The 272,194-nt window shown below is 35.6% G+C and overlaps 29 protein-coding genes, 2 long non-coding RNA genes and 2 pseudogenes across 53 annotated transcripts in view; 17 read left to right on the plus strand and 16 right to left on the minus strand.

Annotated features, from left to right (window-relative positions):
- LOC143451326 (cytochrome P450 2C30-like) overlaps window positions 1-2,608 on the plus strand; it is an 8,032-nt gene extending 5,424 nt beyond the window's left edge. The window contains exons 6-9 of the mRNA XM_076951787.1: window positions 850-965; window positions 1,182-1,326; window positions 1,421-1,584; window positions 1,921-2,608. Of these exons, the coding sequence (XP_076807902.1) occupies window positions 850-965; window positions 1,182-1,326; window positions 1,421-1,584; window positions 1,921-2,235 (740 nt within the window). The 3' untranslated portion in view covers window positions 2,236-2,608. The remainder of the gene's footprint in view (window positions 1-849; window positions 966-1,181; window positions 1,327-1,420; window positions 1,585-1,920) is intronic.
- Window positions 2,609-6,296: 3,688 nt separating this feature from the next.
- On the plus strand, window positions 6,297-12,908 carry LOC143451329 (V-type proton ATPase subunit d-like). The gene is made up of 7 exons (XM_076951790.1): window positions 6,297-6,476; window positions 8,905-9,076; window positions 9,281-9,459; window positions 9,609-9,766; window positions 11,111-11,287; window positions 11,446-11,523; window positions 12,018-12,908. The coding sequence occupies exons 1-7, from the start codon at window positions 6,341-6,343 to the stop codon at window positions 12,177-12,179; spliced, it is 1,062 nt and encodes a 353-aa protein (XP_076807905.1). The 5' UTR covers window positions 6,297-6,340; the 3' UTR covers window positions 12,180-12,908.
- Window positions 12,909-13,066: 158 nt separating this feature from the next.
- On the minus strand, window positions 13,067-18,405 carry LOC143451330 (apolipoprotein D-like). The gene is made up of 7 exons (XM_076951791.1): window positions 18,136-18,405; window positions 17,673-17,794; window positions 17,358-17,393; window positions 16,218-16,303; window positions 15,987-16,088; window positions 15,803-15,882; window positions 13,067-13,513 (listed from the first exon to the last, which is right to left on the minus strand). The coding sequence occupies exons 1-7, from the start codon at window positions 18,265-18,267 to the stop codon at window positions 13,385-13,387; spliced, it is 687 nt and encodes a 228-aa protein (XP_076807906.1). The 5' UTR covers window positions 18,268-18,405; the 3' UTR covers window positions 13,067-13,384.
- An 18,876-nt stretch (window positions 18,406-37,281) lies between these two features.
- On the plus strand, window positions 37,282-51,725 carry LOC143453503 (uncharacterized). Its single transcript, XM_076954856.1, has 14 exons — window positions 37,282-37,440; window positions 37,551-38,286; window positions 38,412-38,736; window positions 40,297-40,484; window positions 41,348-41,532; window positions 42,090-42,230; window positions 42,886-42,935; window positions 45,799-45,997; window positions 46,174-46,287; window positions 46,484-48,357; window positions 48,484-48,651; window positions 49,373-49,437; window positions 49,844-49,910; window positions 50,035-51,725. The coding sequence occupies exons 1-14, from the start codon at window positions 37,344-37,346 to the stop codon at window positions 50,077-50,079; spliced, it is 4,254 nt and encodes a 1,417-aa protein (XP_076810971.1). The 5' UTR covers window positions 37,282-37,343; the 3' UTR covers window positions 50,080-51,725.
- Window positions 51,726-63,503: 11,778 nt separating this feature from the next.
- LOC143451354 (mitochondrial uncoupling protein 4-like) lies at window positions 63,504-67,780 on the plus strand. The gene has a single exon (XM_076951837.1). It carries the CDS (start codon window positions 65,889-65,891, stop codon window positions 66,813-66,815), a length of 927 nt encoding a protein of 308 aa, XP_076807952.1. The 5' UTR covers window positions 63,504-65,888; the 3' UTR covers window positions 66,816-67,780.
- A 3,585-nt stretch (window positions 67,781-71,365) lies between these two features.
- LOC143451356 (mitochondrial uncoupling protein 4 pseudogene) lies at window positions 71,366-73,956 on the plus strand (annotated as a pseudogene).
- Window positions 73,810-82,331, minus strand: LOC143451355 (DNA ligase 1-like). 3 transcript variants are annotated; one of them, XM_076951840.1, is made up of 25 exons: window positions 82,069-82,331; window positions 81,562-81,877; window positions 81,145-81,226; window positions 80,763-80,902; window positions 80,283-80,518; window positions 79,648-79,794; window positions 79,463-79,519; window positions 78,987-79,120; window positions 78,720-78,823; window positions 78,455-78,556; window positions 77,902-77,978; window positions 77,649-77,740; window positions 77,213-77,312; window positions 77,050-77,135; window positions 76,832-76,971; window positions 76,420-76,491; window positions 76,218-76,304; window positions 75,845-75,940; window positions 75,627-75,771; window positions 75,442-75,533; window positions 75,229-75,372; window positions 74,901-74,989; window positions 74,644-74,749; window positions 74,263-74,355; window positions 73,810-74,012 (listed from the first exon to the last, which is right to left on the minus strand). In XM_076951840.1, exons 1-25 carry the CDS (start codon window positions 82,281-82,283, stop codon window positions 73,929-73,931), a joined length of 3,036 nt encoding a protein of 1,011 aa, XP_076807955.1. In that variant the 5' UTR covers window positions 82,284-82,331; the 3' UTR covers window positions 73,810-73,928. The 3 variants fall into 3 exon arrangements, with proteins under 3 accessions (XP_076807955.1, XP_076807954.1, XP_076807953.1); XM_076951839.1 differs by having other exon boundaries at window positions 80,283-80,515; window positions 81,556-81,877; XM_076951838.1 differs by having other exon boundaries at window positions 81,556-81,877.
- A 4,484-nt stretch (window positions 82,332-86,815) lies between these two features.
- Window positions 86,816-92,863, minus strand: LOC143452145 (ubiquitin-conjugating enzyme E2Q-like protein 1). The gene is made up of 3 exons (XM_076953005.1): window positions 91,614-92,863; window positions 89,798-90,000; window positions 86,816-88,591 (listed from the first exon to the last, which is right to left on the minus strand). The coding sequence occupies exons 1-3, from the start codon at window positions 91,801-91,803 to the stop codon at window positions 88,058-88,060; spliced, it is 927 nt and encodes a 308-aa protein (XP_076809120.1). The 5' UTR covers window positions 91,804-92,863; the 3' UTR covers window positions 86,816-88,057.
- Window positions 92,864-100,986: 8,123 nt separating this feature from the next.
- On the minus strand, window positions 100,987-106,276 carry LOC143452849 (selenocysteine-specific elongation factor-like). Of its 3 annotated transcripts, XM_076953986.1 has the most exons (11): window positions 106,015-106,275; window positions 105,504-105,649; window positions 104,969-105,123; window positions 104,618-104,767; window positions 104,284-104,448; window positions 103,229-103,632; window positions 102,944-103,060; window positions 102,743-102,857; window positions 102,152-102,308; window positions 101,741-101,952; window positions 100,987-101,330 (listed from the first exon to the last, which is right to left on the minus strand). In XM_076953986.1, exons 1-10 carry the CDS (start codon window positions 106,167-106,169, stop codon window positions 101,783-101,785), a joined length of 1,734 nt encoding a protein of 577 aa, XP_076810101.1. In that variant the 5' UTR covers window positions 106,170-106,275; the 3' UTR covers window positions 100,987-101,330; window positions 101,741-101,782. The 3 variants fall into 3 exon arrangements, with proteins under 3 accessions (XP_076810101.1, XP_076810100.1, XP_076810102.1); XM_076953985.1 differs by having other exon boundaries at window positions 100,987-101,952; XM_076953987.1 differs by lacking the exon at window positions 100,987-101,330 and having other exon boundaries at window positions 101,811-101,952; window positions 102,152-102,226; window positions 106,015-106,276.
- A 528-nt stretch (window positions 106,277-106,804) lies between these two features.
- On the plus strand, window positions 106,805-114,016 carry LOC143452767 (tektin-4-like). The gene is made up of 9 exons (XM_076953855.1): window positions 106,805-107,119; window positions 108,633-108,933; window positions 109,107-109,230; window positions 109,401-109,529; window positions 109,643-109,713; window positions 111,959-112,102; window positions 112,379-112,601; window positions 112,758-112,912; window positions 113,350-114,016. The coding sequence occupies exons 2-9, from the start codon at window positions 108,653-108,655 to the stop codon at window positions 113,564-113,566; spliced, it is 1,344 nt and encodes a 447-aa protein (XP_076809970.1). The 5' UTR covers window positions 106,805-107,119; window positions 108,633-108,652; the 3' UTR covers window positions 113,567-114,016.
- Window positions 114,017-114,233: 217 nt separating this feature from the next.
- Window positions 114,234-125,735, minus strand: LOC143451511 (ubiquitin carboxyl-terminal hydrolase 10-B-like). Its single transcript, XM_076952130.1, has 14 exons — window positions 125,575-125,735; window positions 125,367-125,423; window positions 125,139-125,163; window positions 124,017-124,874; window positions 121,827-121,918; window positions 121,569-121,678; window positions 120,967-121,108; window positions 119,077-119,229; window positions 118,304-118,419; window positions 117,943-118,135; window positions 116,556-116,700; window positions 116,243-116,305; window positions 116,040-116,161; window positions 114,234-115,808 (listed from the first exon to the last, which is right to left on the minus strand). Exons 1-14 carry the CDS (start codon window positions 125,602-125,604, stop codon window positions 115,743-115,745), a joined length of 2,172 nt encoding a protein of 723 aa, XP_076808245.1. The 5' UTR covers window positions 125,605-125,735; the 3' UTR covers window positions 114,234-115,742.
- Window positions 124,870-126,732, plus strand: LOC143451512 (uncharacterized). Its single transcript, XR_013114861.1, has 2 exons — window positions 124,870-125,202; window positions 126,123-126,732. It is a non-coding gene; the product is annotated as an uncharacterized LOC143451512 (long non-coding RNA).
- Window positions 126,733-132,182: 5,450 nt separating this feature from the next.
- Window positions 132,183-135,905, minus strand: LOC143452443 (uncharacterized). The gene is made up of 3 exons (XM_076953421.1): window positions 135,513-135,905; window positions 135,108-135,190; window positions 132,183-133,971 (listed from the first exon to the last, which is right to left on the minus strand). The coding sequence occupies exons 1-3, from the start codon at window positions 135,673-135,675 to the stop codon at window positions 133,516-133,518; spliced, it is 702 nt and encodes a 233-aa protein (XP_076809536.1). The 5' UTR covers window positions 135,676-135,905; the 3' UTR covers window positions 132,183-133,515.
- A 665-nt stretch (window positions 135,906-136,570) lies between these two features.
- On the plus strand, window positions 136,571-142,778 carry LOC143452442 (galactose-3-O-sulfotransferase 2-like). The gene is made up of 3 exons (XM_076953420.1): window positions 136,571-136,985; window positions 137,585-138,046; window positions 141,549-142,778. The coding sequence occupies exons 1-3, from the start codon at window positions 136,846-136,848 to the stop codon at window positions 142,171-142,173; spliced, it is 1,227 nt and encodes a 408-aa protein (XP_076809535.1). The 5' UTR covers window positions 136,571-136,845; the 3' UTR covers window positions 142,174-142,778.
- Window positions 142,779-143,032: 254 nt separating this feature from the next.
- Window positions 143,033-154,324, minus strand: LOC143452441 (phosphoenolpyruvate carboxykinase, cytosolic [GTP]-like). Of its 2 annotated transcripts, none has more exons than XM_076953418.1 (13): window positions 154,168-154,324; window positions 148,310-148,430; window positions 148,019-148,158; window positions 147,693-147,877; window positions 147,327-147,530; window positions 146,872-147,059; window positions 146,535-146,648; window positions 145,643-145,796; window positions 145,041-145,151; window positions 144,825-144,962; window positions 144,590-144,685; window positions 144,306-144,445; window positions 143,033-144,109 (listed from the first exon to the last, which is right to left on the minus strand). In XM_076953418.1, the coding sequence occupies exons 1-13, from the start codon at window positions 154,203-154,205 to the stop codon at window positions 143,789-143,791; spliced, it is 1,950 nt and encodes a 649-aa protein (XP_076809533.1). In that variant the 5' UTR covers window positions 154,206-154,324; the 3' UTR covers window positions 143,033-143,788. The 2 variants fall into 2 exon arrangements, with proteins under 2 accessions (XP_076809533.1, XP_076809534.1); XM_076953419.1 differs by lacking the exon at window positions 154,168-154,324 and adding an exon at window positions 151,055-151,215.
- Window positions 154,325-156,671: 2,347 nt separating this feature from the next.
- LOC143452724 (proteasome assembly chaperone 2-like) lies at window positions 156,672-160,565 on the minus strand. The gene is made up of 7 exons (XM_076953782.1): window positions 159,587-160,565; window positions 158,979-159,156; window positions 158,711-158,769; window positions 158,522-158,640; window positions 158,286-158,444; window positions 157,266-157,377; window positions 156,672-156,986 (listed from the first exon to the last, which is right to left on the minus strand). Exons 1-7 carry the CDS (start codon window positions 159,647-159,649, stop codon window positions 156,906-156,908), a joined length of 771 nt encoding a protein of 256 aa, XP_076809897.1. The 5' UTR covers window positions 159,650-160,565; the 3' UTR covers window positions 156,672-156,905.
- A 5,180-nt stretch (window positions 160,566-165,745) lies between these two features.
- LOC143452852 (tektin-3-like) lies at window positions 165,746-172,023 on the minus strand. The gene is made up of 8 exons (XM_076953990.1): window positions 171,388-172,023; window positions 171,189-171,272; window positions 170,183-170,253; window positions 168,596-168,739; window positions 168,272-168,391; window positions 167,902-168,004; window positions 167,602-167,756; window positions 165,746-167,346 (listed from the first exon to the last, which is right to left on the minus strand). The coding sequence occupies exons 1-8, from the start codon at window positions 171,964-171,966 to the stop codon at window positions 167,130-167,132; spliced, it is 1,473 nt and encodes a 490-aa protein (XP_076810105.1). The 5' UTR covers window positions 171,967-172,023; the 3' UTR covers window positions 165,746-167,129.
- A 3,141-nt stretch (window positions 172,024-175,164) lies between these two features.
- LOC143451764 (DNA topoisomerase I, mitochondrial-like) lies at window positions 175,165-186,708 on the minus strand. 2 transcript variants are annotated; one of them, XM_076952490.1, is made up of 20 exons: window positions 186,478-186,708; window positions 185,866-185,953; window positions 184,744-184,859; window positions 182,209-182,248; window positions 182,065-182,108; window positions 181,691-181,730; window positions 181,469-181,516; window positions 181,005-181,164; window positions 180,756-180,877; window positions 180,407-180,529; window positions 179,746-179,933; window positions 179,381-179,525; window positions 179,006-179,149; window positions 178,382-178,567; window positions 178,203-178,271; window positions 177,871-177,985; window positions 177,349-177,479; window positions 176,854-177,027; window positions 176,560-176,630; window positions 175,165-176,383 (listed from the first exon to the last, which is right to left on the minus strand). In XM_076952490.1, exons 2-20 carry the CDS (start codon window positions 185,920-185,922, stop codon window positions 176,281-176,283), a joined length of 2,076 nt encoding a protein of 691 aa, XP_076808605.1. In that variant the 5' UTR covers window positions 185,923-185,953; window positions 186,478-186,708; the 3' UTR covers window positions 175,165-176,280. The 2 variants fall into 2 exon arrangements, with proteins under 2 accessions (XP_076808605.1, XP_076808604.1); XM_076952489.1 differs by having other exon boundaries at window positions 186,374-186,707.
- A 5,150-nt stretch (window positions 186,709-191,858) lies between these two features.
- LOC143452075 (ribosomal protein S6 kinase beta-2-like) lies at window positions 191,859-195,258 on the plus strand. Its single transcript, XM_076952909.1, has one exon. The coding sequence runs from the start codon at window positions 191,911-191,913 to the stop codon at window positions 193,486-193,488; it is 1,578 nt and encodes a 525-aa protein (XP_076809024.1). The 5' UTR covers window positions 191,859-191,910; the 3' UTR covers window positions 193,489-195,258.
- LOC143452074 (N(6)-adenosine-methyltransferase catalytic subunit METTL3-like) lies at window positions 193,579-202,421 on the plus strand. 2 transcript variants are annotated; one of them, XM_076952907.1, is made up of 15 exons: window positions 193,579-195,462; window positions 195,918-195,980; window positions 196,391-196,521; window positions 196,805-196,904; window positions 197,079-197,214; window positions 197,329-197,620; window positions 199,994-200,102; window positions 200,180-200,397; window positions 200,540-200,653; window positions 200,853-200,926; window positions 201,072-201,110; window positions 201,273-201,381; window positions 201,455-201,520; window positions 201,896-202,008; window positions 202,076-202,421. In XM_076952907.1, the coding sequence occupies exons 1-15, from the start codon at window positions 195,366-195,368 to the stop codon at window positions 202,218-202,220; spliced, it is 1,806 nt and encodes a 601-aa protein (XP_076809022.1). In that variant the 5' UTR covers window positions 193,579-195,365; the 3' UTR covers window positions 202,221-202,421. The 2 variants fall into 2 exon arrangements, with proteins under 2 accessions (XP_076809022.1, XP_076809023.1); XM_076952908.1 differs by lacking the exon at window positions 202,076-202,421 and having other exon boundaries at window positions 195,322-195,462; window positions 201,455-201,540.
- On the minus strand, window positions 202,414-205,211 carry LOC143452077 (arsenite methyltransferase-like). The gene is made up of 8 exons (XM_076952912.1): window positions 205,040-205,211; window positions 204,626-204,894; window positions 203,928-204,064; window positions 203,699-203,850; window positions 203,398-203,529; window positions 203,195-203,313; window positions 202,875-203,009; window positions 202,414-202,633 (listed from the first exon to the last, which is right to left on the minus strand). The coding sequence occupies exons 1-8, from the start codon at window positions 205,098-205,100 to the stop codon at window positions 202,559-202,561; spliced, it is 1,080 nt and encodes a 359-aa protein (XP_076809027.1). The 5' UTR covers window positions 205,101-205,211; the 3' UTR covers window positions 202,414-202,558.
- A 1,098-nt stretch (window positions 205,212-206,309) lies between these two features.
- Window positions 206,310-210,958, minus strand: LOC143452076 (arsenite methyltransferase-like). The gene is made up of 8 exons (XM_076952910.1): window positions 210,854-210,958; window positions 210,430-210,698; window positions 208,545-208,681; window positions 208,307-208,458; window positions 208,016-208,147; window positions 207,759-207,877; window positions 207,100-207,234; window positions 206,310-206,950 (listed from the first exon to the last, which is right to left on the minus strand). Exons 1-8 carry the CDS (start codon window positions 210,912-210,914, stop codon window positions 206,864-206,866), a joined length of 1,092 nt encoding a protein of 363 aa, XP_076809025.1. The 5' UTR covers window positions 210,915-210,958; the 3' UTR covers window positions 206,310-206,863.
- Window positions 210,959-211,397: 439 nt separating this feature from the next.
- Window positions 211,398-213,393, plus strand: LOC143452081 (uncharacterized). Its single transcript, XM_076952916.1, has 2 exons — window positions 211,398-211,784; window positions 211,923-213,393. The coding sequence occupies exons 1-2, from the start codon at window positions 211,766-211,768 to the stop codon at window positions 212,525-212,527; spliced, it is 624 nt and encodes a 207-aa protein (XP_076809031.1). The 5' UTR covers window positions 211,398-211,765; the 3' UTR covers window positions 212,528-213,393.
- A 654-nt stretch (window positions 213,394-214,047) lies between these two features.
- On the plus strand, window positions 214,048-217,078 carry LOC143452079 (glutathione S-transferase kappa 1 pseudogene; annotated as a pseudogene).
- Window positions 217,079-217,157: 79 nt separating this feature from the next.
- Window positions 217,158-218,287, plus strand: LOC143452078 (glutathione S-transferase kappa 1-like). Its single transcript, XM_076952913.1, has one exon. The coding sequence runs from the start codon at window positions 217,158-217,160 to the stop codon at window positions 217,839-217,841; it is 684 nt and encodes a 227-aa protein (XP_076809028.1). The 3' UTR covers window positions 217,842-218,287.
- Window positions 218,288-218,345: 58 nt separating this feature from the next.
- On the minus strand, window positions 218,346-220,918 carry LOC143452080 (glutathione S-transferase kappa 1-like). Of its 2 annotated transcripts, XM_076952915.1 has the most exons (3): window positions 219,669-220,918; window positions 219,334-219,497; window positions 218,346-219,117 (listed from the first exon to the last, which is right to left on the minus strand). In XM_076952915.1, exons 1-3 carry the CDS (start codon window positions 219,758-219,760, stop codon window positions 218,891-218,893), a joined length of 483 nt encoding a protein of 160 aa, XP_076809030.1. In that variant the 5' UTR covers window positions 219,761-220,918; the 3' UTR covers window positions 218,346-218,890. The 2 variants fall into 2 exon arrangements, with proteins under 2 accessions (XP_076809030.1, XP_076809029.1); XM_076952914.1 differs by having other exon boundaries at window positions 218,346-219,569; window positions 219,669-219,757.
- A 9,427-nt stretch (window positions 220,919-230,345) lies between these two features.
- Window positions 230,346-235,413, plus strand: LOC143452187 (uncharacterized). The gene is made up of 6 exons (XM_076953056.1): window positions 230,346-230,463; window positions 231,554-232,024; window positions 234,488-234,637; window positions 234,733-234,882; window positions 234,978-235,127; window positions 235,223-235,413. The coding sequence occupies exons 1-6, from the start codon at window positions 230,376-230,378 to the stop codon at window positions 235,378-235,380; spliced, it is 1,167 nt and encodes a 388-aa protein (XP_076809171.1). The 5' UTR covers window positions 230,346-230,375; the 3' UTR covers window positions 235,381-235,413.
- Window positions 235,332-241,187, plus strand: LOC143452185 (uncharacterized). Its single transcript, XM_076953055.1, has 2 exons — window positions 235,332-235,372; window positions 237,796-241,187. Exon 2 carries the CDS (start codon window positions 237,930-237,932, stop codon window positions 240,255-240,257), a length of 2,328 nt encoding a protein of 775 aa, XP_076809170.1. The 5' UTR covers window positions 235,332-235,372; window positions 237,796-237,929; the 3' UTR covers window positions 240,258-241,187.
- An 8,181-nt stretch (window positions 241,188-249,368) lies between these two features.
- LOC143452173 (uncharacterized) lies at window positions 249,369-250,579 on the plus strand. The gene is made up of 3 exons (XM_076953043.1): window positions 249,369-249,592; window positions 250,094-250,340; window positions 250,448-250,579. Exons 1-3 carry the CDS (start codon window positions 249,401-249,403, stop codon window positions 250,558-250,560), a joined length of 552 nt encoding a protein of 183 aa, XP_076809158.1. The 5' UTR covers window positions 249,369-249,400; the 3' UTR covers window positions 250,561-250,579.
- A 4,211-nt stretch (window positions 250,580-254,790) lies between these two features.
- LOC143453523 (uroporphyrinogen-III synthase-like) lies at window positions 254,791-258,553 on the minus strand. 2 transcript variants are annotated; one of them, XM_076954881.1, is made up of 6 exons: window positions 258,413-258,553; window positions 258,144-258,288; window positions 257,411-257,491; window positions 256,268-256,351; window positions 255,990-256,174; window positions 254,791-255,784 (listed from the first exon to the last, which is right to left on the minus strand). In XM_076954881.1, exons 1-6 carry the CDS (start codon window positions 258,551-258,553, stop codon window positions 255,659-255,661), a joined length of 762 nt encoding a protein of 253 aa, XP_076810996.1. In that variant the 3' UTR covers window positions 254,791-255,658. The 2 variants fall into 2 exon arrangements, with proteins under 2 accessions (XP_076810996.1, XP_076810997.1); XM_076954882.1 differs by lacking the exon at window positions 256,268-256,351.
- Window positions 258,554-258,618: 65 nt separating this feature from the next.
- Window positions 258,619-258,995, minus strand: LOC143453524 (14 kDa phosphohistidine phosphatase-like). Its single transcript, XM_076954883.1, has one exon. It carries the CDS (start codon window positions 258,982-258,984, stop codon window positions 258,619-258,621), a length of 366 nt encoding a protein of 121 aa, XP_076810998.1. The 5' UTR covers window positions 258,985-258,995.
- Window positions 258,996-262,116: 3,121 nt separating this feature from the next.
- On the plus strand, window positions 262,117-270,019 carry LOC143453527 (uncharacterized). Of its 8 annotated transcripts, none has more exons than XR_013115217.1 (6): window positions 262,117-262,177; window positions 268,697-268,766; window positions 268,851-268,955; window positions 269,089-269,247; window positions 269,377-269,468; window positions 269,557-270,019. It is a non-coding gene; the product is annotated as an uncharacterized LOC143453527 (long non-coding RNA). The 8 variants fall into 8 exon arrangements; XR_013115218.1 differs by lacking the exon at window positions 262,117-262,177 and adding an exon at window positions 267,437-268,588; XR_013115219.1 differs by lacking the exon at window positions 262,117-262,177 and adding an exon at window positions 267,437-268,320 and having other exon boundaries at window positions 268,434-268,766.
- Window positions 263,210-267,257, minus strand: LOC143453525 (uncharacterized). 7 transcript variants are annotated; one of them, XM_076954890.1, is made up of 12 exons: window positions 266,923-267,257; window positions 266,494-266,718; window positions 266,253-266,364; window positions 265,760-265,834; window positions 265,402-265,485; window positions 264,680-264,844; window positions 264,537-264,605; window positions 264,368-264,459; window positions 264,181-264,286; window positions 263,986-264,100; window positions 263,666-263,746; window positions 263,210-263,390 (listed from the first exon to the last, which is right to left on the minus strand). In XM_076954890.1, the coding sequence occupies exons 7-12, from the start codon at window positions 264,594-264,596 to the stop codon at window positions 263,380-263,382; spliced, it is 465 nt and encodes a 154-aa protein (XP_076811005.1). In that variant the 5' UTR covers window positions 264,597-264,605; window positions 264,680-264,844; window positions 265,402-265,485; window positions 265,760-265,834; window positions 266,253-266,364; window positions 266,494-266,718; window positions 266,923-267,257; the 3' UTR covers window positions 263,210-263,379. The 7 variants fall into 7 exon arrangements, with proteins under 7 accessions (XP_076811005.1, XP_076811004.1, XP_076811003.1 ...); XM_076954889.1 differs by having other exon boundaries at window positions 266,161-266,364; XM_076954888.1 differs by having other exon boundaries at window positions 265,760-266,364; window positions 266,494-266,620; window positions 266,923-266,968; window positions 267,104-267,256.
- Window positions 270,020-272,194: the final 2,175 nt, after the last annotated feature.

Below are 272,194 nucleotides of genomic sequence, written 5' to 3' on the forward strand. Positions count from 1 at the left end.
TGACAAGAATTGTACCACGCTTAAAATTCGAGTCAGAATTTTACACCAATACTTTCTGTCAGATTCTTTTTGCTCTTCAAAAGCTTTGCTAATGCTCGACTTTTTTACCCTTCGAAAAATGTATATGGAAAAACAACGCAATTAAGTGCTTTTCAGAAGATTCGTACCTGGCTAAGTCGCGTTGTGCATGTTTTCAATCGCCGTAACCAACTAATGTCAGCATAATTTCGTCAGAGTCAAATGTAAAAAGTTTACACAAAAAGCAGTAAAGTGATTTTTGTTGAAGGTGAATAGCACAACCGATTCGACACCCTGATCTGTGCTTTATCACAGGACTTTATTTGCCGTATAAAATCATATCACATGACTTGCCGGTAAAATTTTGCAAAATAAAAATTAGTCCTCAAATAAAGCAAAAGCCTTGACGTTCATAAAGATTTGAAATGAAAATGAAATTCCGGGATTTGAATAAAATGAATTCTAGTATCAGGATAAAAATCAGAGGATTTCCCGGACTCGAAGGTCTATAGTTTTTCTACTAAGATCACATCAGTTGCTCTTAGTAACTTTTATCTGTGGGCCTGGGGCTGCAGCCTTGTCATAATCCGCCTTAATCCGGCCTTGAGTTTAAAGCATTTTGATTAAATACTTAACTTACGGTAAATATCAATTCCTAAACTAACCCAAACGTTTAGTTATGTAAATATATTATTTTTATGTTGACAATCTTTATTTTTGTAAAGTTATCTATTAATTATGTAGTGAGTTTGTCCTGTTCTATCTATACACTCACGCGTTCCCATGATAATGCAAGATATCAAGTTACTAAAAATGGATAATTATTTACAGAGATAACCAATAAAGTGATCACTGAGCATGAGGAAACGTTCGACAAAAAACATCCGAGAGATTTTATCGATGCTTTTTTAAAGAACATGAAAGAAGGAATCGATAAGAATTTTGATGTAAATTCAAATCTTCTTGCTAACCAAGAGAAATAAGTTTTATTATGTGATATAAGTTTCAGTTTCAATATCTTTGCACATGTTTTGAAGTAGGCATAACCAGAAGTTAGATCAATTAATTGGATTTGTTGTCAATGGTTAAATACATTGCACTTGTATACAACGTTTGGACGTACTTTCTCAAACGAACTACTATCGCTTATAAACCTTTTGTAGATCGAGCAGCTTTGTATGTACTTACGAGATATATTTGAGGGCGGAATAGAAACAACAACAGACACTATAAACTGGTCCTTGATATTTCTGCTTCATTATCCTGAGATTCAAACAAAAATACGAGAAGAAATTCAACAAATTGTAGGTAAGTTAACAAAACACTCGATAGATGTGCTGCCCATTTATATTGTTATCTCCATAACACAAAGAAGCTTGTGTACATGTATTTCTTCTTACAGGCCCTTCGGGTTCCGTAAGAATGTCTCACAAAGATGACATGCCATACACAAAAGCTTTTATTGAAGAAACCATGAGATTCGCAACAGCTACTCCATTAGGCTTTCAGCACAAAACAAACAAGGATGCCGAAATCAACGGATATATTATACCTAAAGGCACCACGGTATAAAATAATTTTGGGCGAAAGTTACAATGAACTTGTGTCTTTTATTAACAGTAAACAGATTATCAGAAAAATTAAGTTTTGCTTTAGTTGTACCTGTAAACATGTTTTGTCGTACGTTAAATATGTTAGCATCAGTAACACAAACAAGACATAAACCACTGTTGCACAAAAGATAACATTTGATGACTTTAAATGGAGCTTTTAATTTTCTGATGTAATGCAAAATCAAAATTTAATTTTGTTAATTACTAACAATTACAGATTTATTTGTAACAATTTTTTTAACAAATTATCGTTTGTTTTCGCTTCAAGTAAAAGGAACAAAATTTTTAGGTGACGCCCAACATATGGGCGGTTCACAACGATCCTAAGTACTTTGAGGAGCCTGAGAAATTCAAACCTGAGCGTTTTCTTGATGAGAAAGGTAACTTCGTCAAGTCTGAGCACGTCATTCCTTTTTCGGTTGGTCCACGTCGTTGTGTGGGTGAGCACATTGGTCGGATGGAGATATTCATTTTCCTTGTATCGATGATTCAGAAATTCGAGATTTTGCCGGATCCTGAGTCAAAAATCCCTTGTTTAGATGATGGTTTCAATGGCCCTACTTTTGTTCCTTGTCCTTACAAACTTATTTTTCAAAAACTATAACTAGTTGCATTGTCGCATTCGGGTAACACTTGCTGTAATTAAAACACTTACTGGATTAATCTTTTTGTTGCATGACTGGATGGCATACAGTTACTTTTGTTAAGCAAAATGCATTTTGCTGTCTATGTTTGTAGCTTGCGTTTCGAACCAGTTCCTAAACTTATAAGTTAGACCGAGTTTGTTGCCCAGTTAGATAACTAAGCACCTGTGTCAGTCAACATCGCTCAGTTAGATAATAAAGTGGTTGAGCTGAAAGCATAGGCCTATTTTTTTTTTTTTTTGATAATTGTTATTTAGATACTTTTAAACAAAAATGCAGTTTTGATTTGGTTTTAAAGCATGTATTTATATATATTTAGTAGGGAAAGTCGTTACACTATGTCATGAAAATAATTGTAACTGCTTGGGCCATGTAGCCTACATTAAGTAGAATTTGGATGAATGCACGAATTAGGAGACACAAATTTATTTACATAAGAAGGACGAGGCTATGAAGGAAATCTAATTAACTATTTTGGGAAGTAATAGTCTCTAATCAGTTTTCATATTTGTGCTTGTTCTTCAAATAAAATCGCTGACATTTAAGTTCGTCGTTTCAAGCCTGATTTAGTTCAGCTTTGTAACAGGCTACGGTAGGTAATTGTAGTCTATACTCTACCTATTTATAATATTTATAAACTGTTTGGTCAGACCGGGCGACTTTGTAATGAAAAGGGTTATAAATTCTTGTCCATACTGCTTATATTTATTGGGAACGGTAGATACTCTTAAGGCAGCTAAGGTAATTCTAATCTATAAAAAGGGTGATGCCAAAGATTGTAAAAACTACAGACCTATCATTCTGCTATCGCCTATCAAAAATTTTGGAAACGTTTATGCTTGTTGGAGTGGAAAAATGTTTAATGATTTTGCCTAATGTCATCCACGAATAGTTTTAGACCTAAATAGCCTACTTTTCAGGTTTAGGAATATCAGCTTTAAGATGCCAGGGTCTTGCCATGACGCTGCAGTTTTAAAGGAGTCGAACTTTAAGAACGCCAAAACAGTTCTTGTTAAGGTCTGTATAATGTTTACTTCACGCTTGCAAACTTCTTTGTCTGACCACTAAATTCAAAAAATCCTTTAACGTAAACAATATTTTTGCAATCTTTTTTATATGCTTGGAGCCATATTTGAATAAACAAAGATGAAACTCCATTGATGTTAGCTGGTGACGCAGCTTAACCTTTACTTTCGTGGCTTATAAATAAAACCTTACGTTAAAATTTAATAATTTACCCCTAGCTGGTGAAAGTGACAGCCATGACTCCACTCCTCCACCTACAGTACCACCAATAGCTCGGAAAAAATAAAAATATCTAAACTTTGATGAATATATATACAATGACGCTAATATATACAAAAAATGCTGTAGTGTTGTAAATTTTAACGTTAGAAGTGTAAACAAAAATTTAGACAAACTTTATGAATTCTTAACTTCATCAGAAAATCCACCAGCCTTAATATGTGTATCTGAAGCTAAACTTAGCAAGGACCCAGTAATGTAGAATTAAAAGACTATTTCTTAACTCGTAAGGACTCAAATTCTATATAGGCTACAAAAAAGTCTGAACTATGAATTATGAGGTGACCTGCAGTTTGAAACCTTAGAATGTGAAAACCTATTTATTGAAATTAAACTTCATAAAAAAGTGGTACCGTAGGAGTGGTAGCCTATATAGACACTCCCAGTATAACCATGAAGTAACTTTTAACACTCAACTCATAACTATTTAGGATATTTACTGCACTTACTGCAGATCGCTTTTACATAATTTCAAGATGAAAGACTGGAACCAGTTACTGGATTGAAACGTCGCCACCAGCGCCACTCAAGTCTTCAGCTTCGGATCAAGTGGGTTTCCTTTCAGCACTACCATCTTTTGGACAGCATTGGCACCTTTTTCCATACGTCACTCTCAATGTACCAGAGAAGTTTCCCTCTTGCAACGAGCAGTAGGCCTATTGTCATCACATCTTCCAAAGATTAATTAATTATCGTTGGTGTGCATTCTTGCTGTACAAACTCGGGCTAAATAATCAACAACGCCCTTCCTTAGTGCTATGGCCACCAGAAACCGGACTCTTGCGGGGATTTCTTTTACGATGAGTTTTCTTTTCCCATCCACTGATGCAAAGCATTGAAGCAATTTTACTTCATCAGTTTGTTTGAACACACCACTTGCTCATTAGCTTAATTTTCGCTTTTTCAACTTATGTTTTATGGATTTAACTAATCATTATACGTTTAGTGGCCGTGCTAGTTATTACTAGTAATTATTAACGTTAATTTTCTTGTGCACGTTTTAAACCTTTTCGGCTTTGTAACTTTTTCCTGTTCATTGGTCCATGTTAGTAACAACTGGTTTGATTTTTCGTCCCCACGGTGCTGTTGTTGAAAAATAAAGTGATTGATTTAATTACGAAGATGTTCAAAATTTTGCATATAATAATGACCGGTTCGGCCAACAGAGCTATGTTTTTACACGATAATTTAGTGTGCATGCAATTTAGTGTAAATTGTGAACGCGTTGGCATTTTGTGAGCGAGTTTGGGATATACTAACGCGTTGAAAGAAGTGAATTGTGAGTCACATTCTGACACATAAGCTTCGGTTTCATACCTTGATTCATGCCCGATCTGATGAATCCCTAGTTTATACGATGTCTATAAGTTGTAATGAACGATTTTTATGGCTCTTCAGCAATCATATGACACAGACATAAATAAATTACTCGACGGAAAAAACACCATCACGCAAAGCAAAGTTTAACCTAACCTATGCTACAGGCTGTACAAGTACATGAAACTAAAACTTTGTTAAACAGATAGATGACAACAATTTTTAAAGTGAAACAATCTGCTAGGAGCGTACAGTTATACAAAATAGTTAAAGTAAGCAAATCAGCTGAGCAAAAAGGTTGAAGGCAGGAAGCACAAATGCGGCATTCCCATCACCAATGGCCCCTGTATGGAAAGATGGGGTCTAGTATACAAGAGCACAACCAGATTACGTCACAATTCGAGTATCTGGGGTCTGGTTTCCAAAGGTATCCTGTGGTTGCGCACTTGCATACTAGACCCAGAAAGCATAGGTCCGATGCACAACGTAGCTAGCCTATGTGGTGCACAAAATGGGTCAAAAAAAATTCTTTGCAAGCTAAGTAATTTAAGCTAAGTAACTTAACAATGGAAAATGTCGACCCACTTTAATTCGTTTTCAAATTTCAATTGCATTTTTACATCGGATTGTAAAGATTTCACTACGGTAAATAGCGCATGAAGTTTTTTACGTACCATAGAAAAATAATGAAAATGTGTTTACAAGTTTTCATTTGACAATGGTTCAAGTCCTGTGTGCAAGACTTGTTCGATATCGATAGTCAGCGAAGCATGCGACATCAAATGAGTAAGAGTTTGCATGGTATCTGTGGCGCATGTAACTAACATAATTTATATTTTCTGCTAGTTTATTTTTCAAATTTTGCTTGAAATGCCTGGCAAAATTACATGTGTAACGCACGGCAGATACCAAACTTTTACGCATTCCCATGTGGCCTACATGGAGTGTGATCAGCGTTTCTCTTCCACGATGAGCATCAAAACCACGAGTCGAAATCGTCTTGAAACTCATGGACACGATTTCCGATACGTTATGAACTCAATTGCACCCCACCTAGATCAGTTTGTGGAGAAGAAACAATTGCCACCATCTCATTAAATTTTACTGTGTTAGTGTGTGTTATTAGTAATCAGGGTTGACTTAGCCCGTTGTGGTGATTTTTTTTGTCATTAACTTGAACTTCTTCGAGAGTGGAGTGCATTTGTTTCGAAATTACCGGGCCAACTTATTTGCTAATCCGGCCCGTTAGCAATCCTATATACATTTTGAGTAAAGTTAAGTTTTTCGATAATTTGTTGGTACGCAACAAGATCATAGAACCTCGAGGTGGTAATAAAAAGGTTGAGAGCCACTGCCATATAGGCTTACTAAGTCTTATAATTTTTGATGCTTTAGGTTTTTGTAGACTGTAGGAAATTTTTAAAAACTGCATACAGTTACATAATGGGTTCATTTGATCTTTCCGAAATATTCTACAATGTGGACAGTGGATACCTAGAAGGACTGATAAGGGGTTTTAAAAATGGAATTCTTCGACAAGAGGATTATCGTCACCTAACTCAATGTGACACATTGGAAGGTACCTATAGTTACATATAAGTTAAACAGGACATTGTCCAAGCTTTTTTCTGCAGTTTGAATGAAAACGACATTAATCAGTTTTTGTGCAACTGGTGAAGAGGTCGTGAAGAGCTTGCTTGTAATCATTGATAATAGGTCACTTACAACACCTCTTAGTCACTTACAAGATTTTCCACGTCCGAATAAAACATTCTAAATAATAATCATACAAACGCATTAAGTTATTACATTGTGACACTATTAAACACCATTATTTATTCACAATAAATTTTCCTAAATGAGCTCGTTGGCTCTGAGTCGCAAGAGCACAGAGATAAAAGAGCCGCATACGGCTCCAGAGCATTGAACATTAACATTAAAATCCAAAAAAATATTTTTATCATGGTGCCATCCCTAAGATCAGGGTTTCGAAACATTTAGCATTAAATCCTGAAATTTCAAGGGGAAGCACTGTTATTGTTAAATTAAATTTTATTTTAATATAAAAAATACAATTAATAATCGAATCCTACCAAGTTTTATCATTTTACCATGAAAAGCTGTGGATGTTAGAAGCATAAAAAGAAGAAAAGGGCTCCCTCAAGTGGCAAAAGTGCCAAAATTTCAAAGGCCTATATCTTAAAATCCAGTTAAGCTAGAACGCTGAAATTTTGTTTGGGTTGTATTAATCCTTCTACCCTATCACAAACATGAATCCTTCTACCCTATCAAAACATGAAACATGACCCATACCAACACATGAATTTTTTGGTAATCAAAATAATGGTAATTACAAGGAAGTAATCTTGATAGAAGTCAGTGCTTAGTTGAAGTTTGAAAACAATTAAAAATACTTTGTGTATGCTGTATATATATATATATATATATATTTTACAAAGTTAAAGACTTTGCTGATTGTGCTAGTAAGATGAATACATGGTAAGGTATTTTGAAACAACTATAAACCCCTAGCGCCACCTATACCTACTCGTCTAGCTTATGTCCTTACTCCTTATTGCATGATCTGTTTCAATCTTGTATAGTTGTTTTGACCTAGTTATGAGGTATGTGCTTATGCTGTGTTTCTTTATTGTTGTGTTGGGTCATATTATTTATTGACCAAGGTGGCCAGTACCGTCGTACCGAATTACTGCACCGCGGTACTTTTTCAGTATTGATATCAGTGTAAAGTACCAAAACCCTGTTCTTAATTACTTTTTTCTAGAACCTTAATTCGGTCTGGATTCTGTACTTTTGAAGTAATCATATCAACGTTTCGGTGGACTCCTTTTATATTTTTTGTACAGTTTTCAAAAGGTTGTTTTAATTGAACATTAATGCCAGCCACAATCAGTGAGGTAACATATGTTTTATCCTGGAGTAATCAGCAACCTGTAGCTGGCCCTAAAGTCTGGAAAAAATTGCACTTGCAGCGGGACCTGTTATCGGAAAAGTACCGGTATCGACAGAGTACAGACAAAATATTAACTGTAACTACTTTATTAAACAGTACTGTCAGTACATTTTTAATGGTTTTATTTTTTACATTTTTTAAGTACTGGTACAGTGATATTATTATCCAAGGTACTTTAAAAGTTTCGACTGCCCACCTTCGTTTGGTGCAGATTTAAGTACTTCAAAGTCTAACTTTGAATTTTGATTTGAACTTTAGATTATATCATTTTAAGCTCTGATGTGCAGGAAACCTTACACCAGTAGACAGGTTACGTAGCCTCTGCTTTTTTAGCTGTATACACACACACATGGCAAGCAGAAACACCCAAAGCAGGGTGGTCCAAAACTGAGAGCATGAAGGGCCATATTAAGGTTTAAGGAAAACATTGCGTACCGCAAATGGAGAAACTCCAATGTTAGCAAAGGTCTGAGGTTGCTGTTCTAATCGACTTGGTGCTGTGCTGCATGACTAACATCGCACTCTTTGATACTTTCTACTTGCTTGCGACTCTGCTCGCAACAAAAAGTTAAAATCATCGCACATATCTATTGTCCCACAAAACTGTGACAATAGCGATGTGGCCAATGCAACTCATTTAAACAAAAGCAGGTGTATTTTAACAATTGTGGATTTTGCACTGGAAAATACAGTGAATTAAAATTCAAAAATATTTGCGGGCCACAAAAAATCTGTCCACGGGTGACATGGAGCCCGCGTTCCAGGGCTAGGAACACCCTAACTTTAAGGACCAGAATAACGTAATTATATGCAGTATAATTATTTTTGCTTTGACAAACACCCTTACCAATCAGGCAGTAACTGCAGTATTTATTTTAACAGAGTCATGCCATTGTGCGTTTTATTTTTCAATTTAGTGCCATCATAACATTAATGTACAGCTTTTGATCAAGGTTTATTAGACATTTGCATTTTATTATAGCACTTGTATCATTGCTGTTAAATATACACTTATATTCTGTCTTTTGTGAAGATTTGAAATTGCATCTCCAAGGAACAGACTATGGGAATTTTTTGGCCAATGAACCTTCACCTCTTACAGTTTCAGTCATTGACGACAAACTACGTGAGAAACTTGTTGCTGAATTTGAATATATTCGTAACCATTCCTACAAAGAATTGGGAGTTTTTCTGGATTTCATCAAGTATGTGAATGTTTACAATTTCCCCTCCTTTTTTTGTAGTTTTTTGTTATTACTTTTTCAATTTGTATCTATTTTAAACCTTGACATATTGTAATGGCACTTGTCTTGTACATCGTACTGCAAACACATTCAATTGGAAGTCAGTTTGTGCTTTTTTTTCCAATGGTGTTATGTACTGGACAGCAGTGTTGTAAAATTTTCCAGATACAGTTACATGATTGATAACATCATTCTGCTGATCACCGGTACCCTTCACCAACGTCAACTTTCAGAATTGCTTACAAAATGTCACCCTTTGGGTACTTTTGATCAAATGGAAACCGTGACCATTGCCACCAACACGGCTGACCTTTACAATGCTATTCTAGTCGATTCCCCTTTAGGTGAGACGGGAATAACTTGCTGGATGTTTTGTCTTTGTGCCCATTCCATGTACTACATGGTGTACTGTTTTCATCACTGTGTTGTATGTTTCATGTCGTCTCATCAACATGTAACACATGCAAAATGAAATCTTTCCCTTTATTTTTAGCTCCTTTTTTCAAGGAATGTATCTCAGAGGAAGACTTGAATGAAATGAACATTGAAATCATTCGTAATACATTGTACAAAGCTTATCTGGAAGCATTCTATGACTGGTGTAAGGAGAAAGGGGGTGCGACTGCTGACGTTATGTGTGAAATACTTGCAGTGAGCAGTTAAACGTATACATTATGTAGTGATACTGTTATTTGGAATTTTTCAAGCACAATTGTATTACTGGTACAATAATAATGCATGCAGATATAGAGTTAAGACAATGTATAGCCATTGGTTCCAATCTTTTTAACCAAACATAGTTAATGCCAGTGTTTCTCAATCTATCAGCCCAAAGGGTAGTCTGGAATTTGAATATGGAAAATGTTGAATCTTGTGTGCTTACACAGTCACCTAGGTTTTGGTTAAGTAAAAAAGCTCACATTTATATTATATTGGAAGTATTTTTACATTAAATTGTTTCAAAATTTCTCTGGTGCATAATTTTTAACTTTTTGTTCTCGGTGGCAGTGAACTTTATAAATTGCGGAGCAGAAAAATGGATTTAAGAATACATTTTTATTGAGATATCTTTTAGGATCAAAGTAAATGTAATACCCTAGTTTACTACTTTGACACAGATAGCATTTTTTGTTCAGTAAATCCATTTTCACACTAATTTTGTTGATTCCTGTATTCACTCATGAATTTCAAAACTTTTAAAATAGGTTCACACTAAAGCTAATTCATATAGTTTTTACCCCTTTGTAAAATTTACTGCTTTTATATGAAAGTCACTTGGAAAAATTTATGTTTCAAAGTTATTGTTTTTTACTGATTTCCTCACACTCAGTCCTGTTTTAATGTCAGTATGAGCTGTAAAATTTCTAGAGTTTGGCAAACTAAATGAAAGTTAAGGATAAATAATTAATTAATGATCGTCTTTCGCCAACCACATGTATTTATCTGATCCAGGATTTTTCAGATGCCCAATGATGGTAACTGATGAAATAAGAGTTTCATTTAGAAATGTTGACGTTGTTATTGTGGTGCTTATTGATAGTTACAAAGTTTTAGAATTTTAGATAAAGAGATAAAGCTGAGGTTACTCGTTAGGGAAACATAACTGTCTAAACCAGAGGTGGGCAGGCTGCGAACCACATGTGATACTACCCACCGTAGAGTTTTGTGTGTGGCCCGCATAGAAGTTTTATGAGTTTTGATATCATGCTAAACATATGTAACATAAAGCTTTTATGTAATTAGTATGCAAATTCACCAACAGCATATTTCAGCTGTTCTCATTTTTACGGCTGGGTGTATCACTGATTGCAATATAGCTAATAACACCGAAAGGCTAGTAATAACTATGTCTTGAGCATCAACACTAAAACACTCACTTAGCACCTAAACAATTGTCTCACTGCCGGGCATTGGTCCACAACTGCAAAGAATTTTTTTTCTGCATGTTTAAGTGCGATTTTGATGCATTTTACATTATGCTTATTATTATGACAGTTTGAAGCGGATCGTCGTTCCATCATTATTACAATCAATTCTTTCGGAACCGAATTGACCAAGGAAGATCGTGCCAAATTATACCCAAGAAGAGGCAAACTTTACCCGGACGGCCTAATCGAACTCGCACGAGCAGATGATTATGAAACTGTGAAGCGTATTGCAGAGTACTATGCAGTAAGTATTATATCTTATTTGCTAGCTGTGTTGCATAAATAACCATGCGTTATTCATGGTATTTTTACTGTAAGTTACACAACATCTTGTTTTACCTCTTCAATACTTTGAAAATATTGATGTGTTTATATGTCATGTTTAATCTGTTTTTCTTTTAGGATTACCGTCCTTTATTTGATGGAACAGGAAATGGACCTGGTGACAAAACACTGGAAGACAAGTTTTTTGAACACGAGGTAACTTTTTCAACCACTTTGTTATCTTATATCTATTGGGCCATGGCATTTTTATGAATTTTGCAATCAGTTGCAAGTTTTGAGAAATACAGAAAACCAGCTGAAAACCACAAGGATTTTTTACGTTTTTCTTATAAGATACAGATACTGAATTGCTGATAAATTAAATGATAAAGTAGCTCTTTGAATGAATGAAATTGATGAAATGAAATTTATAGTGAAATCAGTGACTGTAACAATCGTTTTGAAGTTAGAAGAAAATGAAAGCTTTGAAAGAATTTTTTCCACATAGTTTTAAATTGATGCAGTTTTACCGTGAACAAAACAATTTAATAACAAGTTTTTTAACAATTTTTTTCGGATAAGATAAAAAGTCAATGCGCTTCACTAACGGCTCTGGCCTAGTCCAATCAATATCATGTTAAGTAACTGTGTGGTGTGCTAGATTGGATAACAAAAAGTACCCCAATAAAGAAGTTTTTTCTTTGCTGTAGGTCACCCTGAATGTCAACAGTTTTATGCAGCAATTCCAGTATGGAGTTTTTTATTCCTACGTTAAATTGAAGGAACAGGAGTGTCGCAATGTCATCTGGATCGCCGAATGCATTGCTCAGCGACATAGAGCAAAAATTGAAAGTTACATCCCAATAATGTGATAAAACTAAGAGCATTTTTCTGAGAAAATCTTTATTTTAGAATTTTTGAGTACTTCATTTGGTTGGATGTATAGCATATAACTTGGTTCAGGTCTAGCTTTCAGCCGTAAAGGTTATTTATTGCAACATAAGCTTTGTTTACCCATGCGGTTGAGCTGAAAGTAACACCTGATTTGTGATTTCATTGTGCTGCACTGTTTTCGCGAAATTAAGTCACCAACGTTTCAGGTGGCAGTATCTATTGCCCTATTTTGTTTCTGTGACTTGTTTGAAATGTCATACCCCAATTCATCTTCTTAATGCTAGCAGATCACGACCAGATTTACTTACCAATCGCATATTATTACAAACGCAGTACAGTATAAGAAAACTAACACAGACATAATTCAAACTAAAGTACGAGAATAATATAAATGAAATTTAACCTAAGAATTATGCTTGTTTCAATCGTTTTCGGTTGTCGTAATACATCTATAGAATCGCAGCGAAGCTTGTCGTTTATTTGAATCATTTGAATTTGTATATAATGTATTTTTGGACCCTTACACGTTCGTTTTTATGGTTAAAACATGATGAATTTTTCTCATTGAGATGATTTTTTCCTCTTATAGCTGTTTTGGGTGCAATACTTCTGTCATGTATTTGTCTTAATGTCGTGTTTCAATGCTGTTATGCATAAATGTTTACGAGTATACCGTCAAATTGTTGAATACAGTAGTACTTTATCAACTCCTGTAAGTGTATTCGGCATCGTATGCTCCGCTTTGTCGGCACTGCGCAAACTCATATTACCTGTGTTTAACTGCTCTCGCTAAAAATTGCAACACTCTTTCAAAATGTATTCGACTGAAAAATTCGACTAAGAGTAAGAAGTCGAAATACAGTCGTCAAACAGTTGTTTTATTGGCACAATTTGCGAAGAACTGTCAGCTGTGATAGAAGGTGCGCAAAACAAGATTTCGTAAATTCAATGAACCAAGTAGACATAAATGCTGTATTGGGTTAACAAGTTTATGCTCATTCCTGTTTTATATTGAAAGAAATGTAATTTTGGTGTAGAGCGTGCAATCGTGCCACACGAGCGAAGTTACACAAAATTTTGGTCAAAATGTAGGGTAAATAATTCGGAAACTCATTCGGCAACAAAACGCGATAGATCATACAAAGAGTTTATACATAAATAGAACTGGACCATGGCGCTTGGTTCATGTTGATTTTTTGGGGCTATCAGTCTGTACAGTTGGAGAGTTGTCGCGATGCATTTCATAGTTGCAATTGCTGTGCTTGGATATCTCCATAACTGAGACGTTGATACCGTTTTCCTCCAGTTTGTTCTGAACAATAAAAATATGATCCGCTTAGTTTAATTGCCAGCTAGACTACAATAACTTTATTTAGCCCGGTTGCAAAAACTTGAATTGGCTGACCACCATGTGTTGTAGTGCATCAGTGAATGTTGTCAAGTGTATATCAACTGTTCACGTCTAAATCATACCTATCTATACTAACTGACTTCAAAAACTTTGAAGCCCTTATTCCTGAAATACTGCGTAACAGTGTTGTCTGTTGAAGCAAGTGTTTGAAATAGGTTACCCTTATCTACACACAGAGCTGAATTAAGATCGTGTTGGGCCTGGGGCTAAAATGTACCAAGGGGCCTATACGCGGAATTTTGTCTCTATTAATTATTTAATATAGAACAAAATGCATACAGAAGGTTCACAAACAGTATTACTCCAAATATGTAACAAAACATTCTTATCTTTTAAATATTTAACCAACACATTCCCAATAAATCATATTAAAAACTTTGATTGTTTAATCGGGCAAATATAGGCTAGACTGCGACAGCACTTTAGGGGAATTACCTGTCAATAAAAATTTTTTCAACGTTTCTTGGTTAATTGGAATCAATCAATTACATTATTCGACAACGTAACATATTTTTAACAAACCAATACTTAATTGATCCCAATTAACTAGTTAAGCGAAATAAATATATATCAAGTAACATATAAAGTTGACAGACCCGTTAACTGCGTTCGCAGTTACTGATTATTAACTAATATCAAACCAAGGCGTTTATTTGCTAAATTTGTGGTATATTGCTCAGCACTCTACTTTGGAGTGAGCGCCACAGCAGGAATTCTTTCTAAAGTTTAATTCTTGTATTAGCTGTTCTTTTAATTCAATATGGTACTTAGCCTAACTTCATTGCGCGGCGGGCGCAACAGATGAAAGCCACGAACCAAGTTTGATTTAATAGAAAACAAGTGGTATTAAAGAATTAAGGTTTAATTTTGCAAAACAAACATGCCGTTAATAAGTGTCAGTCAAACGAAGTCTTACCACGACATTTTTCATGCTGAGTTTATTGAGTTCATCGCAATTCATGGGATTAAACGTGTTGTAAGAATGGGCCTGCCATACAGTGTACACAAGTTGGCATTTGTGTCTATTTTGTGCAGGCACGACAGTAGATAGCAATGGATAGAGCAATAACGATTCATAGCTATACTCTTTGGACCATTTTCGATGACAATTAAAAAGAAAACCACAAAATGGTAAAGGAAATATCAAATCGCTCAGCAAATACACGCACTATCGCAAGGACTCGAAAACCTGAGAGGGTTCGCTCTGTAGCATCAGTGAACTAATCACCGAGTTTAAGTCATGAAAAAACTGTTTTGTGTCAAAAGATGACAAAGAAAAGCAGGCAGGAATAAATAAATCACAGCCATTCCAACACCAGTACAGAATTTACCACTGTAAATTTTAAAAATCTTTTTTAAGATTTTTTAAGATAAGACTGCGATCTTCATATTAGTTACAAAATGCTTAGAGCTTCAAACGTTCTGGTTTTTTTACTCGTAAGCAAACGTTACACAAGTAGAGACTGACGTAACAGGTGCAGGTCTGGAGTATACTATGTTAGTAGTAGGCCTACATGAGGAATCAAAAACGTAGCAGTAAATTATCCATTTTCGCTTGGAGAAAAGAGTTTTTAAAAACTCATTTATATATCAAGACTACACTTTGAATTTTCTTTGCAAGATTTATTTTAAAAAGTTGTTGATGTAGCCGACTTGTTATACTCCCATTGGGGTCACGGAACAAGGTCCTTTAAAGTTTCATATAGAAAATCATATGAAAACCTTATATATGTACCATAATGTCCATGTTTGTAAAAAACAATTAACGTCCAACACAAAATTATTTGATTAAGGGGTGCGAAAATTTCACACAGCTATATATTTCATATAGTTACACCTGAAGTAGCAAGATTAAGCAAAAGTTGATAGAAATACATTAGAGTTAACCTTTCGAGGTGCTACGTTATTTTACTATTGTTTTTATATTGTAATACTGCATACTATACATTTTATGTTTTATCTGCATATTTCCCATACAGGCCTTGCCAGACAGTAAGTCAATCAAGTAGCCTAAAGATTTGACTAACACACCAGGTATCTACACTGACTTTTGTAACAAACATGCTTATTTTTTGTTATAACGGCGTACGTATTCCGGTGGGCTTTTTTGCCAATAGGCCTGGGGCTGCAGCTCCAACCGTCCCCGCCTTAATCCTACACCGATAGTCTGGAATATTGCGTAATACTTACTTTTAAAACAAAATAAAGCCCTATGTCCATGGAGCGTTTTCTTGACATTATCCAGGCAGATTCCGCAAGAAATGGAATACCTGCAGACAAAATATTACTTGAAGTAACCAACTGTTTTTTTCTTTATACGCTACATTCTAGGCCTACTACTAAACTTAGGCCTATTTTTGTTGGTAGGCTATACCTTTTAATGGCCCTTCATTGAAGAAATAAGGAAAACAGGAGTAAGCGAGATAGTAATTTTCATAGTCCGTACTCAGGATGTAAAAAGGCAATGGGAGAAAAACTGCAAGTAAAACAAATCAATTCGCTTAAAAAGTTTAGTTCATTAATTCAATGCAAATATTATTAACATTTCCATGGCCAAGGTACAGGACTTTCACACGTGTTACCAAAAAACTCAGACAAAATATACCTCTTGGCCATATAAACTGCATCGAAATGTTAGCGGTTACATTTTGTGGAGTTCCTATGCTGTATGCCTGGTCATAACTATCTCTTCTGCATGCAAAAAAATAAGATTTGTGCAAAGAAACTGAAATACTTAGGAAAATGATTGTTTTTGCATATCCTGCAATTTGATTTTATTGATGCTGCAGGAATCAAATCAGAGATGAGATTAGAGATCAAATAAGCTCAATTAAAGTAAAAAATATGATATAGTTGATATAGTATAAAAATGATAAAAATATGATATAGTAATGCTATAGTTTGTAAAATACCTCGCATCATAAAACTACCCTAACTCACATAATGAGCCCTGATGAATAAACAAAACGACTTTTGCTTATATCAGAAAGGTTGATTAGTATGAGAGTGACATACTGTTCTAGTTTGATTGCATGACAAATGCCCGGATAATCTTAACATATTCGGCATTGTTTATCTAAAGTCATTTTAATCAAAACTGCTAATTAAAGGGAATTTTTCCTCTTCTTTAGTAAACCATATAACAATGTTGTTTTGTAACCAAACATCGAAAGAGTGTCATTATTTTACAAATCGAGCGCTATTGTAAATGCTCGTCAAACTCCAAATTGTTATGCTCTTATGTAGTTTCAGCTACTGGTGTGATCAGAGTTTGGTTTGTTTATGTTATTTTGTGGGGAAAATAAACCGCTGATAACTATCTTTTATCGATTAATATATATTGTTTACTCTAAGTCGTATGTTGAATTGTATTGCTTATTTATATTTTACAGTAGATTGACACTAGTCCTAGGCCGTTGCTACATTGAGACAAACAGGTTCATGCCTTCGTAGATATTGTGAAATTCTGTCACAAAATATTTTTAGCACTAAACTATATTTAAAATTATACTCGAATGGTTACTGCACTGAAGTCTCTAACACATTTAGCAAAATGTAAACTGGAATGGTTGGAATATATATGATTTTTATATTTTCTGAAACAGACTAATAGTATAATTTGTGTAGTCTGCTACAATGTCTTCCTATATGCTATTCATATCTACGTATACAGAAGAAAGCGTATACAACACTAACATTAATACAGTATAGTCTATATATACAAAAAAACATCAGGACCACTTACCCGGCAACTTCGCGTCCTTGTTTATCAAATCCGGGTCTGCATTAAAATTCTCGTTATTTGTACAAATTAAAGCTTAAGTATATTCACGTTTAAGCTGAAATATATAACGAAATTAAAATATTCATTCTAACAAAGCACAAATAATATTGGCATAAGCTACCCTTGTTTTCGTAACAAAAAAATAATTATAACACATCAAACGATGTCACTGCTATAAAGAATAAAATCAACATTTAAAATCATCACTAAGTTTAACGTCTATAGATACAAATTATTTAACTGTTTGGTATCTAAATTAACTTATCGTTCATCTACATTAATTGCTCCCAGTGCATCCACCATTTGGTACCATTTTCAAGCCAATGGCGGACTTGTATGCAATTTCCACGTTCCCACGGGTTAGGACTCCTACTTATTTCGTACCATTGTCCATCCAGCTGAATATACAGATTGCGAATGTAAAAGTGAATATCTAAATGTTCAGCTAAGAACGTGTAAATAAATAAGTTACGTCTTGCCCCTATCCCGCTATGACTTTTGTTACTTATTTGAGAGTTTAACACGGCACTGCCATGCTCAATTTTACAAGCATGGCAATACTGGACAACTTGAAAATACCTATATCCAAATATATTCTAGCGCTAATTCACTTTGTTTATCCAGCTTTGCGTTTTGCTCAAACGTCGTACATCAAGTTTACAATTTGTGCTTATAACAATTATTGCATCATAATGCAAAATACAAATTATGTTAAAAATGCATGCATAGTAATAATTACCTTTTCTGCCTTTAATTTTGCCATAAGTTCTACTTCGGCGCATCTAGGTGTCAAAGTCACATCAAAAACTTGTGCTTTTGTAACGAAACCAAAAGCAATTATTAAAACAAAAACAGTAATTTCGGCCCTCATTTTTTTAACAATCTTTCTGTGTAGTCAATAAAAATCACCCATATTAGTTTAAAAGAATATAGCTTGCAAAAATCAAAAGTCAAAGTCTGAAAAAAATGTTTATGCCGTTTGTAAATTATAGCTTTGAAGTATTAGAAAAGTTAAAACAATAAAATCCACGATTACGACGTTCTGTAATAAACAAACTCTGTCTGCTTAACAAAGACCAACTTTAATCACAACTTTGTTTCTATCAATGTGACCAGACCGTGAAGGAGATTTATATATGCTACGAGCTAGCTGAAAGAAAAAGGTTTCTTCAGGTCTACAGCACATATAAGCCAAAACAGCAACGCGAATGCCTCTCTTACCTGATTTTATATGAGCAAATTAACGTCAACATATCTCACAAAAACATTCTAAAAACTTATGAAACAATAGTAGGTTTAGGATAGAACAATTCGACTACCGTGCAAATGACATTGAATTAGTATTACGTTTCGGTTATATAACGAAAACATAAATATTTCAACTAACAAACGATTGTAATTGATAAACGTGTAACACTTGTAAAGATTTATGTGCCTATTCACACAGTAACAATTTTGTCACGAAATGTTAAAACGTAGACGTCACTAAGGTCAGTTTTAAAATGTTACGTGCAGGTTTACCAAAAAGTATAAGCCAATCAAGCGACGATTACGTCACAAGTAAAGAATTCTTTTATCTGCCATTAGGGAACCTTTCATTCTTTGCCGTGCTAATTGTTTCCTTTGCGTAAACCGGTAATGTTATGACTAGACAGCATTAAGATCGTGTAAAGGAATTACGTTGGCGTTAGCGCGGGTGGCCTTAATAAGTCCGGATTTTCCCGTTAATTTGAAAACTATTCGACGAAATTTTGTCAATTTAACGAATGCTGGGTAAGCGATAAATGTAGTGCAAGCTTCTTTTATCTTTTAGTTCTTTATATGGCAGCGAATTTATGAAAGAGACCACAAAGAAGATTATTTGGCCTTTATCTCCGTTTGAAATCACATACATATTTGGATTTACTTAAAACATGACAAAAAATACTAGAACATTGAATATCGCCGTTCGAATCCAAAGTAATAACAACCTAAAACAAGCCGCGTTTATGTATTATAGTATAAACATAGCATAAAAATTTTATTCAGTATTGTTAAAGATTATTGTACACAATTATTTCAAAAAGACACTTTTCAAAATTTTAATGACAAGCTGACTGTATTTGGCACTTTATTAGAGCCTATATATTTACCATTCCAATGTTACAATTTTTTCAAACACTTTTCAATTTTTTTCTCAGATCTTTTCACAATTTAATGTTTGTTAGATGCTATAGATAGATTAACATTGGTCCTGCTTTATTTTCTAAAATACAAAATCAAACCTAAACAAAACAGTAAAATAATGTCCAACCTCATAATGTCTATGTATGACGCGATAAAAAGCCTGAGTAAAACAGCAAGTAACTTTACAGATGATGTCAGATCTCAAAATAATAGTCATAATCATGTCTCCACATCAATTTATTGCCATTTATAAAACACAAACTAAATATATTATTATTATAATAAAGTTTTCTTCAAACCAAAAGCAAATATGTCACATAACTAGAAAACGCTTTTTGCCACTTAATAAATCACTTAAGTCAAGTCCTTAAAAAGTGACAGTCCCAAGCGGTATTACAAGCGCTTTCGTTCAATTTAGATGTCATTTAATGCGACGGCATAAACTAACCGCAAAATTCCATTCTCGTATATCTTGTTGCGCGCCCCGTGGTGAAAAATGTTGATTGAGTTGATTTTAGGCTTGTTCTTTCAACTAGCATGTATGAGATACTAACCGGTAGTATGGTGTAAGTGTTAACTGCTGTTGTGTTGTCTGTTATCATTAACTGCTGATGATGTCATAGCTTGTTGTTAAATTTGGTTTTGTCTATATGCAACAGTGTCTTGCGATTTCTTCGCTCTTAAAAGAATCATAAAAACCGACGTTGATTAAGAGCACAAAAGTGAGATTCATCGGCTATTAAGTTAGTCAAAAGTATGTCTTCTTTGACTAAAATCCAACCAGAGTGTAGCGTGTTTATGTTAGCAATTTGAACTATGAAAGAATGTATAAATATTTTTGCCTACCACAACGGTATTCAAAGACCACAAAACTCTATTGATAATATCTGCCAAAAGTCCCGAAAACTGTTAATAAAATTCAGCTAAATGTTAACTTGATTGATTATATGTAGTCATAACATAATAAGGAAATTTTAATTACGCTTTTTGTTATCAAATATTGTTGAAAACGCTGTTTATACGTCTTATTTACGCAATAAACAGAAACATGACTTGATATCTATGCAAAGCATTTTAGTAATCAACTAATCATCAGTTGAACAAGACCTAACTCTTTGAACATTTACAGGGAAAATATAAGCAGAGATAACAAATCCTAATCCCTTAAAAAAATTTATCCTTATCTATGTTGAAAACACGTCATAAAAGATAAATTCACTTCTACAGCTTTCAAGGTAAAACCGACTTAGCATTGTTTTTCGGCAATGTGTGTTAGATCAGATTTTGCGCTTAGATCAGATTAACACGCCCAAATTGACAGACTTTTTTTTGTTCAACGTTTTTTGATAATAGGCTCTGTCCCGATCGTTAAAACAAAACCGGTAATGAGCTTAAGTCATTCGTTATTTGTTTTCACTGAGTGATTCACAAAAGAGCCGAATACCACCAAAACTGCTACAGCTTACCCACAATTTTTGAAGTAGGACAAAAACTTACTGCCTTCGCTTTCGCTGTAAATAAGAGAAAGATTTTTGTGCTTTCAAAGCACAGCAAAAGCACATGCATTGTCTTAACAATAAATTTCAGATAAGTGTGCCTTAAGCACTTATCCAAACAAACAATGTGTCTTATGAAAGGAGAAGATTAAACTCACGCGAGTCTAGAGCAATGTTTTTTCCGTAATCCAAATTTCCTAAAACATATTCCGAAAAATTGTATGTCAAAGAAAGAACATTTTCAGTGTTAGCTTGAATTATAAATTGTTTGTTGATAATAAGCTTAATTAGATCAATAAAAGTGATTAATCTAGTATGCTCAGAAAACTTAGCCAACCAGCAAGTAGTGTATCCAACCACATATATTTGTTTTGTTTAGAGCAGGGTTGTCCAAACTTTTTTCACTGAGGGCCATGCGCTAAAAAGTTTACCTGTGTCCGGGCCACTCATCATATGTGAAGATCGCTGCTTTGCCTACAACGCAATTAATATCGTAAAGACCATGAACAAAGGCATTGGCGGCAAAATTCATTTTCTAATCGAAACTGTTAATTAATAGGCTGAGAAAAATATCGTCCAAAGCAATAAAAAGTCACACAACTGTAGCGACTCGCTTGCTCCTACAACTCTAACAGGTATCACAAACGCAAAGTTTACGCTGCCCAACGCTATATAAAACAAAAAACCATGGAGTAATTAATCTAATGATTTGATATAAAGGATGGCAATATTTCAACGTTCGTCGTAGGATCAGTGATGCGATGCGAAAGACGTCACATGAATGTTTGTCAGACATTCTGGTTCTCAGTATATTTTGATTAAGAATTATATAACGATGAACATTTTTACTTTATGTACGTGCATTCGTAAAGTTCCTTTGGTTTTGCCATATTTGATGTAACACATAACAGCACTTAACAGTTAACTGCGGTGTACAGGCACTACAAGGTCTTGTTACAGGTGGAACCATAAGAAATTATAAGATTGTCAAGTTTTAGTGATACATATTTTTAAATTTCTATGCAATAACTGCTCAATAACCTACCATATAACTTAGGTCATCTTACAATTAACTAAATGCTTCGAAAAATAATTTGCTCCTGAATTGTTTAAAGTTGAACAGTTTTATGTAAATCATATTAAAATAAAGTTTGTAAGACTTAAACTTCCAACGTTTGTTTCGTATTTCTTTATCTTTGGTACAAAGTTACGTGTGAGCTCGATGATGGCCGCGGGCCAATAAATTAACAGTTGCCGGGCCGTAGTTTGGACAACCCTGATTTAGAGTTCAACGAAAAGTTTGTTTCGACTTTTAACTCTCTTTTGTAGCTGTTGTGGCACAATCTTGTCATCGTAGAAGCAATTAAGCAAAAACTTACCATTGCAATAGTCCCACACCAAAACGTTTTGCAAATATAATAAAGATTTAGCAAAGCTAAAATTACTACCACTTCAAAATTAGACGTTGTCAGCGCTTTATGTGCATCTCGAACTTAACTGATGACCAGTGCATCTGAAACTGTTTCAACTTCTCAAAGCTAGTCCATTTGTCATTTATTAAAAGCAAAAATTAAAAATATTCCATTTATTATCTGATACGTTGAAAAAATTAATCAAAAAATCTTAGCTTTCTTGTTACAACTTATCTTGGTGCCGAGGAAAGCGACATAAGATCTACACTGGGGAAAACTGCAAGATTATTGTTAAATAGACAGGTACATTTACGTACCGTAGATCTTGGTTTATCCTAAGTGCATTGTACAACAACCTTCAAACAAATATAAAATGTAGCCCAAATGTTTTAGCTTGTGCAAAGTATCTCAGATCTTGAAACCTTTCAGTGCGCAACTAATGATCCTAATTATTATTTTACACTGCTATAGTTATACTGGGTCTAAATTTTATTTGATAAACATTTGTTTGGACTCGTTATGACAAAACAAGCATGCTTCCAGCCATGCTGCTTAATACCAGTTAACGCTTATATATACTGCATCCAAAGTATACAATCAAATTATCTGAAGACGTTTTATTTTGTTAGCATATCATATGGTTCATAAAATAAATCTTTAGAAAATTCACTTTCAGATAACAAAATGGTGTCAAAGTGCAATTTAACGTGATGATACATGGTAAACGCCTAGCTGTCATTTTCCGGGATTTGTAATATTACAACTTGTCTGCGCAAGTTGATGGGTGTATGAAAGTTTTTTATACAAGTTATAAAGAAATTTATACGATTTTCTTATGTTACTTTTATTCCTGATCTACCCTGAGCGTATACCATATTACCGGGGCATACTCAGCAAAAATCAACGATAATAATTTTTCCTGTTAAAATTGCCTAGGCCCAAGCACGCACAAGCAACGCGATTTTCATGAGAAACGTACAATTACGCTATTTTGTCTTACTTTCCAAGAGTAACCCCAGCTTAAAAAGCTTTCTAGGCTTTTATGTATTATAAGATAGGCTACTGTATATAAATCTTTTATCACATAGTATTTTTAGAGGAAAAATGTAGATGATTACAGTTGATGAGATTAAATGAAAACATAAATACCTGACCAATTAACCAGTAAGGATACAAACTTGGATTTAAGGGTCTCTAAAAAATAATCGAACGTCTGGACTTCATAACAGAAATTTATTACAAAATCTCAAAACAACCCAGGTCCGAATTAACTATACCACACATGGACATTGTTTGTTAGTAGTTATCATTTATGTATACATCAATAAAGTAGCAAAATTTAGTGCTAATAATAGCAAAAATGTATTCACAATAATATTTTTGTTTAACAACTTCGTAAAATATATATTACGCCATTACATAAAAGTTTGATCAAAAATGTCAAGTTTGATTAATTTAATTATTATCACCTTTGCATTCGAAATCAGAAATATACTATTTCAAATTATCCGTGCAAAAACGCACGAAAGTATTTAAGAGGACTGCTGTGAATCTCAATACTCTTTCGGTCATGAATATCCCACAAACGTTTTTTTTAAATACCTAATTAGCCAAAATGAAATAAAAATATGTATGTGCACTTTTACATGCACTGGTATAGCAATACTGGTTAGCTTTTTAGCGGCTTTGTGTTTGACATATATGTACAATACTAGTTTAGATAAATAAAACTTATTTTTATTTCACCAACTTATATGTTTAAATATTATCCTGTACTAGGTTTACTTAATTTAATGTAAATATTAAAACTTGCCAAACTACTCGATTCCGCGATTTAGTAGTAATTTATTTTTATATGTTAATGATTTTACATGAGTAAGGCGTTTTTTTGTAATTGCAGTATATCAACTGTTCTTTAGAATTTACAATTCATCATAAGACAACAAGCTGTTTACGTTGGCTTTAGGCTCTTTTGTCAATTCATTATTTACAGTAGACGTGTGTTTATCAAGAGATTAATGTTATACAGTTGGCCTTGTAAACAATATAATTACTGGTTTTGTCAGTTTGATTAGCTGTGGTTATTTTCTAAAGCAATACAAACTAAAACATACATTTGCCTGGTTATTTCCAATATCTGTCTTTGTCTAAAGTAAACATGTCAACATGAAGAAAAGTGCGGTGATTATGACGTTATGATGTAAAGGCTATTTGGTTGATGGCTGGGATTTGTATTAGGTATGGTAGGCTAGCTAACGCGTTTTAAATGGAATACGTCTCCATACGTAGGTGGTTAATGCGATTTAACGTTTATTTTCATCATACAAATGTCACAGATGACAGTAAATTAACTGGTAAAGCGTTCATGTACAAGACTGTACTGTACTCTAGGACCTAGGTTAAAATTAACAAATAGAAATACACCAACTGTAAGTTAGTTTAGGCTTGTTTAACACAAAATGTTCCTGTTATACACGTAAGTACAATATAATCATACCTATTACTCTTTATTTGTCTGGCATAGAAAACATTTTATTTATACTTAATTTAAATATCTGAGTCATACCTATTGTTTCTTTTCTTGTGACGTAATAGGAATAAATATTCTTGTCATAATGAAGCAATGAATTTTCTTTTTTGGCACTTAGTTATGGCAATAACTGATTAACCACTACATATTAGCACAAATCCTTTCAACAGTATATTTACTCACAAATACTCTTTGATTTAAGGCCAACCTTGTTTTTGATCTTGCCTCTCAGTTTAAGCTTGCAAGCAACTGTCTTAGTTATGTTGATGGTAATCGAGTCGCTGATATTTCTGGTCGTGATCTCCAGTTATATTGCTGTATATTTCTTTGTGAAATAAAAAAGCGGATTTCTGCCAAATATTCCGGCCTCATCTCATGAAACCTTTATACTGTTTAGCGTTTGAGGTAGACAATGAAGTTACACTCCCAGCACTGTTAGGATGTATTTCAATTGTTTCCAAGAAAGAATAACGTTTTTGCTTCAGACTTTTAAAGCATTCTGTTCTTATACTTGTTCGGAAGCGTTACAAAGGATAGATTGACTGCCTTCATCTGGTCTGATATATCACGTCGAAGGACTAAATGACATTTCTTCTAAAATACAATAGCGTTTTATCACGAAATTTCGTGCCAAAAGCTTTCTAAGATCTTTATTCAATGCAAATATGATCAAAATAAACGAAAACGACACGATATTTCAAAAAATGTTTTAAACAAGAGACATGTTTTTAAGGCTTACTGTATCTGTGCTCCTCTGTGTTTCTTGAGACAAAGTGGCTATTGTGTATTCAGTCTCAAGGCCAAGCAAAATAACTCCTGAGGCTGTATGCTTACGCAAGAGAGAATGCATGCAACGTATATCCATTTTAATATTTGTTTCAAAAGCACGTTTTGTACAGCGAAATATAATGAATCACCCAAAAAAATTTTAACTCAACTTAAGTTGCTATATTGACATAGTATTCAAACAAGCTTCAAGATACTTTTGTATTACAAGGAAACCGTTTTAATATTCTTCAGTAAATAAAAAGTTAACTTTACATGAATTTCCATGATTTTTAATCAAACGTGAGATTGAATATTTGTTGTCTTTTGCACGATGTTATGATAAACAAACCAAAAATTTAATGTCACAGTGTTTTGAAAACATAAAACCGGTGAATCGTATATGGTTTAAATATTGCCAATAAGTGCTGAGGGAAAAATAGGATGCTAACCGTTATTTAACACAATAAAAGGATATAATCACAAACAAAATAAACGGGATAAAGTGGAAAAGGCCCCAAGAGCTTGCAACATGCAAGAGTGTAATCATACAATAATGTAATAAGATGCACGGCCATCAAAGTCAGAATATACTTAAGTAACTTTATGCAGATAAATTCAATTAATAAATACATGCTGCTCACAACAAAATATACGCAAAAATTTTATCTTTCATACAATAGAAAGTGCGAAAAAAGACATAGGGAAGCGAAGACAGCATGTTTGCAAACTGTTAGTCTACTAATGTACAACTTATGTCAAGTAATTCATGTTATTAGTAGTCGCGACGTAAATATTTAATTGAACAAGCAACAGGTGTCACAGGTCGTATGGTATTAAGTAAATGAATGTATCAGGTAATCTCTTTTCATGCGCTGAAATAACTATATTCCTATAAAAATCAAACGTCGTTTTGTTAAGATCGATTTCTAAAGATAAAAAAACCATGCGTACCATCAGCAGACATCTAACTAGCACAGGGCACTTTGGCGACGAGATCGACATGCGATAGGGATTATCATCTCTACAAACTTAAATATACTTTATTGGTTTCTTTCCTTTTTCGACGCAAATATCGCATAAAGACAGGCATTTTCGAAAAACATGTTTTGTCACTCAGAGCTTTTAATATTCATTGCACGCAGAAATATCAGCAATTGCGTAGAATAACCTGCTGGCATTTAACCGGTTGCGGTCCTGTTTGACCCTTCCTAAAAACAGATTTTTTACAGGAATCAGACGTGTCGCGGGAAATGATTCAGCATGTATGCGTTCATATGATGTACGTTTTTATTCTCATTTTCCCATGACTAAATTAAGAGCACCATGAATACTCTCAATTTCATAATACTTTGAAAAAGAAAATATACCACTCGTATAGCCTATATAGTTATATACCCACCAGCATGCTTTCATGTTTTTTAAATATATATTAACTGTCGAAAATACAACAGACATATAGACTAGTACCGGTAACGAAGATAGATTGACGTGAATAGCTTCGATTGATCTTTGAATGTGTATATGTGCCATGTGATATAAATTTTGTAAATATAGATATGGTAACCCCCAAAAGATGTAGCTCATCAGTACCACTTAACACCATGCAACGTGCTGTAACAACACAATATTCAGACCAGAATGGCCAATTGATTTGGGTCTACTATTTTGAGCAAGAGACCGCCGCGGAATAAATCTGTCTTCCTAAATTTTTTTAATTGATCGTCGACAACTTATCTGTACGATTTGTTGGCACTGACATCAGATTTTTGACTACAAAAACAAACAGTAGCTTTTATCAATACTTTGCTAACAAAGGGCAGCAGAAAGTATTATACAGTAGAATCCCTGTTAAAAACCACCCAGGTACCACGACCAGTTAAATTCGGTCCGGAATGTATTCTATTAAAATGTAGGCTTATTGCATTCACAAAACACTTCATAATTTCTGAGCACAATTTCATTGTTTACGTTTACTGCATGTTGAGAAAAGTAATATAAATACATTCAACCGCAGTATGCACAGCATCAAAATGAATTCGGTACCGGTAAAGTTTTTCAATGGGTGCCCCGCTGACTAAAATCACTTGGTGTGGAAGGCCAAAAAGCAGTTGTTACGTTCAATCAATCATTTTCTGCATTGTAATCGGGTGTAGCCAGATGGGCGGAATCTGCATCGCATTCGTTTTGTGCCATGAAGAGGTCAGTGGTGCAACCCAACATATCGCATATCTGTAACTGGCAGAGTTTTCTTGGTTTTCTTTGATGTGGATGGTCTACCAAGTTTCTTCATCCCACTCTTTCCTGCCAAAGTGTGATGAACCAAATAACTATTAACCCCAACATAGGCTTAGGCTAATCAAACTTACAATTCCAGTATCTACACGCATTAAACAAATAACGAATCAACCAAGCAATAAATAAGCAAAGTATGAATAATAAGTAAATGGCTCCGCCACATCAAGCAAGGCTATGAAATGCACTACACACGGCAGTGCTACCGGTCCCACTGCACTGACCAGAGAAGCACCAGCTGCCTTGGGCAATAAGCACTTAGTGATTGGTCAAGGAAGACCACAAATTATCACATTCTTCCCCTCTGGTTACAAAACTACATGTGAGGGGGGAGGATGACATCACCAAAATAAAAACGTCGAATTGAAATATAACGCAGAAATTTCATCCAAGTAATAGAACACAACTACAACACACAATTTATGTAAGGAGTCTCGCGAGTTAACAAACACTTAAAAACTTGGAACGACGCCGTATTTATCTACTGGTTTTCGAAGGCGTGTTGACCTCTTCAAGTCATCCGCAGGTAACGATGTTGGTCGAGGAGATACTCCTTCATTCAAATCAGCAGCATTTTTATCAACTTCAACATCTCGCTCTCCACCACCAGCATCAACATCCGCAACAATACCATGGTTAACAACATCACCACCGCCAACACCACAATCAAGCACATCATTGTTTTTCGGCTGGAGCAACGTATCATGTAGGAGAATTTCGTCATTACCAGCAGAAGAAATCATTTGCTTCGTCGGTGAAAGATGTCTCAGGGAGACCGTGGTTTCTCTACCTGACGGGAAACGTAATGTTCCATAATAAGAGGTTGCGTGAACCAGGTAAACCTCTTCTACCAAACTATCATGTTTACTAGATCGATTTTGACAGCGTACATTAACTGGACCAGGGGCACTCAACCATGAAGGTACGGACGTACCAAAGGTAGACCGCCTTTTAGAATTGAACATACGCTCGTGAGGTGTTTCATTGATAGCAGTGCAAAGAAGGGATCGAATGAAATGCAGTGTGTCAGGTAAAACACTTTCCCATTGAGAAATTTTTAGCTTGCGAGACTCGTAACGCTCACACTGCCCATTTGCTTGGGGGTTATAAACAGAAGTTTTGCTGCATGCAATGCCACAGCTGAATTAATGATTCGTTAGTTCTTGACACAAAAGCAGAACCTCTATGAGAATGAATATTATCTGGCTTACCAAATATGGTAAACAATCGATTCTGACAATTGATTGCACTTATAGCATCAGTCGTTGCACAGGGAAAAGCGAACGGAAAACGAGAAAATTCATCCACAACAGTTAATATATATCGATTTTTTGTCGTAGTTGGAAGTGGGCCTTTAAGTCTATACTTAAACGTTCGAAAGGTTGAGTAGCTTTAATAACATGTGCAACTCGAGGTTTGTGGAAATGTGGTTAAACTTCAGCACAAACATTACACTGTTGAACTATTTTTCGAACATCATCTATAAGGAATAAGGCAAATTCTTGATATGTACAAAATAATACCGTCTTGTTATTCCAGGATGACAAAGCGAAGCATGGATGTTATACAGAGCATTCTCATGAATACTTGCACAGAAAGCTCTGGATAATTTAATGCATCCGGTGCAGAGTTCTGTTGGCCGGGACGATACACAATATTAAAAGCATATTCATTAAGCTCCATACGCCAGCGCATGACGTTTTCGTGTTTGATATTTCGGTGATTTTTACAATTACAAATATATAACTGCGAAATGGCTTGCACAATGGCCGTTGCTTCGTTTTATATGCTAGACTTTAGCGGCTAGATTGTCGAAGTTCGTTCCGATTTAGCGTCATTGAAAAAAATGCGACAGGACGATTTCGCTGATTCAATGTAGCAAATATAGCATTTTCAGATGCATCAGTTTCTACAAAGAATGACATCTCTTCGACGATCACTCCCAATGCGGCAGAAGACAAGTCGTTTTTAAGAGCGTTTAAAGATTTGACCGCCTTTTCACTAAGTGGGAAACTCAACCGTTTTGATCAAATGGTTGATTTTCTTAGAATAAGACGGTATCCATTGCGCATAGCCAACATACCTACTATTCGATTAAGTTGCTTGGAGTCGTTGGGGATTGGTATATCTATTAAAGGTTTCACTCGACTCGGATCTGGCTCTAAAATTCCCTGCGATATTTGATACCAAAGCAAATTGATTGATTCGGCAGCATACACGCACTTGGATTCGTTGAATGTGAGATTGCACTCTTTTGTGACTTTTCTAAATTTTTATCATGTTCCTCACGGGTTTTGCCACACACTGTGATATCGTCAAGATGGGCGAAAGTACCTTTACAATCGCTAGTCGAAATAATGTCGTTCATCACTCTTTGGAAGCAAGGTACAGCGTTTTTTAGGCCAAACGGGATTTGTTTGAAATGGTACAGTTGATCAATAGCCTCAAAGCGGTATACTTTCTTTCTTCTGGTAAAATTGACACTTGATGATAGGCGCTCTTCAACTCTAAACTGGAATATCAGTTATACTGAGAAACGTTTCGAACAACATTTCGCATGTTTGGAAGTGCATAAGCGTCCAGAAGAGTGAATTGGTTGACTGTCCTATTGTAGTCAACACACATGCGTTCCTTTTTGACGATAACCAAGCTTTCCCATGTTTAGCGAGCGTTAGCGCGGGATCACGTCAATTAACCGTGAACAAATTAACCGGCGACAATTGGTCTTGATCAACTGACCGGCAACAAATTGGCCGGCGACACAAATCAACCGCTATGCATTTTAACCGTACAACTGTATGAAATAAGTAGTCCAAATTAGCATTGTTGTTTATTCAAATTATATGATTTAAGTGATAATGATTTATATCATTTGTGAACCGTGACCTGCTTGCTAACCATGTGCTTCCAGTTTCTTTGTGTTATATCTAGTCACGCATCAGCTTTAATAATTTAATAATTTAATTTAATAATACAATAATTCAGCACTAGCACGGTTTTCTTTAATTAATTAGTTTCTCTTTAATTCTTTCAAACTTGCTTCCCTAAAAGTTTCGTGGTATAGCCCGTATTTTTTCTCATGTTTGGTGATGTAATGCCGCTTCACATTAAACTCTTTGAACGGATGTTACTTGCAAGCAAATCAGACATTGTGGTTTATCATTCTTATTGGCAAAGAAATGCCTTTCTTCCCAGTTAAAATTGAAAACTTTATTTTCCTCAGACACTTTTCTTTTGACATTCATTTTTCGTTAAATTACTTCACCTAACTAAACATTACTTCTACAATGCACATCAACTAACAGTTAGTAGCTAACTTACAAATGAATATGGGAGTGTGCGGTTGCAGCAAAGAGCAAAAATCAACGCATGTCTACGTTGTCATAAAGCGCGAAAAAACTCCCCATAATAGTTACACATTGACCTGCACCTCGATGATATGTGACTGATTTAGGGCTGTGGCTAATGCAATCTATTAATGCTGCACAAAAAGCGTAGCGGGTCAAGTGCCAGGGTTTGGACCACCCTGGTTTAGACCAATATGCCTAACTCTAACGTTGAACTGGCCAACTTACTAAAGACCAAGGTTATAGGCACAACCTCGTAAGCATGCTATGCTAGACTAGTTTGTAGGCTATGTTTTGTTCCCACAATTATAATCCAATAGTTGAATTATTTTTGATTAAAATGACGATTTTTTAACTTTACAGAACACAGTTTTGATTCACTGAAATGCTAACCTATAAATCATCTCCTGCTGTTCAGGTCAAGCTTTTTCAGAAATTAATTCTTAATCTATGTTGTTTGCAAAAATTAATTCATTTCTGTTAGATTAATTATTTAACTCAAGCTTTGTCTGCCCTTAACTTTCGTTTGCGTCTTCAAGTTTAAGTATTTAATTTAACTTTTATGGTTTTACTTCTACTACAGTACTAACTTGGCAACTTTTCCTTGCAATGTTTGCAGTTTGAATGCTGTAATTCTGTTTGAAATATTTTTATAAGTAGAAATGCATGATTTTGAAACTTCGGAGCAATGATGAATGATTAGTGGAGGCTATGGAGCAGGTGATGGAAACCATAGAAAAAACTTATGACGATTCCCGTAACAATATGCTGTATCGCTGCGTCACGTGCGAGAAACAAAATTGTAACTAAAGCAGGCCTGAAGTAGCATGTGATTCGAATGCATAGGAAGAAAGTCTAGACCAGACGTGGGCAAACTGCGGCTCGCGAGCCACATGCGGCTCTTCGGCATGTTTTTTGTGGCTCTTCTAGTCGAATCGTAAAATTTCAATAAAATTGCAAAGACTACCATGAGTACTGTTTATGAACGTTTCTCTCTTTTTCTTTTCCTTATTTAGGCCAGCATTGATGACAAGTTATTAATTATTCAAATTTAATGATATTTTTTGATTGAGGAATGCAGATATGGAACAATTAAACGACATCAATTATTTATGACGTCAAAAGTTCTTATTACTTGGCTCGTCAGTAAAAATTTAACAACCAAAGCGGCTCTCGGGTTCAAATAGTTTGCCCACCCCTGGTCTAGACTCTAGAAGATCTGTGGTCAGTAGCCTTTAGCAATTACAAAATGAAGTTAGATAAACCGCCCATGTCAGCCTTCGCACTTCAATAAGTGTATTCGCTATACAAACAGAACAGAAACCGCGAGCAATGTCTGAAAGCTTAAAAGAAAATTATGCAAACAAATCCACTCACTCTTGCGGAAAGAACAATGCTGATTGAGCTTTTGCCGTTGTTGACTGAAAAAATCAATAAAGACAATGTTAACTCACACCTTCGTGCAATCTTTCGGATGCGGAAAAAGATCTATGTTCTATGCAATTACATTGCCGGCAGAGTTTTAAGATCGTTTTACTACAAGACTGGTAATAACTGGTACTTAAAACACGTGCAAGGCGACAATTGTTCAAGTGTAAAAACCTGCTGGGGTCTTAATGAGAAGGCTTTAAATGTGTTCTACGTTCCAGAAAAAAAGGTCAAACTATGCCTGCAAAAATCGAACACAAAATTAGATTTAACAATAACATGTTCTTACTTGGATCTGTGCCATGAGTTAAACCTCAAGACGGAGCGAAAGTTACGACGCTAACCATCGTAGTTATAGCACAATAAAAAACACGCTCACGAACAATTAACTAGCAGGAAAAGAGTGGCAAATAATATAATTCTTTGTCCAAGACTTTGTTGCATTTGGCGTAACATTACGTTAGGTAAATCAAAATTTTTGGAAGACGTCGTCGGTCAAATTTAATTGCTCAAAAAGGGTCGCAAATACAAGAAAGGTTGAAAACCACTGTTTTAGAGGGCCTCCGAGCGAAAAATGGCATCCAGAGCAGTACGTCAACACATGGCTTGGAAAAGGAAGAAGAACAACGCACCCAACAAGTGACATGGTTCGTACAAAGTTGAAAGAGGATAGTTACTATGGCGATTGTAATAATTTAGGTAATTGACGCGTTTTTTAGAAAGCAGTTGTGTGTTCTCTGGCTAGGAAAAATGTGCCATTTCAAAATGCGCGTCTTGTGTTCGGTCGTTATACATAGCTGTCCAGTTTAATTATCACACCTAGCCATCTGGTAGAGTAACCTGCTTTTCGAGTGCTTGTAGTACATTTAGACTTAGAGTGTTACAAATTTAGAAGTGTTCTTGTGACGTAAATAGTGTTGTCGAATTTTTACTGGTTAGAAAGGATATATTCTGTGACACATCGATATGTAGAGCGGGTGGTCTTAGCTGATTGGCTATAGCAAAAGGATAAATAGAGTTGATCTTGGTTTAACCGGACTCCTGATAAAATCGTTTTTTTTTGGAAAATCTGGGTTTATGAAAGGTGTGTTTGTGGAAATAACATGACATATTCTCCTGGTGTAATTGTGCCTATATTTCGGAATAAAAGAATTCGGACTTATGAACGTTGTACTGACTTAAAGAAACAATAAGGGATAGCATAAGCAACGGTGTCAAAAGCAAAATAGACAAAAAAAGTTCTAAACAAACAATTAAGCCTTTGGCTTTATGTCATCCAAAAACATTAACGTAGCCCCAGCCATCGCCACATTACTATGAACAATTGTACTAGAAATCTCTGAAAAAATATTTTTTCATGCTTTGAAATGTACAATACAGAGTTGGAAAATGTACACTAATTGCTTGTTATAGTTAGGATTGGGATTTCGGGACGGGATTAGCAAATTGTGTGATCGTTCCGGTAAGAAAATTATTCCACTTTCACCAGTGGTGTGCAGCCGGTTTTCGACTAGTTTTAGTAAACAACATTCTCCATTGCAGACGAAACACATACGCAACGCAATCCAATTACTTGACAAAACTGAAAGTTAAAACAAGGCAAAACTTTAACTTTCATGAACTTATTCGCGTTATGCATCACTGTATTTTTTGCTCAATTGTGGCCAAAAAAGTGATGGGGGCCAGGGCCCTCCCCTAAATCCAGCCCTGGCAATAAGCATTTCTATTCCGCTGTCGGCTCCATGGACAGAGGTATCACACGAACGCCTTTATACCTTTAAAGTTAACAATAGCGTTACTACCTATGATAACAGTTATTATTGTGATAATGTAGAAATAAATTGTTGGTGTATTTGTAGGACTACCTTAAAATGAAGTAATATAAACAATACAAAAAGACGCTGCGATATTATATACATATAATTAAGGTTAAGGGTACAAGGCTATCCTACAACGCACTGCGCGTATCTGGGCCGTAAAAATTAGTTCGTTTTTAATTAAGAGGCTCAGATAATTTGCACGATTTTCCAGCTGTTTTACGCTTCACGCAACTGCTGTAACTTGTGCTGACCCATAGAAAAGATCATTTAAAGTGTGAATCAACGACGTGATGATTGCAATGTAGATCATGCGTGCGCAAATACACAATACATTAGCTGGAAGACTAAAAATAAGTTAAGTAATTTTGTTGAATGAATGTAGCCCTTGATAGACTGCGTTATCGTGCTGTTTATGTTCGTTGTCCCTATTCATGCAGAGTTCGAGTGAGTATGAGAAACCTTTGTAGTTCGTAATTAGCACATGTTGTAGGGATAGACTACCCAACGTACTGTAGGTTTGAAATGAGAAATGCATAAAACTAGCCTACACAGCCTTGTTTGAAATTCTGTAAGTAGCTTCAATCTTGTTATTCTCTACAGTGAAAATGGCCAATTTGGCCCTTGATCAGTAAAATTCTGTTAAAAGCTTATTTGTTCAAGAGTTAAGAAACTCTGTGAGAAACTTAAATAATAACATCTACCCCTAACTCAAAAAAACAGAAAACTAAGTTGCCATAAAAACTCGTAGTTTACCTAATGCTTCGTATAGAAAATTTCTGTTGCCTACATTTATAGGAAGTCTAATTCTAAAACCAAAGAGGTTGTTGGACAGAACAAATGTTACCATTAAAAAATTGACCTCCCTGCGGGGCCCGCACATCTGTTCATACGCCAAAACGTCACAAAAAAAATAAAAAAGAAGCAGGGATGAGTAACTACAAATGAACTTCAAACTAAATATGTCCAATTATTCAGTTACGCATTGTTTACTTTCTTGCAGAGCAAATGCAATTAGCAACCCCAAAACAAGCTGGTCTTACAATAAAATGTGTAGCATGGAGTTAACATAGGACAAAATTTAAAACTGCCGATGTTGAAACATTCTATTTTAATTATTTATTCCTAATAGTTAATTAACTGATGGAGTTCTAAAGTAAAAGTGAGTGAAAACGTTTTCTGCATATTACAGTTTGTAATGTAAGTCGAAACTGTTGCATTGTAAGCTTGCCAATTCCTCTTTGGTGTAATGGCATAATATTACTTGACAAAATTAATTTGATGAAACATGGTGTATTGCGTAAAATAAAACACTGAGCTATGCGAAATGTGCATGATAATAATAACCTTATTATTTATAAATAACCTTAATCTTTTTCAAGAAACCAATGGAGCATGAAATGAGCAGTGACAAATATGGTCCTTGGTCTCTTTTTTGCAACGCGCAGGTTGCTTTAATCATACGTGTCTGCACGTCGTTTACATGATGTGTTTCCCAGTTAGATAGCCTCCGTGCTTACTTTGCTTCAAAGCATGTTTCATGACACATAAAGCAGTACAGTGTCGGAAGTTATAGCAGTATTGGTAGGCCATTTGGGCATTAACTTGTCTTTGTATGAATATGTGGATTATATAGCGTTTTCCTTCAAAAAGAGTAGCATGCGGTCTTGTGCAGAAATGCCAAACCAAATGACATCACAATTTGAATGCTTGTGGTCTAGTATACAAATGTATCCCGTGGTTGTGCATTTTTGCACTAGACCAGATAACTGATAACCTGGAGGCGTATTGATTTTCACAACAACCTAGGCTTAGTAAGAAAGTAGGTAGATTATATAGACTCATTAAGATTATATAGATACATTAGTTGAAACGGTCTTTACCTTTGCACTCGATTCGATATCAAGATCGATTAAATTATTGAGGCATTGTTATTTATTACCTCTAAACTTCCATTCAGGCCTTCAAGTCGGAGTACGAAAGTGTGAGGGGCCTAGCTCGAACTAGGTTAGCATCCTAGTTGGAGAAACACAGTTTAAGACGCCTTTAGGTTGGTCTACCGTACCGTCAAACTTAGCGTGTTTGTGTTTGTAAATAAACGGTCAAATTTAGGGTACCGGTAGTGTTTTGCAATCTTGTGATGTGCCTTCAGTCATTGTACTTTTGTTTTAAAATGATCGCATGATCATGTAAGTCACCACGTGGTATGTGAACTGCACGCTACCGACGCTAGGCAAGTCTCGTGCTAAAGCCCTACTGGAAAGTTAGCTTAATACATATAGAAACCAACCTAATACATCCATTACAACAATATGTAAAACTGCCAAGTTTGTAACGAGCACAAAATATGTACATTTTATGCTGTCAATTTCTATTGCATAGGCTGTATTTGTATACATAACTTTTAGGCTGTCGCTATTTCACTGAAAAAAATCATGCGTTCGAAGCTATTTTCCACAGCTTGTTGTTAACCTAACTTAAATATGAAAACACATTCCTCTAAATCTATCTTAAATCTAACTTCAATTAAACCTTAAACAATGAAAATCAACTTTCTGCATACCTATTCTTTTAACCTAACCACCTATCTTTAACAACAGGCTGCGTGACCTACTTCAAGTGAAATAGTCACTCAAACTTTTATTTCATTTTGTATATTTTTATGTCATTTATAACATAAATAGGTAAACTATGTCTGAACAAGAACCTTGGCCTAATCCTCAAATTGACGAAGTAGGTGGAGGAACTCGATCATCACAAGAAACGCTCTGTAATACAGAAAATCCAGGTAGGTTGCCTTTTTTGTGCTGCCAGTGTTAGGCACTGATATTGCTATTTTTCGAGTGATTCGTAAAAAACTAAATTTTTGTTTACTTTAAATTTTTGTCTTTCTTATAGAATATGAAGTTAACCATGCTGACAGCGCCGGAATCTCATTTCAAAGCACCAATATCATTGACGGGGAGTTACTTGTATTATCCGAAAATGACATTGCTATATCTGAAATGTCTGAAAGTTTTCAGGGTTTGCACGCCCCAGAAATATTGGCAGCGGCGACAGTTCCAACAAATTTAAGTCTCCATTCCATTGACCCTAGTGTTTTCATCAATGAAGATACACAGATGTTTTATGCAAGTAGTCCAGCTGCTGTGGAAAGCCCACGAGATATCACCAGCCCTTGTGGGCCTGGTGACAGTAGCCCATTTGAGGCAATGGAATCTGATGGTTTGGTTGACCCTGACGAGTCTATTTTTTCTGCCTCCGGCCATCCCTCACGAAGGTCATTTTCATCGTGGCATGCTACACCTAATGCACTGAGTACAACTACACCAGGCGGCTCCTCTGATGAAGACCCATATGCGTCAAGTGGAAGTCGGAAAAAACGGCGAAGAACTCGTAGAGATGTTTACGATCATGGTTTTCGTTACAACTCACCAAGCTCCCAAATTCCTTCCCCAGCTCCATCAGGTGATACTCAAGCTAATGAAACTGAAGACTCAACTGCACCTACAGGAATTGCAATGAGAAGTTACATTGTAAATAATTCAGACTCTAATTTACATGCTACTATAATGAATGCCAACAGAAGACTTTCTAATGCATCTGAGAATAGTCAGAGCTCATACTTCAACAGGTATACCTTTCATCATAATGAACTTTTAGGCCTTCTGGAAAAATTTGCTGTGCTTTCAGGAATTGTAGTTTTTTTGCTCGTTGAATTTTTTTTTAATCATTTAATATTAAAATTATTCTTTCTAGAGATGCTTTATCTACAATGGCTAGTGGTGACAGTATTATAAACAACCACAGCATGGCGGGTTTACCTACTGATTCTTCATCCACTGCCACAGCAGAGCTCCCGAAAAAATCTCCTTCTGTTCGTCGCCGGCAGCATCATCACCACCACAGAAATGTTCAACCTGCTTCAGCACAATCTTTACACACACAATATCCACAATCTGCTTGTGGATGTAGTTTACACATCCTAACTCAGCCAGAAAATCAACACAGAGCGAGATATCTTACTGAAGGAAGTAGAGGGCCAGTCAAAGACTCCTCTCAACAAGGCTATCCTCGACTGCAGGTATCAAAACCACGTTTGTGGTAGTTTGATAACTTCACCCGATTTTAGGTTTTCTTTTCAACGATGATTTTATAAATTTACTGATTACAAGGATTTGAAAAATAGTTCTAAGAAATTGTACAGAAATTTCTCGAATGTACAATCCACCCCACTTAATTGAAGCATAAAATGGGAACCCAGGCAAATTTTGATTTGACAAAGCAAGCGGTCTAATTTAGTAAGAAAAATACATTTTCCACCAGTTTCATTAATTTTTTTGAGTTTTTGAAAATGGTAAAAGCATTGGCAACTGAGACCATAGACACAACGAAAACAGTAATCAACAATGAAAACAAAATGTAGTGCTCTTCTGTGTTCAATGTCGCGTGGTAGTTAATTCTGTTATTTTACAATTATTTTTATGACGTGACAAAGTGTTTATTCGTACTTCACCTATTTCATTTCAATATGACGTAGCAAGAACGTACCGAAATTTCCCACATCCACTCATGACGGATTGTCTCACATAATTCAGATTAAGGATGAAAAAGTGGAAAATGTGAAACCATGAAGGTGGTGATTCGATTAAGTGGGGTCTACTCTAAATTGACTTTTTGCTAGTTGATTGCTTTGCGAATGCGCATGCTTTCAAATGGAGCACTTACCACTTCCCAACGTTTGTGGCAGCAATGAAAAGTTGGTGTGAAATAATGAAAGAAAAATAACCAGTAAACACGGATAATGGATAATTATAAATACATTTATATTTAACCATAATTGGTTTAGAATACATGCTGAATTGTTAAAAAAAGTAATTCCTGACTTGTAGACCCTATATCTTTGTCCATAGTTTCTTCATGCTTATTAGCTTCTTTAAAGCAATTAAATAAATATATATACTTTTTAATTTTGTATGCAGTTATCGATTTTATGCAACATAGCTTGGTAATGAGCTAAATTAGTTTTTTGCAGTTGCTTGCAAATATATCCATCTGTCTTAAATAGGGTTTGATAAAACCTGATAGGCTTATCATGGTAACAGCAATGCTGTATATAGGGCACCAGTATTTCATTTGAAGATAAAATTGTTATATTCAATTTAGCATTTTATTTGATTTTGAATATATTTAGTATGCTATTACGCACATTGAAATTTGTGTCACAACTCACAATCATAGAGTTCAACATAACGAGGCGCATATTGGGTGCCGGAAAACATTTTATTTATGTTGAATGTCAGTTTTTGTGCGCCAGCTAATCTATTATAACTTGTTAAATGATTATGTGCAGGAAAATTATGTGGTAGGATCACATTAATATTATAACATTATTATTGCTTCAAAATAATCTGGTCACTTGAACACTTAAATAAAATGCTTTAGGTTACCTGTGATGCATCTATGGCTAATTATAATGCTTGACTGAATTTTCATGAATGTGTATAAGCTGCGGACAGTAATACAGCCTTTTCGCATTGTTGAACCTTGAATAAATTTTTTTTTTGTCTGTAGCAGCAAGAACACCTAGTCTTTGCCATTCCCCTCCATCCGAATGATGTAATTATTTTTGTTTTGCAAATAGTTGAAAGGCTATACTGGAAAGACCACTTTACAAGTTTTCGTAGGATCGGAATCAGATGATAAAATTCGTCCACATGGATTTTACCAAGCTTGCAAAGTTACCGGCAGAAACACAACCCCTTGTGAAGAAGTAGAGGTTGAAGGTACTAAGGTCATCCACATACCATTTGATGCACAGGAAATTATTAGGTAGGATTTATTGCATCTCCACTTGCTGCACTGAACTGGTGTGTGTGAGAGTATGGTTGATTGTGATAAGATCATTTTTAAAATTAATATCTGTAATTTGTTCGTAATTTATATTTTAATCTTGTTCTACTGTGTTCAGTGGTAGCCATTTACCAAACACATAAACAATCAATTTTATTCTGAGACTGTTTTTAGTGTGAACTGTGCTATTGCCTTGACAGATAATAATTTGTGGCAATTCTTCACTCAGTCCAATTCAAAAACTAACATAAAGCGCAGGCCCATCTTTTTTCCACCAGTTTGTAAATGTGTGGCAAAAGATTTTTTCGTTTATGTAATGCATTGTGTTATTAACTCTATAGCAACATTAATCAACTATTACTCAAAAGTTGATGCATTTCAGTTCACTTGTTCATACCATTGATAAATGGAAGGCATTAATTGCCAAGTAGCAGCGCGTATGATGTTTTTCTATACTGGTATGATAGGTATGCAATTATTATCAGTATGACCTATCATAAAATTACCGTACTTCTGCAACTAGTAAAGTGACTAGTAATAAACATTTTAGTACAATAGCCAGTCTGTTTTATGTAAAGGTGTCTTGTCTCGTGTAAGTCCATGTAATATAATGCTTCATTTGTTTATGACTTGGCTTACTGTTGTTATGTTCTACAGTTGAAAAGTTTAAAAGACCCTGACAATTATGATGTAACCGAATGTTGCACCAACACTGTTTTGCAATTCTAAAATCCAAATATATAATAGTTTTTAATTTATGACTCACGTGATTTATTAACGGATGCATACTAATAAAAAGTCAAGCTACAAATTTGTTGAATCCCAATTCTACTTCGGTGCAGTGTGGATTGTGTTGGGATTCTTAAGCTGCGCAATGCTGATGTTGAGGCCAGAATTGGTGTGACTCGGGCTAAAAAGCGAAGCCAAACAGTCCGTTTGGTTTTTCGAGTTATCTTAGAAGATATGCGTGCAGAGAATGCCTCTGTGCCATGCATCTTGCAAGTCGTTTCCAATCGTATTAACTGCAGTGAGTACAATGCCTCTTTTTAAGATGTAAACATGTGGATGGGTTATAATCTTCTTAACTTCTTATGTACTGCTGTCCTACTTGACACTGCATTCTAAGACTAACCTGTATGGCATTGTTACAGAAATTTCTGCATGACTTAAAGGATCTATTTAATGTGTTTTTAGAACGTTTGTTAAGCTTTTAGTTGTTAGTTAAGATAGGCTAAAATATTTGAAAGCCTTGTCATGCTATATGTTTTATTAAATAGTCTTCGGAAAGTTGTTAGGTAGGTTATATCCTTTCTTTTTAATGCCATGGTTTGTATGGTTTAAATTTAAACCAATGCTAAATCATAGATCACTCTCTTTATTTCAAAATGCATTATTTCAATTGTTGTACTTAGGTAGTGTTATATGCATGTTTTTGATATTTGACCTGGCATTGAACAAAATGTGGTGATGAAGTAGTTCTATACTGATTTATTTATCACGATTATAATTTTTTTGCCTTCGTTGTGGACACTACTTAGGCTATTGAAATGACACACATTTCTACAATTTTTCCCTCTTATTTAGCTCAACCTCCAGGACAGCCAGAAATCACTAAAAAAAGTTTGGAACGCTGTCCAGTGGAAGGTGGTGTTGAAATGTTCATCATTGGACGTAATTTTCATCGTGGCTTGAAAGTGATATTTCAAGACTCCGAAGAACCCGATGGTAAACTTATTTTGCACTTAAGTTATCAATTGCTTCACTTATTCACGATATTTATAAAAATCATACAGTTGTTTGTGTGAAAGTGGTAGCACCAATCTTAAATTATAGCATTCTATTCGTCATATTTCTTTTTACTTTTAATAAATTCTAGTGCATTTTTTTGGTCTTGCACTTATTTGACATGAATGTTTTTAGCAAACTTTTTATCAAAACAAATTGATAGTAATCAGAAAACACGTTGCATCTATCAGTGCAAATATTACACATCTTGTCCTTAATAAACTATACTTTAATATACGTTAATACTTTTGTGGCATGTGTTGTTTGTGGTATATTTGGTTTTGCAATAGTGTATTATTAAGGAGGTGTGTTGGTTCAAAACACTTGAGATTTAAAATATTTTAAATTCATTTAATTTAAATCATGTTTACATAAAGGTATATGTTTTTTGTAATGTTACATGCATAAATTGCTGAGCATTGTATATTTAGTTGTAGGCTTCACATACCTTGCACTTGCACTGGTGTATCGTGTGTGTATGCTGCATAAAAACTGTACTGCAAACAGTACAACACTTCCCAGAATATCTATTTTTATTTTAGCTTGTATTGCGTAGGCTTACAAATGTTGTTTGTAACAGTTATTTTAATTACAGGGAGTCATTGGCATACTCAGGCAACTATAGACAAAGACACATTCAACACGGTAACTACATTTTTTGTACCATGCTATTAGTTGAGGCATACGCATTTGAAATGAAAAAGTAGATAAACTTACTAGACATAAGACAGCACTAGTCCAAATTATTATTGCTGAGTATGTTTGAGTCATATATTTGTACCAGAGAAGATTGCACCACTTTTATTGCTTCTGGTCATATTACATACAACTTTATGCTGCTACGTATTACAAGCAGTATCAATGTGACAACCATGTTTATAATATTTGAAAGATTCAGCTTAATATTCATGATCATTATTAAATTTTGCTTCATTTTTTCACATTTTTCAATCTACTGGTAACTCAAAGTTTTGCTTTTATACTGCAAACTTTTAATTATCACCTTTCACTGTGATCAGAGCTAAGAACCTTCTCAAGATGGCTTAGCTTGTGCACCAAAAGTCTGTGGTATGTTATGTACACAGTGCACATCAGCTACACAAAATATTGAGTCGCATAGCATTAATTTTTTGTAGTAAAAACTGCATTGACCTTTCAGTAATTTATAATGTAAAATAATTTTTTGTGCTTCTGCAATAGTAGTTTGGCTTATAGATTAATGCAGTGCGAACAATAACGATTGCAATATAGGAGGTTTCTGCTGCTATTTTGATATAATTTCCTGTGGATTTATGGGCATATCAGTAGTGTTGCGACTATTGTGTTCTGAATTTCCACTATTTTGCTTTGTATTCATACTTCCTTTCCCATAAGAATGATGAGTTCCAAATATGTTTCAGTTTTTGTTATGCGTGATAGCCATACATTTTCAAGTGATAACCATAGTAACTTGGTGTAATCTTCATTTTATATACTGAACTTAACTAACAAAATTAACTGAGAATCTGTAAAAGGGTTTAAAAGAGGCTTTCTATTCAGGTCATACTTTCGCGTCACTCAGTTGACATTTAGTTATTTTGTAATGTGTTTACTGGTTATTTAGTGTTTTGCTTTTCAACATGGCTTACTTCTGTTGTATTCTCACACAAGTTTGTTGTACAATATCGTGTTGTTGTGTTTCGAACCCATCACCTTTTAATTTTTAAACAAAGCAATTTTTTCTATGAGCTATTGTCGAATATTGTACATACATAGCATAGAAGGTAATGTAATAAGGTTTTATTTGGAAATTCAAAACTTCTTTAAAATAGATAGTATGGTAGGTATGTAATATGGGTATATTCATCAGTGAGAGAGAACAAACTAGATTCTTATATGTTTGCCTAGACGGCAGTAAATAGGTTTAATAGCACATACCTCTGAGAAGCTTGTGCAAACCTATTTATATTAGCTTTTGTCCCTTTTGGGTGCTTTACCAATTTGTGATGAAGTGTCTGGTGTTTTCTCATTGGTGGAATTTAACAGACAATACCTCCCCTGCCTCAAACAGGAATAGTGAATAATGTAAACATTTGGCAAGGAAATTACCTGTACTCTTGTAGTAATATGTAAGTTATGAGTTAGATTGCTTTTTATCCCCACCATCAAAGTGAAGTTGTTGTTTTCAACAAACTCATTATTTTCTGGCCTGTAAAGTTAAAGTATGCACACTTACATTTGCTGGTAGATAATGCTAGGTATATTCATAGGTGAAAATTCCACATATCACTTTCTTTTATTGAATTCTCCTCCTCAAGATTTTTGAGAAGGATGCAAGTCACTGCACAGTGAAGTCTCAAGCTGCTGTATCATAGTGGTTTTTTTTTTCAGTACAAACCAACATTTAATGAACTGTTGTTTGTAATTTTTGATAAGCTTAACCCTCCCATGGTTAGAGACAAGGCACTAAATTGCTTGCCCATACCTCCCATTTCCCAACAATATAATTTCTAGGAGGTTTTGTCTTCCTGGAAGCCAAATTAAAAGACATATATCAAGATAAGGTTTGGCCTCATAGCAATCTTTTGAAGCGAATTCTTTCTTGAATTTTTCCTAACCTATGTCCCAAGATCTTTCATATGAAAAAAGTAAGCAAATCATTTATGTTTTCTTTTGTGGAGCTTTCCGAAGAAAAGAATACTTTCCTTTTGCCATATCGTTTTTATTGATAATTACGGTTAAGTATTGTGTTTTCCACGGTTTGGTCATGTATAGAAAGTGTTATAATAAACTACTATTGAAGCTGTAGATTGTTGTTATTGGAAATTTCACAATGTGAGTTGTGAATTGATTCATTGTCAAAAGAGCTCTTTATGGAAACATTATACAATGTAAATATATACTGTTACACCATCTGTTATCAGTCTACCTTTCAAAGTCTGTTGTACTGGGCTTATGCAAGCAGCTCATAATATGCATTTCGAATGCATTCATGTGGTAAAGTCTTCTGTAGTAAAGCAAGTCATGCATACTGTTTGATTTTGACAACCATGTATCATTCAAATGGTGCAGATTTTAGCAGGTGATATTACCATTACCTATATATACTTTGACTGTGGCATAACCAATGAGCGCTTGCTTATCAGTTGTTTTTAGTTTTTGTGCAGTGGAGGTCTGTGAATAGTGCACTTTAGTTTATCATGCGCTACCACTTGGAACATGCATTGGTAAAACCATGTACCTAAACAATTACATACTGATTCTTTCTTGATTAGTTGAATTCATTGACTTTTCATCCATGGTTAGTCATTCGAGTTATTATTTACACTGAAGTGTTTCACTCATCTGCTATGTGCGTCGCTAAACATGACTGGATATTGCAATGTCTGTTCCTTTACTGACTTTCAAAACAAACTAATATAAGCCGGTGACTCATCACCTACTCACAAACATTTAACCTATTTGGCCTATTGCTTGTTCAGTAGTACCAGTCTTTCAAAAACATCGCTGTATGTAATTGTAATTACAGACACACATGGTGATCCAAGTGCCGTCATATCATGACCAAAACATCGCCAAGCCTGTCAATGTGCAATTGTATGTTGAGCATAATAGCAGAAAATGTGACCCGCACAGTTTCACCTTTGATCCAAGCTCAAAGCAGCCTGCAAAAGCTGCAAAGGAAACTGAAAACCAAGATCAGAAAGTGGAGATCCCTACAGATCCAGGTAACTGTCAATTGCATAAATGTTATCGTGTGTAACAATTAGTTGTGACGATAAACCAAAGATTGTTTTAGTAGCATTCTGGTAGTTATTGCTAGGTAATGCTCACTACATAATTTTTGTAATTCTCTATAAGCATGTTTACAATTTGGATTATTTTTTTACCATTGCTATATCAGTGGAGGCCATGTTACGAGATGGAAAGTATAGTCGCAAATACCTTGAGGCACTTTTTGCAAGACTGTGCCGTTCTTCAGATTTTCAAAATAATGATGTCAAGCCCCCAGTGCAATGTGAGTAATAACACAAAAATTTGTTTATTTACTGTGTTTGCATATCTTAAAAATAAGCTTAATTTCTATGTATCGGGTGACTTCAGTGCTAAGAAATGGCTGCTTAGTGACACCAACCACCTTTTCCAAGAACAAGCAACAGCATCTGTAATTTTGTTTTTAGTTTGGAATTCTTATTGTGTCATATGATATTTAGTTCCAGATCCTGAAGCTAACAACAATATGATTCTTAGCCTTCCAACCTTACCACAAAATACACAGCCAGTGTTATTCAGCTCAAATGTCGCCTCTTTGCCTTCAACTGTGCAAAAGCCTGTCCCATTGCAGGGTACAAATGGAATACAGTCGGCATCCCACACTCTTATACGGCCTAACATATTTCAAGGTCATACTAGCACCTCAATGAGGCGGACAGGTGTATTTTCTGATTTTCAAAATCCCGTTGTGATGACACCACAGTCAATCAGTTCGAATCAAAACTCAACTAATATCTCCACAGCTACCATACATCCGACGGCCTCTGGTATGCAGCAGCAAGTTACTCTGTCAATAAATCCACCCAGCCAGTCACAAATGTCAACCGTTCTAAGCAGCTCTGCTGTTGCTAATGCCATGCAGAATGCAGGTCTGATTGTAAAATCAGAGGATCAACAAAAGCTAGTGTGGCCAACCAATCAAGCTGGTTTTCCGAATTCAGGTGCTCAGCAAACTCATCCACAAAGTTCATTGTTGCTGGGTCAACCCGCTAGCATCGGAGGAAATGTTGTCTTTTCTTCGCTGACTGGGGGCACGTTTGTGTCAAACTCCTGCACCTCGCAGACTGTGCAACCGGTGAATGTTATTCAACAGCAAGCAACAACCACTCAGCCAACCCCGCAAGTGATACAGATAAACAACAACCTGGCAGCTTCTGCTCAGACAAGCACTCCTGTTCAGGAGACGGTTCCAACTAATCCTGTGTCTTTCGCCGTCGCTCAGCATGAATCCTGGCCCGGTCAAATAGTTCGGGCTGCCCCGAATATGGTTATCAACAATGCTGCCCTAACTACAGAAACCTTTTCATCTGACATCAACATCATTGCTTACACCGTTGCTCAGACTATGGCAACAGAAAATGCCACTCCCGCTTCAGGCAGTTTGACTACAGTAAACCCTGCAGCAAATATAAAAATATCGCAGGGAAATCAAATAGCTTGGCCCACTTCTCAACATCCTGCAAGTGCACCTGCTACAACGTTATTGTCCACCTCACAAAATCAACATCAACATCCTGTCACCACCCAGCAGGCATCAAATCCGGTCTTTTGGCGGGGTAATGTACAGCAAACGCAACCAAGCCAGATTAACGCTCAAGTTAATGTAATGCCGGCCGAATTTATCCTTCAAGAAACGGGCAATAACCAAAATTCCATGCCGGCCACGACTCAGCAGCACTTCTTTGCTTTAAGCAACAGTATGCAGATTGTTGATCAAAAAGCAACCAGTGTGGCCCAAGTTAGTAATAGTAAACAAGCAGCCGGCAATTTTTCGAATTCGGTTGTCCTGCTAAGCCCTAACGAATTATCAAACAGCGGAACTCAGCAAACGGTGGAGTCACTGGCAAGCCCTGTTGTTCCATCCGATACATGTTTGTCCGTGGATTTTGGAAACAATTTTAACATAAATGACGGTGAAGCAATGGAGCATTCCATGCTACAGACCATTATTTCCGACTGTACAAACAGTAGATCGTCTTTTAATATCGACGATTCCGCAAATCACGGTCAGGTTGAACACATCTTTCAACAGCAGTTACCGGTCAACACCGGAAACGGGACGCAAAACGCAATCTTCAGTGGTCCACAGACTTCGATGTCAACGTCACCGTGCAAAATTATGCAAGCCCCATTGCAGTTTGTGCAAAGTACGTCAAGTGACGTTGAAATGATGCAAGTGCAGCAACAGCCAAACAAGCAATTCGTCCAGGAATCACAAGGTTTACAGGTTGTGCAAGCTTCTTTGCCAATTTCGCAAAAGGACATACAGAAATCATCAATAAATCTAGAAGACCTTTTACGGGAACCGAACGTTGTGAGTATTATTTCATTGTTCCTAAATTGCTAATTTGTTTAGAATGGCGTTTCACGTTTACTTTGCATCCATGAATTTACACCAAGGTGAAGGGCCACCGATGTAATTGTGACTGTAAATTTATAGATGCAGGATACAAATATCTACCTGGTTAGCCCAGTAATACAGCAGCAGCCGCAGCAAGATATGGTGACGGATAGCTCATCTGCCCAGAGCGCCGGGCACATTGTCTATTCCATTACAAATACCAACATTAACAACAACCAACAAAATCAGCCCATGCACATACAACAGGTAAAAAAATTTTTTGAATATATCTAGAATTTTTCTTGTTCCCATTCTGTGTAAAATAACGTAATTTGAAAGTGCAAGTGTAAATTGCCTTAAATAGATTATTCGGACGAGATATCTATTCAGCAAAATATAATCATGATGGGGAAACGTGAAGTGCCATTAACTGTGTGCTTAAGTTGCCCCAATTTCAAGCTTTGAAAATGTATACAAGTATTCAGTAGTTATATCACCACACTAAAATCAGGGCGTATGTATTTAAGGCTGGGTATAATTTGAACTACAGTAGTTTAGTTGTTTTATATCTACTATTAGTCGTGGGTAAACGGCGATTGATATTTAAAGTTGATCCTAACGACACGATTTCTTCAGTGCTAACTATCCCGGCGGAAAAATGTGTAGTGAAAGATTCCCGTTAAAACGCTATATAGCGAAAAAGATAACGCTAATGTATTGTAGCGTGAAGACTTTCTAGTTTCGCACCACTGCCGTTTGCTTGCATACGAAACTGCTCGTTGTACAGTATCCAATTAACTTAACGAAAATTGTTAATCCTTGCACGTTTATGTTGGGTGCGTGTTATACTTATTTTATTTATATGTTGACTCCATAACGTATTTCTCCCCACTAAATGTCATTTGTTACAGAAGGACATTGTAATCTCCGGCTTTTGAGTTGCTTAACAATTTTTGTCGCTGTAAAAATGTTTTGTTGTGTTTCTCAGGGTGAGCACAATATTACACCATCAAATAACATGGAAGGAGGAACTACTAATAATAATTTAAAGAGGTAACGAGGTTCTACACTTAACGATGTAGCATTTCAGTCGTTAAGACAGCAATACATAATGCGCGTTGATCAAGCACAGCAAAATCTGTAACAATAAGTTCAATATATATCTACTGGGAAAATTTTCTACTTTTTCTGTTGCTGCTTGTCTGCTTTGGGGCCTTATGTTTGTTGAATTGCACTCTTGTGCGGTTGGCATGTTTACGTCATACGGTCTCGTGACTAGGGAAGAAGGCGCATAGCAGAAAGTCCCTACTAATTCTCTCCCGCGCTCAAGACTTCCCCACCAGTTATTTGCGATATGTTTGTTGCTTCTGCATCAAATGGGGTTCAAGGAATAGTTTGCTTGGTTTTGGTATATTACGTTTCACTGTTTGTTAATTGTTAAAATGAATTTCTTTTATAGCGACTTTCAAACAATTGATGGAACGGCGTTAGTCATTGGCAACTCTGAGCCGGCCGAATTTGCTCAGGTACAGAAATAAGTAGCATAAGCTTTGTGACAGCACGTTCGATCACAACATATGGCGAATATTTTCATGCATATTATGATTATTGCGATGACAACTGTAACTTCCTTTAAATTTTTATTTTTAGGCATTGGGTGGATTTTCACAGATAACTGCTTCTACGGAAAATTGAAGATTACTCTTGCTACCTTAGCACCATGTATCACGTTCCAGCTAAATCTTTTTTTTTACGCTGGCATTTCCCCATTTGATCTCATATGCCAGCATTTGAGAACTTACTTGTTGGCTTTTTAATGCCGTTGCTCTTTTCAAAACTTACTGTCCTTAACACTACTCTACACTCTTCGTAGCCTTGAATCGAGTAAGCAAGAGCTTGGCTATGAGAAGTCTTGAATCAAACGGTCGAATTTTTTATTATTATTGAAGAGTTTAAGTTTGATTATGCAGTTCAACTGATACGTTTTTGTTTGTGTGTGCTGTAACACATGATCGTGCACACGCTCTGTCGTACGTCAAAATTCAGTGAAGTGTTATACCGTGTTGAAAAGGACTATAGCTGAATAACCAAGGTGCGAAAGTTTGTTAGTAATACTGTTTCAGCGTAGTAGATTTTGTGTTTGGTTACTATCTCGGAATAACTATCTAGAAGCGCTTCGCATGAGACTCTTTCGTCTCGTTAGTGCTTCGACTTAAAGTGTCCATCTAATACAATTTTGCTGTTCAACAAACAAGAATTTGGAAAAGGTCATTGAGTTTGTGCCAAAATAATATCCCGCTTTCTATGTTTGTTGGAATAGCGGACGAGATTTACTTTTTATTGATTTTTTGTGATAATTGGCTCCCAAAAACATCCGATCGAGTTTTCGTGTTTTTTTAATTGAGTGTTAAATTTCGCGTTATACTCCGCAAAACCAGTGTCTGTTTTCTAACGTCTACGCTATTTTAACCTTGGGCCCGTTATTTGCAAAACTTTCCAGAGTTGTGTTGTGGATTAGGCCAAAATCATTTTCAAACCACTTTGTGTACCTGCTCGTTTCTGGATTTGATGCGTTCGTGCAGGAATAACTTTGTGAACTTCATATCGCGTTCAATGGTGTGACACCTCTCTGGTTCATGCTTATTCTTGCCATGTTCAGTGATATGTTTTATTGCTATTGAAGGACCAAACACCGTAATGAGACCGGTGATTGAATGTATTTCATACGACGTGCATAACCGAATAGCATGTATCGTTGCGATCATAACTACTTTTCGTTGACTGGTATAATTAACAACTGTCAATGTTGTATTGTATTGCTTTTTACAAGTTTGATTAATGTACACCAGTCAAACTGGAACTAAGTACGAATTCGGTGCCCCCAGTTTTGGAAATCTTTCATACTGGATAATTCACGTATATAGTTAAACTAGCTTAAGCATTTCGTACTATTCAACCCTGGCTTTTAGTTAGATCATGTCAAGCAGCTTCGTGATATGCATTGTACATATTTCTATATAGCACTATATTTAACATGTCCCCAGCTTCTGTAGCTCTATTTATATATTTCTTTCGTTGTAAAGTATCTCCTACACCGCACTGGAAACGTAGCAAAATCTCCATGATTTCAGCCAAATGATAAAAATGCTTACTGCCCCAAACGATGCTTTGAACTAATGCGAAGGTTTCTGTTATTGTAATTAGTTTTGTAATGTTACAAGACGGATTTTTTAAATAAACACATCATTTCAAAGTTGTGTACTATTTTATATTTGCTTAATAACCTACTTCGTGCTACTTCAGGTTTGTAATCTGCGTATGAAATACAGCCTACTATATGATTGCTCTTCATGTGCTTGCTGAAGCAAAGGTACGCGATTTTATGTTAAGTTCTTATAAAGGCGTTATTTTTAATCTATAGGATACAGTTATGCTAAACAAGTTTTATTAACGGTCGTTTTGTGAATACCCATATTCCACACTGTACTAACCTACAATGTCATTAGTTTTTCTCTTAAACTACTCGTGGGTGATAACAATCCCGGAAGGAACAGTTTTAGGTTATTAGAGAGAAGTGCATACCAAAATGGCTATGAAGGAGTATGCAATAACATTTATAGCCTAAATGTGTTACTGGAATTTTTTCTTCGGACCAGGAATGTACAGAATCAAGATTTCGCCAAACGCAAGTTTTACAGAATATGCGATTGACTTCTTCCAAAGACTCGACTTGCTTAGAATCTAAACTGTAAATGACTTGTATTTGGTTGACAACACGAGTTTGATGATTTGGTTATGACTCTGGTAGATTGTCGTTTGAGCTGATTGTCAACAGGACTAAATGACAAACAGCCAAGCGGTCGCGCTGCCAACCAAAATGCATAAAGGCCATAATAATAAAGAAGGGCGTTGTTGATGAGCCCGAGTTTGTACAGCAAAAGTGCACTTCAATGACAATCTTTGGAAGATGTGATGACATTACTGCTCGTTGCAAAATGAAATTTTCTCTAGTACATCGACAGTGATGTACGGAGAATGATGCCATTGCTGTCCAATAGATGGTATTGCTGAAAGGAAACCCATCTTATTTCGAATCTGCAGACTCCAATGGCGCTGGTGGTTACGTTTCAATCTAGTAACTGGTTCCTGTATTTAATCTTGAAATTATGTAAAAGTAGTGTACTGAGTGTTGAAAATTTACAAGTTACTTAAAAAATAAACAGATCAGGCGTATAATTTTCTTAGCCAGATTCAAAGTTTTCCTGTACCATGATCTTATCAAAGTGCTTTATGAAAAAGTACTTGTCATACGCTAGAGTTTGGCAACAACAAATTTGGTGGCAGGTGGTTGAGGAAAGCGGTAACTATTTTCAAGTTGAAAGAGAGATACAGCAAGTGAATGTTTATTAAAAATTCAGTGAAACTTGGTTGATATGATTACAGTTGCGGTATTACTAAATGTTGCCTACACTCAATAACACTGAATGTGTCTTAAAGCCAGCAAACATCCATTAGTGAAATACAATTGAAAATATAGACAAAAACAAGTGTATAGTCATAGTGCAACAAAATAAATGAAGTGCTTGGTTCTGGAGTGCAGATTTATACAGTGCAAAATTACACAAATAAGGAACAAAAATAATACAAAACATTGTCACATAGTGTCATGCACGTGTGATTATGAAGCAAAATAGTTTTTTTATAAAAAATTTTCTTATTTTCTAAAAGTTTCAAATCATTATGCAGAGAATTCCAAATTTTTGGTCCCACACATGGAATCGTTTGTTGAGTTAAGGATTAACTGTAGAAGAGAAGGCAAAAATTGTTTTGATTTCTTAGCGAATTAGTATATCTCGATGAATTTATTTGGAAAAAAAATTAAAAATAATGGAGAAAGCAATTGATGCATGGCTTTGAACGTGATAGTGCATATTTCACTTTCAAATAAGCTATTTATAGATGGAAAATTGCAGTGTTTCAAGGGATTTGAATAAAGTTTGGTTTTATAAACACCTATTAGCTCAGCATACTTGATGCATATTTTCAGCCCTCCACATATTTCGAAATCTTTATTCTTAATCAATTGTGGACGTTTTCGTGAAGGTTGAATTTTATTCGAATAAATTTAGCATTTGCCTTTAGTAATCGGTTGTTTAGGTACCAAAGGCATAGTAATCGATTGATTAATTATTATTTATTATTCAATTTATTAAGTATCAGTATTAAGTCAAAAATAATCGATTTATTTGTAATAAATTTGCTGTTTACTCAAATCGGAACTACTTTTCCAGCCATGTGTAACGATTAACTTTTACCCCACATAGAACTGAATTTAATCGTTAAATGTAGTTGGCGGTTTGGACGGCCAAAATTAAATAGGTATACGCTATGGTTGTCACCAGGCGTAATAATCATCAAATATAAGGCACAACTGGTGAATACAGAACTCTATTGTCTGCCGACGTTTCATTTCATTTATTCCGAGTTTTTTTAGATAATCATAGTTAACTTGTATTGTATTTGTTGTTTCTTATAACTGGGCGTTTTATGTTATTTTTATATTGCTCTTTTATAACCATGTCAAAACAATGCCTTTATAATACCTTTATACCTTTATGCAATGCCTTTGTAAAGGCATAGGTCAAAGTATTAGCTAAGTGTGTATGATTATGACGTCACATTGATGTATCATAATTGTTCCTAAGTAATGCGGCAAATTTGTAACCTGGCAATTGTCATTCTATATAGTTTCGCCAAATTCAAAATTTTATTCCCATTGCTCTGATGAAGTTAACCCGAATGGTTTAATGAAATGTCGGAAGAAAAAAAATTCTGTATTCACCAGTTGTGCCTTATATTTGATGATTAAATAGCTGTAGTCTTTTTAATAGTTTCTTAACACTTTTAAAGACTTCCCAGTCAATCAAGCATCAGTTATTGTTGCGAACAATGACATTGACATATCAAAATAGCATAAATGTTGAATATGTGCGCTGCATAATCATAAATTTAGGCAGCAAACAAGGGGTACAATATTTTCCAACATGTCGTGCAGTATTTTCTAAGTCTAGTCAATATTTTTTCATGTTATTTCGAAGCTACTGCAACAACTTTATTAATTGTTTTGGAATTAAAAATACCGTTTTATTCGATTGATTATATTATTCAATTAACCTTCTTGAGATAGGCCTAATCACCCAAGCTCTGGAAGATGTATGAAAAGTAATCAATTTATTCGAGCAAACCGCACAGTTTATTCGAATTAATTGTCGCAAATTTTGGAAAAACCGCTTGTTTAATTCAGTGTTTCTTAAACTGTGTGCCGTGAGAGATTCTTAGGTGTGCCGCAGAACCTTTTAGAAAATAAGCTATTCGTATAACAAATAGGCATGCAGGCAAGCATGCGAGACTTCAGTGCGCACTATCCATTAGAAAATGATTAGATAACTGATAATATTTATCAGAGTGAATATTTCACCATAAGTAGGTAACGCAACCCATAGAAAGATTAGGTTAGGTTAGGAGAATGGGTATGCAAACTATTGATTTAAGTTATTTAGGGTTTAATTGAAGTTAGGTTTAGAGTAGAAGGTAGGTTTAGGTTACTATGTTATAACATTTAATTTAGGGTAACAAGAAACCATGAAAAATAGCTTTGAACTTACAATTTTTTCCGTTGAATTAGTGGCAGCTTAATATTATTGTACTTGCCTTGCGGATATAGTAAAGGTAATCGTCACGTTATAATCGTATGATTATGTACTAATGTCTTTTTAAACAAGACGTCCATTTTCTACCATGTTGACTTGCGCGCTGTATTAGATTAAAAGGAAAGCAATTGCATTTAGTCTGATTAATATCATATAATGATAAGCTTTTTAGAAATGGTTAGTTATTGAAGTGCATTAAACTCTTTGCTTAAAAGCGTAAATATAAAAAAGATTACGCTCAGTACGGGTTTATCAGTTCCGGACCTGAGGTCACCAGCAACCTTTCTGCGTTATCTGCAATACAGCCTTATTTAATGAGACACTTGAATCCAACATCGAAGGATAATACAGTGCTAACTGGGCGGCTGATTGTTGTTAATCGTTGCTTGATCGATTGTTCGTTAGTCTGATTCCATTGATAGCGCGTTCATTAACCACTGATAGCCTAGTTGAGTATCACAGTACCAAAACTACACTGTCAATGTTTTAAATATTGATGCCGTGCATTTGTAGTGATACAAGTTGTGCATGTTATTAAGAAAGTTGTACTGTCTTTAGTCAGTCATCTCATTCAAACATTTATTTCTTAAAAACGGAAATAGTTGCCGGATTTCAATCAATAGACGGTTTTGGGAAGTGGTTGTAGTACATCCAGAGTGTTACGAATTTAGAAGTGTATTTGTGACATAGTTCTGTGACGTAAATAGTGTTGTCATATTGTTACTGGTTAGAAAGGATATATTCTGTGACACATCGATATTTAGAACGGGTGGCCTTAGCTGATCGGCTATAGCAAAAGGATAAATAGAGTTGATCTTGGTTTAATCGGACTCCTAATAAAAAAAAATTTTTTAGAAATCTGGTTTTATGAAAGGTCTATCTGAAAAGAGTATTTGTGGAAATGACATGATAATTTCTTCTGATGTAATTGTGACTGCGTTTCGGAATATAAGTACAGTCGACTCCGCTTAATTCGGACACTTTGGTTCCGCTCACTTTTGGCCGAATTAAGCGGAGAAACGGCTTTGTCCGAATTAAGCGGAAAATCAATTGTTCGTTTCATGGTCATGCATAAAGGCAGAAAACGCATTTAAAATACTGTACTGTTGCGTAATAAATGAATTGCAGCTGCGCTATACTGCAGTAATTGGCATTAATCGCATAAAACGTCTTCGTTTACTTGAGTAAGCAATTTCACTTTTTCTTCTAAACTTTTCTGTACCATTCTGTCCTACAAGATGGACGCAATTGTACCGAAGTAAAAGCGACTATGAAGCTGGCATGGCCTTATATGAGTTCATTGTCGATTGTTACCGCATCAATCGTCATTGTTTCACCATAATCACTCATAATGCAATTGCATCTTGTGTTAAAACGAAGGAAGTACTGTTTATTGTGTAATAAAATTAATAACTAATAACCTAACGATGGAATTGCGAACCTGTGTCCGAATTAAGCGGAGAATTGTCCGAATTAACGGGAGTTTTTTACGTTCAATTTTTACTTTTGTTCCGTTCCCGAGCATTTTGGCCGAATAAAGCGGTTGTCCGGGTTATCCGGTGTCCGAATTAAGCGGATTCGACTGTATTTGGACTTTATGCTGCTTAAAGAAACAAGAAGACATAGCATAAGCAACAGAGTCACAAGTAAAACAGACAAAAGGAGTTCTAAACGAACAATTAAAGCCTTTGGCCTTATGTCATTCAAAAACATTAATACAGCCCCAACCATCGCTACAATATATTTATGATTCTCAAAGAAACTGTTACTGTTTTCAGAGCACAGAATAAAGCTGCATTCAGTAGACTGTTAATGCCAGACTGCTCTTACTGGACTGTACTATTGAGAACTAACGTATTGAACGCTGTAGTACAAATGACGTAATTCGGAAGTAATCGAATTCGGGTCGCGTATATCAAGCACGACCAAAATATAGCACAGCGCTTATTGTTAAACACACGAAATGGAACACAAATAACATTATAATATCATCAGATCTACACGAGAATTCCGTAGGAATAAGGGCTAATTATGACAATTAGCACAATACTTTGTGAACCTGATGTCGCAAACAAACAGGAAAATAAAATGGATAGCTACCTCAAGCTGCCGATAAAAGGATTGGCTGCAAGCTACAAAGTGACTCACGTGTTGGCTAAACGTAAATAGCACACACAGACACAGAATTAGTCATTGGACAAGCATTAGCCATTGTTGTTGAAGATATGCTTGGATCTGCTACCGCCGAAAAAGTTAGACGAGTTCCTTTGTCAAATGACACGATTTCACGAAGAATAGAAAACTTGTCCTCAGATTTAAAAGATGAAGTTCGCAGATACTTTGTTGAGAAAGAAGACGAACTGTCTGTATTATGGACTTTACAATTTGACGAATCTACTGACAGAACTGGGAAAGCTCATCTGCTTGCTTTTATTCGGTTCATAAAGGATAGAGAAATGGTAATGTTATGCAAAGAATTGGGAGGCACAACCAGAGGAAAGGATATATTTAAAATTGGTCAATGAAAATGTCTGCTAAGTTGTTATCTTCTAAGTTGTAGAGGAGTAACTACGTGAGCGTTTGTACCGACGGTTGTCCTGCAATGCAGGGGAAAAACAAAGGATTTGTTGCATGTGTGCTCCAAAAAAATCCAACCGTGATAATTGTGCATTGCATGGTCCACAGAGAAGCTCCCGTGGCCAAATCTTTGCCTGGAGATTTACAAGCTGTTATGACTCAAGTTAGCCAAGTGGTAAATTTGATTAAATCTCGGCCGCTACAAAATCGATTTTTTTCAATATTTGTAAAGCCATGGATTCTGTGTACGAGTGTTTGCTGTATCACAATGAGATTCGTTGGCTTTCGAAAGGGAATGTATTACAACGCATGGTCCATCAAAAACCTCAAGATATTTTCTTCATGGAAACGCAGAAAAAAGATTTCGGATTTCCTCTTCAAGCGACGGTTGGTGGCTGAAAGTTCCTTTTCTTTCTGGCTTGTTTGATCAACTAAACAGTTTGAGTTTAGGTTTACACTGGTTAGTGTATACCACAATTATCTTATTCTATTACAATCTGAATCTCAAAAACAATTAGAAGGTTGCGAATTCCGTCTAGAAATTTCCTAAACGTCAGTTGAATAGATTAATTAATAATATTAAACACTGAGAATCTGATTAATTTCACTTTTAATGTACTTCATTATTACTTCGGGCGAACAACAATATTACCGTTCATATAAAAAGGATGTTAGGAACCTAATTGCTATCAAAGCGTATCTCTCTACGTTACAAGTTCATTTAAAAGGAGATTGTACTCAGAGCTGTTACGATCTATCTCTTTCGCTTTCATTCGCTGAAATTATTGCATGCAACCGTATATATAATTATATACACACTGAAGGAGAGAATTAAAGAAAAACAATTCCAACTTGAGGGACAATGCGCTTATCAAAACAGGAAATGCTTTGGAGATTTGGACTCGAAGATTTAGAGGTTAGGTGTCAGCTCTAACAAGACAATTTTCAATAAACACTGTCTATTTTTAGAATGACAATGCGGTTATTACGGGGTCAATCGTGCAGATAAACATATTTTTCAATTAAGTTGTAAATCACATAGGCCATAGGGGTTATTTCGAATTGGGCGAGTTCATAATGCAATGTAGATAACATGTTTACAAAATAGGTTCACAATTATGGGGTTATCTTAGTGCAATGAGTTCAAAAGTGCAAGGTAGATAACATGTTTAGGGAACAGGTTGTCAACCAACTATTCTTCGATTGGATAGCGATTATGTCGTAAGCTGAGAATGAACTTATGGCAAGTATGACGTTGTACAATAATAACGCGATGAATAGCAGATACATAATTGCAACGCCACAACTTGAAAAACATGGAAACAGCGTATTCCATTCTTCCCCGCTTACCCGTAGTAAGTGTGGGGCTATTTCTACTAGAGAGAAAACACAATTTCACCAGCTGCAAATTGCTATTACATGCACGGACAAGAAAAGAAGTTATATACAAGGTTTCTTGAATGTACGGATGCTGCGATTGTTTTATAATATGATGGATTCACGTCCTTGAGTATATCAGTTTTCGGCGAAGACAGGCTGAATGCTTGATCTCGACGCGTTTAAATGAAAACAGTTTTGAAGGTGATGAGGCCGCTGCGGTATTCCAAGTAACGTCCCAGTTGGGACGAGTTTTCCATAGAGACGACAAAGTTATAACAAGTGGAAGCGATTGGCCAAAGTGCATACGGAAGTGCTGATTGAAAAAAGACACTTCTAGAGGTTGTATGCTGATGGTAGGTGGAATCGTGTTGGTTGCATGATGAGTGAGACCTTGTAGACTTTCTTGCTGTCATCCTAGCAGTTATGTAAGGTCTAGATGCAGTAGTCGCTGGAATTCTGGATAAGTGGACTATCAAGGGTATAATCCGCTTCTCCGTAGTGGAAGCACGCTGACCTTGAACGGGTATAGCTGACGTAGCGGGCGGTGTCTGGTTAAGGCTCTCCGGTTCAGTCGGAGAAGATCGGCTGAAGAAGGTGATGATCGGGAATATTGTGCAAATGTTCGCGTACGGTGCGGTGAAAGCGTTCAGGAACAATGGGGCGTTCACGCTACGTAGATACGCAACGGGGAAGCGTCGTTTCCTGATCAGGCAATTTACAGTGCTCAAGCTGAAGTGACGTTTTGGCAGAGCGCACCTTTTGAACTGATGGGTCTCCTAGTTATGCTCTAGCAATTACCGCAAAATCCAAAGGCGCTGGACATGATAAAACTGAGTTGACCGAAGAAGCAACGGCACGTGAAAAAAAATATGCAGCTTGATTATCATGGGTAGAAAGATGAATTAATAAATTATTTTTGGTTTATAGCGAAATATAAAGCAACTATCTATATTGACGCGGAGACAAATGTGTTTTTTTCCCGATACAACTGCATTGTAAAAGGTAAGTTTTCTACCCTTGATGTAAAAATGCGATCTTCCAAAAAATAGCGAAACTGTCGAACCGCTTTGTACGCTGCTAGCAGTTCACGATCAAAGCCGTTGTATTTCCTTTGCTGAAAGCTGCTGAAAGCTGCTGAAAGCTGCTGAAAGCTGCTGAAAGGAGACGGGAAAAGAAAACAAATAGACATAAAATTGCCTTCTGCTTTTGTTCTAAGACTGCGCCCATAGCAACGCTAGAATAAACTGTGGTAAGAAACGTTTCTGCGTTTAACTGTGGATAAGATAAAGTGGTTGCATTAGCCATGACCTTTTAGCTTAGCGAAAAAGTACGCTTTTGTTCGTCATTCCAAACTAATTTGGCATTTTTTTTTTATATTGCTATTAGTTAAATCATACAATGGCTTGAGGGCGTGCGTACAGTGTTGAATGAATCTAAAATGATAACAGAAGATACCTGAATAACGTTTGAGTTGTTTACGCGTAGCAGGAAGTTCGTAGTCTGGGATTGCAGCCATGCGTTCCTTTGTTAGGGAAATCCCCCTCCTGGAAACCGTGAAGCTCATCGCAAGAACGATATTTCAGTCTTGACAAATTCGCATTTATCTGGGCTAATGGGAAGACCGAATTCATTTAGGCGTTGAAAAAGAATTCTTAAATGCTTGAGGTGCTTTTCCATGCTGGAAGAACTTAAAATAATGTCATCAAAATAAGTGAAACAGCCCAATTCTCTCAAAGGTGACCTCAACCTTAGCGATTAAGCGACAAAACGTACGAGGAGCGCCGGCGATTCCGAACAGAAGTCAAAGAAAATAGTTACTCCCATCTGGAACAACGAATGTAATTTTGTGTTGGTCTTCTTTAGCAATGGCAATGTTATAATAGGCGCTTATTAGGTCAATCTTGGAAAAATAATGTTGTCGTATAAGTCGTTTGAAAAACATTATATTATAAATTATTATAAATAGAACTATTATATTATAAATATTCTATAATAGAACAGGAAATGACGTATAAACGCATTTTCTGTTCAGCTTCCTGTAGTCTATATTTTGTGTTTACCGTTACCTTTGGGTTCCAACAATGCTGGGCTGCTATATTCGCTGGATCTAGCCTCGGCAATAATTTTATTGTTTAGCAATGTTTGTATTTCGGCCCGCATGATTTTTGATTTTTCGGGAGATAAGCGATACGGTTTAGAGCGAACGGGAATGTCATCGATTGTACGAATGTGATGAACTACATCGTGTTTCGGCCGAAGGAGGATGGGGAGGATTTCGATAAATCAAGAAATTCTTGTAGAAATTGAAAAATTGGGTCAGAATTTGTTAAGGTACCAATTTGTGAAAGACAATAGGAAGTAGGTTGAAGAGAGATGATAGAGTTATCGGTTAAGTAAATTAACTGTCGGGCAGAAGTGTCAATAACTAATTGAAACTTGCAGCAAAAGTTTATCCCGAGAATGCAATGTGGCACATCCGTGACAATGAAATCAAAATGAAATGGGCGCTTAACTCAAAACTCCAACATTGTACGCCGAGATTGGAGTAACACTTGCGGCTTTTAAGCTAAAGTCAGGCAATGGTTGAGGACAGTCTGCATGCGAACAAGGCAATAGGGAAACCGTTGATCCCGAATCAATGAACAAATATAAATTGTTAGCAAAATCAAAAACTATAAATAAGGATGCGCCGGGATTAATATTTACAAACTCGGAACGCGTTGGTACAAAAACTGGTGTGGCTAAACTGCCGACGCTTATGCATTTTTTGGCAAAAGCGAACAAAACGATCTCAAATGTTGACAGCAGGGCTTGTATTTGCGTGCCTTGTTTCCAAACTTAGCATGATAGAACCAAAGGTTCAAGGCGATATAACGTTCTGCTTGCCTCGGGCCAGGAAAACGGCCGGGAAAAGAATCTTAGGAGCCCCCAGAAAAGAAGGTTGTCGAGGCTGATCGTGGTAACGTTGGGGACCTTGGAAACAGCATCTTCCAAATTCCAGTCATCAAGGGCTATCAGAAAATATAATCACAGCAACATCAAAGCTATGATCATTCCACGAAAAGTTGACATTGTTAAAAACTAAAGTCTTTGTTGCACTTCTGTTCATCATGTGATGAACTTCAGATTATCAACTAGGAAGTTATTTGTATGTTAGTGCTCTAACAAACGGTATAGACTAAACTTGGGAAATCAGTGCGGTCATAAATCTTCAAAGCTCAAGTCTTTTTTTCGTGATGGTGTACAATTTGACAGTAGGCCTATTCGGAATAACAGTATCGACAAAGAATAATAACCAAGCTTGATGAACAGAAATCTTGTACCTGGAAGATGGCCATACTGCACCTTCGAGATCCCGTCGAAAATTACCATCATTTTCAGCCTGGCCTATCGTCACACAAATCTGGCAAAGAGTTGAATTGATTGCGGATAAACTGGCTGGGTTAGTTAGAAAACATTACCATGATCTGTGCGGTTTGGTATGGTATGTGATATTGTAGTATGGTATGGCACATGCTGCAGTGCTGTTATCAATGACTTCATATTTTAATCAAACTGAAACCATTAATTGCTTTAGAAATTTCATTTTCAACCTTCAAGTTAACCATATGACATCAGGTTGTGATATAACATTTTAGGTCAGATTTCGAACGTGCTAATATTTCCCAAATATAGTACCGTATTAACTGTTTGTCATTCGAGGCATTAATTCAATTTAATCCAACTGCGATTTGACCATTTCTTGATGACTGATTAAATATCATTTGTATGTTATGCACTCTGTGTTGTTTTATTGGACATTGTAAATCCAAGTTTTGCTGGTAAAATGACGGAATTATTACAACTTTGGCGCTTGATGATGGTTATGCCGTGTTCTAGTGCTTATAGGCAGGATGTAAGCTAATAAAGCATGCACAAGTTTACCGGAAATAAACGCTTTTTTACAAAATGGAAAACATTACTTGAAATTTTTTAATATCTAATTCCTACGGCAACCAACATTAATAATGTATGCAGAAATAACTATCTACTAAAAACTGCACAGTATACTCCAGAAAGATAGCTAGCACTAACAACTTTTGAACTACAGTATCTATCCAGTATGAACAACAGAGAAATGTTTGTTGCGCTAGCTATGCAACATGTTGCACAGCAAACTAAAGTAATTTAAAAATTTTTACAAAATTAAAACTTTAATTCAACCCTCTGGTCTCATTGCGCTTTCTTAAAATAAAGCCCGGGATCGTGCAAAAAGCGCAGAATTTGTAACTCTGGCTTGAATTGCTAGAGTATCGTGCTTTATTGTAACAATGAACAAGCATTTTTTCAAATAAGATTTTATCATACGTTAACAGGCAAATCTGATTGGTTGTGAAGGGGACGAATCGGGGGCGTTGTTCGTTTATGATTGTACAATAGTTCCAAAGACCAGTTCAGGATAGTTTTTGCTCCAGACAAGATAGGCCAGTTACCCAAGTCGAAGAGTTGGAGAAACGGTCGGAGGGTGTTGGTTGAACAAAACGGGTGATAATAGTTGTGGGTTGAGCTATAATATGAATTTTCTTGCGTCACATTCTTTGTAGTAGTCCTAGGCTTTGTTGTATCAGCGTTCTCAGAACCAGTCAGGTTGGAACGTTTACTACTGTAGCATACCGGTGTGACGTGCCACTTAGGCTATTTTAGTTTCACCTGTACTTGCTGCATTGTTTACCCATGTTGGAACACAGCTTTTCCATATTGATGTCTCTGAGATATATAGCTCAACGCTTATTTTTCAAATGTTTCATTCGGGGAATTGGCGAGTTAGTTAATGGTAGGATTTGGTGAGATCAAACTCTGACGCAACTTGCATCAGTAGCATTACTTTGCAGTACCTGACACAGTTATTGACTGTTCTATGAAAATTTTGGTAAGGTACTTATACCACATGCCGTTAAAATCCAATAACGACTACCAACAGTTTAACAATTCAAACGGTCATAATTTTTTAACTCATCAGGAAAATTGCATTGTTGCTCTTTCATTTAAGTTTTGCTTGGTGTAGTGGTTGCATGGTCTAAGATTGCACTCACAAAAAATAAAATTCCTAAAATTAATCAGCGGGGTTGCATGTCTCATCTAACATTGTGTGGATTGCCCATAATCAGGGTGAAACCATGACAAGTACACCAACTGGCTTTTTACTGTCCAAGCTTTAGCCCCCAAAATTTATCTTTGCACATGTATTCATCATTGTTGTCTAGGATGGAAAGTTTATCCTCCGTGCAATTCAGATAATAAGCTAATAACAAATTGATTTGTTTAATAAGAATATGTATTTTATCTTATTGTGCATATAATAAAATTGGTTTTATGTATACCTAGTAACAAGTCATATATAAAGCAAAAATTATACCATTTTGTTAGAAGAACCGTGCAACAAATATCTACTAAATTTGTGACACATATATTCATACGTGTCCAGTGTGCAATTGAGAATAAGCCACAGTGGAAGCTTGTTAGCTTAGCTTTGAATAGGTGAAATTTTTGTATAATTTCAAGTAATATCACAACTCCAAATAAACTCCTTTAAATTCAGTTACTTAATTATTATATATCATTTATACCAATTTCCAAAAAATTAAACTTAAGATTTAATTGAGTGTTATATGATGCATTGATCCTTTCAACTAATGTATTAATTCCAATAACTATCTGGGTACATTATTCTGATTACATTTTATGGTATGGCAACTTAACATAACTTTTATGTACAGTTATATTGTATACACATACATTTTACATACATAGAACATGTTGGTAGAATTCAAAATTTTCGCCAAATGTTATATGAAGCTTAGGGGCAAGAAGTGAGAGCTAAGACCAAAAACAAGAGCCTAAAATCAAAGAGTCCATGTCAGTAAACATACTGGATATGATATGAACAATAAAGGATATGTAGTAGTTTAGCAGTTACAGTATTGCCATAAATAAGTGGGAAAAAACAAATCCATGTCTTATTTATGATGAGGATGGCGGCCCTTATTATGTCACGATAAAAGAAATGATAGGAATGACTGAGGTATTTGGATCAAGTATGAATAGAGTGTTTTGTATGGCCGACAAGTAAACAGTAATAGATATAACTAAAGCTTACTTGAGTGTATAACTGCAACATTTTGCGTTAAATAAGCCTAAACTAGCTTATCGTTGTTGTATTTGTACTGGTTAATGTAAATGTTAACTTACAGTACAGTGTAGTCTTGGCTTGTGACTCTAGCCTGGTCTGGTACTGGTAACTGCGATAAAAACTAGATTGCTTTACCAGTACATTTACTGTCATCCATGACATTCTTATGCTGAAAATAAATATTACATGCTATTAATCACCTACGTATGGAGACGTATTCCATCCGAAATGCTTTAGCTAGCTTACCGCTACTACAATAATTATTACAACTTCAGTCATCATATGTGCCTGTGCATTATGTGCCTATTATTGTATATTTTTTGTGCACTATAGTTACCTTGTTTCAGCATTTCTCAACCCAAGTGTTTCATTACTCTATTTTTTGTAAGTCAGTTCTATTTTACACTATGCCTGCAACCTAAATATAGTAACGATAACCAACTTAAATGCTAAAACTTATGAGCAAAACATACTTGCAACCCATCAGTATAACCTGGCATTTTGAAACTGTACTGTATTTAGAAGTCTTGTACAATTGTTAAAAACTTACTTTTTATTGATATTTTGAAAATGATATTTGTACAGCTATCCAAGCATTAAGCCGGACAAATAGCTAATGTAATTCTCATTAACTGGAAGTGTAAACCTTATTTATTGGCTATTTCAAAATGCATGAGGAGCTTAAAATTATTGCCATTAACTATGCAACATCTGCTGCTTCTGCAACTGTAGCAGAAACTGCAACTTTTCCATTAGACCTTACCAAGACCAGATTGCAAATACAGGGTGAGTTTGCATCAAACGGTCATGCAGCTACAGTTACAAAAAGGGGCATGGTTAGAATTGCTGTTGGCATTGTGCAAGAAGAAGGATTTACAAAGTTGTGGCAAGGCTTGTCACCTGCTGTATATAGACACTTAATTTATACCGGGGTAAGGATGGGTGTGTACGAACAATTACGTGATAAAGTTTTAGGCCGAAATAGTGACGGATCATTTCCGACATGGAAGGCAGCAATTGCTGGATTAAGCGCTGGATCGTTTGGCCAATTCGTTTCTAGTCCAATGGATTTAATAAAAGTTCAAATGCAGATGGAAGGTAGAAGACAGATGGAAGGAAAAGCTCCAAGAGTGCAAAGTGTGTGGCTTGCCTTACAAAGCACTATAAAAGCTGGTGGCTTTAGAGGCCTCTGGGCTGGATGGGTACCTAATGTTCAAAGAGCTGCGTTGGTTAATATGGGAGACTTGGCAACTTATGACACAGCCAAACATGCAATTTTAAAAAATACATCCATTCCAGATAACTGGATATGTCATACACTTGCAAGTGTCTGCAGTGGTTTTGTTGCCGCTACACTTGGCACACCAGCTGATGTTATTAAAACGAGAGTAATGAATCAACCTAGAGACAAATGTGGAAAGGGTTTGTTTTACAAATCGTCCATTGATTGCCTTGTGCAAACTATACAAAAGGAAGGCTTTTTTAGCCTCTACAAAGGCTTTGTTCCGATTTGGTCGAGAATGGCTCCATGGTCTTTGACATTTTGGTTGACATGGGAAGAGATTAGAAAGTTATGTGGCAGTACCAGTTTTTGATGGAATTTTGAACTGTTTATGTGTAAAGTCAAATGCTGCTTCATATATGAATTTAACATTTTGAAACGTTATTTGCTTTCAGTTCTGCTTACATCTTCCAATTATCATATTTCAGGTCAAGCTTGGAAAACCGTACTAATGGTACTATCTTTTGTGTCATATTTGCAAAAGATTTTTCTCAACATGTGTTATACGTGCAGTGGATACATGTCACTAAGATAACCTAGTGATATTTTGTAAAGTACAGCTGAAAAATTTTGATATGTACTCTGGTTTGTTTTTTAACTTGGTGACTTGTCGTGGAAATAGCAGAGATAAACTTGAACAGAAACAGAATGTTAACTATTCTGCATCACATTTTATTGTCCATCTAAGCAGAAATTTTGTAGAATGCATTCATCTATCACGTTTTAATTGGTCTTTCTATCTACTATGCACAAGCTAATATTTCTATGTTTATCCACCTATCTTCATTTTGCTTCACATAAACAGATTGTTTTTTGCTACTTTTCAATATTTCTCAAAGTTCCAATGAGTCTACTAACTGATATATGTGTTGTTCAATCACACGTTACAGCCTACAAGTTAATTATTGGTTATGGCTGGGGCTGGCAATTCAATGCACAATTTATCACCGCTTGTGTGAGTGTGACTAGTTTCTGGAAACTGCAATTGATTGACGTGCTTATTTTTTACAGTTTATTGCTATCAATGCTTGCTTCCAAACTCGTTTGGTGTTAATAAGGTTTATATTTTATTGTTCTGCTATATTCAGAATTTTGGGATAAAACTGTGATATTCAACTTTTGATATGAAGCTGGGTTGAAATTCATATTGTTTAATTGGCATAAAGCCAGTTTTGTTGTTTGCATTGGAACTAAGCATTCCCATTAATCACATCAAAGGAATAAGATCATCATTGCAACGAATTCATGAATTTTGGAATAAACCCAACGTAAACTCTTTTTTTGATTGGATTATTTAGACCATTTTGAACTTATTGCACTGATATCACTATCTTGTCATTGAGAGAAATTCTTAAAATGCTTTTGAAATCACCTCACAAATGTTGTTGTACAAGTACAACGTAATCCAATGCGTTACACTGTATCCAGCGTAACACATTTCCCTTAGTGAAACTAATCGTCTTTTATGATGACGCGAATGGAAGTCACAATAATATCAAGATTCATTGATTCAAATGTTGCATATAGATACAAAGACCTATTTATTTGCAGACGCACCCAAGTTTCTAAGATAAGTTGATCAAGATGACTAATGGCTTTTTTAACTAATCTTGGGTGGTTTTGTGGACATATTCGATAGCTAGTCCAAAGTCCAGTGTAGTCATCCGTGCCAGTGTCGATGTTACACCCAAATTTGTCATCAATATCCGGACAGCATTACGCGTTGTCGCTTTGCCATTATTGGTTCAGTAGCACTGGCCTTGTTTTATTCACATTGAATAGTCGATTGTTAGCGTGTAAAGATACCTGAGCACCAAACACACTGCTACATTATGTTATGTTGCAGCATTGCTGCTTTCAGTCATTCGATTCATTTAGTATCCTCTTTGAATTGAAGTAAACGTGGTATGCTTCAACTTTTAAAATGTTTATGCAATTTTCGATTGTGTGTATTTGAAAATCCTTTAAACATTGAAGGTTTGTCATTTAATACACTGCTTTTTAATTTGTGCAATAAATTTTACATTTGAATACAAGCCAATGATCGCGTTTGTTCACCCAATGACGGCCGCGGTAATGATGTAAAACCCACTTGTTTAGCCATAATGGGTCCTGTAAAATGATAAAAATCCAACCAGGTGACTACAGTGCGTAAAATCGACGTGTTTAGTCATACGTAGTACGTCATACATTTAATCACGGTTAACCATCAAACATCACGTTAAGTTAACCTTGGTGAAACTCGTTGGTTAAAACTGTTCGCAACAACGGTTTACCTGCTGTGAAATGTATCAGACGGACAGGGTTGGCCAAAAATCGCAATTTATAGCAAAATTTTACGTTTGGGCTATGACTCTGGTGAACAGTGTGTAATGGAATAATTCTGGTACAGTTATGCGTCTTATTAAATGATGATACCGATCCACAATGAATCAATTTTTGTCCGCTGTCAAAGTGAAATATCTTAATAAATAAAATGCCTGATGATCTTTCTGTGAAGTCAAATAAATTTTTTGTTTTATGCAATTATAAAATTGAAGTTTCGATAAAAAACGTATTTGAGGAAGCACGAAAGTAAATATTTGTGATTAAATTATCTCCCCCTACTAACGGTATGTTTCAAAATGGCGGCAAAGCATAAACATTTCAACAGAAGTGAATTTGAAGTCAACACAACTTACAATTTGAGAAAAATGTCTGCATTCCGCCAAATCCCGTTTCACATCTTCCCTCCTCCACTCCCGATTGAAAACCATCTTCCTCTATAAAGAGATAGGCCTAGATAAGATTTTACCATAGAAATTCCAAATTTAAATTAATTGTTTGCATTTAAAATATTTCATTTAGCAATTTCTTAAACATTAAGAATTAAGGCTACATTTTGTGGTGGGCCTTTTTACCAACACTAAGTTGAAGAACTGTCTTTTGACTTTTGAGAGTATCTTAACTTAATTTACCTGTTGAATTATATGACTCTATTGTTGCGCGCGGTTAGAATACCTTTACCTTTTGTCGGACGAAAGATTTGTGTAAAGTGTAAATTTGTAAAAGTTGTTTCGAAATGTAATTGAACAACTCAATATTCTCGGCTTAGGGGACAATTGACCCCTGTGATAACTCACCGTTTTTCATTCCGAAACACTTGTTTTGAAAATAAATTTCTTTTGTCGAGTTGATGATGTATTAAATACCTAGAAAGGATAAAAGTAAAAAAGTTTGAGGTTGCTAGCAAAAAACACTTCTTGTAAAATTAAAAAAAAAAATTGCAAAAGAGTCAATTGACCTCACTAGTAGTTCTAGGGTTAAACCAAAAGCATTTTTACTTTTCAGTATTTTTTGTTTGTTGCATTTCCTTGTTTGCGAGTACTTACAAGCTACAACCTTCACAGAAAAACGTATAAGATCAAAGGACAGATTTACGGCGCTTCAAAATCGATAGGCTATATACGTCCTTAAAAGTACTACACGGCGTGTCAAAAGTGAAAAATGTAATTTGGTTGCTGTTTGTTTACAAAGGTATGAAAATAGATTTTGTTTAAAGCGTTATTTGAGGCACAAAACACAAAATGTTTGTGCTTCGTGCATTTCGGGTGGGGTAGCTAGCTAGCTCGGGAATCTTAAAACCGATTTTTAAAGCTTTTTGGCTGCCCTCAACGCAGCCCTAAATACACCGCTACATGCTAACTATATGCTACACAGTTTTACTTGATAACGCAATATCACAGTGATGTTTGTTAGTATATTAATATTTTCACTCGGACGCTGTTACTTTAAGTATAGGCTAGTCATTATTTGAATTGCTGAAGTGCACTATAGCGAATATATGGTTTCCTTCACGAAACAAATTTTTGTTTGCTACAGGCATTTTAAGTCTTCGTTTCCTTTTCGTTCATCGAGTTTTCTTGTTTAGTACTCTTTATCGGTTGTCATATGGGAAATCATATATTAAGGTAATAAACGGCGTTTTAAAACCTTTGTATACGGCATACGGCGCTTCAAAATTGTACACCGTCGATTGCCACTATCGTCTTTTAAATATAAAGGTAAAATTCATTTTGAGACATTAAAACTCAAAACGTTTGCGCTCCTTACCTTTTCAATGAAGTTCTAGTGATGCGAGTAATTTAGCTGTTGCGTTAAAAACTTTTGTCTTTCTTTCCTCAACGCCCTAAATACTCCACTGTCCACTGTGCAAATGTTTGGTGGCCTTACGTGTCCACCTTTTGGGTGATGAAAATACGGTAACCCTAAATAGCACAACTAAAGTCATTACTCATTATGCTATACATATGTTCTTGAGCTGTTTCCAATCCACCTCTGCGGATAACTCGATACTATTTACGAATGACATGTGCCAAAGCACAGGAAAACTTGTCGCGGGGAGACGTCTCAAAAAAGAACGTTTGTATGCTTTATTGTCTTGAATATGACTGACTCGAAATGCAAACTAGGAAATAGAGAAAAATACAATGGCTTTTTCGGAAAAAAAACGTGGTGTCCTGCCGTGATCTAACAGACAGGGAGGCGAACGCTACACCCTTATAACTGGTACAGCATGGCCTTTTTGAGAAGATACAGTGAGATCAGAAGAGATAGAAAGCGTTGGTTATATTTTGAAGTTGCGTTTTTTTCACTTCCATAATTTAGTGTTGCAATTCAATTGCTAGTGTATAAGCAATCAGTATTTTCTAAATCAATATTTTCACCACTCTGTAAATTAGTGTTGCTCATTTCCGCAATCTTGTTGCTCCCTGATTAGACCTAAGGTGGTATGATTATCAAATAATAACAACACATTGTTGTTAGATTTCTATGGTATGATAATGTTTATCCTCGGATTGAGGTCTTTGCACGACTCAAACCTAGCAATATCTTTTTGTCTCATCAAATTTTGTCTTTAACTTTTTATAATCTTTTATAATGATTTCTAATAATTTATACATGTACAACAATGCTTTTTTTATTTTTATTTCTTAGTATCATGCAGTAGGCCTTTCGTTGCATGGTGATAAAGATAAAAGCCGAAAAAACGTTTTGCTAATAATAATCTTATACTTTTGTGAATTACAGTTGACATTTCTTAATTTTCTAGTTCGTGGATTGTATGCTGATTGAAGCATCTCAGCAAGCATGTTGTGACCTGTGATACCCGTCTTTGTTTAAAATTTTTCTGCATGTTTTTTTTGATAACTGATAACGTTTCTGTGTACATTTTATTTTTGACTGAAATAACTTCGATGAATATTATGAAACGTTTTCCAAGTACTTTCCTTTAACATTTCTTCGTGTGTTTGTTTCCTAATGTAAAATAGAACAGATACGAATTGGGAAAAGTGCAATTTTTGCCTCTATATGACCCCGCTAAAGATTACTTTAGATCAAAACATATGTGAACGCACTTCTTGCGAGCTTATTAGACATTTGTAGATTAAAAAAAAAAAAAATGCTAAAATTGACATTAAGGTTTAATTATTATAAAGTTTTGAAAAAGATACTTCTCAAAACCTTGAAGTAATACCGGGACCGACTTCTATTTTTTTAAAAAGGAATTCAGTACTTTTTTCTAAAAGCTGAATAAGTCCCGCGGTCAAGTAATTTGGTACTACTATATACTATAGTACCACCATACTATGGCCTGGTTACAGAATTGGCAGTGGCACACTCAGTGTACTGTTTTTCAAAGGACACATTAATTCACTTCAAATGTGCTTTCTGGGTTGCTTTGTTTTCCTGGGTTTTGTTGTGTTTCTTGTGATTAATGATGATGAAAGATTCATATGCTTAACTTGAAAGCATAGAAAATTATCTCTGCCTCTTCAAACCCTGTGAACTTCTAAAGTATTTACACATACCACTAAAAATGCATTCTAAAGATATTTTAATGTGATATGAAGGGATCATAAAAATCTAAAACGAAACAGAATTTCGCAGAAATTGGTAATAACATCTGGAATTAGTATATTTTTAATATGATTTTAAACTTACTGCTTCTCTTGTAGGTTGCTCTAAATAGGCTAACTGTGCATAAAATGTTCAATGAGTTACAGTTGACATGCATAAAATTTGCATCGTCAGCAGCAGCTTCTGCTATAGCAGAAACTGCAACGTTTCCCTTAGATCTGACCAAAACCAGGTTACAAATCCAGGGTGAAGTAGCTTCAAATGGCCATGCCTCAACGATGGTAAAGCGTGGAATGATAAGAACTGCATTTGGTGTTGTTTGCGAAGAAGGTGTATCAAAACTATGGACCGGACTTCCACCTGCTGTGTATAGACATATTATATACACTGGTGTAAGGATGATCGTTTATGAACAAATGAGAGAAAATGTTTTGGGTCGTAACAAAGATGGTTCATTTTCGGTGTGGAAAGCTGCAATTGCAGGCCTTTGTGCTGGATCAGTCGGCCAGTTCGTTGCTAGCCCAATGGATCTAGTCAAAGTGAAAATGCAGATGAAAAATCACCGCATGTTGGGGAACACTGAGCCAAACTTCACAAATGTGTGTCATGCGTTACGAAGTACATATCATGCAAATGGAATTAAGGGTCTTTGGGCCGGGTGGGTACCAAATGTCCAAAGGGCAGCATTGGTAAATGTAGGCAACCTAACCACATACGATGTTGCAAAACAGTATATTCTACGAAATACACGATTAAAAGATAATTGGTTTTGTCACATGTTGGCCAGCATATGCAGCGGTTTCGTTGCTGCAGTACTTGGTACACCAGCTGATGTCGTCAAAACCAGAATGATGAACCAAGCACGCGACAGTAATGGTCGTGGGTTGTTTTACAAATCTTCGGTAGATTGCGTGGTGACTACTGTTAAACAAGAGGGATTTCTAAGCTTATACAAAGGATTTATTCCGATCTGGTCTAGGATAGCGCCATGGTCTGTTATATTTTGGATTACAAATGAGGAAATTAGAAAACTCATTGGAATATCAACTTTCTAATGCTAGTTATATGTGTATTTGGTTCAATCATCAGTCTTCAGATCTTTTCCACTGAATTAAATTACGTTGATTTTGCAATACTTGTTCATATGTTTTTGCTCAGGCAATTGTAATTGTTTTATGTGAAGTTTGTTTTACTGTACTGAATTTATCATAATTGTATTATGACTAAGTCTCTGCAATATATTTGCAACATGACATGTATTATGATGTATGAAATGTGTTTGTAATTCTACTTCTTTTTGCTAATTAACAGTTTATGATGATAATGAACATGTTATTCTACAACAGTCAAAATAGTTTCCCTATTTCATTCAGCCATTCAACTTTTTCGTTAAACCCATCATCATCCATAGTCAACGATATAACATTTTATTTAAACTTCTACAAAATGGCATCATGGAGCATATGCATTAATTTTCATTCTTGATGATTATGAATTCCTCCAAGGCAGTGAGTGAAGTAACTTTTCAATAAAAATCTACGTCCTTGCTGCTATCCTTGTCTTTAAGCTGATTTTGAATCTGCCCTTGCTTGTTGTACATTCCAGCCACCTAAAAAGGCAAGGACACATGCGAAAAGTGAGCAAGACAATACAAGTAAGCTAGCATCTTATAAAATTTTTTAGTTCGGCCTATATCCATTAAAATGATTATAGTGCTTCCACAACAGGTCAAATCTAATTGGAAATCGTAAGATAACATTACTTTAGTAATATTGAAGAATTCAACCTTACTTAAGCATGTCTCTTGACAATTCTTATTGAAACATGTGATAATTAACTAAACACTGCAACATCGAAACCTGTTCACTGTTTGTAGCTTGCTCAGGTTTCTTATCATCCCTTATCCTTATAAATCGTGGAAATCTGAGAGAAATTCCCTTTTCTGGGTCAACCTAAACCAATAAGTCAGTCAACCAATGCGCCTGTGCTTAAGAAGTTTCCTTAATAAATAATTAATTCTTGTTATAAAGTTTTGAGGCTTATGAGTGGCACTCTGTGCATTGAGTGGATATAGTTGATAAAGCTCATACAAAATACAATGCCGAGTGCAAATAGTATTTATGTCTACCTTGTTAGCCACAAGTAAAGATTCTGTTGATTATGAACTAATGAAAGGCATTGCAATTATGCATTTCAAGTTAGTATCCTACATTCATTCAACAATAGAAACGCAAACTCACAATTCCATTGGCAGCAGCATAGACTGGAGAGACAGACAAGTCTGCAGCTTTTATTTCCCAAACTTGGACAGGTTCAAACCATTCATCTGCCTCACTTCCATTTAATCTGTCAAGTCATGGAGTTTAAAAGCTTAAAAGACTCATTCACAACAAACCACATTGAATGCATAAATTAAAACATTGTGCAAACATTAAAATGCATAAATGTGGATCTCAAAATCCAATTTTTGTCAAAAGATATAATTCTATCAGTTAACCTGTAATAAGACTTTGGCTCGGTCATGAGATGATTTTTAAAAAACTGTGTATGCTTGGCCAGATCTTGGTCAGAAAACCCTGTTCCAATCTGGTTAAAATCAGTAGGTTAGAGTTAACGGATGCATGAATTTAGGCTTTGGACTTGATATTTAAGTAATTTAACAATATAATTTCATTAATCTCTGTCTTCAGACTCAGCTGTGCCTGGCACAAAATGCTTTCTAGAAAACATTCAAACGAAAACCAAACTTGTCCAAATTCAGTTTCTCATGAGTGGTATTTTGTTTCACCATTTGTTTATCTTTAGTACCAGCATCAACCACACACCTTGCATATTGACTGATATTCTTCACTTTCCTCATCATAACAAGCTAAAAGAAATCCTCCATAATTGCCGACTCGTTTCCCCTTTCCTTTGTATCCACCGATGACCACAAGATCCAGTGTGTCGCCCATTCCTTCCAGGTAATCCTGCAAACACAAAAGGATTTTATTGAACTCACATTTTATCTCGAATCCTGCATGATTTTGTCTTCTTACCTTCTTAAGTTTGAGCCAATTGTGGGATCTCTTGGCAATTTCATACGTAGCATCCTTGTCCAACATCTTCACCATTAAACCTTCGCAGTTGCCTGAATAAAATCATTAAACACTAACAGTAAATCATTACAAGTGAAAGAAAAAAATGAGAGGGCGGTGATTACAAACTACAAGAATTTTATAACCTTTCACAGATTCCTCCAAAAACTCTGCAATTTCATCAGTGTCAGTGGTGTCTTGTGATTTGGCGAATACACATTGTCCAACACATTCATTGAAATTGTCATGCAGTAACTCTCGCCTCCTGCGCAATGGCTCGCGCACTAATGACTGAAGATAATGTTTGATAATTACAAATAAAAGAGGCAAACCACAAAGTTTTAAGTGGCGCCAGCTACATTACCTTTCCATTAAGATAAAGCAAATCAAAAGCATAAATGCAGACTTGTACTTTGATATTTGATATATCAGCATCTTTTCGTTTCCTGGTACTTAATACCTAGAGAAGAGTAAGAATGTAAGATTAGATTTGAAAATAATGATAACACACTCAGTTTAACCATGGAAAAATTCACTCTAGATTATACATTGCGTCAACTTATCACTTTCATATATTTCTTATCCATATTTTACGCAAGTGCTGCAGTTGCACTCAGTAACATAACTCAACCGTTGAATTCAACTATACACAATGCAACAGACTAATTACCGGTAAGCTAAGCTCAAGAAAACAATGTCACAATCAAATGACAAGTAACAATACAGGCAATGTACACCTGAAAAGGAAGGATTTGTTTTTTCTCTTGGTCCCAAGCTACAGCTTCTGAGTCAATAACGCAGGATTTCACCGATTCCTTGAGCATCTGAGCAATGCATAAAACAGAGTCTTCAAACTTTACTTTAATTTTTGAATGTTAAATATGTGTACAGAAAAGCATCAGTCATAAATAAATCATATCAAACATCGCTTTGCCCTACTCCAGGTATCCGGTGGATAATATCTGGATATTTTGAGGTGTTGTTTTCTTGGTTTCTGCTGTATATGTTCACCTGAAAGATTTAGACGGTTGATTTAATCATTACTAAACTTTCATATTAAACAATCCAAGCTGTTTCATCTTAACGCCTTTAAATAGACACCGCCATCCAGGTTTCTATTTGTAAACACAATCTAAAGTTAAAAAGAGTAACCTCACAACAAATTATGCCCATGAGTTATTATGCATAAAGAATGGACAGCCTTCAAAGAATGGAGTTTGTTGTAACTACCACAACGTTAGCCCGGCGCTGCTGGGTGCTGCATAGGGCTTAAATTAGGCTTAGAATTAGGTTGGGTTGACTGGAGAACACTTTCTACCTGTCCTCGGTACTTAAAAATCATATGAATTACCTGGCCATTTTCAAGGACATGGATTTGTGCCCTTTCCCCATCATATTTAAATTCACAGGTGAAGGCATTTTTCTCAAATCGATTCAGAACTTCTGACACTCCCTTGGTGGGGTGAGCGAGCATGGGTTTGAGTGGTATTCCTTTAATAAAATTTGTAGGTAGTGAGGTTTTCTTTAGAGAATATGGCAACACCATTGTTGGCCAAATTCAAAAAATACCTGGAGTCAATTTACAATGTTCCGGCAATTCATCTATTCCATGGTCGAGAAGGTTTTTGATTATGATGTCATAATTGGGCAACTCGCTTAAGGAGAAAAGTTATGAATTTTAATCTCTGTAATTCAACAGCTAATTGTAAGTGTATCTCTTGGCAAATATTACCAGTATGTGGTTTTGATAATGAGAGCTTTTTCTTCCATTTTTGACTTTAATGTATCAGCTGCCATGTCGCTACCAGAATTTGTTATTTGAGGAGGATAATCTGTGCAAGTATTTAAACCATAAGTATGTTGATGATATACATGTGATATTATAATGTAATTTAATTACAGATTATGCATTAAAGTGAGGGGCAAGTTCAAAAACAAGTTAGCCTTAAATCAAAGAGTAAATACACTGGAGAAAAGATTTGCACTAATACGTAGTGGCTAAGCAGTTATTGCCATAATTAAGTGGCAAAAAAGCAAAATGCTTGATGCATGTTTTTGGACTTGCCCCTCACTTTAAGTAATTACGTAGACTCTTTACATCCTGGTTAATAGTAACTCATTAATTGAAGAACATTAAACGTAGCTCTAGGGCAAAATCCCCGTCGTACCTTGTCCTGGTGGAGTTAAGAAAGACGCATTAGCAAGAGCAACCAGGACCGACTGTTCAGCCAATCCTATCCTTAGCTTGCCACTCAGAGACCTGACCAGTGTGCAAATAGAAATAAAATATTACCGATAAAAGAACACTTTTGCTTTATTTCAAAGATGTTGTTTAATATTACGACAACGATCATACATATGATTTGGTAGAAAGCACCACATTTACCATCCAAATAAGACATCATCATATTACAAAATTACCTGACAAGGTATCTTGCTTCGCAACGTTTGCAGGCAACAAGCAAACTTTTCACCAAAGCAACCTTTTGGTTCATGGACTAGAACAAAATAAGCCATCTATCAAAACATTTCTAAAACCATGGCTTACCACTCACTAACATGGTTTACTCGAAATTGCACCAAAGTGAAATTTACTTCCATGCACAATTGTAAAACGTTTTATCTTGATCGAAAACAATAAGCATCTGTTTCACATGATAATTACAACTTAATCAGTTAAAAATTGATACCACAACAACAAATTATGCCAACCGGTGCAATCGTGTGTTCACCAATCGGAAAAGCATGAACGTGCCGTAGCCCATAAGTAATTCAATATCTTACATCTGCAAACTAGCTTCCCTTATTAAAAAGCAATCTGGAAAACTGTTTTTACTCTTTTGGGTCAAAGTCACTACATTGAGCTGTTTCTGCAAATGCTTTTGCGTCAAAAGTATGAAAATACAGAACAGCAAAACGTTTACGATTACGTTTTTTTCTTTCAAGGAAGACAGCAATCTATCTAAAAACCTACCGAGCCACCAACGATGGATGCGATTTGCCTTAGTTTCTTAAACACGGCATTCACAGTCAGTGCTGCTGGGGTGAACATCATCTTCTGATTGCATCGACTATTCTATGTAGAAACACAAAGTGAAAACAGAAAGGTTACTGTAACAGAAAACATAATTTTAAAAAGTATTTTTTTATTTTATGTATGGAGACGTTTTCTCGCAGTTGTAAGAATAATAAATTTGTTTGAAGCACAACATTACCTCATACATTTAGAAGTGCCATACCTCTGCAACTATACCCAGATCTCCAGTACTTCCCACGTCTCCTTTGATTTTAGCCAAGCTGCGACCAGTAGCTTCAGCCACGGCCTTCACGAGAAGATGTTCCCCTTAAACAACAAATTAAGCACTGAACTGCAATTGATAGTAAAATATTTTTTAACCTTTTTACTATTGTTTTATCCTGATATATATCAACCGCTAACTACAGTAATTTTTACTGCCAACACAACTGAGTATGTAGTAAATTCAGTAAGTTTCAGTTTAAAATACCAATCCCAAGTTCTATTCCTTCATAGGCTGGGGCCAATTTGTTTAAACTGAGATAAACACAGGTAACCAATTCATCTGGAGATAAAGCAATCACGCTTCGAAGAAAATTGCTCAGAATTTCAATTGTGCGTAACCTAAAATAGAAACATAACAGTGTTGCAAGTTACAACCATATTCTGAGGTAAGTGTTTAAACATACTCGTTATCACTTCATTTTGTGAATTGTGACTATTGAAATGCATAATTTTTCAAAAGATTTGCTTTGATAAATATGTTATTTCATCATTAGAGAGTTTTTGTTAAGCTCTATTAAAGCAGGAAATTTTTAAAAGCCATAAAAACGCCATAATGCACTTAATTGCAATCAAACAAATGTCTTCATGCCTAAACAAAAGTAAAATCAGTTGGTGATGAACCGATAACACAATAAAAAGATTTATTCCAAAAAGATTTTTATGATTTGACAAAGTGTTTACCTTCCAGAAGTGTCTTCAATAAGACTAAACGTTCTTGCTAAGGCCAGATAAGGCACCCTAAAAATACGAACAGTTTGATAAATACCATTAAATTTTAAGATTACATTATATCACATAATACCGATATAGTTATTACACAGATAGCGTGTTCTATGTTCATACCCCATATATCAACGTTAAATTACTTTTGCTTGTGCTTCCAGCAAGCATGCTTGATTGGGTGATAATTCTTTCGACCAGGATCATAGTTTTCCGCACTAACTTTTGTCATTTTTTCGTCCTCATCAGAATCTTTGTCAACCTCTTTCCTGGAAGATTGGAAAAAGTTGCTCCTATCATAAACGCAGAAGAATGTTTTATGAATTAAAATTTTGTTACCATATTGTTATTGGTCATAATAACTTTGAATGGAGTACAAATTGCACTTCATAAACCATATGCTATGCAGTAATTTTATATAGTATAATGCAAATATAAAATAGAGGCCTATTAAATATATAACTTTTATAGTCTACACAAAGTTTCTTACAAACATGATGATATAAATATATTTCACTGATTATATTTATATATAATTCTGTACTTATAAATTCCAAAAACAAGTTGCAGTATTCTAATTAAAAAAGAAACCGTTTAGTTTACTACAGTAATACTTTTCCAGTGGTATCCAATCATAAATAGTAATATTACATTAAAGGAAATGAGGATTATAATAAACGTAAAATCGTCTACGAAACTATTTAAATAGTTTAAATGCTAAATAGCATTTTTTACCCTCAGGAATGACATTTTGTCATTACAAGTTTGCAACGCAACTAACATTTTAGATTTTGAAGGGGATTTTTTGGTGGATTGTGCCTTCTTTAATGGTTTCTTGTCTGAAACTTTCTTTGGTGACATTGATTTTGAATTTCCATTACAGGAAAAAGCTTCCTTTTTTGGAGTTTTCTTTAGCGGAGTGTTGCTAGGTGAATCACTATCCTCATTCTTCTCTGGTGGAGCATCTTCTTCATTTTTACTCTGATCTGACTGCTCAGCAGTCTCTTCTCTTGTCTCCTAAAACAGAGCAGTTTAAATGAAATAGCAACTGGCCAAATATGTACATGTACTGTGTATGTGGAGTTCAAGCTATGATTATTACTGCACTGTTCATAATTAACCTTGGTTAGACCAGGTTTAGTCTCAGATGTCATCTGAATAACTGTTTTAGTTTTCGAACGTAAAACAAAGCCTTAAATCGCCATTTAAAACTTTGCAAAAATTGCTAAAAAATTTAAAAGAAAATGGCAATTTCTGTTACCTTCCACAAGGCATCTTTATTTTTATTATTCCCTGCATTTACTTCATCCATATTCTCACTTGGTACATCATTTTTGGGATTTGATGGTTGATCAGATTTTTCAAGTTTAAGCCTTTTTGGTGTAGGTGCACTTTTGCGAGCTAAGATAAAAGAGTGTTTCCAATAATATTCTTACATACTAAAAGTGTTGATTAATATACAACAATTAATACCTTCTTGTCATAATGCAGAGCATAAAACTTCAAATAAACTTAGCCAAAATAATAATATGTTTTCAGCAGTATTTTACAAAAACCTCTTCTTTTTTCACTTTCGTATTACCACAAAAATTACTAAAACAATTGATAAATATATAATTAACACATATGTCCTTCATACATACCTGTTTTTCGTTTGACAGTTCCGTTGGGAGTAATTGCAACATTACGGGGAGGGTTTGAATCTGAAGTGGAATCAGTGTTTTCCTATAAATAATGCAACTGTAAGAATAACAAACAAGAATTATAAATTATAGTAATATATACAACTATCAAAACAATAGGATTAAACATAAAAAAACATTATTGTTATTTCATAACATTAAAGTAATCGTGCATTGAACATATCTAGGCAAAATTATTTCAAATCTAATCCATATACCAACAATGACCGTATGATATTATGAGCTAATGTTTTTATTGTTGCAAATATAAAACCACTGTTACGAAGCTAATGACACTGGTAAGATATACTGGATATGCTATGTAAAAGGTATGCAGTAAATAACAACACAACAATGCAGAAAACATCTTACTGTTACATTTTTTTCCTTTTTTACATTCACATCGAGTTTTCCTATCGGCGTTAGAGTTCCGCTCTGTTGATAAACACTGCTGCTGTTCTTGACACTGCTTTCTGTGTTGTCATTATTCTCATCTCCAGAGGAATCAGAAATAACTGCTCTTGCTTTTCTTTTCTTTGTCTTCAGTGGGGAGTCTTCATCTTGAGACGTAAGTAAATCGCTGGCAGGTGCCTTTACATTTTCATTTGATTTGCTAATTTCTTTTTTTGTTATCTCTTTTAATTTGGCTTCAGGCGATCTGGCCTTCTGAGAAGCCTTGCTTGAGAAAAATGACCTGATCCAAAAAGAACAGAAATTTCAAATTATGCAAAGCAAATCTGTTAAGAAATGTAGTTAGGCATTTAAAACCCTCCTTTCTATGGAGTTTTTTAAACATTCATACATACATTATCCAAATTAACAAACATCAATAAAATTGATGAAAGACCACTCTTAAAAATATTCAACTAATTTAATAGAGCTTACATGATGGATTTTTGTGGCATCGTTTTTTCAACTGTCAAGAAGTTTGATTTGAAATTAATGTGACTTAAAACATTCAGCGTTCCAGATACTAATTTGCATGGAGTTAAACCTTCAACCAGATGCCACCTACTGGCGGCCCCAAATATTTTGTATGCTTGCTGATTTAAAATATTTTTGATGCAAATTCGTCTTATGGGATTTGCTACCACCAACATACAATGGTTAAAGTAAACAGTTAAAATCTGGAAAAAATATTGTTGAAATGTAAACATACCAGTATGTGAGGTAATGTAACCATTTACTGTGGGCCATGGCCATGTTCTGTAAACTGTTTCTGGATTATAATACACAGAACCCAAACTACAGCTTTTTATGTCACATAGATGAGACATTTAGAAAACACACAAAACATAAGTAATACTGTATTGCAAAACATTAAACGTCTGAATTTGTCCAGATACAACCGATGCATGAAAAAATAAATTGTGTACACAGTGGCTAAGCCATTGGTGTGATAATATACACCTTCAAAATCTATTCTTGTCGTATTATAAATCAGTACTCGAGATTAGTCAGTATGGCAGTTTTCGATGAGAAGCTTTGCTTCCAGTGAAAAAAATGTTAGCATGCACTGCTGCTTGAAGTTTTGTTTATCAGTATTCAAAATAAACTGGCATTAACACAGCTACACTTGCTATATTCACGTATATTGTAGGATTAACTGTATAGCCTATACATTCTGCTTGATTAACCATATAAAATATGTCTAAACAATGGCGTTCTTGCAAAAATAAGGCTGATACTGTTTGCTACATCTGCGATGAAGTAACTTTCAATAAATACAAACGAAATCTAAGCAATAAAATTAAACGTTTGTATTATGCATACTTCGGATGTGCAGTTGGTGACCAAGACAAATATTGGGCACCATATTTTTGTTGCTTAGACTGCAGTACAAAACTTAGCAAATGGTTTACTGGAAAAAAACGTGTCTATGAGATTTGCTGTACCAATGGTATGGAGAGAGCAGAAAGACCACATCACGGACTGTTATTTCTGCCTCACTAAAACAGAAGGGTATAACTAGAAAATTAAAAAAGGCATTGCGTACCCTAATCTACCATTGGTCCGGTTTCACACTCTGTGGAATTGCCGATTCCAAAGCCTCGATCTAGTCTCCCAGTAATAAGCTGAATCTGCTGAAAGTTCTGATAAGTCAAACACTGACTTTGACCCTTTTGTGAGTAAAAGAAGACCACATTTTATTACTCAAGAAGATTTGAATCATCTTATACGCGACTTAAATCTGTCTAAAGACAAAAGTGAACTCCTGGCGTCCCGCTTATAACAATGGAACTTACTTGCTTTTGGATGAAAGGTTACATTTTACCGGCAAAGATCTAAGGATTTATTAAACCTATTTTCTGCTGTTGATGAATTTTGTTGCTGCAACAATATTCCTGGACTGTTTGAAAGTATTGGAACAAACTATGAACTAAATGGTTGGAGACTATTTGAAGACAGCTCGAAGAAAAGTATGAAAGCTGTACTTTTTACTGGAAAAAGCTAGCTTTGTTTACTTTTGCAGCCCAATATAATGCAATGGCAAAATGGGTGTTGGCAATAAGAACTCCAGTAATTAGGCTATACAGCTCTATATAGAGAGAAAGTTCGTTGTGTGCACCAGACATGCCCGATTGGCACTACCGGAAAATCTGTATGATGTGCCAGATAAGTTGGGTTCTGCGCCAGAAACCAACGAAAATTTTCTGGCGCGGAACCCAACTTTACACCCCAGCTATAAGGACCTTTACCGACTTTATAGGCAGTTAAGTGCTTTCAGTTTGTAGCCTATTGATTTAGTATCACAATCACGAATTAAACTCTGTGATAATTCTTCAACGCTCGAGGCCTGATTACCGAACTTGTCCTTTGTGCAAGTTTTCTGAGTGGATAATTTAGCTAACTTACGGTCAGACGGTATAAGGCTGTAGGCCTAGGCTACACCGTTTTTTTTTTGCTAAGTCTATTGCCCGAATTTGTAACCGTTCACCATGACCACTGAATTGAAGCAAGCGTCGTTCATAACTTGTTCAAAGGTATTAGTATTACAACGGTAGCGCAATTGGAAATCGAACTCAGCTTTTCTATTTTCTCCGGTTTATACTAACTACCAGTAGGCTTTATCTATACCTTCAAAAAGGACCTCTCTAAATACTGCTGGATGACTAAGAGAACTAAGTTACTACATCTTAAGTTCCCTTAAATCTTTTAGTCCTTTCGCGGTATTTAGAGATTTCCCTTCAAAAACCTTTGATTTGACCCGACAAGTTTATCCGCGCTGTCTTTCACGATTGAATAAATTTCGCGCGTAAATTTATCAGATTTTATGGATGCTAACAAAATAAAACTGAGTGAAGTTGAAAACAATAAATAAACTTTGCTCAGCTTTATACCTGTTTCTTAAATTTCTATTAAATGACAATAAACATAATCGATTACTAAATATGATAGACTCGTTATAAAAAGTTGACATACAAATTCAACAACCTTTTTATATGGGGGAAAACCCTTTCCAATCGCTTTACAGTATTACTGTATTATTTTGTATTGCATTACACTTTTAGTCTGTGAATCCGGGCCAATTTAGCTGTGATCAACCAATGAAATAAAAATCAATTATAGATATAGACGATATAGTAAATAAATATGTAATTAGCAAGTGTAATCGAAATGCTTATAACCAATTTCATGAAGGATTTAACTTATTTTGCAAAGCTAATCTACACCTAGGATATGGTTACATCAGAATTGTGAATCATATAATTGCTATCTTTCATGTTTTAAGTTCTTTGCCATTGTAGCCGGTGGGCTCACCTACCACATGATAATATCCAAAAAGATGGAGCCGACTCACACTCACACCACGGTAGTTAATACCAATGGTCGAGCATATAAGCTTACACTAATACCCTAAGCTAAAGAGACTTTTGCACTTGTGGTGTCTTCATAGATTGGCAGCAGCAAACGAGACGCTTCACCACTTTGTCCTGTTTATTAATTTTTTATAAGCATGGTTTTAATTATGCTATAACTAACAGTTAGCATCGTAAATTTCGCTCCAGACAGTTAATTGCGAAAAATAAACGATGCGAAAAGCTACATAGCTCACACGATACGATCGAGTGTCGAGGCTAATTTATAGCCTAATGTCGACTCCGTATAGCGAAGCGGTTATAGAACCTCAAGTTTGCAATAATGCGAAACCGTATCCGTTATTCATCGTTGCTGCCATGGTAATCACAAGGGTATTTAGGGAGGAGGGTATTGAGCCGTAGTCCCTTTCACCAACTCAAATTTTTGGGCCATAAACTTATATGTATTTAATTTTTCCTTTCTTCTTTTTCGATCATCTCATATCCTTGTTTACGATCACTTATCGATTTTAACCTGAGAAACATACAATAGGCAGGTAGGTCTATACGTCGTTCAAAAAAGTTTCATACGGCGTTTCAAAATTGCAAATTGCACACCATTAATTGCCAGCTACTGTGTTGCATTTCCAGCCTATATATGAATACGACAATATATTTCATTTCAAGGCATATTAATGCGATTTTATACATGTAAAAAGCAAAAATGGGTTGGACGAACGCCGGAGTTTTATACTTAGCTTATAAAAAAAATTTTCCCGATTGTAAAAAATATTAAGTTCGGTCGATAGATCGCATGAAAACTAAAAATTAAATGACAAGTTACATCTACGATATAGAAAAATACACAAAGACAAGCTTGGTAAAAGTGCCTTGGTCAGTGAGGAGTCATAGCCAAGTTTAAGTTGTGCAAAAACTTTCTCTAGTCCGATAATAAAAATTCCGATTCCATACCATGCGGCGACAAGTTTTCTGCTTATAGAAAAGAAAAACATCTTCGTGTATAAAACTACTAACTAATTAGTTGAAGACGAAAACTTAACCATGCTTATTTTTCATCAAATGAATACGCTTAAAACTATTGTTACTGAAACAGCCTAATAAATGAATCAACCGCTTATAAATCAATGAACACACAGTGTTGCAGAAGAGTTTTGTAGCATTGCGTTTGCTTAGATATTTTATTAATGATTTATTGGAAGGCTGCCGTATAAAAATATTAAGGTCTACTGGTACCTAGTAGCCTATTAAGGTATGGTTCAGTAAGCTGTTACTACTATAGGCTAATAGTAGTTTAGTAATATATACCAGCAGACTGTAAGTTATTATGGCTAACAGTGGTGAAATGACAAGAGTTAACATCTAATAAATTTGTTTTTGAGCGTGCCCGTTTTATACTATAACAGTAAACTATTTTACACATAAAAACCATTTTGTCAATTAGATTTACTTAATAATTATATTTAGCTCTAGACCTAAATAGAACTTTTTGAAAATAAAACGTTCTGTTATAATTTTAATTTACTGAACCTTTTCATCAATAATATTTAACGGAATATCATTTCCACATAACGCCTTACATCTGCCCGCTGTAAAAAGCTTTTATGGTTTATGCTTCTTCTTCCGGCGTTATCGATTTGATATTTACTTAAACAGCTAACAAATCCCAAAATATTACAGGAAACCAATTTTTCATTTAAGGATGCTTTTGTGTGCTACAGGTTATCGACTTCCGCTATGAGAGAAGATACATTTTCCTGCAACGAAATCTTTTCACTGTAGATTTTTGCTGCGATATCAAACAAACAAAGCAGTCGTTATTTTTACAATTTATTTCAGAAAAAAAGAAATATAACAAGAAAAGAAAAATCGACAAGAAATCTTACAGCATAGAGCGCCATACGGTATCAGAAAACGGTTTAATTCCCAATAACAACTATTCTTGTGCCTGTTCCTATGTCATTGGGGTCACACGGAACAAGAAATACAACTTAAGTCCAGACAATTCTGAGAACTAATAACAGATAAGTTGAATGACACTCCCAATCTATTATAGAAAATTAAATTCTGAGTGAATAGAAAGGCGAAAAGACATTTGACATTCAAATGACAAAGGGTTCTGTCACCGTCATCAAAAGAGTGAAACGAAACGAAAAAAAATCGATTAATAAAATGTCAACTTTCACGTCAAAACTTCAAAGAAAAATAACGTAACCCAATTATATTTTACCAGCAACTTCGAAGCCAGCGTCCACCTTCAGCGAAACGTTGTTCAATATTTAGAGGAATGTTTTCAATCCATCTTGGGGCATATGCTATGCATAGATATCAACTATCAAGAACTAGCAAACTTCGATACTGGGCGTTTGAAATATTATGTCCATATCAAAAGAAAATGTTGCAATTTTCCACACTTGCAAAGCGCACAATCGCAATCATTTGCCTCCGGATGCATAAACCCTTGTTTAGTGAGGTAACTGTTATTGCAATAGTTGCTGTTGTAAGGGCATTTTTACGAGCAATGAACTACCATTTAAAAAAAAAAATCCAGTTCGAACCATATGTTGTCATGAGATTCATGAACTTATTTAGCCGTTTGAAATTTTGAATATAGGTCCACTTATGATTGATTTTGAGAGATCGTCCTCAACGCTTACGAGGATAAATCCATGAAAGAAATCGAGGAAAACGCCACAACGTTTTATGGACACTTAACTGCACACACAGTGAAAAAGCCTGCTTGAGCATCACGTTAGCAAGAATCATAAATAAATAAACCAACAAATGCAAACGGGAAAGAGGTTCACGGGTCGTGCCATAGACCTTCGGGTTTTCACGGGCCTATCTAGAAAATGATCACGCTTGACTGCTAACAATTTTCGAGCTTAAAGATATACGTTCGATTGCAACTTAATACAATGAAAGCGCCAAATGGAAGACCGTTTGCCAAAGCGAGACGTTGCCTGAGGGTATGGAACGGTAAATTTGATGACGCAGCAGCCTAAACAATGTCAGAGTGTTTGATTGTAGAAAATGTCAGGGCTCGCCAAAAGCTCCTATCCTTCATTCTTTTCCAATTTAACCCATCCGTATTTGTTATGAATTTTAATAATCCGCCTGAATTCGACTTCGGCACGCTTTTGGGTTAGTTTATGTTGTTTACGCTTCTGGTGCTTACTGACGACTGCGCCACCGTGAGATAGAGAAGCGGCCACTTGGACAAGCAGAGCTTCCACCGTGTAAGCACTAGACCAGCCTTGATTGGTAAGCACTTCGAGGCAGATCGCACCACCGTTCATCACGAAACCATTTTCGATGTAGGGGCTGACAAGTCTCACAAACGGAGGTGAAAAGGGGAAATCGGAGGGAAAAGTGACTCGAAATTTCACGCAGTCGATACCGTGTTCCTGCATCGATTTCCAAAGGTTTGAGGACTCGTCAAACTTAAAAAATCGAACTTCCCAATCTGATAAATCGTGGCCGTCTTCGCTGTCACCGTCCGAGCAGAGTTCCACCTCAAATGTGCCGTTGCTTTCCTGGCTGGCTTTCTGCAACTGCCGCAACTCCTTCATCAGGCGCCGTATGTTTGTCTGCAAAATAATTTTATGGTTGAATGGCATTTAACCAATCAGAATAAGCCGAGGTTTTAACCCCAGTTGCAAAACCGCAATAGTTATGTGCAACGAAGCAGAACCATTTAACTACAGCCGTGTAACCCGTCGATACTTTAGACTAGAGCAGGGGTGGGCAAACTACGGCCCGCGGGCCGCATGCGGCCCGCGGTCCCATTTTATGCGGCCCGCCGGCACTTACAGAAACTCCTACTCATCACTTATTGTTTTAATTAAACAGGTTACATGACAAAATATTATTCCCTTTACGAGTGTGTTTTTCTCTTCACTTTCAGTGCGTAAACACACACACGTCAGTCGCGCATGTATTGCAACATGCTTTCAGCAACTAGCCGTACACTTCTCACGCATTGTTTGATTCAATTGTTTGATCATAAAATACAAATACGGTACCGTAGGCCTTTGTTTGCGTAGCTTTAAACGTAACTGAGTGTGAAATGCAAAAATTATGTTTAATATGAATATGCGTTTATTTACACATCGGGTAAATTTTCCTACTTTGTAATGAGAGTGTGCGGCCCGCCGGCTGCAACATTTTTTCTAATGCGGCCCTCAGTACAAAAAGTTTGCCCACCCCTGGACTAGAGTTTAATTGCTAAAAGAATTAATTGATTTTAGCGCATATACAAACGCTAATAGAGTACCGTTGGCTTGATTACAAGTCATGCTATGCTAACAGCTGCTAGAGACGAGTAGGACGTGTCAATTAGTGGGTTATTGATCGTACGATTTGACAAAGGAAATCACAATTTCATTAATTAACACATACTTTAGACAAAAACGTGACAAAAGTTCATATCAAATGAGCTTCGATCGAAAAACGTCATAAGAAAATAGTAAATGAAGAGAGTGGCTCTCGACAAATTGCCTACGCGGTGCTGACAGAAAGACTGTCCCCATCTCATCTCGACCCGAGAACAACCCCTACCAGATATTTAGAAGCACAATTACGCCATTTCCAGGAGTAACTGAGCTTCATAAAAAACACTCGCTACCACTAACACACACTTTTTCAAACAGTTTATATATCAATACATCGGAATGACTGAAAATATCAACTTATAAGTAACGATGTTTTGATTGTTTTGTGTTCACTTGTCACACTTTCTACGTAGGGCTATGATTAAAACATAGGGATGGTAATTTGCCTTGATCCTGTCTTACCGCGCGGGGACGTTTATCGAAGGTTTCTTGCATTTTTCTCGATTCAGTAAGCGCATCTTCGATTCGAAGATTTTTCATGGCTTCCAACTCGATTATGACGTCATCTTCCGCTTCAGGTTCGCGGCTAACTTGAACGCTGGTCTCGAAAGAGTGGGAGGAATGAACTTTAAGAACAGATTGGACGTTTTCGGGAGTCAAGTGGTCTAAAAGTATCAACATGACGTTAAACTTACTTTATCGTATTATTTATTATATTTAGTTTAAATTCACGTTCAACTAAATTTACTGAAATACATACTCAGCGTAAATCAAAAGGAAGTACAATGCATTTGTATACACATTTGCAAAACGCATTTCGACAGCACACTGTGTTGTTTAACCATCTTAAAAACAAAATAAAATAACATAATCACAGGGTGCAATACGAATTAAGTCTTCAGTGGTTATAATTTTCGTTTTTGGTATTAAAATGTTTTGGTGACTCTTTAAACACGGTTCTCCTTAAACAGTTTCTGATATCAATTAAGTTCGTGTTCCCAAACGCTCAAAACTCAACTCACAAATAAACGGCGCCTCAATTGATCACTTTTATCAATACAAACACCAAATAGCCCAGCCATTTCGAAGGGCCGAAAATCATGTTATCTATTATAAATACATGGGATGCGGCAGCTTCAAAGAGTTTAGATAAAATAAAAACCGCAAACGAACAAACGGGCTCTTGCACTTTTCAATTTTGTTTTAAAGACATTAAAGCAATGTAGGAGTTTTAGCGTTGGTGTCCAATTTCCACGCCTACAGTGTCAGCGGCTATTGCGAGGGACGACTTGAAAATTATACCGACAGAGAAAATGACATTTAATTGAAGTAAACCAGGTCTTTGTGACGTGTGGCTATGACGATACAGCTATTACAAAAGTGTAAAATTTTCGCCTCTGAAACACGTAATTAAAGTAAGTGGTCTATTATGGAGGGTAAAATTATGCTGATAGTAAAATGCCTAAAATTTAATTACCTTCGCAAACGGCAGGGAGTGTATATTGAAATATTTGCTTTACGATTTTCAAAACCACAAAGTTACTCTCTGAATACTGTAGAGTAGAAGTAGACTGCAAATTTCCAGTACATACTTAAATCAGTTGAATTATGATATCGCAAAAGTGCATCTAAAAACAGCTTGCACTCAGTTTTTGTAGGAAATCATGGGTTGGAGTTTCTTTGTCACTTGGTCTTATAGTTTCTTAAATTCCAGCAAAAATTTTATAGAAAACGTACGATTTCTAATTTACTGAGACATGAACTTTCAAATCAAAATTCACCAAATTTGTCGTTTTAAGTCAAGAAAACAACGAAATTAGAGTTTATCATCAGTCATCAGATAAATGTTAAATTATCTTTACACAATTTTAGACATGTAACGTTTAAAAAAAGATTAGCCCAAACAACCAATTGTTCGTATAACAAATGAAAAAATTTCCCCACTTTAAGTTGGACCCACATTGGAATTTCTGAGCTAGGAATAAAGCTCCCTTCTGTTTTTGTTTTAAAATGAATGTCTTTCAACATAATCATATTTGGAAAATATTTAAAGTACGCGTATTTCTATTAAAAAGAATAGTTAAGATAAACTCCAAAATGTCACGTTTGTGACAGTTATTGGGGCAAAATATTGTCATCATAAATGAGGGTAAAACGTATATGAGAAAATGCTTACATGACAACATGACTAACAGCAAACAGCGGACTATGACAAATTTTTGTCGCTGGAAATTTGACGACAAATGACACACACGGCGGTAAGTGACATAATACTTACTTTGAATAGGAACTTCCTTTCGGATTATTGCTCCAGCCGGGGTTATTGGACTACATATGTCTCCCGTCGGTTCGGCCTCGATTGTGACATCAGCTGGCGGCTGTCCAATAGGAGGTGACGAAGTTGATGACGCAGCCCGTCGTAAACGCTTGACCAGGTGATTCGCAAACTTTTGTACAGCGTTAGGCATTGTGTATGTTATAAACCACTACGACACTTTAATAAACTACGAAAACACTTCTTCATTAAGGACAGAACTTTCTGCAAAGAAACAAAGTGCTCTGACATGACGGTAGGTGGAAAGTAAAGCACGCATTCTCAAATAACGTCGGGTATTGACTGTTGCTTGACTTCTAAAAATACTTTTTTCTATATAAACTGTTCATGAATCGTTATGGAATTTCCCACTAGTTGCTTAGTTGCGTTTTCTAAAGCTTACACGTTGCGTAATATGTAATACAGGACCATTAACTTGTTAGATTTGTAATTACAGCTAATATAGTAAACAATTTTACATAACCTTGTGGTAATTACGCCACACAAACAATTTTTGCGAGTCTTGACCGAGTAACGCGTCAATATGTTGTGTTGTAATACAGTATCTTTTGTTGCAACTTTCTTCAACTATTACACTTGGTGGTAGGCTCCAATTTACAGTGTAAACTAACGCACAATCTGCAATCCTGTAGCGCTACACACTCAAAACCTATGCAACAACTTTAAAAGCGTAGCAACGTCATTACTGTACCTATGAATGTTGCATGTGGAAACAGCGTTTTGAAGAAACACGTAACGTTACTAAACTTGTTTGCTTATCCACAGACTACAATCAGCTCTAGAATCTTGCGGGTAAAAGAAATCATTTCATTACACCCGTGTCTTCCAATCAGGCAAATGTATACCGGCAAAAAGAAAAAATCTTAACGTTTGTGGGCAACGTCACCGTGTTTCCGCTTAAAGCCATTTTACAAATCTTTAGAAACAGCTATCTGCGTCATCAGAAGTACATGATCGTAAAAAGCTACTTTACCAAATTCCCATTCATGACGATTGTGTCGAAGAAACAACAAAAGACTACACAAAGCCCCTCGTTGAAAACTAACACAGGCCTTTAATGTTAGCCATCACTTGTTTTCAGCTAACGTTGCTGTAGTGGATACCGCCAAGCAGCAGAGATAGCCAAAACAAACGTTTTTTTCGGCTTTGCTGTAAAGCATGTTATTTTGAACCTACCCGCTGACATCTTGTACTGTATAGGGCGTGTTTGCTTTGTATCATTCAAACGCGTTGCCAACGTCTTAGGCTAAATAATATCAGATCAATATCATTTCAAAAATGACTAAAAATAATCTTATACATAGTTAGTGAATTCACACTCTGTAATCAGAGACGCTAAACTCAGCTACCTTTAGTTGTGCAGTAGCTGGTCTATCTAAACGGCTCTCTTATCAAAAGCAGCGGTTTGTTTTGTGATTTCAACTTTATAAGGCTATAGAAATATAACGTCTTAATTACTCCATTTAGACAAAAACGCATTGCACGCAATTCTTTCTTGTTCCACGTATAGAAAGCTACAAAACTTCCAACAAATTGCAAAAACACTAACTTGCTAAACGCTTTAAAAATGGCTTGCTATCCAAATAGGCGTACATAACGGACCACAGGGTAACAACATGTTTCTGGGTGATTCAAGCATACAGTAATTAGTTATTGTCCGCTAATTATATTACGCTACATGATGACAAGACAAATGTGCCTTCGCCCCTAGAAAATTAATGATGTTTTCCGTTGTTAAAGCACGACCTTATACCGCAGAACCTTGTGGTGGATCGAGACATTTCTTTGAGCGCCAAAATTTCAAACGAGTATTCGAATCAGCAATTCTGTGCGGTGAATATGTAATTTGACCTGGCATATAGCCTGACACAACTACGCACAATAGTTTATCGCCACTGTCGATTTTTTCCTGAGGAAATCTCACGACGGCAGGCATCCTCATAAGTAAACCGCTCAGTCTGTGGCGATCGTTTGTAAATAGCTGTTCCCAAATCGAAACGACTCGCTTGTCTTCACCCTTTCTCATTTGGAGACGGCTGACGCAGTTAGTACCTTGTCTGAAGGAATGGCTGTTTACGCACAAAACAGAAGGAGACTTCCTCTAAAAAACAACGCTGTGCACTGACAGCCCCAAACAGAAATTGTGTGGACGGCAGTGAAACATTTCCTCCAAATGTGTACAAAGCACCAAGCGAAACCAATGGTCTTTTCCAGTTACATACAAACAAACGACACAGAAGTACTGAATAATACATGTCCTTCTGCAGCCTTCCCTTTCTAAAAGATTATTTTGCGACTACTTTTAAACATCGCCTTAAATTTTGATTGAGAAAAAATTTGGTTGAATTGCGCATCGGTATGTTGTTTATTGCCGTAATACTAAGAAATATACAGCACAGTATGAATCATCGCTTTTTAAAAATCATTATTTTCAAACCAATGACGTTTTTGTTTCACCGTATAAGTATTGAAGAACCAACATTCGGCTTTTTGAAGTATGACGTCAAAGGTAAGGTTATCGTGATCAGATTTGGCAATGTCGACCTATCCGTAGTAACGAACTCGAACAAAAAGGTAGGAATTAATAAGCTAAAACCAGGTGAAACGCCCAACATAAGCGGGCTTAATTACAAGCCTGCTCGCAACGGTGCACATTACAGCACAATAAAAGTTAATTGGAATTCGTGACTGAATGACTCTTTCCATTCGCGAATGAATTCGACGTAATACGTCAAATATAGACATATCACGTTTCTGTTATACACAAAAAACTTCAATCACTTGCATCCATTTGCGATACCCAAACTTCACTGTTAATTCAAACGGACACTAGTTACACTTTTTGTTGTTGTCAATCAGCCTGTTTCAAGTGTTTAAACCTTTCCGCTTGCGTCTAGTCAAAAAAGCGAATTTCCTGCACTAACACTTCGAAACGTTTGTAATAAAAGATTTATAAAGTTAGGGAGTCACCTCATTTCCATACAAAAGCTGGGCCTCAATCAGCTGTTCTAAGCTAAATGCACTTTACTGTAATAATCAGTTTGAAGGTATCAAAATTTTCTTTGAAACTTGCGAAACTTGCGAAAGCACTTCCTTCCTTAAAGAAAATAAGTACCAACAATGCTTAAGAACTGATCGTCATTAGTTACAATGGTTTAGTGGTGATGAAAAACTGAAAAATGTTAAAAAAATATAAACTGTTGCAAATAAAGCAACTACAGTAGCTTACATACAGTGACCAGCTGTTACAGTTTGGCAGAGATCTCAACTGACTCGTAGAAAGCCGCCAAGTGATCACAATTAGCTATAATGGTACAATACCAATAAATAATCCTGGCTGCCCATCACTGCGAGAACCAAATAAAGATTTTAAGTTACGTCACTTGCAAAACAATACATGTGACGAGGCGGGAATATATTTCGGTAAAGCACCTTATAGAAAGTCTTGACTGCAATCCAAGGGCGGTACCAACTTGCGCAACAACACCGTATGCAGCCAATTGCCTTGTTTAAAAGGCTTAATCGGTCAATGTGCAAGGTAAACACTTCCTGAGGCAATTACATCACATTCTTGCATCACCATATGGAAAATTTATATCCATTTCACGTGGCCTCACAAGATTTAGTCCCTCGGGCCTTGTTTTTATAAAACGTACATTTTTCTGCTAACGCAATCATATTGTTAACCACATGTGAGCGTATAGTGTTGAAAATTAGAAAAAATTACAAACGTTTTATGCAACGCAACAAACTTGCTAAATTTACAGAAAACACCACGAAACTAAAAACTTTTTCTTAGTCTACATCTAAAAGTAACCTCAAACGAGCTTTTCTTTCATAATAATACAATGAGATGTCTTTTGTCTATTGCTTCACAACGGAAAATAAATTTCCTATCACTGAATACTTTTATCCGACGTAAACTTGCCTTATGTCACCAAATGCAAAATAGTGCTAACGGTTTTAGTAAAACTTAACATAACTCATATAAAGAGGTACCCATACTCGATATTGCTAGCCCTTTTGCCTGATAAAAAACGTCTGTGATTTTTTGAGGTTCTTTCTTCTTGTGCAGATCGATACGGCTGTGTACTATGCATACAACGTATTGGAAAATTGACAACGCACAGCATAGTGCACTATGCAATTGCCCATCCGTCCTTTCTTCATGGTTGTAAGTTTTTTCATGGTAATTTAAACCAAAAGGCACGTCATTTGATACAGTCCTTCCTACACAAGCTAAAACCGCTATAGGTTACCTGCATTGCATCGGATTAAGTCACACATCACAAAAGCACGAAGATCTATTAACGGTATGCAACGTGTATGGTAAAATACAGGAAGACCCATTGTTTATTAATTTACAATAGTTACCAAGGGGACTAGTTCACTGAATTAGGCTGACAGCTTACTGCATACAACAGCTTTTTGTAGCAATATAGTCGATCTAAATAATATATTCAGTGAATTCTGAGGTTTCACTGCCTTTCAAAGCGTTGAATAAATTTGCCCACAATATAGCTGTTTACGGCGCTTAGCTCAAGCGACGCAGTGTGAAAAAATGTCTAGTTCTGAAAATCGATGGCCTACTATCCCATAGAGCTACACCGCACTTAAAACAACAGAGACGTTGGGTAAGACTTGAGAACACTGCTTTTCTAAAAGCAAACATCGGGTTTGGAGGCAATCGTGGCACATTTGAAACAATAACTCTGTCTACTCAACCGGAAAAAGAACGTTTTTTGCGATGACGCATTGTCGACTGAGGCCATATAGTTATTATCTTATCTCTCTAAAGATTATTTTCAATTTTCGTTCGGTGTTCTATGAGTAAGCTCGTCTGAAGGCATCAGTTATCACTGCTTCATTAAATATTTCCCCAGATGGAAACCGCAATTAACCACTTCAACTACTTACCCAGGTTGTGATGAAAATAATCTTTAAATTAATTTCAAGTCTTTAAATTTGAAAGCTTTCAACTTTAATTAAATCCGACCTAAGAGAGCTGCCTTTGTGCCAAGTGACGTTAGGGCCAGTAACATTACTCACAAGGAAACAGTATTTACCAGATTTGATCTGATGAAGCAAGTTTATGCTTGCGAAAGCTTGTGTAGAAGATTTAACAACAAAAGTTAACCCTGTAAAGTGCCATCTTACATTCTGTTTTATATTTTACTTATATACTGGGTTAACACGGTTCAGCCACCATCAGCTTTGTAGACAGTATTTAACAAGTAACAATTTTTTTCTACATTTCGGAGAAATTTGCGCACATCAACAAGAATTGCAAAACAGTTGATGTTACTTTTTGTACTCAAATGCACCTGCATGCAACTTGTGTCACTCAAGGTTTATTCACATCACCTCACCGGAAACCTTCAAGTAAATTACGCAAACAAGGTAACTTCCCAACGTTTACAGGAAGTTAAAGCGGTTTACACTACCGTTACATCTCTGTAAGGGCAAATTTAGTCTTTTACGTATCTACCCATTTCAAATTCAGTTACAAAATTCGATTGAGGCAAATAAATTATGTATTTTATCAATTTGAAGCGGCATCACAATTCATGAATTATGCATTAGCAAGTCCAAAATGTCAGAAAATAATGAATGCGCTCGCGACAGATTTTGACCTCATGCCCTCTTAACAGCAAAGACAAAAAGTGCAGTAACCTAACGCTGGCAAAGTGTCTGTCTTGAAATTTGTTATTTGGGCGTTGCACAACCAACTCACAATGGGCCGCTGGTATTACACTTCACGTATAATACAATCCATCTGGCAAGTGCTTAGACTCTAAGCAACTGCCTATTTTGTATCTGTATCAATTTAAACCAGCTCGCAAACATGCAAATTAAACCTTTAAACTGCGATAGGTATACAGTTCTGTTTCCGACTAGCCTAGTTCAGTAAAGTATTTTTTAGGCTCTTTCTGCGGTACTTGGACAAACAACGCAAGGACATTTTGTCATTGGTTCCTCAAAACGTGCCCTGAAAATGAATAGCTTAAAATATCGGTTTATCACGCGCTTAACGCATTGACCATAAATCGTGTTATGGCACATTAATAACGAAAATAACCGACCTCCGTGACTGAATCACACACAATTTTATACCCCAGTGGCAGTTTACCAACTATCCTATATTTCAGCTGTTTATTGTCTAATTTAAGTCGCCGAGTCCAGTCTGCATAACACCAGGTGTGCAAAAAAACACGTGTTTCTGCGGAGCTGCAACATAGCTGGAAGCTGACTCATGAAAACACTATGATGTTTTACTGCATGCTAATAATTCGTGTCAGACAGTAAATGAATGTGATACAGGTAATTAATTGCTAAAAAAGGCAACAAAAGTCATTTACAAAAAAGAATGGAGCGGCTACGGACTAACGTGTACGTCTTTCAAGGCACAATTCCTGAAGCTCGAATTCACTGGCCTTTAAATAACTGGTTTAATTGCACAAAACACATTGGAAAAGTTGGCCAGATATTAAACTCTGCCAGACTTCAAACATCTATATTATTTCGTATTAAGCCCGCAGTCATGTTCTTAATGGCTAATTTTGCTGCAATTTTGTGTTGTGTTTTGTCTTCTGTTCACAGTAAAAACTGCCATGTCATGGAGAGTGAAACTCCAAAGCACTTCACACATAGAAAGCGAAATTACTGTGACGTAAATGTGAATAAATAAAATTAAAGGTGCTCCAAAAAAAATGATACTTTTAAATTTTAATGCGTAACTTCATTCATCTTTAATAATCTAAATGACGTTAATTATTCATTGCATTTATGGTGGTTAAGGAATAGTAGGCTATGCATGCGCCGACCTTTTGTCGCTGTGCTTTCGTACTTGTGGAATGAAGCGACTGAACTTTTGTCTTCTTAAAAACAAAATTTCCACTATAATTTCAGTTGTAACAGGTAGTTAATATAATGCTTTTTACGCTCTACAAGCCCGAGTAGTCTATGCACACAAAATTGACTTCGTTCAAGCAATTGATAGGCTGCCTAATACCACTTAATCGTTTAATGTTTCTTATAATGTCTGATTAAAACCGAGTAGCTAAGTAACATTAGAAGTGCTGAACTAACCAGGCGGATCATGGCGAAAATAGTTAATCTTGTAGACAGTACTGATTAAGCAATGAACTAAAAATAAACATGCTGGATCCCCTGACGTAATGATTAGTTGAAATATCCAGACATGAAAACAATGCGGGTTATGGAGATTCGGTTCGAACTGCTACAACGACTCAGTTTGCTAAGCGACAATTACTATACGTCATGATGTCACGTTTTCAGCACGAAACTCTTGATCATCAATTTGGGAATAATTACTGTGCAATAGCAGCATGAAAATTAATTCGAAAATTCTAGGAATAGAATATCCCCTAAGCCTAAGGTACGTGTTTTGACTCAAATAGACATATTTGAAAATGGAAACTGGAAAACAGCACCACTGACCGAAAAAATGATCGATTACAAAATGCATGATGAATAGTTATGTCATGCTTTTCTCGGTAAAAAATTACATTACAGTATTAGGCTCTTTATTTTACTACCAGGTCATAACATTCAGTGGGGGGACGTTTGTAAATGTCGCATGCGTATACTGTTTAACACGCCTTCAGAACCGTAACCACCTTCTTATAACGATGAAGGTTGTTATAAATTGGTTCTTAACAAAACCTGGAAATTAAGCGTTATCAATTACAGTTTCAATGTTGACCTACTGCAGATATGTCCATTTTTAACTGAGCACTTAATTGCTTTCATGAGACGGCCTCCCCTGATGTTATATCTGAGGATTTAGTTTAAACTTACAAGTTAGGATAGGAATATAAGATAAGCATGGCAATATTCTTTATGTCAGCATGCTCTTTTGCAGTCAGGTCCCAACGACATAATGACAATTGAGTTTCATTTACTAAATTCTACCTTGTTCTCCTTTTACATATTTCTTTGATTGAGTGAACAAAAAACGCTATCAGTTTATCACAACAGCTCTATGTTTGTGAAAAATGTTAATACGTTTGAGACAAATGGAAACTTAGCTTGAAAACCAAATCCTATCGAAGAAATTGAAACAAACCTGTTTCGAAAAATATCTGAACTACAGTAGCTTCAAATGAGAAAACTTCTGTCGCTTTTTCTATACATATGTCTTCTATGATAACTTTACATGTAACGGTACCCATAATCGTGTCTTCAAAGGACGTCGAAGTGCATTCTCAATAGTGCTCAGTAATTCTCAAAGTGCTGTAATACTGTGAACTTTCAGAAAGCTAACGTCAGCTGTTGTAACACATTTTAAAGTTCGATGTCAAACTGTTTGAATTAAACAAATCAAACTACCTCGATACGTTTATGGCATTTCAGTTACGTCGCATGAATGTGATTTGATGACATGGTTTCCGTGATGTTCGTTGCTACAGATAAGATAGTTTTCTTACACGTGGAAATATATATAAGAACAAGGAAAATCGATGGTTACGTTATTTGCTTAGTTAAATCGTTACTAGGATAGAAGAGATAGTAGATGTTTTCTAAACAGAAATTGGAATCGACGTGTTTAAGTAACATATGCTACCATGGTGATCCACAGACATACATCAAAAATTTAAGTTGCGACCAGCAGCTAGAACATATTTAGTAGCAATGCAACCAAAGCTATAGAAGTAAGCTTAGCTTACTGTCAATTGTGGTAATAGGCTACTAAAGTTAAGTCGATTCCAATTTTAATCTATTCAGTACTACATGTTTTACTAATCTTACGTATATACAGGAGGCTATGTTCTTTTCATAGACTTCAAGTTGGCGTTAGTATGCATTTTTCAATGCGGTACCGAATAACAGTCGTCATGGCAGACGCGCTGTGTAGTGCCATGAAAATTATTTTCTTTCTTGCCGCAATGTAATGACCGCGGCCAGAGTGGTCCGACTCTGAAAATCTGAGTACTTGAAAAAAAATGTACCGACGGTTTCGGTATTATTTTTAAAAATTAGCTCGCTGCTTTGTCGATACTCGGTAGAGGTACTTTTTGTCTAAAAGATCCTGCTGCAAAAGCAACGTTTTTCACTGCTGTACTATGCTCCCGGTAAAGGTTACTCCAGGACAAATTAAATGAGACGTTAATCGCTTGCGTTAAAAAATCAACAGATGGTATTAAAGAACAATTAACATGCATTTCTGAAAATATACTTGTTAAAATTTTAAAACAATCACGTGAAAAGTACCGAGTACCGAGACCGACTGAAATTTCTTGAAAAAGTAATTCGGTACTTTTTTCAAAAGTATCGACGGTACCGGTATTGAAAACATATCGCGGGACAGTACTTTGGTACTGCACACCTATGCTTGTTAGCTACCGATGAGGCTGCTACTTTCAGTAGGTCTAGGATTCCAAATTCTATTTCATTAGCCTGTGCACTATACAAAGCCATGCTTAAAAGCGATTTTTATCAGAGATTAACACATTGTTTAAATACAAACGGCAACAATGTTAAGTTGAAATGAAAATAAAAGCACTTATTGATTATGCAGAGCAATAGCAAGTTCCAAAATCGATGTATACTAATCAGTAATCACGCCCAAAATCCCTTGAGCATAAGCCGCTAGAAGTGGATTTATACACAGCGTACTGATTTCTCCAGATGGCTTTCCTGTCAAATAAAATCAGGCTTATTTTTGTGGTTGTCCGAACAGTTTTATATATCTCCAGCGTTGACAATATGAGACGCAGATGAAGACGATGCTCATATGCAACGCATTGCATTGTACTGCAGTTTACTTCCAACACTTTGATACACAGTTGGCCTGAAGAGACTGTATCAGCTAATGTGTACGACGGCTCAAGTTGAACTTGTGTTATTCAAGTGAAGCATGCTTTAAGAAAACCACTATTGGAACCATTTTGTTTGAGTAAGCCGACTCGACAATATAGTAGATTAAATTAAATACGAAGGTTAGGATAATAATTAAATGTCCACATCTATATAAACTGAAATAGAATTATAAAATTTTGAAACATAAAAGAGAAACATGTGAATAAAACATAGCGAGTTTCACGTACAGTAATACATTTTCCGGTGAATGTAATGACAAATAATGATGATCATGATTGCTTCATTTTCTTTGACGGGTCATAAACATAACGTTTAAATTGCATAGTCACTGTGATTGGGTGTGCATCGGCTTTTGATGCTAGCTCGTTTCCATCCAACTTTTTTCGCCCTCTTTTGCCCTTCCCAGGTAAAGCGGACTTGGTGTCTGATTTTAAACCATCTGCATTATACCAGAAAGCGTTAAAGTCATACACTATCTTTGGTGTCCAACAATAAATTGCTACAGTTTTCGGATTAGCGGGGTGTAAATAGATATACAAAATGAAACTCAGTGAAATACAAGCATTGCGGACATATTTTACGCCATCGTTTGCATTTTGGTCTATAATACAGTTTCGGCGGGTGGGCCTGAAACTTACCGGGAATTCGTATTTTTACTTTTCCACTTAAGCCAAAAGAACCGTCAATAACTCCTTTTTCGCCACTTGATAAAGCTACATGAAGACCAGCGAACAATTCAATATTTGTTTCTTTCTTTAACAAGCCTTTGCATATCACGCTATATTCGTCGTGCACCTAAAAATTGGTTTATGTTGCAAAACTATCTTGCCTAAATTAACATCGAAGCTCTGTCGTCATATACTACGGAAAACAAAAAGACCATTCATTATTTATTGAAAAGTGATATGAAGTGCTGGCTTCCTGTGTGCAAACATTGTATAGCTAATGGTAATCAATCACCTTAAACAACTTCGCGTAAATTGTAGAAGAAATATCATAGTCAAGACAACCAAATAAAGCATAGCAGTAGATGTTTCGTTGCTAATATTTACGGCAAATAAATTCAATAATTATAATTAAAGAAATAAACGAACTGTCTTGTAGTGGTGCAATGCTTTATTCGATTATGAGTGTGATATTTCTGCTATCCAACTAGCAGCTCTAAACATTTATGCATTCGCGTAAGCTTTAATAAATAACGAACTCTTACATGCAAATCAAAATCTTACCCTTTCAACTGTGCCTTCTCTTGATTTGTTTTTAAACACTTTCAGGTTTGGTAAGAAATTCTTCGCATAGTCTTTATCAGTAATGGGATGAACAATCTGAGCTTTAAACGCCAATCTGAAAAAATAAGTATTATGCTACCCTGAAGTGTTGTTCAGTTACCTATGAAGCATCCAAGTTCAAGTGCAATAAGTGCAAACAACCTGCATTTATTGGCATGAATGTCAGAGTCAAATCTTGAGCCGATTGCCAAACTATTTCCGCGACAGAGTATCGGTTTCTCGAATTCAAGGAGCGCCCATTGTTGTTTGGTAGAGTCTCTGGAAATGAAAAAGGACAACAAAACTTTGATATAAAACGCATATGGAAGTGTTGTTAGTAGATTGATGGGGGCGATAAATTATATAATGAGCCCTATAAGTACACATAAATAATAATTAATTAATTGGTGGGCCGTCGTTAAATAAATCCCAATAAAGTGCACTTACTTGAGTAATTCTTCACAATATTCATAGTCCTGGTTGAAATCAAATGTCTTATTTTTGTTGACATCCAAGTGCTCCGTGGCGCCACTAAGAGATTTCTTATCTGCGATAGACTCATCACAAAGTGGCCTGCTGTGTCCAAATATGGAAATTTTCCCCATTACAGTGGCATGTCCAATAGTTATGTGAAATTTTGCTTTTGTTGAAACAGCTCCATTGTAATAAGCTATTTTTTTAATGTCTACAACAGCTGCATAAAGAGTGGGTAAAGCTCCTGGTGTGCATATAAGACCCCTCTCTAAAAGTTTTGGGTCAAACTGGGTAACACAAATTCCAGCTCTGTCACCCTGCTTTATGGACTGGATTGGCTTATGAAACATCTGAATGGATTTAACCTTTTTCGTGGTCTGCAAAAAAAACAAAAAAACAAAGCTTAATGACAATCATGTGAACTATTCACAATTGCTACTGGAGATTTTGTCACACTTTCTCATTTCTGCCTGCTTGTTAAAGTGAGGGCAAGTCCAAAATAAATCAAGGAGTAGTTGTTAGTAAATATAACAGTAAAGGGAATTGTACTAACATGTAGTGCTTGCCATAAATCAGTGACAAAAACACGGATTCATCGCTTAATCAAGATGAGAATGGTGGTTCTTAATCCGTCACAATAAAAAAATAACAGTAGGGATAACATGCAGCACACTAGGGTGTCGTGGCATCCAGTTTGGGAACCAATGCATTACATTAATTAAATAATTGCATGTCTTGTCTCCCTATTCAGCCGAATGCAATCTGCAAATTTTTTAAATGGAGCAGAGCTATCGGATGAAGTGTGCATCAATTTTTTGCAAACACAGAAATCTTACATGAGAATTAAAACAAGAAAAACTTATGTTTGAATATATGTATGATACCAAATCTGTGCATGTTTTGCAGCAATTTAGTATCTGTATAGTATTTTCGTTGCTTTATTTTCACAAAGCATTACAAATTAGGCTAATTATAATTATTATATAGTATCTTCATAGCATTAAAGAATTTTAATAATGAACATTAACCTGTAAACTTGATATTTCCACCATGTCATTAATGCATACTTGACCACTCAGTGTAGTTCCAGTCATAACTGTGCCTTGACCCCTGATTGAAAAACAATGATCAACACTAAAGATGAATGGGCCTTCCGCAGAACGGGAAGGGACATAAGTGTGTTCCTGAAGTAACTGCACATAAACAATTATTTTTTCATAAAATGAAATGAAAAGTGCAAAAAGTTTTTATGCCAAGTGCGAACAGTCCTTGTTTTTGCAAGTTGCAAATTTTGATTATTAACATATTCAGGTAGAACGTAAACAACCAGCAGATAGATAGTATCTGTGATAGTGTAGTTACTTTTATCAAGTTTTCAATTCCTTCAGGTTTGACATTTTCACCTTCACCTGAACCACAAGGATTTGCAGCAGCTGTTGTAATGGTGCATCCAGAAAATTTTGTATTTTCCAAAGTTTTATGCATTCTTTTTGTCATTTTTTCGATTGCTGCCTGTTAATAACAACTATATTTCAATTACAGTTCAGTTTATAATTACAGAAGCATAGCTCTAATTACAACACAATTATGCCATTTCTCCATCTACAATGACGTTGTAATAGAATGGAATGTGGAAAGTTATCTACTTAAGTACTTCAAGCTTGATATGTCAATAGTATTAACAATAGTTTCTATAACCATTAATGCCCTTACCTTTCTTTTTTCTTTTGGTATCAGATCAATTTTATTCAAAACAACAAGCATTTTTTCACAAACTATCTCCCCAATTACAAGACATTCAGCAGTTTGAGTCTGCATGCCCTTGATTATATCCACAACAAGAACCATAAGATCTATTATCTGTGCACCTTCAATGATAAGTACTTTTACATCTTAGGCAAAATATTGTTTTGACTTATTAGGGATCAAACTAAGCTGGTATTTAAAATAATCTGGTAAACTATAAATGGACATAGATAATAGCAGTGAAAACGTTAGGGCTAAATTTAAAAGCATACGGCAAAACAGTAAACAAAATGAAGCTATAAGGCTTCTGTGAATCTAGGTTAGAAAAAAAATTATGACATGAGAATAAAGAAAGAATTAAGGCTTCAGAGCACGCCAACAAGCCAAAATTTGTGTCTTTTCACGTCCGATTTCTTGTCAAAAACTGCCATACTTTCCAGTCGGGATTACCAGTATTATACCATATATTAGATCTTAATGTCTATTGCTCATGAAAACTAACCTCCAATAATAGTGCGAATAAGAGAAGCATGACCAGGACAATCCACAAGTGTGTACTGAAGATTTCTGTACTTTGACAACTTAAGATTATCTGGAATAGGGACTGAAAATGATGAAAATCCAAGGTCCAATGTGATTCCTCTTTCTCTGTTTGAAGAAATGTCACCAATAACATAGATATTTCTTACGAAGTGACTATTTCATCATAAGTAGGCCACGCAACCGGTTGTTAAAGATAGGAGGTTAGTTAGGAGAATGGGTAGCCTATGCAAAAAGTTTATTCTAGCTTTTTAAGGTTTTATTGGAGTTAGATTAAAAGGTAGACTTGGGTAACTATGTTATTATATTATTTAACTTAGGTTAACAAGATACTGTGAAAAAAAGCTTCCAACGCACGATTTTTTCCGGTGAAATAGTGACAGCCTATTTCTTGTACACAAAAACAAAGCGTTTTTATAAACAAAATATACTGTTGTAATATTTATGCCTAATGTACAATGCTGAAGTCTTACTTGCTTTGTGGATTTTTATCAAAAGCGGCTGTTGAAGCAACCGTACTTAGCGCCTTGGCTAAAGACGTCTTGCCACTGTCAACATGTCCAAGAATGCCAATGTTGAAATTCAAAACTTCAGTCATCTTGCAAGTTTGACTAATTGCTTTTCTCATTCACTATCAAGTAAACTAGGCTAACTGCTTTGAATTTTCCACAACAACACTACCCAACTAAATTGATGACCAAATACCATAATGGGGAATTGTGAAACCTATAAATGCGCATGGAATGACGAAGCTAGAAAAACAAAACTGACGTAGCATGAATCAACAAATTGTTTCGCCACATAGAAACTTTAACCAACTAAAAATTGCAAAGTTATTTATAAAAAAGCGAGTTAAAAACGAAACAATTAAATTTATCTTTTTACAGTATTCAAGTATCTTTTATTTTTACCTAGTTTTTATGGATAATATTGTATAATATAGCTTACATTTTCTGTGGTTCAGGTGTTCGAAGAAAAATATAAAGTTATACATTTTGAGTAATTTTACTTTATTTTTTTTTCAAATTTTGTTCTACATATTTTAGTATCCATATGATACAAAATTGTTGGTTGATTATTTACATTTGTATTTTTTAAATTTTGTATTATAATTTAAGAAATACATTCCAGCCACCGAATACTGGATGCTTCACCTTTAAGCCGCGTAGTCTTGACGCTGTCGCTATGGCGATCAATTGGTCAAGCGTCCCAAAGCAATGCTTACAGTCACTGAAGGAGTTTTAAATGTCAGTATTTCTTTGTACAGTTTCACTTAACTATGGGATTTAATAATTAAATGTGTACTTTTATTAATGGTAATGTGAATTGTAGCTCGTTTCTACGCGTACTTATGTTTCTTACTTCTTTATTTTTACTGATTAAAGTAACAGTTTGAGAAACTAAGTATTGGAAATTTTGTATCGGTAGTTAGGCTAGACAAAATTGGTTTGCAAAGTAGGCCTATCGGATAACCAGTTTTTATTTTTTGCGTGAAAATTTCTGCATTTCACCATCAAACTTAAGTAAAACGTTACAAATTTTCTATAATAAGAGCAGCAAACAAGTGGCACCTTAAAGGTTAGTTGAGTTTTCAAGCTTTTAACAGTTTTCAAGTTTATGGCAAAGTGGGGTCTTGGCGCAGAAGTGCACAACCAAATTTTGGAAGCAGGGGCCTTGTATACAAAGGTAACATTCGGTTGTTCACTTCTGCATTAAACTCGTGAAGTTTTTTTAGTTTTGATATTTGAAGGAAGTGACTAAGTGTGTAGCCTAAGGTTTCAAAGCAGTGTATTTCAAAATGAAGTATAAACCTTACCTTTGCGAAGACGCATGGCAATATTTTTTGTGGCATGCATAATCAGATTTAGGCTAATGCTTATTCCGTTAGATTCCCTATCTAGGTTAATATGTTTTTAATATATTTTTTAAATCTTCACTCTGTCAATGTTTTACAGAAATAAAAACACCACCTATGTGGCAACATTAAGTTATTATGCCACAATGCCTGTGGATCTGTGGATGCACGACAATCATACAGTATAAAATACTGAGGTTTCTACCGGGTGTAGAATCATCATTCTACAATTCATCAAACACAACGCTTTACTGGTGCAATACAGAACTTTATTTTTGCTAAAATTTTGTTAACTCATTCAAGTTAACCTGTTAGCTTATAGTCTCATTGTTTGGTTGAGCAACTTGTCCTCATGAAACTTACTAGGAATAGGTTAAGAAAACTTTGTCAGAGATAAATTTCTATAAAATTTTGCACCAATGGAGCATTCTATTTTCTGCAATCATACAGTATCAATACTTTTCATTAAATAAAAAACTTTTGTCCAAGATTCCATCTTTTTCCTATTTTAATTAGCAGGTTATAATGATTAATGAATCATGGTGGGTTGCAGAGTAGTTTTCAAAAGGCAACGTGGAACAAAACATTTTTTACAAACACTTTTTTAGAACAAATTTTAACTGTCGGATTGTGAAGTTTGAGAGTACTGCCATTTTGAATTTGCAGGATATTTACAGTTGGTCACTTTTTACTTAAGGAAGGGATGATTGCTAATAAAATCACTAATTAACTGTATAGTTTATTTTTTGTTTAAAAAGCACTACTGGCCAGGAAAAGAATTTGTAAACTGTACAGAGGTTTAAAAGGATGCATTCATATATGTTGTTTTTCATTCTTGTTGTGCATAGGATTTCTTCCCAAAATTGGCAAGGTTTTCATTCTGGGCAAAGGTAGTCTTTGGCAGACTTTCTTATTTGTTTTTATCTGAACAATACTTTTGAAGTCTTTGTAATATTGATAAACAAATAGAATGCAAAATCTGAAGTTATTGTTGTTGAAACCTTTTGCAAGCACTTGAAATTCAGCATAAGCAATGTTAGCATAAGGGTCTCATTTTATATCATAGAGCTTTTTTGAGGTTACATCTGCATCATCTTATATGAATACTTTCTACCCTAATTTCTTTATCAGTTATTGTAGCTCATTATATAAGAAAAAATGGAGTGGTTGTCACTGACTTTCCTCTTGGCATGGTTATTTTCTGTCTTATTATCTCTGATTTGATTGTTTCAACAGGTGCAACACTTAGTAGTAAAATGGCAGCCACTGAAGTCTTACTTAAAGCTCAACCTACTCCACAATCAATCCCAGCAGATTCCTTGGGAGCAAAAGAACACAGAATTCCAGTAAACACTGGACTTTATACTTCTGTTGGTCAAGCTACTGCAGGATTTCGCACAGCAAAGTACACTCCTGAAGAATGGCATCAAAATAATTATGCAAAGTTTTACCAATCTTTTTCTGATCGTGACAATGCTGAGCGAATACAGCATGAATCTAAAAAGCTTGCCAATGAGACCCTGGCTTTGACCAACAGGTAAAATGGCTGTTTTTACAGAGTGTTAAAAAGTGTTATTGCTTTTAACTGAATGCATTGCATGGGTGAATCTAGTATGATGCAAATTAATTTGAATTTTAAGATTAAAAATTTTATATTGCGCAAATTGTTGGAAAATGTTACCATTTAATTGCAATTCTTTTCTTATTTAGAACACAAGCTGATGTCACTAAAAAGCTTGGCGAGAGAATACATGATATTAATTTCTGGAAATATGAACTTCAACGAGAGATAAATGACGTGATTGCAGAAACCGATCTGTTGTTTCAGCAAAAGGTATCCCAGACATTATATTTTTTCTAAATGCAACCATTTTTAGCATTTATGCAAAATCTTTCAGTTTCTAAATTGAATACATTTGAATTGAAAACATACATTCTACAAAAATTCAGCTTAGAATTAGACCAATTATCTAAAATAACACTTTGACGGATTTTATTTTATAGGTTCGATTAGAAAAGGCATTGGATGCAACTGAAATTCCTATGCAAATTGCAACAGATAACCTAGAATGTCGATTCAGAAGACAAGGCCCAGACATGGTCAAAGATAATGTGGAAATTCAGCTGCTTAGGGTTTGTTTGATTTTCACTTTTTGGTGCCCCTAAATGCCTTTAATTTAGTAATTTGTTTGTACCATAGTTATTTTTTCATTGGATTTGTTTATTATTATTGTTATTATTATCAGGAAGTTGACTTACTTAAGTCAGTTCAAGATTTGCTTCAAAGAACCATTGATCAGACAAAAAATCAAATCCGGTAAATTATTTTTTATATTTTTTTTGCAATTTCACAACGTTTAAAAAGCGAATTTAGAACAAATAAACAAACAACTAAAATTTGGTTTGATTAATTACACTGGCCTGCATTTTTCAACTTCAAAATTTTTTTTTCAATAAAAACATGCAAATATAGCTCATTTTGGGGCGCTGATTCCGAATCTGTGGTCCGTTTTATTCTAGCACATCAGGTTTTTGAGATAACTGTTTCACGTCATATAGCGTTTTTGGTGAATAATCGCAAATAATGTAAGGTGTACAACAAGCTTGACTCGAAAAAATTCACAGTTTGCACAGAATTGTTACACATCTTTGTCTTCTTATGATAAAACAATAAAGATTTTTTAAATATGACAGCAATAACAATATAATCCAGTAAAATGATTATTATTGAAAGCACAGCGGTTCACTACCTCGGTATCTAGTTTATTGAAAATGCGCGTCTACCTGATTTTCTCTCATATTTAGTGGAGTCTTCACTTTTAAGACACCAGCAGTAGTCGATCAGCAATCATGCTGACATTCCACTTACCCTGATAGTGTTCCTCCATCACCATTATCTCCCGGTGAAAACGTTCACCTTGTTCCTCACTAAACGTCCCACAGTTATCTGGAAAGTAGTCTAGGTGGGAGGGTAAAAAGTGCATTTTGACGCTCATTCTACCCACAAGTTTTTTTTAGGCATCGAGCATATCTGTAATAAGCTCTTTGTAATTGGAGGCTCCGTTATTTCCATGGAACTGCTGGATAACAGCTTTTAACCCCTTCCAGGCTTGCAATTCCGTTATAGACTTTTTTCGAAATCTTCATCCTTCAACAGTTCTCTGATTTGAGGTCCAGTGAAAATACCTGCTTGCAACTTAGCTTCGGATAAAGACGAAAACTTTTCTTGCAAGTACCTAAATCCTTCTCCGTATTTGTCCATACCTTTCACAAAGTTTTTCATGCACTCAAACTTGATGTTCAAGGCGGTAAAAAAACTTTTGCTGGAGCAACAAGAGGATGTGCCTTCACATTCTTAGATCCAGGCAGAAACTCATCTCTTGCTGGCCACAATTTCCGAGTAAACTGTCCGAGAGATAAAGAAAACAGGGAAATTTAGTGTAGTATAGTATGAGAGCTACAACTTTTAAATCAGCACATATCAACCAGTTATGCTCTTGGTACTTTATCATTTGCAACAGAGTTTCTGTGTTTTCATACGTTTCTGGCATCTCAGTAGAATGTGCAACAGGTACTGATGGCACAGTTTGCCCATTGTACCACAACACAGCTTTCATGCTCGTCTTCCAAGAATCTATGAACAGTCTCCAATATTCTGCTGAATATGATATCCTAAATGTTTCAACTAAACCTTGAACATTCTTCCAATAAACCAGAGTATTTTCTTTACTAAAAAATTCTGTAAATTTTTTCTTTCTGTGGCGGTACCACGCAAAACTTGTACCCTTTTCTAGAAGATTCTTTTCCTTTAATCTTGATGCTAGAAGTTGTGCATATTCTTTTGAAAGATATAACTCTCTTGTGAGATCATTCAGCTGAGTTTGTGAAAACAGCTTTGGAGAGTCATTGTTTATTCCTTCCTGATAGTGCTCTCCATCACCTGCACTTCTTTTAGATTCTGAAGAGCTTTGCATCTCTGTTAGAGGATTCGGCACAATGATTTTCATCACAATGTGGTACAGGCCTCAATGCTGACTTTAAATTAGGGTACTTGATATTGGATTTGTTTCTTCTGTTAAACCCCTTAATACACCATACAAAAATAACAGTCATTGCGATGTTTTTTTTGCTCCCTACATACCGTAGGGACGCCAAAGGGAAGGCTCTTGAGTTTTTTCTGGTACCACATACGTAGCTTTGATGCACATACGTAGCTACTTGTGATAACAAAATTTATCTTGATAAATTATATCCTTTTGACAAAAAAGTGGGTAGTTAAACGTAAAAGCGAAAAATTATGCGGTTTTTCGACCGTAACTTTAAAACCTGATGTGACAGGCAAAAAAGAATGGCATTTTTGAAATCAGCGCACCAAAATTAGCTAGAAAACGTTGGCATCATACAGAATAAAATTTTCATGCAGACCAGTGTTATGATTTTTATTGTAAATGCCACGTTTTCCTCGCCTGAACAATGATTGTGTTGCACTAAATTTTGTAAAGACCATTTTTTATAGGTCTTTTATTTTTAAAATTTACTCCAGCAAAAGTTAACTTTTTTAGCATGAATCGTGATGCAAAACAAAATTTGGAATTGGACTGGAGCGACAAACTTGATGCTCACAACATTGATGACAAGTGTGGACGACTGAATAATCAATCAACTGACATTGAATATCACCCTAATTCGGCAAAGTTTGAGGACAAGTAAGAAAGTTGCCGTAATTCATGAAAAAGGTTCTGCGTTAATTTAAATCCAGGCAATTTATACCAAAACAAATTGCAGTTGGACCGGCTAATTAACCAGGGTTTAGTTTGACTGAGGTTAAAGTGATTGGCATTGAATTGGCCGATTGTCAATAAAAACATTTCCTTTATAAGTCAATAATTAAAACCAAAAATCATCACTTTCTGATCAGAAACACACAATTGCCATAACTGCTCAAAAATTGTAATGTTACAATGTCTCTACTTACTTCAAAGTTCATCAACACCAGAAACTTGGGCACAGTTCACTCATGACAACATTGTGCGAGCGGAGCGTGAAAGGATGGCGTCAATCAATCTTCGTTCGTTGATTGACAATGTCCTTCATGATACATCGGATGATCTTCGTGAGCAATGCAATTCTGTAAACGTGGCTTTTGCCAAACGCGTTGAAGAGATGAACGATGCAAAGACCAAATTGGAAAACCATCTTCAGAAGGTTGCATAAGAAATTTCATTATTGGTCAATTGTTATGAATTCCATAATAAGCAATATTATTTTACCGATATTGTGTGTATCATTTTTATAGTTTTATGTTCCCATTCTTTGTAATAGGTTATACAATATATTGTGTTAATGAGGTCGTTTGTGTAGGTCCTAATTGAAATTGGCAACCAAGAGAAGAACATTGCCATGTTGAAAGAGGCAATTAACGAGAAGGAGCCGCCGATGCAGGTCTCTCAAACACGATTGCATCATCGCACATACCGACCCGGCGTTGAGCTTTGCAGGGATCCTGTTCAGTACAGGTTCGTCCAAGTTCTTTGGAAACTTCTAACCCATGTACAGATAAACATACCTTACTATCAAGAATGTAAAAAGTGAAACAAACCGTAGTCGATTTGAAAACGTGCAAACTGACTCTGGTTTATTTCACTTTTTCCATTTAACTTATAGTGCATTTTACTGACCGCTGTTTGAAGTGCTGATATGGAGTTGCTGTAAACACTTATTACCATAAAGAAGCTTTCCGATCATAAATTTATATATTAATAATTTAATCTATACCTATAATCCTGTTCATATCAATCATCACCTTTTCGTCCAGACTCCTCAAAATGAGGGATAACACCTTAAATCTACTTATTGACTGAGATGTCTTTTATTAATTATCTTTTATAATTTACCTCTGCAACATATTTAACTCTAATAACGTTTTCTAACTGGATCCTATTATTGTTCACAGGCTCGTTTCTGAAGTCGGCGAGATTACTGAGAGTATTGAAAATCTCAAGTCACGACTGGCCGAGGCTGAAAACTCTCTGCGTCAACTCGAAGATACCAGGATGGCGTTGGAGAAGGAGATTGCTATCAAAAGCAACAGCTTGTTCATCGATCGTGAAAAATGCATGACCGTTCGCATACGTTATCCTACCGTCATTAAGTTGTCCGGCTACCAATAAATTTTTTACAAGCATATCACGAAGCACGCCGCTGTAATAAAACTCGGAAATAATTAAAGATTTTTTTGTATATTTTGTCGGTAAAGTCATTTCTTGGTAACTTACTGACCTTCATTAGACAACATATCAACTTGGATAAAAATTCTGTAGGGCTAACGCTGTTGGTACAACAATCTAAATGAAAAACAGCAAATCAGGCTTCTTTTATGACCTTGGTATTTAAGAGTAAACGGTGCTATTGTATCGTCTTGAATTAGTATTAACGTATAACATTCTGTTCTTTTTTCTGACTGCATTCCTGATTATTAGTGTTTCATTATGTTAAAAAGTTAACATCCAGCCATCGTCTGCACATTGCCACGATCAAGCTTGAGATTATGACGTCTTTGCGCTCACTATACGTACTTTCTGCTCTCACTTGTAAATAAACCTACATTGCTTTGCTTAAAACGTGGGGTCGATATTGCAGAAAGGTTTTTAAAAGAATTTTACAGTAATTCTGGCAAACTTATCCTTGCCAGGGTCAGTCCCAGTACAAATGTTCTGGAGTATGCCGAATCGTATCAAAATTAAGCCTTATCATTAATCGACACAATTTTCTTGATGCAACGTCAGTTTTTTACTGCTCGGCTGCACTAATTTGAAACTCAATTTCAATAAACCTCAGTCACACTTGATTCAGCTTTATTGCCATGTAGTAATCATCAATGAGCGTTCTACAAATCATTAATTCAATAGTTAGCAGCAAAATCTAGATGCTATTCGGTAGATAAGCGTCAAAAAGTAAGCTGAACACATTCACTTAACCAGTGTTAATAAACAGTAGGATTTAGATTCAGTTCAAATCCATTGGGTGTCTATTGTTGAAAGTTGCAAATAAGGATATATAATATGGCAACATACATATTATAAAAGAGGGAGTTGTCTAACGGAGTCAATTGTTTAGACATGTTTTAGCAGCTGAGGTTGTTGTCTGTTATCCAAATTTGTCACAATTACACACATTAACATCATATAAAGCGAGGAAGATCTACAGCTAAGTCACAACGGGCCAGTCTTATAAACGGCATATATAACGCAAAACAAAATAAAAAACAAATCATGCAGATAGAGAAAGCAACTCTGCAATTCACTGCCAAGCAATAGGTGCAGGGAACGACAAAGCAGGTGTCATTTGAGGCGGTATATCTGTATGTTTACTTCATAGCTGAATGTGTTACTTGTAAAGTGCAATAAAACGCAGATATCGTGATAATGTCATTTCCAGTATAAACGACAACATTAGCGTTTTTTATGTATCACAACCAAAATATAATCCACGTGGTTCAAAACCAAGTGACAATAAAACCTTTTTATCTCTATTGAGAGATCTGTTGCAAACAACACAAATGTGTTGTTTAAATATGTAATAAGACGAAGTATAATTTGCAGCAACGGTTTCTCATGCTCGGGTGCAGTTGGGGATTAAATATTGCCCAATAATCCTGAAATAGGGTCTGAGTGCCATAAATGTATACAGCATGCACAAATTGACTGTAACAAAAGAAAAATCACCATAATTGCAATGCAGAAGCGACTACATTTATCATAATTATTCAAGCTATGACGATTACACACTAGTAGCAAATTAGGAGAGCACTATGATAAGTTATATAAACGGATAAGCTCCGCACTTATCTTCATTATTCCTTATTTAAAAATGCCACCTCAAAACGTATGACATTAAGGAAAGCATTATCCTGCATATTATAGCTCGTCCTTATGCTCTTCTAATGCTGTTGTATGTAATTCATTAAACAACGCGTCAGAACTTATCTGAATAATAAAATAAGATGCTTAAAACAAACTTGTAAAAGGTTGCAAAAGCAAGCATCACTCTCATCACAAAATGGTGAAAATGACACAAAAGCAAAGTAACTCAAGCTTATGTAATGCACGGTCTCTGACTTAATCTGTTGAGGATTCATCACGAATAATAAAACAATATGGCTATAGAATTGTTCCATGTACTGTAAGACAAGAAAATCTTTCCATCCACAATAAGAAACTTTCTGATACACTCAGTTGCATTTTGCAAACAGGTCAGTTGTAGTTCAATAGACATTTAAATAAATTGTTCAAAATTACATTGAAGAGAGAGAAAGATAGTTCTTTTAGATGGCTTAGTTGTACGAGTTCAGCCAAGGTCAGTTCTTCTGTAATACAGGAGGTATGCAGTCCGGTTTGAGTTGTGGCGTGTGACCTAGAAACAGAGTAACTGATAACAAGAATTCCAAAGTTTTGGTAAAAAATACTTGGTAGTTCAGGATGTCTTGTACTAATGACAAGGTCACGATACCTTTCAGTAATTTTCCTGTTTGACTTAAAATCCAAACTTAGCAAATAAACAAATCACATCTTAAATATATTCGTTGTAAGAAAGGCAACGCATCACATGAGAAAAAGTTAATTTTTAATAAGTGCTTTTTACTACCTCATTATGAGGCACAGGCCAAATGGATTGGTCATCTATACGAAGCCATGAGCTCATTCCAATATGAAAAACATTGGTGGTGTAGTGACCGCCTGTTGCCTTCTCTCCGTGATGATAGACGACTACATTGGGAATCACATTTTATAAACAACATGTAAGTGAGGCATTAACTCAACAGTGCCCGGAAAACCAATGTCACCTACCTGCAAAAAGCTTGTAGGATCTCTGAGACAAACTGTATTTTCTTCCAGACTTGGATAAGAGATCTAATAAAGTGAAGGGAGTGTAAGTTGGGCAAAAACATTGCACAATGAACTACCCTTGGTAAGGGAGTAATTACTGGAATATAGTCCGGTTTCACTGTGTCAGTAAAAAGAATAAGCCAAATTGTTTGCATAAAAAATGAAAGCATAAATTTGCAACTATTCCTCGAATTGTTATGGGTAGACGCTGAAGCTGTCGCATAACAAACGGAACAATTTAGGTTTGCACAATTCACTTCAATTGTCTTCATACCTTTGTTGATGATCAAGTCTGTCTTGTATTCCATCTTTCGATCAATCTTCTTTGAGCCTCCTTGTTTGTCATAAACAAAGCGTTTCAAATGAAGAATTAAAACTGGGGGCAGGGTTTCAATGGTTTGTTGTCTCGTTGCATCAGTCTGCATAGATTAATATGTTAGATCGTGAACAAAATTGCATTTAATTACTCAAACAAAAAATGAGAAATTAGCAAGACAGTTTGAACAATGTTAAAGTTTAAAATGTTAAAAAGTTAATGTTTTGAATTGCATTAGGTATAAAATTAAACTTGGTCTTTCATTACTATTATGTTTAATAGATATCAAATTTGAACAAACTATATAATAGCACAAAAAAACTGTTTGACAGGAGTCAGTATTCAAAGGTAAATGTTAGCGAGTTCTAAACTATAAAAGCTTTTAAACCATAGCTGAGTGATTTTGATAATTGGATGTAGCTACAAACAACTTATATGCAGCATTCACTTATAGCTGGAATCAATTCAAATACTTCTGAGCTATTTACTTTGCATGGTTTAAGCAAACATTGAAATTTTAAGTTTTAAATCAAGATGAAGAGACGTTATAAAATCACCTGTACTCATGCTTCATTACATTATTAGGTATTAAACTATATCAATAAAGAGTACCTGTAGGTGTAAAAGCTTTTGCAATTAATTATTTGTAGTTCTGCTAATTTTATTAAAACAAAAGTTGCAATTTAATTGTCCATTAAGGATAAAATGCTTTTTTTGATAAGCAGAAACAATTCACTAACTACAACCTATTGTGGGTAGACCAAAGAGCTTACTAGTGTGGCGCTTCAGAGATAACTTAAGATATCCTTAAACAAATTTACCCTATAGCGTAGTTTCAATGACTTTTGCTGAGTTGTATTAACTAACTATGCACTGGTTACTTATTAACCAGGCCACATTGATATCATATGGCATGGTGTGTGCTGCTCAACTCTTGCTGTTACCTAAACTGAAAAACGTGCAAAAATTTCTGGATAAACTCTTGTTTATGTTTTAAGCACATTGTATACTAAGTATAACCGAGAGCAACGGTGATAGATTTGTTTGAAATTTGCCTAAATAGATCTCATTCAATTTCCTAAGCATTGATTTCTCAAGACATATTCATAATTACGAGTTCAAAAATCATATCATAGCAAAAAATAAATGCGACTTTCTCATAAAACCTTATTCCAGTGTCAAGCACAATTTTATACAATTTGAGAATTGAGCTAAATAAGAACAATGATTGAGGCAGTTTACTGGTAATAACACTATCGGTACTAATAATCAAATACTGTCAGTTGACATAAAACATGACAAGGCGACAACTGATAACATGTTATAAAATATTCCACATCCTTACATTTTTTTCATCTTCTTCCAGAAAGGCTTCTTTGCCAGTAAGTGTATAAAGTGCCTCGTCGACTGTCCATGCATGTTCACTTGGAACATGGAGTGGCAAGGAAAAAAATGGCTCATACGAAATTGAAGCCTTTTGGCCAGGTCGAAAGACTGTTGTACAGAGTTCACCACGGAACATTTCAGATATCGGTGTCCTACAGAGCACACAAAAAATAAGTGAAAAAATGAAGTGAACTAAATCATGCCCCACACACCAAATGAGTGACGAAAGAAGCGGAGTACGGCATGTGCTATTAAAGTTTTGCTACCAAACTCACAAGAAATGAAGTGTTGATGTAAACTTGGTATATAGATACACTTACTTTGTTATGTCAGCTCTTCTTGTCACAGCACTGCGATTTTTCTTGGTTGTTACAACTTCCTCCCATTCGTCTTTGACAACATCGATCCCACCATTCATGTCTTCGTACATTGCAATCTGCAACCATATACATTCAAGCTTCTAACTAATGTAAAAAAGAAGTTCTTGCTTACTCTAGACAGAACTACTGCTAGTTCTGTTATTATAGCAAATGTTTGCAATTTTAAATTGAAAGTAATTTCTGTAATGGAGAACTTTTGTATTGGTGTCTCAAACTTAAATTTTATATACATGTTTAAAATATGTTTTAAAAGTGAAAAACCCAACAATAGGAAACAATTGCATGATGTATGTGCTACAGATCTGAGATAAAGTAGAAATATATTCCTGATGTTTCACACAATATGATGAATACAGAAAAGTTATGGTCTTATTGACATAACCACACTTCTAACTCCTGCATTTTTGAAATGCATATATCCTTCAACTATATAATGTACCAGACAAAACTTATTTCCAGAGGGCATACAATTACTGTAACTCAGCTAAAAAGTCAAGTGTTCCTGCATGCCGGCATAGTCATGACAACTTCAAAATGAATAGCAACTATTTAATTTGACATAAATCCACCACAAAATCATTAATGTCATGTAACGTACTTCTATTCATATTTTTCTCTCAAAACCTCAAAACCTCACAGCCTATATTTCCAGTATTTACACAATAATGCTCTAGACTATATAAGTGGAAAATTACAAAAAGTTAGAAAATCACCTGATGTGGGTCATAGGCATTGTCCACTTCTTCATGTTGCTGGTTAGGTGAGGAAATTCCAGAATCATTTAGGTTGTTAAAAAGTTTGGTCATCTCTTCATGCAATCCATTGAGGATACAGGACTGAAATTCTTCCGCATCTTCTTGTGCGCCCTGTTTCCGTACAAACCGACGATTAAAAACGGAGAAGTGTGGAAATCTGATACATTAACATAATATTATTTTAATTGTAAAATTGTACTTAAAGGCGCCTACCTTTGAAAACATCTGGGGGAAATGTTAATAACATTAAGCTAGTGACTAGGTTTAAAGTAAATGCTTTATATTGAGTGGATTTCAAGAACTTTCAAGTGTCAATTTTTGCACCAGAACATGCTCATAAGCAAAACATAACAAGTTGATCTAAGCTTAAACTGTCTCCATTCAGCCATTTAAGCCATGATTTTTCATACGATCGATAAAGAAGTCATAACAAACATTTGTTTGTTCTTGTCTGATTTGCTAATATAGTAGTTTTGAAATATGAAAGACTGATTAATCTGTAAGTGCTAACCTCCAATATTCATCTGTAAATGAATACTCCAGGCAAAACTTAAAAATGCTACAATGTATATCACATGGAATTATAAGGTTGACATTATAATGGTGGAGCCTTTTTATCACTTGTTAGAATAAGAGAAAGGGTCTCTTGTTCTAAATTGTGGAAAAGATTTTCATCAAGGTTGCTGGTCTATAGGTTCAAAATCACTCAAGCACAACTGTTTCCTCTTTTTTATGACATCTTTACTTTATGTAAGACAAAGACAAGTGATAAAAAGGCTCTGCCAATATATGTGTGTGATCATAGGTGGCTCCTTTTGAAAACATTTTGAGGGGTGGGGCAAAACATTAATTGTATCAAGTTAGTGACCACGTTTAAAGTATATAATTCTTTTTAAATAAAAGTAAATAGCAAGAATTTCAAGGTTTTAAACTGTAACTTTGCATACCACAACACGCTCTTTAATTAAGCATAACAAGTTGGTTTAGGCCAGGGGTGGGCAAACTTGTTCAATGAAAGAGTCACTTGCGGAAAACTACAAACAGTAGCGAGCAGAAAAATCAGTAGTGTAAATACAAATACAGTAAAAATTGCATGGACAATGAACAATAAAGGATATTACTAATCAGCTAGAAGAGCCACAAAGTACGTGTCGGCGAGCCGCAGTTTGCCCATCTTTGGTTTAGTCCTAAATTGTATTCATTTGGTAATATAAGTGATAAATTTGGAACATGCTTGCGTTGTCCTCCTCATGATGTTTCAAACGATCAGTTATGTCGTCATTACAGGCATCGTTCGACCCTGTTGGCTTTGCTAATACAGTAGTTTTGAAACTGTTTATTAAACATTTTGGGTGTTGCACTTAGTTACATCCATTAATTTTTTTAAATGTTAAAGTTGCATTTATCTGATAATCTTACATCCAGCATTCATCTGTAAACGAAACTCTGCACTCTGGACAAAATTAAAAAATGCTATGATGTATATCACATGGAATTATAAGGTTAACAGAATGCTTCTCCATCAAAGTTTTTGTGAGTTTTGGTATCACATCGGGGGATTTACCATTATGTGTGTTATTGCTGAATTTTTTAAAGCTGAGTGTTTCAGTTAGGCTCATCCAAATTAATCTGGTTTTGCATGACTACTCAATTGTAAATGATCATAAAGACTTGTTGGACAAATCCTGTGGAGTGGGAGGGTGATTGTACTGATATTAACAGGTTACCAATTTATAAAAGGGTAGGTATTTTGTTTACAGTTCATTAGTTGATCGACCAAAAGATATTACACAAAAATTGAAACCAACACATGAACTGTAATTTGCAAATGCAAACTCTACAACCTACCCTTTCTGAAAGTGATGACTTTATAAGAACAAGCATATCGTAAATGTATCTTGGTTCGAAGGGGCTGCCTTGTCTGATGTCCTTATTTGACTGGTAACCTCTTTTCGTTGAGAGTGGACGAAATTCAGATGCAAGCTGAATGCTGTTAACATGAAAATGATACTAAAATTGCAAGCACCAATAAAATATTATACAGCCGTCAATTTTATAAAATAAATCGAGAAAGTTTCTTGCAAGTATAACCATGAATACTGGTTGACAATTGCATATATATATTTTTAAAAAAGTATAAAATTTAGAAATATGACTTCAAGAATTACCATTTACCAATATGTTGCAAAATCTTGCGGTATATATATATATAAACTTTTTTATTTCATAAATATTGTATATACATCAGATCCAAACAAAGGTGCCCTTGAAAAAGGGATTTTTAGTAAACTGATACACAAAAACTCATATTCAAAAATCCAAGTAATATTTCCGGCCTTTACAAGCAATCTATGACATGCAGTGTATTGTTCGTCAAAGTTTCATGTTGTGTGAAAGAAATAATTCTTTTTTATACAATAACAATTAAAAACAATCAACACACTACTCACAAGCTGTCCATTATCGGAGTGGATGTGGTTAGACGCCTTTCAAGGGGGATAATGGGAAGACTTTTCAGCAGTTGAAAGAATGGTGGACAAACCAATAAAGCTTGCAATGTCTGATTTTGTTATTATAATTAAGGAAACCAACAAATATGTTTTGCTTTGAAGGAAGGTTTCTTGATTAACTACTAAGGTAAAAATGTTGGCTTAATCAGAAGTGATGCTAAGCATATAAACTCATATGAAAAACTGAAACAAGGATACGGCATTGATGTAACACCAGTTGCTGGTGTTAATAAGTCCTCTCGGCATGAAAGCTTGTGGCTTAAATATCAATTCCAAATTATGGAGTTTTTCTGAAAACAATTTGTGTTATATAATTATTATCAAACGGAGTTTAATATCATGTAGCACTTTTTAATGTATACACAACTTATTTTTCAAAGGATTCATGAGTGATCCGTAAATGTATATAAATACAATACTGTACATAGCTCGCAAAAGATTTAATTAGGTTGCTGAGGTATACTGTATTAGAACTGAAAAAATGAGAACAGTCCTACATACTTAGCTGCGTCGATTCCCGGGGCGGGGGAATCCCCCGTCTGGGAATTTCAAGGGGCAGACTATATGCTCGCACCCTCAGTTTTTATCTTCACCGATCCGACATACAATTTTTTTAAACGAAATTTTTCTTATTTTTGGAATCGATATTATTCAGACTACGATCATTGCCCACAAAGGTTTCAATTTACCTCGTATAACCTTTTTGAAGACGATTATTATATGCGTTGTTTCTGAACGTGATGGTTACTACTCCGCACAAGCGCTTGAATCATTTTAAAATTAACATTGTCTCACCATGACTGCGATTAATGGATCGCAGCAATGGAAAAAAAGGCGGCAAGTGTACGTGCCGTCATAAAGGCAAAAGTCATTACTGAAAAAGTCAACCAAGGTATCTATGCACACCCCTAGTTGTTAAGCTGCAAAGCTATTGAGTAAACTGATTGCTTTCTAAGTTTATTGCTTTTTAGTTTCTAACTTCTTTCTTAGAGAGAGAGAAAGGAGAGGGGGTGACACTTGCTTACCTTGAGAAAACTCAAGAGAGAAGGGATAATGTGAGATAATAAAGAGATAGCAGCTGCAAGAGCAAATAGTGACAGCAACATGTGACAGACAAGCAGAAGTGAGACAAAAAAGCCTGAAGTGTGAAATGAGATAATAAAAGAAACTAGAAAGCGTAACACGGGGCGGATTCTGAAAACGCCTCAACTATAACATAATAATATATTTTTCCCATTTAATGTAGCTACTGGTGATATGTCCAGTCAGTTACTGGTATTAAATTGCAAAACTTTTTAAGTGAGTCCAAAGAACGAATACAACTATAAGCTTCAACTTCTACTTCTCTAAATAAACTTCATAACGTTTAGTTTTACCAATTCAAATCTGTGATGAACAACAATACGCAAATCGTTCAACCTTTGGCCTTTGAGAACTGATGCATCACAATAACGGATGATGGTAAAAACATTACGAAAATAGTTTTGGCGATGTTTGAAAATTTGTTAACAGCATCAATAAAAAATTTTGTGCGGTTGTGGTATCGACTTCTGATTAATAAAATGTTCTGACTATTGGTATTTTACTGACGTGATGTCGCTCAATCCGTTGTTAACGATGGGCAATCAGTTTAGCAGTAGACCAAAGCAGATGGTTGCTCTTAAAAATTGGGGTTGATCTAACATTAGGGAAATCCCTAACTTTCAATTGCGCCTCCCATTTTTTTCTTTTTCTTTTGAAAAATCGACACCTATGCTTAGCTGCTATTGCTTTGCTCGTTTTGAACAAAAATACAAAAGGCCTATCTACAGATCATAATAAAATTAGTAACTGTTTGAAGCGAAATTCTAGAAACATACGGTAATATATACACAACTATTCTTTATGCATGAAGCTCTGAAGATATGAAAATGGAAGGCAAATTAAAGTAGTTAATGTTCTGTACATATGTATATACATTAGGGATGGGCCGATACGAATCCAAACCCGAATAGATTCGCCGAATATCGCCTTTATGGCGAATACAATATTACTTATAAATTTACTGACTTTTGTTAAAAATGTTGATTTAGTTTCCCGACAAAGCTAAACTAGAGTCAGCAGTACTTACAACGAAGGTTGTTTTCCTAAAGATTTTGCTTTTTCAATCGTTTTTTTAAACACTATTTTTCGAAAGGAAGCGATTTGTTTATCGATTGCGTCATTTTACAAGCAAGACTTGACTACTTTTGGATGAAATTTTATTGTTTGGTTCTAATACGAATAGATTCGGGATTCGTTCGTGTCGACCTTTATGATATTCGGGTTCGCACGAATCCGAATAATCTTCCTCGCGGCACATCCCTAATATACATATATATATTTAAAAGTTGTTACAGGTTGTATTACCTGCAAGCATTTTTGCATTGGGATCGTCTTCTGTTTTCACGACTTCAATAACAGCAGACTCCAGTTTGCTGTCCCTTGCACTTACGTTATTGGCTGGCCTAACATCTTTACTTACCATCTTGGTTTTAGGTTGAAATGTGACAGATTTGTTAGCAGTTTTTGGCTTTTCAACGAAGCCATTCATTTGAGAAGGTTTAGCAGCACTTGAGTTTGCATTACTGTGAAATAAACCTGCCCATGTCGTGCTTGATTTTGTTTTTGATTCATTGTGAAATGGGTCAGTTTCAATGGAACCATTTGGTAGCTGATCTGTTTCATTTGTGTTTACAGTGCTAGTCCTTTTCGCACTTTTATTTAATTCATTTTTAACTCCATTTGCAATGTCTGGTTCTGTGGGTTTGTCTGATGCTAATACATCAATATTAGGATTGTTTTCTTCGGAAACTTCTATGTCGTGTGAGTTTTGATTCTGAAATTCTCTTTCTGTTGATTTTGTTGACATTTCATCTGAAACTTCTGATTTAGAAGTAATAAGTTTATCATCGAGTTCTGCAACATTCAGCTGTGTTTTGGTTGTTTTATCTAAAACTTCATCGGAAGACGTGAGATTTGAGTCAACTGCATTACGGTTAGCCTCACGAGGCAGAGGATTTCCAGTCTTTATGACACTCTTTTCTTGAGGAACTTCTTCAAGGATCTCCTCAGAAGAAGTGCCATTGCAAATGACATCCACCTCTTTTTCTTTCATTGAAGGAGTATTTTTCTCGTCTTTGGTGTTGTTATTATTGTTTGTAGGTTTTAATTCTTCAAATTTGTTCTCAACAGGTAACACAAACGACAGCTTGCATGGATCTGCATCTAAAACAGGATGGATTAACTTATAAATATAAAAGTAAGTATATATAATAGTATGACCATTAAAGAAAAAAGACTAGTAGCAGAAATTTCACAATATTATTCTTTCAAAGTCATCTGTCTTACATTAAACATATTTCAAGTGCAATGTAGTTTTAAACATGTTTTGAACGATTTATAGAACATTGAAATATATACAATATAATATATTACATGAGTAATATTCATCTCTATTGTAGATTACCAATGACTAATTTGATTACTAACCTTCTGTTGGCCATGACGGTGGTAACTGTAAAAATAATTCGTAGATACATTGCACAAAATCCATGTAAGTCAAAGTAAAATTAAATAATTTAACATTTTGAACAGAAATTTTACAAACAACTTGATTCATTTTGTTTAGGGTTAAGGGCTATGGTAAGTGTATTGGCATAAAAATAAGCTTAACAATTTCATTTCCATAAACTTGAAAAGTTGTGATGTGATCCTCACCTCAACACAGTCATCGTGCAAGTAAACTTGCTTTATCTTTGTTTCAAAGTCTCCAAACTGATAAAAGCAAATTAAAGGTCTATCATTATTACAAAAATGCTATAGATACATGTAACAAGCATTTAATGTGGGATGTGAAAATAATATGTTGACAGTTGTATTGATTTGGAAAGACAATCAATATAAATTTAATTGGATTCCAACATACCTCCAAGAGAGTACTGCAGGAGCCTTCCATGGTATTTATACTTAAACAGCTTATCTTAATTTAATAACTTTTTAAACTTGTCATATCATTTAGTCATTAGAGGGTCCGTCCTCAAATTTAAACTTATAGCTGAAAGGAAAAAACCACTTATGTCAGAAACATTATATTACATAGGATCAACGCAAGTACTAATGAGTAACATGGAAGCATGATGCACATACTTATACTGGAAGCACAGAATCATGACTGTGTGTAGAGTGAAGCTATGTTGTCAATATCTCCTGAGAAGACATACTGTTATACCCTTTTTAATCAGAAATCAGAATCCTTTTGCCAAAAATAAATCGCAAACTTGTGTCTACTTAAATCTAAGGATTTCAGTTGAATACATTTACAATTTAACACATTTAACTTATCGTAGTTATGACTTTTTATTGGAGGGGCTTGTGCTCTTTTAATCACTAGATTAGTGATAAGGCAGACCTTGTTTCTCCCCAATTTCGATTTTGCTACTATGCAACTTTTTCAATTATCTTTTTATCTCGAAGGTTATTACGAAAAACACTTCTGCATTCGGCTTATCAATGAACATTCTGCGTTGAATGTATAGAGGTACTGGAAGGCTCTACACCTTTTTGACATGAGCATCTATTGGACTTGGGCGACAACAATGTACTGCATGAAGGGTTGCAACTGCGTTAAATTACCACGTCATTAAAAGCAAAGTAAAACAAACAACATAGAACCAGCCATGCCAGTCGATAGGTCGCAATTTGTCATACAACCATCTGGTTAGGAGTTGTCATTGTGGTTATCTCATTTCATTCTTATTAATTAGATATCTATTGCTGCACTCTTGTATATACGGATTACAATTACATCATTTTGGTATTGTTATCTTAATTATTATCCCAGTACTGCGTGTGCCCGGATAATTTGATTAACTTGAATATCTGGCCCATGATTGATTAACAGGTGGTGGTGGTGGATACTTGCAAGAAAGTTCATTTGTCTTTCTCTAATGAAAACTTTGCTCGATGGTACCAAAACGCTTGTCTGTTTGTTTTAATTAACCATTAGCAAAAAAACTTAGACATGTCTAAAGAGTGTTTTAATTGCGCTAATAAACAAGAGCAGCAACATACACAGTTTGCGGAATTCCTATTTTCTAGATCTGTACCTGATTGAAATCGTGCGTTTAATTAGGGTGCTTCTACTCTTTTCGTAACTACACTACGAAAATGCAGCAATTGAACTAGGTATGACCAAGATGGGTGCATAAGGCTGAGAAATATGTTAATAGCCCTGTATGCTGTATATAGAAGAAATGGACGTGCGCAAATATTAACATAAACATGGTGCAAAAATTAACATAAACAATACTTTAAAAACACCTGTTCAATTTGTTTTAAACATCACTCAAACAATAACTCAATGTACGCAAACTCAAAACCACTGCTTAAATTTTGTGAGATGTATTATCCTTAGGGTTGGGATGAAATTAAAATTACTCGATCCGGCTGAGTCCTAATCTTTATCATTAAGATTCAACCCGCGATTTCGGACTCGGTATGTTATCACATGACCTTGCATGTTGAAGGAAAAAGTGGTACTTTAAAGCGCATTTACTAGCAATAAAACTTACTTAATTCAATTTTGCATTAAAAATAAATGCATCACTATCTGGCTATCAGTTTCACACTTACAAAACAGAATCTCATTCTAGAAACTGCAAGATTGTCAGCAATTTAGGGAGTGCCAGGCCCGAAGTTTGGCAAGGTCTTTTTGAAATCCTAAGACGTGTTAAATCACACAGAGTTTCACTAAATTAAATGTTTAACGATCTTTGACTGTTATTTTAACTTGTCAATGTAAGCACAAAGCTTTTTTTTGGAAGTCGCTTTGTAGTCTATAACGTCTAACTAATGTACGGTATAAAGACCGGTTTAAGCATAAACTATATGCTTTTTTACTTACTATGATTGTGTAAACTCGTATATTCTTGGCAAAGTCTGCAATGTAAGAACTTTATTGTTCATTAATGGACACTTTATTTGTGGTTTAAAAATTATGCTGTGAAACACTACAATTGCGTCTACACTAAGGGGTGGAAATTTAGCCGGTGTTCTTTAGCCGTTAGCTACCATAGCCGAAACAGAGCAGCAAATTTACTTGAGCCAATGGATTACCAACAGTATTGCTCTATACTCTCTCTTCCATATACGTTTTCGGCTAATGGCTAACAAAATCTTTAGTCGTTAAGAGCTCTTAGCCACTATTAGTCGACCAAATTTCCCCAGCTCTAGTCTACACGCACCTTGACACGACAAGCCTTATGTAGAACTTACTGCGTTCCCTTATTTTCAACCCTGTAATTTGCAACGCGTTTTGCGTGAGGAGCGTAGCGTGGCTTGTTCTTTTCAGTCCTTTCTTCTTGATCTCGTTTTTTTCTTAACTCGTTTGCGAGCGTTATGTTTTCTGCGCAAGGCACTTTGAGAGATGTCAAATTAACCATTAGCCAGATAACCATGTGATATTGTATTTTTTGCCATCAACTGTGCGGAGCTAAAGTTTTTGTGCCAACCATTGTAATTTGGTAAAATACGACTGATCGCATTCAGTTTTATTTTGTCTATTTTCCTTAGCTTTAAGAGACAAGGCAATGATGAAAATGAAAAATCAACCTATCACCTATCACATCGAGCCGAAACACCGGATTCGACTCAAAATTTTGCAGCATGCCAATGTTATACCTTAAGAAAGAATAGTGCATATGGGGCAAAACAGTAATTTTCTGCGCTGAAGAAATCCGGCGCATCATACAAATTTTCCTGTAGGGATTATATAGAACAGCTTAGCGGCCTAGCAGTTGGCAAACCTGACTCACTAATATGAGAGCCTGATTACACTCCCAGTTGGTCTACAGTTGTATCGGTAATACCATTGAGCTAGGCATATCAAGTTCAGTGGTCTAGGCCTAGATGGAAAAGTTTGCTAAGTTCGCGGGGGATGAAAATATCTGGGTGGTAAGATTTTTTGGATCGCCTATACTTAATAATGGAAATTGTCAATTCACTTTGATTCGTTTTTTAAATACAAATGTTTTAGGGATTGGATTGTAATGATTTCACTCAGGTGAATAACATAGTTTTTATTTTACAGTGGTTGGAATCCTACGCATTGGACTTGTTTGATATGACATCTGGATTTGTGGTCTGCGAAGTAAAATGTGTAAGAATACAGTGCGTGGATTCAAACCGCTTTAAAATAAGAACTAGGCAATATATTAACAAATTTTTTTCTTCATTATGTGAAGAAATTCATATGCTACTCACCTAACAAAATATTTCCAATCTGATGCCCAGAACGGTTGTAATTTAAAAAAGAATTAAAGTAGGTCGACAATTTCTACTGCTAAGTAAAGGCAATCCAATGCCCTATGGCCTATATTATAACCGACCTGTGTAAAAGAACCTAATCGTACTCTCCACGGGCCACCTAAACGGGACTCCGGTCCCTTGGATAGAGTCAATTTAGTCGGGTTTTTCTTGATCCATTTAAGCACACAGTTCGGTTCAATCTTGACGGTGACATATTTGTGTCTTGCCAAACTATCAGCTTAACTTTGGTTTAATTTTAATGTGTTTTGTACTTTGGTTTTGATGGCGGTGCTGACGATAAAAATTTTATTCTTTCACTTTATGTTATGGTAATGCATGTTTTTACCTTCGAGGCCTTGCCACATTTGCACGACTTATTTGTGGTAATTGTCATTGCTATTATCCTTGTGACAACCTGTGTCAGTACATTTTTCCGTTCCTCACATTTAAGTCAAATAAAAAAAAATAATGAACAATTATTACGTTGGCGTGGTGCAAATTTTAGCATTAGATTTATTGGTCAACTAAAGGCAAACTTTCCAGTAGGGTACGATAGCTTTCGACAAATCTTGCGTACTAGGATGTAAACTTGGTTTGATGTCAAATTTTGGAAAAATGCATTAAATCTGTATGTACTTCACATTTGCCTAGGTTATCAGCCAAACACGTAGGCTATAGGAATTGAAGCAGCATCAATGAAAACGAACTACCCAACAGACTGAACTAAATCGACTTGTTACGTTTCTGCTAGTGCTACTGCAAGCAAGCGAACGTGTACATAAGGAAATGAACATTGTTAAACTATAACTTGCATAGCGACGAATTATTTTTACAATGTTTCAACCAACTGCATATATTAGTTTAATGCTTGCTGCACCTTACCACAACAGATTACAAATGAAAAAGAAGTAACAATGCCGATCATTTAGGATTAACATATGTTCAACGTGATTTTTGCCGAGTAGCCATTTTTGCTAGTTAAGCTAAGTTCAGAGGTCAAGCGTAACATAGACACATTACAAGATGCGCAAAATTAATGTGTTAAGTAGGCAGAATAATATATTCAGCGAAAAAAAGTACTGTATTTATGTTCACTGACAATGGTACTAAAAATATGCAAACCATTAAAGACGTTGTAATTTTGTTTAATGAATTCTTAGTTCTTGTTCTAAAAACAACATTTCGACCGATTTTGCTCCGCTTTTAAGTATTTTGGCATATATTTGAAATTTCTATTCTTCAATAAACTTATAAGCAGAACAGTTATTTTTAAGATTCGACTTTTAATAGACGTGTAGGCTTTAATTAGTTTTCGCTAAACAGGCCCACTCATTACAACACAATACATAAACTTGTTTTCATTTCAACACAAGATGTATGTTCAGGTATACCATATTTTTGTGATTGAAAACCGCTTCAGAACAACGCGCCTTATCAAATAAATGTGGTTCATATTTTACTAGGAGTATGAAACTATTTTGGATTCCTATCAGCAGGGACAACTAAAGTAGTAAGACACCAAGAAAAACTAAAATAATGCATTTTAGAAACAAAACAATGTTCAAGCATTTGTAAATTTACATAATCGTCCAATCATACTTTCCTGTAGACAATATTTTCTTCAAGAAGTCTTTATTCGACTTTATTTTGTCATAACAACACAGCAGGAAAAGTCAGTGTTAATTTTGCAGGTGATAAGGGCTTTTACATTCAAATGGCTTTTGCAGAAGGAAATGCAAACAACTATCGGTACGAAATAAGTTCTTTCAATAACCTAACTGCAAAAAGATCACCTCCTTCTTGCCTACTATTATTGAACTAGCGAATGCGCTAACAATCGACTCACTATGGATCAATTACCCGCTAGAATGACGTAACAATTACTTTCACATTTAACACAATGAAACAAGAACACGCATCGAGCATTGTTCTTCAGCAAGTTGGCTAAACAGACCAATCACAGCATGCTAATACAGTATTCGTGTAGTGTGGGGCAAGGCTGGCTGACTAAATGCCAAAGTGGGAATTTTGATTGACTGACTGGGACAAAGCCTTAAAAAGCGAGACTGTCCCGGCTAAAACGGAACTTATGGTAAGCCTAACTGTATATTGGTATAGTGGTAAAAGCGGTATCCGCTTTTGTAAACAAATATGTAGAACTACATTATATTGACGCTAAAAGGTTTTAGGCAATTTAATGGGCCTAATAACCGTTACTGGTTGAATCCTCTTTGACTTAAATCTTTGTCCGTGAGTTAAATAGTCCAAAGTTGAAAGGTAGTGGGGTTGAATCGCCCGGGGTTAAATCGTCCTAGGTTGAATCATCCGTGGGTTGAATCGACCAAGGGCTGAATCAACTTAGGTTGAATCGACCGTGAGTGCAAAGGTCCGTGGGTTGAATGGTCCTGACTTGTATCGTCCGTGTGTTGAATCAACCTAGAAGCAATTGAATCACCAGAAAACTTTCCGTGACCTTAATTCATATAATTCGTAAGGACCATGAACAACTCACGCATATTCTTTTATTAAACTACTGTGTTGTTACGTTATGTGTAAAAAAAAATTTTTAAATGAAGTAAAACAATGTACACTGCGCATGTTAACTATTGTAACAGTAAAATTTAACCAACTTTTGTAAACGACAAACAAAGCATCTTATGAAAATACGTTTTGTAACCAGAAATGGCGCGTTTTTGTAACTAGTAGGCCTAATATTTATCATTAATTGTATGGTGTTGTTTATTTTTCGCCATTAACTATGCGGAGCGAAAGTTACCATGCTAACCGTTGTCGTTAAAGCACAATAAAATAAAATTTATAATCTTTCCAGGCTATTTTTAGAAACAACTGTGAGTGGGCATCATTGCATCAACAATTTACGCTAAGTAACAGTCCTCTTGATTTTTCCAAAGGCAACGCATTCAAAAACATAGCACACGTTCCTATAGTAGTGGTTGAATGCTGTAACAGATGTATTAAGAAACCTCTTGTTATATAGTTGCTAATTGTAAATAGTGGTGTAATTTCTACCCCCAATGCCTCAGCTTGCTTTCCAATGTGACTAACATGCTGTTGCGCATTATTCAAAATTACCTATTTTAGACTTGTATTCGCTTTTGACTTTCTTTATTCAATGTTTTAAACACCTCAAAGCCTGAATCGCTTTAAGCATAACACATCACATGGTGTAAGAAGTGGAATTAAGAAAGATGGCTTTTAGCTTTATACGCCATCAGATCCCATGCAGTTTCTCTCCGGAAATGTAGCACAGTTATGATGTGACTAGGAACTGAACTTTCCCATACACTTTGAGCCGGCAAAACTTAGCAAATAGCCTGAGAAAACACAAATTGCAATACTGTTTGATTGTGCTGGTCCACAGGCACAGAAGATATTCAATGATTTTACATTTTCTGATGACGAAGAAAACCAAGATGATTACAATACCATAGGGCATAGGCTACTAAAGAAATTTCATAGTGTGAGTAAAGAAAGAATCTGATTTTCAAGACTTAAAAGTTCTGGCAACCATCGATGCAGCCTGACCAACAGCAAGGTGAAATTTTTGAACTGGGTTACAGATAAAGAAGAACATGACAGGATGTGCAGAGGTAGGGCCTAACCTATGCTCAAATTGAGAAGGAAATAGTATCGATTGTTTTTGCCATGGAGAAGTTCCACCAATACATTTTTGGAAAACCAGCCGTAACTGCTAAACAGATCACAAAGTACTGGAATCAATCATGAAGAAACCTCTATGCAAAGCTCCACCAAGACTTCCACACTTCATGCTTCGTTTACAGCGGTATGACGTTAGAGTCCCATATGTTCCAGAAAAAAATGAATGTATCTGGCTGACACCTTGTCAAAAGCCTACATTCAGTATTGTTTGTCAGGATGGCCACGCTTACAGCGAGTTATACATGGTGATTCTCACAAGTTTTATATAAGGGATGAATTATATGTAACAGAAGGTATTTTGTTTGCAAATGAGAGAATTTTGGCCCCGGAGAAGTTCAAACCCTACATGCTAAAATGCATACATGAAGGTCACTTCGAATGGAAAATTGCGAAGCAAGAGAGACATGCTACTGGCCAGAGTTGCGTTAAGTCATTGAACAGTTGTTCGCTAAATTCATTATTAGGCTAATCTTATCAAAATTTCAGCCTGCTGACCTCAACATTTTCCTTTTTTGTGCATAAATTATTGATAAGTTCTAGGACAAATTGCCGACGAGAAAGTTTGCATTTAGTCAACTCTTGGTAAACTATGTAAGCGTTGATGCACGCTAAATCAAGGACATTGAAAAAAACTGCCACAGGCTATCACCGTGTACAGGTTTTGTACATGTGATACCTTGACATTTGGTTAACGATATCAAATCCTACTTTGCAATAGGGACCTCTCTTTGTTGTTTTCTTATGGTACCAATAATGGTAGCTACTAGGCGCAAACTTGTAAAGTAATTGTCCATGGTTACATTGTAACCTTTCTTCAAATATTGTTGTAATACACCCCTTGCAAGTTGAAGTCCTGTAAAACATTCAAGTTCTTCCAGTGTTACGGTAAAACTGGCACTGGTCTTTTGGCCGTGAATTTCTGTGTACTTTCGTATGGTACGTAACATACAGTAGGTTCATCTATAAACAATCTGAACGCTGTTATAGGTTTTTCTGCTTCAATGCTTTCATTTGCGTATGATGTGGGCCCACATTTTTGTCTAAATACGTTTTCAGCGGATGCTCTTCCTCTTCTGTAATTCCCTATAATATTTGTCCATTGAACTCCCGCATGAGTAGACCAAACCCTACTAACGCTATCATCCACGGTATCTGATGGCGAAGAAGTTTGGTCAATTGCTTCTTCATCCGCGTCTGAGTCACTGGGGTATGTCACTTGTAGTTGATCTACAATGTTGTCTTCTTCATCCATAGATTCATCTTCAGCACATGCTTGAAGTAAACGTAGTGCTTTATCAGTTCCAAAACGCCTGTTTTCGAACGGAAAGGCCATTTCCTGGCAAAGTAAAAAAGATGTATAAATATCGTAGCAAGGTTCTCGAAGTAGCTTATGTTGCACGTTTCAAACACATGGTATCAAACTTTAGGTACTACTTCACCTGATATTATTAGAATACGCAAAGTTGTTACTGTTCAACTCGGATAAACATTCTTTCAATCCAGAAAACAACCTCTACTTCTTGCTTGGAAAACTCTTTTCTAGAAAATGAAGCAGCCACAACTTTGTTCTACAGCATTACTATTTAACACAATTGCGTAATTCTGCTATAGTTTTATGCGGGGCTGCAGCGGCAGTAAAGCCAGATGTTCTACAATCTACATCTACCGTATAATATCTTTTATCTAAAACCGAGTAGTGATCTAGTTCTCACAGAAGTGCTAACAATATTTCAATTGTTAGAGTAGCCTAAGGGCAACGGCAAGAAAAAACTAGTTTTCTTATTCGTCTAAGGTTTGACCTTCATCTCACGCAAAAATAGCATAGCTTCACTGTGTATAGAAATGCTACAAGGAAAAAGAGTGAATGTTTGGATGCATGTAGAATTGATGTCGCAATTGTTGTTTCTAAACAGACCTTTACTCAGCAATTTTGATTTTTTTTTTGCGATTTCGCAGAACATCTGAAGAAGCAAGCTGATGCTTGCGAAAGCTCGCGTATAAAAATATAAAGTTAAACTTCAGAATGCCTAACTATATCCTGTTTTTCATTTTACAGCAAAAAGAGCTGACAGAAGCAAATTCCACGGCAAGAAAATACAAAGTGCAACAGTGGTCAAAATGACCGCTTGGTATTTATACGTATTAACCTAAATACTGCACAAACTACAAATGTTACGGAAAGTGTGTCCCATCAACGTAAACTTCAATAAAAATAATTAAAAGTCCAGATTTTAAAACAGACGAAACACCAACCAATTGAAAATGAAAAACGGTCAAAAATAACCGCTTGGTACTTCTAATGTTAAGCCAATCTGTAAATACCGCACTTGTCATCCTAGCTTTACTGTTGTGTCTATACGTGACATACACACTTGGATCAAAATCCTTTCTGAAACAGCGGGGCCTTTTTGCTCTTGCAATTAACAAAGGCTTTAGCTTATCTTATCCAGTTGCATTTGAACAAAGACCCACCGTTATCTGCTCTTTGTTTTTCTTCTTCCCATTTATTGGACCTGGAGCCAGTGTTGCATCCAGCTCCAAGCGATAAAACAATCCTGTGTAGTCCATATTATAGACCAGGGATGTCCAACCTTTTATTATTGTGGGCCGCATTGTCACTTGAAATAATTCATTGGGCCGCATAACCTATTAAATTTCAAGAAAAATGGATACATAAGAGCTGACTGGTACATTTTAATTAGGCTAAGATTCAAAGTTCAAAATACTACTTGGAGTGAAAATGACTAGCGGGCCGCACAAAAATCTCATGTGGGCCGCACTGTGGCCCGCGGGCCGCAGGTTGGACATTCCTGTTATAGACGCTTTGTAAAGCATGAGTTAACAAGTTAACAATGATTTGTTGTCAATTTTCCCTACCTTTTGTAACTTCAACAACATCATCAGCAGCAGCAGATTCTCCGTGCACATTTTGCAATGCTGTTCCGTGCCGTTTCTTAAAACGGTTCAACCAGCCATTTGAATAAGTGAAATCTTTAACACCGAATTGCTCCCCAAAAGTTTTGACTTTTTCTTTTAGCATGTCGTATGTAACCGGCAGATTTCGTAAACGGACATCTGTAAACCACAGAAAAATAGCGGATTCCAGTTCTGGTTCCTTGCAGGACCTAACTCTTGTAAGGCTTTTACGCTTAATGTCATCTGATGATAGCCATTTTCCCTTTTATTCGAGAATGTCGGAAATTGTTGACCTTCCTGCATTTATTCCCCATTTTAAGTTGAAATGCTGTCTAACCTCACTTTGCGTTGCCTTTTTATGATCCTGCTTATGTTGACAGAACTGCTGCTTATTTTCAGATGATATTTCAATTCTTGCACGTTGACGTTGGCACACGAATTCATTGAAAAGTGGCGCCTTTTCAATTTTTCATGACCTGGGTTTGAAGCATAGATATCTCATATATAACAACAACAACTGGTTGTTATAAATAAGATATCTATGGTTTGAAGTCATTAAATCAGTGATTCCCAAACTGTGTGCCACCACAGATTCTCAGGTATGCCTCGAATCTTTTTGGAAGTTTGGAAAAAAACTGTATAAATATTAATAATAAGGCATGCAGACAAGCATATGCGACTTAAAAGCGCTCTAACTGCTTCAATAGCTGATAAATAAGCACATGTGACGATGAAACCAATTATGGCATTGCCGATAGAGTAGGATAATTGCCACGTCATTAACACGTGAAAATAATTTTTTAAAAACAACTTTTCTTCTCTTGTAAGTGTGCCGCGAGCGTTTTACAATTTTTCTAGTGTGCCACAAACTGAAAGAGTTTGGGAACCACTGCATTAAATGGTCACTTCCCCTATTGTCAGGGACTCTTAGAGAAGTCGCAGGAAGTGCAGGCATAAATATGAAAGCATGGATGTCATGAGGACACGTGAAAGTAAATGTTCAATGGTTTAATGTTTGACTAAACCAAAGAACAACTGTGTCTGCTTGTCTTAGTATCGTAATGGAATAATATGTGGCATAACGCGCGAAGCAGTAAGCACAAGATAGGCTAATCGACTTAAACAAAAACAAAAGCATTGTATTTTTTTCAAGGTTCCATCGACCTAAGCTAACCTGTATACTGTACTTGTAGAGTTTAAAGGTATCAGTAGACCCAAAACTGCATTAATTTATTACATGACTGCTTAAAAGCAAATATTATGTAGCTAAGAATAGGCTACAAACCTTCTGGTCATGATTGCATTCACCAGACAAGCTGGTTTTCTTGTTTTATGCACATTTGTGGTAGGAACTTGGATCGGATTTTTCTGGCGAGAAGCATTTGTAAGCAAAGAAAAACAATTGATTCAGAGTACACAATTTATGAAAAAAAAGTGAGTACTTGTTGAACACTTTCCTTGTGTCGTGGCTGTACGTCTGCATAGTTATACAGAAATAGTTATTTAATTTAATACTCATTTAATTAGTTCATATTAAACAAAATGTGTTGAACTAGTTTTAATCAGTTTAAATAAAGTTGCAAGCTAACCAATGGTAAACCGTTTGGTGTGATGGAGATTAGAAAGCTTGCAAACTGCGCAATAAATTTTCAATCCACGCACTACTTTGTTTGCTGTGATCTTTGTTTGGCAGGGAAAATGACAGTGTTTGTAATCTGGGCGTTAGCCACATAGCATTTAGAGGATTAAGTTAATGTGAATCAGGTTAAATATATATGTTGGCTAACAGTATAGTTAGGTATTTCACTCACTTTGATTTAAGTGACGAAAAATGATATAAATGTTTATTGGTCATACTGCTTTAAAGTTTTTAAAGCAATTCCATGCTTGCACCAGTATGTTACATGATTATGCATTAAGTTAACAGGCATCGTATTTGTTATATAATAACATATACATTGACAAATACAGATAAAGTATATCATCGTTTTGTCAATACATCTTCTCAAAAGTTTATTTTGTTATATTTTTAGGAGTTTTCCTCTTCAGTCAGTGTCAGAGCTACGCAAAGGTGACAAGTTAAACCTAAGCAAGTGTTCTATGCCAAAGCGCAATATCTTTTTTATGAAAACTCACAAAACCGCTGGTTCAACAGTACAAAATATCCTTGTGCGATATGCTGACCAACATGATCTCTTTGTTGGACTGTCGGAAAATGCCGATTTTCGTTTTCATTATTCGCAAGGACTTTTTTTTCGGACAAGTTTCGTTCGTAAAACTGAAAAAGAAATTAACATGCTGTGCCATCACATGCGATTCTTTAAACAACAAGTTATGTCTATAATGCCCAAGGACACCATGTATTTTACAATTCTGCGAGAACCAAGTGCACATTTTGAATCCTTTTTCAGCTATTTGCATTGGCATAATGCTGCTTTCTCATTGGTACCGCAGAGTATGGAAGGCCTAAATGTATGGCTGGATGATCCTGAAAAGTAAGGTTTACCGTAATCATTGTAAAACTGCTTAGTACTTGTTGTGCTTATAAGTTGAACTCCGTGTTTTCATTGCGCTCATGCATATGATAACTACCACCACAGTTGGGCAACTTTTTTTTAAAAAGACCGTAGCTCATGCTCCTTGATGAAAAAAAGCATTGTTCGTGTTTTTGTTCTGTTTTTTAAAAAGAAGCGCTTTCGTTGGCCATTTTCACACTTTTTAACAATCTAGAAATATTTTCCGTTCAGTGCATTTTCCAAAACCAATTGCACTTGCATGTTGGACATTTGCCTTGTAGAACTTGCGTCTGACTCTAGTCCGGCATTTCTCAAACTATGGTATGCGAAAAAAATCATTTCTGCACTCCATTATAACAGTTACTTTGGAACAACTGGGATTCCTCACACTTATAATCCTAATTACAGCGGGACGTTATGCAAAGCCAAAAATGACGTTACAAACATCCACTCCCTGCAATCTAATAAATGCAGTATTTTTGATAATAGTAAGCTTATTTATGCGGAAAGTTGGTACAGTGGGTAGGCCACATACATGTGTACTGCAGGCCGTGCATTACACGCTTCTGCATTAGGGGGTATTTTCGCTTGTTAGTTATTGTTGAATTGGACAGATTTATATGTAAAAGGTTGTTGCTAGTTGTCAGGCTAGCGCCAAGTTCTAACTACAACATGTTCATTTTAACGTAAGCATAAAATTACTTACTTCAAATGCATCGCTGGTTAATGACGGGAAGCGTAAAAAGAACTAATGATAAGCCTATTGTGCCAGCCAGTAATGATGAACAAAGAAACCTTGCAAAAGAAAATGCGGTTAATGAAAATAGCGATTAGAGAGTAGCCCTGCAGTTTGCCCAAATCACCCTAAGCACCTTTGCAAGAAACATGGTTCTAAACGCAAATATGACGAGAGTTACCAGGTTACAGGGTAACTGTAGTCAGGCTTCAGGTTTACCTGGACAGGTTCTGAAAACCTTCTGATGCTCTTTATGTCATATGCAAAAAACAAACTGTTACAAAATAGTTCTTTTGTACCATCCAATATGAAGATACATTTTCAAGCCATCACCCTTTGTCGGAAAAGACATTTTATTTTTTGTAAACAGTCTTCACTAAATAAAATTAATGCAGAAATTTATGCATTCAACAACCAATTTAAATGAAAAACTATTGGAAGTGTATGTAATGAGCTAAAGAATTAATATGGCCTGTGAGGAACATACAATTGCCGAAGAGCTCATTAAGCCTTTTATGTTTGATGGATGGATCTTGATGTTAGATTTCTTTGGGTAGAGTCTCCCAAACACCCTCTCAATGAGCCTTTGATTCTTGGTGTTCCATGAAGCGAAATAACAAGCCTTAGTGTTATGTGGCTAAAAAGATTAAAACAACGTTGCTCTAGTCCAGGGGTGTCAAACCCAATCGCACCAGGGGCCAAAACTCAAAACTTATTTAACGACGCGGGCCGTAAGATAAAAATTAATTAACATTTCGTGACACGAGTACATGAATTGAAACAGCAGCAAAACAACACCAAATTTTTAATGTTTTTGACGATTTCTTACTGGGATATTTTTGATTATTTTCTCTTACGTCATTATGTTTCATTCATCTCCTTCCAAAAGCATTAAAGAATTAACAAACAATAAAGAAAAAAAGCAGCCCAGATTCCAAGCGCTAGAATAAATCTATTTATTTATTCTTACCTGGATTTATTCTATCGTATGATGAAGCAACTGCTGTGCTGCTGTATTGTGCGATTTGTTATAATCTTGTTTCTTGCTTGAACAAAGTAAGTTATACTGTACAATGGTCTCACAGGCTGGAAAGAGTTCAAGATATAAAATAACATCACGGGCCAAATTTTATTATAATGTTGCTCGATGTTGCTCGCGGGCCGGGAGTTTAAATGTTATGAAATTTTATTGAAACCGAGTTTTGTTTTGCTCAGACCTGACAGTGCAATGCGTGATCAATGGAAAAGTAGACCATTGAGAACCTTGTAGGATGATGTAAATGCCCTCGTACATTAATTTAATAGGTTTGTGGTGGTTAATGCCACACAGTCGTGTCAGTTTGAGCACTTCCCTTTAAAGACTCCGCATTTTGCATATTTTAAATGTACCGCTAATTTCCTAAAATAGTCTATAGACTTCTTATTTAAATGCATGTGACTGTGCAGAGTTTCATCTGGTTTATTTTTAATTCAGTTTAATGCAGCTTTGTTTATGCGAAACAAGAGCAACAAGCAGACAACTCTTAAAAGAGAGAGCGCTCCTAAAAAAAAATTACACATTACAGACTAGTGAGCACAGTGGGCATCTGTAAAGCTAGTTTTCTATAAGAACATAGTATTTTGGAAATGTAGTGTCAACTTGTTAATTTGAAATTAAAGAGACCCATTAACTTTATTCTAATTACTCGGGGTTGGTATTATTAATATTATGTAAATACAGGGAACATTCCTGGTATTCAAGGTCTTAAAAAGCGATTGTCCCTGGAAAACGTTGGATGGTGAACTTATGAAACTGTTAAGCTAGCAACAATGCACATAAATGCAATTATTAACATTTATTTTTTTGAGTGACATTTTAAAACTGATACTGATAATTCAGACATGCTGCATAATATATATTTATAACATTTCTTTACTAAGTTCTCTGTTTTTGTATCTCTTCTATTCTAAATTTTTCTTCCTGTTGGAAAGTTGATAACAAATTTTTTCATTCGTGTACAATAATGTTTATATGGTCATCACTTTAGGCTAGACGCTAGCTGACATAACATATATAACATGCTACGTAGTAGGTCTAATTGCCATTTTCTAAAATGTAGCCAAACCCAAAGCCTCCATTTGTTTGTTCATTCTGTTTCTTTTTGTTGTTGGCGTGGCAAAGATAAGAAATTAATTCAAGTTGATTATATTATCCAATATGCATTAAAGAGAAAAGCTGAGAAAGCCTAAAATGTTCATGAAAAAATGATGCTATGTGGACTTGACAACTAGTGTGGTCACTACATGTATGAAAAAGAAAGATTGACTTGACACTACATTTTACATAAAAATCTTTCATTCCAGATTAATTATCACGTCCCTTAAGGGCCACCGACTCCTGTAGAGCCATCACAATGTGTAGTATGTTCCAGCTGTAGGCAACACCCAGAGAAAACGTTAAGCAATCGCAACATCCAGACATATTCAAGCATATTGTTGTGCATATTCCAGCATTAAATGAAGCACATTAAAAAGTGGTTGCCAGTGGGCATCTATTCCGTTGCATTTTGGGTGAAATAGCACCCTGGTATTGTATTGTTTGTAAAAATAAGCAAACTTCCCAAACATGATAAGTTATTTAGAGTTTACATGATTTCACTGTTGTTCACTGAATACATTTGCTTCCTCATTTTTATCATTTGTTTATGTAGATGCTTGTTGTTATCAAGTAGTCATTCTATTATAATTAATTTTCTTTGTTATCAGATATTATCATGGAAAAAAAGATGGTAATAATTGGTGGTTTGCGAAAAACGGGATGGCTTTTGATCTGGGGTTTAACAATAACAATAATGATGAGTTGTACATAAAGAAAGCTATAGATGATATGACCAGCACCTACCACCTTGTTTTAATCACGGATTATTTTGAAGAATCAGTGATTTTACTTAAGGATGCTCTTTGCTGGAACCTAATGGATATGGTGTATCTTCCACTTAATGCGAGATCAGACAAAACATCAAATCTTACTGATAGTTTAAGGACTAAAATTAAAAACTGGAATAAGCTGGATAGTGCAATATATGACACTTTCAACAAGACCTTTTGGAAGAAGGTACATGCTTACGGTAGGGAGAAAATGTACTCAGAAATCAAAGAATTGAAGAAATTAAATCAGCAGCTACTTGCAGAGTGTGTAGATGGAGATTCTGTTGAAAATACTTTTATAAGCAACCCTGATAACAAACCCTACAATCCTGAAGGAGTTAAAATGATGGGTTATAATTTGAAACAAGAAGCAAAAGATGAGAAGTTTTGTCAAGATTTAGTGAAGACTACAAAAGCATGGTTTAAGTTTCTGTTGCAAAAACAGTATGCGTATAGTTTATAAAGTAGTTAGTTTAACATGCACTTAAATTTATCTTTTGATTTTTTTTGTTTATGCAATTCCAAGCATATTTTGCTGTAAATTTTACTCTTACTTTGAATAAATCTACTGGAAAAAGATTAAAATTTGTCTTGAGCTGTAATATTTTAGAAAATGTTCGAGAGTTTGGACATAATACAGTAGAAATCGCCTATATTGACTATTTCTATATCAACAATTTGCATATATCGAAACTTTTTCGTTGGTCACGGCGAAATTCCTATAACAACACCTTTTTGATACCCCAGAACATTTTGTTCGTTTAGACTTTAGAGTGACAGTGGTAGCCCTTCCTTTCACTCCGGGACTCCAACTAATGACTTTAATTGTATGACGGTTTAGGTTGCCTAGTCATATTTGACGTAATTATCATCGAAATAGTCATCTTACAAAAATTCAGCAACATGTGTTGAACAAAGCTGTCGCATAAACAAAACAGAAAAAATTAGCGATTTTTTTGCAAGCAAGTAAATACTGCACTGTACCTTACTGTAGTAACACCATATTGCTCCGCATCAGTACCGTTTGCGTGCTTATGTGTAAATACAACTACCATTATTTTTTTACAATCTTGTTTGTGTTGTTCTTTGCCGCAGTGTACACGAAAACATATAATTAAGTGGCCGAGCTCATTAGTGTACACATTAGATTGAACTAAAACCGGAATTTAGCAACAATTTATATAGATTCGTCTATGCACAGTTAGGATTGACTATGATTTAGATTTCCAAGTGTAATGAATAAAGACTAGAATTCCCAATACGAAACACGAGGAAAATTTGTGGAATGTTGCAATTCCTGCCTTTCATTCCACACATCAACGTTTCATTTGGCATTGAAAATTTTATTTAAAATGTTGGAATTAAGGAAATCTAGCTTTTACAGAAAACATTTCGGATTTGAATGCCCAAGTGATACCAACCTTCAATATTATCCATATAAAGAGACTGAACTCACATCAGCTTAATGTCAATATTTAGTTATTACAGCACATACATAATTTAGTACTTACAATACTCAATCTCTTGCAATTGCAAAGCAATCTGTCATGCATTTTTGGTGCATTGTACATAAAATTGCAATTTTTTAAGCTCTACTACTATCAGTTGGCCACATATCTTTTAGCAGTGTAAAGGTTATCTGTTACCAAAAGTAGTTGAAAAATCTACTAACAACAAAAATAACAACAACAGTCATTGGTCAATAACGTTATTTAGATATCCATCAGGTAAATGAGAAAATTACAGCGTAAATATTCTTTGCAAAATACAGTTGCACAAGTAACAACAAATATACAAGTGTTTTATACGCAATACCCACAGTCGTAGTGCACAGCACCAAAATTTGATGTAGCATAGACAATATGTCTCATTCTATTTGTCAAGGAAATTACATGTATACTGTACCTAAATTTAATAGCAGAAATAAGCTAAGTCATGAAAATCTAGAATTTCATCTCAATACAAGCAGAAATACACAAGACTGAGCAATCACAGCGAATGTACAAGAAACATTTGGCAACTTCTATTAGCTCATGTCATGTCATGGTCCATTCAATCACTGAAACTTGACGGAAAATTTACATTTTCTTAACTCTTGCCTCGAGATTTGTAAGTTCTTTGGCGACCTCTTGTGGTAGATCATCGTTAACTTGCTCATCAAAATATTTTCGAATGGCATCGACTTCCTCGAGCCAAAATTCCCTCGGTAGATGGAAGAGCCCCTCCATGTCCACTGCCTCATTCAGTCCTTGGAGGCTGATTGAATCTTGTGATGGTAGAAGACCAATGGCAGATTCTGAAGCAAAAGAGTGATCTTTGGAATCCGTCCTCTTAAAAATCCATTCCAAAACTCGAGAGTTTTCACCAAAGCCAGGCCACATAAATTTTCCAGCATCATTCTGCGAAGTGGAAATGTTCTAGTTATATTAAACTGTTAACAACAGTGCTGTTAATTGCTCTCCGTTAAAATATGTAACTTATCAAATACAATTTTTAAGTTTAGTATTTAATGACAGTAACAAGTTGACTTTGAGAGGTCCAATATTCACACAAATCAGAGACAAGATCCGCCAAGAGAATATTGCAAAAGCTCACCTTTCTGAACCAGTTTACATGGAAGACCTTGGGCATATGTCTTCCTGATTTGTTCATACTGAGCCAGTGGGCAAGATATCTTCCGAAATTGTAGCCGAAGAACGGCCTCATCGCAAATGGGTCATGCATGATTACTTTACCTAAGTTCAAAAAAGAACCAAAAATCCCAATAAATTTACTATTTCTAAATAAAAGTTGTAACTAGATTCGACTGAATACAATACAATATGCTTTTATAAACCCCGTAAAACATTGCATAATCTAAATCTCAAACAGGAACAAACTTTTGTGTTCGGCGGCGGCAGTTGCTTCAGACCTCATCGCAGCTCCGATGAAAACACCATGCTGCCAGTTAAAAGATTCGTACACCAGAGGTACACCTGAGCATACAAAAATTATAAAAGGAAAAAGTTTTAATACTCGGGTAAGATTGAATCGCCCTGATACACACTTAACAATGGTGATTAACTAATTTAGTCATGAAATAGTTCAATTATGTATTTATTTATTATTGTTTACCTTTTGGTCTTCGGCCTCCAAAAACAATGGCGTCAATTGGTACACCGTCAAATTTCTCCCAGTCTGGGTCAATGGTGGGGCACTGCCTTGCTGGGGCACAAAATCGGGAATTGGGGTGAGCTGCTGGTTTTTTGGAATCTTTAAAACAAAGAACACAAAGTTAGGTTCATGCTTTACCAATTCTGAGGGAATGGATATACTCGGTTGAATACACACCCAATGTCCACGGCTCATTTAGCCAGGATGTGATGGTGACATCTTTAGGTGGGTCTTCCATTCCTTCCCAATACACACCACCATCTGAGGTTTCGGCAACATTCGTGAAGACTATGAAATTGAAAGTATTTAGAACGGGATTTTTAAGACGCTTGGTCAAATCGGGTTTTTATTGTATTTAATTAGTAACACATTTTAAAGTTTGTGAAATGAAAATCAGGTCCAAGATTGCTTTGTTTGTTTTCTCTTAAATTTTTTCACATTAAGAACGTCACAACGAAACCAATTTAATGCGACTAGTCTCAATCAACAAAAAGCCAGATTCCCCTTGACACTTAAACAAAAAGTCAAGGTTCTAACTCGTTTAACGTTTCCAGCTGGAGTTAACCTCGTCTATCAAAACGGGAACACATTATAAAGAGAAATTCGTTATTTATATGTCACAATCAACTATAAAGCTTTTCATAAGAGTGAATTCAGCTTTTAAAACGCTTGCATAATTTAAAGCGGCATGTTGTTAGTATTCAGCTATAAACGACAATGAGAATTTAATTAACAACTTAATTAAGTGATTAGTAAATCAATTCGGTTGTCGTGCTCACCTGTATTAGACATGCAAGCTTTAAGAGCATTTGGATTGGTCTTTTCCGATGTGCCTGGGGCGACTCCAAAGAAACCGTTTTCGGGGTTGATCGCCCTTAATCGCCCCTCCGAATCAAACTTCATCCATGCGATGTCATCTCCAACGCATTCAACCTAGTTATGTAATATCGGGTCAACAGATTAACATAAGTGTTATCGATACTCCTTCAAAATATTAACGATATAATTTCCAGAAAGAAAGTTAACAAAAATAGTGAGCAATTTAACAAATTAACAAACAAATCGGTGCAATTTGGTTGCCCAAGAAAATATATTGACGGCGGAAAACAACAGTCTTGTTGACAGAATTAAATTTCGTGGGAACTCGAAAGCACGGATTAGTGCTAATTGTCATAATTAGCCCTTATTCCTACGGATTTCTTGTGCAGCTCTGATGATATTATAATGGTATTAGTGTTCTAATTCGTATGTTTCACAACAAGCGCCGTGCTATATTTTGGCCGTGTTTAGCATACGCAACACATTTTCTATTACTTTGGAATTAGGTCATTCGTTACCACAGCCCTCAATGTGCGTTCGCAATGTTCAGTCTACCAGTGGTATTTTTACTGAATGCATCTCTTTTTTGTGCTCGGAAAGCCGTGACCGTTTCCTTTTGGATCAATAATGCAACTATATACTGTGGTGTTCAATTAGTCTACCAGTTGTTAACAAACACGCATATCAATGGAGTCAGATTAATGAACAATCAATAAATCAATAATTAATAACAACCAAGAATTGTAGTAACCACACTGCTTAGTTGGCACAGATTTTCAAAAAACGGAGGCAGAATTCCCGTTTTTGTAAAATTGAATCAGTTGTGAGCAGTTATCTCCTAACAACGCTTACTTTCCATCCAGGTAAAGTAGGTTCCATCATAGCTAGGTTAGTTTTCCCGCATGCGCTCGGGAAAGCAGCAGCAATGTATTTCTTGCGACCTTCGGGATTCGTAATTCCCAGGATCTGGACGGAAACACATAAAGCCTATTGTTATGGCAAGCAGCAAAGTGTGATCGAACAATTTGCGTTAAGACTATTCAACGTTGTACTTTCTAACGCCGTTCAAAGCCGTAGTAGCCATGATAAAATTACAACCAAATGTGCATGAAGCGATCAACATAAAACAACGGATACCGACTTTCATCGACCAATCAAACAAATTATGAATTATAATTAGTCGCCTTACCAGCATGTGTTCGGCCAACCACCCCTCTCGGCGTGCAATGGTTGAGCCAATTCGAAGCGCAAAACACTTCTTGCCGAGCAGGGAGTTGCCACCATAGCCACTTCCGAATGATATGATCTCATTCTTGGCTGGAATGTGGGTAACTAGGACCTTGTCTGGGTTGCACGGCCAATTACTGACAAGCTCGCCTGAGGGAAAACACGGACGATATAAACGTTGTTAAGCTTGAAAAGCGAAGTCAGTGGAAGTGTAGAACTATTTTTATATTTCTGTAAACAATTTGCTTGATAGCTAGAAGACAGTAATGCTGTAGATTAAGTGTTGCACTTCTTATATTTCTATTCATTACGACTCAAGACGGCATTTAACTCCCCAGTTAGACCGGCATCATTAACACTGTGTGAGTGTGTATTGTGCAAGACCGATAATGTACACAATGATATGGTGCTACTTACGTTTGAGCGGTTTAGGACATCCCACGGAGTGGAGGCATTTGACAAAATCTCCGTTATTAATGAGGTCGAAAACTCTGGGGGTTATCCTGGTCATTATTCTCGTACTGGCAACAACATACTTTGAATCGGTCAACTGAACACCGTACTTGGAGATAGTACCGCCAACCGGTCCCATACTAAAGGGAATGACATACATGGTGCGACCTAAAAGAACATTACAGTTTTCTAGAAGTTATGTAACTATCTGCCATCTCGGGCAAGATGAACGTAAATATGGCACAATGTCTACTTTAACAAATATGATGCATATGGGAAACAGAATACATTGTTTCGAAACTGTACAGATGGCCATGCACAGTAAAATACCTTTCATGCAGCCGGGAAATCTGTCTTTTAGAGCCACGTCCAAGTCTGGCGGCGACATCCAATGACCAAGTGTCCCTTGGACGCCTTCCTTAGGTTTTGGTATCGTATCTCGTTCGTTCTCCGTGATAATAACCGTCTTGCTTTCTACTCTGGCGACATCTCGCGGGTCAGTTCTGGCGTACCAGCTAAAACAAAAAGTCGGTGTTTGTCAAAATGTCACAGATAGTTTTACCAAGTGTTATCGTCGTTTAAAAGAGCTAATTGTTTGTCATTTAAGGTCAACCTCAAGGGCAAAACGATTAAATTTTTGGAAAACAATGTCTAACCAATTTTCATATTTTGTGAGTTTCTTAATCTCTCCATCTGATACCATCTCTGCAAGCATTTTCTTATTTTCCGCTTCGGACCCATCACAGATGTGGATAGCGGATGGCTGACATAATTCTTGCTTCTCAAGCACGAAATTCTGCGTCATTAAACGGGAAGTTTTGAAATTAGAAAAAAAATAGGTAAAACTACATTGATTGTTTAAATAAGTATCGTTAAAGGTATAACGCTTTATTTAATATGCTATACCTTGCCAATTGAACAAAAAGAGTAAAAATGACGTATAATACCTTGATGTTAGGTGGAAGTTTGTCCAAATCCCCATGTACGACAGGTATGGACTTGTCGAGTTGTACACCAAAGGCTGCAGCTGCCTTGTGACCGACGCGTTGCAAAAGGTGAACATTTGGTCTGTCAAGAGCAAAAACATGCGTGAATATAAGTTCGGCTACGTGATGAACTGCATGCCAGCATTCGCAAAACAACACAGTTTTTGAATGTTGTAATAATTAAATTTTGAGAGCATTTCAGAAGAATTTCAGATAAACAGGAAACGGGTAAACAATCGGAAATTACGCAAAAATAGCACGTTGGCAATTTCCAGCAAGTAAACAATTCTTATGCGTCATTATTGCATTAACTGAAATATCTGAGATATGAGATGTAAACAAACGAAATTATCAAAAGCCAGTAAACAGAAAATACGTGCAGTAAAGAACGAGCTATCGTTTTAACACAAGAAGGTATTGCGCAAGAGGGCAAGTCACACACAGCCACGTTTACGAGCATTGTAACGAGGCTGTAAAAAACTATAGCTCAGATTTTGCTGACCTTGCAACGTAGCTTTATCGAAGCCCGCTACTCCATGAGAATTTTTGCCATAATCTTTTTACGACAACCTTAATCAATATCGGGAACTATCTTCTATTAAGAATAATTAGCTGTTAGCACGTAACTAATTTCATTTGCAAACACGTAACTGAATGAGAAACAATAAGGCAGGTAACCAAATTTATTTTTTGCGTAAGTAAACAGCGAACCTGTAACCAGCTTCACGCTGGTACGCGGATTTAGACTTTGTGGTGCTTAACTACCTACCGTTGTTCATAAAAGAGAGCTTGCAGTATTTGGCTTTTTGTAAACTGTGTATGATCCCACGATGGGTATCGTAATTGCCGTGTTGGGCGATATTGCAAAGATCTTACAATGCTTACCCATGTCCCAGTCCTTCTGTTTATCAACCTACAGCATATAGTCCTTAAAATAAAGTGCTTCTAAACACGCTGGTACAATGATACCAATTTGTTAATAACTTGGTTAAAAGTGGTAAAGCGCCAACCGAAGTGAGTTACCACGTTTCAAATAACATTTCAAAATCTCATTAAGATTAAATAGTTAACAGTAGTTCTTAGCAGGTGACACTCGAAATCACATCTAAGAACTTCTTCAAGGAAAGTAGCCTAGTTGCAGAATGAAATAGATGATATGTGACTGAGTGCATGATTGGGCTTCTTAATTGCTAAGATAACTTGACTTACTTAAAATGTGCACACAATTTGGCAACGCCATGTTATCGTACGAAAGTGTAAAAATGTACAAGCAAATGACGAACCGATTTAGATCAAATTGTTAAAGTTTCATTAAATTTGTGTTTTTGTTTAATTAGTAACCTTTACAATGGACTAACTAGAGCATTTGGTTTTATGTGAAATACACTTATTTTTATGCGAGAGACCACGAGTTAAAAGTTTTGTCTTAACTTGTCCAGTAATTCCTGAAGTTTTGACATAAGCTTTGTAGGATTGATTTCCATCTAGACATGAACTAGTTTCAAATCAAAATTCATTGCGCTAGGATCAAATTAGCCATTTACGGTCAAGGAAACAACGGAATCAGAGTTTATTACTCTACAGAATGTTGCACATAGTAATACCATTTCACAATGGCAGTTGTAATAGTTATTTAAAGTTAAATAGCAGTTTTCTAAACTAAAACTACGCGAACAGAAAATCGTGAAAAATTAGTGTCAAACGCACAACTTCTTCCGGTGAAACAGTGAGAGCCATAACTTTACTGACTACTCAAGAAATTTGGAACAAAGAAAAAGCAAACTACACAAATATCCACGTCAATACAAACGTCATGGGCGTGACGTAAATTTCTTGCTAAACAGGATGTTGTCTTGCGTTGTGAAATTATTCTCGTCTACGTCATAAGACGACTAACAAAATAAATTGCGAGTGACAATACCCCAAGAATACTTTAAACTTCATTGTGCTATAGCTGCTATTATTAAATCCAAAGTAAATTGGAGCCAATCAAATCCAATCCTGTCGTATAATGGTTCGACAACCCATAGACCATTTGTAAAATATTGCGTCATCATATCATGATAATGCAAAATTAATCAGTTATGATTAACCATTGCTTATAGTTATGAATTATCATGTAAAAGCGTAGACTTTTCGCTGCAGATGCGCACATCCGCTAAGTTAATTCGTATTGTTCCATTTACAAAAAAAAACGTATAGATGCTAATAATTAATAGGAGTTCTGACACCCCAAGCGCTATTTTCACGTGAACGTTTTAATTTCTTCGGCAACGCCAATTCTTAAGCGCTAACTTGCAATGTTTTTTAGTTTACTAAGACGTTTATTTCGGTTATCATAGTGATTATAACAGCTTAGCAACAGAAATTTACAAATGGAAATACGGAATGACATTAAGGCCAGTTTTCGCTGTCATACCAAAACATGTCATAACAACATGTTGCTAGGCTCTAGATATAGCTATGTTAACCGTTATTTGCTATGAGAAGTACACGTTCATAATGTTTATGAACTTGACAATTGCGGACTTATTAAACATTATTATTAAGACATCATATTAAAAGAATGACAACTGCCTTGGCACCTTCGTTGCAGCCGAACATTAGGCATAGTAACTTTTTTCGCAAATTTACACAAAAACACACTGCTATTACAATTAGAAATAAAAATACACTATCCCCCAGTCTTATTTATACTGTACTTACCGAAGTATTTCTCCCATGCTGAAGTTTTAAGGTAGTATTCTATCTGTTTTACGTACAAAGCTTTCGTTATCCTACTGATACAGTAAGAACTTTTGGTGCCTTCACCGAAAATGTGGGTATGCGTGAATAAAATACACCTCGCAATACAGGCCTCTATATAAGTGCAGAAACAGTTACGTCACAAAAGGCGGTGTAAAAATATCTGACGTCTAATCTAATCACATCGTCAAGCTGAGTCATGTTTCTCTTGTTATTATCGCAAGGTTCGAATCTGTAACAAACAGAGCAAAGCGTTTGGACTACGTAAAATAGGATGATCTGTTAACTATTGTAGTACTGTATTACATATTTGAAATCGGTTTCCTAATGCAGGACGGAGCGTTAATAAGCTTTTAATATGCAGTATTTTTTGTGCTAACCACAAATACGTCGTTAGGCTCCATACTAAACGCAACACCTGCGATCAAAAACGCAATGAACATGAAATTTATCCATTCATAAGCTGCATTGGACACCAAACGTTCTAGTATTAAATACTTACTAGATATGTAAAAGCGTAGGGGGCGCAACGAACACAGCACACGAATTAAACAGTAATTTGCCAGGCAATACGGTGAGCAGAGAGCGCGTTTCGCAAGTTTTCTGTTTGCTAAAGTAAAGTTGTATTGGCTTTTGAAATTAGCTGTAATCGAATTTCTCGTAGACAGGAACCAATTCTGAATCGTTGTTAATTTCGGTATTTTTTTCTGTGGTAAGCATTTCGATGTCTAACAAATTTGATAGGCTGATAAGAAAAACGCCCCATTACGCAGACTACGCCCACGACAAAGAAAACTCAACGTCATGTGATTGGATAAAAGAAATGGGGCTAGCACGCGATTGGTCGAACTCGGAGGTTTGGTGAGTGATGAATTGTGCGCGGACATTAGAATCGTGCCATGACACGAAGTGGTTTTACGAAAATAAGCAAAATGCATATAGAAATAGCTGTAAGCTGTAATTTGTAGCAAATATTGCGTGAAGACAGAAAACATGGCCTCACATTTATACAAACTACTTACATTACAAATGTTTCCCGATGGACAATGGCAAACTACAACAATTGATCATAAGCGACTGTACAATGGTGGACAAACAGTGAGCATGTTTTAATAATAATAAAAACACAATGTTATATTGAGGTAATCGTTAAAAATACAGCCAATGTTTAAGAACACTTGAGCTAAACTCCAGGTCGTGTAACCATAAACTGCCTAACTGATGGCAATTTATTTTCACTGAAAACCGAGAAGATTTTGAAAACATCGTGTAGCGACTGTAGCGCGTTAATCCCATTCACGTCGCAGATTGAATTACATTTCTACTACGGCAATTTTTCAACTACATTATGCAGTGTATTTTGCCAGCGAAACAAATACAATCATGCTTTTTATTTGGCTATTTGCGGAAAAAAAGTACATAACGGTACGTAGAAATGCAAGGACAAGAGTATAGCACAGAAAATAGCCTGGCAGGGAACCTAATTAATAGATGTTGCCTGTTAACGTTTGGCCGTCGTGTTGAACATGTGTTGCATGTGGAAAACATGAGTACACAAGTCACGCCACTACAGTCGAATTGACAGCGTACGAAGTTATAATTCCTTTGCCAGTAAGTCTACTGCTTACATAGCTACTTACCATATGACACTAATTCCAGGGTGTCGTACCACGAGGATATCGCATCACACTTGCTTATTTCACAGTTTACACTATTATAATATGGCAACCATGTGACTATTTCCTGAGTGTATCCATCACATTATTTCCGTTGCATTGGTTCTCAGTAAATCATCACCCAGGCTACTCAGCAAATACGGTAGTTCAACCATTTTATAAGAACTTAAGGTTGGTTGAAGCTTCCGGTAACCTGGTCTTAGGTTTCTTAAAGTCTGAGCACAATTTTTATAGTATCAATTTCGCACAGAGCGGCTTAATTCATCAAGACATGGCATTTTTTAACCAAACTTACACAACTGGAAAAATGCTGACTACCAAGTTCTGATTATTATAGTCATAGAATTATATTCTTTTTTTCAAACCAGCTACATACGTAACAAACGGGTGGGCTTCTTTTAACTTCAAATTGGCCAAATGGATTGCTTTCTGAAAGGTGGCCTCTACACTTTCTTATAAAAATTGATACCATTAACGTGAAGGACTAAAACCGCATGACTTATATTATAAATGCATCAATTGTGAAAAAACTAACTACGGCGCGCTGTGTAATTGTCATCCTATATTTCAAACTTTTAAGTTACCGTAACAACACAATGCGTAATTGTGGTGTCGAAACATTATTTGGTCAAGCCGAATAATGCAACATAAATCCAAGCCGCGATTACGCACTTTTAATTACTGTAAAAGAGTTATAAGCAAGCAATAAGTCACTTCCGGAAGCCAAGCTTTGCTTGCTGACTATGTCAGTTCTTTATAGACAGCTTGATTTGCAATATGCACAAAGTACTTGGAGTAACTTAAGCCTAAGGATCGTTGTTTGTATTTATATTAAATAAAATTTTCCGACCGGCGCAAGCACTACAACGTGGAACCGTAGATCGTTAAATTCACCAAAAAGGAACACAAGATTCATTAGAACACGATTTTTTGATTCTCGGTAAGTCGCGACCCAGCTGCTTTAAAAGGCAAAAACGCCGGCCTCTAAATGGAAGGCAACCGTGACGCACGCTGATTGGACGATCGCAAAGGCGTGATCGCGTCAAGCCGGTTCTTTGTTCGGAATTTCGCAATAATTCAACCTTGGGTTAAACTCAAGCCACAGAGCACACGCACTAGGAGCATGACGCAATTAAGCGGGCAGCATGACGTTTACTGTTCACTTATTAAGCATCCACACTACACACCGCCAGGCAATGAATGCTCATCAGTCATCACCAACGCATGATTTTAAACTTTTGTGAAAAAAATCCAAAACGTATTATTGTTACGAAACAACAACTTAAATGCAGTATATTGATAATTCCTGAAATAGATAGGGCTAATAACACTGCTAGTTCACATAACAAACTCAACTATAATACTTCAAAAGTGTAACAAATAAAAGGTTATACTTACAGCCTTAAAAGATGCTTGATCACTGGTAGTGGTGCCATTGTGACAGAAATTATTCTAGTATGGAACTTCAAAGTTAAAAGAAAAGAGAAAATTCAATTGCCTAGGCATAAGCTAACACATGCAGTGCCAGTTACAGTGCTAAATGAATACATAATTGTAAAATTTTCATTTTTTAATAATTTCATTTTTCAAAACAACATGATTACTGATTAATGGAATATTAATTTAAGCATTTTTTCCTGGCTAGACCAACTATGATACCTTAGCTTAAATATAACTTCTTGCTGTAACTTGCTACATCAAACTGAGCAAAAGAAAAGAGGCCCAAGTGAAATACTGGCAATACACATGCATGACAAGAGTATAATTAATTTGTGTGACCTTCTACAAGTTGGCATGCTAGTCGAACAAGTATGAGCAATTGACAACTCCCTATTTATTTACTTTTTAAGTAGCTAATTATTAACCAGTTTTACAAACCATTTTAATTGCTAGTTAAAGAGCTAAGGTAACAAATAGATATACTGTAACTCAAACAACGATAACCTTACACGGGAATGCCTTGAACTGTTTTCAAGCTAGCCCTACCTGAGTTAGGCCTACCTGAATAATTTTTAATCAGTCCAGAGTAACAGCACTCAGCAGTTTAAAATGCTTTAACTGTGCAATTGCCAACTACATTTAAAAGATAAATGGTATACAAACAATGTACAAATACACTCTTGACTACACCGATGTAGTTACAGTAATGTTTAATATAATTAGTCAGACATAGACTATCATACTGAAAATGAATACATTAATTAAATACAATGTTAACAGTGTTTTAGCAAGAATAAGTTTTGTTTCATAGGTCTACCTACACATAGTAAAGTGTTATCAAAAGGAAAGGGATCAATATTTAGTAAAACAAGTTGCACTGTTGCATGAACTGCAGTCATTAATTTTACAAGTAGGCTAGGCCCTATTTTTTATGATGAATGGTTTAATATTTACAGATTTATGACAAAATAAGTGAAGTATAAAGTGTAGTCTTAAACACGTGTGCTACAACACTATTTTGTGCCATAAATGTTAAAAACTATAAACAATGAAATGAACAAAACTGTAAGACAGCTAAATCCTTTTGCCTACGTTATTCTCTTACAGCTAGACCTATGGGCTAAGAATCTTTTCCTTGCATTAAAATCTAAATTCTAAACAAACGTAATTTCCGGAAGTGGATCTTAGAATCAAGCTAAGCCATAAACAAAAATTCTTTAAAACACAGGCTTCAAAACAAAAATATAAAACAACATCTTTTAATTTGCGTACGTGCAGAAACCCAAAGATATGCCAGCATGTTGATCACAACAAGACATTCAACGTGCTCGACGTCAGGTTCTCTTTCTAGGTTACTGTAACACCCGGCGATGTGAAGAGAAAATAATAATGCTGCTTAATCAAGCATGACGCTGTAGATTTCCACAGAACATCCATTACCAATTGGCTGTTTGCTACTAAAGTACTTTGGCATGTAGGTTGAAAGATATTTGCGGCTTACTCACAGAGCATGTTAGTCGCAAATAAAATGCTATCAATCAATTGATAAACTGGTGCAATTTATTACTTACCAAATTCGGTTACTAAAGCAAGCGACACCTCAGGGTTATCGCTCATTTCTGGAAAATTCCACTAAAATAAATTTGTATAGTCATCTTTAACCTCGGACTGAGGAAAGTCTTTGCACGATTTGAACTTAGTAATGATTCCTCATTGCTCGAGTCCTAATTACCAAGCTAGCCTTTGTGCAAGTTTGGAATGCCACACATTTTTTTCAAATAGCATTGCCCAAATTTAGGACTGTACACTGAACAAGAGCAAATGTCGTTAATGCCTTGCCCAAGGACATTGCAATGCCTATCGAACACGTAATACTAGCTGCATTCGTTGCGACGGCATCACTCGAACCATTTGACCACCGAGCCGGCAAATCATTCCTTATTTCATCAAATTGTTTAAATGCGATGTCATATTAAAACCGAACAGAATATGAACATCTGCAAAAAATTTAGCGCGCTCGGTACATCTAAATCACAACGAATTCTGCCATGACGGAATACTGTATACTCAAAGAGGCTACGTTAAGACAATCTTCTCAGCTCATAGCTTACTAATGCTAACTTGATAACAAAAATTGTAATAACATGCAGATTTTTTCACTGCTTTCATTCAAAAAGATTAATTTGAATTACTTTTTTGATGCATTCCAATTTTGTCTGTACAGCACGGTATGACCTTCAGTGAGTTCGATTAAGTATAAAATCATTTGCAACTGTGTAATTATAGAATTACCATTGCTAATGCAAAAATATATCTTGTAAATCTTCAATGTTTCAATTCGTGGAGGTGTGAACTTGAGAAAAGTATCTTTCTGTGTTGTTGCAATCGTTTTCTTTGCTAAATGAGTAGGCTTATCTTTTCTATCCAAAAGACATTACATTCCATTCAACAATTGCAACATGGGCGCTAAAAACAACCACACTTTTTTTGCAATATCAATCGCAATAGTAAGTATCATGTAGTAAACCAGCAGCAATAAAAATAAGCATGATCGATTGCATTATAATGATTGATAGTATTAAATGCTTCCAATAGTGACAGTTTAAGTACATATTCTCAAATAGTAAGATGCCAACCATGCCAGTAGGAATACGTATTATCATTGACCATCATGACCACAAATCATGATTTACAAATTAAAAAATTCCACTTGGTGGCATATTTCCAAACAAATAAGCCCATGAGGGTGGAGAAGTCCACTTTTTTGTTTTTTCATCCTGTCCAAAATACAAAATCATGAGATATTATGCACAGACTAATTTAACCAAAAATGCTGCCTTACAGGAACAAAGTGCTGATCGGATCGGCATATGTGTTTTGTTGGTAAAAAGATTCGTTAATAGTAAAAGTTGAGTAAACTTAGATGACATATTTGAGGTTTGAGTTTGAAGGTAATACCTGTCCGGTTAAATTATTATCAACTAAGCAAGAAAAAGCTCTGAATGCACAATCTTTGCCAATGCAAATCGCTACTTTACTTCAAATAAATCACTCACTATATAATGCTTCCACTGGTTAAGGTGATCTACGATAGACATTGCTTCAGGGATATTATTTCCTTCGGCACAAAATAGTAGCAGGACTACACAGGGCACTTCTGCTTCACAGCTAAAACCAATACCCAGAATATAAACATATTGAAATAATGTGTCATGTGTTCGATACACAATGCCACTACCGTTGTAATGACCATGGGAAAAGCATTAATGGCGGTTGCTCCTGTTCAGTGGACCCGGTGAGCAGTTCTAAATTCGAGTAATGCAATATAAAAACAAATTTGTGACAACCAAAACTTGTAAAAAGACTAGCTTGGTAACCGAGGCTCCCTAAGAGCAATCATCACAGGGTTTAAGTCGAGCAAAGACTTTCCTCTGATCAAGGAGAAAAGATTAACATACGATTCATAACATTCCAAAAACTTCAACATAAACTTGAACCAATTATAACGCAAGCAAATTACTTCCATTTTGATTAACTCATTTCATCAGCCATACCGAATCGCCTACTAAAATGTGACCATCAGTCATTAACTACAAATTCCAGTTAATTCAGTTCAGTGTTTTTGTGGTAATATTAACGACATATTAACACTTACCATATTGAAATTAACTGAAGAATCGCCCATGGTAACATACTAACCATGCTTTGATTTGTTAATGGTTTGATATGTTATTTGTTTGGCACAAATTATAAGTGATCTCTTTACATATTAGCAATAAAATGTTGAACACCTTATATGTGTTTAAGGTCAACACCATCATCGAATACAAGAGCATTAAAAACAGGTTTCCTTTTGAGGTAAACTATTTAGAAAGGGTGGAATTTCTGATATTTTGAACATGAAAATCGCAAAGATAACTAAAGGTGCTTCAAAAATGATATTTGCCACTAGATAAAGATTTGTGGACCAAGATTCATTGATAAATACAATGTTAACTGGCATCATTATGTAGTAATTAATGCATCAATCAACAAAACATCTATTTATCTAGGATAACTTCTTTTCAGTTTATTACCAAGCCTGAAATAATTTTTTTGTGTATCCTCCTCCAGGCAGAAATAATGATCGATCTCCATAACCCACAGCTCTTTCCTCCATTTCTTTCCAAGAAAGTTGGGAAATGCATTGTTTTGCATCTTTGTGGGCAGGACTTATCAAGTATCGAAAAGGGGCACTGCAAACAAAGAAGCTGCCTTGTTAATCCATTACTTGTAAAGCTTCACCGAAGTACTGTCGTACACTTAAACATACCCAATTAATTGTTCATCGCTTCTTTCAAACGCATGGCAGCTTGATAAAATTATGAGCTCAGCAAACTCACATTCTTTCATCCATTTTAGCAGGTGACTCCGAAATTCTGATTGCTTACCCTTAAATATAAGACACCGAAATATCATTTATGTGTCGTGAACAACAATTTAGATACAAAAACACACTTACTTTCACCAAAGGTGAGCGCAGCTGTACAACTGCAAGGTTTGAGGTGGAACTGTAATAAACTGAAAAAAAGAGAAAAATTTTGTTACTCATAATAATAATATTAAAATATTAATCTAAACTAAGTAAAAATTTAGACTATAAATCGAACAATTTTCTAAACTAGGGATTAAACAAGTAGAAACAATTTTTAACCTATCATAACATTTACAGATACAAGACACCAATTTAGTTATATGAATGCCAATAAGTAAAAGATAACATGATCTACCTTCTGAGCTTAAACAGGGCGTATTTGAATTTTCTGCTTGAAGCGATGATGCAAATGGATTATTTCCAACTATTGGAAGAAAGCATGGGGAGCAAAAATAACCAACTTTTTCAACATCTAGTGTTGCGATCAAAAGATCACATGCAAGTTGGCCCACGTTCCCAACAGATATAGCAGGCTGAAACAACACTGGGCTTAAGAAAGATATGAGTACAAAGATATAAAGCACTTTTAAAAACTGTTCAAGCATTAAAATCTAATTCAATAGACATTCGAAATGTTGGCGATAAAATGCAATGTTAATTCAACTCTGTTATAGATATCACAGTAGAAAAATGGAAAAACTTTGATATACAAATTTAATTAAGACTTTGTGACAATATGCATAATATATGTAGAAATAAGTTAATGCAATCAAACAAGAATACTATCCAGCATTTTATGTGATATATTAAACTTTCATATATGGCATAGCAGATTAGCAGTCCATTTTGGAGAATAATTCATTGAAAAAGTTTATAAATGTATAGTTAAGAAGTTATGTATACTATATTATGTAACTATAGTTATGTATAGTTCTTGGTAAAAATTTACATTTTTGTACTTACAATAATAAGTGTGCTTCCTTTAAAAGTTTTCGGTATAGAACTGGTGTTGACAGAAATAAACATTTTTACAGATTTAATTGTAACCTATACGATCACAATTTATAGTATCAAATACAGTTACATAATCTCTTGGAACATCTCAAGAAAATACATACACAGTTATACACTACTAACACAAGTAATCAAGTACATAAAACACACAGTTAACAAAAGTAATTAACAAAATACAAAAAAATATAATTTTTATAAATATTGTTAACCATTGTTTGCATAACAAGTTTTGCTTGCAAAAGTGTGACATCAAATCAGCATCAAATTCATAGTGATTCTCAAACTCAAGTCACTACAACATAATTATTATCGTATAATACTTGAAACCAAGCATGAACAAGTTGAACTATAGACCAAAGATAAAAGTAGCAAGTAGTGTGAAGTATATCTGTACACCATAGTGCAAGTATACCTAGGTGTGAAAGAGCAAGTAATACTGGCCAATACTAATTTATAAGATGTTACAAGTTGAGAAATAACAAAAAAATATATAGTATAAATTAGTGCTAGCATTAACTTATACACGGATTCTTTCAAAATATTTTCAACAAGACAGTTAAAAAAGGGTATAACTCAGAAATAATTTAGTTTGCTAGCAAACATTTTAATGCGCAATGCCTTTTTTAATTTTTACTTAAAATACAAGGACAATATCTTCTGGCGTTAAGTTTAACATCTCCGTATGTATGAACTGTACAAACTATTATGAATATGAAAATATGATACTCAGGAAGTTCTCAGCACTCACTGGCATTCCGCAAATATTACAATTTCCAGGAATAACTAAATGAATCCACCTCTTTTCGGTATTTTGTTTATATTACCAAAAGAAAATATGACAGTGATACAACAATGCACAAAAATATACTAACTCGTATAAAACTCAATGTTCTCTTAAATATCGGAATTTTATCTAGCTAATTTTACATTTGTGGAAAGTCATAAACTTTACTTTTATCCAATGAAGTATTTAAGGAGTGATTTCGATACATTCCACACTTTCCAAGATGTTGGGAGAATTGCTGCGATTTGCCATGATATGTTGAAGGTACGGTTGCCGGAGTAGCTGGCAGCTCACCATAGGAGCTCGCAGATGTCTGGTATAATGGATGGTGAGATTCATAGCACTTGCTTTTGTTCATTTCGTCAGTGACAACCTCAACCTTGGCGACACAGGAAAACAAAGGATTACCAAGATTGGGACATAGGTCAGACTTTTCTCGTTTCAACGCTTCTTGTGCGGTTGTTGGGTCCTCTGACTGGTTAACTACTTTTAGCTCTTCTCCTTTTGTCATTGCGCTTGCTTTTTTAAATACAAGTTTTGATAATTATGATTAATAAGCACAATCTAGATGCTTTCGTAGTTGCTGTAAATTACCGGTATCGAGATCTTTCTTTTTGTTTTATTTACAGAGCTGGCATAGTAATGTTAAAATTGCTTTTGTTGCTATAGGAGTCACTTCCTTCAAAATCTCTCACGGTGTTCTCTACTGTTACCTAGCGAACTGTTAGACAGAGAATCAGAGCCAGCATTATAATTCTTATGGGCACAATAATAAAACTGGTAGGAAAATGGATTGTTGCGATTATTGGCCTAGCATGAATGCAAAAATTTTTTAGCTTAACTTGCAATTTTGATATATTCTGGTGAGTTCATAATTAATCTAATTTGTTTCCAAGATAGCTTTCAGAAAGCGCTGGTGCGTGTCCAGTTCAGAAACACACGAAATTTATCAGTTAAAGGTACAGCTAAAATGTATTAAATTAACTTCTCTGCATAATTAATTTATTAAACATTCCAGATAAATTCATAACACGCAAAAAATAATATCTCATATAATCTTTATTCGTTGTTTTTATAAGAAGCGATTATTTCAAAGTTTTCAGAAGTATGTTTGTCAAAATTTCATTTTAATTAAAATTCAATTGGTTAATTTAAACGTTTGCTGTTCCTAGCAGGATTCAACAAAACAAAAATACCGGTACAGAGCAGAGAACTACTTTTTCAAATCGGTACCGAATACCGGACCAGTCGGTAGATTTTTTGCCAAATAGTCCAGTGGTGTCGTTACAAGTGGTACAGTTTTAAATGTCACCTATACCAACTGCCCACTTCTGACTGCACGATTTCGCGTTGGAAGCTTCTGCTGATTGCAAGAGACAGCGGAATGAATTACGAAAGAAGACATTCCGTTTTTGCTGCGTTTCCAATGTCCGTGTCAAAATTGCTTCTTTATAGGGCTAAGGAGAAGCTGCTTGAAAACCGAAGCTAGCCACAAATGCGCTTCTTTTTTTAGGAGCGATCTCGAGAATGGTGCTCTTTTTTATTTTAACAACGGAACCACGAGCACACACTTTTTAAGAGTTGTCCGCTTGTCGCTCTTTTTCTTTGCATAAAGCAACGCTGCGAACGTACAAAATGGATGAAAAAGATTGGACTAAAGACATATACAAGTGAATAAAAAATGACTGCTGTGAGACTACTTTCACGCACAATTATCGCTTTACAATACTCAACACAAAGCACGTCAAAACCATGTGATTGTGGTTCGATATAAACTCTTTGGTTTTTAAGCCGGTTACAATAATTAATCAATGAGGCTGGTGATTGTTGATATGATGGATACAGATAAGCACAGATAAGCTGGGTTGTCATCACAAGCTTAGTATCGTTATTTTTATAACTTAATCGATACATGCTTTGAAAGTGAAAAATATTAAATTATCGCACGTCCGCATCTACAATTCAGAAGGTTTTTAATATTTTACTTGTTGATTAATCATTTATGGCAGATGTTACTAAAACAAAGCTCTTAAACATCGGAGTCCATGAAATTTCCTAACAGTTACAACAAATAACGATAAGCAATTATTAGGCATCAGTTACACACATCTTTCACAATTTGCAAGATACAAATGCCATTGGCTTCGAAAATGCGTTGAGTGAAAATAGTTTTTAACTACTAACAAGAGCGCGAGAGAAAAAACGAGCACCGTCTTTTCTAAGGCTAAGCGTATAGAGCGAAAGCACGAACGACGTTTGGTTTTTTCATTTGCGAGCAAGAGCTCGAGCTACACTCTTTTTAAAACAGCGTTTGTTTATTTCTGTTGAAAACATGAGATTCTATAACGGCCGAGCCTCTTAGAGTGGTTCAAGTGTAAGCTACGGTGATTAATTTGGTCGGTGTTTTGTGCAATTTGTGTACACTACGGTAGGCTCAGGCCTTTTTACCTCTTTATTTTTTTTATCTGCGGCTTTATGTTTTGTTCACGAATAGTTATTGGTTGTAACCTATAGGAAAACATGTTACAGCTGATTTTATTGCGTTTCAAAATTGCTGTTGGCTACACGGTATTTTAAAAGTGTACACCAAAACTTGGCGGCTAGTGTAGTCTACAATCTACCTATAAGTATTGACAATCCATTTCATTTAAGTCGTTTTAAACCAGTTTAGGAGGCAAAAAGCTTTTGCGCTTCTCGCATTTTGGAGAGGTTGGGGAAAAAATGAAAACTTTTAGTCGGAGTTCTAACATTGGTGTGAGCTTGAATAGGGCCGGGTTAAGACCCTTAGAGGCCTTAAGCATGCATTAAAAAATAATGCTCCCATACAAACGTAATGGGAAACTAACCAAAAATAAACCTGAAACAACATTTATTTAACCGAAAACTCATAATTAGATGAACCTGTCTGTACTTACAGCTTAAGCAAAACAAAATGTCTAGTGATTATTTTTTTGTTTCAAGCAAAGTGTAACTCTTATCTAGTATCTGATTAAATTTATGTTAATTTTGATTTGAACTTGCTATATATGACTTTTACTATTTATTAGTACAAATGATTTTTTCCAGATTTTAAACACAACGTTTGCTTGCTTTGCACTAACTGTCGCAGTGAATTTAAACCTTTACAGCCTTTACTTCTGACACTTAAAACTTTCATATAAAATAAAAATTCATATAAATATAAATATACATATATTGTTGCGCAGTTAAGTACATAAAAATAAACATCCTTATTTTTCTATTAAAACATGATTTATTTTTTAAACTTGAAACTTTTCTTTTTATCAGCATCAAAATGCAAACTGCTCTAACAACACGTAAAATTTTTGCAAAACACTATAATTTGCAGTTTTTCGATAGATATCACCAGCCAAATGGTTTTTTTTAAAGGCTCAAGGAGTTGGGGAACAAAGAAGCAAAAACTAAATTTTGATTTTTTGATTTCAGGCTATTTTTTCATTAATTGTCTAAAAGAAAACTGAGCCCGCTAATGTTCCAACTCGCATTCGGGCTTAAGTTAGAAAAAAAACTGGGCCAGATTCGGGCCCGAACTTATACTCACATCCTGCCACAGACACAATAGCTTTGAGTCGTAATTTCGCTTTCTTTGCACGAATGTGAATGCACACATTGCGCTAAAACATTCCGCAGAGCGGAACCCGCTCCTTAGAAAATGATGACAGTCAAAAACTGGCTTCAAAAGACGATTTTGATTCATTCAATAAAATTAACATTCAGCCCTAAATCAGACTTCAAAAAAATTATCGGGTTCGGGCTTATATTTTCGAGATCTGGTTAACAATGTAAGGCCCGTTTACAACTCTATGCGCACATGTACATTTGTGTAAAGAAAGTTAAATCATACGACGCAAAAGTGATAGGATGTTAGTATGAATTCGCTCCCGAATCTGGCCCGAAATTGTTTCAAACAAAAACCAGAACCGAATTTCCCGGCACCGGCTTTCAACTCTGAGTTGAAGAGTTAGTGCCTCCTTTTTCCTGATGCTCTATAAGAACGAGCTTATTATGCTTATTATTTAATCTAGCACTGAACTTGAACCCATGTCGTCCGACGAAATGTGAAAACCCTACCCACGGAATGTTTGGGCCCGACACATCAAAATTTCAAAAACCAACTCATGGTATTTTTAAACCCAACCTAAGGAATTTCAAAACCTATTTCCGGTGGATTGCCTTCTGAATTTCTGTGGGTGGGTTCCGAAATTCCGAGGTTTGGTTCTAACATTGTATTAATTATTTCTCACCTTTGACTGTGGGGAACGAAAAATATGGTAATACACTATAACCTTGTTGTAGAATGGTCAAACAATAAATACGTTTACAAACAATCAATAAACAGGAAAAAGCGGCAAACATCTGAGGCCTTTAAACATTTCGTTCTGACATTCTGTGGTTTGGCTTTCGAAATTCTGTGGTTTAGCCATTAGGTTCCGAGTTTCATTAGTTCAGGCTTTAACATTCCGTGGGTTAGCTCTTATGCCAGCTGCAGCTTATAAATGCTGTTGAAAGAGCAAGCCACAAATAAGTTATTCACAAGCTCAAGATAAAGTTAAAAGGATATAGCACGACACGGATGTGTGACTTGCCGAGCACAGAATAACAAAGAAACAAAACCAGCGGAAGTGGAGACCAATTATTCATTTGGTTTACTATGGTTAGCCGTGATTACATTAATTTTACAACAGTTATCAAAATCCTATTAAACCATATCATTAAGTTTTTGCAGTCATAACAACGATTCGATTTCTTTAATGTTGCTTTTACATGTCCATGCAAGTGGTGGCAAATTATTGCAAATACCGTTGATACGCATTGATGCAAGAACTAACTATAAAGGAAATTTATTATTTATCAATAGGCTTGTTGTTATCAGCTTATATACAGGCTTATTTTAGATGTTACTATGATTACATTAATTATTATCATTAAATTCACCACAGTCCACAACGTAATATCCCGTCTTAATCTTCACCTTTTCTTTGTTATGGTCGATGTGCGATCCAAGTCACGAAATGCATTACCAAACAAAGCAAAAGTCTCTTATGGCAAAGAAAGGTGGAGAAGCTTGTTGCCGATTTATCAAGTGACGTTGCTTTTTGCTTGAGCAAATTTCCAGTCAGTTTTTGTATCCTATATTGTCCATTCGCCAAAGGTCCAAACCAACCAAAGATAGAGATGTGTTTTTTGTATTTGTTAAGTATAAATTATAAGTTGCTGCTTTGTTTAAAGTTGCGTTAGTTCGTTGAGGCTAAAGTATTACTTTATACTTTCGTATATTCATCCTTTGATAAAATGAAAACGCATTTACTGAAAAAGTTTTATTGTTCAGCAAAAATATTTTTCACAGCACACAAGCAAAGAGTGAGAAATGTGTATATACAAAAGAAAAAGCGTCTACTGAAAAGGCAGTCATACCTTTTAACAGGCTGTTTGCATCACGTTTGCGACACGAATTACACAAATACAAAGTTGATTTACTGTAGATGACAATGATAAGCTTTACGTTGCTATAAATTTATACCTTTCTAAAAAAATCGGTTCGAGAAGTTTTTTTTGCAACCATGCATGTTTCAGCATTGATTTAAAATTTCAACAACAAAAGACATGAATATTACAAGACGTTCGCCACAACAATTATGAAAACAGCTATGTCTACGCCTCGGAAGTGCAAGAAGATGACAGAATATTGAAAAGATATGGCTAAAAGAACTCACACAATCTATTTGTATATACAGTACAAGAGTTAGGCGGTAGAAGAAAAACTGGATTTCAATGGGCGCACTGCTTGCATTCCACTATTTGAAAATTTTGAGTCGTAATATCGATATCGGTTTGGGGACGAAAAGTATACATGGGAAAAGCTTAATAAAGCTGCAGTTCTTTTCAAACCAAACAAACTTATCATTTTTACCTGATCTCCTCATTCACGGTTATTGAATTGATCTACTTACAAGGAAAAGGAAAAAAAATAGCAAAACAAACGTTCAGAAAGTATGGCTATAAAAATCATGAAATCTTCGTTTAAAACGGGTATCACATGCCTAGAACTGAAAATGTAGCAACTTTTGGCGCGCTAAATTTTGAATTTCATCTCTATAGTTCTACGTTTTCAGGTAATTCATAGCCACAAGCCAAATTTGTAAAATAGAAGTTAAAATATGTGCGGACAGCATGGGTATAGCCTACTTTACTAAACTCAGGGTGCGAAGAAATCAGTGAAACACACAAAAAACAATTAATAATAATCATATAATTCAAAAGCAAAACTACATATATCTACAATAATTAATCTCTTAATGCAATCTGTGATTAGGCTTATTGATTAGGGGGATGACAGTTGCAGTGGAATTACCATTAATTAAAAGAAAGATTTGAACTGGGCTTGCTCCACGTTGTAAAAATAATTTGTATGTTCTAAAAAACGTTTTTGAAAATATAAGTTTCTGTTCCGTTACTTTATTGTCCAAACGAAAAACTTTATTTAAATTTATTTCCAATTTTGCAGATTTTAAAAAGCCTTAATCTTTGAAAACACAATAGAAAACATTCAACCTAAAGTTTTGTATAATATACCTCCTTCAAAAGTAAAATAATGTAAACGCAAAAAGCGTAAGATTGAAAACAGTCTTAAAACTCTCATACATTTCATAAAACTTTTTTGTAAGATATTCTTAAAAACGACAACGTTTAGGAGTATCCGACCAGGCGAGGGGTGCTTGGAAATGTCTTCCTCATTCCCATGCACTTCTCCTGATCAATGAACAAGCTGTTAGCCTTGACAGAAAGATCGTGTTCCAAAGACGCCTTGGTATGCACCAATCCTTGTAGGGTATCTTCTGCTTCACGTAAGCGTGATTTCAAAACATTGATAGTGTCGTCAATGGTCATCACTTCGCCTGCCAGTCTAAAGGGAAAAGACACATTGGAATTACGTTGGAAAGCATTTTTGATTTGGCTATAGCAAAATAAATATATTTATGTACTCATTTAGGCTATTTGACTTCGCATTAGCACATGTATTTTAGATTCTCAGATTTCGTAAATCCTCAGATGAGCTTTTTCGATATATTTCAAAATGTCTGCCCTTAATTCGAGATTAGGTTGCTGGGATATTTCAGCTGGCTAATTGTAGCTTTTGTTTTTCAAGTATTATACTTGCCTTAGTTGTGATGGATCTCTGCATAATTCAACATTTGGTCTCCTTGTTCGTTCGTCGAGACGAGTTTGAGCGACTCGCATTGGCGAATCTTTTTCAGCAATTGCCCTCTTAATATGAGCAATTGTTTGCTCGGTGGAGAACATTTCTTGCAGTGTCTAAAAAAACAAGAATATTCATTTTTACCATTCAATAACAAATCCATTTCGTGGTTCACGATTATATGATTATTTGCTTGTTTCAGCTCTTGCCTCTCACTTTAACCGACGACCCTTAAACGTGTTACTTGATGGAATAACTTACCTTAGCAAGATGCATTTGCAGCTTATTCTTTGCATCAGCCGTCTCAGCTATTCTATTTGTGAACGACACGTTGACATTGTTAAATTGCGTCCACATTTCGTTGCTGAAATGAAAAGAAATGTTTGTGTAATTTTACTATGTTAACTATACATTTAATCATCGATTATGTGCTATACAGTTTTAAATACGCAAATCTTATTTCTAACTGCAGCAGTTTGTTAGAGTAGTCTATGAAATATACAATCCATTCACTGAAAATATGTTAAAATGAACTTCAGCAATGAAAATTTGCACCGAATAGTTAGCTCATTCGGGTTGTCATACGATTTGTTTCAAACAAATATGGAATCACTGGTCTTTTATCATTTACCTGGTAATATTGAGTAGATTCTCAATATCATCTCGAAGTTTTGCAGATGCTGCTCGTTCGCTTTGAGATCGAAGAAGGTTATCATCGCTGAATTTAGCCCAAGTTTCTGGAACCGAGACGCTTAAAATGGATAAAAATAGTTGTACAACGTAGTTTCATACGGTATAGGCTGTTTACTGATTTAAAAACGGTTAAACTTACAATATACATAAAACCTGAATTCGGACCCAGTTTTCTCAAACTAATCTGGGTCTAATTTCGATTAGTGAAGACTTTTTACACGCAAATATTAAAAACTAATAAGAACTTAGAATTTTTTCTCACGTGGCGTCGACCTTTTCCACGCCCCGATGATAAGCAATGCCATCAGACGTGTTTCTCAACACATGGCATCTAGAGTCGATGCGCAGAGCACTGTACTTATCGCTGTGATCTCTTTCCAGTTCGTGCTGCGCAGCACGGTTGTTGCTGTCAAAGAAAAGTTAATCTCGTGTAGCTACTGTTTACATATATTTTGAAAATAGCCTTCATGTTAGATTTATCTAATAGAAAGGTTTTGATTTATTTAACAATTTTTTAACTCAACTTAAAGCGTAATCAAGTTGTCATTTTATTGTTAAATCAAATTTAACTTCATTTAAAGGTTTATTCAGACTGACCAATTAAGCATTTAAATTTCTTAAATTTCGTAAATCGTATTAAGACTCTTAGTAGTTCCGCAACAGTACTCGATAATTGTTCGACGTTAAGTAAAAAATACAACATTCTTATTGAGTGTATAATCTCGTACAGTTGGTGAATAGTGTTCAATGAAAACTGGCGTATGCCTAAATAGCACAAAATGTCGCTGATCCTAACGCCCTTGCTTCTTCAAGGAAAAATGATTAGTTTTGATAACATCGACCTATTAAATACTTGTTACCGAAAAAGTATTTATCTATCCGTAAAAGATTCCATTTGAAAGGGATTCCAAACCGTTTAAATGCCTCAGACAATAAGGTGTCACACGCGACAATAAAACCAACAATGGCTAGGGCCGGACAGCGTTTGTTTATTGTGATGAGCCAAAAGGTGATATTCGTTTGGCGAATTTGCTCCAGCGTGGAACAAGGAACACCTGATATCGAACAAAGAAAAAGAAAAACGAACATTCACGTCGCCTCCCAATTGAGGTTGCTATGGCGATTTCGCGAGCAGGAGGCATTTTGATATCATAATGACCTTTACGAATTATAGGTTGCAGATATGAATGTAAATTGTGGATTGATGGCGTTTTGTATAAAACCTAGCGCACAATATCACCAATGACAGAGATTTAATGCGTTTAATGTGACAAAATTTGTCAGAATTGCTCTCATGGTATATTTGCTGAGAATGTTTTCGATCAAAGGTTTTCCATTGCGGTATCATGACGTATTTAGTTGACAAGATGTTCACAATTTACCAGTCATTTCAATATTATATTTTCTCGTTTCAATGACACTTCAATACCATCTAAATCTACACCTGTCAAAAATAGTGCCTTTAAGGAAAAGTTAATTACAAGGGCATGAATTAATTATTTCTATAGTAGTTTCTTTCTCAACATTCGCAACATACATAGGTTAGAGTAATTGGGATAATTTAGTGCACGAAAGAGGTGAGATTGAAATATTAGGCAAATATTGTGTGAAATGTGGTTATACAACATGCCTTATATCCCAAAGAAAACTTGTAAAATAACTATTAGGCTATGGACGATTCTTTGATATAAATTAGTATCCCGCCATAACCACGATAAAGTGAGGCGTAGGCAATACCCAAAGCCGTAGTGATTGCAGTTGTGTTAATTATTTAATTTGTCAGACACAGGCCACATTACTTAAATTATTAATAGGGCCTATCTTTACATGTTTCTAACATATGACTCACGATAACTGTTGCACAGATTTGTCAATGTGACGTCTCATTCTTTCCTGGCAAGACTTGATGACGTCAACCTCCTGCAAAGACAAATGAGCATAAAAGATTCTTTTTTCTTGGAAAAGTACACCAGTCGACCATAGCAATGTTGTTCAATCTTGCGCAATGTAATATCAATTGGACACCAGAGCAAACATAAAATGAAATTAATTATTGATTTTCGATAGCCGATACCAGCCATTACCAATAAATAAAGATACTATAAAAAGGTGTTTTTCGTTAAGTCATAAAATCAACCGAGAACTTTCATCTGCTGAATGAACATATGTTTTTATACTTTATTTTGTTGTATATGAAACCAAATGCAGAATATTGAGTGATAAATATTTGTGTTAATATCAGCCGAAAACAGCTGTTCATCCCCACACATTTTTCATGTAAATTCGTAGCCAGCGGACGAACTGTTGATGAGTGAACAAGCATTTACGATGCGACGAGCCATGACTTATCAAAAAGTTACACAAACTCTCATGTACAACAAGATATGCTTTTGCTGAGGCGACGTAAAAAGGCATACCGTTGTCATGGAGACGAAACCACGGGACATAGTTTACTACGAAAGGTGGCAGCAGATTAGAGTGATGAAGCACCTCCTTGAGGCCATTATTCGCTTGCCCTGCTACCACTTGACAAATAAAAAAATCATTTATAGAAACCGCTGTGTCTGTACCGGCTTAGCAGACCAAAAGATAAGTACATGTAAGAGGTATTGAACTTCGCCATAACAGGCCCAGGCACGCGAAAGTGTACTGGACCGTAAGTAAGCTGCTGACAGCCGACTTGTTCATTTGATGATGTTTTCATGGCGGGGGACCGGGAACCGCTCAACTATTCTAAAAACGTCGGGACATCTAGATGGGGAGCTTATTTTGGTGTTTTACTGTATTTAAATGTCTAGACTGTTGAACAAGCAGGGTTAAAAAATTATTTCTCACCGGTTTTAAACAAAGTTTACCTTTAAAAGGTTCCTTTCCACGTCATCGTGCACAAGATCAATTCCAGCTCGTCGTTCGCGGTGGTACAAGCACTCTTGAGCAGTCTATCAATTGCAGTTATACAATTATTAAGCTGCTATCTCTAAACCATACCAGGAACTTGACATGACAAAAACTTGTTTTAAAATGGGCATTATTAACTACATAAAACATACTTACTTGAAGTGGACCTTCTGTTTCAGATAACGCTCGTTCCAACCGTTTCTTTACTTCAAGCAAAGCATTTGTCTCGGCGATTTGGTTTTCGATTTCATGCTGGATTTCCGACTTCCAGAAGGTGATATCACTGACCCTCTCGCCAAGATTTTTGCTCGTCTCCTGCTGGGTCCTGAAAGTTAGCTGATCCTTGTCCTGCACTAAGCGTGCCGTGTCCGCACGGAGACGTTCGGCACTGTTTCTCCAAGATTCCGAGGTCCTGTAGTTGGTTACATTGGACTTGAACCAGTCGTCCGGGGTATAACGAGTGAAGAGGGCGGTGCGGTTGCTGGCAGACAGGGGTGGAATTTTGTCCAGAGTCGACGGAAAGCTCCTTTGATACTTGCCGAGAGTGGGGTTAACTTGGGCGACCTTATAGTAAGTGCTGGGGCGCCATGGTAGACTGAGGGACTGGGTGAGGGCGTGGGGCGGTGCGTGGCTTTTGTAACTCGCCGTCATGGTGCTGATGGATGGGAGAAAGTTGTGTCCAACGGACTTCGGTCGGGTGTAAGTGGCAGTGAGTGTAGATCCGGCCATCTCCATCTTGACTTGTTGATCTGATCACGTTTTGTGTTCAGTATTCTAAGCAAATTTTACGAATAGAAAATGAATAAAAAATAGTTAAAACCATGCAAAAACCAACATATAAACCCAATACTTTGACAAGCAATGGCTTAAAATTGAAAGTAAAACTGAATTGAAACTCTAATTGTTGTAAAATTATTACAAGCTTTAAACCATACAAAATACGCCTCTTCATAAGTGTTTAGTTTTCTTTCTAAACCGTTCCTGCTTCTCTACGAAATTAGGTTCTCTTTTATTGTATAACACACGACAAACAGCGAAACCAACTTATCGCCGCATATTAGCTAATAGTAACAGCTATAAATCGTTGTTGCCAGCCTACATTGTAATACACTGCAACCGATTTCTAAATTAATTTTAGTGGTTTTCATTGAAGGATCGTATCTTATAAAGAATCGCAAAAATTTCATCACGCTTTCATTTATAAGTCTTCTTACAGTGAGAGACAAGATAAGCAAATGTTTGGGGATGGTTTGACTAAAATGATTTTAAGACCTTTAAAGATTCTCGGTAAATATTTGCACTCTTTTTGTTCCCCAGCCTTCTGTTTGTTGAAGTTCTCGACTTCAGGCCAACAATTGACGTTTAAAAGCCAAGTTTGCGAAAGTTGAAAAACCGCTGAGTGAGTTTACGTGATTAGACAAAAATTTCCTCGTTTGCTTGTCGGGACTAGTCAGAACAAACAGTTTAACACTCGTCACCATGTTGCCAAGGTTGCAACCGCATACCTTTAGCACAGATATGGAAGTTTGTCTTTTTGCTTCATTGGTTGTTTTAAAGTATGCATAAATCTTATAACGGAGTCATTTTCTGTTATTTGTTTAGTTTCTTTCCTAAAATGAAACATACAGTATCTGGCAATTTTGACAAAGCTGGTTGAATGTCAGTTCATTTTCAGTGGGAAGCTAACTTTCGTAAAAACGTAAAAATTTCAACGTGAAATTTTAATGTTATCCGCAATTTATTGAAGAGTGTAGGTCGTTAAGGGTGAACAGTATAGCTTAAAACTAAATAAAAAATTTACCGCACATTCACTCTACCTAGGATAGCTGAAAGTAAAAAGTTTTGAGCATGAGCTAGTAAAAAATTTCGAAATTACCCACGACTTATTGTAAATATAAATCGCAAAAATCTTGAAAAATTTGCACTTAAATTTGCTCCCACTGTATAAATACGAAAACAGCATTGCCTTGATTTGTATACCTTATTCCTATCTTTAACGTAACTGCCTAAAACTCTAAATTGTTTTACATAAAACAATTCTGGTGCAGCCTAACTTTATTGTTATCACCACATATCGACGAAAGTAAGGCTAATCCTAAACCGGGTTTAGTAATTTAACACGCTACCAAAACACAATTTGACAAAAGCAAATAATAACCAGCCGGCACCGTGTTCACAATAGACTTCCTTTTCTTAAAGTTTGCCCACACTAAGTAGATATTTGCCCGTCCTTAGCTATTGATCTAAACCCGAAACAGATGGACTGAAGCAAGTCGTAACCCTATAAGCTGGTTGCTAGTGACGCCGGTATCGAGGCACAGGCTGACATTTCTCTCTTACTATTCTCTTTTATTCTGATACTTTGGCGCGCTCCCAGGCGGTATTTTACTCCGTTGTTTTTCTCCTTCATCTGAAGGTTAATTATAAACTCTCATCCAGTCGGCGTGGTGCTCATTTACAACACCATTACTTGTCGTTTTTATATCGTGTTAGTAACCAGGCCTCTTTCAAGCCGTAAATTGTGTGCTAATGTTCTGTTTAGTACATTGGACCTACAGAACAGGCAAACAAACAAGACAGGGACATACTGCGTTACACGTACCTTGTGTACAAGGCTATCAAACCCTGTTCATAACTGCAAAAATCCAATCAATTAATTAAATTATCGATCATTGAAAAGAAAATACTCAGCCCAAGAACAAAGAAAACTGTCTGGAAAAATAACCTTTCAATGTATACATTACGATACTATAAAATTACAAAAGGTTTTTGTCCAAAGGGAATCACTGCTTCGTTGTAGTTATACCATTACATAAATTAAACCTAAAGTTAATTAAAGTGTGTGCAGTTATAACTAAAAAAAAACACTTCAAATTTTGTTAAACTAAGAAATTATTAGAAATATAATAAATACATACATATATATAAGTGCAAAATTTACGGTAGTTTTCATAAGCTGAACATGTTTTTTACGTAAGCCCATGAAATTTTAAGGTAGAAAGGCTGGGTTGCTTAAGTAGTCTGACATTTTAAGGCTTAAATTTATCCTTAATCTGATGTTTTGAAATGATCAATTGCAAAAGATTAATTATAATATAAATAATAAATTACAATTATTACCAAAATTGATGTGAAAATAGTTGGCAGACAAATATGTGTACTTGCATGAATGGAGAATGGCGTTCTTAAAGAATTGACTAGAGCACTTTTCAAAGAAATCATATAAGAACTAGACTTAACTTGACTCGATATTTGAAATGAGTCGAGTCGTTTCATTTGGATTACATTTCAGCTTTGTGTCAGAATATATCTCTTTTTGATTAATTCGAACGCATTAAACTGAGAATAAAATGAATCTGCGTACGGAACAGCCGAATATAGAAAATTTTTCAAAATCTTAAATCTGTATCTTTCTTGTTGACAGAAGCAAGTGTGACTTAGTTTTTGATATCAACTGACTCGAGTCATTTCCTTTAAAAGACCCTATTCAACTTGAGTATTAGACGGCAAATGCCTTGTCTTGCGACTCGGTTACGAAGCTGGTTTATGCCGTAACAAATAAAAACACATACAGCGTATAGGCATAGCATATTCTTGCATTGGTATAGTTTATGCCGAAGCTTAAGCAAAATGGGCGTTTCCAAATAAAACAGATACTGTACCAAGTACAGTCAAACCTCTGAACACAACATCGATCTTTTATATATTGGGCGTAACAGTTAAAGTTTCACCGCTTTAGATAGCAAAGTGTGCAAACAGAATTAACTTTTTTGAGAATATTGTTTAACTGAGATTTTCACTTACAACGAAATGTGCATTAAAAGTTCCGAATTAAAAAATATTACTCTTCCGATTGCTCCTGCGTGTGATGCAAAGGTGGTTGCAACGGAAGTTTAAACAGAAGAAAAACCCGTAGGAAAAGTTCAGTTCATGTTTTGGGCCCAATCTTTTTATTTACATAAAAAATCGAAATAAAACAACAGATAACTGTGATCAAATATTGCCTACTGTGTCGCGTATTGAAAATATGAGTGGGGTCGTTATTTACATAGACAGAAGACTCACATCACTTAAAAGTACAAGCACACCACAGACACTACCATACATATGGTAATTTCATTAAAACAGCACACGAGCTGTCAAAAGCGTAGTTTGCGTCAATACGCTATTCTTGCAAGATTATATTTATTTATATGAGTCTGCGTTTAAAATATCATTGCTTGAATAACGTCTATCATATACCAAGTTTATTCAAGAAAGGGCTACAGCCGCAATCTAGCAATGTCCGACAGTTGGCTATTGACAGTCATCAAATTCATTCTAACGCATTTCGAAGCAAGGTTAGAGTTAGACAGTCATACACGATTGCCTACAAAGTAGTATACTGTACAGTATCACTTAAAAAACTTTTACAGCAGCGATCGAAATCACCAAAAATTCACTAATGGCTACGAAATAAAGGTATTTGTAATGCAATACAACGTGAAATTATACTAACTAATTCATACTAACAGCATAGGTTGAAAATCACGAAACGTAAGACGGGCGATGTAAACTTACGGCTTAAACTTGAAATGGCAAAAGGCGCCAACGATGCAACCCCTTTGAAAATTTGTTGTTAAACGTGCTTGTGACACTTTTTATGAGCTGGACTTGTCAACATATATAAGGATATCATAGTATAATAAAAACACACACTGTAGCTTAAAAACAACAAGCTTTTAAATGCTATGGGCGGTATGGTCTACTGCTAATTGAGCAGAATAAAAAGGGTTGTCCAAAATTGCGAAAAAACGTGTTACATGCGTTTCTTATGCCGGTTCACGTAACGCCACTTCCTAACAACAAACTATAACACGATCGTACAGCTTTACCTAATGGCGGCACGCAATCGCGGCATTATTAACTATGCTGGACACACGCATAGTATAGACATGTCTGATCAATCGAGATACGGGTTACTAAGAACATTCGGGCAGCAGTTATTGTATTGGTTTAAAACCGACGCTAATTTGATGTACAAGCTCTTATGACAAGGGTCTTTTGCCATCAGAACTCGTAGGTTTCATCGACCATGGCGATGGCCCAAGCGAACTTATCACGCTGCGTCTTGTTGTATACTTTTTCTATTGGCACCGTGTATTTCTTGCACCTGCAAAATTACAGGGATTTTATTTACTTAGGAAAATAACATAAAACGTATTAGGCTTATATAATATATATAATTAAATTTAAAGGTTACAAAACCGTTTCAAACGTTATACAACACAGTTACGATAATAGCAAAGAAGGAAAAATAGCATTGAAATCCTTAGTCACACTACTTACCACGCTACTGTGATCCTTGGATCAAGATAATTAAGCTTGGACGTCCCAAGAGCGATTTCTTTGTTCTCCTCCTATAATATTGGTTTCAGTTTATCTCTGATAAGGTTTCGAAGTAAGAGTAACACAGGCATTACTGAATTACGACTTGATTGTGTCAACCTAAGCCAGATTACTTCAACTTTCTTCATTTTTAGCATGCTGTAATGAACTCAATCGGTGGATGCACTAGGTTATGTACGGTTATGAGACTTTAAACACTCCTTATAAGCATATGTGGTTGTAATTTGCACAAACCTTATCTGTGGCTTGAACTTCCAACTTCATGAGTTGCTCTTGCAGACGTTCAACTTTCTTCTTCTTCGCCTCGTAAGTTTTCCTCTTGCCTTCAGTCTTGAGATGTTTATAATCAGACTTGGCGCTCTTTAGATCTTGTTTCGCATCCAGAATGTCATTTTGTTTCTTCTCGATCTTAATTAGGCATATTTTAAAACGGTGAAAATTTGGTGGATGTAAAACCGAACTCAATGCATGTTAGAGTTAGAGAAGAATCAAAAATAAAAGTTAAGTTTCAGAGTGCCAACCTATATCTTGTTTGTTATTTTGCTTTTTGTGATAACTTATAATTTAGTGTAACTAATAATTTTCACCACTTATACAAAGTAATATAAATAAATGATGATTCATAAAAGAATTGATGACACAACAAGTAAAACCATAATTATCAAATGTTGCGTTGCTAATAAATATCGATTAATGTTAGTGGAAGTTAAAACCATGGCTGAGATTAACCTTTTCGTTCATTCTACCCATTTGCTCATTGAAGTTTTTCGGGGCGGCACGTTGATGGTTACATAGCAGTGCAACGGCTCTGTTTGCTCGATTGTAAGAAAGCAACCTCGATGCAACGTTGTCATCATCAGCTGGTGCGTAAATCACACGTTAAATATATGTTGTACTGATAAAGCCAGCTTAACGCTTAAAACAGCTTACAAAAGAAAGAGTCAACTATTATAGCAATTTACCACTACATATACCAAATTACCACGGGTAATTAATAGCGGAAAGGGAAACAAACATGACCGAATATAATTATTAACCACTGCCACAACTTTTGTATAGAACATAATAGCCTACTCATTTTTCTAGAACTGTGAGTATTGACAATGGTTTTTGCAATGTTCAGGATAATACCAATGTGTATTATCCTGAACATTCAGTTGGCAATTACGCTCAAGCCTCGGTCGCTAAAGTCCTTATACTTCTAATCTAAAGCAAGATTGTTAGTGTGTTCCCAACTTACTAACAACTTACGCTCAGTAAGCTCAAGAAGTTGATTTTGCAATGTAATCGAAGCATTATATGTTCGGAAGACCTTTGCTGTGAGTCCATCCATCAATGAATTAAGGTACTTGTTCAATGTTCCTGTCTGTATGACACAAAAATGTTAGTAGTTATCTTCAAGGAGGTGGCAATTTGATTTCAAACGAGTACGTGTCGCACTTGAAATTGTACGTTTGAGTGTTACTTGTTATATTAGTCAAAGAAACGTTTTCTGTCTAGATAGAAAATACATTACATATATGTTAATTATGTTTACATTGCTCATCCACTATGTCAGTGTTGAATTAGTTCAATGTACTTACATTCAAACGATCAAACAGATCATCTGCACCTTCTTTGTTCTCAGTAAAAAGCACAAGGTTTTTGAACACCTAAAAATAATTTCTGTAAGTATTGCATAAAGAACTTATGCAACATCATCTGAATACTCTATAGCAATCTGTATCATTTCAACTCTCAAGCAAACAATGAAAGAATTTACCTGTTTCAGCACTGGAACTTTGTTGTAATATCGGATAGAATCTTTCCCAAGGAAATCAAACTCCACAACATAATCTTTATTATCGAGGTGCTTGTGAAGTTTGATATGTTCGCATCTTAGCGAACAGCAACCAACGGTATCTGCTGATTCGCCATCTTCTTTTTCATTGCCGGCTCTCAAAGCAAGCTGTCAAAAAGAGTAAAATTGTTGGGGATTTGCATGCACAATTGTACAAACCTTCACTGGAATAACTTTTAATAGAAAAGTATCACACAGACTGAAATTTAATGGTAATTCTAGGATTTTACGAAAATCTTGTCGAGTTGGTTTTGGGATATAAGTCTAAAATAAAACATTGCCAAAATGTTGTAGTTGGGATTCTTATTACACGATTCAAATAACTCCGGCATTGGAATTAAATGACTTAACTATAATATGAAAACTTTTATTTATAAGTTTAATTGTTTGCGATTACCCATTCCATTTATCAAGTTATTATTCATACCAGGAAGTATGTTATGTCATATTATCATTAAAATTAGCAAAGTATTCCTTGTAATCAATATATTACATATCAACAAGGTAGAAATTGTAGTAGTCCTTGAGGTGTGGGTCAAATTTTACCTTGTCAATGAAGTAAAGTGCAACAGCTCTTTGCCTTATCATCATCTCAGCACTTTTCAGGTCTCTCATATAATCTTCTTGAATGCGATCGACGCAGGATTTCAAGTTGCGTGCGGTTTCATATTTCTGCCAATCTTTTTCACCCTATGTTAAAGCATAACTGTAGATAGCATTGATTATACAAAAACACAAAAGCTGTCGCTATGAAACGAGCAACAGCCAATACAGACCGTTCATAACTGTGTTTATAATAAATTTTACAATCAACTGTCACAAATATATCGCTATCACCATGATGTGCTTTGCTGTTATATGCAGTTACGTGAAACACTACTGTATATGTATGGCAGTCATGACAATACTGTTTGTGGTTACCTTTACTCTTGAGCTGGGATTCAACATAATGTACTTGTTCTGCCCCTGCACATTTTCTGTCCATGATACCAGCCACGTAACAGTGTTGTCATGACGAACCTCTTTCCATTTATGCCCTGGTGGGGGCCGGGGGATCTTTGAGTCTCTGGAAAGACCACGAATATTTGGTACATGATTATAACTTCTTTGGCTTCCAGCATTGACACTGCACAATGGTTCATTAGCACAGTACCAGTAACATACAACAACAACACTCCTGTTTAGTATGAGTAGTAAAAGTGAGCAGAAAACGACAGCTGGGAGTAAAATCACTTTTTGATGAACTCTTATTAACTATAAACATAAAAAGTAAACTATTGCAGTACTTGCTACAGTTAATCGTGACGTTTTCTGGTATGATCCTTTTCTTTAATTTTCCCATTTTTGGATGGTTTCCTCTGCCTCTAAATAAACCGGGAGGTTCTAGTTTAAAATTCCCTATTTTTTCTCTATGACCGTCCCAACTGCAAAAGCCATATTCTTCTATAAGTGCCTCATTCTTTTTCTTTTCCTCCTAAATTAAAATGTAGTAAAATTACAAGCTAATGCACAGTGCTGTAACCAAGTCATTTTTTTAAGACTCAAGTCAAGTCAAGTTAAAATATAATGCAAGCCAAGTAAAGTGATGCCATTGGCTATACCTTTAACCGATCGTTCGCATCGAAATCAAATGTCGGTAATTCAGTTGATCAATAAATTAACATCTAAGATTTAATGACTTGCTAAGTTACATTCCGAGACACGGGTCAAGTCAAGTCATTTCAAGCATTGACTCGAGTAAAGTCAAGTAAATTAAAAACATGACTCGAGTCATTACAACACTGCTAATGCATGGTAAAAGCAATTGGAATGTAACATGCAGTTTTCGGAACAATATTAAAGACAGGAAACCGTAATAATTTTTTTCCCATAATTTATTTAAGTTCTATTTTTAAGCTACACAACTGAGGTGGATTAAATCAATGAGTGAACATGTATGAAACCGACCTGTTTCTCTTCTTTTGAACGCGCCTTCCTCTCCTCCGATTTCATTTGAAAATAGTTGAAAACTGAACTGAAGTCACATTTTCCTAGGTCTGTTATTGTAGTTTTTTCTGTCTTGCTCATTGTCTGGTTTACAGTGATAAAAATAAATTAGAATATGTAAGTATGTTAAACCAAATATATTTATCAGTTATCACTAATAATAAAATCCATAAATAGCATACAACATCCATAAATACTGCAACAACTACTAAAGTGCAAAAAGGAAACTTCCAAAATGTCGGCTATGATGGTTTCCTCAAATAATTGCTAATACATTTTACCCAAGTTAGCACTGGATTTACTAATTTACCTTTCTCCAATCACTAAAGAAATTTTTGTTAAAATCTTTTTTTGATGTATAATCATGATTTAGCATTTTTGCATAGAATGTCATTACTTCTTCCGATTCAGGTTGAAGCTTCATCACTTCACCTGTGAAAAAATATTAGTTTCTGTTTTGTTTTTTTTTCACTTACAACATACACCACATTATTTCCTGGAAAAAATTAATCCTGATGTAGGGAAAATGTAGAAAATAATTTTCTAAACATCATCTTACCATCATATTTAAAGTGTATATTATGAGGTAGGGGCTCATATGGAGGAGCAAAAACTGGGCCTTTATGTTCTAGAAATTTCCATTTTACCCCACTGTCCTTGCCCTGGTCTGCCTCTTCCCACCATTTCCACTTTTCAGCTGGATCCTCTTTTTTCACTTTCTGAACATGGAACAAAATAAAATAGTATTGAATGAAGCTAAATATGAACAAAAGTATGGTAAATAATTTTTTTGACTTTCACATACTGCAGTTTTACAGCTTGAAATAGTAGCAATGCAATTTCACTAAAATAATAACTTAAAGTAATTTTTGTAATTATTATAAATAGTTTACACCTACTAATTCATGTATATATATTTTTTCGTTTGTGTTAATTATTCTTTTTTACAGAATAAACATTGATGCTATATTTTTGTTTGAACAGTTTCATTTAATATCTTTATAAATTTAACAACCACAACACCTTTGCCTTAATTGGGGAACCTTCCGGATCTGGCTTTATTGATCTTTTCTGAAATAAATTTAACAATAATATATATGCATTCTACAAAAAGGTTTTCAACTCAGTTTCACTTAATTCAAAATTGCCTATTAAAAAAGATGGATACGTTTATGGTCCCTAGGGCGTAAATAACACTCGTTATTTCGAAATTAATCAAAAATTCATTCACATTCATCCACTCACTTCCCCTTCAGCATGCCGCTTCTTTGCCTTTTTCTTTGCCCTAAAATTCCAGTAAATTATAAATTACTGCAATTTAATGAAAGCATTTGTTCTTAATGAAACATAAACATAGTAAAACTAAATATATACTGTATATTATAAAATTATTGCATTAAAAATAAGTGTGCCGGGTAAGCTTTGTTTGGGGTATATACATTTTATAACATATAAATGTAACAATAAAATGTTAGAAAGAAGTTTCCTACAATGACTCTGCGCAAGAAATAATCAACTACAAACAAACAAAATTACTTGTTTCTCAAAAATACAATTTATTGTGACATGGAAAATTATTCAATAATTAAGAAAAAAAAGTTTTTTCATCATTTTTATACCTTTCCCCTGGCTCTGCATCAAAATGTCGTTTTTCTGCCTTGGGCTAAAAAAAGCAAATAACATTTGTATATATTTTTAGTTAATAAAAATGAATTTCGTAACAAAACCTTGGTAAAATGAGCAGAGTTCAGTAGTTATCTCACCGATGACAACGTTGACTTTTCCTTCTTCACCCGAACAGCGCTGTGAAAATAATGAAGGGATTGAGTCGAGTACCGAGAAAACATGAAGTTTCCAAGATGAAATAATGAGTGATATATCTTATTCAGCATTGTAGAAGACCAACTTTTGACGTAAGTCACTGTTCTGTACTCACGACGAATGCAATAATCCACTGCTCTTTATAATGAGGCTATTGCTTTTACACTATGTATTAACTGGGACAAGAATGAAGTAAAAGAAATGTATCTAGACATTGTAGATTTACCACAACAGTTTTCAGAGCTATCAATGACCCCCTTTTACCAAATGCAAATTGGTCGAGATTTGTTCACAAATTCTTTGAAAAATCATTTAACACTAGATTTACCGGTGCGATCATTTTGACCGTTTTTGATTTTTAATCGTTTATATCTCTGCTTAGGTAACTGTTAGAATATTGAAACTTCCTGACTTTTCCAAAGTCTTAGTCCCCTTCTAGCATGTAAATTTTTATTACATTACAATAAGCACAGTGGGGGATGGGAAGCGATTTACCTTAAATTACCGCCAACGGTCATTTTGACCGTAAATCAACTTCTAATTCCTCCACGATTAAAATTGCCTTTACCGCCTACCAGTAAGTGAACTGAAAGCTTTTATCTCCTTGCTGTACGTGCAAGGAGCATTGTGTGGAAAGAACTGACCAGTCCTTGAATTTTGGGATAAAAATTGGGGAGTACCCTTTTTCCAGCAACGATGGGCTGAAATCGCTTTTACGAAATCATGAGATTTCTTCGATTTGAGATGCAGAGAACAAGACTGTCTTGACTCCAAACGGATAAATTTGCTTTGATTTCTGATTGGCTCCGCATATCCGCATTCTGATTTGCTGATTATTTGGAATAAGTTTGTTGAAAACTGTATCAACTGCTACAAACCAAGAGAAAATATCACAGCGGACGAACAATTATTCCCAACTGAAGCCTGCTGCAGATTTACATAGTCATATTTACATTTACCAACAAGCCGGACAAATTCATTACCAAATTTTGGCTAGTTGTTTATGTAGATTCCAAATATATACTGAACGCAAGAAAACAAACCACAGACGCAAAGCGTGTCTGAGAGTGTGGTAATGAAGGTATTGAGCCATACTTGGGAAAAGGAAGAAACGCCAGAACTGACAACTTTTTTCACCTCGACACGGAGCTCCGGAAAAAAAGACGTCACTTGTCGGGACCCTGAACAAAATCCGAAAAGAAATTCCGCCACTGGTAAAAACTTTACAGCAGAGTAGATATTCCAGCAAGCTCTTGCAAAAGAAAAACGACAACAACCAAACCTCAGCCTTGACAGTTTACCAGTGCAAACAAAAGAAGAACGTTTGTATTCTTAGCACACTTCACACATCTGTTATGGTCGACACAACAACAAAAAAGAAACCGGAAACTGTTACATTCTACAACAAAACTAAATGCGGTGTTGATGTTGCTGACCAGATGGCATGACAATACACAGTGAAGGCAGGTACATGGCGGTGGACGTTAGCTGTCTTTCACAATATGTTGGATCTTGCTTGTATCAACGCCTATGTTTTGTACAAGAAGAAAACTGGAGATAGTATCTCGAGAAGGAAGTTTATGTTTCAGCTCGCTACTAAACTAAGACAAGCTCATGTTCATGGAACGACAGCTCCACCAGCCACAGTTTTTCCCCCGCTATCCAACAATTTTAATCAAAATTTGATGGTTGACGGAAGCAGAAAGCAATGTCAAATTAATGTAAACTGGATGCTGTAGATTAGTTTGTGGAAAGTGTTCAAGTTGTGTGAAAGTTGAATGTGGGGATTGTGCTGAGCGCTGCTAATTTCTTTGTTCTTGTACGCTTTTGAATAGGTGCTTGTGGTCCACGTAACAAGCAGTATGATGAAAAATAACTGTTTGTTGTTTATAGCTTATTTTAAAGTTAATTGTTTTTCATTCAATTTTAGTTGTAAATACAACAAAAAATTTCCTCTACGCAGCTAAAAAGCAGGTTGAAGGCCTACAATGCAATTCGGAGACAGGGCCTATGCAGTATATTTCTGGACATGATATTATAATGGAGCCTACAGCGTATCAAACTCACACTTACAAAGATTTCAGTCTTTCAAAAGTTAAAAGAAACTTGTAGCATAAAATAAAGTTAAATTATTAAGAATTTTTTTTCTTTATTGAACAAACGGTCATTTTGACCGCTAGCGGTAATTCTAGTTAGGTACACAACGAGGTAATTCTAGTGTTAAACATGTTTATCGCAGGTTTTGGTGGGGAAAAAAAGTTAATGATGTAAAATCAAATTGGCATGAAATCCAGACCATATTTCTTTTGTATACTCGTATGAAGCATCGCATGACATTACAACATCAAAAAAAATTATTGTAAAAAAGTAGGCTGTTTACTAAAATCGGAATTCTGCGTAGATGAACACAACTTTCGTCACAACCAAATACAACAGTAAGTTAAACAATCCAGCTTGATACATACAAATCCACTTACTCTCCAGTGTGATTGATACTTTCCCGATGCTCATGCTTGATCTTGATTGGGCGTCCATCAGGACCGATTTTAGGTTTGCCATCTGGACCCAAGATATATTTCTTTTTATGTTTGTGCTACAAAACAGGACGAAAACTTTAGCAGTTTTAGTGGAAAATATAATATAAAGCAGTTGAAATTTATATAAATTTACTTAAAGCCAAAGGTAACAACCTTAACATCAGTTAATTTATTTTCAAAGCATGGATATAGAAACAAAACAGTATATATATAACCAAAATACTTTAACATATACAAACTATATACTTTTGTATCGAAATCTTTGAACAGACTGTAAAACTATTGCTTATTTGAATCAATACAACAGCTTGCGGAAACCATATCGGCGGATAACGATATGAACTGAATCTACGCAATGTGGTAATATTCAGTAGAACCTTTCCGAGTTACTGTCAGGGTGGCAAGATATTTTTCATCGCCGATACTTAACAATGGAAATTGTTGACCAACTTTGATTCTTTTTTTAAATTACAAGTGTTCTGCTCATTGGATTGCAAAGATTTCGCTCAAGTGAGTAGCATATGAATTCCTTTGTGTGATCAAAAAAAAAGACATGATGCTGAATTCTCACTTTACAGCAGTTTGAATCCTACACACTGGACTTGTTTGATATGAAGTCATGTTACATGGTTAGTGTAGCATGCGACGTAAAATGCTTAAGAGTTTGAGTGGGAAAGTGGGTCAACAAATTCCATTGTTAAGCATAGGCAATGGTAAAAAAACTTGCCACGAAAAAGAATAGCGGCAGTAACTCGGTCTATTAGCCGTTTTGATCAATAAAACCCATGTGCCTGACTGCAGAGCATGGCAGTTTTCGCCGAGATTTCGAAGGTGCAGAAGCAAAACTTTGGTGTGAACCGCAACTCGTGGCCCAAGTGCATCCGGCGTTTGTAGGCCAGGTGCAGCATTTTATAATAGAAAACAGAAAAGGGGAGTTTTTTCAGAGAGATGTCTTTTCTCCCGGTGGGCAATACCGATGCGGTCAAGAAATCTTGGGTCTGTGCTCCTGCCATACTCTGCAGTCCGGCACATTTGAAACCAATACAGTGACTCCTATGGTACCTTGTGATGCTTTTCTTTGTGAGATGAAATTCCATTATGTGATGAATTCATTTCCATTTTGGTGAAGTTTAAGTGAAATGAAGTTGGGCTAGTATGGTACAATAGAAACAAAGCTAAATTTTTCAGCAAAAACATACATTTTGATCGTGATAAACATGCAGCACTTACCTATGACACAACACAACATGGCCTTAACTAGAAAATGCTCTATTGACATTATTAACAAAACTACCCGACAACCAATTTGAATATTTTGCTTTTCTTCCTTGTGTATTTGTATAATGGTGGTCCGGTTCTAATGTATAAGTGCACAACCAGAAAACCTCACGGTTTGAGCAGCTGGGGTCTAATTTTCAAAGGCATCATGTGGTTGAGCACTTGTATACTAGACCCGACAGTACAAGGGTAATTGACTAGCCTAATATCAGTGCCATAAAAAAGTTTTAAGTACTAGCCATAAACACTCCGAAAACTTGGCTACAAGGTATATTAAACGTCAACTTCTTACCAGTAAAGAATCCTTAGTAGTTGATTTAGATATACCAAACGTGGTACGAATTTATGGACATCCCAACACAACAGACTTTAAATGAGTTCCGAAACGTAACCTACCGTTAGCTCAACAAACTGAAAGCTTCGCAAAGATTAAGTCCAAGAATAGACGTTTGCGCATGCGCAGGCACTTCATTTTTTCACTGCATTGACTCGAGGTTTCCTTTCAACAAGTGGGATTTCACAAAGCCGTCTCCAGCACGTGGCGTTGATGGTATGAAGGATATTGGTTAAACCTATCCAATTATTGCAGTAAAATAAAAAGTGTGTTTTTGTTATACTTTGATAATTTTTTTCAGCCCGTGTATAGAAGCACATACTCAGAGGACTTAAAATGCTTTTATTTCACAGTTAACTTTTCAACAATACCTCTGCTTGTGATGCAATAATGGCTTCAGTAAAGTAATACCTTGCAAACTTTTATATTTTAGATTAATTGTTCATCACGCTTACGTACAAGCCAAATTTAAGGCTGTGTGAGTAAATGATCTAGATGTTATACAACTTAGAGGTAGATTTTATAGAGATGATGTAGATGTTATACTACTGAGAGGCTTACACTCTGCTGTTTATTGTTGCTTACCTGTACCAACTTTATGGTGCATGCGATTTCGAAGAGTGTTTTTTTATGGCGCTCTTCATCAATTACTTTATTAAAGTTGATGGTGGCTGAACTGTGTTAACCCAAGTTTATTGCAAAATAAAAAACAAGATATAAATTGGCACTCTGAAGGCTAACTTCGTTTTTGGTTTTCCTACACGAGCTTTCGCAAGCATAGCTTGCTTCTTCAGGTGTATTACGAAAATGACAGCATTCAAAAATAAAGTAGGCTGCTTTATTAAAATGCATCATATTTTACAGTATCAAGTTAATTACGGTCTTTTAAGCGTCCTTAAACTAGGCCCACTTGGTAAACAATCTCTAAAATTGTTGATTTTTTCATCTTGCGTAATAATCGCGCCGTTAAACGTAGCGACTACCCAGGAATCGTGTGCTGTGACGTCATCCACACATATTGCGCAAGAAAACGCGGTTTCGTGTGAACGGGGAAGCGGGGATATCAGTTGCCTTATGGACCTTAGAAAGTAGTGTTGAAGTGGGAGGTTAGTGTAGAAGGTCGGGGAGGAGTACACTTGTATTGCCGATTTAACTATTCATGCATATAACGAATAGGTACTGTATACAACCATTGTATCTGTTCGTTTTTACTTCATTTAAGTGGTGCTGGGAACCGAGAACAGGTTTTCTCTAGCCTAACAGTTTAGAGAACGTTCAGACTGTTTGGGGCAGTACTGACAGTAGCAAGCATGATACTGTTACAATACTTATAAACTTGAGAAAGGATAAAATAACTGTGGTCAGCCAAACATTACGACAGTAACGGAAAGAACGACGTTTGATGTCGTTGTGTTGAATGAAACTTTACAGACACTGTGGTGCTATTACATTTCCCAAACCGAAGGTCTCGAAGTACATTGTATCGTGCTTGACTTCGAAGTACTAGTATCACTGACATGAAAGACTTTTTGTAAAATACTGGTACACTATTCACGGAACTGCCTTCAAATATTTCAGATTTTCACTGGAGCGTCTGACATATATCAGCACAGGCTTAATCTGATAATGGCTAAATGGTCAAGTATTTTACATCATTTCAAAGTAACGGCATACAAGTGTATAGGCTTCAACGAAATTAAAACATTAGGTTTTATTCTTTATCATACAAACCATATCATTGATGAGATGAATAGACACAGACTTAAATGATTGGTATATAACTGTGGGATTAGATAAAACAATAATACAAATTTATATCCAGTTGATGCTGTTTATTTCACTTGCACTGGATTGTTAACACATCTAGATTAGTAATTCATTGTTTTATTCTCTTATCCCACTGCTTCCGATCGTTCCTTCAAAACAGTTAACATTTTATTATTGCAAATATGGTTGTTGTTGTAACGGAACCCAAGGTCTTGTTCCTGTTTAAAGTCAGCTTGTGCAAAACAATAAAATAAAAGCGGCAGCTCAATCAATCATATTTTTTGTCAAAAGCGGTGGGGACAGTAGAATCAAGTCAATTGTTAACAGCATGCGCTATTGAACAAGAAAAAGAGACAAAATCGAAAAGGCTTTAAAACTTGCACAAAAATAATTCAGAAAAAATGCTGGTAACAACTATCATGACCACTAAACTCACAAAACCTAATTTACAAAAGTCAAGTTAAGCAAACAAGCACGTGATGTGTTCAAGCAACAAATGGTTGACAAATTACTTTGGAATATATGATGATAATACTGTTAATAACACATGACTATCTTATTCAAGATGTATTGCTATATAACATCATATGTTTTGTTGAAATAGGTTGTTAAGTTGCTAACTAAAAAAGTTGCTGTGCATAAGGTTAATTTTTGCGTCTTATCTTTTAGTTTATGTAGATTGATTTTTGTGCAAAAATATGACGTAATAACATATTAAATTATTAATGTTTATAAGAATAAAAACAATTCAGTCATAAACAATGATTGACTTTGTTTGTTTATTGTTACGGTTAATCTGCATTTTGTAAACAAAGATCATAAGTAGAAAAAAGAACGTTTTGTCATACCGGTACTGAAATGAATCCAAAATTTTGAATTCTGGAACTAAATTATCCAAGATACAATTTTTGTCCTGTATTAATAGTTGCTTTTTAGGAAAAAGCACCCGTAAAACGATAATTGTATTGAATTATCTGGGTAGTATATTGCGGAACATATGAATGTGTTCATAATTATAATGTAAGAGCAAGCTCCATGTTACCAGTGCGTTTAATTTAAGACATTTTGTTATGAGAGCCATACTGACAGTAATTGTTGACCACTGACGTAAGTAAAATGCTGTCTGCAAAGATTTAATTAGAGGCTGTTACATGGCAACTTATGTTATTCTAATGCCACACCATTCCAGTAGGTTCCATATTGTACTCTGGCACTTGTATTTAGCTGTCACTTTATGTTAAGCGTTTATTACAAGCGTTTTATGATGTTTTACATTGATTATATGTTTCCGTCTAATTAAGTATGCTTTAGACATTGCTGTTTGGACAAAAAAAGATGGTACATAGTATATACAACTAATGGTAATGTCATTATTAAGACGATTTCTAATTTTATTGCCAACATAACCAACTGCTGAGAACGCACGTTCGGCCTCAACTGATGTAAGTTTCATGGTTTTCAGGGCTCCATACAGTTTTTAGTTACATAACTTTAAATAGTTAGTACGTTAGCTCCATATATTAGTTTTGCAGTATGAAAAGTTTTGCCAGACTTCAGACTTTCTCTGTGAACTTCTATCCTCAAAATTTGATACTTTGATTAAAATTTGCCAGAACCAGCATATGGATACAGTTTGACTAAAATCTGATACACAAGGTCCAAGCCCGTGCGATAAAAGCGATTATTCAGCCATTGTTACCCAATAGGTCGCATGACAATACTATGAAAACACTTTGTGCCGAATGTAAGTGGCCAGCTACTGTGAAACTGTTTTCAACAAATTTAATCCACATATCAAGCAGTATTGAACTGCCAAATCATTAACTCAGAATTCTTGGGATTTCAAGACAAAAAGTTCTAAAATCTATATATAAGATGGTTAAAATCCTTTATAAAATGGCTAAAATCCCAGGGAATTGGGAGTAGGATTTCCCGGGGTCCCAACCCTAGACCTAATTTGACATGAACGTAACATTTCAACAGTTGCGTATACAGGATGACATTAATGTATGTGTTTTGTGGTTTGAAAAGTAAAAGGCAATGGTTGGTTAATTTTCAAATCTGAGAAGCATTTATGTGACGTCCTTTGCAAATTCGTATCTCTGCTCCCACTAAGAACGCTGAAATATTGACATCCTTTAACTGCCCATTTTTATTCCAATCATGCCTGTTTTGCTAATATCGCTTAAAGAGGTGTGGCCAACTCACACCCCTAATGGTGATAAGGGTTTTCAAGTTATATAGTACTGACCTGTGTAAACTTTGCGATTGTGGTACGTCTTAAATCGTAGCAGCAGTTGTGTTTAATTTAATTTTCAGACTTTAGGCAATCTTTATCATACTGCTTAGCATTTTCACTTACAAAATGAATTTTACTGCCAATGCATTTGATAATGATCTTCACTACCTTCATTACGTTTTAGGCAATCTTTACTTATAGTAGGCCTAAGTTCCATGGTCGCTTGTTAACTTTTTAGTGCATTACCCTCAGTGAAAAAAGTTTGGACACTCCTGTCATATATGAAGTAATGAAAAAGTTAAATAATGAAATATACCAAGGTTGTTGCATCATGTCATGTCTTGCTTTGTTTTACAACAACCCTGAGCTAAGTATTAAACTCATTCGATGCCAGTGCCACTGCGAGTATTATTTTGCTAGGTGGAACATGACAAGTGAGAAAAAGCTTATATTTTTTCTATGTGTGTGTGCTGAGCGTATTGTTTAGGTTGAGGGCTGTTGTTGATTAATTATTGCTTGATGGATTGTTCACTAATCTGACTCCATTGATAGTGCATTCATTAACCCCTGATAGCCTAGTTAAGCGTCACAGTACCAGAACCAAACTGTCAAAGTCCTGAATAATTTAATTATTTATTATTGGTTCTCAACAAAACGGTTACTGTTTTCAGAGCACAGAATAAAGCTGCATTCGATAGACTGTAAATGACAGACTGCAATATCAGACTGACGAGTTAAGCGCTGTAGTACGTATGACGTAATTCGAAAGTAATTAAAACCAGGTCGTGTATACTAAATACGGTCAAAATATAGTACAGCGCTTGTTGTTAAACACACGAAATAGAACACAAATAACATTATAATATCATCCGATCTGCAGGAGAATTCCGTAGGAATAAGGGCTAATTATGACAATTAACACATGTGTATACGTATATGTAGTATGCTATTTGCCACAATAGTGTTGTTACCAAACGGTTCTGGATTTCCGGTGACTTTACTTAAATAGCAGCATGTTGCTACACTTCATGCTTATTTGTCTGCTTATTCAAACTGACGCAGTATTTGTCATAGTTTGACACGTTTGTTTTCTAAATCCGAGAATTCTAAATCCGAATTCGGCAATTAGATTATGAATATTCGAGGAATGAAGGTTCAAATTTTAGCATTACAGTTTGTAAGAGATTGCACCTTCAACTGAAAGTTTGGAACTCCCCTGGCTTTTTCGCTCATGAATAACTGACACTGAGTAAACCAAAGATAAACATAAGCACTTTGAACAACAAGCTTGCACAACTAGTGTTCTGATTTCAGTTGTTGGTAAGATTAATCTGTGCCTTACATACTATTCGTGAGGTAGTTTGATGTGAAACTTTCAAGATGCAAGGCAAGATTTTTGTCGATTTGAACTGGGCTTATTTAATAGCATGTTTTATCAAATTGCTTTGTTTTTTCAGTCCAGCTTTATTGTATTGTTTTACAAACCAACATGGCTGGTGTGTTTGACATTGATTTAGACACTGAAGTTTTGTCTGACAACGACTTGGAGGATAACTGTGAATTTGGCGATGAAAATATCACTGATTCATTTATGAATGAAGAAGATGTAGAAAGAATTGACCTGCTTGAAGAAATGGTAAATAAGGGACCAGAAAAGTTAGGTCCCAAGTGCTTCGATCTGCTGAAAGTGCTTGGAAAGGGTGGATACGGAAAAGTGTTTCAAGTGCGTAAAATAACAGAGCCGGATAACGGTCGTATTTTTGCTATGAAAGTTTTGAAAAAAGCTTCAATTGTAAGAAATCAGAAGGACACAGCTCACACCAAAGCTGAACGTAACATCTTAGAAGATGTGAAACATCCTTTTATTGTAGACCTGAAATATGCTTTTCAAACAGATGGCAAGTTGTACCTTATTTTAGAATACTTGAGCGGCGGTGAGCTTTTCATGCATTTAGAACGTGAAGGCATCTTTATGGAGGACATGGCTTGTTTTTACCTTGCAGAGATTAGCATGGCTTTGGGACATTTGCACAGCAAAGGTATTATTTACAGGGACTTGAAGCCTGAAAACATCCTTTTAGACATGGATGGCCACATTAAGCTTACGGACTTTGGTTTGTGCAAAGAGTCGGTTGATGATGGTTCTGTGACCCATACTTTTTGTGGCACAATCGAGTACATGGCTCCGGAAGTTCTGACACGCTCTGGTCATAACAAGGCTGTTGATTGGTGGAGTTTAGGAGCACTTATGTTTGACATGCTTAATGGTGCGCCACCTTTCACTGCGGAGAACAGGAAAAAAACTATAGAGAAGGTGCTGAGAGGGAAGTTAACATTGCCTCCCTATCTTACTGTGGAAGCTAAAGACATCTTGAAGAAGCTTCTAAAACGGCATTCACAGTCTAGGCTTGGTGCTGGCCCGGATGATGATCTTGCTGTTCGAAGGCACCCTTTTTTCAGGCACATAAACTGGGATGACCTTCTTGCTCGAAAGGTTGAACCTCCTTTCAAGCCTCCATTAAAAAATGAAGAAGATGTTAGTTTGTTCGACACCAAGTTCACCAAGCAGATTCCAGTTGACAGCCCGGATAATTGTCCACTTTCAGAAAGTGCCAACCAGATTTTCAAGGGCTTCACGTATGTGGCACCATCTGTTCTTGAAAGTATCAGTGAGCAGTTCGAAATTCGCAAAGTTCGTTCTCCGAGAAGGCACAACATGACTTTCAGTCCAATGAAAGTAGATCACAATCCTTGGCAAACACAGCCGACAGTCATCCATGATGTAAGCTCAAGTGACATGGATTGTACCCCTGTTATTGTTACCACTGCACAGGCGACAATGTCCAGTTGCAAAGACAATTTTGAATCCCTTTCCACCACAGTTACATGCCAGACATCCCCTAGATTGAACCTATTTAACACTTCTACAAAGGATTCTCCTGTGGAAAGAAAAGATGTTTCAAACATTATCACTGAAAAAAGTTCCCCAGTTCCTGTTAGTGGTACTGTTCAAGCGGAGCAAAAATCAAACGGAAAAACAAAGAAGCGGTTTCTTAACTTCAAGTGACAATGTGTTTACAGTTAATTGCTGACAAATAATGCTAAGAATGTCGATCAAGTTGTGAAAATTCTCTACTACCGGAAGCGTTTATTTCAATTGAATTAGCTAATTAAGGCTTTTTTGATTTTTGCTACACTTTTTTCGGTTCTTTGTTACACGCAGCTCTTCCTCAATTCTTGTGTTAATTATTATACTTTTATTGTAAAGTTACTATATACATTGGTATGAACATAATGGCTATGGTTAGGTAATATTTTATTGCTACAAGTTTTAAGTTGTTTTTTACTCTCTTCCATTTACGTAGGCAATTTTTGTGATATTTTAAGATTTTCCTTTTTTTCATAAACATCATGAACATTAATTGCATAAACCTCCATTTGATATTTATTTATTTTTGAATTTAGGTCATACAGAGTGACAGTAATTAAATCTTACATTATTTTGCTGCTGCACTAGCATTAACCCAATCTTTATCACTAGTATTGTATGTACGTCCAAGAATGTGATTTTATATAATCTGTAGGTTTTTTCAAAAGTCTATTTTTTAAAATTGTAATCCAAGTTTTAATCAACTTATAACAGACTAATTATAATATTGTAGGCAACACTTCAACATCAAATAAATTCACTGCATTAGCACTTGTCCAAAATATTTCTATTTTTTAATAGCATGAATATTAATTTGAAAGTTTTGCTTGTAATGTGGTGTATGGAAAGTCATTAGCTGCTCTGATTACTTCAAAAATCTAAGGACCTAGCTTTAAAAGTTATACATATTCATGATTTTTTTCGCTACATCAAAACTTTTAATAAATATTTTACTTAGATGCACAGAAGTCTTGTCATTATGACTTAATTGGTAGTTGCTTAAGTAAATATATTTATTTATTTAATATAGTTTTTGGTATGCAAGTTAGTAAGTGCACTTAGGCAAAAACTGAATAGACTGAATATGCATGATTAAACGTAAACAAACATGAAACATTATCATACATGGTTATTATTGCAGCTGTTTTGAGTTATGTTGCATTTGGCCATTCATTTCTGTTTTTGCCATTACACCAAAGAACATAGCAGATATTAGTCTGAGGTTTTTCTGCAGAAAGTAAAAAATCTATTAATTAAAACTATAAATTAATGCTTAATTTGCATTGCAAGTAATGGAGATCTAATCGCTAGTAAACATGACTGTCACATATTGTTTGTGAATTGTTTTTTCTCTGAACCGTTTTATTAGTGTTTGTTTATGCTGCCCAATAACATGTTAAACTTGACATGTGGATGTACAAAATCTTGTCTCTCGAGTCAGGCAATGATGCCTAATGAAATAAAGACCACTTACAAACTATTTCATGAAAATTGAAGTATGATTATGTAACAATTGACTTGTAGGGGAAACTATTTCATTAGTGTTTGTAAAGTCTACAGTAGTATTTGACCAGTTTTTTTTCTATTCAATCTTCTGTTAAGTTGCATTTCTCTGGTCATTTTTCCATACTTTTCGTTAAAAATGTTATGATTGTATTAAAATGTGGCATAATGTAAAACAAATCTGTAAAGCCTTTGTCTCATGCAACATTTAACCTGTTTGCATATGTTGTTTGGCAAGACAAATCAATGCTTTATTCTAAAAAATTAACTACGTGTAATGCTTATTCATAACTTCAAACATAGATGTTTGTTTGTTTCTGCTTTGGGTTGAGGTTCAGATTATTATGTTCAGAAAGCTTGATTTTGCTGTTACATGCGTTTTATTTATTTCACTGTACAATAAAGCGTAAGAATTGCAAGCAGTCTGCTTGTTGATGCGAAAAGTTTACAAAGATGTGACAAAGACAAGATAGAGTAGCATATTTGCAAAGTATTTAACCAAAGTCTGAAAAATGTCCTCAGAGACGTGGAAAAGCATCCAGGAGCATAAGAGACGACAAGAAAACTTGCGTGAAAGGCTCAAGCGGAGGAGAGAAAGGCAAGGCTTGGGTTAGTTGCTTAAACTTAAAAGCTAGCTAATATGGAACTGTTTGTTTTATTTAATGTTAATCACAAATTTGATGAATCAGTGTGTTCATATACCAGTACTAGGCTCATGAAGGAAACCATTTGTTGTTTAAACAACAACTGGGATTATTTTTATTTATGTTTTGAGTTTAAATTTGATTTATATTCAAATCGTTTGTTGTACTTATCTTTAAAAGTTATTTGTTGTTTAGCTTTAGAACATGTGCTATATATTTAACTTCTAAATTGTATAAAGATTGAGGAACATATTAAATTTGTTTTAATATGAACTTTTGAAACTCGGTTTATTAATTATGAAAGCCAGAATTTGAACCAGTTATAAATCTAATAATAATTAATTAATGTAGAAATGATTAATTACCTGTAAGTTTTTGTCAAATACGCTGACATAATAGGCAAATAATATTGCTTTACAGATTTAATTACAGCTACCCAACCAGATAAACAAGAAGAGGAAAATGTAAATGCCGTTACAGAAGGTAGTTTTTTAAACTTCCTTGTTTGTGTGTAAATTTTATTAACAGTAGAATTTGCCAGTATCAGTATCAATAGCTGTTGTGCACACACATGTCTTAAACAAACAGATTTACTTTGGTGCACAAAAATAAACGAATTAGATATAAGTGAATTGCCACTGCATAAGACTCCTAAAAAGGTTAACTTTATTAATTTATGGGAAATATAAGAATTTTATCAGAATCCAAGAAATTGTGCCAATATTAGCTAATTGCTATTATAGGCGAGTTCTGCTGTTCGCTTCTAATAATGACCTAAGCATCTTTTTCGCTATCAATTTCTTTATTCAAATCCATCAATTTTACATTGCAATCGAATTTGAATGGTGTTATCAAATCTGATAATCACTATTATATTACCTTTTATCATGTAGACCCTGAAACCACCGTTAAGGTTGTCACATCAGTTGATCCCAAGATCGAGCAGAAACTCCAACAGTACATGTGTCTTTCAACACATGTTTTTCCAATGGACTCAGAATTTATTCGAGCTGGCCTGCTAGAAGTAATAGCAATAGCTGACAAAAGCTTGTTTTTATGGGAACTCTTATACATATTTAGAGTTAAGAAATAATATTACATGATCAGTCATTTTGAGCATAGCTTTCCCTATGTGTAAGTTACTGATAGACTACTAAACTGGTCAATATGAATTTTGTGAACTTGTTGTAATGTAACTTAGCTACCAGTTGTTTTAAGTAGAAAACTAAATGCCACAATACATTAAGACTTGCTTGAAAAAATATCAGTTTAAGTAAATTTAATCAGGTTTCTTGTTTTAAACAAAGCTAAATGTGGCTGTCAGTCTTGCAGAGGTTGAGTTCTTGTTGCAAAAGCAAGCTGCCCAGGAGTTCATAATTATTAAAAGCTTGACTGAAGTTAGAAAAGGTTTGTGAAATAGGTGAAGTAACTGTGTTGGCATGCCATGTTAAAACAAATTTTGCTTTCCTGTGCAATTAATTTATTTTAATTGTCAGCATATTTTATGTTTCGTTGTTATTACTCCAGTATGCTTTCTGCTTTACGTTTAGGCTGAATTTGTTATTGGGACTTTCCTCATAGGTTCCAAGGTGTCTGCTGTTGAAGTCACATCCATTGAACTTGATAAATTGACAGCTGTTGCCGGTGAACTAAAACAACCACGTGGTAATAAAAAGCACAATGAGACTAAGGGTGACACATCAAAACAAACAGAAAGGTATTGTTCGTCTAATTTTTGTGCTCCATTTTTTATTTTCTGTGTTTTGCATAAAATTCAAGGTTACTAGTCATAAAATTAGAATGTGATTTAAACATACACGCTTTCTAACAGCAAAACAACCAAGAGCTTAAAAAGTGAAAAATCCCACAAGCGAAGTACAAGCGAACGCTCGCATGATAAGCGAGACTTGTCCAGGGAAGCTGATCGAAGCAAAGTGTTAAAAACTGAAAAATCAAAGTTTACAACAACCGATTTAGACGACATTCAAGCTCTGTTGTCAACCAAATCAACAAAGGAACAAGATACTACTAGAATCGCTGATGAAATTCAGGAACTTTTGAACACAGCATCCACAAAAGAACTGACACTTGCCGAAAAATTTCGATCCATGGGTGGTTCACAGGTCTGCATTTGTGGCATTCTGTGTCAGTTTTATATTTGTCTATGAATTTTTTTGGACAGTGCCTTTTGATAGATGGTTTAACAAGAGAAGGAGCTATAGGCAAGGGAAGCTTTGTAAATTGCATTGGTTCCCAAAGTAGGTTCCATTGACCCAAAGGGGCTTGGATTATGTGAAACGGTCCAGATGCGAAACTCGTGAAGGCCCAATGTAAATTTTGGAGAAACCCCACAGTAGCAAAAGAGATCAGTTTTGCGCGAAATTCCCCAGGTCTGTCGTCAGTGACCATGTGATCGTCTAGGCGTTTGCATTTTATACACACCGTTAATGTTCTAATATTTTGGATTGCTTTGCATTTACAATTATATCATACGATTAATAGCCTATTTTTTAGTAAGCAAAGTTAGATGAGTTTATTTATATACCTGCAAGGCAGGATGGCCTATATAGATTAAGTTCCTATACAGAAAATGAACAGATAAGAGCCACTTAATTTTGCAACTCAGTAGAATGGAATAGAATCATAGGCGTCGTTGACTAATGTGCAGGAAGTGCATGCACTGTCTGGAATTCTGTCCAAAACACGCACTGTTACAGCATCATAATTTAGTAATGTTTATCCTTGGACTGTGTGGAAAATTTCAGATTTGCATTGCCTGGATTTTTTGGCAATGATGCCCAGCGACGTTACATTACGTCATAATTTTTATTGTATTACCTGATAACTCCTACCTATTAAAGCCCAGATACAAAAGTATATGGTAAGAGATCCAATAAAAAATGTGTGACAAACGGAACTTGCACCCAGGCTTGGGTGATAAGGAATTATTACCGGGATTAAGTCGTGCAAAGACTTTCCTCAGTCCGCGGATAAACATTACATCATACCATTCCATACAAAGCTAGCCTATGTATTGCTGAGCTGCTCCAAAATTTAATCCTGTAACGTTTATTCTTGGACTGTCTTGGAAATTTTCAAATTTGCACTGTCTGGATTTTTTTCGCAATGGCGCCTGTGAATAGGATAGTTAATAAAAAAGACATTGATAGACGTCCTGACCTAGTTTATGTAGATGGGCGAAGATCTTTCCTGTTGTAATCAATTTCCTGCTGGTCAACATGTGGCTCAATGTGGTTCAATGTTTTTTGTTGTGCAATTTGATGAATGATGTGCTAGAGCTAGCTAGTAGGACAGCTTTTATTCACATGCTGAGATAGAGTGAATGATATTGCCATTCTTTTTGGTAATAGAATAGAGTAGCACCTAACAAGGAACCACAAAAGACTGCGACACACGATTTTACATGGTCTTGTTTCTGGATATATACGCAAATATCCCCCCTTTGTGGCAATATTATTGGCACCATAGTGACTATACTGCCACATTTAATTCATCTCACATTACCAAAATTGAATGGACTCTAATCGACCTTGCAGTTCTCAGCTTAAATAAACCACAGTGCAAACAATATGCCTCCTTTGTTTGTATATTTTCTGCAAAGTTGTTTGTTTTGAAGTTTTATTTAGTTGATAAATTTCTAGTCTATCACTGTAACCTACACTGTGGTACTTGGCCTATACTTTACTCCATTTAAGGTTAACAACACGTAAGTATTTTGTTTGCACGTTGTGTAAACCATCCTTTGTTAGGGAAGAACGCAAAAAGTTCGCGTCAAACTGTCTTTTAGTATTTGGTCATAAAGTCTGAGCAACTGTTTTTTTCATAAATAAAGTATGCATTTTCTATAAAAATTACAGGAATACTCATTAACGCCAAAAATAATTGCAATTTTGATGAAAACTTGCCTGCTGGCTGATACCACCTTTGACATAAACTTACATACATGTCTAATTGTAGCTTTTGCACTTGTTTTTTTAAATATTTAATACTAAATCATTTACTGCTTATTAAAAATTGTTATCAGCAGAAACAGTTTATGTTCATTCAAGTATTTGTTGCATTTTCTGATTAATATATTGTAATTAATGACAAAACCAAAAAAGCGTTATCTGCTGTTTATTCCATTGATATTACGTAACTCAAAACCAAACCTGAAGGAAGTTAACCTAAAACCCAAATGGACCTAAAGACAAATCTTAGATATTTTAAACATAACAGAAGTCTTTTTTTAACCTAAAGAAAAACAAAATTTCACAAGTTAGACTGGAAACTCTTTTGCAATATGTAATTTGGAATTCCTGTCGTACATATTGAATAAACATCAATCTTTTTTATACAGCCTTAAAAAAGATAAGGGATTTCCTGTTCACAGTGCTAGTCATGCAAAAGTTGTTCTGTTTTGGGGATTGTGATAAAATATTATTTGTGAAATTGCCATAAATTACAGTAATTCATAGAAATTTTTTTCCTAATAGGTTCGAGAATTTTGCCCTTATGCTACAAGGGAAGAATGTCTGAAACACAATCGATCATACTCATCGTGCCAAAAGCTACATTTCAGAAAAATTCTTAAACCACACACAGGTTGGTGTGATATTTTTCAAATTACATCCTGCTGCTTTTGAAATTTGTCACCATGTTTCATAACTTTTTTACTTCAGATGAATCTCTCGGTGATTGTTCCTTTTTGAACACATGCTTTCACATGGACACATGCAAGTATGTGCATTATGAAATTGATTATCGTGGCACCGACCTCGATCCTCGAAAGAATCGACGAGGTGGAAAGCGTAAGGAGGGAGAGGAGTTGAATAAAGGCCTGCTGCCAAAATTTGATTCCGATTCTGACTATATTGATCGTAAAATGTTACCGCCTCAGGTAATACACCAGCGCTGGAATGTAGTACTCTTAACTTTTATTAACTATAACTCATTCAATCATAGTGTTGTTTTGTTGGTGGAAACATATTTCTGTTGATTTTTTGTTGCTTCACAAAACTTACTTTTTGTTTTTTGCTCAGTGGATTAACTGTGACATTCGTTATTTGGATATTTCAATTCTTGGAAAGTTTTCGGTAATTATGGCCGATCCACCATGGGATATCCACATGGAATTACCATATGGAACTATGCAGGTTTGCAATTTTTCCAGGCATGTTTGTTGCAAGTTGTGAAAAACATTACAACACACATTATGTTCAATACCTTTAGTTGACTTGATATGTTGCTGTGAACCGTAACTGCGAGACAGAATTTATTATATTCAACCTGTGTAAGCAGCTGTTTCAATTCAACTTGGCCATAAATTTATATTAAGTGTTTTGCTGTATCCAGGACTCGGAAATGAGAGCATTAAGAATTCAGGATCTTTCAGATGATGGCTTGATGTTCCTGTGGGTTACCGGAAGGTGTGTGGGTGTTATTAGTAATTTAAATACGTAAAATTTATTACTCTTAAAGAATTCTTGTGTATGGTATATGTAATAATAACAATAACACAGTGTGCTGTAAAATTCAAGTAATTTTGTTCACATTTGTGTATTTTATAACCAGAGCCATGGAATTGGGTCGTGAACTGTTTGACTGCTGGGGGTAAGGAATTTGCAATATGCTTCCTACACTGTCTTGTTGGTTCTGTATCCCATTTTTATACATTATTTTTTATTGCATGGTACACGTCAGAGAACCAGTTTTAATACATATCAGATACTCTTATCCATAAAAGGTATTTTTATACACTAATGATGCTTTTAGTTACAAGAGATGTGATGAGCTGATATGGGTCAAAACAAACCAGTTACAGAGATTGATCAGAACTGGAAGAACTGGACATTGGTTAAATCATGGGAAAGAACATTGTTTGGTTCGTGTTTGTAACTTCTTCTATATTTTTGTCAAATTTCAAACTTTTTCCTTAATGCAATTCCTATGTTCAGGTTGGAATCAAAGGAAATCCTAAATCAATTAATCGAAGGCTTGACTGTGATGTTTTGGTCGCTGAGGTATGTACTTAGCCCATTTGGTAAGTGGTGAAAATATCCTGGCTACATTTATAATCCTAACCGTAAGCATTGTAGCAGTATGGGATTTTTAGTTTTCACAATTGTGTCATGCAAACTGGTTTTGCAGAATGTGCTTTATACCCACTGAAGATTATGTTATGAAGATGTGTTGTGCATTATCAACATTCATGTCTAAAGTTAGCTAATTGAAATCAAGAACATTTTAATATTAAACAAAATCAGAAGATAATTTCACTTTTAGTTTGTAGATGATGTGGGCTATATCTGTGACACACAAAACGTTTGGTTATCTGTAAGGTTAATTGAGTGGTTATTAGTTACTTGATATAGTGATACACGTAAACATTTTTTTAGGTCAGGGCAACTAGTCACAAACCAGATGAAATATACGGTATTATTGAACGATTATCACCTGGGACAAGAAAATTAGAACTATTTGGAAGAATGCATAACATTCAACCAAATTGGTGAGACAAGTTTGAAGTAAATTTCATGCACAGGAATCTGTGGTGCTTATGTTCAGATCTGTTTCAGGATAACTTTGGGAAACCAACTGGATGGTGTACATTTAACAGAGTATGACGTTGTCGAAAAATTTCGATCAACATATCCAGATGGAAAGGTCACAAAACCAAAACCCTCTGTTGAAGCTGTGGAAAGTCGTTTGGAGCAATACTAACTTTACAAACATACTCTACTACCTAGTTTTGCCTTGAAATCTGCGTGCTTAGCATGACTGCAACGTAGTAATGCCCCTCAGCAGTTATCCATTGGATGTTTAAGTACATAAACATTAAACACGATAACATCATTTGGTAGTGCTGGAACTTCTGTGGTGATATTTGTTTTTTTGCAAAAATTACACAATCATACTTGCTTGCATTAGTTGTATTTATTCGCAGACCATAGACATATTAAACCCCAGTTGCTGCTGCAGCATAGCAACTTGAATAAACATCGCAGTCAGGTATTGCAAAATCTTTCTAATCGCTAAACATGTGGAAACTATTAGGAGAATCAACAGCAGCATGTCCCACCCTCATTGGTCACACCGCCAGATTTTAACAAATCGAACGGGTTTTCTTCTTTAATCTTAAGTATGAAAACAGAAATTTATTTATTACAGATTATTCTCATTGTTTTTGTACAATAATAAGGTCCATGAAAATTGCACCCAAGCATATTTATACATCTACCTGCAACTGGAACACATCGCTTGAATAATTTACAATTGAACCATAAAAATTTTTACAGAACCACCCAACAGATTATATTCTTTGGAGCAGTTAGATGGCCAAACAAAAATACATCCACATTTTCTGCCGCATCATACCTCTGAATATTTGGCACAGCCTGGAGCTTTTTGAAACATGAAATCCTCCTTGAATCGTGATTGTTTAAGAATTGCAGCAGTGTCACCATCAATGGTCACAGAAGCTCCGTTTTTGAAAGTGAACTTGCGGTCGAACTGAAAGCAGTAATATACAATACAATAGAAACACTGAATGAGCAGAAAAAAGTTATCAAACTTTGAGGCAGTTGCTTGTTAAAGTAGATCACGTATATGTCTTATTTTCATCTCAAACTTTTGTAAAATGGTCTGGAGCAGCAGCATAAAGTTTGACACAAGATAAATTTTGTTGGCTTTCTCACTTTTAACTCATCTTGATTGTCAGTAATGGTGCCTTTATAGATCACTTGACTAGCGTTTCTATCTGCATCCTTTGGAAGTTTGAACAACCGATACATGACAGAGACAAATTTTGCATCACCTGATAAACATATTTATCTCACTGAGGACTGGGTAAATACATACAGAAGAATTGGAAAGGTGGCATTTATGTTTTCATGCATACCAAGAACTTCTTTTAGATCAGGTTTAGTAATTTTCAAATCTCTATACTCAAAAGTTCTTGGTGTTTCAAAGCCGACATCCTTGGCAAGGTCAAACAATTGTTTCCAGTGGAGAGCCCCACTAACGCATTCACCTTCATAATTGTACAAATTGTGAAGAAGGTTTAGCTTTGTGTTGTACATAATGCACTTTTCTCTGGTTTAAAACGCCTTAGAGTTTAACAACAATAGAGTTTGTCTAAATTTATGCAATATTAAAAAAAATCATACTACTGTAGTTTTACATTTACTGACAAAATTTACCCCAAAGAACTTTGTGGTTGCGTATTTCATCTGAGAGCACTCGGTCTGCATAGACATCACTGAAATATAATTCTCCACCTTCTTTCAGAACACGATATGCTTCACTAAGAACCTCATGCTTGTCTTTACAAAGATTAATAACACAGTTTGACCTGGAGTAAAGGGAAATATTTTTAATTAGGTTGGCTGCTTATTCCTAATGCTAATCTCAGAAAGCAAGTCAGCTTACACAATAATGTCCACAGAGTTGTCTGCAATCCCAGCATCCTTTAACTTTTCAATAAATCCTTTCACAAATTTAATGTTGGGTTTGTCAAATCCAAAAGCTTTCATGTGGTAATCAACATGACGATTAGCAACCTCCAGCTATCAAGGTTAATTATTATTATTAAGAAAACAGACAACGCGATAGGAAAACTGTAAATTTAGCTGGTTTTAAATCTTCTGTAAATTTAAATAAAATTAAAATTACACAAGCTCGTTATATAAAAGCCAGTTAAAATTAACAATTTCAATTTTTTTTTACTTTTTGTAATGATTAACTTTTCCACATGGCACAAACTTGCATTCAACTAACATTAAATTGTTAACTCATTCAATACCGAACAATGAAATAAAGCCAGTATTATACGTAAAAATAAGCCTGGATTACCCAGGTATGAGACCCGTAACAAATTTTTAGTCAGGCCCTGAAAATTTTTCAGTTTTAGTATTCCTTTTAGGTTTTTGAAGCTAGTTTTCAAACACAAGTTGAACTACAGTAGTGTCTACTTGCAAAAGTTTTCAAAAGAATTTCCCAAGTTTTACATGTAGTTACCTAAATAAAGGAATTAATATCTTAAAATAAAAAAGTTATCTAGTTGAATTATACGTATAGTTTACTTGCCACAATGTTAATCCAGTCAATAGGTAAAAACGATCACCAACCTGCTCATCAGTCATGTCAATACCTATAACAAAGCCATCCTTTCCAACAAGTTTGCTGAGTGCATAGCAATCTCGTCCACTTCCACTTCCAAGGTCCAAAATATTCATGTCTTCTAAGCATTCAGGTACTACTATCCCACAACCATAATACTTGCTGACAACTTCATCGTGGATTAGGGCCATAGCATTTGCCACAGACTTGAACATTTTTTGTGGTGGGGTAGTGCATGCAGCCGTCTCCAAATCATCACCTGTCCTTAACTTTTTCCCTGAGGAAAATACAAACCGATTTTTTACAGTTTTATGCATTGCTGTAAACATATACAGTAAATAAATGACAAATGTAAACTAGTTACATACACTTATTTTAAACCGTTTATTAATAATGATATATTAAATACTTGCGTTATATACCATAATAATCTTTCACATCATCTGTAATGCTTTTTGTCTTTGCAGGACAGCAGGATGACATGGTAATTATATTGAATTATTTTCTTCCACGATAATGTACTAATAAGCTAAGCTAATTTTCCAAAGGAATAACTAAGAAAACAAGACTTAAGGCACAAACTGAAATGAGTTGCAGTCAAGTATAACAAATAGTAACTCAGATCTGCAAGTTAACAGACTTTTCTTTTTGGCATTTTGACAACCAAAATTTGTGATATTTTTCTTCTAACTCACTGATTAAAACCAGCACCAAAGCTCAATGTTTGCCGATCTCCCAATACTGAGTCATTCAAATATAATGGCAACAACTCGCAACAAACAAAAACTTTTACTCTTAGAATATTGTGTTGTCAATTCCATGTAACAAGCCAATGTTCTCTACTGCAATCTAATGAAACAGCCCAGTAACTCCAAAACTTATAAATGCCCTTATGTTTACTGAGCAAACAATTAACCCGTAATTCCGTTACACAGAAATTTTGGTTTGCAAAGCTAATAAAGAACAAAGTCATCAACACAACCAAAATCTGTTATAACTGTTTGCTGCTAATTTCTGATACCAATAAATGTATAAAGTTGTATTGTAATTAAATATACATTTATAAATACGGTAGAACAAGCTGTCTTATGAAAATAAACGTTCAGTTATGTTAGAAGAAAACTGCACAGGAAACAATTACACAGAAAAATAGCAAACTAAAACATCCAAACAAGAAATAAGAATACTACTGGTATAAATGCCTGTTATCTGAACATTATAAATCAAAATGGTAGGAAACACACATGTATCTATCGATGCCAAAGACTTTCTAGCAAATATTATTTGTATAGAATGACAAATCATGCGAAGAACTTGAACTATGTTATTCAACAGAAATTAATCAGTATTTATAATCAATAAGTTAAAATAACATTTCTAAGTTGCATTATTGGGTAGAAGTTTTACCACCATGATTATGCACTTCCATTTGATGGATGTTTTCAATTTTAATTAGATTGTATGATGTACAGTTGTTCCTCTGTATTTAGCCAAACTTGTTGTAAGCATATTTAGGTGAAATATATAAATTCTTTAACAGCTTCAAAAAAAAAATCTTTTATTTATTTTGGTAAATACAGTAATGGTCTCGTTTGGTAGTAGACCTACTATAACGTTGAAGTGTTTCATTGCATTCACATAATTGGTAACTTGGAGAAAATTTTCTGTGAAACTATTTTTTAAATCAAACCATTATTTCATTACTTACGTATATTTATTAGCAAGCATGTACAAAATCCACTTTGTTAGGCAAGAAAAACAGTTATTGTGTCAATGTGTATAACGTGTATATGACAAAACAAACTTCAAAAAAAATTAAAGCTAGCAATTTTGAATAAAATCTTCACTTTACAGTTACTTTACGTATTACTTTGTATATGAGTAACAGCAACACAAAAGAACACACAAAAAAGAAAAATTCTGCAGAAATATTAAATATACAAGCATGTAAGAGTTTTCTTCAGCTCAACAACACCCACTTATATAAAATGTGTGACAATACTGAAAAACTTTCAAAAGAAACTCGCATTCTTGCAGCTTGGCAATGAACATAAACAAAACACTACTTTGTCTTGTTAAAGGCAAGGAAAGCTACTACATCAAAGTAAAATGTAAACTGTGTAACCATAATGTGTAATATAGAACTCAATATAGAATCGATCTTGTGTGTGAAGTTTGATGAAACCTTGTGTATAACAAAAATGGCATAAAATACTTGGGAAAAAAACTAAATACTATGAGAAGATTCAGCAACAGCTGCCAGCACAGCATGACCCACCCTGGTTGATTGCATCACCCGACTCTAACAGATTAAACGGGTTTTCTTCCTTGACCTGAAAAAACATGCAATAGCAAATATTTTGTGCATCTGCTACGACAAGCCCTAAAAGATTTTAAACAAATTTTAACTCAAAAACAGCTACAATGCCAAACGTACAGAGCACAATTAAACAAATCTGCATCATTTTCTGCCGCATCATACCTCTGAATACTTTGCACAGCATGGAGCTTTCTGAAACATGAAATCCTCTTTGAATCGGGATTGTTTGAGAATTGCAGCAGTGTCACCATCAATAGTCATAGGAGCTCCATTTTTGAAAGTCAAGTTATGGTCAAACTGTAAGTACAGTCAGACTAGGTTAACCCGGAGCAATTTGTTTCAGCAAAAAATGTCGATTTAGTAAGGTATCTGTATAATAAAAATCGAAGGAAAACCACAGTGAAATCAGTTAGGACTGCATTAGATTGAGATGCAAAAACTGTATTGAAGATCCAATTGCGTCCAAAATGAATAATTTAATTAAAAGAAATTCGAAAATGGGTAGACAATTGCTGTTAAAACAATCATTGATGTGTGATTAGAAAAATTGATGTACAAATATAAAAAAACTTCTGTATTCCAGATTAGCGGGTGTATTTCTTATTGATTTGGCATATGAGTGAACGTGGGTCACAGACGATAAAATATTACATTGCATTAACTTCTTTATTACATTATGGTCACCTTCAGCTCATCAGATTGTTACTGATGGTGCCGTTATAGATTACTTGGCATTATAGACAATTATTTGAAATGTTCTAGGGAAGCAGTACATCTAGCTGGACGCAGGACAATGTTGGTTGGCTTTATCTCTTTCTCACTTTTATCTCATTTTGATTGTCAGTAACAGTGCCATTGTAGATCACTTGACTAGCGTTTCTATCTGCATCCTTTGGAAGTTTGAACAACCGATATACAACAGAGACAAATTTTGCATCACCTAAATAATAAAGCAAGAATTTATGAAACGGTACAAATAATGGTAATCAAACTACAAGTAATTAACAAAAACAATTTAGTTTAGAATTAAGTAAGGCCATAATAAATGACTCAAGTGTATCCATACTTTCTTACATACCAAGAATTTCTTTTAGTTCAGGTTTAGTAATTTTTAAATCACTGTAAGCAAAAGTTCTTGGTGTTTCAAAGCCAATATCCTTGGCAAGATCAAACAATTGTTTCCAGTGGAGAGCCCCACTAACGCATTCACCTTCATAATTGTACACAGGGTTGTTTGATGACATGATTGTCAAAACTGTGCAGCTTATTTACTGCTTACTGCAATTAAAACTGTGCAATCCACAATAAAGTTCTATTAATAAGTCTGCGGAAAATTTAAATCGGTTTTACATTTACCGATAAAATTTACCCCAAAGAACTTTGTGGCTGCGTATTTCATCTGAGAGCACTCGGTCTGCATAGACATCACTGAAATATAATTCTCCACCTTCTTTCAGGACACGATATGCTTCACTAAGAACCTCATGCTTGTCTTTACAAAGATTGATAACACAATTTGATCTTAAATAACGAAAATATTCTTGATTATTGAGGTTACTTGGTTATGTCGGTGAATCCTATTTTTATTCTCAAAACAGTCTGCTTACACAATAATGTCCACAGAGTTGTCTGCAATCCCAGCATCCTTTAACTTTTCGATATATCCTTTCACAAATTTAATGTTGGGCTTGTCAAATCCAAAAGCTTTCATGTGGTAATCGACATGACGGTTAGCAACCTCCAGCTGTTAAATGTTAAATAAATTACATAACAATGGATTGCAATTAGAAAGCTCTATATGAAGGAAGTTTCTAAAAACTAACCAACACAAAATACTTTGGTGCATAATCTATAAAGCAGCTTTTGATTTGTAACAGAAATAGAATAGCCAATACATCAGTTAACATCATTACAAGCATTCAATTTTTGCTGAAAATATCTTCAGTGTTAAAAACGGTAGCAAGAGCTTTGTATTGGAACAAGTAATTTAAAAGTTACTTTATTGTTGACTGCTAACAACGACAAGTATTCTTATGAGAAGTGAATCAACCTCCACTAACTATTATTTTACAATCAATTTATATTTAGAATGGCCAATGATTTTTAAGGTTTTATGGGAACCAAAACAGTCTCTTAAATTTCTTGAACGATCTCTCAAAATTTATACTTCTGAAACTATAGCACAATATTAATATGTGTGTTAAAAAAGGTCACAGTGTGTTAAAATTTCTTAGCAATCACCAAAGCATAACCTTAAAAAACCAATGGCAGTTTTTTCATTGTGACATTATCTACTATTTTACTTGATGTTTTATAGGCAGTTTGCCTATCTTTGGTGTGTGAATGATATAAGAAAGACCATACTGGCATCAAGAACAATTCTGAAATACAGTGGACGTCACATATAAGTGATGCATATAAAACGGATTTAATCGCGTTTATCGGATGAAATTTCTGCTTCGGTTGGTTTCTTATCCTTTTTGATGCATTTAACTTTGCTTTCAATGAATCTGTTATTGTATATAATGGATAAATTCCCCAGTTCCTTTGAAATATAACAACGTAACACATATAATGAATATAATATAACAGATTTATAATTTTGAAAAATTTTGTTAGCCGAAATCATTCAGTTACCTCCGTTTGTTCTAAAGATACGTAAACTGCACTATGTTGAGGTAATTGCCTAATTAACAGCTCTACAGTCTTTCATTTGCATTACGTGACAAATTCGTTTGGTTATATAATACTCAAAAAAATATCTGTCGCCTACAGTCAATTTGTAAAGAAGTTATACCCTTCAACCATTCAAAGAAAAAACGTTATTTTGTTACCACAAAAATGTTATTACCAATTACCTTTACAGTATATATGGTATAATGATGTATGCAGTAATTATTTTCACAACGGAATACATAAAACATTTAATGGTCTTGAAAATGTATAGCGTAAAATTATCTGATTGACATCAAAATTATCTATCCAACATTTTGTTGATAGGAACAGCGAATAAAATATAGTATATCATTTCGTATACAAGAATAACTTTACGACTTGTAATTAATTCCAAGTAAGAGACATAACATATAGCAGCCTTGGAAGCCTGCAGGATTAAGGGATATATGCAAAAAAGATTTACTAAATTTACATAGCATGATCATAAGCAGCATTTCCAATTAAATTTGGATATATACTATACAATATACATGTACATACTGTATTTATACATATATATGCAAACTTTGTATTGAGCAGTTTTTTATCCTGTTACTGTTAGCGAACTTAACAACTTCAGATTTCTGTGTACAAAAACTTAGAGCATGCACTTGCTTCTCTTAACTCTTTGTGCAGTATATGCGGAATAACTGTTCATGGGTATCATACAAGTACCAAAACATACAGCAGCTAGAGCTAACTGTTAATAATTTTATTGGTACATTTAAAAAGTTTAATCTCTTATTTAATAATTAGCTATTTGAAACAATGGAGTACCTGTTCATCAGTCATGTCAATGCCAATGACAAAGCCATCTTTTCCAACAAGTTTGCTAAGTGCATAGCAATCTCTTCCACTGCCACTTCCAAGGTCCAAAATTTTCATGTCTTCTAAGCAATCTGGAACTACTAAACCACATCCATAATACTTGCTGACAACTTCATCATGGATTAGGGCCATCACATCTCTAACATACTTTGGCATTTTTTGAGCAGGAGTGGTACATGCGGTTGTTTGCAAGTCATCAGCAGTCTGCAATTTTTTTCCTAAACAAAAAAGTTGAAGTTTTACTGATCACTATATGTAGATCCAAAAATTAATTTGTTGCAGTCAAACTATTAAACAACATCTGGTAGCTACAGTATTTCTAAATCTTACAGTTTAATTTTACAACTTCTTGAAATTACAAAATTCTCAATACCATAATAATCTTTTACGTCATCTGTTATGTCGTTTGTCTTAGCAGGGCAGCAGGAGGACATGATACTATGTTCTTACTTCCGTATTTAGATTGTCAAACCTGTAACAGAACATTTCTTCATCTTAAAAAAGAAACTTTTTTTAAACCCCCTAACAATGACAACAAAAATTGGCTATGTAGCGGTTAATCTAACCAGGTATAATATCTCTTTTGGAGCTAAGCTTTTCAACCTTTTGTAGGCAGCGACTCAAATCTTATTTATAAAAAAACTTTGGCATCCTAACAATGTGCAATAATGTGTATGCATAATGCACAAAACTAATGCACCTTAAATGCATCAATGAACCTCATGAACATCAGTACTATGAGTGCACCCATAGGATACTATGCAATTTGGTAATTGACAACTAACAAAAATAACGATAGCAATATATTTTTGATAATTATAACATTTTTTGTCATGAGTGGGCATTGGAGATTGCTTTGCTGCTTGGTTTGGCTTTTATCTGCCTTCCAATTTTTTTCAATGATCCTGTCAATAGATTACACCATGTAACAAAAATTTAGTTGTGACGATTTTTTAATATTTTCTGAAACATATTACTGAGTAAAACATATTTCTGGCAATTTTTTGTCTCAAATGTTGTATAAAAATGTTATTTTAAGCTTTTTAAACTTTCAGCACCCTGTTTTTTCTAACTCTGATTGTAAATTCGTTATAACATTGGTGCACTGTGACGTCACAATGGCCCAACATTTTAACTTCATAATTGTAGCCTGTATCGTAACAATGATCATTCTTGGCATAGTCTCAGTGAGCCAGTATACCAAGGTTGCCACATTGACTATTTTATTGTTACTGGTATCTTATCAGGTTAATTACAGGTAGCGTGATTCTCGATAAATTGAGGGATGTCATCATCACGTAAATGTAAGCTGTCTGCTGATAGTTTTTGCTATGTCTGTGGTCTATACATTAGTTTAAAGCAAGTGAAATACAGAATAAAGGTAGAAGCAAAATTTTCTAACGCTTATGAACTTTATTTTGGCATGAAAATTGGTGACCAAGATAAACACTGGGCACCTCGTGTGATCTGCGGAACATGCCGATCAAATTTGAATGGCTCGCCTAGAGGAGACCGGCATTCGATGCCATTTGCTATTCCGAGAATCTGGAGAGAACCCCAAAATCATACAGATGACTGCTATTTCTGTATGGTTGACATTTCAAGGTTTAGAAGAACTAAAAACCGACGTGACATTGTATATCCTTCTATACCGTCTTCTATTGCACCTGTTCCGCATAGCAGTGAGTTGCCACTGCCCAAACCACCGAGCAAAAAAGCTCCAGAAGATTTAGCAGGGTCTGAAGATATTGAAAAAGACTCCGATGATGAATTCAACATATCTCATACAGACTTGATTTCAGAACCACACTTCCCAAGCCAACAAGAATTAAATGATTTAATTAGAGACATGGGGCTCACTAAGTCAAATGCCGAACTTCTGATTTCAAGGTTGAAACAATGGGACTTATTAGATTTGTCATGTCGATGTTCTTTGTCGAGAAAAAGGCATGAAAGATTTTCAAGGTATTTTTCTGTGGCAGGCTCTCTTTGCTTCTGTAGTAATGTTGATAACCTTTTTGAAGAAATAGGAATAGCTCAATCATGACCCAAAGGAGTGGCGCCTATTTATAGACAGTTCTTCCCAAAGTTTGAAATGTGTCCTCCTTAACAATGGAAACCAGTATCCATCTATACCCGTTGACCATTCTGTCCAAATGAGAGAAGATTACAAAAATGTAAAGTTTCTTCTTGAAAGTATTAACCATGCTAGATACAACTCTGTGGAGGTTCGACTTATGCTCCAGTGTAAAGAACTTGAAAATAAAATGACTACGAGAGAAGCAGAAGCATGGAATGCATTTCGAGAAGTAGTTAATTTTTTTCTCGGTAGTAAACGAAGCGAGGACTATAAAGTTTTGGTGAACAATCTGATGGAGGAATACGAAAAATTGGGATGTCGTATGTCCTTGAAAATGCATTACCTGCACTCTCACCTTGATTTTTTTAGTTCAAATATGGGTGTGTAAGCGAAGAACATGGTGAAAGGTTTCACCAGGACATTTCTGATATGGAAAGAAGATACCAAGGAAGGTGGAGTCGCAACATGATGGGGGTTTATTTGTGGTCATAACACGAGAAGATTTCTCAGTTCAGAGACGCAAATCACGCAAACAAAACCACTTCTGAAGTTTTTTGGAATGTTTGCAATATGGATCCTTACATAATGCATTACTAGGCTATATTATGGACAATACTTCTATGTGTTAGCGTGTTTGTGAGTCTTATACAAAATAATGCTTATTAATACTGAAAAATTTTGGGTAAAATCAGAAAAAGCGATATTTCTTGAAAATTTAGGACACTTCAGGGAAAATATTTGCATTTTTGTGATTAGTTCCGAGTAGCAAAACACAATACATAAACATTTTTAGGCAACTAAAAATTTCGCAAAATTTTGTTACATGGTGTTATTTTTACAATTCATCAGCACTTTACTCTTTTTTTTGGAAAAAACATAGAAATAGTAACTTCTGTTAATATTTTTTGAATGAAGGGAAGCATTCAGGAGATAATACTTTGAAAATAAAATCCAGGTACAAACGTGGTAACATACATACCCTATGTCACTAAGTAACAATAACAAGTGGCTATGTACCGGTGAGCAATTACAGACTAAGTTCTCTAATTTTCCCGTATGGTGGTATGAATTATGGTATCACAACATTCATACTCGATCAGGATAAGCTAGGGAAAGTCTTGCCTGGGCTTATTACTTGTTTTATTTCAACTATAAAAGCTACTGCCATTGTTTTGTGATACGCCATTATGCTTTTTTTAATACTGTTGGGACTTGGTTCAAGTGCTAATAAACACGTGTGTAGTGCACACCAAACAATCGCTTATCTGCTGAGTCATATGATCATGGAGGTAACCATACAAACGACAACATACATTCCTAGTTTACAACCTTGCACTTTTAATAGAAATAAGTAAATAACTTATAGTCTTAAACTTTATTGAAATACCTGGCAACACCTTAGTTAACGTTAACAGTATACCAGATTTAGTAACTAAAGTCACCCCCAGGTAACTACTGTAAAATTCTCGCTGAGTCAACAAGGCTTCGCAGAACCATTGTTAAAATGCCAAGTCATGATACTACATTGCTGTGTGAGATCCTTAAAAATTTGATGATGCAATAAAAATTAATAATCCATGTGATGCTGTGGGCAGTTGACAAGGTCAAGGTCATTTCGAATGGACACGTCGTGGAGGCAGGCTATCATGCAGCTTCAAGTAGGCCTAGGCCTATATGCAGAATGCAACCTTTAATTTTATTATTACCTTTTATTGCAACCTTACCATAAGTGAATTAAAACTAGGCCAATAAGGAATAATATGCATTGCTGATAAAAGGTCTCCTAGTCTAAGCCATTATTGTGTAACATCTTCGTTGGAAGCTATTTTTTGCAGTTTTTTTCACCTCTCTTAAATGTATTTTAAATATGAATTTAATATAAACGCATTCTAGGTTTGGTGCCCGTCCTAACCTTCTATCGTTGTAGCATCACTATAATTTACATATTGCACGTTTTAGGCCCTTGGGCTTTGCCGCTTTTTCCCGTTCATTGATTGTGAGCATACTTCTTGTTTGACCATATTACAGCAAGGTTAGCACCATACTTTTCGTTCACGACTGTGAATGATGAATAATAAACAATACAATTATATTTAACTCCTCCCTCAAGCCTAAGTTTGACTTTAATTAAACCCTACACCTTTAAATAAGTAAATCTATTTTTGCATGTATCCATTCTATTAACTAATCGCCCGTATCTTTAACCACGAGCTGCGTGACCAACTTTCGGTGTAAAGGTCATTTTCTAGTTTAAACATTTATCTCTTGACTTCATCTGACTCTAGCTTTAGAGAGGATTCAGAATTCATGTGTTGTGCATCTACTATCTTGCATTTGTATGCAATCAAAATCATTCGATTTGCATCACTTTTTGTGCATCCTGCTTTCTTATTTCTTGTTCCTCCTTTTCTAAAATGTTTTATGGTACAGTATTGCAGTATTACAGACTGCAGTAGATTCTAGTGGTGAAGCTTGATGTTTTTGTGAATTTTGTACCGATATAGAGGTAAAGTAGTCTCTCCACTACTGTTTTGCATTTTTATTCCAAATCATAGGCATACATTTGTTACATTTCTGCATTAAAGCAGAGGATATTATATCTAGGATTATTAATGTGATTTCAGTAAATCTTTCAATTTTATACTTTTTGCTCAAAAGGTTCTGTCGCTGGGGTTTTATATCGTTATGGCAAAGTGTAAGTCTGTGGTAGAGCTGTTTTATGATGTTGTATCACCGTATAGTTATATCACATTTGAGGCTTTGATTAGATACAACAAGAAATTTACCAGCATGGATTTAAAACTGAAACCATTTTATCTCAGCGCTGTTATGGGTGCAACAAACAATTCACCTCCAGGTTTAGTTCCAGCAAGGGCACAGTATATGGGTAAAGATTTATACCGTTTGTCAAAATACTATGACATTCCATTTAAATGGCCAAAAGATATAGGAAATGTGATGTTTCAGAAAGGAACTCTTTCCACTCAAAGGTTACTTACCAGTATCGAAAAACATTGTCCTGAAAACTTGGAAGCTGTTAGCAGGGAATTATTTTTACGTGTCTGGTATAAAGATGAAGATGTTTCTACCTCAAACAGCTTAAAAGAAGCCTGCAACACCATTGGTATATCCCAGGATAAAATTAAAACCATTGTGAATGATATCACCAATTCAGAGATCAAACAGAAATTAAGAGACACAACACAAAAAGCTCTTGATTTTGGAGCATTTGGAGCTCCAACATATGTTGGTCATTTTAGCAACGATCCAAGAATGTTTTTCGGGAGTGACCGTTTATTTATGCTTGCTCATTATTTAAACGAACAGTATCCTGGTCCCCTTAAAGAGCTAAAAGTTTAGTACCATAGAATTTTGGGGATAATCGTGTTTACACATAATATAATTTTAATGCACTTGATTACTTGAATCTTGATTTAATGGCGCTGTCATTGTAATTTTATTCATACTTTGAATTGCATGACGATTTTAGTAGTATGATTTTTCATCTGTTTGCTAATTTTGCATTGCAATTCTGATTTCTTTGTTAAGAATGGGATAATTTCATTTAAGTAGAACTACAATGGAATCTCTTTAACTCAATGCAATTTTGTCAGCCTTGATGAAACATCTATTAAAATGCATGTGAGCAACTAAAGATAACTTGGAATTGTTCAATGTCATGTGCCATTCATCGAACTAATTAAAATGATTCGCATTTATGAATGGATTCTTTTGAAACTACCATACATTAAAGGTTGTCCACTCCCATACATTAAAGGCTTTACCGATGGCAAAAACGAGTTCAGTAATATTTAAATTTCAATTCAAGCGACATTAAAATTTAATTTTTACTACACAGTCATGTTACCTACGATAATTAATCATCAGCAATGATAACAAATTGTTTTTAGATACTTTTCTGCTTGTAAATAGGGCTACAAACGAACAGTATTTAATTGCTTGTAGTTCAATTTAATGTTTAATATTGAATTGTGTACATCCTCAGACATCTACTGTTTTACAGTGTGTCTCAAAATGTTCTAACTGAAAGGCAGCTGAAGAAAAAACTGACAAACAATGTGCTGGAAAGTGATTGTTGAAGTGCATCTAATATAATTCTAGAGTCATGTTTTCTTGGTTATCAGTCGTTAATTTTTCCAGCTTAGTTTAGCTGCACTATTATACACGAAAGTAGCAATGGCTATTACAATTAAGTTTTCTTACAGCAATTGCTACTTCATGGTATTTAAAAGTTTTGTTTCTCCCACCTTATCTTTTTTGGTAAAATGGTGACAGCCTTTAATTTTTGTGTGGTTCTGTCTGGGAATGTGTTGTTTTATTACCAACAATTTGTATGGTTCTGTAAGGCTATTTTATTTATAACTATTTCAAGTAGTGTTGTGTGGTTGAATTAATATGTAAGTACAGTACTGTATCCTAAGCTAAATTGAGTGTTTTTCCATGAATTGTCATAGCTTCAGTGCTCAATCCTAATTTAATCAATAAAATTTACTATAGGAGTATTTTCAAATATCACCTGGTCGTGGTTTTAACATTTTCTTAATCTTCAAGACAAGATATCTTGAACAACTTAAATATGGTAAGAGAGAAAGTTACTGTTGACCTCTTCTATGACATCCTGTCACCTTACAGTTGGGTTGGATTTGAAGCTTTGACAAGATACAGACAAAAATATGATTTTATTGATTTACGTTTGAGGCCAGTATTTCTTGGTGGCATTATGAGTGGCACTGGCAACAAACCCCCAGGCATGGTGCCTGCTAAAGCAAAATATATGCGGCATGATTTGGAGCGTTTATGTAAATATTTTGATTTGCCATTCAATAGACCGAAAAATGAATTTGAGGTGTTATTTAAGAAAGGTTCATTATCAGCACAACGGTTACTGACTTTAGTTGCAAGTAAGTATCCTTTGAAGCTGGAAGACTTATCCCGCCAGCTTTCTATAAGAGTTTGGTCGAAAGATTTGGATGTTACCACAATCGATAGTCTAACTTCGGCTTGCAAAGATGCAGGTTTCTCCGAAAGTGAAATCAACAGCCTAATAAACGATTTCAATTCAGAGAATGTCAAAAAGGCACTGCAAGAAACAACAGCACTTGCTATGCAGTTCAATGCTTTTGGTGTACCCACGTATGTGGCCCATCTTCCTGATGGCCCACAAGTTTTCTTTGGTACAGATCGGTTATTTATGCTTGCTCATTTTCTGAAAGTGCCTTTTCCTGGTGCGCTTAATAATTTCAAATCGTCTAAGTTATAAATGCATCTGAAATGCACAATCTGCAATTCAATTCAGACTATATCTTTGCTTTTAAATAAAAATTAATTCTTATCGATATTTCGCAATAGGTATATATATAATTTCTTAAGCAATGTTTATGATGTATTGTATTAGCATAACATGAAGCACAGTAAAGTGGTGGTGGTTATGACTCATATGTAGAACGAATACAGAAGCCAAAACAGCAGAAAACAATAAATGAAGCAAAATGCATTGGTTCTTGTGTTCGTTATATGTAATTAATTTGTTGATCCTTATTATTCCAAATAACACTTAGTGTTTATATTATATAGAAATATGCAAAAGTATTTTGAGATTTATCTGTTGTTTAGTAAAGAGATTTGTTGTCAATTGTGCTGCATCTTTTGTTTATTGTTATAAAAAATTTCAATAATGATTGAAAATAAAATTATAATTTTCATGCACTAGATGTTATTTTATGTAACTAAGTTCCACGACATTAAAATCAATAAACTTCATTATTGTTGGGACCAATTCCTAAGCATGTTTATTGATGCAATCATCGTTATACGCTGAAGAAAGTTTTATTTAGAGCAGGGGTCCTTAAACTTTTTGGCACACGCCCCCCTTGACGGTACCTAAAAAATCCGCGCCTCACCTCATTGCAAAATAAAAAAGCATTAAACAAAACAACAATTTATTTTCAATTAACTTTCATTAATGTGACGAATGTAGTTGTTTTTGGGAAACCAAACGTTTAATTCGAGGTTTTGTAGAAGATAATGCACATCTTTAATGAAGAATGTAGAAGATAATGCACATTTGTCATCTCTCGCGCCCCCCATATGAAACTTACACGCCCCCCAGTTTAAGAACCACTGATTTAGAGCAAAACTTGCGAGAGTTCTTTCTTTGCACCAATAACAGAATAACTACACCAAGACTGCTATAGGTAATATTCCGTTTTCAATGGTATGTCACATTATGCGTCAATAATTATATTAAACACACAAAAATATAATAAAGATTGATTTGGAGCTTATGTAATATATGTGGTTAAACAAAAATTATGATAAAAAATAGTCAGGAAATGTGATATTAAGATAATAAGCTAATAAAAATAATTGATCAGAACCGAAAAAAAGCTCAGGTCCTGTACGAAAGTGAGCAACATAGGTAGGAACTCCAAATACTCCTTGACCAATTGCAAGTTTCGTATTGTTTTTCAGTATACGTTTTATGTCTTCTTCTTTTGTTGCATGAAGCAAAAACTCAGATTTTCTCTCAGAAATACCTGCATTATGTAAAGTTACTCTCAAACTTTCAACAGAAGTTGCATCCTGATCTTTCGACCAGATCCTTAAAAACATTTCACGTGAAACCTCTTCAAGGAGTTTTGGAGAGTACTTGTTAACAGCTATAAGGAGACGCTGCATTGAAAGCGAACCTTTTCGAAACATTACATAATCCATAGCTTGAGGCATATTATATGGCAGGTTAAAGTATTCACCCAAGCTTTCAAGATCCGTTTTCATGTAGATTCTCTTGGCTTTCAATCCATTGGGTTTGCTTCTAACTCCTTTAAATAAAGCACCCAGCAATACTGGTTGCAATCTCAAACTCATGTGATCACATTTTTTGTTGCATCGCGTTAATGCCTCAAATGTTGCCCAGCTGTATGGAGAAATAACATCATAAAACAAATCTACAATCACTTTCTTGGACATGGCATTATATCATCAAAACCTGTTGCAAAAATAACAACAATTATATGCACTAATAGCATGGAGCTCTCCAGATAGACAAATAATGGTTAATAATTGATTTATGTCAGGGGTTCTTAACCTTTTTATAGTCGTGGCCCACTTGCGATTTGAAATTATTCCGTGGTTCACATCTTCAAGAAACGGAAAGGGAATTACCACGAGTCTAGACATGCATTGGCAAAGTTGTTTGGAGTTTTGGGCGACACAAAATCATTTAAACCATTATAAGTTAAATCATATAATTCGATCAAACAACAATGCTAATTTGGACATCACAAAATTTTCACGAACTAAATAAAACTAAAATTTTCACCAACTTTACAATTTTCCAAATAGCTCTGTGGCCCACCGGTTAAGAAGAACTCATGGTCTAAAAGTTTTCAATCAGGCATTCAGGCTTCGGTCCTGGCTGGCGGTATAGTGTCAAGTAGAGAAGTGGCATTATAACCTAGCCTAACCTTTTTTCAAATCGATTCCTTTTTCATAGTTACAGTATATCAGTATAGTATATATATTTAATTTCAACGTGTGTTTGTGCAAAAACCAAACTATACTGGGTTATGCTGATCAAGCTGCAGTTTAAATTGTTTGTTACGGTTGCAATAAGAAAATTGAACTAATTTCATTAATGTCTAGGAATTTAACTTTATTGCTTTGAAAGCCAACTTTACAATTTTCCAAATAGCTCTGCGGCCCACCGGTTAAGAAGAACCCATGATTTATATTGTAGAACACAAACAGCAAAATACCATAAACAGTAACTTGCGATTTTGTTATACAATATAAATCATGGGTTCTTACGTATAGAAAATACATGCGTACACGCTACATAGGTATACGAGCTGAGGCTTTTGGCAAGTTTAAAATATTAAATAGAATTTTTAAGTGCAAAAGTAAGGACTCTGATAAATCATTTAATGGTATTATAAGGTGGTATCTCAATGTTCATACCAAGACTGAAGAAAGTCCTTGTACGGTTTCCTTGGTGAATACCTCACCGCTCAAGCCCTGGTTGCTGACCAAATTGCAGAGTTTGGCATAAGCGCACTCTATACTGCTTTTCATGACCTTCAGTGCCGAACTTAAGGTGCGTTATTTTGCACTTAATTACTTTGTATTATTTATTGTTTGGTATTGACTGTGAGGAGCGAAAAGTATGGTGCTAACCTCATTGTACACTGGTCAAACAAATACACTCAGAAACAGTCAAGTAACGGGAAAAAGCGGCAAAGCTCTGAGGACTCATAACGTGCAATGAATGTTACGTGAAGACAAAACCAAACACTAACAACAACAATGAACACAAAGAAAAATAGGTATCAGTGTCAGTACTTACATTAATATTAATAGACTTGGACAGAACTTCGGTGAACTCAATTTTAATCTGATTTAACAATTGAATAAGTCAAACTGTAATTTCGATTTGTGCATCTAAGTGCTCAGTTCCATTGCGTTTGAGCATTTCGTCGCTGCACTTGCGGCATAAATATGTTTTCGTTCCCAGGGTATATCATTTCAACAAAGGTGAAGTCCCTAACATCTTCCAGACATGCCACAAATTTGTTTTTATTACTTTATTAAATAATACTGTACTACCAAAGTCATTATATAGCCCATAATGCTAAAGTAAAATTGCACGATTTTTAACAAGATCAAGAAAGTAGGTCTGGTAGGGCAATTTGTTGGAAAACATTTTTTCAAACAGCAATTCAGCATGTTTCATGGCTACAGTAGGCCTAATGTTTTGGAAATAAATACAACGTCTCGCCTAAAAGTCCTGTTGAAAGCATAAGCAACTAACTCGAAATGCGAAAAAAGAGGACATTTGGGCATTTTTGAGCGTCCTCGGAGGACCATTTACTTTTCTTGAGAAAAGAGGACAAATCCTCTTAAAAGAGGACGTATGGTAGGCCTATTATATACAAGTTGTTAAATGTTGTAGACCTGTATATAAGAGTACATTTACGTATGCGTATGTATAAAAGTACATGTATATTCCTACAGGAGACTGCTGAGACCGATATATAAAAAATTTTATACCACCAAGTTCTTTTCTCTGCCAGCAAATTGAAACGGTAAAGTTCAGGATTTTTTGTAAGAAAGAGTAAATTTCTACGAAAAATAACTAAACAACAAATACATAGCCTATAGGTTGTAAAAGCCAAGTTTAGGTCGAGTTTGTTCATGTTGTAGTACCGTATGTCACGAATACGCCACATGGATTGCCGACGTCACAGTCTCACAGATTATTAGTTATAGCACTTTGCAAAAGGCTTAAAAAGAAGTGCGGCAGATATAATGCCCAAAATTTATATTTAATGATATACGGGTGACTGCCCACGGTATTGTACTCGTAGGCATAAATGCTCTGATTTGCTTTTTCAATTAAGTATGAATGAAAAGTTTGCATCGGGCAATTTCAAGGAGAACAACTTATTAACACAATTGTCTTTACGAAGTGATTTAAGTACGATGAAAGTATGAAACGGAATCGGAATCTTTTCAAATGCTATGTACAAAATAGCTTTATATTATTTTATGATACAATTGTACTGTGCTCTATATATACCGTCAAGATATTTTGTTGAAATCTTGATCAGAAATTACTACGTTTGTCAATGGCGCCCCAAATGCGCAGAACGCAAAAATATTTTTAAGTCTTCAAATGAAATTTATATTCTCCAATTTGTACAAACAGTAGCTGGCAAACTAAAACGGACAATTTTAAAATGCTACATCGGCTACAACTATTTTGTAACGTCGTATAACCCGATTATTTTATGTGTTGCAAAGATCAGCCAAGTTTCTAGGAACAAAGCTGGTGCTGCGTAAGGTCAGTATTCGTTTCAACCTTACATTTTGCAAAAGTTTTTAAAAACTGGTTTTAAAATTCCGACGCTCATACACCTTGCCAAAATGCCGTGGCGCAAATTTTGTGTTTTGACACTTTACAAAATGAGACCTATTCTTATTTTTTACGTACAATAGCAGTAGGGTTGCCATCAATGTTCCCTCTAAGCTGCGCGCGTGCGCAAATGCGCACTGCTGACACGGTCTCCGCGCACAGAAAATCTGTGCTGCGCACAAGAAAAACATCCAACCTGAATTGAAAATAAATAACTATTTTTATTGAATAGAAACCGCGGCTACTATTTTTTATTTTTGAACGTTTTGTGCGGCTTCTATTTTTATTACATGAAGTACCGGTAGTGTTGATTAGGTGACAATAAAATTCTGCGCTCTCTTTTGAAAAAATGGTTTTTATTCAATTACTATCCGACCACTACTGTAATGTGACAACTGCTGCATGTGCAAGCTCTCAATGACAGCCTTTATATTACACCGGACTCAACACTCTATTGGAAGACGCTGTTTCCATTGTCTTCCAAGTTGTGTCGTTATAATTATATTTCTGCTACGGCATTTATCGCGCTATTACATAACGTCATACTTGCCATAAGTTCAATCTGAGTTCACGGTATAATTGCAGACTTATCGAAGAATAGTTGTTTGACAATCAGTTCCGTAAACATGCTATCTACCTTGCACTTTTGAACTTATTGTACTAAGCTGGATAACCCCATACTTGTCATCCTATTTTGTAAACATGTTATTTACATTGCATAATGAACTTGCCGAATTCGAAATACCTAACCTCTAAGTGATTGACAACTTAATTGGTTGAAATAGTCGTAACTATTAGCAAGCTCCAGTGTTTTAGAGAACTTTTGTAGAAAGTCACTTGTAAGCATGAGCAAAAGACGTGCTTATTCTATAGAATTCAAAACCGAAGTAATTAAGTTTGCAGAAAAACATTCAAATCGAGAGACCGGAAGAAAGTTTAAAATCGACGAGTCAATGGTACGGAGATGGTTGCAAAAGAAGGAAGAAATAAATGAAGCTTACGAGAAACCAGGACCATCGAAGAAGAGATTCAGGCTTGAAGGAGCTGGGCGAAAGCCATGCCTATCCACAGTGGAAGACGAGTTAATGGAGAAAATTGCCAAAGAACGAGCTGAACACCATCATGTCTCCACAAACCTAATCATGGTCTGGGACACGAAAATCGCCGAAGAAATTGGCTTGACTGAATTTATGGCTTCTCGTGGTTGGTCGTTCAACTTTATGAACAGATTTAATTTGTCAATCAGACGGCGAACGACTACAGGACAGTCATTGCCACGTGACCTTGAGGATAAGATTCGTAACTTTGTCGCTTTTAACAAGAAGCAAATAAATATCAACAGTCTTCAACCGGCCATGATTGCTAACATGGATGAAACACCAATATGGGCAGACATGTCCAGTGCCACCACAGTTGATAGCAAAGGCGTCCATACTGTTCCCATTAAAACCACACGGCATGAAAAAAAAACGACTCACTGTTTGTCTCGCTGTAAAAACAGGAGAGACAAAAATGAAACTGTATGTGGTAATTCCAGCTGCAAAAGTCAAGAGAGAGCTTGCATCTATCCCTGGGGTTGTGGTGGCAGCAACGCAAAATGGCTGGATGAACGAAAAGCTTACTTCGGATTGGGTTGAAAAGGTGTGGACAAACTTTTCCTTTACAAAACGCATGCTTGTGTGGGACTCTTTTAAATGTCACATTTCTGATGAAAGAGAAGAACAACTGAAACGATATAACACTCTAATGTCAGTCATTCCTGGGGGCTGCACGAAGTACTTGCAGCCACTTGATGTGTGCATCAACAAACCGTTTAAATCAATTTTTCGTGAGTTTTATGACGACTTGTTTAGAAAAGGTCAATTTGAATACACAAAGGGTGGAAAAATAAAAGCAACCAGTCATTCAGGCTACTGCAAATTGAATGGGTTGTTAAGGCATGGGAAAAAGTTCCAAATGAGATTGTAATAAACTCTTTTGAGGTTAGCGGGATTACAACTAATAATGTCACAAAAATTTTCTGCCTTGGAAATTGAAGTTCCAGTGATAATAATGACTTGAACGATATCAGTATTATTGATGATGATGAAAATGACCATTGATACAATACCGTAGTTGAAATAAAACATATGTACAATGCTTCAGTTGTTTTTATTGCATGTCGTTAGATATGTTTGCTTTGTTTTCTTTAATCAGTAAAGAAGCGATATCATCATTGTCTTCTGCGGCTTCTATACGAGGGCGGCTTTTATTGTTTATTTTTAATCAAATCGTGCGGTTTCTATTCGAGGGCGGCTTCTATTCAAGGGCGGTTTCTATTCAAGAAAATACGGTAAACGCATAAAAATGGCCACAGTGCCCACGTCTGATGTTGCTCACAGTGGTCCAAGGGACCGCTCAGGGAGTTAGTGTGTTTGCTCAGACTCGTGAAAAATTAGAGGGAACATTGGTTGCCATACGTCCGGATTTTCCCGGACATGTCCGGAATTTTAGTGTTCAAACTGCGTCCGGGGGAAAATGCTAAATTATGCTTAAATGTCCGGAAATTTTAAAATTGTTTGTTGCGTTACGGGTAATAATTTCATTGTTACGTCATAAACGACAATACAGCGCTCTATTTGTGATACAATGATACATGGATGAGTGGAGCTAGGCTAGTAGCTGAAGGCCTTATATCTTGGTCGATATTGCAAAATTTAGAACATGTCTGAAACGATAAGAGCGTATATTCGCTGAAGAAAATTATAAAGCAGTAGAAAAATAGCGCAACAAGAAGTCTGTTGCAGACCAAATTAGAATACCAAGGAAATTGTCGTTTGTTTAATGCTTAATAATTTCGAAGTGGGCCGCGGGTTTTGTTCGCACTGTCAAGGTGGGGCATTGCTAGTGTGACGTAATATTGACAGACAATGTGTTCATACCTCATTCTAAAAACCGCTAGTGAGCACTAAAGAGTGTCCGGATTTTAGGCCACGAAAATATGGTAACCCTATTCTAACTATAAGGATAAATTTTGATAAGTTTAAGGTAAGGATAAGTTTTTGGTTCAGTTTTAACTTTCTCAACAAGCGTGCTGACGTCATTTAAGTAAACAAATTGCTTTTAACCAAAGATTTAACCAAATTTATTCTGCTGTTGGGTCTTTATTTGGCTGTCGTATTCATTGGTCTTTTGCTGATTGCTGGAAATGGGCTTGTTTGTAAAAAGAAAACTGTGAACATTATTACCCTTGTAGTACCGATTGCAACAGCTTGATAAAGGATTGGGTATAATGATACAATATTTAAACATTGAAAGATTTTCTTTTAGTTCGTATTCATGTGTTACACTTTGTGGCTATGACTTTTATCAAACTGTGACGAAGCCTAGTTGGACTTTAAACTTACAGTCTTTATCAAATCTTTTAATTATCAATCAATCTTCAATCAATCAATCTTTTAATTATATCAAACGCCGTGCTATGTTATGGCCCTTGTTTAGGATGCGTACCGTCTCCAATTACATCCGGGTTTCTTAAGCTGTTACAACAACGCCCTGGGAATTTCTATCTGTGGATCAAAGTCTAGTGTTACAGTGACATGGAAGAATCTCTTTAAATGTGGCCTGAAAGCGGTGATTGCATTGACGCGAGTAAATGATACATCAACATCAACGCTGTGAGCTTGGTTAACGTAATGTGATGCTTAACCAGCTTTAGCGGTTTAAGGAATGTGATATCATTGGATTCAGATTTACCGACTTCCTGTTTTGCATTAGGATTGCACAGTTAAGTCACAATCGGTTTTCTGAACTGAAAAAAAAACGTTTTACAGACTCTTAAACTCATCTACAGAGTGTCGGCCGACGATAAAGCAATTCTACTTAGGGGAGATATCGCCAGTTTTTGAGAAAATTTGCAGATGCATTAAACGTTTGCAAAACAGAACAATAGAAAAGCCTCGGCCTTGTTCTAAACCTTGCAGTGAGTGAGTTTGTGTGTTTAAAGAAAGGTTTTACCAAAACGTGCGAATATTACTGCAGGTAGAAGATTAACATGACCATGACATGACATGACATGATTAACATGGACCATGAATTTATGTATACAAATTCGGAGATTCGATAGAAATAACTTTGGTGAAAACAGCAGGAATTATTTGCAAACTAATCAAATTTGTAATTATGCAGATAACAAAAAGTTCGTTTGGGCAAGTTATTTGTCCTCCTCAGGTACATCTTGTCCTCCTCAGATAACACTCGGTTAATTCTCCGCGCTGTTAACAATAATCAGAACATTTGTGGATGAAAGTCTTCCATATATAAGCTGGCAAAGAAATTGTAAAGAATCCATGATTGAGGTGGCAAAATATTTTTGATCGCCTTTATTAAGCAATGGAAATTGTCGACCCACTTTGATCATTACGTCGCATGCTTCGTTGACCACGTATCCAGACGTCAAACCGAACAAGTCCAGTGCGTAGGATTAAAACCGCTGTAAAGTAAGAATTAGGCAACGTATTTTCAAACTTTTTCTTTATAGCTTAAAAGAATTCATATGCTACTTAGCGGAGCAAAATCATTACAATCCAAAACCTAGAACACTTGTAATTTGAAAAAGAATCAAAGTGGGTTCACATTTTCCATTTTTAAGTATAAGCGATCAAAAATATCTTACCAACCAGACAGTAACTCGGCAGCAAGGGTCTATTAATAATGAATCAGCTATACGGTATAGCGGTGTATAGTTTGATAAGTATAACCTATACCTATTAAAACTCAGCAAGAAACCAGGACAAAGTATATGATGAACATTACAAAAGCACAAAATCAAGAAGAATTTCTTTGAAGTAAATGCTTACTTTGTTCATATTTTGACTCAATTTTGTACTTATTCTAATAACTCGCAAAGTTTGTAATTCATTTAAACTATGTTAACTCAGCCTTTAAATATTTATGCTTATTGAAACAATTTTTTGTTCAGTGTGAAATTTTCTTAGAAGGAACTCTGCATAGAACATCATAGTGGCTTTAAACCAAAATATTGGAAAAAATTAGCCTTTTTATTTCCACGTAATGCTTGTGCAGTTCTAATAATATTTTAAAATTATCAGTGATATATTACGTCAATTTTTATATCAAACGCCGTGCTATGTTATGGCCCTTGTTTAGGATGCGTACCGTTTCCAATTACATCCGGGTTACTGAAGCTGTTACCACAACACACAATGAGTTTCTATCTATGGATCAGAGTCTAGTGTTACAGTGACATTGAAGAATATCTTTAAATGTGGTCTGAAAGCGGCGATTGCATTGACGTGCATCAATAACACATCAACATCAACGCTGTGAGCTTGGTTAACGTAATTTGATGCTTAACCAGCTTTAGCGGTCTAAGAAATGTGACATCATCGGAGTCACATTAACGAACATCCTGTTTAGCTCGAAGATTGCACAATTAACTCACAATCGGTTTTTTGAACTGACAAACAACATTTGCCAGACTCATAAATTCAACTACAAAGTTAAGCCGACATTAAAGCAATTCTATTCAGTTGAAATATTGCCAGTTTTTAAGAAATTGCGCAGATGCATTAAACGTTTGTAAACAGAACAATAGAAAAGCTTGGACCTTGTTCCAAAACTTGCATGAATTTTTGTGTTCAAAGAAAAGTTTGACTCAAATTTTCGAACATTAGTGCAGGTATGTTGCCAATCTTCCAGTCTAATTAGATAATTAAAGGCTATGCAAAACTATTGTTTACTCGATAATAAATGATAAAAAATAATTAATTTGTATTTAAAATGTCTTGACGCCTTAAAGCAATATGTAGATGATTCACGTCAATTGTATAAACGAGCAGAATCTTCATGTTTCATGCTGCAGAATCTGAATGTTGTCGTTGTGTCGTTGTACATTGCTCGACAAGGCCTACAGTATTTTAGCCATGATCAATATTGCTCACTTTTATTTACTTACTTTTATTCTGTCTTATTTAGATTAATGCGCTAATTTGCATTAATAGTCGCAGAAATTTGCATAAAATTCGTCATAAGCTTTGAAAACAAGGCCGGCCTTAGCAAGCGCGGAGCTCAATACAAGACCTGCATTTTGCCGATTTTTAGTAATTAATTGTCATATTAATAATAATGATGACGTAGTACAAATAAGAACTCTTTGCAAATTAGAGCTCATCAAAGCTTTGCTTGGTGGTTTATTTTCATCAAAACATTCTCTTACGAGAAAACAATGAAAAATAACAGTGTGATCTGCGCAAAATGAAAGCTAAATTTTTGTTTTGCTGCTAAGCAGCCCGGTGCCCAACGTAGTCGCATCGCTTGCATTGACCTAAGGCAGGCCCTGTGCGCCGGTTAATAAACCGTTCGTTATTAAATTGGAAATCGGTTGAGACCAAGGACTAGCATTATTAAACAAAGTCTAGTGCATTATGTAAGAAAGTATGAACTTTGTGACCTTTCGAATGAGCGCCATTGAACCCAAACTCAGTTGTTTGAAAATAAATACTTAAGAACCAAGGTGATGAACGAAGCCTTAGACGCGTACGGTATTGCGGAAAACAATCAAATTATAATATGCAAGCAACATACAAAAAGTTTATTGGAGTCACATTTCCAGCATAATTACTTGGATTACGTTTTACGATAGATATGTACAAGAAAATGTATAGAATACCGATAGATAAAGAAAATGTACTTACAGTAAGTACTTAAAGACACTGCAAGACGGTTTTAATTTACTGAATTGTTTTTGTATTATGAGCGTGCGTTGTTATTTACCGTTGCAAGATGGACAATACTGGACCGCACGTTGCAGCTTTTATACGATTAATTGATAATGACCTCCATGCAACAAAAGTCGTCGTTGCGTCGCATTGACGAAACCATATGACCTCTATATACACTTATACAGTATCAGCATTTTTTACAATCCCTGTTTGTAGACGCGCTCCTTTTGTTGTTTCCTTATTGGTATGGCACTTTGCCAATTATTATTGACCATTCCTGTGAAGTTGATCACGTGGTGTAACCGGCAAATTTATAAATGCTGATCACCTAAGGGGTGTGTTTCGGGCCAGCAAGACCTGAATTCCACCTTACCCTGGATATTAGAAATGCACACGGATTTCTTGACAGTCTTTATATTGAACGGCTAGAAAGCAATGATCACTCGAAAGACGGACAAAACAGATACAAATCTGTGGGCGTCTATGTGTGTGGGCGTGTATGCGTGTGTGTGTGGTGATTTCTATAAGTACAGAACCCAGGGTAATGATACTTATCATCTGAAAGTACAAGGCCAAAGTAATGGAAATGATCAACTGCCCTGTGAGTCTGCACACAATAGCATTAATCTGCGATACTAGTAAATTTGATCTCAATCACGTGGCTAACAAATATAGACATTAAATCAAGTTTACTGGCAACTAACTTATCATACTGCATGCAAACAACCAATTAAACAAATCAGATTATAAACTGCAATACACATACTAAATTGTTTGGGATTAAAGCTGATGCGCGACTAGATAAAACACAAAGAAACTGGGCGTTAACAAGCACATGGTAGCAAAGCAGGTCATGGCTCTCCAGATCTAAAGAAAGGAATTTAAGACAAGGAAAGCGAATTACTACGAGTCTAGACACGCAATGACAAAGGTATTTGGAGTTTTGGGCGACACAAAATCATATAAATTATTGTTACTTAAATCATAAAAATTAAATAAACAACAACGCTAATTTGGACGTTTCGCGTGGTATCTCGATTATCACGTCATATGGTATTGGATACTTCATACAGCGGTTATTACAAAGATCATTATCAACATGACAACAATATATTTTTTGTGCAGGTGCAAAAAGTTTTACTCTTAGGTAAGATTAAAAATGAAATTAATCGTTTTATTGATGGTGATGCTTCTGGCTTCGGCACATGCAAGACCTCAGCTTTCAGCGTTTCAATATGATGCTTTACGTAAGTAATTTGCTTTAAATCGTAAATTTATTGAAAGGTTTGTTGACCACGAGATCTGGGTAGATCATTGGTGGTCAATAGAGAGATCACGTAAGAAACCTACCGAGTAGACTAGTATATAAGCCTACTTACAAAATTCTTCAAACTAGCCTACTGTGATGGTGATTATTGAGTCACTGACTCATCGGTAACAACTGTGACGATGACCATTGAGCTGTCGACGCTGAAAGGAGCAAAATTGATAAGTTCGTTTTCTGTATATTATCTTGCTGGATTTTCAGCGAACCGCTACTTTCGTATACCGCATCATGGTTATTTCAATTTCTTACTATGATTGTTTTTTTGTTTTTTTTTTAATTTGAGTAAAGTACATAATTTGTGCTCGAAAATGAATGCCTGAAAGGAAAGAAATTATGACGTGATAATAAATCGAACTTGATTTTGATGTTTATCGCTCAGTGTAAGGAGCAATATTTTATGATTAATTATTATCAGTGTTATACAAAGTCTACCCTATATAGCCAACTAAGAATGACCACGTCTAGAGCTTGTTGTCAAGAGCTCATACTTGTTGGACATGTGAGGATGACGGTTTATCAGGCGGACTTATTATTATGACAACTCTTTGCTTTTCTTATAATCTTACACATTTTGCTGATTGATCGGGTTGTAGCTGCTCGTTAAAGTTGTTGTTGTTGTTGTTGGTTGTTAGCAAGGGTCCAGTTTGTCAGTCGCGTGTTTAGAAAATATTGGTCGGATAGTTTCGTGTTTGAAAAAATTCCAGGTTTAGTTAATTACTGTCTGGCGTTTTATTGGACACTTATTGTAATATCCAATGAAATTTTAACAAATTCTTTTCTAAGCTTAATTGACATCATCTGCTCAAACGACGACATGTGACGTCACGTATTACTGACTGTCGTAATAGGCGGTGTGTCTGATGACATATGACGTCACGTATTACTGACTGTCGTAATAGGCGGTGTGTCTGATGACATGTGACGTAATAAATGATAGTAAGATATACTTTAACTAAGGAAATATTTGATGCATGGTGATAATGCTGCAGGAATATTTTGTTTGTGTTTAGGTATGTGCCATTATTACCTTCCACGCTGCATCCAACTATCCGAGTTCAACTGTAAGTGTGAGGATGATGCAAGAGGGAATTCCCGTGAATGCATACCACAATCATGGGTTTGTGACGGGCAACAAGATTGCTTGAATGGAGCTGACGAAATTGATTGTAGATGCGATCCTGGCGAGTATCAGTGCTATGATGGAGTCGGTGTGAGGTTCGATCTATGCATCAATGAAAGCAAAGTGTGTGATAGAGAGTTGGATTGTTTTAATATGAGAGATGAGTATAATGAAAATTTCGGGGAAGGATTCCAATGCAACAATGGTCGATATATACCAGCATCATGGAAGTGTGATGGACTTGATAATTGCGAGGATAACAGCGATGAAGATAATTACGATTGTCCTCAACACAGATGCGATTGTTACAAAGAAGGAAACGACACTTGCAAGAACGGAAGAAGAAGCTACTATCATGAGGGTAAGTTGAATTATTTCTTGTCGTTGATAAAAAAAAATTATTAAATTCTGTGCAGACATTTAAATTATTTACTTGGAATTAAAATGAAAGCTATGCATAGCTTAGTTAGATTTTGGTTGAATCATATTTTCAATTCGACGCTAAATCATCAATAAAGCCTTAAACTTAACAATTAAATTTATTAACTGCATGGTCAAATGAGACCGTTTAGTAACATGACTTAAAATTGTAAAGGAGAGGGTCATATAATAATCATGTAACTTACGAGAATATTGGTGAAGTTAGGTTAATAATTTTGTTTTAAGTTTAATCGGCATTTATCTACGTTTTTTAGCAATAACCCATTGTGAAATCATACTGTTAAGAGTTATTGAGTGTGAAATGTCCGCCAAACACAGTATTGTACATTAAACTTGTGTTAAAGTATATTTTTAGTTTGTTTGTTGAAGTCGGTTTTGTAAATATACGGACGTATTTGGCGTCTGGAGTGTTGGCAAGGGAAGGTCGCCACCTATTCAGATGTGGCAATTAGTTTGCTTAAATTTAGGAAGACCCTAGTTTGAGAACAGAGTTAATTGAATAGTTAGCACAAATGGTTTCATACGTTTCATCATTGGAAGATTTCAATGCAACAGATTTAACGTCATCTGATGTCAACGCTGTCCGGGTCACAGGAGCGACAGTTGCAATGAGTCATGCTTGTGATGTGACCTACGATCCCGTATCTAATTATTTCAGCAAGTAAAGCTCAGTTGAGTGACTGGTAACATGCACTAGTTTTTCATACATCTCACAAGCATATTGCAAACGTTAATATCCGTCTTTTGTGTTGTCGAAACAAAACGTAATATAGAGGATACAACAGCAATTACAGCATATTTGTTTTCTAAAGTAAACTTTCACAAAAGACAAATAAAACGAAATGTTTATTGGCATTATATCTGATGCGTAATTAATCGCAGGTTTCCAGATATGTCTGATAGTTCCCGACCTGTTGCTAATCATGAAATCATTAAAAGCATTTTTAAGACTGCAGAACTCGACTTATAGGATTGAAAAATCAAGAAATTTTTTAATTTGCAAGTCGTGATAGGGAATTGTTGCTACAATTAATACAAGCCTTGTACAAAATAATGATGTGCTTTTTAATCGTTTACTTTCGTGCACTTTGCAACACAAAACTACCTTCGTAGAATCCGATGCATGCAAACGTTTGTGAAAGTTCACTCATGTCTGTTACTTTCAAACAATTCACTGCTCAAAGATCTGCAGCCTACATGTTCAGTCTTCAGAAGAATGATAAATTCAAGAATACCAAGATCCAGAGGTTTAGGATTGAACAAAGAAAATTCTTATGCAAGATCTTGTCTACGTCTACTAAGTGTCAAAGATCATACAAAATCATTCGTAAACCTGGAAGGACATCAATGCGTCACCTGACATTCTCTGGACAGTTTAAAACGAATTCTCTGGGGGCAACATCATCGTGTACAAGAGTAATCTCGTGGAAATTTACAGGAACTTCGATTATCCTAGAATCTGTCGCCTACACTACCTCGTAAAGGCAAAATACCTTGGACGGTTTTTAGACATTTTGTGCCCAGAGTCTAATCTGTGCAGAGATTAAGCCGCTGTTTTATAATTTTAAAAGCACTCATCTCATATAAGCAACACAGCTCTTAGAGAATATTTCAATCGATTTTAAAAGTCCACTAAGAGAACGCTATCTACCTGCATCTGGCAGCAAGATGGCAAATAATCCATTGTATCTGCGCATGACTTGGCACCAAAGCAAACGAGTCAAGAATTGACGCCTTCCAAATGTTTTTTGAGCACGAAACCAACGAATTATGAAAGAGACGTTTCCACCTGCTGCCGGAGAAGAAACCAGTTTGTCGAAATGGATCCGAAAGATACGAAAACACTGATGCACAGTTGAGTGAAAGTACACCTAGAAGATCGGGCAGACTAGTGAACCTGTCAGATCGGTTGCGATCGTTACAAAGCGTGTTTTATTCCGAATTGTCCATACACAGCTTAGCGATAACGGAGTGGGCTGACCTCTAATTAAATTTTTAGTTCATGGTCCTCAGAGAAAAAGCTTGGCCTGGAACAGTACTGCATGGTGTTTAAAAGACACAAATTTGTGACCAATACGTATAAATCGCTAATGTCAACACAGTATCTACAGATTACTGGTAAAAGTGAAACAAAACGTGTGAGATGCCTTTTTATGTTACTAAAGCTAAGACCAAATCATGTAAAACACTATGTTCATATAATGCGGTGAAAATGTTTTTGCAACACATTAAGATAAATAATGACTTGGCGGCTACACAATCGTAAATCTGCAAATTAAAATTTCTTCGGTAAAATAAATATTTTAAAAATATTTTATGCCTAAACGGTAAAAGTTACTTTGCTTGTCAAATTATCCTGATTTATTAAAAATACTCTGTGCAGAGAAATGCAATGGATATACAAACTGTCCAGATCGGAGCGACGAATGGAATTGTTCATCATGTCCGTCACGGCGGCCATATAATTGCGCTTGTTATAAGATTGATACTTACTCTTGTAAAGAAGGTGGACTTGTATGTTATAATCATAATGGTGGGAGAAGTTCATTGCTAGTATTAATAGTTTTATGATTATTTACGAAAATATTTTTTCACATTATCTTGACTAATTAAAAACACATCCTACAGAAAGATGCGATGGATATGCACACTGTCCAGATGGGAGCGACGAATGGAATTGTTCATCATGTCCGTCATGGCGGCCATATAATTGCGCTTGTAATAAGATTGATGATTACTCTTGTAAAGGAAATGAATATGTATGTTATGCGCACGATGGTGGGTGAAGTTTATTGCTAGTATTAATATTTTTTTGATTATTTACAAAAACATATTTTCACATTATCCCGACTAATTAAAAACACATCGTACAGAAAGATGCGATGGAATTGCAGACTGTCCAGATCGGAGCGACGAATGGAATTGTTCATCATGTCCGTCACGGCGGCCAAAAAATTGCGCTTGTAATAAGATTGATACTTACTCTTGTAAAGAAATTGGACCTGTATGTTATACGCACGATGGTGGGTGAAGTTCATTGCTAGTATTAATATTTTCATGATTATTTACAAATACATATTTTCATATTATCCTGACTAATTAAAAACACATCGTATAGAAAGATGCGATGGACAAGCACTCTGTCCAGATGGGAGCGACGAATGGAATTGTTCACCATGTCCGTCACGGCGGCCAAATAAATGCGCTTGTAATAAGATTGATACTTACTCTTGTAAAGAAATTGGACCTGTATGTTATAAGGATTATGGTGGGTGAAGTTCCTTACTAATGTTATTATTTTTATGGCTATTTAACTGTTGGACCTGTATGTTATAAACATGATGGTAGGTGAGGTTTTAGTTTTAAAATTTGACGGTATTTAACATCAGTTAATATTTAACGATGTTTAATTTCTTGTTTTTAAATGATTTATTTAGACATAATTTTATAAATAGCTAGAAACTAGATTCATTTTTTAGAAAATCTTTGCCTATTATTTGATGTTTATTGCTAATCTTGTTTGTTCATTCATACAGTTGTTTTTATGTAGTCATACAGATGCATTACGCAAATATACATCAATTAATCACAGATAAAATCACCATACAATAAACATGCAGTAAAACACGTAATTGTTACGTCATTTCGTCACATAAGTTCCTATTGTCCACAAGATCTTAGGCTTGGTAAACAAGAATACGTTTCAAATGCACGTCTTAAAAAGCCAGTCCGACAGCGATAACTCAGCATTATGTATGACGACCTCTTTGCATAGAGTTGAGGCAGGGGTTTGCATTCGTATAAGAAGTGGTAATGGAAGCTTCACACAAAAGAAGGGAAGGCTAACTTCTGAAAAAGAGGAAATTAATTCTGTTCAAATCAAATTATTATTACCAGTGTGCCGTAGTAAAGGCGAGAGCTGGAGAAAAATATTCAATCAGGTCTGATGGATTTCCGGTGTTGTCGGACGATCATCGCTTAGTTCTCGTTTTGTCCTTCCCTGTATGAGTTGTCGATGTTCTCATAAATCTTCTTCCGGTTGGGTTACCTTATATTTACGGGCCAGCAAATGCCACTTTCAGGTGTTTTATTTTCTTTTTAACTTAGATTGGACGAGTGCTTCTAAGAAATTTCTTTGAATTGAGATAAATTTTTGTTGTCGGTCGCCGGTTTTCTTTCAACAGATATGCTGTACAGTCTGGAGTCTTTAAGCGCATTTGCTTTTTTTTATCACGAATGACAACATGTCATTTCCTGGCCTTGGTGGTTCAAACTAAGTTGTAACTACGAAGATATGAGTATTCGTAGATCCGTCATATTTCGCTTCTTGACCTTGCAGTTTCGTCGTCCATCTTTAATTCTATGTTTGCCTTTACCAAACGTTACTGGACTTGTTATGCTTCTGGCATCAAAGTTTCATTCAGGTGACTCTGAGAGTAATTAACCGACAACTACTCCACAGTGCCATCGTCGTGTGAGATCGCTTCGCTACATTCGTGAAGATGTAAGAAACTTGCCTACTCTGTCCAGTTTGGTTGCTGAGTAATTTTATTGTCTTTGCTGAGTGACGGTTAAAATTTGTGAAATTTCTTTAATCTTCAGTGTCCGATGATGACAGCCCGTTAATAAAATGTCCGGTTCAGCAAAATCTATTTGAGATTAGAATGTTTGTAGAGATGTTTGGAAGCTTCAGATTTGCCATTAGAACGATAATCTATTTTACCATAATCCTCAACCGTCGTTCAACGTGTCCAACCAATCGCTTCCTCCATTTTATTTAACTCTTAACACCGCTCCAAACTGAAGTTATCGCCAGTTATACTGTACAGTCGGCATTTTGTCCTTGTCACGGTTGCCCTACCGTTAATATACTTTAAACTTAACAAGTTTCTAAACGAACTTTATTAAACTTTATAGAATTAGAAATCTTCTGTTAAGTTTAAAGTACATTACTGACAAGCAAATTAATGACAAAAATACGTGGTCACATTGTTATTACCATTTATGTTTTCAATGTTGGAATGTTGAACATAGCGTTTGGTGCGGGGTAATTGCCAGTCTAAAGCAGCATCGACATTACTGACCAACCATTGATTTAACATGCTTCTTTAAAGCGTGATTTTGGAACCTTACGTTTTCTCTTTTTGTGTCGTTTGTCGGTTCAGAGTTGTCGTATCAGGGTCGGTAGCGTGATCTTGCAATAAAGAGGCAAGTCGACATCCAAGAGGTTTTCGGTTTGACCATCACCGAGAAAATAATGACTTGTCTTGGCAAGACACTTAAACACGTGTCTAAAGGTGAACATGAAAGTTGACTTCACTCGGATTTCTGTCCACTTAGTCTAAATCATTCCATAAATACGATGAAAAAGTGACAAGCGTTATGAATATTAGGTAAATACAGTAGTAAGTAAAAATATTAACAATAAGATTTACAATTAAACAAAACCTATACGTTTCAATATAGGTTGGGTCAGGAACATCAAGCATACTTACTCATTGTGTGTATAAATAGAAAGAATATGAGTTAAAATTCAATGTGCTAATCGAATGTCACTGTGCTTAAGAACAAATCAGTAACAGAAAATTTGTTCAGTTTTCACAAAAAATTTGTCGGAATACGTTTAACATGTAGAATTGTTGATAAAACTAATACATTGCGTATCAAAATTTGGCGTATTTGTTTTTATAGATAAATGTAATACATATAAGAGATGCCCAGACTTATCAGATGAAAAGAATTGTTCTTGTCCGGAAGGCAAATTCACCTGTTCCTGCTTCCGTAAGAACTTTCCTACTTGCAATGTGGAGAAAGGATGTATCCCGATGGAATACGTCAATGATGGAAAGTTTGACTGTGATAGTCGTAATGATGAACAGTATATCAAGTCATTGGACAAAATGAGTTGGGGTTCTTGCATGTTTAATGTTAGTAGGTTAGAAAATGAAAGCATTTGTATCCCACCTTGGTGTGACAATTCTACTTGTACAAATGTACCTTCCTTAGAGTGTAGTAAGTATGATTGCAACATGACTGACGCGGTTTGCTTTTCTTTCTGTTCTGACACAAAAACTTCAGCTAGCAACCCTAACAGAATATTCCAGTGCACTGACCAATCAATAATCTTCAGTCAAAACTTTTGCAATTTGAAGAAGGACTGCAACGACGGAACTGATGAAATAACATCTGAACCTGGATTTAAGTGCTCTGCCAAATTCTCAACCATTCTATGCGTCCTTCCTCAATGGAATCTTTACGACGACATCCCACAATGTTATGATAATTCTGATCTTTGTTTCAGCAGTGATGGTTCCTTTCATTGCTTTAAGTGTCTGGACGATCGCTTGATCATCTCGCCTAAGCAAATCTGTGATGGTCTCTTTGATTGTTTTGACCTCTCAGACGAATGTCTCTGCGAAAATCCATCTTTGCCGGAGTGTCTGGATATCTTTTCTAGTTCATCGCAATGCAACTTCATTAAATTTTGGAGCATTGAATCAAATGACACTTCTAATACTTTGCCTTCTTTGCAAGTTGACAAAAATTTAAAGATTTGCAAGAACAAACAGGGCGACACACTTACTGTTTTGTGCGATGGAAGACCAGAATGCCTGGACTTCTCAGATGAGTGCAAATCGTGTCCCAATCCTCCTGCACTCTGTAATGATACTTGCCGCACTTACTACACGATGGGAGATCGATATTGTGACGGTTACATTGATGAGGCATGGAAGTACTTACAAGACACAAACTGCTCCAAAGGATTTGATGAAAGAAACTGTCCGAAACGATTTCAATGCAAAGCTGGTAAGAAGTATAGCATCGACATCTTACAAAAATGTGATGGTAGGGAAAACTGTGATGATGGAATTGACGAAAAAAACTGTACCAACAGGTACTACTGTACAACAAAGGTAGGAAATCTGGTATCGATTCCAAAGTCTTCGTTTCTCAATGGTAAACAAGACTGTGTTGATGGGTCAGATGAATTTGTTCGTGGGTTATTCTCTTCCGCTCGTAAAATGATTGACAACCTCGGTTTAAAAATATGGCTGTGGATTGTCACTGTATTCACCATTGCGGGAAACTTTTACGTCGCCATTATCTCTGTTAAAAATATCGATAGAAGGAAAATGAAAGATGCTTCTGTATGCAACCATGTTTTAATAATCAACCTCTCCGTCTCTGACTGCTTAATGGGTGTATATTTGATGATTATTTTAGTGAAAGACGTTCAGTTTGCAGGTAGATATTCCGAATTCGATTATGAGTGGAGATCGAGTTTGCTTTGCTCATTGGCGGGAAGTCTGTGCGTGATTTCCAGTCAAACATCCTGCTTTCTCATGGCTGTTCTTACCGGTTATCGCTTGTATGCTGTCTTATATCCATTCAAAGCTCGTCATGCTTCTGCAAAACCTTGGATAATTACTGCAGTCTCTTCATGGATAATTTCCATCATCATTGCTCTCGTATCTAACACCACACATTACTTTAAATCTAAAGTTCTTTTTCTTAATGATTTTTCTTCAACTGATACAGTCACTCATGATTACGTCACAGATTTTGCTTGTCGTCTGGCCATTCTTAGAAACACTTTTCAGGATATCCATGAAATGAATTGGGAAAGTGTTCAAAGCTTTTTGATGGATGAATTTCCTCAATATGCTCCAATTGGTGAAATCGGTTACTACGGTACTACAAGTGTGTGCATGCCACGATTGTACGTAAATCGCAGTGATAGTTTCTGGATCTATTCCATTGTCATGATAACCTTCAACTTCTTTTCCTTTTTCTTTGTGCTCTCTGGATTCGCCTTAATCGCTTGGAAAATGAAGAAACGCCCGATCAAAAGTAACAACGTGCAGAAGCAAAACGCCAAAATGAATCAACGAATCGCTCGCATCATTGTTTCCGATTTTCTTTGTTGGGTTCCCATCTGCATAATGGCTTACATAAGCGTGAGTGGAGTGAAGCTTCCAGATGGAGTTGAAATATTCACTGCAGGAGTGCTCCTCCCCATCAACAGTGCATTCAATCCCATCTTGTACTCGCCCTACATCGAAACGAAAGTGGAATATTTGTGGAAAAGAATTCGCCCCAACTGCAATCAACGCCTCAACAGAGATACCATCGAGCTTAACGTAATTTCCTAAGTATTGAGTTTCCTGGATCAATTCCACCAGGCCGACTCTTAAACATCTTCTTTGCACTTGATTTCTTTACCAGGGTCTAATTATGTGAATTTAAACTTCCAGACGACTGCTCCTTTTCCTTGGTAGATATTATTTGACGGAGGAGATCATTTAACAAAACCTCTTACATTCACAAAATGTTTTTATGTCACTTCTTTAACAAATTGTTTTGTGTCTTATGTTTTGTTGCTTTGACTTATGACTTGTATTGTCGTGTATATAATAAGATTTTGTCAAAACGATTTATAGAAATATTAAAAAATTAAAAAGTTAAACAAAAACAAAAAATAACAAAACAAGAAAAGCATATTAAATTTGCAGTATTTGTTGTGGAGTATATTTGTACAGTAAGTATCCTTTCAGTATATATTATATTTATATATACCTTACAGTATATCGGTTTGAGTTGTTGTTTCTGTAAGACTTTTATTGGAAAACCTGTGAATAAGTTGCTTTGTTTTCCATCTTATAGCGCTCTTCTTGTGAAAATCTTATGTTATTAACATTTCTATAGTTTTTAAAATATCTTATTCAATTATTATCATTAAAATACGTTGGTGTGATTGGATATACTATTATTTCGTTGTCATCAGTGATGTTGGTTGAATAATTCCCCATTCTCATATTTATTCCAAACTCTCCTAAATTTACAATCATTTTATTCAAGATATTGTTGCTTCCAAACTTTCAACGTAACAATGGTTTTTGTCGATTATAAAGTGGTTCAGTAACGACATATGATGTCTGTATTGAAATGTAAGAAGATTGTTTATTGGCATTCGACAGGTTGGAGTGATATGATAGTGTATATCGTTTTTAATTTATCAGATGGCGTGCATTGCGTTATAATTATATATATTTCGCACAAAAAAATGAAATAATAAAAAAATTGACCATTAACATAAAAAATTTAAATCACAAATATAACAAAAATATTATTTAGAAAGTGTTAAACCAAAAAAAAAAAAAAAAAATAATTAAATCATTATTTGGAAAAATATGTTAATCTTTTATTGTGTTTGCTTTGGAGTATGTTTGTTTAACAATTATTGTTGCGCTTTTTAAAAATTGCTTTTAAATGACTCATAAAACAATCATAATAATGCGCATAATTTAAAGTAACCAATCTAACAGAAGCATAGACAACTAAGCTACATCATTTCAACTTATGGAGATTGTTTATATAAGAGCAGACGTCACTTCTATAACAAATTGTTTTATTTTTCATGCTTTGTTGCTCTTACTTGTCTTGCCCTGTATTTAATCGGATTTTGTTAAAGCAAATTTAAAGCATAAAAGAATATTAAACAAACAAAGAAAGTTAATCAAATCTGCAATCATGTATTCGTTGTACAATGTACTGTATATTTAAGTTGTTGCTGTAAGACGTTTGTTAGAAAACCTGTGAATACGTTGCTTTGCTTTCCATCTTATGTCGCTCTTCTGGTAAAGATCCTATGATACGAACATTTCTATGGTTTAGTTGTGTGTTTTATCACAAACTCTAATTATGTTATCGCTATCGCAGATAGCGTTTTTGGTGATCAAGTAAACCCTTGTTTAAATGTTTGCTTTCATTTTCACGCATTTATTCTTCGAAAAAATTATTAACAAGATTTTGGAAATAATTGTTTCTGCACCAATCAATACAATTTGGCCACAACACAAATGTGTATTGACTTATTGTAGATTGACGCGGTCTGACAATTTGAAGACCAATGATTTGTGGCCTTCGTTGAACGAATGCAGAGTTTCGATTTGAAATCTATAACAAAACTAAATTGTTAAAGAATCAGGCCTCCTATATAGAGTACGTTACGACTAAATTCCTCTAAAGTTGTCCTAAGCTTCAGTATTCCGTAAAAAAAGAGGAATTGTTAAAAAGTTGCTTTTGTTTGAAAGTGTATTTAATAATATTTAGGGAATACCCCGTCGCCGATAATTGCTCACCCAAACTGTATTGTTTAAGTATATTAAGAATAGGTCTCCTTCTACTGAAGTCTGTCATCACAGTTTCTCAGAGAGTCAAAATGACGGTTCCATCTGGCCGCAACTTATTCCCGGTACAAACGGCAATAACTAGCGATAACTTCGATAGCGATAACGGCATTAACTATGATACAAACACACGCAGATGTAACTAATACATGCTAACAGTGGAAAAATTTGGTAACGCAAGGCAATATATCACCGGACAAACAAGCATGATCGGCCAGAAGTTAAAAAATAACTTGACCATTATATGATTTATGAAACTCAGTTGCCTTACAACAAACCCATCGTGTTGGTTAATAGGAAGTCGGTGCTTATCGTTTTTGCAATGATTTCCGCTCATTACACAAATGCATTCACGCGTCTAAACTGCCGACAGGGTATTCAGACAAATATAATTTATATAACAAGGAAGTTTTTTCCACTCTTGATTTGACGAGAGCCCTTGCTATAACGCCGATATAGCACCTGAAAAAAAATCAAAACCGATTTTTCTACTAATGGCGAATCATAGATTTTTTTGCAAAAATGTGCTCCAGTTAGATAATAGCAAGTCGGCGTATTTTTAATTTTTTAAAAAGTGAATGGTTTGTAGGAAGCCTTTAGAATCGTTTTGTGGGTTTTATTCAAACCACACCTTTATATCCAGTGAAATACAAGAGCAAGTCTTCGAACATTTGCGCATAATCTCGGCTAAGTAAAGTTGGTATAAAGCCCACGACAGAGTGGGTAAACGCAATTTTGAAATGGGATCGTCCAAAACAGCGTGGTCCAACTGCAGGCCCGCGGGCCAAAGTTGGCCCGCGAGCATCGATTTTTTGGCCGACGAACTGATAGTCAGCTTTGATAGACGCTATTGTCAAGGAAGAACCTCGACCGCAGATGTCACATTGATCAGCATTTAATAGCTAAATAGCTAAGCTCTTCAGTTCTAATTTAAAAACATTGGCCTGCAAGATAAAAAAATTTTCTGATTTTGGCCCGCGATGAAAAGAAGTCCACGCTGGTCCAAAACATGCCAAGATTTAAGACAATACCTGAGCGTTTACATGTGTTACCATCGTTACCTCCCCATATAGCGCCATCGGCTGGGCACTTACACGAGATTGCAGCGACACCGTAAGACTAAAACGCAAACTTAGAATGAACTGAGCACGCGATAAAAGATTTTAAGACCAATAGAAACAAAATGGAGGAAGCAGCGCTTTAAAGTTCCCGATTGCCGGAAAAGAAACGACATTGACATCCGACGAGGCAGGAAAAGAGACGCAAAAACAAATCTTACGTTTTTCGCCTCTATACTTTGTCGTGTCATATGACATAAGGACTTTGCCAAACGGGAAGTTTTCTAACTTATGAATGACACATTAAAGGTAATTATGACTGTCTGTCGATATAATCACTCAGGTTAAAGCTTACTCCAACATTTCATCAAAACCTTTCTATACCGTGTCGAGGCGGCAGATTTAGAGTTATCAGTTCATTCATGGATACCGTGTCCCAAGCGCGCCATTTCTCGAAAACTACACCATTGCAAGACTTAACATCGACGTTTGCAAACAATGCTTACCCCTCGTGCTGGTGCAAATTACGCGCGATTACGCCAGACCACTTCCAACAAACATTCCACAGCATTGAAAATTGGTTCAGCGACATCAATACAATCGTTAACAAAATGTCTAAATACAACATCGCTCAGGAAGAAATGCAAACATATAAGCCTCAGTTTGTAAGCTGATATTGATACAGAACCTTCTGCTTGAGGTTTAAACAGTTCACAAGCCTAATACGTTCTGTGTGTTAAATTATTCTCTGATCTTTCTAAGATACCGATTTAATCTTTTACAAAAACCTCAAATCGACTGAAAAAGGTTTGAAGTTTTCAATGCTACTTCTCCAATATATTAGTTTAACTTTTATGTAACAACTTTTGCCGAAATATTACACTAGAATGTTTCCATTTTACTTTGATGTTCCAAAACTTTCCATCCACTGATTCACCGCATTGAAGCGATTTTCAGTCCTATGTTGCTTGTTTTAACTGATCATGCGCTGAATGAAATACAAAGAAATACAAAGAATAGCAGCCGGCATTTAAAATAAACTGTTAGTGCTAGCAGGTACGGAATATGCAATTTAAGAGTTGGCAAGACTGAAAGAGAGCTGACAAGATTTTGGTCATTGTCGTCCCTGACCGTCATGAGTGGTTGACACAGAGTTGATTCTGAGACCCGAGTTTTTTAACCTTGGGCAACCACAACTTCAAAAACCTGGCTAAGGTTGTGATTGTTTTCTGTTTCATACTAATCAAAGTTCAACCGCCTGCAAAGCATAGCCAAAGCTTGAGTACACGATTTAAGTTAAAAGGGAGCTATAAGCTTCACAACACCATTTCAAGAAAGAAACTGGAAATGTTTTCAATTAACTTTCCATGTCAAATAATATTTAGCCTATTTCCAGTGGAGGTTAACGGCCATGTATTTGCCCTCATAGCACATGGTGTACCGACACTTAATCACGCGACACTTAATCACGCGACGCTTAATCACCGACACATAATCACTAGGACATTTAATCACGCGACTTGGATACTTAATCACGCGACATTTAATCACGCGACACATAATCACTTGGATGTCGGAAAAGCGTGAGGAAAATTCAGTAATTCAAGCTCGTGTGCATCTCTCTGTGGGGATGGCGATGTGGATTGCTTTTAAGGTTGGCCTAAAGCCAAAGGCTATTAGTCTTTCTTTTAGAACATTTTCTATTTTTCATTTCTATTTCATCTCTTCAGAACATTTCTATTTTCACCTAACGCAAAGCGTCCTGGGCAAAGTTAATGAAATTGGCATGAAATGTGACTACGAGTCTAATGACGAATTAAGAACAGCTGTTCGGTGTTTACCAGCCTTAGCCATGGTCCCTTCCTCTGACGTAGTCGAGTAATTTCTGATCTTAGCTGATAGAATGCCCGATCACGAGAAGATGCCTGAGCTGCTTTCGTATTTCGAACACACATATACTGTATCAGAGGCAGACGACGTCCGGGACGTGGTGAAAATTACGGCTCAGCCATCTTTCCAATCGAAAGTTGGAATCATTACGAAGCCGGGGCAGGTTGCATTGCAAGAACCATAAATGCTGTCGAAGGTTGGCATTTTGGTCTCCAAGTGCTTTTTCAGTGCCACCACCCGACATTGTGGACTTTCATACAGGGAATTGAAAAAGACATTCAAATGCAACGTGCAACGTTTCGGCAAGGAATTGCTGGTACTCAACCTTCTATTCCAATGCGGTACAAGGCACTGAAACTGCGTGTGCAAAACACAGTTGACCGTTATCTGTCAAGCGAGATTTTAGTCTATCTTCGTGCAGTTGCTTACATTTCTCATGCATAACATTGCTGTAAATTGTAAATGTAAATAAACATTGTAAATGTGTGATTAAATGTCGCGTGATTAAATGTCCTAGTGATTATGTGTCGGTGATTAAGCGTCGCGTGATTAAGTGTCGCGTGATTAAGTGTCGCGTGATTAAGTGTCACCAAACCATAGCACATAGCTAAAACTGGGCGCTATTTTTGCTGGTGCTACTCCTTAGTAGCGCGTAATTATTTTAATGTCGACTTTAACCTGCATCGTCACTCATCAAGTTGCTCACTTCCTTGTTTGACGTCATTTCTATTTCAAAGTCAGACTGTGAGTAGAAGTAGGACTTGTGACTCGAAACCAAACAGCGCATTGGAATATGGCGGCCATTCTTTAAGCTATGAGGAGCAACAGTAACACTTTCTTTAGTCTATTAATCATTTACCATGCAGTTGTCAGTACAGAAAATATAAGGCGTTTGACTCATAGCGAAATACTTATTTTACAAGAAAGGCCAACTACAATATTTAGGACGTGACATCTGTCGTATTACATTTATTTCTTTCTTAGCTTAAACTTCGCTTTTCGCAGTCAAAAAATCCCATTGCCGGCTTGGTTCGTTGAACCCAGGGGAAACGCACAAGTTGTACCGCGCATACCCACTTGTTAACTGGTCACCTTGGAAATGACGCTCGGTTCTACGATTTGCGCAACATTGTGATTCAGTTCAAAACAATTTGCTATTTTTCTATTCGCTGCAAAATAAAAACAATAACCACAGAAACATTAAAAAAAATATTTCTTTAAGTTACGTTACCGTATACGGTATATAGTATCAGCTACGTCTCATTAATTATAACATAGGGAAAACGATCCCCGCGTTGCACAAAGGTACTTGTATTACCTGGGAATTACTGGCTGTCGCAGTCTTGCACTAGATTGCTATCACTTCACACCGGAGAGAAGGAATCATGAGGCCGTGTCTTTGATGCTTGATCTCAGTACTTTGATATTCATATAAAATCTTCACTGAGTAAACCAGACAAGTGAGCTTAATCAATCCTTTGTGGATCATTATTAAGATAATTTCCACCCATAAGCACTGCAAGACAAAGTCGATAAGAACATTAAACTCAGTTGTTTGCTACTATTAGAGTTTCCACTATTTGTGGCTCGCAATGTTTTCCCCAAACCTTAACGTTGCAGCCTTGGACCTTCATGCTTGCAGTTTTGGACCAGCCTGTTATAGAATGAAGTCGACCTGTTGCAGATGACCACAATCCACACAGTCAATGATGGCTGGACAAAATAGCGAAGGTAAAACATCCCAGCCCACACCAGCACACATAAGCCGATGTGATATAAGTCTAAAAAATACGCTCAAAATGTCGTTATAAATATTAAAATGATATTTCAAGCATTCCCAAGAATAACGTTGATATTTCCTTTCATCTTGGAAACTGAAATTTCCCTGAAAAGCTTTAAATTTCGACATTTTTCACATATTAAATGAATGAATTTAAGAAGCACCATCTATTAATTATTTATATCTTTGTATCTGGCCAATGTTACAAAAATCTATCTTTGTGTGAAAAATTGGAAAAAAAACTGATTCCATCTCGATCTAGATGTAAGAAATCTGACACGTCAGCACAGACAAAATAAAGCTGTTGTTACGTCATAGGACAGCGCACAGTTTTCATTTTAAATGTCAATTTAATATTAATGCTATTTACTCTACGCAGGCAGATGAAAGCCATGAAAGATAACCCAGGTTTCTATTATTAAAAAGTCCGCTGTGGGTATTTGGAATATTTACTTCTTTATCTGACCTCTCACCTGGCAACGCTCGACACCAGATTTTATTTATTTACGTCATTTTTTTAGAAAACCTTAAAACTGAAGAACAAAAATCATCCATTTAAGGTTAAACACGTGCCATAAAAGTGCCAGTGTTTAAGCCAAGCGCAGTAGAAAGCAATTTCTTTCATTTCTGCAAGCGCAGACACTGGAACAAATGTTCTGCAGCTTAATATGGGTCAGCCTTCATATGTGCTTCTTGACTGTAGCAAAATGTATTTATCTGGCTGCCTGTTCTCAATTATTTGCTGTGGCAATTTTTTAGGGTTTTGATTGTCTGATAAGTTTGAAATAAATTTACCAGCTACAGGCCGCGCAGATACGCCATTAATTAATTAGTGGTTATCTTGAAACGCGAAACCGGTGATTATGTATTACTGTCACGGGATTATTTTTATGCACCCGTTTTGGAGTCATCACATTATACACTGTTTTTTTCGCACCACTCTTATAGGTTGATTTAGTATTGTGGTCAAATGTGTGGGCCAACTTCTGTTTTTACTCAAACTGAGTCATTTTTATGCATGCTCGTCAAGTTTTATGTTTGCTCACGTGCAACCTCATTTTACTTGTTTGTATGTACAAATGTTTTTATTCGATCTCTTATGACGTCACGCATCGCTACCCCGAGAGCCTAATTAGTGTTTAGCGTCCCACGTTGATTGTCTCATTGCGTGGAATTTGTTTTGGTGTGGTGTTGCGCTAGGCTGGAAAGTGCTGGGCGAGGGTTGAATTCAGTTATGTTTGGGTTTTATAGAAGTAAGATGGGTGTTTAAGAAAATGATGTTAAAAGTTAGTAAGGCAAAAGAGCTAATTGACTAGCTGTCAAGCGGGAAGTTTCCTGGTTAAGAAAAAGTTTGGTTACATTGCTAGCTATAACTTTTAATCTATAGTTAGCCGAGTGGAGCTACTAAAAGAATTTCTTTATTATTTTCAGCATTTTTTATTTGTGGTTTTGTGGCTTGTGCAAAGCAGCTACCTGTAGTTAAAGAGAATTACAAAATTAACAAGGTGTTCTTTAATACAAAAATGATTACAAACGACTAGCAGAAACATTTACAACACCCTGAAATAGTTCACTTGTTTTGTTTATGTCTTGAGCGTTCCTCGTTTCCTAGCTTTGGAATGAACTTTTTCGAATGAGCTTTTTAGCATGAATAAGGCGAATAGACAATAAGACGAATGCAACGCGCCTTGCTGGGTGTCAACTCAGTTGTAATTTTAGCAATTACAAGCTTGAATTCTTGTTCCAATGTCGACCTAGGCCCACAGAGAAGTCGTGTCAATGCCTTATTCTCATTTGGGCGTATTTCAACACGGAAAACATCTTTGTGAAAATCGATGGCAGTGTTAGACCTTCGGTAGCCTCTGGTTATAAAGATTTTAGTACGAAGTCATTGCTAGGACAGATGCAGTGAAAAGTGGGGACTCTATTGATTCAATCGTTAATTGCGTGCGAACAATCAACAACAATCTATTGAAGTTTATGAACAAAATCGAAAACTATCTTAAGAAATTTGATTAAATACCTTATGGCAGTGGTTCCCAAACTTTATCTACGCGCGTACCATTTTTTTGGTTCATGCAGCGTTCTCGTACCACCTACATTGTAGGTGGTCCGACAAAACTCCAGAATTCAAAAGTAAAAAATGATAGGCAAAATGTTTACTAAAGGCTCGTGAATATTAAACAAAAATTAGTAGAACTTGTTGAAGTAGTAGTTGCTCGCGTACCACCTGGAAGACCTTCGTGTACCACTAGTGGTACGCGTACCATAGTTTGGGAACCACTGCCTTATGGTAATGAATATTCGTGCACAGTATTTTATTAATTTATTATTTTTCTGAGTAATTGCAGTGACATAAGATAGACTGTCTTGTTGCAATGTGCTTTACACAAGGAAGAGCGGTTTTATTGGTCGCATATCTGCACATTTTATATTCTGATTGTTGCTACATTGCGGATTGTCCGGGTAAGGACTATTATATTGGGAAAAGAATTTTGCCGGAAATGTTTTCTACAATCGACAAAACCGGTTCCTCTCAGGATCATCTGTTGGAGCGTGGGATAGCGGAGGTAAAAGCAAATTTAAAGTTAAACACCTTGCAATTTTTTTCGCTATCAGCTTTTCAATATTTCTTGTTGCAAGTTAGGTTATACTGCCTTCAGTAAAGAAGTCAAGTATAAATATTTTCATCAGAAATTACTTACAATTACAGGCCTACTTTAAGCTGTAAATAATATACTATTCTCATAAAATGTTAAGTAATGATGTGACAAATGAATACTAAGGAGAATAGCCTACGTCATCACATTTTACCTGATTTTAGTTTTTTTAAATGTTGAAACTTTTATTTTCTGAGATTACGTAAAGTAGATTTAAGCAAAACATTTATCCTACGTCATTGAAGATTTTACTTAGATAACTTGTAGGCCTATTTAGATTTTTTGAATATAAGTATTAGCCTATATCGTTAAAATTGTGCTATATTAGAAAATATTTATAATGGTTTATTTTATTTTATCAAACGAAAAATATTTGCAAAAAATTCTGGTTTCAATCTGTTCTTCATGCAGTGTTTGGACGATCCCCGTGCCCTGATATCGAAGCGATGTGATTTCTATGGAACGAAACTGTGCTGTCAGCTGGACGACAATTACGGAGACATTGCGTGTGATGTGACATCATCGTCCAATGAAGACGCCTCAGAGATGAGAGGGATGTTGGAAGCAGCTGAGATTAGAATGAAGAAGCTCATCTTCCAAAGAGGGACTCCTCCTGGAGGAAAATATTGTCTGAAGATGGGGATCTGCTGCGTGAAAGGTGTCTACATCCCTAAATACTCAACTTTCAATCTTTAATCAATCATGTCCAAACTTGGTGTTATTTGCAAACAACTCACTGACCTTGATTGTTGATTAATTTGACAGACAGATGCAAACTTGACCTCTCTTGCAGCGCTGTGACGTCATCGGTTGAGGAAAAGCATTCCGGGTTACCATTGTTGTTGAGCAAGTTACTGGACGGGGCGCAAGGCTACTGAGCTACCGATATGCTTCGGTTAAATTTTCAAGTGTTATTCGTTGTTCGATTTAAAACTTGATGATAAAAACGAGCGTCAAAGTTGATTGTCTCTCTGCTGCTGCTTACTGAGCACGACAAACAATTATGACGTCGTTATACTAACAAGGGGTTAAAACATTTCACAATCGATTGAATTCGTTGCGTCATAATGAGCGATTGGTAACAAAAACTTCCATGGACTGAAGTCAAACCTGAGATTTCTCTTCGGTAAAATATTTGAATCACGCCGACATTTGGCATTCCGAACGCGGCAAAAAAAAACCCGACCCCGTTGACAGTTGCCATGATTCTTGACATTCAAGATAAAACAAATGTTGTCTCCGGTCCTACATATATTCTCTTTATACGAGTAAACTCTCCTCGCCAAGCACAATTATTTACAAGCAAGAAGCACAAATGTTATAGAAAAGTTTGTTAAAAGAAGATGTCACTCAAACACTAGATTATGGCGAGTCCTATGATCTGTGCAAGGGACCGATCTAGAAACAACAAACACGTTTCAGTCGGCCGTTTCTACGCATCACAACTATTGTGCGGTATTTATGTTCGACCATGGCACACAAAGTATGTACTTTATAGTCATAATATAACTAATAGCTAAATAGGTTACTCAATCCAACACTGAGTTAAGCAAATGTACAGTAGGAGTTGGCTACATTGGTAGGTAAACTAAAGTAAACTAAACTTGCCCTAAACTTTTCTTATTTGTTTATATTTCATTTTTACTGCTTTAGATGGTATTCTAATATTATTTTCTGACATACTATTTTTATTTTCTACGAAGATTTATAATTTTCACTGGATCTACATACACCTCTTGCATGCTGCTCAGTATTTATACTTTGATTGTTAATCGCCTTAACCCTATTTTCACGGTGTACCGACACTTAATCACGCGACACTTAATCACGCGACGCTTAATCACCGACACATAATCACTAGGACATTTAATCACGCGACACATAATCACGCGACATTTAATCACGCGACACATAATCACTTGGATGTCGGAAAAGCGTGAGGAAAATTCAGTAATTCAAGCTCGTGTGCATCTCTCTGTGGGAATGGCGATGTGGATTGCTTTTAAGGTTGGCCTGAAGCCAAAGGCTATTAGTCTTTCTTTTAGAACTCCCCGACAATTGTCTTTGACTCCGTTGCGCCGGCTTTCTCTATAATGTTTCTTTAAATCAACACCAGCTTCATAAAGTCTAATTGTTATATTGTCCGAAGTAAGTTGTATCACAATAGAAACATTTTCATCATCTTTTCACATTTAAACAAAACCATAACTCCAATTCAGTAATGAACAGTCCAGAAGGTAAAACTGATATTATGTGTAGAGACAAGAAGGGGAGATTTTAACCAAACCTTAGTTTTTATACAAACACATTAGCCAATCAGGAAATAACATGTCATTTTGCATTGCTACGTATAACCTATGTAATATTAATATCTAACATTATTCTATTGTCACAACGTGCAACGTGCACAAATGAAACGTGCAACGTTTCTGCAAGGAATTGCTGGTACTCAACCTTCTATTCCAATGCGGTACAAGGCACTGAAACAGCGCGTGCAAAACACAGTTGACCGTTATCTGTCAAGCGAGATTTTAGTGCAGTTGCTTACATTTCCCATGCATAACATTGCTGTGAATTGTAAATGTAAATAAACATTGTAAATGTGTGATTATGTGTCGCGTGATTAAATGTCCTAGTGATTATGTGTCGCGTGATTAAGTGTCGCGTGATTAAATGTCCTAGTGATTATGTGTCGGTGATTAAACGTCGCGTGATCAAGTGTCGCGTGATTAAGTGTCACCAAACCATTTTCACTAGGTGTGGCTGCTCCCGCACACAGTCACAGAAAAACGTGGCGTACAGTTGCATTGTTTGCTGTAGAAACTTGAAATTTGGTGACTTTTCCTAAAAAATGTTCAGCTATCTGTCCATGTTTGTTTTATAAAGTTGGAGTTTGTAATTTTTGAGATATTGTCATTTTTTCATAATTTTTCTCTCTCTCCGCATTGAAGCGAATCGTTTTCGTTCACTCATTTACGCATATTTACGATATCTGTGAGACATCAATCTCCACACACACCTGCAGACACGGGCAGCGCCTAACTTATTCTTAATGCGTGGTTACTTTATCGTATTGCAACTGTAGTTGAAATTTAGTATAACCGTTAGTTATGATATTTTTTAACTATAACTATAGTTTTATTGGTAACTTTTAATGTTTCATGTGTGCACTTCTTAAGTTTCTTCTAACGTGCTTATATAAAAACTTTGGGAAATCATAAAAGCGTTTGTTTGGGGGAAGTGAAGAGATGTCTTACATCTCGGGTTTACGCCTTTTGACAGGTCTATTACGTCGAAACTCACACTACGTAGTCTTTGAGTTACCAATTTATCAATCGTATCTTGTTGCTGTGAAAAAAACCTTCAGCCTGTGACAAAAAGGCGACATGAAAGCGATCATCCGCACCAGCTCCTGCAAGCTCAACCAACGGAACAAAAGGAAATTAGTGGCCAGAGACACCACAGCGCTTCAAGCCGGGGTCATTCGGTCGAGCACAAACCACAGCAGTAACCATCATCACAAAGTTACGTCATGCGTTTCGGCAATACCCAAACAATGCAGTAAAACGATGATGACGTCAGCACAACAAACAAAAGTTAAAGTCACTTTACCATGTGCTGTGCTTCGCGGTGTAACAACCGTCTGGTGTCGTGAGTGAGTCGCTTCGAGTTGAGGAAATGATTGACACAATACATCACGAAAATAGAAGAATCTTTCATATGAAAAACACGAAAGGGTTGAGTTGCTTGTACAAGACTATATGTGTTAAACTAAACACATTTTATATTATAAACACTGCACTACCTACTACAATGGGAATGCGGAATTAAATGGGTAAAGCTTTTAATCATGATAAATGCAGCAGAAGCGGTAGGATATATTATTTCTGTTTGGTCGCTAATAGTAATTACTTAGTAGTTTTGAGTTATAGAGTTATTGAAACACTTTTAGTGTAAGTTTTGTGAATAACTGGTTACCGTTGTGACTGTAACTGTATGTAGCATTTGCTTATTGACGATAACAGTTTTTTCAATCGGTCCAACTGTGGTTGTTTACTGGGATCACTCAATGATCTGCACAGAAAGCGATAAGAATAATTTTCAAATATTGCTTACGTCACGCACTATATAACTAAATTGTATAGCGTTTTTTCATTTTAATTTGTAGTGACCAATAAGGAATTGGTAATAATGGTTATAGGAATGCGGGTAACGGTTAAACTGTGCAGCTCATTTTAAAGCTTTTCGAAGATGATTAGCCACAAGTTAACATGAAATATATATCTGGTAGACGAGGTACCAGCTTAAGGCTAGAAGTATGCATCTCTGATAAAAGCCCTGACATTTTAGTGTCAAAGCAGTATAATTTCTGTTTGGCGCGAGTCAATTTGAAGCAATGCGTTTGTGGTATTCTGCAGAATATTCTGTTAACAGATGAGTTATTATTAGCTTAAAAGATGCAGTTAGTAGATGAGTCTTTCCGTAATTTCATCCTACGAGCTATGCATGTTTCGCGAAAGACGACTTCAAAGATAACTGATGTGGCTTCCAAATCGTTTTAGATAAGTTGTAACTTAGGGTTGCCATACGTCCGGAATTTTAGTGTTCAAACTGCGTCCGGGGGGGAATGCTAAAATATGCTTAAATGTCCGGAAATTTTAAAATTGTTTGTTGCGTTACGGGTAATAATTTCATTGTTACGTCATAAACGACAATAAAGCGCTCTATTTGGGATACAATGATACATGGATGAGTGGAGCTAGGCTAGTAGCTGAAGGCCTTATATCTTGGTCGATATTGCAAAATTTAGAACATGTCTGAAACGATAAGAGCGTATATTCGCTGAAGAAAATTATAAAGCAGTAGAAAAATAGCGCAACAAGAAGTCTGTTGCAGACCAAATTAGAATACCAAGGAAATTGTCGTTTGTTTAATGCTTAATGATTTCGAAGTGGGCCGCGGGTTTTGTTCGCACCGTCAAGGTGGGGCATTGCTAGTGTGACGTAATATTGACAGACGATGTGTTCATACCTCATTCTAAAAACCGCTAGTGGGCACTAAAGAGTGTCTGGATTTTAGGCCACGAAAATATGGTAACCCTACAATAGTTGCCAATTTATAGTTTTTATTTTTGAAACGCAGTACGACGTACTATGGCCTATGGGCCTCCTTGACGATAGTTGTTTCAATTATTAAGTATTATTACGAAATAAAACCTGTATTGGTTATATAAATTTTTTACTTTCCTAAATAACCATAATAAATAAATCAAATGGACCGAGTACGGTAACGCACATATTTAATACAATTTATACAGACATGGTACTGTTATTACGAATGACGTATCCCGTCAGTGATGATAAATATGACTCTGAAACCAACATGGTAACAGCCTAAAGTTTTAATGTATAAATCAGGCAAAGTTCAATTTATTTTTCGGCATTAATCAAGAATATTCTCTTCAACTTTATTTTGTCTGCTGTTTGTGATATTGTTGTTGTAAACAAAGACTTTACGGCGCAAAGGCTAAATGTGCATTGTTTCCCAGTGCGGTTTGCTGTACATTAGCCTACATTTGGATTAAACCAATTTTTAGCAATATCAAATGCGGCTTACAATCAAGTAAATACGGTACCATATTCGTAAAACGCAGAGTTGATTTGACGTAAATTTTGGCCTTCTTTAGTGCAAAAATTATATGACGGAGATCACCCACAAGTGACGTTAAAATAATAAGCTTGCTTACTAATGAAAAATTCATAGGCCATAAGTCAGAAGTGGCAATTTCATCATTACTTCGTGTGTCAGCCGTCGGGCACATAAAATGATCACTGCGCAATGCTTATGCAAATAATAGAGTACGATCATACAAGTAAAATCATTATTACAACTAAAATTGGCCAATGCATTCCACCAAAAAATGCAACATCTAAGGACACAACTTCTGATGGCACATTGCGTCGTTCAAACAGGCGACTAAGAATTCGGTAAACCGGTTCGGACTGTCTGCACAAGATTATCAGGTGTAGGTTTGCTTGCCATTAACACCTTAAATCCATCTTTCTGGATGACTGACCCAGTTGTTGGACCAATAGCAACCATCTGCACAACAAAAGTCAATGTTAAATATATTACTATGTTTTGAAGTATAATTCATCCTCAGACAAAGAAAATGACTTGTATGATTCACCCTCCTTGTTACCCTTAGGTCACCTTTGTTTTTTACCAAAACAGCCAAGCAGTTGCAATTGCCATTTGGTAAAAATAAATTCTTGCTCAAAGGCACAAGAATAACAACCCTGCCTACCTGTACTTTTTCAATGGCTTTATCCAGCAATTGCTTCCACACAACGCCAGCGAATTTGTACCCTGAAGGACTGAAATAGACAATATGGGATGGTACAGAGTGTTCACGAAGATATGTGTTAATATTTGATGAAAGTGCAGGGTCTTCTGTTACTTCATAGGCCTCAATGATCTTCAAGGGGACATCTGCTGGCACATCAGTGATTGTTTTTGCCAGTACAGGACAAACACAACAAGTAAATCTTATCAATATGATGTTTGTTATTTATACCATTATACCGTTTTGTGTTAAGGCATTAGGAAGTTCATCCCTTCTCTGTTTTCCACAAACAAACAGCAACGGAACACCACGTGGAAAAATGACTGAAAGTTCCAAAATATTACAATTGCAGAAAACATTCATACAAATCTCATAACCCTTAGGAGAGAATTCTTATCGCTACTTGCAACCAAACTATTAATCTCTATATTTGACACAAACGCACTTCAAAACAAACCCATAGAAAAGCTAATAAACCCTAAAACTAGGTTACATGAAACCTCAATTGTTGATTTGGTAGCGGAGTGGTTAAAACACTGAACTTTAAACAACAAAACACTGAAGCGATTAAAGCCTTGTTCAAAATCCAGTGTCGCTATCATTATTTGTAATGCCCTTGGACAAGATATGATTGATGCTTGCTCCAGTTCAGTGGTCCTAGTTAACTGTTCAAAATTCGGGAAATATGATACAATACAAAAAAATGAAAAAAGTAATAAGGAACCTTGCCCGAGTTAAGTTATGCAAACACTTCCTCACTCAAAAAATAATGATTGTGATACCATAACTTTTACCATAGCAATGACAACATTGTTTATTATTGCAAATTTGTTACATATAGTTGTACTTATCCTTCATATCGTCATGCTGATTTTTTGCCGATACCGCTTAAGGTGCTTTGAATTGAGTCATATGGAAATTCATATGAGAACTAACTTCAAAAACATCCACTGTTACTGTATGTTCAATGTTACAGTGCATGGGTTGGTGCACTAGAAGATTGTGGTAATGAAAAATAGCAGTAATGGAATGGCAGTAAACGATGTTTTCATATCTGTTATAACAACAGCTCAACATGGATTCCAATCTTAATCCCTTCCTCAGAACAATCTAACTTTTACAGTCTCATAAACATTGTAACTAATCTTTGATAAATTCTTCAATTTCGTTCAATTTAGTGCGGTACTAATGCCAAAACTAAGCCACACTCGCAAAGTTATAACAGAAATAAAAATTCAAGCCATTGTCAATCATTGTCAATACAGGCATTTTCAGGGTCCCTAAGCGTTCAATCGTCCTCTGAATAGTAGGCTGCTACAACCTACATAATTATATGTTACTTAAATATGAAACAAGTCCAAATAGTTCAGTGAATGATGTACCTTTGCTTAAAATTATCATTTGTGCCAGATTGTCTGCATTTCCACTTTGATGTCCAACACAGGGAAAGCCAAGCTTTGAAGCTGCATGAAAAATATGCGTAAATGATGACATGAAGATGACTGTATGTTAAGTTTGATACATGGACTATCATATTTTACAATTTGTATATACATGACCTAAACAGTTCCACATTTGACGTCTTGGGATTTGCAATATTTTAAAAGACTATGCTTTATGCCAGGGACTCTTTAAACAAGCGGCCCACAATGTATTTTTCAAAAAAAAAAACAAGTAGCATTTAAACACGACATATTTGTTATAGATTTAAAAAGTCTACTATCCAAATTTGCATTAAGCATTTGTAAAGCATTGCATTTTTATTGTAATATCTTTTTAATTTTGTTAACTAAACTCCTTTGCACAATCCTAAAACGCCACTGTGGCTACCAGAAGTTGCAATTTTTGACAACCGAATAACTTTTAAAACATAAATCAATATTTTGCGTATATAACCCGGTATTATTAAAGGAGGCTACTTCATTTAAGAGCTGTCAAAAATACTTACATGCTTCTGTTAACTTAAAGTTAAAATTGTAGTTTTAAGCAGTGATTTTTATAACTTGCATAATTTTTTTATATCTAGTTCTATAGTTGTGCTGTATTTTAGGCAAATGCAGATAAGAAGATTTAACCCACTCTAACATACATACGATATAATTCTCCTAGTCCTACCTGCAGCCTTTGTTGCATCTCCCACCACAAAGCACGGCCTCTCCCTCCATCCAGCAGGTAATCCAGCAGCACAGCAATCGGCTACTGCCTCAACTGCTCGTTTGCTTGTAAAAATAATCCCACTGAAGGAATTAGAGCTGAATACCTGTTAAATGTATACATATCATGTCATGTCAAATCAAAGAACAATGTCAAAAGTTGGCCTACGTGCTTTATCCTAAGATATTGACATAGGGAATGTGAATAGTAGTGGAGTAACAAATACATACTTGACATTCCAGCTCTTCTGAATTGATGAAGCGGTCGGCAAGGACAGGGATTGAGGTGACATTATTTGCCGATGTTTTCAGAGCATTATAGTAAGGGTCTGCTTTAGAGTCCACTGTGCTACGCATTAATACAATATTCATGATGACAAAAAAGCAATAAACAATGTTAATTCAACCCAGGTTTAAAAATGTTTGGAGCTCTCTGATCAGTATCCTTCGTTAGACCAAGTTATACTGTAATCCGGATAAGCTTTCTCAAGCTTCTTAACAGTGATTCTATGATCAGCTCTTCCGAATCCCATAGAATAACCATAAACATCCAAGCGCTTCTTGGCAGGGTCGTGTTTTATTCTTCCTCCTCCAATTGCCTCTGCTTGGAATCCTAGAGAACGAATCTGCGGAGCGCAAGAGTCCAAAATGTCAGCGTGATACTCAGCGCTCTCCAGTCCTCGAACTACAATTTTTTCCTTGCCTCCAGCACTTACTTTTATTTGGATATATTTAAAAGTGCCAAAATCAATAACGACCTCAGGAATTGCCCCGAGTTTTTGTTCTAAACTCATGCTAAACATATGAAGTTAAATTAATAACCTTATCTTCATTACATTTTCAAATGTATTTTTATAAAGTATACACACACTTATCATACCAAATACCACAGCTTATTATTCGCAAACACAGCAAACATACCACAGCAAACATTTTTATGCACACTTTGGTTTCAGCTTCACTGAATATCAATGAATCAACCATACCATAAAACGAACACCTATCAGCTTGATGTGATCTAAGAATTATGTCATATTTTGTTTACGGGGGGGAGAGAAATTCCTTCCATCGCTTATACTAAACGATGGAATTATGGAAATTATGAAGTCTTTACTAATACTAATAGTTTTTCTTTAAAATCACAAGCATTTGGGGCATTGTTATGCAACTTTATAAGTGAAAATTTTGAACACTAAGGTGAATAAAACAGAAATTTCTTTGAGTTTAAAAAAAATGGTAACACTAAAAAACAAAAATGGCATAGCTCAGAAAGTATCTGGACATACCCGATATACATAGGGCCGATGATAGAAAATGTGAGGCCCAATTAGGTAACTCCCCATAGTGGAAAGTGTGGCAGATGCACACAGGAGATTCATGAATGTGCATGCTAAATTTTTTAACTCCACGCATCAAACCTTTTTGATAAATTATCATCAAAATTATTACTAAAATTACTACTGGGGGAACAAGTTTAAAAATCACATTGATAGTTTATCATTTAACATAGGTTTATTATTCGATCCAAAACATTATTTTCGATTTAGAGGCAAGATAGGCCTATATGGCCTAGTTTTAGAGATTCATAGTAAAAATAACTATAATATAAGCATGGGTAAAACTAGACGATAAAATAATGGGTTAGTATGGACATGCACAACCCCTGAAAGCTGAGCCCCAGAAAATGTATCAGGCACTGGTAACACCAGTGATGCCACTGGGTAACCAGGCACAGGCATAAAAGTGTTTCCACTGACAATGTTAGGGCATCGATTCCGCTTTTGACTGTGTTGCATACGGTTTGATGTCAAAGCAACCCGGCCTTCCAGAAGACTATTGGATAAGCTTGCCCCAGTAGGAGACCTTTTTGAGACACTTGTTGAAAATTGTTTGAGGAGCTATTCACCATCAGAGTTATTAACAATCGATGAGATGATTGTGGAGTACAGGGGCAGATGTCCTTTTAGACAATATATTTCAAACAAACCAGTGAAGTATGGAATAAAGATACAAGCAATGGCGGATGCTAAAACTTATCATATTTGCAAAATCTAAGTTTATGCAGGAAACAAGCCTGATGTAGTCACAAGACTAATCTCAGAAATTTCAAGATCAGGCAGAAATGTTACATTTCATAATTGGTATACCACTTATCCACTAGTCGTAAGTCTACTTCAGGACCATTAATTGTCTGCTGTGGGAGCACTGGAGGATTTTTATCAGTAAAGAACAGGGTTGCATGTGACAGTATGTTTGGATTTGGAGATAACGTGACACTAGTCTCCTGCGTGCCTCAAAGTAAGAAAAATGTTGTACCCTTCAGCATCATGATAACAAAATTGATCCTGGTGACATGGAAGAAGCCTGAAATTACCACTTTTTACAAGGAGTTGATTTGGTTGACCAAATGTCAGGAGAGTACGACACTGCAAGAGATAGCTGGCGTTGGCCCTTGACTGTTTTCTACTCCCTGTATACTTTTACTGTCATAACCCTGTAAACAAGCTGAAGCGCCGTATGTTTGTCAAGAGCATATGTATGAAGCTCATAGAAGATGCTCTAAAGAGTAAATTACAGAACATTCATCTACAGAGGGATCTCAGAAGTGGAATCAGAAGAATGTTGCCAGAGACAGTAGAATCCATAACACCTTCACAGACACCAACATCAGAAGGTGCAAAGTGATGTGTCAGGTCACGCATCAGTAAAGTAAAACCAGTTTGTACCAATTGTGGCAAACATGTGTGCAGTAACCACAGCAAGTTGTTTGCGTGTGCTTTGCATTGCCTGCCAAGATTCTGTATCAAATGTTGATGATGAATCAGAGTATTGACCCACTAACGATATGATTGGAACAGGACTTTTTGGCTTTGAGTTACCTTTCATGGTGTCTTACTGTATACCGTTATTCTTTAAGTAAGTGTTGGAGACTAATATTCTTTTTGTTCGTATTTGACACTAATTTTTGTAATGGGGTGTTGAAACACACCAAAGTACTAACATAAGGTTAAGAAAGCTGTATCATTGATGACGATATGGCAGCGAAAATCGAGTTTTTTGGACTGGCTGAAGATACAATTCTCAAAATTGACTTTGGATGGAAAGATATTGAAAACTTTTGGGTTGGCCTACAAAGTGAATATACAATCCTTTCCAGGAAGGCATTAAGTTGTTTCATTAGACTTCCTTCAACTAATTGCTGTGAAGTGCCTTTTTCTGAAATGACATCTATAAAAATAAAATATCGAAACAAGCTTAGGATTGACAATGACATAAGATGCTGCCTATCTTTCAGTTTGCCTAGATTTGACCGCTTGATAGCAAAAAACACTATCAGCCTTCCCTTTAATTGTATCTTTAATGGGCATTTCACTGTAAATTGTGACGTCCTTTTTGTGTTGTTTTATTAATGATTACCGGTAATTGATTCAAGCTGTAATTTGTTATTTTTTGAAAAGATTTAACCTATATTGTAATTTACTAAATTCTCTGTTCCTACTGACATATGGCAGAATTATTAGATGCTCAAAAAACTTCATGAAAATGAAAGAAGAACAGAAAACCCAAAAAGCGCCTAAGGCAAAATTTGCAGAGGGCCATAAGTTACTACCGACTGCATTCGTCACATGTCCATTGTGTTATAGTATTCATTCGATACCGCCATAGTGACTGCCCTGGTTTGCATTCTTTCATCACTATTTTCTGATCATTACCGATTAAGTCGGCAGTTAGCACTTCAGTTTCCTTTTGTTCTGCGCATTGTACATAGAAGCTTGGCTGCGTGCTGTTTAGGTAAGACAAATTTTGTTTACCACCGTCATTCTGGCAGAATCCTAGCAGAATCATAGCTTCCAAAATGACAGCAGGGTTTCCGTTTATTTTTTTATAAACTATGTACAGTAGACTAAATAATTATTCTTAAGCGCTAATGGTAAACTGTCTAATGGTTTTAATGTGGTATGCCTAGTCGTGACTTGTCTGTTTTTAACATCGCATGTAAGTATTTTTGGTTACGGTATTTTGATGTCAGCAGTCAAACGTTATTATTAATATTAATGAGAAAATTCTTTGATTTAGCATTATGAATTGCATGGCCTAGGTAAAAGGTAAAATTGCTGAATGCTGATGGGAGGCGGGGTAGTAACCGAAAGAGCAGGTGCTGTAACCTGCTATTGGTTTCTGCTCAATGATTGACAGGCTGCTGTTCGTGACGTAACACCAAGGCTGCTCACCGTGACGTAACCAACAGCAGCCCTCCCATTGCTGGAGTACTGTAGTAGTACTCTGCTACTCTTATTAGAAAAAGAGTGCACAAAAGAATTTATTATATTCATTTAAGTACCCAAAGTGTTATTTACATTAACAAAGTAGCCTACTGATATTGTAGCACATATTGATTTGCTGATAGTATCTTTATTTTGTAGTATTGTTTATTTTTGCCCCTTGACCGTAGGACATGTGCAGGTACGGACGGTAGGCCAACTTTGAAAGTAGGCTATGACAGTTGTTGACAACAAATCGTGCGTTCACTGAAGCTTTAATTCTTTGTTTGTTTATTATAACTTGCACCAGCTTTTGTTCTTTATTTATTGTAAATCGGGGTTCCCTTTCATGAACCTCTTGGGTGCGTATCTTTTCTTGGAATGATTTGGAATAAAGTTCTTAAAGGTTTAGCATCAACTATGGAACATTTTATTTTTGCTGCGAAAACCGGCAATTTAAGCGCTCACCCCTCAGTGGCTGATAAACGCAGCAAAATTAAATGGAAGCAATTCATTGGGCAAGAGTTTAAAGGTACTGGATTGTTTAGTGCTTTTGTCGCACTGTGTTGTATTGAAATGTACCAAGTTTGTTTGCGGTATTCCATTGGAACAACTATTTGTCAACTATGCAATTTCATTTTAATGGATTTTTCTGTTCAGTACGAGCACTTTACAAGCACAAACGGTATTTATACAGTTTTTTCTCCGATGCATGTAAAATATTTCAACTTTATTTCCTGTTTGCCTCGTATATAAACTGCTTATCTTAGGTTTCTGTGGATGATGTTTATTAAAAGCGATTTCGAAAAAGAAAAAGAATACAATCAATGAAATGTGCATATGAATCAACTTTTCTGTTAGTGATGCTGACATGTAAATGTGTTCTTTAAACAGCAACCTTTCAGACAAATCTCAGGGCACCACCTTCTACATTCTTCACAGGACACCTTAGAAAACAACACACAGGATTACTTTTTTGCAATCACATCTCTCAATGTATTTATCCTCAAAAACCTGGAAATGCAAGAACTGTAACCTTTGCAGTAATTAATGTTCATAGCAAAATTGATCGCTCTTATAATTTACATGATATGATTAAGTAATTAATTGAATTTCACACTTTCATTAGCTTAGTGGATTCTTATCACTGTCACATTACACAACTTGTTCAAAAACAAATGCGCCAATGGCACATTTCTGTCATACTTCATAGGAATTCTACCCAATTTATTGTCTCCATGAAATGATTTTGGTGGTTTTGCATCATGACACATGAGACAGTAATTTTCCAAACAACTTTCATCTAATAATGTAATTGAAACATGTCACATTAAGCAACAACCATGCTTTCCATATTATTGTTGTAATTCAGCACAGGTGTATCTAATTATCTACATTACAAGAATGTTCCATTATTGCGTTAGCATTTTGTCAAAATGGTCGACACTATGTACAATGATTTCTAATTCTATGTAAAATAGGAGAAAAGCACTGCAATAGCACCATTAAACCCTAGCTGTTTGAACTTGAAATAATGCTTACCTGTCATATTGAGCAATAAGTTGCCAAAATTCTCTCTGTACAAAGTACACGATGTTGAATCCGCTTTGAAATCTGCGTCTTCAAACAAATTTTGGCACAAATAACGTTCTGCTTCCTACAACAACTTAATGGTTTAAAAATATTCTGGATCCAAAGTGGATTATAGAAAACTAAAACAGTGTTTTGAAACTTTACCATTAATGCAAGAGGGCCACAATTCATAAAGTCCTTTTGTTCGTTGCGCTTTCTGCAGCAGTATCCCCACTCAGATGTTGTTTTTCGATAGTGTCGAAAAAATGATCTATTGTTTTACAAATAGAATTACTTTTTGGATAAATTTATATTGATGAAACAGGTGCTAACATGACAACTACAGTGATACCCAAAGTGTTTTTTTATTCGAAGAATATATTCCATTGGTTCTTTTCCAAACAAGTCATAAACGTAAATAGTTTTAGTGTCATTGCTTTTAACCTGAAAAGTAAAATTGTAATTGGTTAGCAGTCAGCCAGTAAGTTTCCTCATTTCAATATTTATCAAATTTTACTGACCATCAACAACCAGTGGTTTTCATGGACATTTACCACAGTGATAAATGACTGATCAATCATAGCATTGGCCTACAAAATTTTGGTCATGATAGTTAAACTGTTAATGTGCAGTTTACAACAACTATTAACTACCCTTATGATACCTGTCATTGAGGGTATGACCCTTCCATGTTGGTCATAATATATGTCAGAAAAAGATGTCTTAATTTTTTTTAATGCAATTTGCATTAATTTCTTCATTGTCCAAATGAATGGATAATTGGCTAATAAACATGAAATTAACCATATCCATGCCACAGAATGAATACCTTAAAAGAAATGATCACAGCTATTGCACCCCACCATTACAAACGTAATTATGGACATGACTAATTTTTGCCATGTTACTCCAAAAGTATTTTTTTACTTTATGTCACAATATTTATGTATCGAAAACAAATGTCAATAGCATTTACACTGTGTATTTAACAGCTATATATTAAAGATACATGGTAGTGATTAATAACTTTAATACAGTATAATTTGGTTATTGAGACAAGTCTGGGGATCACCAAAAATTGCAGTCCTAGGCGAATTGCATACGAGTATTAACACAAGGATGTCAGACATGCACAATACACACAACTAAAATGCAATCATAACTAAAGTTGCATTACGTCATGTTCATGTACATTGGGTATGCAGTATGTTCACATATTCACATTATGCACAGAATGAGCCATTTCCATATAGAAGTGGACTCTGTAATAGTTTGTAAGTATAAACCTAATAGAACCCTGTACAGTGTACATACTGCATATTCTGTAAGGAACATTTATAGTTGTGTAGCGATAACAAATAAAATGGTTATCAACAGCAGACATACTTTTCAAAAGTTTTGTACTTCTTGCATCATCTGATACCTTATCATCCCCTGAAAACAATCGTTTTCCAGCCGTTGAGCATAATTCTGAAAAACGTTCAACATATATAAAATACACAAACAAATAGTTACAAAGCTATAAAATATACTACTTATAATTAAGTTAACACATTACTAGTGCTAGTAAAAAGTGTAATTATGTATGTTGTAATAAATAGAGTTAGCCTGAAAGAAGTCAAAAACATTTAAATTTTTTCCAACCACTTTTGCATCCGATTCGTGCTTTTAAATAGTGAAAACAGAATTAGTATTTACGAATAACAGTGAAACAGAAAGATGCAAATGACACAGTAAAACCTACCTAGATGACGTTTAAAATTGAAACGTCATGTTATGACAGCTGGACACATGCAGCAGTGAAAATGGCTTCGTTTCTCTGTGTTCGTGCAGTTCATGTAACAAGGAAGACAACTAACTAAAAAACTGTTAACAGCAATGGAAAAACATGTACATTGAAAATTCTTATATTATACACAACAATTACAGTCTGCAACTTAACACATTGGATTGAACAATGACTATGATGTTCAAAAAATGGAAGTGCTTTCATTAGTATGAAAAATAGCTACTAAAATGGTTGAGGCTTGGGAGCTTATTAACTCAATTCTTCGATAACTTGTAGTTTTTTTTTGCTCCTCACGATGTTACACTTAGTTACACAAAATTACTGTTTAATCAGAAAACTTCTCAGCCAATACATACCGGTATGTTTGACAAGTTAGCATAATTTTTTCCAAGGATATGAAATTAGTAGTATTTTGATTTTTCATCGCAATGTGTGAATGCTAACTTACTTGGGAACAGTGACAGAGCCAGGTTGTTAAAGTAGGGAAAGCAAATTGTAAACGTCAAAAAGCTACCAATTCCGGGGATATTTTGGGTACAAAATGCCTAAATATTTGCTTCCTGAAATATACAAACACACATCGTACATCATTAAATCTCAATCACACCACAAATAACATAATTAAGCAATCACAAAGTTTGGAATATTTCGGCATTATGGTGAAGTTATATACATAAAGAATTATATACCTGCTTTTACGGAAACATTCATGTCTACTGCCCGATGAAAATGAGTGGAAAGAAAGTGTTTCTGCAAGATTTGCTTTATCAGAAAGGTCGGAGGACAAAGTGGACAGGATTGAAATTGCGATATAAACTGTAACACATTGTCCTTGGAGGTTTCAATACAGCTTTCCGACAAATTAAATTTCACCATTTCTCTTAAATATTAAAGCATTTCACAAAGCAGAAAACCTATGTAACAAAAATTTTAATGTACAGCAATTGAAAGCAAAAATATTCGGTAACAGGCGTACAAGATTATGTCACTATGACAATACCGATGTTAGCAAAGACGACAATCACCTAGCCATGCTTGACAATTTACGCAAACTAATAAGGTCAATTTATTTGAAATGACTTGGCAAAGCTGAAATGTAGGTGCGGCCTACATCTTACCTGAAATTTGAAATGCGATCCTACATTTCAATTTGACACCCTTGATCTAAACAAACATATCACATACAGTCATACAGACATACCGGTATAGTTATGGTTGTTTGCACGACTGCTTCAATTGACTTGAGTTGTCAATGTACAACATCACAACTAAATGTGTCTCTGCATCACAGCTACATACCGGATTTTCCGAATCTTGCAGCCTCAGCAACAGCATAGCTGTATAGGCAGCTTCTAACAACATCCTCATTTCAGCCTAGGCCTAGCCTATATACATTTTTCGCTCCCAACAGTCAAGGGCGAAAAACAAACAATATAAAAAATAAAGGCTACCGACGTCACGAACAGCAGGGTGGTATACCGATAGGCAACCACGTGACGTCACGGATAGCAGGGTGCTGGCAACCATGTGACGTCACGGATAGCAGGTTGCTCATGAAAACCAGCAGGTTGCCATTGGTGACGTCACAAAGACATTTCAGCATGTGCTCAGTTAGCACTCCTATTGGCTGATGGGCTAAAATGTCAGGTTCTTCTGACATTTTAGGCTTATTAGGTTGATGCAATGCAGAAGTCTGGAAGTGAAGCTTCTTTGTAGTCCATAGCCCATTAGCTATAGCTTAATAACAGGTTGCATGTAGTTGAAAAAACAAAATCGCAATAGGTTGCACTTGCACTGTCTCAATAATCAAGTCAGCAACTGTATGGATAACAGTCTACAAACCTAATTAAAAGCATAGATGTAGTAATTTGACTGATTTCCAAAATAAATGTGCATGTAATTGTATTATATGTACTCAGTAAATGCATTTACCTGCCCAAGATGTTGAAATAGCCTACTTATCAAGTGTTTTTGGCTCTGAATTCTTAACATGTTATATAGGCCTATTTAGTGTAAATAGTAAGCATTTGTCAAATTGCATATATGTTTTAGGGTTGACAAAATACTGAGTTTATGACAGAGAAATGGGAAGTTTTGTTTAAGTACTTCTTGGTGTAAACATCCTTTTCTCTAGATAAGTTAAAATTGTTTGAAAGTTAATCAATACGGTAAGTATTGCAATTACTGTTTTAAAAGTCAACTCAGCCCTTTAAAACATACAAAAAGAGGATTTATCATTTTAATGTGGTTAAGCTCCAATATGTCGGTATTGAAGGCATGTTCTATTGTTGTTCAAGTCTCATATGTTTTGTGATTTCATTTGTGCTTTTACCATATTTAAGTTTTCTCACATTAATTATTATCACTGAAATTGAACATACCAATATATCTATTTGTGTAAATCATAATTTGCTGTTGATGGATTTTCCAACCATGCCCCTGAGGCAGCCCTTTCATGGTCGTTTGGTTTTTTCATCAGGACATTCCCCAATAGGCATATTATACCTCGATAATAGGTAATGCTCGTTGAACGAAACCAATGGTTACACTAAGAAGTAGTATTTATAGTGAAGCATAAATACTAAACAGGCACAACAATTATGATACTGTGCACTTTAAATACAAACAGACAAAGTGAACATAAAAGAATGTGGAGCCAACCAGATACATCATCATTAGAATAATATCTAAGAATGCACAAACATGGGACTGGCAGAGGCTACACATGCCATGGAAAAATCTAGTGAACTGACGCTGTGCTACATCGCTGTGCTACATGAAGAATATAAATTTCTTTATATACAAAGACGTCCCAGTGCTCGTATGCACTTATACTATCGTACATTTTGTGAACTGTATGTGATTGTGAACAGCTCTTAATTTCATCAACAGACGTTTTGATTGGGAAATTCAACTTCTTGGAAGCACTATTGTAGTCCAAGTGATAGAGGTGCAGAGTGAGGTAAATTATGGCTTCTATTTCTAACACTCATACAAGGTAAACGTTACAGCTACACTGATACTTTTCAAAATACTTTATTTAAAGGTTGCCCACAGTGATATGGGAAATAAAAGAGTTGTCTACCCATCGCTTCCTCACTTGTTGTACACACAGTCTGCTGCGAACAAACTCCAGGAGATTTGATGCAAGGTTGCTACTGAGATATTTCTCCGTGTACTTAACTTCGTAAAGTCGTACTCGTAAATCTTTAATTTTGTCATTGAACACTGTAAAAAGAGATAGTGGCGATAAGCAAACATCTTTGACTTTGCATTTTCTACAGAAAACTGTATAAGGTCAATAAGTGATTGAGCAATATTGTCCAGAACGGCCGTCGACAAATCCTTCCAGTGTTTATCAGCCTCACCTTCCAAGTTGTACTGTGGCTGAAATTCCTCCAGCTCATTTGTTGTGATTATCTCCATGTCAAGGATACATTTCGGTAGTTTTCGCCATTTAATGATTTATGTATTATGCTGAGACTTGTTTTCTTTCGTGAAAGCAGTTTTCTTATTGACGTCTTTATGATGTTTTGGAATATTGGCTGATTTTTTTCGTAAAAAATATATAGTTACAGCGATCGATCTTGGAAGGAACACCATCATATTCTACTATCCCCACTTCCCCACCATCACACTGGACTACTCTTTCCTCACGCACGATGTAGGTAATATAGTGCCGTTTTTCCTCACCAAACTCAAGGTAACAAATCCCTGCCTGAAGTTTATATCTTATTTTTCCTTCTCCACAGGGTATAATTAACTCACGATTGGCAACCACAATCTTTTCTGACAGTGACTTTGAATCACGTCTTCTCAATCCGATCACAAGCAGTTGTGACGTGGAAATGAACCTTCCTTGAACATTTACGCTCATTATAGGATTCCCAGGACATGAGGAACATTCTTTGGAAGTTAAGCATGTGAAGTGTTCGGCGATATAGAGAATTAATATCGAGCCGTGTCTTACCTCATTATACGAAGGCAGCAAACAATTTCTGTTGTTTCTGTTACACTTGTTTTTGCCCCGTATCTGTTGCGTTTCTCCCTTGCGGCCGATTGCGCGTTTCCGTGGTTAATTAAGCACATGTGTCTTTTTATCGATGTGTGTCTGACAAGTAGTTGCACTGACAGTTTTGTATTGGAGCACCTGAAATGAGCTGTGTGAACAAAAACTTGACCTAACTGCTTTTAAAATAAAACATGTGCCTGTAATTCTAAGAGTGAGAACAACAAAACGTAACACTGGCGAGCACGGCACGACCTCTTAGAGGCACAGAAGAGTTTATCAAGTTTTGCTGAAGTTGAATTTTTTTCACTCTCCGCCTCGTTACCAGCGTGGCAATAGTTTTTCGTCTTTTCTCAAACAATTCGAATCCTTCTGCGACAGCGTTAAAGCATCGGATGCGGTGAAGAAACATGCATTTCTACAAAGCTTGCCGGAAGACATGAGATTCTCAATGACCGATGGTCGTAAAGAACTCTACGAGCTTAGTTATGACGAACTCATTCAAAAAGCAAAAGACACGGTTTCAGGACTATCTTCACAAAAGCATGCCATGCAACAACCCGTTCAGCGAACTCAAGGTTTTGAAGAATCTGTAAGAAACTTTCTTGAATCTGTAGCTCAATTGGGAAAAATGGCTTATACAAACGACGAACAGCATGAAATGCGCAGCAGTGTGCTGTACAACCTACTTGTTCGAGGACTGAGAGATCGTCAACAAGCCTCTCAAATCTTACGCGATAACTTTAAAAATGCACAACCGGATTTTTACGCCACAGCAAAGAACATTATTGAAAACGCAGAACGGACGCATCATGAACCACGTATAATGACGTCAGAAGTAGCAGCGGTTACAGGAGATCACCAGGACGTATCCCAATTAAAAAGAACTGTCGAAAAACTTTACGACGAAATTTTCCAACTGCGAAAAGAAATGAAGACAGCAAGAAAACCTCGGGAAGAGAGAAGAAGACTTCAGTGTTTTAACTGTGGGGAATATGGTCACATTGCTCGACGTTGTCACAGGCAACGTGCAAGAAACTTTCGACGTGCTTCTGACCAATGTTCCCTCTAATTTTTCACGAGTCTGAGCAAACACACTAACTCCCTGAGCGGTCCCTTGGACCACTGTGAGCAACATCAGACGTGGGCACTGTGGCCATTTTTATGCGTTTACCGTATTTTCTTGAATAGAAACCGCCCTTGAATAGAAGCCGCCCTCGAATAGAAACCGCACGATTTGATTAAAAATAAACAATAAAAGCCGCCCTCGTATAGAAGCCGCAGAAGACAATGATGATATCGCTTCTTTACTGATTAAAGAAAACAAAGCAAACATATCTAACGACATGCAATAAAAACAACTGAAGCATTGTACATATGTTTTATTTCAACTACGGTATTGTATCAATGGTCATTTTCATCATCATCAATAATACTGATATCGTTCAAGTCATTATTATCACTGGAACTTCAATTTCCAAGGCAGAAAATTTTTGTGACATTATTAGTTGTAATCCCGCTAACCTCAAAAGAGTTTATTACAATCTCATTTGGAACTTTTTCCCATGCCTTAACAACCCATTCAATTTGCAGTAGCCTGAATGACTGGTTGCTTTTATTTTTCCACCCTTTGTGTATTCAAATTGACCTTTTCTAAACAAGTCGTCATAAAACTCACGAAAAATTGATTTAAACGGTTTGTTGATGCACACATCAAGTGGCTGCAAGTACTTCGTGCAGCCCCCAGGAATGACTGACATTAGAGTGTTATATCGTTTCAGTTGTTCTTCTCTTTCATCAGAAATGTGACATTTAAAAGAGTCCCACACAAGCATGCGTTTTGTAAAGGAAAAGTTTGTCCACACCTTTTCAACCCAATCCGAAGTAAGCTTTTCGTTCATCCAGCCATTTTGCGTTGCTGCCACCACAACCCCAGGGATAGATGCAAGCTCTCTCTTGACTTTTGCAGCTGGAATTACCACATACAGTTTCATTTTTGTCTCTCCTGTTTTTACAGCGAGACAAACAGTGAGTCGTTTTTTTTTCATGCCCTGTGGTTTTAATGGGAACAGTATGGACGCCTTTGCTATCAACTGTGGTGGCACTGGACATGTCTGCCCATATTGGTGTTTCATCCATGTTAGCAATCATGGCCGGTTGAAGACTGTTGATATTTATTTGCTTCTTGTTAAAAGCGACAAAGTTACGAATCTTATCCTCAAGGTCACGTGGCAATGACTGTCCTGTAGTCGTTCGCCGTCTGATTGACAAATTAAATCTGTTCATAAAGTTGAACGACCAACCACGAGAAGCCATAAATTCAGTCAAGCCAATTTCTTCGGCGATTTTCGTGTCCCAGACCATGATTAGGTTTGTGGAGA

This window comes from Clavelina lepadiformis, chromosome 4 (genome assembly GCF_947623445.1).
Source record: "Clavelina lepadiformis chromosome 4, kaClaLepa1.1, whole genome shotgun sequence".
In the NCBI taxonomy this organism is placed as follows: Eukaryota; Metazoa; Chordata; class Ascidiacea; order Aplousobranchia; family Clavelinidae; genus Clavelina; species Clavelina lepadiformis.

Bases quoted from the DNA above. Each gene is read 5' to 3' on its own strand.
- LOC143452442 (XM_076953420.1), top strand. From the start codon at position 136,846: ATGATTGCATTCACCAGACAAGCTGGTTTTCTTGTTTTATGCACATTT. The intron at 136,986-137,584 runs GTGAGTACTTGT...TTATATTTTTAG, and splicing joins ACACAATTTATGAAAAAAAA to GAGTTTTCCTCTTCAGTCAG. The intron at 138,047-141,548 runs GTAAGGTTTACC...CTTTGTTATCAG, and splicing joins TGGCTGGATGATCCTGAAAA to ATATTATCATGGAAAAAAAG.
- LOC143452767 (XM_076953855.1), top strand. From the start codon at position 108,653: ATGGCAGCCACTGAAGTCTTACTTAAAGCTCAACCTACTCCACAATCA. The intron at 109,231-109,400 runs GTATCCCAGACA...TTTATTTTATAG, and splicing joins ATCTGTTGTTTCAGCAAAAG to GTTCGATTAGAAAAGGCATT. The intron at 109,530-109,642 runs GTTTGTTTGATT...TATTATTATCAG, and splicing joins TGGAAATTCAGCTGCTTAGG to GAAGTTGACTTACTTAAGTC.
- LOC143451354 (XM_076951837.1), top strand. From the start codon at position 65,889: ATGCATGAGGAGCTTAAAATTATTGCCATTAACTATGCAACATCTGCT.
- LOC143452852 (XM_076953990.1), bottom strand. From the start codon at position 171,966: ATGGAGATGGCCGGATCTACACTCACTGCCACTTACACCCGACCGAAG. The intron at 171,273-171,387 runs GTAAGTATGTTT...TGCAATTGATAG, and splicing joins AAACAGAAGGTCCACTTCAA to ACTGCTCAAGAGTGCTTGTA. The intron at 168,392-168,595 runs GTGAGAAAAAAT...ATCCATTTTAAG, and splicing joins GTGGAAAAGGTCGACGCCAC to CGTCTCGGTTCCAGAAACTT.
- LOC143451511 (XM_076952130.1), bottom strand. From the start codon at position 125,604: ATGGAAGGCTCCTGCAGTACTCTCTTGGAG. The intron at 124,875-125,138 runs GTTAGTAATCAA...ATCCTGTTTTAG, and splicing joins ACCGTCATGGCCAACAGAAG to ATGCAGATCCATGCAAGCTG. The intron at 118,136-118,303 runs GTAAGTGTATCT...TGTGCTCTGTAG, and splicing joins AGAAGAGCTGACATAACAAA to GACACCGATATCTGAAATGT.
- LOC143452074 (XM_076952907.1), top strand. From the start codon at position 195,366: ATGTCCTCAGAGACGTGGAAAAGCATCCAGGAGCATAAGAGACGACAA. The intron at 196,522-196,804 runs GTAATAGCAATA...TTTTAAACAAAG, and splicing joins TTCGAGCTGGCCTGCTAGAA to CTAAATGTGGCTGTCAGTCT. The intron at 200,654-200,852 runs GTTTGCAATTTT...TGCTGTATCCAG, and splicing joins TACCATATGGAACTATGCAG to GACTCGGAAATGAGAGCATT.
- LOC143451355 (XM_076951838.1), bottom strand. From the start codon at position 82,283: ATGTTGGTGGTAGCAAATCCCATAAGACGAATTTGCATCAAAAATATT. The intron at 81,227-81,555 runs GTAAGATGTTTT...CATTATTTATAG, and splicing joins AAAAGGAAAAAAATGTAACA to GAAAACACTGATTCCACTTC. The intron at 78,824-78,986 runs GTATTTTAAACT...TTGTTGTTTAAG, and splicing joins AGGAATAGAACTTGGGATTG to GGGAACATCTTCTCGTGAAG.
- LOC143451764 (XM_076952490.1), bottom strand. From the start codon at position 185,922: ATGGAAATGAATTCATCACATAATGGAATTTCATCTCACAAAGAAAAG. The intron at 181,731-182,064 runs GTATAAAAATGA...CTGGAATTTTAG, and splicing joins GATGCAGAGCCAGGGGAAAG to GGCAAAGAAAAAGGCAAAGA. The intron at 178,272-178,381 runs GTAAATTCTTTC...AATTATTTTTAG, and splicing joins AAGTTCCAGTGCTGAAACAG to GTGTTCAAAAACCTTGTGCT.
- LOC143452185 (XM_076953055.1), top strand. From the start codon at position 237,930: ATGGAATACGTCAATGATGGAAAGTTTGACTGTGATAGTCGTAATGAT.
- LOC143452724 (XM_076953782.1), bottom strand. From the start codon at position 159,649: ATGTTTATTTCTGTCAACACCAGTTCTATACCGAAAACTTTTAAAGGA. The intron at 158,770-158,978 runs GTAGATCATGTT...TCTTTTTTTCAG, and splicing joins GCCCTGTTTAAGCTCAGAAG to TTTATTACAGTTCCACCTCA. The intron at 156,987-157,265 runs GTGAGTGATTTA...TATTTTGGACAG, and splicing joins ACCAGTGGAAGCATTATATA to GATGAAAAAACAAAAAAGTG.
- LOC143452441 (XM_076953418.1), bottom strand. From the start codon at position 154,205: ATGGCACCACTACCAGTGATCAAGCATCTTTTAAGGCT. The intron at 148,431-154,167 runs GTAAGTATAACC...TGCTCTTGACAG, and splicing joins ATCAAGCATCTTTTAAGGCT to ACCAAATGTTCACCTTTTGC. The intron at 145,797-146,534 runs GTAAGCGTTGTT...TTACATAACTAG, and splicing joins CTACTTTACCTGGATGGAAA to GTTGAATGCGTTGGAGATGA.
- LOC143453523 (XM_076954881.1), bottom strand. From the start codon at position 258,553: ATGAATATTGTATTAATGCGTAGCACAGTGGACTCTAAAGCAGACCCT. The intron at 257,492-258,143 runs GTAGGACTAGGA...TTTTTCATGCAG, and splicing joins AGATGCAACAAAGGCTGCAG to CTTCAAAGCTTGGCTTTCCC. The intron at 256,352-257,410 runs GTACATCATTCA...TGGAACTTTCAG, and splicing joins AATGATAATTTTAAGCAAAG to TCATTTTTCCACGTGGTGTT.
- LOC143452849 (XM_076953986.1), bottom strand. From the start codon at position 106,169: ATGAGAAAAGCAATTAGTCAAACTTGCAAGATGACTGAAGTTTTGAAT. The intron at 104,768-104,968 runs GTAAGGGCATTA...TGTTATTAACAG, and splicing joins TACCAAAAGAAAAAAGAAAG to GCAGCAATCGAAAAAATGAC. The intron at 102,858-102,943 runs GTTGTTTGCACT...TTATTTTTTCAG, and splicing joins ATTCATGCCAATAAATGCAG to ATTGGCGTTTAAAGCTCAGA.
- LOC143452078 (XM_076952913.1), top strand. From the start codon at position 217,158: ATGGTAAGAGAGAAAGTTACTGTTGACCTCTTCTATGACATCCTGTCA.
- LOC143453524 (XM_076954883.1), bottom strand. From the start codon at position 258,984: ATGTTTAGCATGAGTTTAGAACAAAAACTCGGGGCAATTCCTGAGGTC.
- LOC143451329 (XM_076951790.1), top strand. From the start codon at position 6,341: ATGGGTTCATTTGATCTTTCCGAAATATTCTACAATGTGGACAGTGGA. The intron at 6,477-8,904 runs GTACCTATAGTT...TCTTTTGTGAAG, and splicing joins TCAATGTGACACATTGGAAG to ATTTGAAATTGCATCTCCAA. The intron at 9,460-9,608 runs GTGAGACGGGAA...CTTTATTTTTAG, and splicing joins TCTAGTCGATTCCCCTTTAG to CTCCTTTTTTCAAGGAATGT.
- LOC143452080 (XM_076952914.1), bottom strand. From the start codon at position 219,550: ATGTCCAAGAAAGTGATTGTAGATTTGTTTTATGATGTTATTTCTCCA.
- LOC143453525 (XM_076954887.1), bottom strand. From the start codon at position 264,596: ATGATTGATCAGTCATTTATCACTGTGGTAAATGTCCATGAAAACCAC. The intron at 264,101-264,180 runs GTAAAGTTTCAA...AAGTTGTTGTAG, and splicing joins GTGGCCCTCTTGCATTAATG to GAAGCAGAACGTTATTTGTG. The intron at 263,747-263,985 runs GTAAGCATTATT...TTACATTATTAG, and splicing joins CTTATTGCTCAATATGACAG to ATGAAAGTTGTTTGGAAAAT.
- LOC143452077 (XM_076952912.1), bottom strand. From the start codon at position 205,100: ATGTCATCCTGCTGTCCTGCAAAGACAAAAAGCATTACAGATGATGTG. The intron at 204,065-204,625 runs GTTGGTGATCGT...TAACCTTGATAG, and splicing joins TTGACATGACTGATGAGCAG to CTGGAGGTTGCTAATCGTCA. The intron at 203,314-203,397 runs GTATGCATGAAA...TATGTTTATCAG, and splicing joins TGATCTAAAAGAAGTTCTTG to GTGATGCAAAATTTGTCTCT.
- LOC143452076 (XM_076952910.1), bottom strand. From the start codon at position 210,914: ATGTCCTCCTGCTGCCCTGCTAAGACAAACGACATAACAGATGACGTA. The intron at 210,699-210,853 runs GTATTGAGAATT...TTTTTTGTTTAG, and splicing joins TGACGTAAAAGATTATTATG to GAAAAAAATTGCAGACTGCT. The intron at 207,878-208,015 runs GTATGTAAGAAA...TTTATTATTTAG, and splicing joins TGAACTAAAAGAAATTCTTG to GTGATGCAAAATTTGTCTCT.
- LOC143451330 (XM_076951791.1), bottom strand. From the start codon at position 18,267: ATGAGGGCCGAAATTACTGTTTTTGTTTTAATAATTGCTTTTGGTTTC. The intron at 16,089-16,217 runs GTATATTTTGTC...TTTTACTTGCAG, and splicing joins GCAGTTTATATGGCCAAGAG to TTTTTCTCCCATTGCCTTTT. The intron at 15,883-15,986 runs GTATAGCCTACC...TTTTGTCTGCAG, and splicing joins CAATGAAGGGCCATTAAAAG to GTATTCCATTTCTTGCGGAA.
- LOC143452443 (XM_076953421.1), bottom strand. From the start codon at position 135,675: ATGCTAAAAGAAAAAGTCAAAACTTTTGGGGAGCAATTCGGTGTTAAA. The intron at 135,191-135,512 runs GTAGGGAAAATT...TGGACTACACAG, and splicing joins TGTTGTTGAAGTTACAAAAG to GATTGTTTTATCGCTTGGAG. The intron at 133,972-135,107 runs GTGGGTCTTTGT...TTACTTTGCCAG, and splicing joins AAAACAAAGAGCAGATAACG to GAAATGGCCTTTCCGTTCGA.
- LOC143452075 (XM_076952909.1), top strand. From the start codon at position 191,911: ATGGCTGGTGTGTTTGACATTGATTTAGACACTGAAGTTTTGTCTGAC.
- LOC143452173 (XM_076953043.1), top strand. From the start codon at position 249,401: ATGTGCTTTACACAAGGAAGAGCGGTTTTATTGGTCGCATATCTGCAC. The intron at 249,593-250,093 runs GTAAAAGCAAAT...TTCTTCATGCAG, and splicing joins TGGAGCGTGGGATAGCGGAG to TGTTTGGACGATCCCCGTGC. The intron at 250,341-250,447 runs GTGTCTACATCC...TTAATTTGACAG, and splicing joins GGGGATCTGCTGCGTGAAAG to ACAGATGCAAACTTGACCTC.
- LOC143452145 (XM_076953005.1), bottom strand. From the start codon at position 91,803: ATGCCTAACGCTGTACAAAAGTTTGCGAATCACCTGGTCAAGCGTTTA. The intron at 90,001-91,613 runs GTAAGTATTATG...TGATACTTTTAG, and splicing joins AAAGGAAGTTCCTATTCAAA to ACCACTTGACTCCCGAAAAC. The intron at 88,592-89,797 runs GTAAGACAGGAT...ATTATTTTGCAG, and splicing joins TCGATAAACGTCCCCGCGCG to ACAAACATACGGCGCCTGAT.
- LOC143452187 (XM_076953056.1), top strand. From the start codon at position 230,376: ATGAAATTAATCGTTTTATTGATGGTGATGCTTCTGGCTTCGGCACAT. The intron at 230,464-231,553 runs GTAAGTAATTTG...GTTTGTGTTTAG, and splicing joins GTTTCAATATGATGCTTTAC to GTATGTGCCATTATTACCTT. The intron at 234,883-234,977 runs GTGGGTGAAGTT...CACATCGTACAG, and splicing joins TGTATGTTATGCGCACGATG to AAAGATGCGATGGAATTGCA.
- LOC143453503 (XM_076954856.1), top strand. From the start codon at position 37,344: ATGTCTGAACAAGAACCTTGGCCTAATCCTCAAATTGACGAAGTAGGT. The intron at 38,287-38,411 runs GTATACCTTTCA...TATTCTTTCTAG, and splicing joins CAGAGCTCATACTTCAACAG to AGATGCTTTATCTACAATGG. The intron at 45,998-46,173 runs GTAACTGTCAAT...TTGCTATATCAG, and splicing joins GGAGATCCCTACAGATCCAG to TGGAGGCCATGTTACGAGAT.